Genomic DNA, 287,390 nt, shown 5'->3' with positions numbered 1-287,390 from the left:
TGCTACTGGATATGAACAGGACAGTGGGCTAGGTGTATGTGCAGAAGCCCACCACAAAAGCTGAACTTGTCACAAAGAGCTTTTATTTGTCAGCTCTGTGTCCCCTAACATGATAAAGGTCATTTGACTCAGTTTGATAATAACTCTAGTATTGCAGGATTGAAACAATGAATGCTTTTGGGTTTTGCTAATTAAAGCCAAAAAACTTATATGCTTCAATTTAAATGAGTGAGTCTTGGCAGGTCTGAATTATGCAGCTGGAGAAGCTCCAACACCCTTGGACTCCTAGATATGGGCTAGTAATTGCCTCCGGTCTGAAACTATTTTTTACCAGGCAAAACACATAATTTGGTGATGTTTGTTATAAGCTATATTTTACTTTGAAAACCACAACAATCCTTTGTCCTCTGAGGAATGTGGAGTTGCATTTGTGCCCTTTTGATGGGGTTTTCTGTTTTAGCCTTTGTTCTTGGATTTGCTGTGCAGGTTAATGTCTACTTTGTAAGGATGGATGAATCGTGGGTTGGCCCCAAGCACCAGACAGCCCATATTTGTGTAAGCCCTGCAGCAGATGAGGAATCCAGTTCAGACCTTCAGTCTGTTCTCTGGTTAAAGAAAAAATAGCCATGGTCAGTCCTCTGTAAGTAGCTATTATGACTGGGAAACTGAAATGCAGAACTATGTCTAGTTCTTACACCCTCACTTGCCCTTGTAGGGGTCAGATGTGAAGTAGAACTTCTTCAAAGGCTGTTCTCATCTCTGCACCCTTTCCTATGGTGAGAATCATCAATGCAAAGAAATGCTGCTGCATAAGTCAGGACGTTTTTGCTATATCCAGCAGGCAATACTACATCATAAATGTTGATGGTGCAAGCCTAAAGTGAACTTTTTTCCACCCCCCCCAAGACCTAGTGTTATAAATTACATATTCACAATGTATATTTGAATGGCCTTGTTACCCTGTTCTGATTACTGGCAGATGCTGTACAGCTAATGGTGTCATTTCTGTTACTACATCAGTTGTTAAGTGGGCCAGAAAACAGCCTTTAAGATTAAAGTTTAATCAATCCAAGTATTTTGAGAGCGAGCAAGTATAGACTTTATTCTTCTCGAGAATTACAGTCTACTTTTTGAAATCCCTGGCAGAGATAGAATGTTCTGTCAGAAAATGTCTCCAGTGAGAAATAGCAGGCAAAGAATATTTTCTGTGGGATGGCATGAGCAACCTTGTACTTTAAAGCTTGTATATTAATTGCTTGTTAATGGGCAGATTTTGGCAGACTTTCTTTTTGGTATGGCCTCAAGAATTTTAATGGAGCATCAGTCAGTGAGTGGAGAAAATATACTTTAAAAACAATAAACAGGATATTCGGTGGTTGTGTCAGTTTGTGACATTGGCTGAATCAGTCATGTTCTAGTTATGGTCAATTATAAAATCTGCGTTAACTTCATTAAGAGCAGAAAGATGCATTACATTCTTCTGACTCCAATGCAATATGTTTTTCTGGATTTTTTTTTCCCCTGCCTGACATAAGTGTTTTCAGAAAGGTTATAAGGAGAGGCAAACAGAAATGTTAAAACCCCTGTGGGTATTAAGGAGTTCATTTTCTGTGTCTTGTTTACAGGCCTCTGAAAGTGATTCCCAAAATGTTTTCAAGCTCACTGAACGTTTTGTATACAATGTTTTCACAAGCAGAGGCTGTTACAAGCTTGAGTCTTATAGGCACACTAGTGCATATATGTAAATATGCACAAAATGTCCTTTTCTTTGGAAAAAAACATACCAGTCTGTTTATCCCATACTCATGAAAAAACAGTGCTGCTGAGGTGATTGGGCCTTTTGGTTTTGATTCCTATGTTTTCCCTTGGTTTAGTGGTCATTGGTTGAAATTTCTGGGTATTCTTCCCAGAAAAGAAGGGAAAGATAGCTCTGTTTAACAACAAGCCTTAAAACAACCAAAGGTAATGTGGAAAAAAATCCAATGGGAAAATTTTAAAGTGCAGGAAAAGCCTTCAGCTTAGAGTAAGTGCAGTCTGTCGCTTCAAAAAAAGGAGTCTCCAGTGCAGAATGGCTTTTCTGTACCCAACCCTTTGCTGTGTCCTCTCTCCTGTGTTCTGGCCACCTCATTTGCGAGGAGGAAGGGGGATTCTGAATTGCCATGACCTGAATGAGCTTTCAATTCTATCTGACATATTGATGCATGTTTTGGCAATCTGATAACTGAAAGCTGAGAGCATAGAGCAAGCTGTCCCCCTGATCTGGCACGTTCCTGTTCCAGCTTGCTGAGCATCATTTCCACAAAAATGTCAGGAGTAACTCCCCCTGTAGAACAAAGGAGGACTGGTTCTTCATTTTCCTCACCTCTTCTAGCCTTGCACCTCATTACTTCTGTGTCCAAGAAGCAGATGCAGTAATAGTAATTCTATGGGACCTGTGTTGTAACATAGGGATTGGCAAGCTTTCCTGGGGGAAAGAAAGGGCTCCAGACTGTCTAATTTTTCTGTCCCAAATTAGATGTTAAATATGCTGGGAGAAACTTGGAGACCTCATCTTTCACAGAGGGAAGATGGTAGCAGTCACTTTACTGGTGGTGTCTTGCTTTTTGTGAAAAGCAGAGTGTTCCTGTTGCTGTTACACTTAGAATTTGATGGCGGCCAGAAGACAGGAGCTATTGCCCCTCACAGATGCTTCTCTTGGGATGCTGCAGGTCTCGGGTCCTGCTCCTGCACTGGCTTTACAGTCTGCTGTTTGGGGTCTGTCTTGCAATGCCTTTTGTGTCAATGCAAACAACTGCCAATCCTTTTGTTTCCCGATTAGCACATAGTTTCATAGTTTGTGATCAGTAGCAAAATATTGCAGAGCCTTTAGCATACCTAACAAAGTGATACTAGGAGGAAACTGGAGAGTTAAACTACTTAACAGATCCCGCTTTCCACCTTTAAATACACACCTTGTTGTATAAACATAAGTATTGTACACACAGCGTGTGCTGCAACCTTAATTCTGCTGTGTCTTTGTCCTTCTGTACACACTGTTATTGCTGGATTGTATTTTCTTTAAGGCCAGGAGCTCTGCATGCTTAGCACAGACACTAGCTGTTGGAAGATCACAATTTAACAAAGGTTTTTATGCTGAGTGGAGATGACAGAAGGTTAACATCTTCAGGCAGCAAAGATAATGCTGTAGTCAAGGTCTTCATCTGTTGTAGGGATATCGCTCCCCATGAAGAGGTTTTTAGGTACGGTCATCAATTGTGCACGTATCCCACTCGCTCTGGGGGAGGGGCACCACCAGGTTAGTGAAGGTACCAAATTAGCCATGCTCTTGCACAGGAGGCCTCTGTTAATCAAGTCTGTCTGTGTAGCACACAAGGTTTTATCCAGAATGTAGAAAAATACTTGGAAAAAACCCTTAGCATCTAGCTTTGCAGAATAAATCTACTTGTTACATTGTATCTGTTAAGGATCTTCCTCTCCATCTAGTTTTAATGCTTTGGAGATGTTCTGAAGTGGTGAAGGTTCTGACAGGGAAGGGTAAATTTTAGCTCAAATGTAATCCCAACAGTTCCTTTAGAAAGCTGCACAGAGAGGAGACAAAACCACATGGAGAATATAAAAGTTTGAAACTAATCCTGTGTGACTTGATGCTACCGTTTTTATTTTGAAAAACCATTTTATAGCACAGCTTTAAACTCCAGATTCTCTGTTGGGTATCTCTCTAATTCAAAATTGAAAGCAAACCATCTACCAGCTGTGCCAAGGTTCGCTTCACTTGGGCACGTCCTTTGTTTAAAATCTCTCGTGTTGCTTTGTTCATCAGGTTCAGATTCTTGAGCCATTCCAACTTCAGTGAGGTGCTCTTGACCACTCTCCGCCTATGTATCTTCATAGCTCCTTCAGCTTCCCAAGTCCTTTAAGTCCTGTACAGTTCATGAGCCTTCTCTCCCTCTCTCTTTCTCTCTCCCTTCTCACTGGTTTTGTGCTTTTTCCTTTGTTCTAAGCCTTTCCATGTGCTTGGAGTAGCTTTCCAAGCAGAGTTCACAAAGACCCATTTTTTCTAAAAATGGTTCTTAAGACTGAACCTATTTCTAGCCACTTTCCAACTCGAAATGCCACACATCATCCTCTGTGTGTTTTGTATTGATTTGTGTGCTCCTTTGGTGCCGTTAGACTGTAAATTTTTGGAGCTGATGCTTATTTGTACGGTACATTTTACCTAGTGCACATTGCTCTGCTCATCTAAAGCTCTATATAAATAATGAAAATGTACAGGGCTTGCTGGCACAAGTCGGTAGAGAGCTGCATTTCCTGAGGCTCTGCTTCAGAGCTCTGCTTTGTTTCCGGGAGCTGTGCTTTGTTTTTGAGTCTGTTGTGCAAGTATTTTACATAAAGCTTCATGTGAGCTTCAGTTCTGAGTCTTGCGTGTTACGTAAAGTACACGCAGACCTGTGTTGCACCAGACTCTGCAGAATGCAAAAAAGGCGTAGACAGCTTCCTTCCCACTCCTGTCTCTTCCTCAAATGCAGAAACAAAATAGCTGAGAACCCTGCCTAGAGCATGGGAGGGAATATTATTGTCCTGAAAGCATGCAGAGCTGCGCGAGGAAGGTGTGTCACCAACCCGCAGAGCAGCTGGATTTGGCCAACAGGCAAGCTGTGCGAATGAGCTCTCAAGAAATACCTGCTTAGAGTGACTGGAGTTGTAACTTTAGGATATAAAGCAAATGTGGGTAAAAAAAGCGTGCATTGATTGAGGAACCCATTTGCTATACAAACGGTGTCTTAAGGCATGGTCAGCAGCAGCAACCATCCTGGAAGTTTGCCACGTTGAGTTATTTTTGCATTGTAAAGTGCCTTCAGATAATTTTTCTGAAGGGTGCTATATAAATAAAACAACCGCCTGATTGATTTAAAGTGAATCTCTTGAATTTTGGCTCCCCCTTCTACAAATTACATGTGTCTAAATTTCCCCGCTTCAAAAATTAAACCAGATATATCATGGGTGGAATGAGATTAATTTTATTACACACAATAGTTCATTAGTGAAGTAGGAGCATTTTCATGTATTTATGCATAGCCTGCCCAGAATTTTTTTACTGCAGCTCTTTCAGATGTAAATAAAAATATAATGCTCATTGAATTGCTTATTAGACAGCATACAGTAATAGAAAGCGTTTATGGTATTGTGCTGTAGGTTACATTTCCAAATTCCTGGGGAACATCAGGCTGAAATTGGCACGGGGGACCAAACCCATGATGGAGAGTGACATTTTGGCCAGCAGGGTGGGCTGAGCAGAATAACGGCAGAAGGAGAAGGTTGAACCGTGGCATCCCGGGTCTGGGCTCTGCAGTGTGCTGGCAAATGACTCGCACATGCCCTGTGGAAAGCAGGAGCTTGAGCTCAGTTCTGGAAGCCCCAGGAATTCAAACAGGGGCTGAGCCTCTGCAGCCAGCCTTTTGACTGAGTGCTGTGAGGACTTCCAGAGCCCAAACGAGAAGTCTCTATCTTTGTCTCGTGCTAAGGAGGCGGCGTTTGTCACCCAGAACCGCAGCAGACTGTGCACTGGATGTAGAGGAGCATGTATTAGTGTGGCATAAATTCACGTGGAGTGGGAGCCATACGTTTGTGGTTGCTCACCGAAGATTCTCCCTGTTTAAACTGCGCGATGTTTATGTGCCTGCATCTGTTTTTGTCGAGTAGGTACCATATGTGAATGTGCTTTTTTTTTTTTTTTTTTTATACCACAAGTATCTTTGTAGTCCGGTTTATTCCTACATACACAAGAGCAGCTGGCAGCTGGATGAGACTAGCAGACCTGTTAATGTCAATCCTGAGTCAGTCAGCAGGATCAATGTTTTGAGGCAGTTCTTTCTCCCAAGTGGCTGATCACAGGAGCTGCACAGAGATTTCTGCTGCTGGAACTGAATTCTTTTTCATTATGCAGTAACATCGTGTTGCAACGCAATTAGAGGAGCTATTCCTAATCCTGCCTGCCTTTGCTGTTATTTTCAGATCGCTATCTACTTGGTAATAAATACGTGTCCTCTTGAAAGACACGCAAATGGTGACGATGAAATTGTATATTTTCAGTTTATTACAGCATAAACCTGTGCAACTTTGTCTGGTTTAGCGCAGTTCTCATTCCTTTCTGCTCAGAACTGTTAAGACTATGCAAGGTGACCTTCTGCTCTGAAGCACTGTGCTGAGGCCACCAAACTCACCTCATGTTGGGCCACAGAAGAAATTAATGGGTATGGTCAGCTGTCGTTACTGGTCCTGCTAAGCCCTTTGGACTTACTTGAGCGCTTTCATAGAGCCTTTATAAATTTGATTATATCCCTTAAAAAAGATCTGTGTATTTTTTTCTTAAGGAATAAAGTGGACATTATCTTCCTAAAAGATACAGCTGGGGAATGGTTAAGTCTTTTAATATCCCTAGGTGGGAATTATGGAACAAGAATGGATGCTTTGTAAGGAATTACTGGTTATTATTACAGACTTCTGAAAAACAGACATGAAATTAACAGTTGTGTGTCATTTCATTACTGCTTTGGCAGTCTGCTTTCTTTTCCTTTAAGGGTAAGATGGTTGCTAGGGCTTTGTAGTGAATAACCTTTTTGTGTTCAGCTCAAGGCGGAGTATAATTATTTTATAATTTTGGTTCGTGGGGCCGTTTTAGACATTTTCAGGGGAAAAAAGAACTCAGCTTCTGTTAACCCCCCTCGTACTCAGTTTCCAGTCATCGGCATGTCACAGCAACAGAAAGAGAAGCTCTGTGTCTGTCCTTATCATTGGCACTTGGTACTTGCCTGAGGATCTGGCTACCACCAGTGAGATGAATGTGGACTTGACGTTGTTACAAGCTGGCACTGACTGACTCTGAAAGGTGCAGTTTCCTGTCAAGGTATGTGTCTGGTTTAGCGGTGTAATCACTGCGCAGAAATGAGGTGGTGGACAGCAGCTGCTAGAAGTGAAGGCTTTGCATGTTGAGTTGGAGCTGACATACTGCAAACCCACATAACTCTTTGGCTTCAAGGGGAAAACTTACTTCTAGGTGTCAACAGCCTTACTCTTCCACGTGGTTGTACTAAAACTACTCCCCCCCCCCCGACTGTTTTTTTAGGATATGACAGGTTTTTAGTCAGATAGTCTGATACAGCTGTGTTACAGCTGTGTGCAGTGGGGCAGCGAGGGTAGGAGCTGTCAGATCAAAAGTGGGCATTTTGAACATGGCTATCTCCATCTGAGCTGCTTATCCTGGATCACTCAGTAGTCCTGGAGAGCAAGTTTATGGTCAATCTCCCAAAGGCGTGGTTTGCTCCATCTGACAGCAAGTCACCCCTGCTCGGTCAGCTAAATCACACTTTAATCTCCAGACCACGCGGGCCGTCCTTCTGTGGGCTGAAACAGTGGCAGATGCCTTGCTCGGGTGCAGAGGTCTCACAGGGTAGGCACCTGCAGCCAGGCCCATCCCAGCCTCCAGCGGGCCTGTAGGGGCACGGGTGAGCCTGCAGCATCGCTGCCCGAACCCGGGTTTGCTCCATGCACAGCCCCACTGGTCCGCATTACCTGCTGCAGCTTCGCTGTAGCTCGCGTCCACCAGATAGAGCACCCTCCTCTTTCTGTTCTTTAATGCGCTGTGAGAATGGTAAGAATGCAGTTACACGTCTGCTGTGCGTTGTACCTTAGTGTTCGATGTCTGTAGCACTGGATTGCAAGCAGCTCATTATGTTTTGGTTTTGTTTTTTTCCTTGCTAATTGCTTTACTACATATGCAAAGTCTCAAATGATGTGAATGCTAACAACAAACCCCGTAAGTTAGCCTTGCTGGGAGCTATTTGGAATTGCAGACTCCATGTATTTATGGGTTGGAAAGTGCTTAAAATGAGAGGAAACATATTCTTGCTTAAGGTGTGTCTCTAACTTGGGATCCATCACTTCTGTGCGTTGCCGTAGCAACGCTGCAATGGCATGGGAGTTCCTTTTATGGCTGATTTCCGAGCGGATTGTGGCTGGAGCCAGCAGGCTGTGTTACCAAGCAACCCGGTCCTATGCTCCCGTAACTAGGAAATGCAGCCGGTGCTTTTTAATGTTGCCCATGATTTTGATCTATGTTCATTCTGTCAACTTTTGTCTTCTTGGTGTAAAATAATTCCTATGAAGTACTACAGAAAGATCCCTGTTTTGTGGGGATTTTTTCCCCTCCTCTACTTTCCCTCATTTGAATGTTCAATGTGGGAACATTCATAGGAAGGCGAAGACAACGGTCCATTTATTTAAAAAAAAAAAAAAGTTCTATTCAACACGTGATGCTGAAGAGTAATTAAAGTGATGCCATCTGCACCATGCGAAAAGAGATGCATCCTTAGCTTCCCAGGTTTGCAGCTGATCAGATGTCAAGTTTCAGGACAAGCCTCCCAAAACACAGGTGTTGAAATGCTTTTTGAAAGTTTTTTGTTTTGTTTTGTTTTGCTTTTTCCTAGTTCCTGCTCTGTTACTGGTTCCTTTTGTGGTTTTATCTTCCCTGTAATTCAGACGGCTTTTGATAATAACCTGCCTGATGGAGGAGGATGTGAAAGTAAAGCTTAGGAAATCATTACAAAGATGGATGATGAAATTAAGATGTAAAGTTGTGTCAAATATTTATATTGTAGTCATATCCTCCCCAAGGTTGCCTGTCAGGTCCCCCCTGATAGACAAACAGATACAGCAGCACAGTCCGTATTGCCAAGAGCAGTCAGTCACCTGGATTTGAACAAGAGGAAATAGTTTATGCAAGGATTAGCTTCAAGCACACAACCCCTCCTATTTAAGCTAATAGAACTATGCACATGTTTTAAATTAACGTTTTTGTTGTATCAGAGACCTGCCCAGGGTAGGTACAACAGACTGTAGGGTGTCAAAGTAGGTGTCTCTTACGAGAGCGCTGAGGTGTGTGCTGCAGAGGTGGGATCCCCTTGAGGTGTGCAGTTGCACACCCACGAATCGAGGCGTGCAATGTAGCACCGTGCTCAACGCACTAGAAAAAGGCTGAGATGAAATCACAGCAAAACACATTGATTTGCTGGTCTTGAACTGTATTGTGGATTTCCTTGTGTTTTGTGGATCTTCTCAACACTGGCAGCTGCAGAGGAGGACAGAGCGTGGCATGTAATCCCCAGTGGTTGCAACCTGCCAGCCTCTTATTTTCAGCCAGCTCCTAAACATCCACTAGCAAGTTGATGGCGTGTGTTTTACGACCTCCTTTCATATGGAGTAACCCATTCCTTCTCATTTTACGTGCAATCCATGAGTGCATAGGATCTTGAAAACCACCGGGGCCTATATGTCAGCCTCTCAGGTTATTAAGCATGTGATGTTCCAAGAAGATAGTTAACGACCTATTGTGGTAGCAATTCTTTCTGTCCTCTGAATGAGGAAAATGAGCAGCGAGGACTTATTTGATATGTTTGGTGTTGCAGACAAATTGTAACTTCTTGTCTCTTGTAACCTTCTTGTAACGTATTTCAGAAGACAGCATGGACAAGCATTCAGAGGATGTACTGCAGTTTGGATTGCGAGGTGTTATTTGTCAAGGAGGTCAGAGGTAGTCTGGGAAGTACCAGATTTGATGTTGCATCCATCTTTTCTGGTTTGCTGGCTCTGGTACTGATCACTGCTTTTAACTGGGGTTAAAAAAAAAAAGGAAAAGCAAACCAAACCTAAGGCATCTGTTTAATTTTTCAAGGCCAAACCCCATCCTAACCTTGGCTGTAGATTTCATACATCCCAAAGCCTGAGATTAATTTGTGCACGTACTTCTTGAAAGAGATGCACACATTATTTTTGGTAGCACAGTTTTTATTGGGTTTGGTGTTTTTCTAACAGCATGTCAGAATTCATTTGGACACAGCAAGACGGGTTCCTAGATGATTTAATTTGGCATCACTCCACTGTCCTGAAATGGGCAGTACTAACTTGTTACACCAACTGTAGATGTGGCCCTTCATATCTTGTATCAGTTTTCTTTTAAATAACAATCACACCTGCCCACAGTGATATTTAACATTACTCAATCCTTGTAAAAATGACAAACTTAACATCAACACTAAATTGACTGTGATTAGTCACATATGTCAGCATTAACAAATGATGACACTTAAAAATGCCCTGTGTGATTTTTATTTCAAATTTTCTGTTATGTTGGGCTGTGCAGTTACTATTCCCCCAGGAATGCTCATTGTCAGGGGAAGTAATTTCACATCCCACCTATTTAGCAAATAGATTGTGAAAGTTGATCTTCGTTGTTTTGAGAGAATAGATTTTATCACCTTCAAAATATCTGACCATCCTTATTTTAATCAGGTGCATGTCTCAGCCTTCACTGAAGCAGACCAGATTCTAAATCTTCATACTTTGTACAATTTCAATCCAGCCTGTTGTCAGCTGCAACTGGTTCTTTTCATTTTTTTGTAGTAAATGTCAGGTGAGGAACTGACAGTTCTGAAGGTAACAATTTCCCATTTATCCACAGTCTGTGTAATACATGAGTGGATACTTACTGCCTGTGAATGACCATTGCTGTCAATCCAATTTAAAATCTGTTCTTTTCTGTACTTCTGGAGGGATTCTGTCTGTATAATTTATCTGTAGATTATAAAGGATAGAGTGGCAGTGAGTTAAAGTCTACATTCAATTTATTAGTTGTATTTTAAATATTTGATCACAGTAAGGCTAAAGATTCAATACCACGGTGACACAGTATGAATATGCATTACAAATGACCGAAGTATTTGAAATGGACCAGATGGGGGAAAAAAATCCTTACATTTGTGAGAAAATTATAGCTACACTTGTATTGCATTTCGAGCCGAAATACCATACATTGTTTACAATCTGAGAAAGGAATATAAGCCTCCAGATAAGAAAAAGAAGTGAAAGATCATGATCACCTCCTTGGTAAACACCCGCGCTAGCTGGGGTGAGGTGTGAACAGAAGGCAGAGCTGGGCCAGAAGTGCCGCCCGAGGGACAGACAGCCGGGCTGTGGGCTCGGTGGCAGAGGACCTGCGCTTGCCTGTGTGCCTCCTGGGGTGTCCCTTCCTTCCCTGCGTAGCGCCGTGTGCGGTGTACCAGAGGATGAGATGGCACATAACTAAGCTGTTACCGCACTGAAGAGACAACTTGTCGTGTTTTAAACTCTTTTGCTGCCTTCAGCTCTCATTCCCAGAATGACGCTTTTAATACTCAGTTCCCTTTCTTGTACTCTTTTCTGCACACAGATGAGGAAACAAAGCTGAAATAAGGGTGTGAAAAGGCATCCTGTATAAAGCAGGTCATGCTTTTATTTACTGTAGTACTTTCACTCTGTTGATGCAATAAGCTTATATTTGTATGCAGACATCTGCAATGCTGTGTTCTTTGTCATTCCTCTGCCTGGATTCCCATTGAATAGTAAGAACTAGATTTCAAAATATAGGCCAAACATCTAGTAAAATCAGGACTCTACGAGTTTATTTTAAAATATTTGTTCATGACTCTCATGGATTTGCCAGGTGGTGATCACTGTTGCAAATCTTTCCCTAATTTATTATGTAAATTGTGCCATTAGGTTAAATGGATCCACTTGTAAGTTAGCATGCTCCCCAGTATGAGTTACGCTGGTAGAATCCATCCTGGTAAGACATACGCATTTGACTAAACGATATCTCCGTTCTCTGCTCTCTTTATGTGATGGTCATCCCCCTGTGAGTCATCTGAACGTATTCCAGGTTATGTGGGAATCTCTTCATGGCAAAATGTTGATTTAATGAATTTTGAGCAAGAGAAACGCAACATCAAAAGCCGGGACACACAGGGAATAAGTGACTGAAAATGAGAGCGCTTCATTTAAGGGAAAAAAAAAAAAAAGAACCAGGACAAATATTTATCTACTGTTTTGTTAAAGGATTCATTTTCTTCTCAGACATGAAGAAATCGGTGTAAGACAAACATGCTAGCAGCTGCTATCTGTGTTAGCTCCTTTTTTGCTCAGTATGTCAAGGAAAGAAAAAAAGATTTATGACTCATTGTTTTCCAAGGATGCTGATTCCTCTGCAGATATTTACAGGTTGTTTTTTAGGAAAACTTACAGTTTACAGACTGCCCACTGGATTTCCATTTTTATTGCAGGGTCGTAATATTACTGCATAATTCATCATATAATCACATAGGTTCTGCATTTAACACTCAATTAAGGAAAAAATGCATTAGCTACTCTTATATTGTTATGTCTTTTACCATAGATCTTCAGGATACTGTAGAGATACAACCTGTGTCTCTGTATGTTGGTAGGGCTGATGTTCTTCAACCCCACTGCTCAGTTGCAACTGGAAGGTGTTGATGTCCGCTTGCGTAAGCAGTCTTCTCTTTCCATTCCAGAAACATGGCTGTTGGTCTAGAAGAGCTCTAAGGTCTTCTTTGGAGCAGGAACCTGACATTTTGTACCGAAATAGCCTAAAAACAGCCTCAGGGTCAGACTGTCACTTTAAAAGTTAACGCATCAAAGATTTAACACCTGGTACGTACTGCAAGTGTTACTTTCAAAACTGAAAGTTATTTTCATTTGGAAAGTGTTCCAAAGCTTGACAGTGTTTCCCACACATTCATACTGTCTTCCAACTGGAAAAATTTGGAAAATAGTAGTGAAGTGTGTGTGTCTGTCCGGAGGGAAAGCTCACTCTACAAAAGACCAAAAACATGTTTGGAAGCAACTTTTTTCCAAGTACAGTTGAAATTAAAGGAAATCTTACTTTTCTAATAAAAATATTTTTGTCAAAAATTTCTGACCTCCGAATTCTCCCGCCAATGATGAAGCAGGGAGGAGAGAAAAAGAATTTGCTTTTCCTGTTTCCTCCAAACAACAAACCAAAAGACTATAGGAAATGATATTAAAACAATGAAACTGGTGTTAGAATTGCAAAGCCAAGGATTTAAGCAATAGGAAATGAGGGAATTGAGGCTCCTATTTGGTTTTATTCGTCACTTATGCCTGAGCTGTCTTTGCCATGGGCCCCATTTTCTTTTGCATCGCCTATTTGGGTTGTTATTAACGCCAGGGCAAAGTATGCATTAAACACATAAACATTACTTCTTTAGAAATACGGTAAGTTGACTGCACAAGAATAAGGAACTGCATAAAGCCGAGGGAACAATGCACTGGACTCATGTCTTCCAGCTGTTATCTTTTCATTATGCTTTTAACTTGTTTGCCTGCAGTTGTGTGTTTACACTGTGCTGTCAAAAGCCCCAGCAGTGGAGCTGCGATATTTTCAATGGAGCCGTGGCAGACGTAGCTAAATTACTGGTGTAAAGAACCTTTGGCTTTTTTACAGTACTGAATAGATTTGTCATGAACACTTAGCAAAAACAGCATCTGGAAGGCCAGTTGGAAGCAAGGCAAAAGGGGAGGACCTTTACTGCATGTGAATAAAATTGTTAGCTGAAAGGCAAAAATCTCTTTAGATTGGCAGCTCCTACCCTCGACAACTGTCCCGGCAGCTCAGACACACGCATCAGCTCAGCGCTCCGTTCCAGAAACCATGATTCTTAGTCCTGTTGTTGCTGATGAGGGTAATGTATGGCTCATGGTAATGGCAAGTGAGCTCTTGAATATTCCCCAGAAGGTTTAGCATTTGTTTTCTAAATAGAGAGAAAAAACAAAAGGGAATGCTGCTAAAATTATCCCTTGTATTATAAACAAATGCAAACAGCTGTGGGAGCTCTGGCTGGCTTTGGTGGCCGGTCCTAGCTTCAAAAGCGGGTTAATTTACCCTGCTCTCACCTATAGGTGTCACTGCCGGGAATTAAACAAACTATAGGAAATGTCAACGGCAACTGAATAAACAAGCTGCGTTGAAATAGCATTGGCTGTGTAAATTACTAGTTTAATGGTATCCACTGGAGAATGGTTTTGTCAATACCAGTAATACTCCAGTATTGTAAATAAGGAGAGTTTGGGACTGTATTATCAGCATTTGTCAGATTATGGATCTTTCCTGTATTGAAAGGGAATATAAAAGAGCCAGTATTGATGCAGGACAATTAAAGCATGGTGTACGCGGCTCAGAGGCATGTGATGAGGAGCAGGTTGCACGGTGTTGCCTTTGTCATGTGCCAAAGGCAGAGGCTATGTTGGGAAGATCTAGTGTCTAACCATGGCCCACGTAATCTCCGTCCCTCCCCCAGGAAAATTACCTCTGGATTTTTATGGCTGGCTGTAAATGGGTGCTTGAGAACTTAGGAGAAATGTCCCTAATTTTTGCAGCTTGCTTGTAGGGAAAGAAATTGGCATTTATTTTATTTAGCCATTATTAAGCCTCTTTGTAGGATGGCCACTCAAGTACCCCTACCTGGTATACAGTAGACGCTCTGAAAGCTAATTAACTAAGTAACTAGAGCAAATCCACTATTAGGTATGCAGGGGAGGTAACGCTGACAGAGACCGACAACAGGGGTGAACAATTAAGCAGATGGACAGTTCTGCAAATGACTCTGGAATTTACAGTGGGAAATGCCTTTCGCAGGCGAGGGAGTTTTGCTGTTTCTTTGAACGGAGCCGGGATTTCACCTTGAGCTGTTGAGGCCAACAGGGACCGCGGACGTATCTAGTGGGACCTCTTGAAAAACCTGTGTGCTGCAGGGTAGAATGCTTACCTGGGATGCAAAACCCCTGGAGAAAAGAGTCCATAGAATGCAAAAACCAGGAAGATTGGGCTAAGGTGGTCCCTGATTGGCGTCATCTGACCCTTTTTCTTGTGTGTTTTCTCTTGTTCCTGTCTGAAGGCGAGGAAGAGGTTATGCTGTGCCCTCGGTCTAATATAGCTGAAGCTACATAAGCTGTGAGAAAGGTTAATTTGAACATAATCATTCTTGTCTGTACTGTGATACAAATGGTTTTTAAAGCTTAAGTGCTTATTTTTAGGATTGACAATACACAGCTCTCTTTATTGGCCCACAGAAAAAGTAGAAATAGATGGATGGGGATTGTGCAGATGTATATGAATAATTCTTGGCAAAACCTGTTATATATTCCTCAAATGCTAAATCTTAAGACATTTCACTCTTTCTCTTATTTCTAGTTACACGTTTTGCTGCACTTAATCGTTTTTTATATGAGATCATTCTCAAATATTGCTGTTTGTAAATGGTTTTCCTGCTGCTGGGCTTTTTTTTCTTAAAGCTTCTTGAGTGTCATAAATATTATTTCTATAGTTGAACGTCAAATGGATTACTAGAATTAACAATGTCTGTGTCCTCAGTCATTGCTGCTGTTGTGCTGCGTCCTTACGGGTGGACTGTGCAAAGCACGGCTGAAGAATGTTTTCCTCTTTGACTTATGCAGATGCGTTTCTGTTCATATACGCAGGTTTCATAGCTGAAACTTGCAGTGTGTTTCGAAGCAAGCCAAGAAGGAACTTTAATGGCTCTCCTGGAAGTTGTTCAAAAACCGCTCCCATTGACTGCATCGGACATTGTATAAGGCCCTGAAAGCAATTTCCAGGGAGGTATTAAGGTAAGGGATAACAATTTGAATACTATAGGCTTGTATTAAGAATGCTTTTGGAAGGTGACATTAAAACTTCCAAGTGTATCTTTTTGCCATACAAAAAACGTATCTAAATCTTAAACTTTCTAAGCCAGGCACCCTTCTTTGCTGTGTTAGTTTGGGCCCAGCACATACCGTACCCTGCTCTGTGGGTTTCCAGAAATTCTGGTACCCAGCCATTAATTTAAATAGTCCCTTTTCCCCAGGGTGTAAGAATTATCTGCCTTATGCTCAAAGCAGTAATAATTGAAAAGATATTTCAGACTCCAGCAAAAACTGGCCATGCTCCCCTCTTGGTGAACCTTCTCTCTTCCCATAAATCCAGCTTGCGCTCCATGGACCTCCTGCCAGGGTCTCCCTGTCTTCCTCCAACAAAGAAAAATCACCCTGCTGCCTTGACAAATGACTGTTTCCCATCAGAGTCATGTGGACTCTGAGGTATTTTTTTACATCTGCTTACTTTTCCTATTCTAATAAATTCAGCCTCGATCAAATCATCTCACCAAGCTACAAGGAGTCTCTATTTATTACCCATATGTAAGGAACAAAGCACAAAACAGATAACGCTCCACGAGGGTATACTGAAATCACGGCTTATTCTCTATAGGAATATTCTAGTTCCTGCTCAAATCTGAATTCTTAAGCACTATTTCAGGCTTCTTGCTTTTGGGACTCCCTTAACTTTAAGTTCTTGAATGCTTTGATTTTGGGATTATTTTTTTTTTCCTCTCAAGTTAATTTTTCTCACCTTTGATTTAACTTTTAATCTTCCACACCCAAACATTTTCAGGACACAAATCCTGAAGCTGTTGATCCAAAATCTGGACTACAGGGTTACTTTTGCCTTCTAGGTCACGCTCTTTTGCAGGTTTATTATAATATGGCCTGAGGAACACTTAGAGTCAATCATTAACTCAATATTAGAATGTAAGCCACCTCTCCTGGAAATTATTGTCTGAGGGTAGACAGCCTAAGAGGATAGAGGCAAACTTCAAGTACTGTCCGTAGAGCATTAGTGTTACGGGGGGTTATACTCTCAGATCTCTGGACGTAAAGACTCGTCATGACCATTTCAGGGTGACCTTTATCAGCCACCAGTCCTGCTGCTCTGGAGTAACAGGAGTCCTCAGCGTTTCCCTAACGTGGGTAGTTTATATATTTCCTGTTTGACCTTGTCTCGGTCTTGCCTTTCCCCGTGTTCCAGACTCTACCTTCGAGCTGGCCGTATTCTTGTAGTGTTCTTTGGTTTGGTACAGTCAACACTCCCTGTGCATCCTAATCTACCTGTGCTGGTAGTAACAAATCAGACAGATCGCCTCTCCTTGATACCAGTGGCCTGGCAGCTGTTTTCGTTCAACAGAAGAGTGCGAATGAATGATCTCTGTCTCCCGTAAAAGTCAGCATAATTCGGAGTGTGGGCAAAGTGAATCTTCAGGAAAAACAGGCTGTTTTTTTACCGTCTTTCTCCTGATTCTGACTGGAATAAACTAGTCAGGGGTGTTTCTTGTCTGTCTGAGATCCCGATGAAGAAATTATGTTTATTCTCTCTTCGCACATTGATCGCCTCGTCAAGGGAAGTGTCTTTATTCTGCAAGTCACAAAGAAAAGATGTTATCTTTTTGTTTTGCATAGAATGATGTTCCTTGCTGGAAGAAGACTTGTTCCCTTGGATTATTTTCACCTCTGTGTGCTTAAAACTCACTTTTACCATGTCTCGTGCTTTGCCTAACTTTGTTGCCCCTGTGCTATGCCGTGCTGTTTCCTCACGTCTTTTACTGTGATTCTCAGCATTCATGTCCTATTTGAAAAATACCTCCTAAATTTGAGGCCAGAATGCTGTGGGACGAGCATTTTTGCATCTCTGGGAGAAGTGTCCTAGTGTCATATGGGCTTTAAAATCAAAGCAAACTCTTGATAATACTGTGTGTGTGCAGTCTGTCTTTATAAACCTGAAGAGTGTATGTGTGTTAGCCCTACCTTACAGATCTCTATACCCTCCTGCTCTTCTACCTACATTCTCAAGATTTGTTCTTACCTCTGGGGGGAAAAAAAATCTACGTACTGTGTTGACATTAGCTGAAAAGGTAAATACCAAGCACTTCTGAAAATGTTGGTTTCTCCTCTGTACCTGTGTTCCTGCTATCGTTTGGGCTGTACTGCCTCCACTAGCTAATTCTTTCTTTCTTAAAAGACTTTCTCCTTAAAAGATTTAAGTCTGTCTCCCTAAATCTGCTCCTAAAATCTTTCTTAAATAGGAAGAATTATTCAATGGTACAAATTCATAAAAGAAAGAAATTAATTCAGGCAAGAAGTTGACTGATGTTTCTTGTGAGGGGCTGTTGTTGTTGAGTCTGATATTTGCACCAAAAGAAGAGGTGGAAAAAATATGATGACCTTCTGCTATGGTGAGTGACTATAGAAACATTCTTAATTCCAAATTGGAGTGGATACAAACAGCAACTCTGCTTGCAGAGCCCCTTTGAGGGAAGCAGTTTGCAGTATGTCCTTTTGCAGGGGAGGAGAAAACTGGCTGGCGTTAATTCACTCTTTCTAGACACAGCAGCCAGTCTCTTTCCTTTAGCTTATGATGATCCCTTTGGGCAAAGGCACTTACGCCGCCATGCATTGAAGGCATTGTATAAAGGCTACTGCATTACCATATTGTCATGAGTTTAGAATGTTTTATTGCAGCAGAGGAATTAGGAAGTTCCTAGGAAAAAAAACAGCTTCAGCTGTATCAGGTCCAACTGATATAATAGCAGGTGTCCCCAAGGCTATGGCTGCAGTGAGAGCTATCGAATAGTGTTGTCATTGTTTATGGTGTTTGAGGGTTTTTTTTGCCACTTTTTTTTTCTTTTTCTTTTGCCATCCTTTTCTCTCCCCCCCCCCCCCCCCCCTTTTTTTTTTTCCTTCATACCGCCATCCTGGCTCTGCCAGAGTACTTGCTCTCAAATGCCTTCAGAACATCCAGTGTAGCAACACTTGTCATAGGTACCATGATCATCCTTGATCACAGCACTGTGTTGGAGCTATGTGGTTTGGGGGTTTTATTCTTTTATGTGCTTGAAAATGGCGTGCAGGTTGCTGGTAAATCACTTCAGTTCCTCACAACATGCAAGCATTTGTTAATGCTTAAGTTTCCTGAAAACCTTATTTAATTAGACAGAGTCTCCTCACACTGTATACCCATTCTGATTAGAGCAGTGATTTTTTAATTCTTTATAAAGACTTCAGAAATGTTCCAGTGGTGGTACTGGTCCCTTGAGAAATGCCATGTAAGTAGACTTCTGTGTGGACCCGTCTGTAGAGGCTGGTGGCTGTTATGGGGTTACCAAATCCACTAGCCTGATAGTCGAGGCTGCTGCAGCTCCCTTTTCCCCAGTGCAGCCAGTAGCGCTGGGAGGAGCAGGACTGGGTGCTCTGTTTCTCCGGTTAGCTCAGTGGATGGGTTCTCTGCCTCTGTGCTCTTTTCTTTGTGTGGAGGTGAGCATTTTATCACATAACCTAATGCTGTCCATGTACATATGCAGGGCTTGTCCATGTGAAAGCATTTGCTTAGTTATCTTCTGCAATACCTAGATGTCCATGGTCACGAGGACAACAATAAATGGTCATGGGTTGAAAATCCCGGACTGAGTTGCGTTGCCGGAAAGAGTTACTAACCGTTTCAGTGAGCCTTTCTCAGTGGTACAAGTCATGCTATAACCTCTAACAGTTCTTGCCACCTCTCTGCTTAGATTTATCTGATTACTTATTTAAAAGGCTTTGTGGAAGAAGAGTCAGGAGCTATACGTATCATTGCACATATACCTAAATATTTCAACGTACGAGTGTTGTGGAGGTTAGATTACTGATCACAGCACCAAGTGCCCAAAGCCGACCAAATGTTTTCTGTACTTTTCTTGCTGTGCTTTGCTTGAGTAATCAGGACAATTCTCTGTTAGGCATGAAATGAAAGTAAATGATTAGAATAAAGATGTGCTGAGCTACTTGACAAGACTTGAGTACAGGGTACAGAATCTGTGGGTGTTTGGCACAGCCCCAGCACTGCAGATATTTTAGCTCTTGCTTATTTTTGATTCTGTTCAAATATGACTTACCTTAAAAAAATTAACTGCAAAGTATCTGATGTTACACAACAGATATTCATAATGGAAAAAATGGCCTGACAAAGCTATAGGCGCGAGTTGTAGGGCTCAAGTGGTGTTCTGAATTATCCAGGCTTCAGCTCATTCTGGAGCACTCGGGCAATAATTGGTTGCATACAGAGTGGTTTGTTTCATCAGATCACCCTCTTCCAGAGGAGGAACCCACAGAAAGGCTGCAGAAAGGCACGATCCACACAGCCGCCCTGTCATTGGTTCTGTTCACTAACAATCCTTTGTAGGTTTCAACAGCGACTAGGATGGAATGCTGAGGAAAGCAATAATATTCCCAGAGGGAATGGAAATCCTTCCTAGGGACAATGGAAGTCCTTCCTAGGGACAAAGCAGCAGAGCACCTCTAGTACATCTCCTCTAGTTCCGTACCCAGCCCCCAAACGCCCTTTTCTCAGGATCCCTACAAGGCGACATGGTAGTGTAGAAACTGCATTCCGTATTTTTTTGCATCCTGAGGAATACGTTTACTTTAGGTGAACATTTCACTCACTCGCTCTGCTTCTGGCTAAAATAGTACTGAAAGGGACTGAAAGCTGTGGCAGAGAGCCCTTCCCATCCTGCCCATCCCAGGATGCGTTTTAATGCAGATAATTTGGAGATATTCCTGGGATCCTTTGCCAGGAGCGTGCACACAGCGAGTCTGGTGGTAGCAGAAGCAATCTGTACCTCTCCGGGGTTGCCTAGTTAAGTTGTAAGTCCTTTACCAAACTTTGTTTCTCAGTTGTGGGCCTGGGCTGCGGGCATCGCATCTGGCCCAAGGGGAAGAATTGAGTCTCTCATGTGTGGGCTGCTGTTACGTATCAGTGCAAAAACAAGAGATGAGAAAGAGGCAAGGGTTGGGGTAATCACTGCTAGCAGGCAGCTGGGATCAACTGAAATAAGGAAACCGTTAAAAAGGAATTGCAGCATCAAAGCCTCATTTTTCACTTTGTAAATTCAGCTCAAGTATGTCTATAGTGTCATTTATCCTGGAAGATTTGGATTCCTGTGCCGCATCACAGAGTGCTAACATCTCTAGCAGAGGGATCTGTCACTGAACCGCGGGCATCTCTAGGGTGTAAAACAACAACAGCTTGATGGCACACAACAGCGGTTCAGGAAAGCGTAAGAACGAAGTTTCAGTAAAATAACAGAGCAGTTGGGAATGACTGTAGGAAGGGTGTACAAACAGAACACAGCATAATAGGCCAAGCAAGCTGCATCTTGATCATGTTTTTGCCTTTAAGATACACGATTCTGGAGAAAAAATTGCCGTTAAGTGTTATCAGTACTGCACTGGGTTGAACACACAAGCTTTGTAGATCTCTGTAGCTATCACCTGATGACAGGAAGCTGCCAAGTGCGAAATGCAGTAATGGTTACAGTAGACACTGAAGAGGAACAGTGAAAATGATGAGCATTTTCATGAAAGGAAAGACCCACCCCCCCTTTCATAATAAGAAAATCTCTTGAGGATAGCCCACACATGTTTCGGGGGCAGCTGCTTCGCTGATTATTGCAAGCCAAAATGTTATATCGGTACACACCTACTTAACAACATCAGTTGGGCTAGTGAAGAGAAGGTTACATTTTGGTTCATGTGCCTTTTGAAAAGTGGAATAAACAACTATCTTTATTCCCTTGGGAGAAAAATAAAGTGCAAATTCTGCCAGCTGGTTTGTAATATGAGAGTGCTTTACACTGTGTATTTTCACAGCTGTCTTATCAGTTTCCTAAAATGAATCGGGGTGGAGCAAATAGTTTAGGAATGTCATGAAAAGAGGATTTGGAGCTTTGGTGTGGTTCGTGATAATGATGCCCTCTTGGGATAGTGTATTAGAGTTGGAAGATCCTACTAGAGATAGGAATAACGCTTTTAAAATATTCTTGCACAAAATTCAGTAACTAAACTCTGGATGGAGGCATCCTCTTCACTCTTTATGGTGGTTTGACTTGGAGCAATTTTTGTACAGGAGACACTTCCCCATCTCCTGCTGTGATTCACTTCTGCAAAATGTGGCACTTTCTGTCACTGTAACTTGTTTCAGTGGGAGCTGAGGGATCTCAGAACGTTGTGGACCTGGATGCTGACTAGATCCTAGCTGAGATCATCAGCTCCATCTAAACCAACTGCTAACCATCAGGTTTTTCCCCCGCTGATGACGGTGGGAGAACCGTGATTGATTTCAGTGGGTTTGGTATCATAAACTAAAAACCAGAAGTACAGGGAAGGAACTGTTTCAGTGCTGTTACGTCAGGAACAAGTTACCGTGCTGTTTGCCCTTCATCAGTGTTGCTGTTCAGCTAACAAAATGACTGCTCAGACCAGTGCTATCACACAGCGTTTTGGATTTTGGTGTAAGCAAGCAATAAAAAAACCCCACACTGATTTATTGTACGAGTCGCACAGGAGACATGCTCTGCTGGAAAAGAATCTGACATGTTCTGTTAGCACTGCTAGGGGTTAATGCAATACATGGGACTATTTTAGCAGTTTCACTAAATATCATTTATTCCATCACTGCTAAGAGTTACAGTGTATTTGACAGAAACAAATTGAGTGAACCAAAGCTGTTTCCTTTCATAAAAATGACTATGACTAAAACTGTACTCTTTAAAATACAGGTTATTAAATCAACATATCAAACTTCTGACAGTTTTACTTTAAGTAGCCTTACTTATTTTGTTGTAAAATACTTATCACTGCTTTAGAACTGATATTTTTCTGAAGATTTCCCAAGTCTGGTTGCGAAGGTAAGCAATGTTTTCTTCCTTACAGATACCTCAGGCATCTGCTGCAAATTGTTTCGGTGACCTACCAACACACGCGCAAAAGAACATACATCATTTACATCAACTTTATAGTGTCCCGAGTTAAATGTTTTAATGATAAGATTCAGGATCATCTGGGAGAAATTTTTAGAGTTAATAATTTTCCATGTACCTTAAAAGCTTAAGACATGCTGATCTAGAAAATAGTGATTTGCGGCAGGCCTTGTGTCTTGCTTCATCCTGTGTGCAAAATGCTGCTGCTCCGATTCCTAAGTTGTGTCTGTTCTCATAGGCCTGCTACGGATTTCACACGGAACCTCCAAGCCGTCACCCCAGTGCCCGAATCGGGTCCAAATGTATCTATTTTATTTATGACAAATGCTTCCTGTTCTTACAGGTCTCCATGGATGGCGACATCACAGTCTTTGCACGCAGTCCATTTCAATGCTTAACCATCCTTGCAACTAGAAAATTAGTCCTAATTTCCAATCAGAATCATCCTTGCTGCATTTTAAGCTCTTGTCCTGTTCACTGCAGTCACGGAGAACAAATGATTCCTTCCGTCTCCCATTGACCTATGCATACGCAAAGGTTGGTGTCGTCATCCTTTCTTTAGGCTAAACACGCTAACTTCCTTATTCTCTCAGGCGATAAGAGGACAGGCAGGGTAGGCAAAAACTAACACAAAAAATGGTCATCTTTTTCTAGCACTTTTGTTTGGACAAGATTTATTAGTAGAAGTAATGTCTTTTCTTAAACTGATTGGAGTAATTAGAACTGTGAGGCAAGTTTTTGGGGTGCACAACTCCTTTAACAGCAAACTTTGAACTCTGCAGAAGTAGCAAAGGATTAAAAATCAGAAAAGCTTTTCTATTTTTTTTTTCCAACTATACTCGTTGGTCTGCCAGTGAGTCTTGTCCTGCCGGTGTCTTGAGACCATCACGGCAAAGTACCTATCCATATATAGTATCCTTCCAGAATGCTGGAACATAAATTACAAAGGATAACGTGCTGGAATTTTAATTAATGGACACAGACAAACTGGAAATGCAGTTTCCAGCTGCTCTCAGTGTATCTTTATCTTTATTCAGGACCATAAACATCACATGTAATCCCAAATTGTTACAGTACCCACTGAACGCCGCCTATAAATAGCTGTGTCAAGGCTGTAGAAAATGGTGTGCGGCGTTTCCTACCCCCGGTGAACGTTTATGTGATTGCCGTCTGCAGTCATTAACTATGATCTTGTGTACTCTTAGAAACGCAGCTAAGTTGGTCCTGGCATAATTGAATGGGGAAATACCAAAAGCTGGTATTCTAGTTTGGTCTAGCGCATATACAAATTCTGGTATCTTTTGTCTACAAAGAGCATACTAATTCTGTAACATTAACAAAGAGAAGGTACAATTATGAAGATTTGTCTTTGTTTACAAGTGAGTGCTGTTTGCTCTCTGATAGGTGTACCCCGGCATGCCAGAGGTGCGTTATTTCAGTCAAGATGTTATCTTGATGGCATGCAATCATGAAAGCTCCTGTAGTGCCTCTCAAGAGGAAGACGGTGAAATTGGTATTGTTGCCAAATTATGAGCTGCATAAATACATCCTCTCTTTCAAAATTGCAATTATAGTTTGACATACGACGTTCTTTTAATAATGGGTGTTTTCTGTTAAACTGACGCAGAATTCTGGACTGAGGCGTGTGCATCTGGTTGGTGGATTAAGGACTGTCACTCAGATACCTATTTGGAAAAAGAAAACATGAGGAAGCATCAGGCAGTCTTTGAAAAGTTTTAGGGTAGGAGGAAACACTGGCTAGACAGGGGACATGATCATCCTGCTTAGAAGCACTTTTTGCTCGCTGCTACCCAAACAACGCTCTGACATCTTGTCTGACACCCTTCTTGCACAATGTCATTTGTTGCACTATTGTTCTCACTGAAAATTTCTTGAGGAGAGTGGGCAAGACCTTCTGCAAAAGGGTCTTGGATCACACAGAATTAAGTCATTCTGGAGGTCAGTAATCTCCCGTTCTGACAGACCTTTGGCACAAGGCTCATCATCTCTTGGCCAAACACCTTTTAACTTCATCTAAGATTCTGGCTTTTTTTCTGTACTTCCATCTGCTGCAGAGGGAAACGGGAATGGCTGTGCCTTGCTTCCTGTTACAGGCAGGAGCGTTTGATGTTGGTTTAATATGCTGTGGCCTATGTCACCGGCCCTTTGTTTCTACACAGCCTTTAACATTCTTTTTCTCAGTGTCAAAAGGAGTTTGGGGGTTTGGTTATACACATTTCTGAGGAGAGAGAGCTCTGCAAGAAGAAAAAGTTTTGTCTCTGTTGGCTTCAATTACTGAAAGAGCTAGAACCTGGGTATTAATTCTGAGATTCCCAAAGTGCGGTTCCTTTTCTATTGCCTGGTCCTCTCACTCCAAAACAGGTGTATACAGGAAAATAAAGCTGGTTTTACTTATCCTGTAATTCATTTCTTCTCTGAAGCTTTTTTTGCACGCCTCAATTTCAGCCATTGCTCAGATGAAGGGTAACACTGGCGTTACAATGCAGCCCTGGTCGTAGAAGGATCGTTAAGCACACCTTCAGATTGAGACAAACTAGAGTCAGTTATCCACAGCTCAAGGTGCTCTTGCCAAAAATTGCAAAAATTAAAATGAAACAGCCAGCAAAACAGAAATCTCCCTTTCCTTCTGCAAAAACCCAAATCTATTTCAAAACTCTCCAGGCTACACAAATAGATATGCCTTTCATTGCTTACTGAAGGGATGGCAGACCCTGTGTTCTTTTAGACTGCTGAAGTGTGAAGAAAATTAGTATCTCACATTTACAGGATTATACGAGAATATTTTCTCCACAGGCATATATTTCTTAGATAACAAATCTTGTAAGCAATATTTATTTTTTATATGGTCGCGCTTAATAGAATCCATCTAGGATTTGATGGTATATATGATTTAAAAGACCAAGTGTTTTTATATTTTCCTGTAGGGATTCTGGCTATTTAAGAGACAACATCTTGTTTATTACAGCCAAATTTTTTCTTTGCTGTTGTGCAAACTTTGTGTCAGCTTGCAGTACAAACACACAAAACATGAGAGTTGATTGAGGTTTTCTGTGAATGTTTTGGCTCCCTCGTTCACCAAAGAGATGTTTGAACGTGCGGTTATAGCACTAAGGGGTGAGATGTAACAAGGTGCGGATGGGACCAAAGTGGAACTTGAATTGCATTTCTGGACCAAAGTCAGGAATGGTCATCCTGAGAGCTCCCCTCTCACCCCTTAGCTAATCTTTGAAGATTTTATATGCTGTAAGTGATTTGTATTGATATTGTTGAAATACCTATAGTTGTGCTTCTGCAGAGGCACAGACCAACCCAGTCTTATTGGTCTGGGTAGTTTCGTGCTTTATTTGTACGGAAGCCTGAACAGCCGGGATCCAGGAACTAAGCGTGCCTGTGTGTCCCAGACGGCATTTTCAGAGCACACCCCTTATGTTCCAGCAGGATCTGGCTCCTTGCAGAAGGCAGGAGAGGCTGTCATCAGTGGAGAACAAGGACGCTTTCTTTTCAGTCCTCTCCTCCGCTTCAGGGACTTCAAACCCAAGTCATCCCTTGCCCGTTGGGTTCTCACGCAGCAGGCACCCAGCTTTTATCAGTGCCCCGCGCGCAGAGCCCGCCTGTGCACCATAAAGGCTTAGGGATCGCGTGTGCCTCAGGAGGTCCCAAAGCCACAGACGTTGTCGGCTGCCGCAGGACTCGGGGGAGCCCTTCTGCTGCAGGGAACCTTTTGTACGTGCCCACCCATGACGGAGCAGCCGCTGTTGGCCATGGCCAAACAGCGCAGGGTGGGGAACGGCCCCTGCGCCAGTGCTCTGCTGTGGCACAGGTGACTAACAGGTTCTGGACTGCATGTAAATGACTGAATGTTTAGACGCTGCAGGTCCTCTCTTCTTATTTGGAAGCTGGTCTTCTGCCGTTATCTCATTCCCTTTGACTTCTTAGCTCTGTACTGGAAGCGTCAGATCCTCCCTCTCTTTCAGAAACCTATGTCTTGAAATCTGTTTTCTTAGGAATGATACGGGTACATATATAAAGCAGTTGACATCAGTTCTGAGAATATTTTCTTGTAGGTGGAACTATTATTCCTCCTTGGTACTGTAACTGTGCACAGAGTCAGTGATTTCCTATGCTAATAACTTGCTGAAGGAAAAATGGGAATTATTCTGGCTATGTGTTCCCCTCTAGTATATGTGGTTTAAAAAGACTAAAGGGCAACAGAAGATAAGCAATTACAGAAAGCACTTCTTCTGGAAGTAATGAAATAGACAGGAGGCTACAGATTTAGATGAAAATATTTCTGGAAGATTTCCCTACTGTGGGTTTTTGGTTTTTTTTTTTTTTTTTTTTAAGTGCTCATTGCACTGTTCTATGTGATGCCACTCTCCTATGGAAGCCAAACCCGAGGACTGCAGTGACAGATTATATAGATGACATATATTCACTCACTCTGATCCAAGCCTAATTCCTGAAACTTGGCATCTCGTTTATCAGCTCTGCTAACAAATACACATAAAACCCAAAAAAGAGCTACCTCCAATTTTTATTAATGCTTCCTAGGTAGGATTCTTTCTATTGCAATTTATTTTCAGTACAAGTAATTTTCTTGACTCACAACTGAAGATTACCCTGTTGCTTAATTTATTTGGTCATTAATTTGGCACTGTGGGCAGATGTGATGTAAAGCTCTTCACCAGTCCGGGGTTAGATGGAGGCAAGTCATCTGCACCCAGGAGGTTTCACAAGGCATCCATCCCAAGGGAGGGTAGATACTTTTAATTAAAGTGAACATTTTGTACTGGAGTAAAAAGACTCTTTTGTTGAGTAAGACCTAAATGTTAGTTTTCTTAAAGGGAAATAAACAGAATTTGGGGTTTATCTGGTTATTATGTACTTTTTTGTGCAAAAATAACATTGATTTTTAGGTTGATGAGAAAACCAGATTTCTGTCACTATTATATTTCATCCATGGCGGACAATTAAGCAGTGCTGATATGCTGACTGGATTGCTGGTTGCAATGTGGATCTTAAGCTATGTAGGTAATGTAAATAAATGTTTATATTAGCTTTAACAGGTAACATAGCTTTTCTCTTGTTGTGTCCTCCTTTTTGCACCTGTCTTCAGCCGCCTGCCTGGTCTCTTGCAGGGGAGGACGAGTGAAACGTTTTGGTTTTCAGGTATTATTCCCATAAGTCTCCCTTTTTTTAAAAAAAAAAACAAACCAAAAAAACCCAACAAAACTAGTAGAAGGCAGCGAGGGGTTCTCACCGCAGAGCGATATGCCCACACGGAGGGGACATCGCTGGCGCTGGGGCCGCTCGCCCCGGTGGCCCTATGCCTCGTCACGACCGCACGGTGCCCGCCGGGCCCCGCTCCGCCCCAGCGCTACCTGCGGGGACACGTTCCGCCCTCCGAGCGCCCCGGCCCCGCTGGAGGCGCTGACGGACGCCGCAGCCGCCCGAGGTCCGGTTCCCCGCAGCGCTGCCCGCCCCGCGGAGCCGCCCACCGTCGGGTCCCTCCTCCTGGGCGGCGAGGAGCGGCTCCTTCACGGCGAGGGCCCGCGCCCGCCGCCTCCCCTCACCGGGCAGGTCCGCACCGCCGCCCCTCACACAAGGGGCCGCCGCCGTCACCTTTCCCCTCACAGGCGGCGCTCGCGCCGCCTCAGCGCTCCCCCTCACAGGAGGCGCCCGCCCAGCCCCGCCCCACACGCGGGCCCGCCCGCGCCGCCGCAGCGCTCCCCCCGCCCCACAGCGGCGGCAGTTAAAGTTTCTCCCGCCGGGGACCTGCCGGCGCCCTCCCGCTCGCCCCCGACCGAGGTTTATGGCGGGCGGCCATCGCGGATGCCGTTCAGGCGCCAGGTGGGAGCGGCGGGAGGGAGGGAGAGCAGCGCCCCGCCCTCCCCCAGCGCAGGTTGCGCCCGGGCGGAGGGGCGCGCGTTTTGCATAGCCACGCCCCCCCCTCCCGCCCCTCATGAATAACCAATCGGCCCCGCCTCTCCCGCGCGGCTCACCTCCGCGCGCCGAGGGAGGCAGCTAGCCCGGGGGCGCGCGCGCACCCGCCCGCCCGCCGCTTCCCTTCCCCCCCCCCCCCTCCGCCCGCCCGGGGGGCGCGCGCGCCGCTGCCGCCGCCCCGCCCGCTCCTCTCCCTCCCCCCTCCCCTCGGCGCGGCCGTGAGGCGGCGGCGCGCTCCGGAGCGAGAGAGGGGCTGAGGCGCGGGGGCCGCCGCTCCCCGGGGGAGGCCGCGGCGGGCGGGCGGGCGGCGGGGGCTGAGGGAAGGACGGACGGACGGGCGTAGAGGGGCGCTGTGGCAGTCGGGCGGCGAGGGAGCAGCGGAGCCGGCGCCGCCGAGGAGGGGCGAGACCGGCTGCGCCCCCCCACCCCCCCTTCGCCCGTCTCCTCCCCTCCGGGCGCGCGCGCAGCCCGGCGGCGGCGGCGGCTCCCGGCGGCGATGTGGTGAGAGGGAGGCGCCCCGCGCTCGGCAGCCGCGGCCGTGAGGGGGGCGCGGGCCGCCGGGGAGCCCCGCAACGCCGCCGCGCCAGGTAAGGGCCAGCGGTGGGTGTGTGTGTGGGGTGTGTGTGTGTGTGTGTGTGTCCACAAATATTGGGGGGTTGCGGGGATTAGGGGGGCGGATCGTGACGGGGCGACGCCCGGCGACATGTCGGCGGGTAGCGGTGTCTGAGGGGAAATCGCGGTGAGACCCCCCCCCCGCCACGCCCCTCTCCCTCCACCCCGCGCGGTGCCGTACACGGGTGGGGATGGAGGGGCAGATACAGCCCTCGTGACGCGGGGGGGGTCGCCCGGCGCTGCGCCCCGCGGTCCCGTCCCCCCCCACCTCAGCCCCCCCCCGGGTGAACGGGGCTGGGTCCGGCCGGACCCTTCGTGCATAGAAGTTGGGGGAGCAGCGGGCGGTGAGCGCCGGGCGGGTACGAGCAGCATGCAGGTAGAGTTTCCAAAATTCCATCTTTTTCAATTAGAAATCGCCCCGCCTATGTATATTTTTTTTATATATATATATTTTTTTTTTTTAAGAGAGCGGCGTGCAGTCTTGCAAGGTAAGTGACTATTCGGTGCGCAAATCGCGTGCTGCGGAATTGAGAGCCATCCCTTTAAGGGTGGGTACAAGAAGGCATTTTTCTTGCAGAATGGCCCCTTATTTAGAGGGGCTGTGCGGCAGGTAGCCTGCACGTGAGCCACACGCACCCCGCCCTGCTGCTTTTGGGGGAAAACACGGGTTAAACATCTCTTATTCCTCCCATAGGGTGAGTAAGGAGCGAGGAGTCTAATGACACACAGTTACGGGCGTGGGTTGGTTGTTGGGGGCTAAAATGCAAAAAAGAAATGAGAGATGATGAGGCAGGCAGCTTCTCTTGGGTGTATGTTTTGCAAGGAAAAGGCAGATCCTCATCCCTGTTTGTGTTGGGAAGTTCAGGAGTGTATGTTAGACGGTAAGCTGGTTTAGAGAAGGATGCATCAATGTGGATTTTAGGCTTTTTATACAGGTGAAAATAGCATAACGAAATATCTGGAGAAATTAAATAAATGATGAGGGTTAATTAGTGGTGCTGGGGAATGTAGCATAGCTGCAGTGTACTGAATGAAGGCAAATTAATGTTGAATTGGGAAGAGAACGAGAAGAAATACAGTGAACGTGCCATAGAGAACAACAACATGGCCATGAAACCCTGCTTGCAGCATTTCTCAGGTTGGAGCTTGGAATGATATCTTCAAAATGCTAAAGGTTGGGTGTTGTCTGTTTTTCTTATTTAACCCTCAAAACTTAAATACCAAACCTGCAACTGAAAACATCCATTCGTAACGTGTGGATTAAAGAGGAAAAAAAAGGAGATAGTGATATAAGTCCCTTTTGGCGAGAACATATTGGAGAGAATTTGCTGGCGACAGTCACATGAGGCTTCTTGCTGGAGTGGTGAGAGACGCCTTAGATCATGGATACTTTGTGTAGAGGTATGCTTATCTAGAAAATGTATGATAAATGTGCAGTCTCCAAGTACAATGTATTGTAACTTGCCATAATCAAACTCCCATTTTTTGGCTCTGTGAACAAACTATCGTGGGGGGCGGGGGAAGCAGTAGTGCTTAGGCAAAGACTGTCTTAAACCGTTCGAGGTCTGTGGCCATTCCGACTCTGGGGCTTCTGAAAATAAACAAACTACTTAATGAGTTGTGCTTTTTTTTTTATTTTAGTAACTTTTGCTAAGTGCATCATAAATGCAAAAGACTGTGTGTACTCCAAACTTACCACCAATTTCATTTGAGTGGAGAGGAGGGGCCGGGCTGTATCCTGTTTGCATCTGGACTGCGGTCATAGAATATTGAAGCATACTTGCATGCAGATTTAGACTTGTAATTACAATGTGAATTACTAGTTACATATTCACTGTAACTGGGTGATGAATATGATTTTATAGAATAAAATCCTTATCAATATTGATTACACTGTAGCAATTCCTGTCTTGTTCTCATATTTCTGTCTTTTCCATTGGTTTTCCCATGATCCTATGTGAGCTTGCTTTTTTAAAATTGAAATACATATTTTGAACAAAAATATGTCTTCTAAGGTACCTAACAATTACCTGTTAACATTTCAGGTTACATACACTGAATTTGCTTCCAGTTAAACCTTTAGAATACAAGTGGTGTATATATTGATGTTGAGAAATCCATGAGCATATCTTATGTGCAGTGAATTTTTAAAAGATCAATTTTTAAATGTAGCATTACAGACAAGCTTGCCTAACTTTCTGCGTGTAAATTCTCATTTATTACTATTAATGTCCATAAATGCAAACTGTATAAGGCCCAATTGTGCATCACGTACAGTATTATGCACGCTGTACACTGAGTTCTGCAGGTTTTGGTTTATATACATATATTTCCAGAAGAACACTTTATCTGTGAGGCCTTCTTAGGTTTGCCTGTGACACATTTAAGTTTCATTGGTATATAATCCTACATTTTCTTTAATCTCGGGATGCTTGTTAAAATTGGTAACAGTATATCTTAGTTTTTTATGAGGTAGCAAAAGGAAAATGATAGGAAGGCAACCAGAAAACTCTAAAACAACATTAAAACATTACATTAAAAAAGAAAAATGTAACCTGCATCCCTCCCAACTTTGTGCATGGTTTTTCTTGTTTGTTTGGGTTTTTTTTTATTTTATTTTTAAAAAGATTGTGTTCCTCCTTGTATTTTATCGAAGTTTACCTTTTTTAGCGGTGGTTAAACTTGTGATCAGCTGAGAGGCTAGTAACACCTGTAATTCAACGATGTGAAATATTTAAAAAAAAAAATAAAATCTTTTGCTTTACAAGTTTGTCACCCCCCCCCCCCCCCCCCGATTTCATGTCTTTTTGAGGTATACAGTATAAAGCCGTGAGTATACACATTGATTCTTTTTCTTTAAACTTTTGAGTATGAATTTACTTTAGAGCAGAGTGATATGGCAGGATGATTTCCTTTGACATCCAGACAAGCAAATGGCTCTGAGGGTAGTTTCTTGATGAGATTAAGCTGATTTAAAGAATTGGAGCAAAATCAGTGACCTCTTGTCCCTGTTCTCCCACCCGCAGTGGTGTGGCATTGTACTCTTCTCTCTTCTACCAAGTTAAATGCTTGAGCAGCTGCTGGGTGAATGAAAACTATTTATTTTTGCAGAGTTCCTTTCTAGCTGGATCAATAAACTGAACTTGACCTATTGAACACGAGGGTGGCAGGGGGAGGATGCAGGAGTGTGAAATAGAGTGGCTGGATCTGTCCCTCATGACAGCGGTGAGCTCTCTGAACGGTTGGTGCCAGTTGGGAACTCATGCCTGGAGTACTTGCAGGAAGCCTTAGAAATGTCTCTGTAAATGGTACCTTTCAATGTACAGGGAGCGCTGTTCCCCGAGCGTATGTTTTGTTTATGGTTGGTACTACACAAAGACTACTCGCAGCTTTACATATGTCATTGATTATAAACCTTGTGGTCAGCCTCATCAGTAATTTCAGGTTGTCTTGCGCTTTGCTTCCAATATAATAAATATGTGCCAACCTCTAGGAACATTTTTCAGCATCTGTAGAACATGCAAAAGCTGTGGGTCGTACAGGCCCTTGTGATGTTACCAGTAAGGTCTGTGGGAGGTTACCATGGTCTCCAGTGAGAGCAGAACTGAGCCTGCTGTTTGTTTCTGACTCTTATAATTTGAGGCCTTCACCTTGGAATAACATGTTCATTGTAACTTCAAGGTAGAGAGTCTGCGTTGCATTCATTGGAGATAAATTAGTGTTTAAAGCTCACTGCATCTGCAAATATTTGCAGTGGTGGAGCAAACTAGATCATTCATCTCTGGTTTATTTGCCAACTGGATTTTATGAGCTTTAAAAAACAAATTCTAGTTATGTTACTTAGAATCATTCTGGTCCCATTATTTTATGGGGCTAAAATGCAGTTGTTTGAACTACATTAATTTAAAAAGTAATTATTTTAAATACATGCTCTACATTAATGAGAGAAGATAATGGCTTGTTTTGTATACGTACATTAAGAAGGGAGAAACTGGGCATTTAGAGCCCAGTCTTGAAATTGTCCCATGTGAAGCTGCCCCTTTCAGTTCAGTTTGTTGAGATTCTACTTAAATGATCTGTGACGAAAGGATCTCATTTAATGATGAGGGCGATGGACAAATTGGAGAGGAATTTAGGTTGTTGTCCTCGTGTGGAATTGGCTGTGGGATTCTGATGAGAGAGCAGAAATTACTTTATTGGATTTTGAATAAAAATGCTGTATGTTTTGGGAGCTGTGGTGATGCAACTATGGTGTTTCAGATCTTCAGGAAAAGAAGTCTCTGAATAATCCATAGAGTTCCCTGCCTAGTCTGGTTTTCCTCCTGGGCAGCGTTTATTGCCTGTCCCTGTCTTTCCAAAATTTGTCAAATAATTTATACTGTGGTGTGAGAAACTACATCTTGAAAAGTACTCTTTAATTTAAGAGAATGTTAATTAGTAATGATATAACACAAAATGTATAGTATGCTTTTTTGACTCAGATTTGGGTTTGTGCCACATTGCATGATTGTTTGATTTCAAAGGAATCATTACTTATTCATGGTGTTTATAAAGTACATGTAATAGTCGGGTTTGTATGTATTCTGCTTAAAGCAAACCTTGGTCTAAATTTTGCTTCCTCAGTAATTTTTAGATTTTTTTTTTTTTTTTAGTAAAGCTTTTTCTTGCTCTGAGTGGAGGCCTTATTTGCTAAAACTGTTGCTTTTTTTTTTTTTATTTAAAATTTGAGAGTGGCTTTTTTTGTTGTCTCCTTTCCCTCCCACCAACGTCGTTGCTTCGTAAGGATGAGAATTGTTTAGCTTTACCGAAGAAGTAACCTTGGGTAGTAATCCTTAAGAGCCAATTTGGCAAAGGCAGACGTAGATACTTCAGGAACACGAAGAATCCTGGTGAGTTCATGTTACTATTCCTATGCAGACAAGTCTCCACATGCCGCCGCCTTCTTGAGCTGGGGCCCTCATGCTGATGAGGAATGATGTTGTATGAGCTAATGGGTAGGGAAGTAATCTGTTAGAGTGGTGTTCTCTTTTGAACTGGCATAACTGATGAGGAGGGTGATGAATCATGCATGTTGACATTTCAGCTATTACCAGTATTTGTTATTTATTTGTCCTTTATGAAAAGAACATATTGATGACTGAAGGAATATCTTCCAGAGCAGACTGAGCGCTCTATAGTAGGAAGGCTGGAGTTGCTGTTAATTTTTCTGTTTGGCTGGGGAGTGATTTGTTGTTGGAGATCTTTCATACTCATCATTTCGAAGTCTTGGAGCAACTTGTTGCTCTGTAGTTGTTTGGTTGTACTTAATGAGAAAGAATAAAGTAAGTGGTGTATGGCCAAAGTGAAGATCCTGGCATGTATGAATTATTCTTTCTTGCACCACAAGTGGTTCCATTCATGTTGCCCCGTTTCACATAAGTTATTGAAAAGTCATCTGATTAGCGTTTCTGACCTTATTATGCTGATCAAAGCAGAGAAAGCTCAAAGCTGTGTTTGTTCCTGTGCTGAGCTGTAAGTGTATGCAAATAGCGAATGCAGATCTTCCACTGTTCGAGCCTTTCCAAAGCTTGGAAAGATGGCAACAGGCTTTCTTGCTTCTTTCCTCAAGATTTGTAACCTGAGTAGGTTGCATATAAGACAGCAGAGATTTGGTTGTCATAATGAGTTATTTGTCTTCACATACTGTTTTCCGTATTTTCCAGTCTTTTGCCATTGAAAGAGGTGACTTGGTTTTCAGAGAGCAGTGACACTTTGCAGACTTTCATTGTGCAATACTTAAAACCTGAAGCTTGTATAAATACGTCACTAATGAAACTCAGCTGAATGGTTGACCTGCATGTTTTACCCGAATCTGTAGGGGATATTGTTAAGATGAAAAGATGGAATACCTTGACAGAGCAGTTGAGGTAACATTCCCAAATAACAGTGAATAGGGTAAATGCATGTTTTTTTCTCCAAGTCACTCTAATGGTGAATATGCTATTGTCTAACTTTTACTTACATCAGCTTTAATTGCTAATTATGGTTGAATTGTAGTAATCTCAAATTTTGAGATTTGTAGTGATCTCAGTAATGAAAAAGGTATTTTGGATGGGTGAATTCTTATTTGCAATACAAGTCACACTGGAAATTCTCTATTAGGTAGCAAGTGTGAGAAAATAGGTGGTTAATTTGTATTTTAGGATAGGGGATCTTCCTAGTTGCTTACTTACTTTTAGATATTTTGGGTGTTTATTTCATTTTCCCCTTCATGGCTGTATGATTTCCAGGGCAGGCTGAATAATATTTTGGCAGATTGCAGCTATGTTTCTGTATTCAGATTATTTAAGTAAAATGTTTTTATAAAGCAGTCAATAGGAAACATCAGTCCTGCAATTTATATTTTTTAGATGCCTTAAAAGTGAGGTTTGCATATGTGCGTGAATGGTTCCCCCTTTCTATGTGTTCTTTTCAGCTGAATGTCTTAAAAATTCGAGTTTCCTTCTCAGTTTGGATGAGAAACTTGATAAACGCATTTGAAAAAGAGAAACCATCAGTGCATATGAAAAGTATCAAAATTAAAGACAATGTAAAATATCTTTGCAGAATGGGAGTATGAATATTTATAGTGTTTGCGGTTCCAGAAAACAGTTGTGCATTGATTCCAATTGCTGTAAAGCATTAACTGATGCTCTTGAAAGTGTCTTAATATCCTTAAACTGGAATAATTATGGTCTCTTCTGTTCACTGCCAGTCACCTTGATGGTAATCTGAAGTTCTTGCAGGTGAATTTTCCACCCTTGAATTGCAGAGTATTAAGCTGATTGAGCTAGATCCTGTGGTCAGTGTTTTAATGGTTGGCTTAAATATTGGTAAGCCGTACTTATGGGCTCTTATGCCATGCTTAGCATTTTTAGTGGGCTGCTTCTCTCTGAGTTTGTGAAATATTATTTCCAATGATGTTGAGGAAAAAATACAAGGAAAACTGGGAGAAGACTGTAAGGAGAAACAAACGTGAATTGGGTAGCTTCTTCGTCATGTGTCTAGAGGTATAAATGTTAGGAGATTTAGATTCTTTCTGCAGTTGTTAAATGGAAACTGGTTTATTGGTTTTATTGTTCTAGGGAAAGAAACAAACAAACAAAAAAGGCTTATCTCTTATTGCTCTTTGAAGAAGTTTTACCTGTCTGTGCCATCACCCAGCTGTTCATTCCTGCTATCTTCATCCCCTGCTGAAAGCTGCTGGTCTCTCAGCTGTGCTGAACCAGATGTCTGGGTGTAAAGTAAAAAGAATAATCTCATTTTACTGCCTTCGTCCTGGTGTTCCTGACCTGAAATTATTTACTGGTGGTGCTGATCAGTTGGAGTCAACAATCCTGTTTTGTCCCACCAGTCTGCACAGCAGATTCTGGTGATGCCTTTTTCCATCAATAAAAATGAGCTTCTGCTATGTTTCTTCTGGGGTTGGGATCCTGTAAAGTTAGTATTTCTAATGAAGAAATATTAGAAAGTAAAGGAACAATATGCACCCAGAGTGCAGTGAACAATGAAGTGTGCATCTGTCCCATTGTCGGTCCTTTTATTTACCTCTTTAAGAACAGATGATTTTACCTTTTGCCTTGTCTCCCATTCTGTCCTGTGGGGATTATTCTGTGTCAAGAAACTATTTTTGGTAGTAGGATGCTCTTAATGTTCCAGATAATGATTTGAAGAGGCCTAGTAACTAGAAGATAAAGCTACACAGCACTTCTGTAGAAACAAGGTACATGTTTTTAATGCTGAAAGATGTCATCGGGAAAGCCTACACGTTCTGTAGTTCCCCAGGACTTAGGGAGTCACTAGGGGGATGGCAGCATGGGGCTTGTAGCTTGAAAGAACATGGTCAAAATAGTCATGTCCTTTCAGGCCTAAGCCCCCTGTCCTCTCTTCTTTCGCCAGGCTCCCTTAATAGTATGCAGATTTTTAGTTTTATGTCTTGGTTCTCTTCGCAGTGGTTAGTGCACGTCTGTGAACATAAGAGGTCAGTCGCTGAGTAGATAATTGGGTTAGGCTTAGGCAGGCTGTTCCTTCCGAGTGCTGCAGAAGAAAGTCTTCAGTAAAGGGGAGATTAGTGGACAAACAGATAAACAACTTTCTATTCTCCAGAGATTTTATGGAATAGGCTATGAAAGGGTTCAGAGACAGGGAAAACCAAGTAGAATATCATAAGGATAGATTTTTCGAAGTACGTGATGCTTGGAGGACAGAGCCAAAAGGAAGTGTGTATCTCAGACTTCTATGACGGGTATAAAATGGAGCCTGTGGAGGGTGCAAATGTGTGTGGATATAGTGACTTGAATGATCCAAATAAGTGTTTGTGCTTGTGGGTTTTGCTGGCTTGCCCCAAGCTTGCAGGCCGCATTGTTCTTTGTGTGACTTTATTTTTATGTATGTTTGGGGTTCAGGCAGTTATTCTGTGCGTATAGCTGTATGTTGCTTAATCTGCTGCTTTCTGTAGTTGCTTAAGTTGGGGTCTAATGCTTATTATCTTTTCTAGCAGCTTTTGCATTTCTAAATGATCTTGGCTTAATAGCTAATTTATATTTTATGAAGGGAGAAATCTCCCATTTGCTAATTTAATGGGGATTTTTTCCTCTTACTAATTTTTCCTATTTTCAATGCAAAATTTGATTAGACGACCCCAACTCAATTTTCTGCTGTCTCATACAGTTATTGGTATGAGATACTCAGCTTCACAGTTAGAAGATGAGTGTCTGCTTGAAATATTTGTGAGCAGCTTTCCTTTGGCCCCAACCCTTGGTTAATACTTGGGTGTGTGTCGAAGCATCCCTTGCTTTTTTGTCTTCAGGAGTGGGGCACCATTAGAGAAAGGAATATTATTGTTTGAAGGCTTAAGCTGTAATGGAGCTACATATGCCCACCGCCTTTCTCTTCAGACTGGTAATATTATCTGTGTCTTGATTTTAAAAAAAAAAAAAAAAAAAAAAAAAAAAGAAAATGCAATGCTGACAGCAGGCAGTGCTCCTACACCTCCTCAGCAGAGGTGGAATATACCATCTGGCACTATGTGGGTAGTAGTTATCCCAAAAAGTAATAACAGTGGGAGTTCTTGCCAGTTACAAGTTGTGATCACAAGCCAAATGGTGTAGTTCTAAATTAGTGTACGTTTCTAAAGAGAAAGAGATGCAAGTATTTATTTTTGTGAACTTGAGAAGTATTTTCAGTCATGGGGGTCTTAGCTGAGGTTTAGTTGCTGGCATTTGAAAGAAAGTGTGAGGGGAGTAAGTCAGGGGAATATGGGCTGTGATGCTTGCTAGACCGTCTTCTAGGCACTAAAAAAAGTTGGCTTTTTTGGTATTATGTAAGCCTCAGCTTGGTTAGTACATGCACGGTTGAAACTGAGGAATTATTTTAAAGGAGTGGTCTATTGATTTGATTTTGCCAAATGGGAACTGAAAGATCTCAGTGCTTCATCCTTTGGCAGTACTAACTAGCCTTGAACAAATCACTGCTACCTGCTTTAAGAAGACAAGAAAAACTTTGTAACTAGGGGAAAAAGTCTGTCTTGCTTTTAGTAACACTTTTGGTATGGTGGCCTATGATGTTTTTGTCAAAAAGTTAGACATAGCATAATCAAAACCGCTGTAAAGCGGATGCAAAACTGGTTCACATGTTGCTTGGTAACCTGGAAGATAGAATTGAGAATGTAGTAGTAGAACCTGTGGACGACAGCAGCTTTCAAGGGGTTGCAGGGATCATAGAATCATAGAATTGTCTAGGTTGGAAGAGACCCTTGTGATCATTGAGTCCAACCATCTACCCTACTCTACAAAGTTCTTCCCTACACCATATCCCCCAACACCACATCTAAACGTCTCTTAAACACATCCAGGGATGGTGACTCAACCACCTCCCTGGGCAGTCTATTCCAATGCCCGACCACTCTTTCTGTGAAAAATTCTTTCCTAATGTTCAGTCTAAATCTACCCTGTTGGATAGGAAGAAAGGATTAGACTCAAAAGGATCTTGAAAAATTTGGAACTTAAAATATGAACAAATTAATTTCTCAGAGTTTATTCTGAATAAAAAGACTGGTCAATAGTATAAATACAGGCAAACAGGAACAGAGCAAAGCTCTGTGAAACGTCCAAAATGAAAATTAAAAAATCTCCATGGCATTTGCATGCATGCTTGCATGCACATAGAGCAAGGGCAATTCAAAGGGAATTGTGAATTTGTGACTTTTTTAAAGATCTGGATACTTATTCCAGACTTGCTCAGACCCTGAAAATAGTATTTATCAGTGTGGACAAAATTCATGTGCAGACACAGATAGGTTTTCACAGAGGGCTTTTGTTGTTGTTTCCCAAGTTATTTGGGTAGATGATTTAGCTGCTCTTATGTCAGCATACATTGTCTTCTCTGCTAGGGGACTTTGCCAGCATCTCCCCCTGCATAGCTACAACTGCAGCAGTCCTCATCAAGTAGATAAGCTTTGCATCCAACTCTTAGCTCTTTGTGGATTTTTTTTTTTTCCGCTTCTGCCTCTTGTCGATGTCCATAAGACTACCTAACAAAGCTAGTCAGTAAGGACTTCGGCTAAGTCTGCCGAATGCGTTGATAGTCCTTGCACTGAGGTTGTTTTCCATGTTGTGTTGCTGTAGTTTTGATCTTTGGAAATGGAGACCAGCATTGAAGTTGGTGGATGCACACACAAATTTTTGAAGTGAGTTAATGAATGTTATTTAGTAAGCACCTGAATATACTTGTTTAATCTGTTTACAGAACTATTTCTATTCAGAAATAGAGTTTAAGACAGATAGATATGAAGGCACTGTATTTGAAATAGTTGCCTTAATTTCTCACAAAAAATATCTAATTTCATCATTCATGTCAACCAAATCAATGATATGATTTTTACGTACCTGATGTAACTGTATACAGTGTATTCTCTTAGGTGTCTTGGTTACAATTAAAATTTTGCATCAAAGAAAGCTATTATGATTAACTTCAAACTCTTTTATTGCTTTGTCCTCATGGACAAACAGTTTTGCAGTCAGAAAAGCAGATAAGGCACCACTACAGGCTGCATTTACTGCTTTGTAGGTGCTACACTTTTTTGTTTAGCCAAGGTTTTTCACTCTAGCAAAAACACTGAAAATCATAGATGCAAATTAACGTTCTTCATAAATGGAGGCGAAAGAAGTATCTCTCCAAGTTTGGATAAAACCATCTTTAAGGAAAGATTAGATCATATGGCATAAGATTATTTTGCTATTCATCATTATCACAAAACTGCAAAAATCTTCTAAGTGATGAGTCTGTCTTTACAGTACCGTGTTTTACATGAGTGTGGCTTGGGTTGGTTTTGTTCACTTGAAGAGTAACGCTATATGGAGAGTAAATCTTGTTGTATTAATTATTACCCATTTAGCTATGGATATACTAGAGCTGACTCTGGCGTACGTGGGGGATTTACCCTTCTCAGATGTCACATGCTACCACCTGTGTTCTTGCATCTGATGCATGTGAGGGCTTACTGAAATCTGCAGGTTTGGAATTCAGGCAGCTTAAATCTATACTTGTCAAGCGTCTGTACTATAAATCGCCAGACTTATATCTGGTGGCAGTTTGCTCATAGTCTAGACACTTGTGTTGAACTTCTGCGTGAAGCTAGTCCTGGCTGCTTACATTCAAGAAGTTGTCTTTCTGTATTGTATTAAGAGCTTATCCATATGCTACAAGCTCTGCGTGCAGGAAGTCTCCTGGCAGTGGTCCCGCTATTCCATATTCTGATTTCAGGCTCTTTGTGGATTGTCAGAAAAGGAAGAAAAAAAAAAAAAAAAAAAAAAAAAAAGGCATAAAGCATGACAAGTTGTTGGCTGACTGATTTCTAGATAAGTTTTGCAAGAAAATTTAAATAAATATTAATGTTATGTGTTAAGAGATGATGCCGCGTGGCTGGTTCTGGTGTGAACTGAAGGATGCGATTAAAAATAAGATTGAGCAGTGCATGGGGGTTGGTTTGGAGAACAGTCTCCATGTTGAGCCTCCGTATTGCTGCAGTTTAGGAGCAGAAATAATGGCTGTTGGTTGGAACGGGTCAGAATGCCATGAGAAACTATATATGTGTTTTCTTTCTCATTTATCATTTATTGTCTGATTTTTGCAATTAGTTTGGATCAAGTAATAATTTTGATATGTTATTTTAGAACTTTGTAGGAGCAATACATAAATTAGCGCATTTTAAAGAAAGACTCTCACTTTGCCCCCCCCCAGCGTCTCTCCCAGAGGAAACAACTGTTTTGGTTTCATGTGACAAACTATGGTTGACAAAACTATGACTGCAGCAAAGTATTTGTTTTCTGACTGTCAAGGCTGGTTTTGTTTGTGGGATTTTCCAAACCTGGGCTAAACTTTCAAAGGGTTTTGCTTTTCTGAATATTTTTGTTAGGTTGTGACACTGGCATAAAACGGAAAACTGAGCTGAAATTCATTCCTTTGTGTCTCTTTTCCTTTTCCTAATGTAACTGGATTACAACAATTCTATTTGGGCACTTTGACACATAAAGATGCTTGTAAATGCTAAAGCTATGACTTAGCAATATTAAGCACTGATTAAAGTAATTCAAAATAATATCCCGTATTTCATAAGCAACAACAGAGAGAATAAATTCTGGAGCCTTTTCTAACTGTGCAAGGGCACAGTCTGGCTCCAACATGTCTGTATATGGAGTAATAGATGTGGCTAGACCAAGCGCAGAAGAATTTAAAAAATAAGCCCATAGTAACACATCTTCTTTGTGTTTGGGGAGAAATAGCTTTCAGTTTGATGTAGTAGGTGCTTGTATACGTTAAGGCAAATTGTTTTCAAAGTTTTCTGGAGTGCCTGTGTAGGAAGGAAAATTCAGTCTCAGTCTGGAATTATTTTGGATAATTCAAAGGAACGATGTAATTGTTATGTAGGAGGATTTTTTTTGTATTTTTAAGATGCTCTGTAACACATCATTAAAATATAACTAAAAAGAGCCCAGTAGAAAGGGCTATGTGTCAGCGCTCTCTTGTAAAAGACTGAGTTTACATTCCTTCATGTTTGTGCCTGGTGTCAGAGTTGTTGCATCTGAAATGCTGTGGTAATGGGAGTTGAACTGACTTTTTTTTTGATAAAACACAAGTAGGAAATGATTATTGAAAGTATGTATACTTCATAAAATTTAGGTTTATGATCTTCCAAATAAGAAACAACTTAAAATATTAATAACTTTGTTTACGTTTGATGGGCTTAGTTTGATTGAAAGATTCCATATTTATAGTTGGTTGCTTTTTGCTTTCTTTAGGAAAGGAGTCTCCAGGTTTCATATTGTGTTATTTATATACCTCTGTGAATTCAGTGTCTTCATTTAGGAAATCGCTTTTATCGGTCTGCAGCTTGCTAGGAGGGTTTTACTAAATAACATTTAGAAATACTGTAGGCAAAAATGTGAAATACTCTGGAAATACTGTAAGAAAGCTAGAGAGAGAACCTGGTATTTTTTCAAATGTGTTTTGTTTGTTTTTCTACAAGGGTTGTGTTTATCTCTGGTATAGATATCAGATGGCGAGCTTTTGCATATTACTCATTATAGGAACATCAGGTTGGTTTTCCTTCCTTTATTTATGCTCTTCCTCTTCCTCCTCCCTCCCCCTTCTCATCCTGCTGTTGTTTTATCTTTGCAGCATTGTTGAATTTGAGTAGTGGGGCCAGAAATTGATCTCTCGTCCCTTGAGTGTAGCGTGAGCTGTGTGCTGGTTTTCAGCAGAGGCCGGGGTGGGATCTGCTTTGCAAACACCATTGGTTTCTTTTCTGTTCACGCGTGGTGACTTTATGTGGAATCTTCTGAAATGAAACCTTTAGTATGAAATGAAGTACTCCGCCTTTCCATGCTTAGGTGATTTTTATGATGCTTCCCATTAGTATTGGAAGAATTTAAGTGAATTACTGAACACAGAAACACTCCTTCCCATTTCTCTTTTCCATCAATGTGGAAAGCTTGCTGTAAGCCTTTAAATTGTTACAAACCCAGGCAAACACAGCCATAAAAAATTGTTTCTACCCAGTTTTTAGACAATTAGTAAGTGTATGGGAAGTCATTCTTCTGCCAGAGAGTCACCAGTCTTTGCTGGTGTGCAGGACTGGAAGGCCTTGAGCGGTGAGTTTGCTGTTTGCAGTATTGCATTGCAAAGCAACTTTGGGCTGAACAAATCTGTCCTGACTGTCCTTTATACTGTTAGCTGTAACACCTATGGTCTCCCAAAAAGATGTCTGGTTGGCATCCCTGTTCCAAAGGGATCTGTTTTCTGCTCTGTGTCTTTCAGTAGGCTGAAAGGAAATCTCTCTGTCGGATGGCCGTCTCTGTCTTTCTCCAGTGTCCCTTGGTAGCCTTGCCTCAGGAGACACCGTGCATGTCATGGTGAACCTGGATTTGCGTGTGTGCCGAGTGGTCGCAGGCTGCCGGTATATCAGAGTGACGTTATTTGCTTTTCCCTTGCTGTTACTGATGCAGGTGTAGATCTGCAAATATCGGACTTTATGTTTCTCAAAACTGTCTTGTGAGTTCTGAGGATAAAGGAAGATGTGAAAATAAATTACTGGAGGAGAACTAAATTAGTGAAGATGAAATTGAGAAACAGAACAGCAACAAGATGTGTCTGAATTAGTAAATATGCTTATTGAATAGCTAATTGCATGAAAATAAGGATGCAGATTGGCTGGTGGGAAGAGTAACTGGAAAAGGGTGAACTTAGCAGTAATGTAATTTGAAAAGCTTGTATGAAAAAGGCTACCAATCTTATAATGAAGAGGTTAGAGATAACAAAAGCTATCTGAGAATTAAGACTGACTTGCTTGAGTGGTTTAAAAGTCAAACAGGATTTTGACACATTTATACCTGTGCTACTAATGGCAGTCAACATCCTTTTGAATAGAACAGAAGATTGCGCTTAGGGTGAGTGGCTGTCCAAAGATGGATGAGTGTGCAGCTGCTTTTTCTCCTTGAATGCATATACGTTACCTTTTCATGACAGTTTGGATTAAAAATTTAAAAAAAATATTATTTTACTATTCAAAGAAATGTGAGGGGAAATATCTTAAATACTATTTACTATCATTTTAATAAGCATTTATATCAGCATTATGTATGTATGTGGGGCAGTGGTTAAGGGTAGTAGGTATGTTAATATTAATGCTGCTAGGACTGACTGTTTCAAAGAGTCGTAAGGAATGTATTTGTTTCAGATGAATATCAGCTGATATTACAGATGCATTTCTTTTATCTGCGAGGCTGACAAACTTGAGATTGAACTGGAATGTGAAGCAGCATTATTTCTCTAGACAACCTGGTAGTAAAGATTCTGTAGATCAAGTTTTGCTCTAAGCAGTAACTTTTCAGTGGATTTTTAGGGGATTTTCACTTATGTAATTATTAGCTCAGTATTTAGAAGCTTGTAAATCTTCATTGCTATATTTTTTTCCATGTTGTTCTGAATTTACCATATTGTTGAGGTATATCTCTGTTAAGATCTTTGGAACTCGGTGACTAGGATGATTGCAAACTAATACAGAATTTTACATGCTTTTCTTTTTCTAGCAAATTGATCTACTTACTTTGTTTAAAATTTTGTATGTATGTAATATATTTATAACCATGATTTATATTTCACTTGTAGACTTGGAAAAATGTAGCAAGGGCCGAGGAGAGGACTGAATAGCACTTCTTAGCATGGAATGTAGTAAATTACTCTCCGGTATTAGACATTAATCTGTCTAATTGCTGCTTGAGTTTTCTACAGATGTTTTGGAGCAAACTAATAAAATGTGCCCTGACGTAAATATTTTTATACAAACAAATATAATTAAGAATTAGAAGGAAGGGATATTGCTCATAGTATTAAAATTCATTCCTTATCTTCCTCTGTTTTAATTACTTCAGTGGTGTAGTTATTTTAATTTTGCTTACATAAATTAAGCTAAGTGTTCAACTTTACTGCCAAGTGTAGTACGAGTGCTTAAAGCACGTGGAGTTTGTAGCAGAAACAACCTGTGAAGAAATTTTTTCTTAACCTGCTGACAGGTCTTATTTATTAATTGATGCAAAAGAGTCATGTAATAGTAATTCTGTAGTAGTAATCACTTTCTAGAAGGATTTCACATTATGGATCTAATTTTCTACTGTTAAATAGCCTAAAACTAACACTGAATCTGTATTACTCTTTTCATGTTGATACATCATGCAAAACTATGTAGGGAAAGTATACTTCCAGGTATAGTTTATAGTGGTAGCTTGTGAACCCAGTCTGCACAAACTGACATGAGCAGAAATAGTTCAAAAGTTCTTTTTTTCCATTGGTTTTGGTGCTGTGGTCAGAGCGGTTGTTTAAGAGAATAACTTCTTTGTCTCTTACTGGAGAGATAACATGCACCTCCTCCATAAAAGTTCCGTTGTCTTCATGTTCCAAGTAATCTAATGTACTGTGCTATGCTGCTAATGAAACTTCTGCATCTTCGTGTGCACAAAGCTGGGCCATTTCCAAGCTTATTTTATGCATGTCTGAAACATCAAGCGTCTTGTATTACTCTTTTAAAGATGATTTTCAACATTAAAAATGTGTATTCTAGGATTTGGGTAGGATTCATGTACTAATGTGATGACAAACTTCAGCTGCAGATGGATGGAAATGGTTTCATACAGATAGTTATGCCAGATAACAGTTCACATTATACGTAAAGAGAAAGTGGCAACATTTAATTGCACCTTTAAAAACAGAGAGTGGGAAGCATTTCTTATATTCTCTGGCAGTAACATTTTTGAAACAAGCAAGCCGGTTAAATCTGAAGGAAAGATATTCTTGACAAGAAAGAGAATTTTTTTTGTTTTTTTAAAGCTCACAGTGCATTCCATTAGAGCCTTTTAAAGCCATTTTAAATGATGCTTTTCTTACACAGATCGTGTCTGCGGGGATGGTTTTGAAGAGAGGGTCATCTTAGTGGACAGAATGGTACTGTGCTGTTGTATTTTAACCAGATTAAGTTTCACAGAAACTTAACCAATTTCACTTGCCACAGTTCTCAGGAGGTACCTCATTCACATGTCTCTGTTAATCTTCAGCACGAGAAAGGGAAGATGTGATCAGAATTGGAAGTTACAGAAACCATTATAATTTTACATCTGAAGTGCTATTCTTTATGGTATTTCACGGTCACTTGAAAGGGCTGACTTCTAGGGTGTAGGAAGTTATGATGGTGGGATTTGACATCATCGTGTCCTTGCACCAGTTTTATTTTGGTGTGGCTGTGATTTCATGCTCGTCCTGTTAAATACTGCATTGCCCTTGCTAGGGGCCTCCCAAAGAAAGGCTTAGATACACTGAAAAAATTAAAACCTGTTGAAAACATTTAGCCCATTTGATAGCTTGAATAGTCTTAATATGGGAACTGTTTTACCTGTGGTGGAGGATTAAAGCAGAGACTTGGAGAGGAAGAGCAACTAAAAGGGAGAAGAGAGAGATAGGGACCATAATGAAGCAGATACAGGTGCTGTTGTTGAAGAAGGTTGTTTAGATTGTCCTGCCATATTACTAGTGTTTTCTCTTTAAAAAAGAAAAAAGTTAATCTGAAAGTATGTCACCCATGATAGTTAAAGAATTGATTTGCGCAGAATAAATACTAAAAGCCAGAATATTGTTCTGCAAGTAAATTGAGCTTAAAATTTATTTTTGTGGGGAGCTGGACTAGATGATCTCTAGAGGTCCCTTCCAACTCTGAAACTCTGTGATTCTGTGATTTAAAAATGGAATACTGATTACCAATTCTGAATTTTTAATAACTTTTTTCTCAGATAGCCAGTGGTTACGCATAGAGGTAGATTGAATGCTTAGTTACAACTTCAAATTCTAGTTTTTAGAATAATCCTCCTTCTAAAAATAATTAGTTACCTGATGTGTTTTTTAATATATAAGTGCATTTTTCTTTGCTAAGGATAGTTCTGGTAGAATGGTGGTGGTTTTTATTTTTAGCAAGAAAGTAGCTTCTTACTGAATTCAAACCTAGACCCCTTCAACCCATCAACTGGAATCACTCTGAATTTCCAGGGGAACTAGATATTTGCATAAGAACTGACTGTCCTAAATTGGTATTTAGGAGTATCTTTTGGCCTGTGCTTTAGCAACATTTTAGACTGTGGAAGTGCTGGTGTTTCAGCCGTCTTAGCTTTCACCTTTAAATATGAAGTATGTTTTCAGGAATCCTCTTTATGCAAGTGAAATGGTCCATATTCTTCTTGAAGGCTGAGCACAGGGGCTACGATGAAACCTTACTATTTCTGCCTATGTGTATTAGTGTATTAAAAGTAATTATTATAAGAAAGTCACTGATGAGTGGAGTAACCTTTTAACAGGAGGGACCTCAGCTTGAAACTGAAAGAGTAATTTTAGGTTTGGTGTTGACTTAGTTGAGATTTTAATTTTTTTCTTCTCTTTTTTTCTGTTCTTTGTTGCTGTGTGAATATCTCCTATAAGGGACTGCGAGAACGGGTGAGGAAATGGACTGACTATACCCGGAAAACCAAAGGCAAACACGGTGCTATCAGCTCTGCAGAATAAGCTAACTAGGAGAAGGAAGATTTTTATTTTTCTTTCTGCAAGCTTTATTTATGATAATCTTAACTTCCCGGACTTTATAGAGGAGAGAAATGATTTCTTAGTTGGCAGTTCTCCTGTGTTTTGCCTTATTAATGGTTTCACCTTAAAGGAATTTTTGAGATATGTATCCGTTATTATGGAAGTGTACTGTAGTGGCTCACAGGTTTGGTTAATCTAAAATGACTTGATGTTAGGAAAATTTCTTGCTTTGATTTATTTGTAAGAGTCACTTTTATGCTTTTTCATTTACTTTGCGGGACTTCCAACTTACTTGATTGAGAAAAATTCTGTGTTTGTGTTTTAAGTGCAGCTTGGTGTGACAGTTATGGGTTTGTTTTGTTTTGTTTTTTCTTTGGGGAAAAAAAAAATCTCACACACTCGTCTGTGACATGTGATGACCTTATTTCCATGTAGCACTGGCAGCACTAAGAGCAGCATGTTGTCCCGCAAGGCTTGCTTTGTGTTGTTTCCACCTCAGGTGGCGTATGAGGCATGGCAGGCACCACCAAAGCTACACGCTGTGCAAGCCAGGAGTAGCTTGCTTGGTTTAGGTCTAGGGGAGAGAATATAGTGTGTCTACTGGGCTGGAATAGTGTTGTTGATGAGGATAAGTGAAGGAGCTCAATGTGAATATCTAAATGTCTCCTGATAGAGTTAAGGTTTTAAACTTCTTAATTGATTTTTTTTTTTTTTTTTAAGTGAAGAACTACATTATTGTAATTGTAACAGGTGCTGAAATATCAGTTATAATTAGCTTAAGTTGTAACGCCTCCACTGCTTTAACTTGACTCGTACTGCTTTGAAAATGGGAAGTTGGTTGGATTCTGCAAGCGCAGTAGTTGTGAGCAGCCATTAGGACAGCAGATTGTGTGGACAGGATGTTGGGTGGATAAGAGTTTATTTGGCTCTTCATAGTCAAGTGCTAAAAGCCTTAAAGAAATTCTTTGAATTTATCAGTTTCTTCTGGGGAAATGGCAAGTTATCTCAGCAAACATAAACTGTTCATCTAGGTTTTTGGTTTAGAAAGATGTTGTGCTACCTTCATATTCATGTATTACTTTGTGCCAGGTGAAGTCACACTTCGTGCTACTTAGATGACAGCTGGCTAAATACAGGAATAGTCACTGTGGGTTTTGTAGAAGGAATTCCTGCTTTATGACCTATGTGAAATTCTGCTGAAGGTGCGAGCAAATCATGGAGGAGAGGATCCAGTTGATGTAATCCACTGTGATTTTCAGAAGAACTTCATCTGAAGTTTTTCACCAAAGGCATTTTAGAAAACTGAGCGGGTGCAGCATGAGAGAGAGTGTCCTGTCGTGGAGAATAATGGGCTGAGATAAAAATGAGGATAGAAATAAATGGTCAGCTGTCACAGCAGAGGGATGTCACCTGTAGAATTTGGCACTAGGCCCTGTACTGAGGATCATGCTAATTAATGGACTCAAACATGAAGTGGGCTGGAGGTAATCAGTCTTGCCAGTGATGCAGACTTAGTGCAGTAAAAGCAAGGGATGACTGAAGGGTTGCAGAAGGGCCTTAAGTCTTTAATTACTGTTTAATAACAGCAAATAAAATGCAATGTAGATAAATGTAAGGGTTGCATGTGCAGGAAAAACAAATCCAAGTTATAGAAAACTATGATTCTAAACTGACTATTACCTCTCAGTAGAGAATCTTGGGATTATGACTAGTAGAGCCATGAAAACATCAGCTGAGTGCTTGGCAGCTTTAGAATCAAAACAGAGCAAAAAAATCTCAACGTGAAATGTTAGGAATTAATAGGAAAGAAACAGTGAATAAGGCAAAGCATCACAGAGCCGTGTTAGAGATTTGGGGAATAGCCATGTCTTGGAGACTGAAGTTTGGTCCACTTGTTTTCTAAAAGATATGTTAGAGCTGGAGAGGACTTAGAGCAGGACAACAAGGATGATCAAAGATACGGAAGGGCTTCTAGAGAAGAGGAGTGTTTGAGTAGACAGAAAGTATCTAGCGGGGGAAAGAGATGCATTTTACAAACAATTGTTTGGAAAAGAGTAAATTAAGTGCAAATTTCAAGTGAAATGTAGGCAAATACCATGTGTATCTCAGAACACTTCTGCAGACACCCTTAAATCCTCATTTGCAGTACACCCATTAAATCACTGCTGAAAGTAAGGTCATGCCAATTTTCTTCAATTGTTTAGTGTAGGTGTCCATCTTCTTGACTTGGCCGCGTTCCTGAGAGGTGTTACTGAGCCAGTGAGTTGCTTCACTCATGGGTTAACGAAGGATTTGTTCATGGGTCTTGTGATCGTTAAAGGCTAATGTGTTAAATGAACATACCACATAACTTGGCAATTGGGATTATGAATACTGCTTTAATAGTGAGGTTCCAAAAGCCAACAGCAGAGTTCTTCCTCCTTCACTTTCCTTGTATGTGTTTATACAACATAAAAGAGCTTTCTGTGGTAGTTGAGGAAATATGCCTTTTTTTGGACTTGTGGTAAGAAGTTCTTAAGTGGTTTCTGCAGTATTGTTTGCATTATTTTGCTTTAAAAGCAGTAAACTTTGGAAAATGTGATATCCATACCCAATTTAGATTTAAGATAATCCAATCTAGCTACAACACTGTGAATGTTAAACTATGTTTCCTTTTTCAGACTTATTCTTGTTAAAAGAAAAAGGCTTCCTGATACAGATGGTAACACAACAGTAGAGATTACTGTATTTTCTGTAACACATCTTGATGTCAGAAATGTTTTCCTGCAGAACTTGCCTGAGGAAATTTCAGACCATTGTTTCTTAATAAACATTGTTCCAGAGTGTAATAAAGGTGAATCAGAGACTCTGGCTTTGTTGCACTGCAGCGAGGGTGAGAATATGCTGCTTTTTAAAGCCAAAGACAAAAGAAGTGGGAATGTATACCAAGAGGGAGTGGGTTCCTCAAGCCCTAAATTCTCCCCACTCTGGAATAAGAGTTTGGGTGGAAGTGGAGTCTGCATATGAGAGGTGTATGTGTATATATGGATACAGTATGCAAGTACTGCTGTGGAATATATCCCCATACAGAAACTTGTCTACGAAGAGAAGCTTTGGACCCCTGGTAACACTTCTATTCCATTTCTCCTTCCAGGTACTTACTGTCAGGGTAGTGTTGAGAGTAGTGATGGTGCCATGGCAGAAAGGAGACGTAAGTGAGGGTAAGGCTTAGGTCTCCCTGCTCTCCCCAGCAAATCCACTTAATGGCTTTACAGAGAAAACAAGTTTTAGGTATGTATTATTTCTTGACCAATCTTTTCAGTTCTTTAAGAAGTGTTTGGATGCTGTAGGCTTCAGAAGGAAAGCAAACCAGTCATTTTGGCTGTTTCTTCTTGTTTTCCTTGGTTATGCACACTCTTCTCTTTAATCACAAGGGTTTTCATTTAGAAATGGATAGCATTTGGGATTTACCTTAATGAATGGTGACATAAAATTGTTCTAGATTATACATGGCAATTGCAATCATTTATGTTCTAAATGTAGGGAAAACCGTACATCCTGTCTCTAGAAGGCATTTAGATTTCCTCCATATGGCAGACTATAGATAATAGTTAAAAAATCAACAAACAAACAATCAACAAAATCAAACAAAACCAATTTTGTTTTTATAGTTATGCAACTTTATGAGGAAATCTCACCCTTCAGTGCCAAAGTTTTATTAACGCTGAGGGAGAGGGGTGAATGCCCTGTCTAATACCAAAACCAAGCCAATACTGCTTGTATTCAGCTCTGCTGCGTTATCTGTAAGCTTTGATACACACTTTCTGATACTCACTTGACTCTATCCATGAATCATGGTTGGAGCATTTCCTTTCCCAAATGAAAGAGAACAGTGTCCCCAAGCATTCCAGCATTAGAGAGACTCAGAAAAGCACCCATACTATAGCATCACTACCACTCATCTTTACTTGGCTCTTCGTGAAACAAAATGAACGGACCAAACAGAAGAGAAGGTAGGAGCAATATACAATACTCTTTGAGCAGAGCAAAACAAATTTCAGGTCAGGTTTTTCAAACGCTTCTGTACCAGTCTTTGGAAGTGACTTAAGTACACCTGAGCCAAAGGCAATGGCTCCTGTGAACTGACAAGTTTTGTTTTGCAATTGGGATAAGTTAAGAGAATACTCAATATTTTCATCCTACTTTTTAAGCCATGGTGATGTAAATTTGAATTCAAGAGTCACATTGAAAGTAACTAAGTCTGGGATTTGGGAAGTGCCCATCTCATTTTGTACTCTCACTATGACCATTTTCTGCCTGCTACTGTTTAGTTCCTCGTGGCTTGTTCTTTATGGATCTGTAACAGTTTGCTTTTAGGTGAGCTGGTTTCTCCAGTTAAAAAAAAAAATAATAAATCTCACTGGGTGTTCAGCTGTCACTTGCATAAAGCTAAGGAACCGCAGTTCATACCGGAACTGTAAGTCCTCATATCTATATTTTCGCTGCCCATTGCAGGATGAAGTCAAACTCCTGAGTTATGAGCTCTGCTTCATACTGTTCTTGTTAGCTAGTGTATACAACATTGAATTCTTTGAAGTATGCTGTCTGCTGTAATTTCAAGCATGCTTATACAATGGCTTCATTTATGACTGCTTGTAGTTTAAATACATAGTCTTAAGTAGTCAGGCCTATTTTAAATATCACTTCTATACTTCATAAAAGGTGTATAAATATGCCCTTTCCTTCAAGTACTTACTGATATATGTGTTCCCTTCTTGGCGGGTTTGAAGAAGTAACTTAAAATTGAATATCCACTACTGCTAAGGCATGGTTTTCCTGCATGGAGTATAGTTAGCCAGCTACCAAAAAATGAAAGTCGAATGAAGCAAACTGTCACTTAAATCCCCTTTTCATTGCTGTGTTTCACATGAAATCTAAGGTATGGTCTGTAGTGTTAGCAGATTAAGTTAAGAATACAAAAAATGTTCTTTTTAATGTAGTTATGGTTTCACACTTAAAATCCTTTGTGATTTGTAAGATATGTTTTTTCTTTCTTTCTATGTTTCCTCTTTTATTTAAACCCAAAGCCCAAGTTGTTTGTGTATGTTAAACCTTAGTATTATTGATTGTACCAAATACAAGAAATGTTTGAAAAAGAAATGTGACTATGCAATATGTTTGAGTAATTGACTTTTTATGGAGACACATACTTTTCACTAAGAAAACTGTCAGTAGGATATTACTTTTGTTTCATACAACTGTAGATAATTCAGTCTACTGGCAATATAAAACCAAATGAATTCAAATAAAATATTCATGCTACTTACTTGTAATACTTTTGTTAAAAAACACAAAACCCAAAATGCCTCATTCAATGCTTTTATTGCTCTGATTCTTCCCCCACCCCCATTTATCTGTGTTTCCTGACTGTCGTGTTTCATGTCACTTGCTTATGGCACGTGAGGTTACAGACATTTTGTTGGTGCAATCATGTACATGCATTACAGTGAAAGCATCGTTGTGATCCTTCTCTCAGTAGCTTTGTGTACTGAATTACAGAGCTCTTAATTAGGTCAGCTGGTGCCGGTACCCACCGTGTCTGCTAGGTGTGATGCAGAAGTAGGTCTTAGTGTCACAGCAGTCACTGGCACATGCAAACGCACGTTGGTGTAGTGACTTCCCTTGTATTTCTTGCAAGTTTTTCCCTAGATTCTCTTTCCGGAAACTTTTCTTTGGTCATCATTAGTTGCATTTTTTGTCATCTTTCCTTCATTTACACTTTTACCACTTAGCTTTTTTTTTTTTTTTTTTTTTTTTAGTCTTTCTTATAATCTGTGACACTTTCACCTTGTCTCTCCTTTAGGGACTCCATTCACTCCCCTCCCTGGTTTCACTTTCCAGTTTCTTCCCCCATCTGCCCTTGCTTCTCTCTCCTGGTAACTGTTTTCACATTTTTCCATACCATTTCCACATGGGTGTAGTTACAACAGAGAAAACAGGCTGGAAAGAGTTGTGTTTTGAAGTACTTTAACTCTGGCTGCACGCTTCTGGAGGAGCAAAGAAGGGGGCTTGACTTCTTTAAAATACATTTGTTCTGTAGGATCTGGTTAAGGAGGTTTGGAGTGGTTAGTTTATATCCTCAATATCCAGGAGTCTTCTGAGGTAAAGCAGCACGCTAGCAGCTGTTAGGTGCCTTTTCAGGTTAGGAGCAACAGAAGACGTTCCTCTGCATCTGTCCTTTTCACACTCCAGAGAAAAGTCAAACGAGACAAACTTGTGAAAATTGAGCACAGTTCTACCAGGAATTAAAATAAAAAAAAAAGAGAGCAGGGAGAGGGGGGAGTCTGTCGAAGTGCATTCTGGCAGCTGTCTCCAGAGGCACTGGCTGATCCTTGCTGCTTCTCAGGCGGCTTTCTGACCAAGAATGTCTGAAGCAGCATCAGCTACGATGGTGTAGTGTGGATGCAGGAATGTAAACGTGATCCTTGGGATAAAGCTATGCTGTAAATAACACTCCTGGCATTTTAGTCATTTGATCCTTAAATTTGTTAGGTTGCATAGGTTTGAGCGGTGTTGTCAGAATTTTTTGTTTGGTTCTTAATGAAATCCCTGGCAAAACTTTCAGCAGCATTGGAAAGATTGGAATAGGTGATGTTCAAAATGACTGCTGTGATAGATGTCTTTTCAGTGTCATGATATCTGTGGGCCATTAAGTCTCATAGTTATTTGCTGACATCTATTAAAATCTCAGATAATTACAATACGTCTCCTAACCTGGAATTACTGTGGTAGGAAAATATTTTTCTCAGTGCATACTTAACATAACCCATCATTTTATGGTCATGTTGGCATGTGTATTATGAGTGCAGTACCCAAAACAACTAGTTAATAAATAATGACCAATCTGTAGATAGAGCAGAGAGGGTGAGCAAACAGGTTTTATTTAATGTTATTAAACATGTTATGGTAATTGGCATCTGAAGGCATTAGAAAGGTGAGGTCTTTGTATCAGTAGTTATTGTAACAAGACAACGATGACAGCTCCTGCCCCCAAAATCACTGTGCTAGTAGATAAGTTTGTAAAATTTGATAAAAATTATTAACATGCTGAAAAATGGGATACTCCATTAGTAGCTTGGAACTATTTGTTTCTTAAGCAGAAAATAAAACAGGAGCTCATTATAATTTTTGTATAAAACCAGGAGTCTGAGTTGTTAAGATAGCAGAATGTAAATATGTAAATGTCATCTGTATTTAACATACAGAGTGGGGTGGGTTTTTCTTGGGTTTTTTTTTTTTTTTGAAGGCACATGGGGTGAGCAGAAAAAATTTAAAGCATGGACAGCTTTCTGATTTCTTTTTTTTTTTTTTTTTTTTTCCCTCCATAATTCCATTGATGTCTGGATGCTTTCCCATAGTTATTTAGAGTGATGATCATGAAGAAACTGTTGCCAACTTAGAATATGGTAGATTGGATGCTTGCTTAATACTGTTGAAAATCAGCCAAGACGTATCTAATTATGGAGTGAAGTGTTATGTTGTATGGTTTTATTTGTGGAATTCTTGATTTATCAATGGTATACCTTCCTATGTAATGAACTCTGTAAGTACAGTAATTATGTATGGTAACATATGATTTAAATCTTACTTTTAATTAGAGAATCAGAAGTTGATAAGACTCTGAGTCTTATTTTCCAGATTAGTCCCTAATAAAGTTAGGTCACCCATATTTACATTACTGTAATTTAAAGAATACTGCCATTTTCCTGATCTCTGATTTGTTAGATGACAGCCATCATTAAAACACACATTTTGCTTAAAAATGAATTTATGTGAGTTAGAACAAGAATCAAGACTTTTTTGTCAGTATGTATTTTGTTTCCAACATTTATGTATGTGCAAAGAATTTAAACTGTGATTTTATTTGATTTTAGAATACCATCCAAGCTTACTCAATTTATCAGACGAATACCAGCTGGTGCAACCGACAGCCAAAACTAGAAAAATAACCTCATTTAAAGATGGAAATCCCTATTCATGAGACCATTGCAGAGCTGTTCTTTCCAGCAGGACTGGTTGAGCAACATGTTCTGATCATTGGTGTAGTGTATGATTTTCAAAGACAGATGGTCATTGTGTTTAATGTCTGTGTATTAATGTTCTGTTGATAAAAGTATGAGTAAGTTGTTAATTTCTCCGGGAAAATATAATTAAACTGTTGAGATCAGGGTACATGTGACCTACACTACATTTGGTTTCGAGGCTTCAAATTCAATTAGCTTTGCAAAATTGCTGTGAATTTTTACCTGCTCAAATGCAACATCTGCTTGCTGAGATTATGGGAAAAAAGATTGCTTTGTTTGCTCTAGGACGAATAGAAAACTAGTCTTATATTTCATCCTGTTAATTGGGAGTTTGCTCAATACTGATGTTAAATATTTTCAAATATAGACTGGGTGATAGTCATCTCAAGATATCTCAGCAGACTTCTCGAACCTGTTACTGTGAAATCAACCTTCCTCGTATCATTTTGTACTATCCCTCTTTACAGCTGTAGTCCAGTCGCTGGGGAAGGCAGGTTTTCTCATTTGTTTCTTAAAGCTTTAAGTCTTCTTTCTGTCATGGATGTTAGCTTGACAGGAAAACATTGAGGCTGGACTGGGTGTTGCTGTACCTGAACGTATTCGCTCCTTTTGTAGGTACTTGTCTTCTGGGTTAGAACAATGGGAGGGTGCTTAATTCTGCCAGCTGTTGAAAGTTGAGTGTTGACAACACTGTGATTTCTTTTTTTTTTTTTCTTCCATAAACTGTGCTTACCTGTTTCAGTAATTCTTGAGTTAACTAGGAGCGCTTCTTTAGAGTAGTCAATTTAGCTGACTTTTCTTTTATGCGTTCTTTGGTGCACTATGCACTATACACTTAGAAATTGAGTTTAACTTGTGACCGTATACTTACATGTTTAACAGAAGATAAGCAAAGCTCTTTTAAAGAAATCATTTGAAGCTAGATGTGATGGATGTCAGAGGTATGGTGAATGTGTCTTTCTGCCGTTTTACACTTTGGTTGTTTTTTAAGGCATTCTTCTGTAGAAGAATTCAGTAGAGTTACTGCCTACACAGGTATAACCAAGAGAGATGACTGCAAGCCTGCAGACTTGCTGCTGTGTGTCTGTATTACTTAACTGCCTCATCGACTGAGCATGCTAAACCTTAATTCTTGTATTTCTTAACTTTGTGTTTACTTGGCTTTGTGACATTATTACTAACTTGTACTTTTTAATAGCATTTCTTTGTTTTTTTATTTTGGAATGTCCTTTCATTCACTGCCGTCTGAACAGCTTTGTCCATGATGTGTTCATTCAGAAATTGTCTGAATCAGTGAAAAAGTCCCAAATGCAGAAAATTATCAAAAACTATTTAAAGGGGATGTTTTCTGTTATACTGGATGAAGTGACAGATATACTGGAACAATAAACATAGTATAGGAAATGTATAGTTGAATTGATACTCCTCTGGGCTGATGATTGCTCAAAAGAAAAGAAATCAACAGTTGGATGCAACATCAGTGAATGCGATTGGTGGGTGAAACATTTTTTTTTTTATGCTGTTTTGTATCACAGAACAGCCTTGTGAGTATGAATGAGCATGAAGACTGAACCACTTTTTGCAGTTGGTAGGACAGTTCTGGGTGGTTGTTCTGTGACTGTTTGTGCCCATTTTACAGATACCCCACGTCGTGCTTGTGGGAAGCAAGCAAGTACAGCAAACAATAGTCAGTTATTTGTATTGGTTTTGGAGAAGAGTAAGAGTTAAGAAGTAGGACTGTTACCTTCTCTCTGCAAAGTCCATGAGAACTGACTTGGAAAATTATACTGATATAATAATAACAATAAAAAAAAGTAATTTTAAAAATATATATTATGACTTGCAGCTATACCACAGGACTCTTAAGAATATATGGAGAAATCCTGACTGTGTGTTGAAACACACCATAGTTGTGATTTGTGTGTTTAATCAAGAGGGAATAAGTCTAAAATTGACCCCCCCAACTGTTTGTATATTAGTCTCTAAATGTATTTGTTGTGATACAACATGTCAGAATTTATAACTTTCATACAGTTAAATAGTGGAATTTACAAATATAATTAGAGGGTTAAAGGCATTTAAAGAATAAAAGCACTTTAATGGCATTCAGTTTTTATTGACAACCCACTAATATCTGCTGCATTCACATAAAGATTTCTAATGTAATAATATGAGCAGATGAAAGCTCTGCTATTTAAAAGCTCAATGCAGAGCATATTCATCAAATATGCTTTCTGAATGCAGATGGAAAGTTATTGAGCAAATTATGGGTAGTCAGCACTCATCTACAGCCTACACCGCGTAAGCCATATTCCACTCTGTTTTACAGGGTATCATATTAAAAGAGATGTATTAAGAAGATAGATGGCAGCAAACCAAAACATTTATAAGGAGTTATTTTTAGTTATTTCAGCACTCCATGCATGTTATCAGTTTTGCAAAAATTGTAATATTGCTGCTTTTGAAACAAAAAAATTCTCTGCGCTCCTTTACTGGAGGTGTTCTTGGCCAGTTAAAGAATTGTGGAGAAAGCCAAATAAATGTTTTAAGATCCTTCTGTCTTCTGTTTCTGTAGGATCTAAGAAATATAGGATTTTTTTCTGAAGTAATGCCTAATAAAAATCTTCCTTGGTCTGAATGTGTTTGGCTTTGGCCTCCATATGGACTCAGTTAAAATCAGTTCTGTAACTGTGGTCTTTTGCCTATATGTGGTTGGACACTCATTCAGAAAGTTTTAGCTGGATCTTTCTAACAATATAGTTTCTACAGAGTGCAAGCGCTCAGGCGCTTGGATGACTTAGAGTGGAAGCAGGAGTTTGCAGAACCCAGCAAGGGAGTTTGAAGAAGGGGTGTCCTCCTGCAGCGTGGTGTGAGGCAGCCCGTGGTGTGGGTCCAGGCGGCGGCTGTGCGTGAGCTGAGTGCAGGAGGCTGCGGCGGAGGTCGAGCAGTGAGGGAGACTTTGGCCCTGCTAGATCAGGAACCACTCTTACTGCTGTGGGGCTAGAGCTGCGTTTGCATGTTTTCCTTGCTTGACTGATTGAAACAGCCTCGATCCTGGTGAGTGTCGTATGCTGGTTACTAGCGCTTTAGTCATTTTTCCACAGAAGTGCAAAATTGAAAGCAGGGAGGTAATTGGCAACCCTGAGAAATAAGATAGGATTGCTTCATGAATTTATGGAGCGTCTTACAGTTTTATATACAAAATTATTCATACAAGACCGTGTGAGAAGTTTCTGTTAGGGTTCTGGAGAGCAGTGTGAATTACAAGTGAAGCTGTCAATTACTTTTCAGTATCCTCTTGCAGTAGAATAAAAAAACCCTACTGAAGTGGTTGACTATTATTCTACGTCGCTTTAAACTTGCAAACTTAAGGTGGCCTCAATTTACTGTGATTTTTTTTTGTTTGTTTGATGACAAATGAGATATGTCTGTATTTCCTTCTACTTGCTGTTTCTCAGATGAGATTTCTAAAAGAATAGGTTGGTAAAGCAATAGAATAAATTGGTAACACAGTATCATCAGCACAAATAAACACACATCCTGTTAGAAGAATAGGTGCTCTGGTCTTTTTCAATAAGTAGCAAGATACATTTTTCGTGGTTCTTTGTTGATGAACTTGTTATAAGTACGTGATGACAGAGCAAAGGACCAACCAAGTACTGAGCTCTTGGTTTAGTGTTGAATCCCTTACGGGAGTAGTGTTTATGTAAGGATCAGGTTTAAAAAATAGACTAAGGGGAGGTTGCAGGATTTTAGTAGGGAAGTTTGCTAGGTTGAAGGAAAATATTTGGAAGTAACATATTACCTTTTAAATAGCATACCTATATGGTGTGTGTCAAAGGAAAGTGTTACCTGCTTTTCTTCTCCCATTTGAAAAGTGGTGAGAGGGGAGAGTCAAGTGATCAAAATTAATATTGAGTAACAGAGATTTAAAAGCATGAGCAGTAACTTTTTAATTGTGATGATAAAGAGTGGGGATTGTCTGATAGCTTATCCAGTAATACTCTGGAAAAGTTGTGGGTTTGTTCCTGGGATGAGATTATTATAGTTCTGTGCGTGCAGCTAGGCAGCATGGGATGCAGTGGTGTGTTGAGAAGACAGTACTAAATTCTGTTGTGTGTTTTTTTTTTGTCTTTCAGGACTTTCAGTGAATGGAGGAAGACACTTTTAACTAGAGATTTAACTTGTCTAAAGATATCAAGGTAGGAAGACTTTTTTTTTTTCCCACAGTCCTACGTTTTCTTTGCAGTAGTTATTTAATTGTTTAAATTGAAGTTGTCCTCTGTTGTTCCTTTGTTAATCTGTGATGACGTAGAATTGCAGCATGGAGCATGGGCACTGTATTCCTATATCAGTTTTACCAATTTTTAACCCGATTGTTCCTGTATTTAGAGAAAAAGGTGTAACAGCTTTCATGTATTAGTGTTTGATCATTCTCTGTCTTTTCCTACTGGAGGTGATCAACAGGAAAACTGATGTAATAAAAATATTTCTTTATGTAGGGTTCTAAGATATTTATTGAGTTTATTCTACCTGCTAATTAAAGTATTCATACTTTTTTGTCAACAAAATATACGAGTGACAGCATTCTGTATAAATATACTTTGGTGTTTTAATTTTTCAAGTTGTTTTTTGTAAAATCCAGTCTTCTGTGTTCTGAGAAAATCTCCAGTTATTCCAATTAATTGAACTTCATAAAATGGTTTAGGTTGGAAAGGACCTTGAAGATCATCAAGTTCCAACCCTCCTGCCATAGGCAGGGAAACGTCCCACTAGACCAGGTAGCCCAAGGCCACATCCAGCCTGGCCTTGAACACCTCCAGGGATGGGGCCTCAAAGCCTCTCTGGGCAACCTGTGCCTTACCACCCTCAAAGTGAAAAATTTCTTCCTAATGTTCAATCTGAACCTGCCCTCTTCCAGTTTAAAGCCAGGTACAGCTCTCCTGTAGGCCCCCTTTAGGGACTGGAAGGCCGCAATAAGATCTCCCCAGAGCCTTCTCTTCTCCAGGCTGAACAGCCCCAACTCTTTCAGCCTCTCCTCATAGGAGAGGTGCTCCAGCCCTTGGATCACCCTCATGGCTCTCCTCTGGACACGCTCCAGCAGGTCCATGTCCTTCTTATGGTGGGGACTCCAGAGCTGGAGGCAGTACTCCAGGTGGGGTCTCAACGAGAGCAGAGTAGAGGGGCAGAATCCCTTCCTTTGACCTGCTGACCACACTTCTTCTGATGCAGCCCAGGATACAGTTGGCCTTCTGGGCTGCCATCGCACATTGCCAGCTCATGTTGAGCTTCTTGTCAGTCAGCACCCCGAGGTCCTTCTCCTCAGGGCTGCTCTCCAGCCATTCCCCGCCCAGCCTGGATTTGTGCTTGGGATTGCCCCTACCCAGGTGTAGGACCTTTCACTTGGCCTTGTTGAACTGCATGAGGTTGGCTTGGGCCCACCTCTGCAGCCTGTCCAGGTCCCTCTGGATGGCATCCCTCCCCTCCAGCATGTCTACCTCGCCAAACAGCTTGGGATCATCAGCTTGTTATCATTGGCAAACGTGCTGAGGGTGCACTTGACCCCACTGTCCATGTCACGGACAAAGAAGTTGAACAGTACAGGTCCCAGTACTGACCCCTGAGGAAAGCCACTTGTCACTGGTCTCCACTTGGACATCGAGCCATTGACTGCAACTCTTTGAGTGTGACCGTCCAGCCAGTTCTTTATCCACCAAGTGATCCGTTTGTTGAATCCATGTCTCTTCAATTTAGAGACCAGGATATTGTATGGGATGGTGTTGAACGATTTGCACAAGTCCAGGTGGATGACATTGGTTGCTCTTCCCTTGTCCACTGCCACTGTAACCCCTTCGTAGAAGGCCACCAAATTTGTCAGGCATGACTTGTCCTAGGTGAAGCCATGCTGGCTGTCACCAATCACCTCCTTAGTTTCGATGTGCCTTAGCAGAGTTTGCAGGAGGATCTGTTCCATGATCTTGCCAGGCACAGAGGTGAGACTGACTGGCCTGTAGTTCCCCGGGTCTTCCTTATTTCCCTTTTTGAAAATAGGGGTTATGTTTCCCCTTTTCCAGTCAGCAGGAACCTCACCAGACTGCCATGACTTCTCAAATATAATGGCTAGTGGCTTAGCAACTTCATCTGCCAGTTCCCTCAGGACCCGCAGATGTATCTTATCAGGTCCCATGGACTTGTGCACCTTCAGGTTCCTCAGGTGGTCTCATACTTGATCTTTACCTATGGTGGGCGGTTCTTCATTTTTCCAGTCCTCATCTTTGCATTCTGCATCAAGGGCAGTGTGGCTGCAGTCCTTGCCAGTGAAGACTGAGGCAAAAAAGTCATTGAGTCCCTCAGCTCTGTCTCTGTCCCGGGTAACCAGCTCTTGCATTTCCTTCTGGAGAGGGCTCACACCTTCCCTAATCTTTCTTTTCTCGCTGACATACTTAAAGAAGGATTTTTTGTTTGTCTTAATGTCCCTGGCCAGATTTAGTTCTATCTGGGCTTTAGCTTGCCTAACCTGATCCCTGGCTGCTCGAACGATTCCGCAGTTCCATATTGAATATTCTTGAGACTTGAGCAGGTTTGCAGAACAGGCTTACAGCAGCTCCCTAATTAGGTCTGGATTTTAAGATGTATTTTTGATCATTTAAAAATTTAAGAAAAGAATTCAAGTTTCCTTTATTCTCTTGAAGTAGTCAAGTGCTGTAACATCTCCTGCCACTTTATACATTGCCTAGTTTTTTGTTTTCGTTTTCTGTCATACCACTGTATCTTCAAAATTAACTTAAGATTGATAGGAACCTCAAATAGAACATGCAATGTGTAGCTGGTGCATTTTTGAGTGACGGATTTTTGGCTGCTCCATGTCATAGCTAAAAGTTGAAGTGCGAGCGGTTCCTTATGGAGAAACGCGCTGTGCTTCAGTCTTCTGGTGGTTTGGGGCAGAATCAGGATTGTTGGTCCTGGCAGAAGGAGGCTTGTTGATTCCAGCTGTAGGAAGTGCCCTAAAACTTCTTCCAAGGCAGACAGTTTAACTAGACCCAGCTTCTGCAGATGGTGCCACGTTTTATTTCAAGCTTAAATACCTAGTTCAAATGGTTGTTGATGGTGGCAGCTACTAATAATATTTACAACCAGAGCAGTAATTTTAACTGTTATGGGCAACACAGAAGACACTAAAACCACTGAAGATGAGTTGATGAAAGTGAGGTGGCCGTATGCCTTTCTCCTCGGTTATCATTTTTCTCAGAGGCACTATAATTGACATTGTATATGGAGAATGTAAGTGTCCCTTATGAATTCAGTCTGTATCATTAATCTAGAATTAGAAACGAGGTTATGCAAAATGATAAAGCCCTGTTCAAAATTAAATTTCCTTAATTTCAAGGTCACCAAATTTTCATGTTCAAGAGAGAACTGGTTCTGACTTTTGACTTTCTTCTAGTGAGTGACTGCATTCTTTCAGTAGTTTCTGATCTAATTTTAAATACCTATTTAGTTTTTTTCTGGTGTTAAATCCTAACACTTAAATAAAAAGTATTGTTGGAAATGTTTTTTCCCAGAAGAATAAATTCAAACCTTGACCAACAAGTTAAGGTTGCAAAGTACATTAGTATTCTGTGATCAGCAAGCTTATCTTGCCAGCATTGTTGTTTGAGAATGGTGAAGTTATCTAGATGCAGAGTGAATCATAAGCTGTCAGTGGCATCTCTCTTTTAGCAGTCATGCTTTTACTCTTCATCCTTTTTACTAGAAGTATGACTATGTTCTAGACAAAGTGAAGAGCAAATATGTCCTGTTGACGGAGGAAAGGGAACTCGAGCCTACACAGAGCACATCTGTGCTGAATGCCGGAGAGTTGCACCTTTCTGCTGGTGTCCTCCTCCTGCTCTCTTACAGCTCCAGAAGCAAATAGCTGCTGCAGTCTGGCACTGTCCTCAGGCTAATTAGCCCTCTCGAAGTGCTGTTTTCCAAGCACAGTACCAAAATGAGCTGTTCCTCAGAGTAAGTTGTATGGGTTTCCAGAATAATACCGTACTTGACTCATTCCTCTCAGGCTCTAACTGTATAAAAGTTACCTCTGAACATAAATACCACAGACTATAAGTGAACATAATCACCACAGACTCATCAAGAAATGTTTGGCCACATTCACCTTAAGGCTGCTGTTGGGAACTCCACGTACATGGCAATATTACCGTGCTATGCTCTCAGAATTACTTTTCAACTGTAGCATTAAAGGCTGGTTTATTTTGCTAAAATAAAACCAAATATATTATAAAAATAAATAAAGCCCCTCCATCATAATGAGTAGTGTTCAGGCTTTCATGAGGGAACATGAAATGATTAGTTTTTGTTCATATTCAGTTGTTCTAAAGCCTATTAGTTTAGAGAACTTTGTCTAATAAACTCTTAATTGCTTAAAAACCTGTAATTGGTAGGGTTTAGTCCTTTTAATTCCTTTTTCCAAATAATCCTAGAAGTTCTTGGCACTTTTATTAGAATGCAACAATGCTTTTTTCATTCCTAAAGTTCCTGGAAATACTTAATCTCTAAATTCTGCTGCTGTTTTTTTAAATGTGCATGGACAGAGCTTATAAATATATGCTTCCTTTGACTTCAGAGTTGTTATAATCAGTTTTTCACACTTCTGTTGTGAGGCAGAGCTGTTATGTGAGGCAGAGAGTTTAATGCATTTGATCATCATGAAGTTTGTGGAGCTTCTGACATATACTGACAATTACCAGTTACAACGTGGCAGTCTAGTCTTCCCGTGAACATTGGAGTGCTGCTTGAATGCGCTCTTCTGGGCTGCTAGTCCTCGTCATTAGGCTGTCTCAAAACATCCTCTTGAATTTCAGGGCAATTTAGAATAAGAGTGTAGGTTAAACTTCGAATAATTTATTTAAGGAGCACGGGAAGTTTCAGTCTAGCAGCTGTTACAATCGAATGTGGAACAGATTTCTGCGTACAATGTAGGTTATACATGGAGTAAATGCTTGAAAGCCTGACTCAGTTTATGTTGTGTGTCTTCCTTTCATTTTTCAATTTCTTTCGTCTTGTGATAATTAGCTTTGTAAACCTGTCACTTGTTTTAAAAAAAGTCCTTGTTACTCCTTTCTGAAGTTGGAGTGCTCTTTGAAAACAGTTCACTAATTTGTGAAAGGTTAGATTTTTTTGTTCACTAGATGTTAATTTAGTTTTCACATGTTGCTAAATCCTGAAAACTAATATTCAGAAAGGTACCTGTTTTTGGTGTCTTAATGTACACTTCTTATTATATACACTTCTTAATTTCTGATGTACGGAGTTCAGCTTCCCTCACGAAAAGAGATAATCTGGTGCTACCAGAGCTTTTAAAATATTTTATGAGTAACAAGCTTTTCTGTTATTTTGCACAAGGGAAGAAATGTGATGCCTCAGGATCTTCTGAGGTACAGAAGCAGATGAAAAAAAGAGTAAGCCATGAGATACGGACTAACCATTTTCCTGCTTGTTGGTACAGAATATTGTCATGGTATTTGTCAGCAGTAAAGGTACAGGACTTAAGGTGTATCTAATGAGTTTGTTTTTAAAACTTTGTCATGGCCTTCTGTGTATATTCATTGACTTGGTGCTGCCATGTCCTGATTCCAGTTTCCAAAGCTTATCTTTAATGATAAACTCTGATGGAAATGAAGGATGAATGCCTGCCTGCCTTCTACACTGAATGATCAAAAGTGGTTTGTCACAGCAGGCTTTCACTGTTCACATTTGGGGGGGACTGTACCCCTAAGCAGTATTGTTATGCTCCCATCTACAGCTTGGCAAAGCACTGAGCAGAGGTAGGATGTCGTAAGATTTACTGCTCTTCTGAATTTCGAAGTGGTTTGTCACTGATACACGTAGTGATTTCTCATTGACACGTGTGTTTTGATAGAAGTTTGCAAATACTTCTTACTTATATCTATCTACAGATGCAATATTTTGAGAATTTTTGACTAGATAGTGTTCATAAACTTGTGCTGAGTGTTATGATGGTTCTGGAAATAAATTCTGTCTTAATTGGCTACAGTATGAGCTGCTGCCTGAACTGAACAATGAACTAAAGGGGTCGCGTGGTGAGGTGTTCTTGTTTACAGGCTTTTACTTCACTGACTTTTCAACTGCAAATTAATATATGAAGAGGCAGCTGACAGAATTGTTGAACCACCTCAAATTTGGAAGTATGGGCTTTTTTTTGTTTTTAAGTTGTCCTTTTCACACATTCCGTTAAAGCTCTGTAGCAGCTGTGCTCTGACTGTGCTCACTACTCTGCCACTTTGAACTACTGAACTGTGAACATTGTCATGATGCGCAGGCAACCTAATTTGGCTTTCTCCTAACTGAGATTTCAAGGAGGAAAATTAGGAATGTGTATAAAGAAATCTGTTTGTTTTAAAATGTTTGGAAGACCAAAATGTTTGCAGTTATTTTACTTTCTAGAAACAACATTTGAAGTGCTTGTCCTTTTAGGTAGGTATTTTCCCTGTGGAGGCAAGGAAGGAACTGAAAATGTAAGGGGGAAATAAAATTCTTAAGAAATGTGCCTTGCACACATGACTTAGATTGCATGCCTTCAATACTTTTGTAGTCAGAAACTTTTCATTATTGGAAAAAACAGATTAGAGTTCTACTCTGAAAAGTATATATTTAATAACTTCTAATGCTGACTTGCACAAAACTTGACAGCAGTGGCCAAGCAATGTTTGTACGTCTCACTGGATATCAAACACTTTTTTGAAAAAGAGCTTAGTTTTTACTAATCAGCTTTATAGAAAAAATAATTTTATTTTCAGTGAGGTGATCACAGAAGAAGAAAATACTGGGATCTAGCTGTTTTACTGGTGGTATATGGGGCAAAAATAATTTGGTTTCATTTTGAAAATCCACGTCTAACAGACAGTATCTTTCCCTATGAGATCTCTAAAAAGAAGCAAAAATGACTTCTGTGGCTGTAATTATTTGTAGCTGCCCAAACCATGAAGTAGTTTTCACAGCCTGTCTGCAAACTCTGTCTTAAATTTAAGAAAACAAAGAAATAGGCCTTAGTCATCCAGGAGGATTTAATGAGATACTGCAGACTTGTTCAAGCTCAGCATTTGGTGTAAAGTTGCAGTTTGCAGCATTCAGTCTCTCTCTGCTCCCTTGCCTTTGTGGTTTTTTTTTTTTTTTTCTCATTGTATTTCTACTACTGCTTTCTCATGCTCCATAAACTGTTTATGTATTTCATTAAAATCTAGCTTTGTTAGGAGATAAAACAACATGTGGCAGAGTCTGTCTATACACAAAATGGAAGATCCTTGAGCTTTTTTTTAAAAAAGGCTACTTTTGACAAGTGCCCTTGATGCTATAAAACAGGCTTCATAGAGATAGTACCTTTTTATTTACCCGCTGAAACTGTTTGGAGACTCTTGCTCGCATAATATCTTCATTAGATTTGGTAAGGTTACACATGACAAGCTAAATGACAAATAAAGTGTAGTAGCTCTTGGTTGCCTGATTTGATGATAGAAGTATCCCATGGCAATGGGAGTGCGAAGGATCCCCATCAGCATGCTGTGTCTGAGCTTCTGCTGACACAGCTGTGTGTGGGACTGGAGAGGAGAATTAACCTGGACTGTAAGATGTATTGAGGAGTTTGGGGGTATGAAGAAATGCCTGATCCAGCTCCTCCTAATACTGTAATACCATTTGCTATTTAATCCTTCTAATTCCATGAACTAATATGACCAACAGAATTTTTAATTTAGAGTGCTTATTCTTAAATATTATCTCTGGCTTAGTGTTAGCTAAACAGAGGAAGAGCTGTGACTGCATTTGCTCAAAACCACACAATAGTGTGGTTGTTCATACAAAAGAAAAAAAGGAGTTGATTTTGGTGACCTGCTCGTTCTGCTACTCCATATTGTGAAAACCTCAACTAATCAGAATACAAATTTAGTGACTACTTACACTTAGAGTACTACAACATTGTCTGTAAGGTGCAATGAGAGACCACGTCATGAGTTGGTGCTAAACTAGGTCTGTTACTAAAAGGCCTTTGTTTCCATGTCCCACTTGTGCAGGTTGCTAAAGATGTAGCAGTCCTCTGAGGCTTCGAGGTGAGCTCTGAAAATATGGGGTTAGTCCTTGAGAGGATCATCCCGTAGCTGGTAACTCAGGGTCTTAATGCAAGGCATGAATTCTTTCTCTGCTCCATGGTGCTTTGGAGAAAATTCACGGAGGGCCCCATGTATGCCCTGTGCAGAGACTTAATTCAGTCCCAGTAGCAGCACAGCAGTTCCTGTCACGGTTTGCTGTGTGAAGGCAAGAGGTAGACATCGTTAGCAAACTGTTGTCCTCACCTTTGGCACTGTTCAGGCTCAGTCCAGTTGGCTCCTTCAGCATAATTAGGTTTAATTAGGTTATACATCAGCATTAATGGCACAGCTCCATGCAGTTCTATTTTCAGTACAAGCTGACATGGAGATAGTCCCTAAACCTCCTTCTTAATTTGTAGGGACTTAACTTGTAGGGACAGTTTTGGGCTGTCCGATGCTACGATTGAGAGTTTGATTCTAAGGATGAAGCCGTTATAAAGATTGATTGTCCTTCCAGACTTAGATGGGACTCAGAATGGATACCTGGAGAGCCGCTTTTTTAAAATTAACAAATAAACAAGAAAAGAAAAGGAAAATACCTTACCCTTTTCTTTAGTGGGATTTTAGCAGGATCTTTCTCCTCTATCCTAATTTCACCAAATGCAGTAAGATTGTTATTAATTTACCCTCTTTCTACCGAAGTCTGAAATAGCAAGCTGAGCGAGCACCTTACAATCCCCTTTTGCCCTTCTACTTGCATTGGCTATGTTGTACACTTAATGCCACAGGTAAAAGATGGAAAAAAAGGATGTTATTTGTGGCTGGTGATAGTCAGTCTGATGTTACTCCATCATCAGCAGTGGAGGGGATTCTGATTTACTTTAGCGTGAATAGAAAAATAGAAAAAATACTGCAGGTTGCAAGTTGTCCCACTACTTAATTCACTGGGGTGTGACTTGCGTGGGACTGCTTTCAAGGTCTTACTGAGATGTGTGGCACTATGGTCACTGCACTCGGACAGTTAGGGCAAGTGAGTTAGGTTTGGGTTGGGGAGCTCCGTGCAGGCTGCGTTACCTGCCTACAGAAGGGATAAATCCTTAATGGGTTAGCCTCCGCTCTGCTCCTTGCTTCGCTCTGGCAGCCACGTTCCCAAAGTACCTGAGTTTGCCTGTTGAAACACACGTGTGTATTCTTGCAAGCATGATACGTTAGCGTCAGTCATTACTAACCCTGATAGCTGGTGAAACATCTCCTTATTTTTACATATTACTACCACAGAGCACAAAGAAACTACCTCTCCTTGTTTTGCCTGTCTTGGAAAAGTGTTGCCAGGTGGTAGTTACATCTTTCTGTTCATAAACTTTTCAGAAAAAAATTAACTTCATTGTGTCTATGACACTTGGCTTAATACCACTTGAAGAACCACGTGAGCCTGCTTTTTCTAAAACAAAAAAATTATAATAAATTGATCAATCAAATGTACACATTATATTATCAGCACAGTGCTCAATATTGTAGAGGAGGAAACGATAAGTCGGAAACGATAAGTCATATTCAGACTCAAACAGTTGTCCAAGTAGTAGCAGGAGGTGTTTACTGCCGCCTTCTTGTCTTGCTCAAAGCCTAGATAAATATATTTGGATTAGTGGGGTGTTGGAGGGATTATAATATTATCATGTTCCAAAATAAATAACACTTTGAGTTTGGTTGCCTCCTCTTTACACTTAACGTCTACTTCCTATTTTCTCCTTCCGGTGTTGCGAAGGGTGTCGTATATGAAGGAGTTTTATTAATAAGTAATCATAAGAGAGGAAGGATATGTAAACCCAAAAGCTTTCTTTCTGTGGTGCGAGCTGGAACATAACAACCATCTAAAGAAACTAAATAAACAGTATTCAAATGGAAGACAACTGTGTTTGTGTCCAGATGGAAATTTTTTCTGTAGTCACGTAGCAGTAGGATGCTTTGAAGAGGGGCCTGAGCTTTGGTCAGGAGCCCTGGGAATAAGCCTGTGTCCTGGCTCGTTATGCTCTGAGGTCGTTATGCAGGGCCTCTGAAAGGTGCCAGACAATACTCGAAGTGATTCATAGATGCAAAGGAAATGCCGGTACTGTATTTTCTGTTTAATATGCATGCATGCATGCAGACCAACATAACCCAAAATCCGTTTGTGGGATGTAATAAGTGAATGGGAACTTCAGCAAGTCAGGAAGGGCTAAAGCTAATGTCATCCCTGCATGCATACGGGTGTTTGTTACGTGGGTGCTCCAAGTTGCTGCCTTGGCATGTTAGTATCTCTCAGTGAGTAAGCCATATTAAAAGGATTTCAGTGGCTTTAAATATACATATAAAGCTCTTTGAACTGGGTATTGTTGTATTAATATACTTGAAAGTATTAGATAAACGTGAAGAAACTCAAGATCACATCTATTGAGCATCCTCCAAGGAGAACCTAATATTGTTGCAGGAAAAAATTCCGTGATGTATTTCCGTAAGATGAATGTGTTACCTTGTAACTACGGAATATTATGTGTATAATAGAAGGAAGGTTGTGGTTTATTTTATGTCCTGATCAAAGACTTCTTACTATTCTTTTGGTCTAGTTAGGAGCTGCTTTTGTTGTTGCTGTTTTGATGGTTTACCTACTTTAATAAGAAGATGTTCCACCAGAACAAGCTGTCAGTGTGTCTGGTGAACCCAGAAGCTCATTCTTTTATCTTCAACAACACAGAGACAACTTTTTTTTTTCTTTTTTTTTGAGACGTATAGAGCAAAGAAAATAAATAGATAATGTTTCTGTTTGGTTTTTTGCATCAGTTAACTGTGGGTTTGAGTGGCTTTCCTCATGACAGTTTATTCAACTGAGAGAAGAATTTGACAGTCAGCTAGCCCAGGAGCTAAAGACAACAGCTTTTGTAGTTTGTGGGTTGTTGTCAGCAGGATTGACTTTTTCTGAGCAACGTGAAGGGGAGCAACTCCTTCTGATGGGTTTGGCTTTAATAGTAACGGGAAATGGAGCCAGAGTTTGCTGAATGCTGTGTCTTCCCTATGTAGTGTGATAGTAATTTGGTTAAGTGGGTTGACAAAATAGGCAGGTCATGATAGCAGCCTGAAATTGTCTTGTCTGGGAAATAACCTGGATGAACAAAAGCAAAGAGAATGGTAGGTTTTATGTGGATGTTGATTTCTGTTGTTAGGAACTGCATTGGCAAAATGGTTTTTCATCATTCTAAGTTATCTTTTTTTTTTTTTTTTAGCACTTTCTTACTGCTTCTACATAATGCTTTCCTGTTGACCAAATCGGAGTGTTGATTAGTTACATCTGTTGTTCTTCTGCTTTACACAGTTTTCGGGATACACAAAGTGGAACAGGATCGCCATGTTTCGAAACAGTCTCAAGATGCTTCTTACCGGAGGGAAGTCAAACCGCAAAAACAGGTCCAGTGGTAAGTAAATGTCAACTCCTCATGCATGTGTTTTATTTACAGTTTTTGAAAGTATTCCTTTTATGTGTGTTTTGGTCTTAATGGGTTTTTCTTCTTTTTAATAAGTAGATGTACTCAGTTGATGATCTTGTAGACTCAAAACATCATCATAGGGCATTTTACTATTGTTCTCTGATTTAATATTTAAAAACATACGTATATTTATTTAAAAACTATGTAAACCACAATCTGTTTTTATTGGGGAGATAAGATGTAGGGAAAAACAAATAATAGTTATACATTATCCTGTAGTAAACTAACATCAGGGTTCATGTTTCACTTATGGAAATAAAGAAAATAAAATTTTTCCTTGAAAATGACTGTGATAACTTGTGGCAGTGAAATCTTATTCATTACTGACAATAATTGTGATAGAAGTAGCAGTTGTTTTTATTTTTATTTTTTAAACGGAAAGGAAAGAGATGGAATTAAGGAGAAATTGCCCAAATTTAGTCACCGTTACCGTTAGTCTCCTTTTTCCACCATGCCAGGAACGGAGTTTGCAGTTAGCAGCGGTTCATATGGCTTGGCCTGTTTGATCCATGAAGGAGGCTAGGAGAGATTGCAATTGTGAAGCAAAACATTGCAAAAATATTGATACGCTTTAAAAACATTTTTATTTAACTTTTCATACTTACTTCCAAAAATGGAGTGCTGGCAGTGTAAGAGCTTTTAATTAGATCTTTCATTTTTCTTTTTAAAGCCATCTGGCAGCACATTTTGAGTATTTTGGGATACAGTGTTTATTTGTGCTTGTGCGCCTGTGTAAAATAGTGCATATGTATATTCCATGGGAAACATCAAGTGAAGATGCAGAGATACAATGGTGATAAATGCAGTGGGAAAAATGGTCTGTTTTCTCTTGGTTGAAACAAGTTAATATGTGTTTCTCAAAGTGCCAGAATTCCCCCCTCTCTCCCCCCCCCGCCTTTTAATATCTTACTATGCTAAGTTTTATTTGGGGAGGGGGTGTTTTTCAGCAGTACAGCTTTGCTGTGTCCTGAAGTTGCCTTCTGGCGGTGCTGACTGCGTCTTGGTCCTTAGACATCAGTAATCTGTTAGAGTCTGGTTTCTGGTGCGAGTCGCAGTTTGTGGTGGTTGATCCTGGAGATATTTGCCATGAAAAGTTTAAGCAGTGCCTCGTGGTGTTGACTTCCTTGCATTAGTTGTTGTAATTTGCGTGTGTACCATATACTGGGGAAAAGTGTCTATTTTGTAAGACGCATTTAGTAATTTGAGCCTGAGGTTGTGGTTGTCATTCACAGCTTTTATGAAGGAGATTTTCTTCCATAGTCTTTTGTTGCAGGAGTGGTTAATCTGAGGAAGGTATCTGTAGAGACAGACACATAGGTTTTGGGAAGACACATGAGCAGATGGCTCTGTCCTCTTGTGATTATGTGTCTCTCTGAAGTCTCACATTTACTGTTTAAAGCCCAGGAAAGTAAAAGTCTTCTTATGATACTCACAACCTTTGGAAAACTGAACATAGACAAATAATCTTAAACTGTGGTTTCTGTACGAAGCCATATCTTCGTCAGATGTTCTGTTATCTGTCCCTGGTATTCCTTTTGGCTTATCTCCCAAAGCAATATTAAGGTTTTTTTTTAATTTTGTGAATGAAAAATGTCACTTCTGAAATAACAGGATTTGATATGGCTGTATTTCTGTCTATGAACAAAACAGAAAAAGAAATGGCTCTTCTTGAAAAACAATACAAAGGTATTTAATAAATGAGGTTTCCTCTAATGCCTAACGACTATACTGTATGTCTAGTAGAATTTATTGCAATTGTGCCTTTGAAATAAGTTGCTTTATTGAGAAGTTCTGGTTGTTATTCTTCAGGGAGGAGAGGGAATAAAAAAAAGGAGATGATAAGGTTTGTTATATTAACATTGTCTAAATGGAAAACAATGCTGCACCGGAAAATAAATTTTCAGATAAGTGTTAGGCCATCAAATCATAACATGAGATTAGATGAATTCATTGCTGCCTAGATTTTTTAATAAATATATTTAATTCTGTATTTCTTTGCAACACAGTAAGGAAAAAAACCCAACCCAATAAATCTTCCATGTACATTTCTGTGTAGCATCCAGAATTATAAGCCTGAAACTTGATTTATTTATTTGCTTTGCAATTCTGATGAAGTTGATAAAAAGGTGAGTACTTATCTAATAATATGCAAAAACTTGTCACCCTGTCACTGACAGTGACAGAGCAGTCCTCCTGCGCTGGTCTGAACAACCTGACCTGATACTCATCACCTTGCTTTGCTCACCTGAAGCTCCATGCCCTGTTTCTCTGCATCCTCCCTTCCTTCTCCCTCTCTCGGTATGCGAAGGAAGGGATCCTGAGGAGTCCCCCACCCGTCCCCTTGAGTAAACGTGCAGGTTTAACACCTGGGTCCAGGGGTTTCATCCTCTGGAACATATCCGCATGGAGAGTGCGTACCTTCAAGGCACCTACATGACTATTCACTGTTGGGACTTTCTGGAGGCAGAGGTGGGACTCGGTGGGTTCTGGGTTTTCCTTTTCCAGTCAGGTGCTTAAAAAAGATGAGGTATTAATTTATTTATTTTTTAAAATTGTATTCCTCACGAACATAATGATTTACATTGTGAAATAGGTGTTGGAAATGAAGCTTCCCGGGTGGTTTTGGTGCTCTGATTAGCCCTGTGGCCTCAGAAGCTGTGTCCTCGCAGGGCAGCAAAATGGGGAGGGCAGAGCCAGGGGAGGGAGCGTGAGCTGCCCCGACAGCAGAGCAGATGGCTCCAGAACAGTCTGTGTTCCCAGGGAAACTCCGACACCGAGCTACACCCGTCTCTGGGAACTGGGAGCAAACTCAAAATCGTAAGTTCTGTGTTGTGTGAGTAATCTATTAGAGGTTTCAGGTCTGCTGTTGATTCACCTTCCGTGTAATGATTTTAAATTGCGTAGGTAGGTGACAGCCCACCAGGGTGCCTCCTGTGTGTGGGGGTTTGCGTGAAATTGCAGTGTCTGTATCTTAACTTCCTACGCTCCGGTCACTGCGTGTTCCAGTGCGGGAGTAGACCTTTGAAGCGGGGTTCAAGGTATTGTGGTTTTTTCTTGGGGAATCCAAGTGAGGACCCTGGCCTTTGAAATTACTGTTCTCCACAGTTTCTTTCATTTGCTGTAACAGAGTTAGCAAACAGGGTCAGTGAAGTCAAGCTAACAATCCCTAGATGTTGTGATGTGGTTTTGATAATTCTTCATGATTAAAAGAACACTGGTAGTGGTAACAGTAAAATGCCTTCTTATTATTCCTCCTTCAGAAACTGCCGAGCAACTTCTCTGAAGAACTGTGGTTAAAATTTATTTTGACTCAGCTGGGGTGGGTTTTTTCCTTTGGTACTCTTTATGGTATTGTGGTTCAGTAACACAAAATATTTATAAAAGAAGAATACCGATTACGTGCATATGAATGTACAGTTACATGCAGTAATGCCAATTAAAATAAATGAATTTCTACTGCGGCATTGGATTGTGTAATCTCCTGTGGTTAATTTTGTGTGTGTGTGTGTACTTTCATAACTACTGATAGGATTTCATAGTAGCGTACTGTATGCAGTACAACTCTGTGCATGTGTATTTGTGCACATATTTAATCCCTTGCCTTAGCAAAAATTCTCTTGCGACTCAAGGGCATTCAAGATATTTTACAGTAATGCCTTGAGGACGCATTATGACTGCAATAGTATTTTGATTAGGCTGTATTTTCTTCTGTCATAAATGGATATTCCGCAAAGCTACCAGACAGCAGTGTCTGTGAAGCTGAAATGTGATCTGAATACAGTTAGATATTACCTTTGTTTTTCTATTCTAAATTAATTTACAGACAGATGCAGACATTTTCTGACCCATAACTTTGTATCCAGGGCTAAATTTACTTAGGATATGTTTGTTTTAAAGCGTAAAAGGACTGTGCTTTGCTCCATCCTTTTATTCCTTCTGGGTGAAGATCCAGCCCAGTGGTTGTGGCCAGAAGCCCTATGGCTGGGGCAAGCGGTTGCAGTAAAACGTGTAGGTAAGCTCTCCTGCCCGCTGCTGCCTCTCAGAAATGTTTTTTTCAGACTTCTTCCCCCTAGTTAAGCCCTTCTAGGGCAATTCTGTTCTGTTACCTGAAACCAGAGACTATAGGGTACTCAATTGTTTTTTTCTGTTTTATCAGGGACCTGTCTCATATATATCTGCAGTTTGTTTGCTTATACTAAACATTCATTGATTTGTGTATGTATTTAATTAGTTTACATCAGATCAGTCCACTAATATATTCATTCCAGTATTGTATTAGTGAAATAAGCCTGTGTAATGGATCCAGTCTTTCCACCTATTATTATCCTTGTTTCTTTTCCAAGCAGGTGGACTATTTCCGTCTTATATTATCGCATTAAATTAATACTACTGTAAGAGTTCAAATTCCTGTTAGAACCTAGTAAAATTCAGCTGCAGAACTGCACACTTTATTTGGTTTTATATTTCTCTTCACTTTGTGAGTTTTGAATCCAGGAATTTGTGCCTTTTATTTCTGGCGGAGGCTGAGGTAGATTCTTAAAGTGCTCTTGTCTTTTTTTTTTTTCCCATGTTAAATTTATCTGAGGCATGTGATCCTCTATAAACTAGTCCAAAGGGTCTGCTTTTTTTCTTCTGAGTTAGTTAGGAGTTGTATCTTGCTTGTTCTTAACTGATACAAGGCACACAATTTTTATCTGAGCTTACCAGCTAGGAGCCTGCCTGTCACTTATAATATTTCTGGTGTCGGATTTTTAGAACCTGTTCTCCTTTCCTGGTTCACAGGAGAGCCAATTACTTCTAACTTCCAGTGTATTTATAGGGCCTTTTGGAACCTGCCACTTTATATTTTAATTCCAGGGCTAAAAGAACCCCTTCAAATGCTTGTATCCTTTGGTTCTTGCTTTCCTAAGATCAAAGGCATTTCTGTGAAGGTCTCAGTACTGCTTTGCCAGAACTCCATGCAGTTTCTTCTCTATCTGATCTCTTTTGGAAGTCTAAGCATAATTTTTACCCCAAAAGAGTTTTAGAGGGTCACAATTGCTTTTTGGATTTCATTTCTGAAAGAAACTGCTGAGTGATGAGATCCAGCTGGTGGGTCCTATAGATGTTGGGATAACTTAATTTAAGAAGGTATTAGAAGTGAGATGTTAAAAGACCCATCAGACTTACAGAATGTATTGTGGTACTGAACACCGAATGTATCCACATATTCAAGGTGTCCCATCCAAATAGTAGTTCAGACCATTTTCTTCCAAAAAAGTTTGCTAGTTTTTCATAAATCCATTTTTAAACAAGTCTCGAGTGTGTTGACAAATCCACAGCTCCTCTGGCCATAGTGAAGTCTCGTCCTTGAGTTTGTTAAGAATGAACTGACCCTTCCTGGGAGTTTGTTTTTCATTTATATAATTTAGTGTATTTCTTCTTAAAAAGGAAATATATTGGGACACATGCACACATTTCTCTTCTTAGTAAGGCATATTTATTTGGTCAGAATATGTCTTGTTCTTAAACCAAGCTCTCTTCCCAGACAAATAAAAGATGCTTGGACAATAAAGCTCCTGTTTCTCTCCTGCGCAGCTATCTTGGAGAGAATTGTAGCAGCTAGTACTCATATTATTCTAATATGTATTTCTTTGCATCAGATCCACAAATACTTTTTTTTTTTTTTAACACCACAGATGTTAACTTAACTTGCTTTATAGCTCATAAATAATTCTTACTTGACAGGTCTGTTCAGTCCTCTACTGTGCTTATGATTTTTTTATTAAGTGACTCAGCCATTCCACTGGAGTTTATCAACCTGTATTGTTTTATGCTTCTGTGTGTGAGTGTGTGGGGGGAGCGGGGGATAATCCAGCTCCGTCAGCCTAAGCCTTGCCAATATTTTCACAAGTTTGAACATCACCAGCTGTAACAACAAGTGTGTTGACTAAGGCTGCCTCCATCCTGTTATGAGTAACAAGCAATGGATATCCTCACCCCACCTCTTGTCGTTTTGGTGCCCCAAAAGTGACTTTACTACCTGCAGCACAGTTCAGGGAGTTTTGTTTCCACATCCTCCTTTGTGGCTTTTTCCACCCTCCTGAGATTTAATTTACTGTTTTATTCTTTATCTTTTTTGGTTTCATCAAATACAGACGTATATGCTAATCTTTTTCTGGAGAGGAGTTTTTAGTCCTTTCTCAGCATTTTCTGATTGCCATCTCATGGTGCTATATGGCATTCTGAAATGATTTGCATATGCAGTGTTTTTTCAGAGCCATATTTTAAGCTGCCTTCCTTGCCTCAACCCTCCCATATTACTTAGAAACTTCCCATATTGTGGTACACCAATGAAACTCATTTTTTTCTTTGCTCCTGCTTTCAAACCTTACAATATGCCTTCCCTCCATTTTTCTCAACATTTCAGGCCACATTTTTCAGAAAGGCAGGCCCTGGGTATCATGTATATTTACTGTTTTGATGCAGGTGCAGTTCTTGGTTCTTTCCTTTTCATTAGACTGTGTCGGAGCTTGAAACTGTCTTTTTTTTCCTCCCCCAAAATAAAATGAATAAATCAATCTTCAGACTCTGTCCCATTTGTTCAAAAGGTTAAATTGTAAAATTAGGTACATGCGTTTGGGGAAGTGGGAGAAAAATGTTTGATATAATTCTTCTATGCTGATTACTTCATTTCAAATAGCTAAAAAAGAGGAAGGCATGCCCTGAGTATTTGCTAGGACTGTCTCCTTTATGGCTGCTGGGAGCTAGTTCTTTTTCTGCTGCTGCTTCCCCATTTTGTATTTCTGTCAGTGCATCTACAAGCACTCCTTTTTCCTCAGTCATCCACATTTTATTTTTCAGATGTATTCCTGCTTGCTGGTTTTTATCCAAGATTTATCTCTAGGTCAGTGAGCCCATTCTCAAGTTCTTCTATATCAGCTTTAATCCTTCTCAAACCTTTCCCTTCATTAGCGATTCTACAGATCTGATTGCTGAGATTAATTCACTGAAGTTCCTTCTCATCGCGGGGGCCGATTTGTCCTTCTGCTTCCATTACGGCAGCCATCTCCCCTTCTGCTGTCCTCATACGTTGGTCTGAGCTCTTTAACCTCTGGAGAGTTTCTCCCAGGGAAAAGAAAAAGGCTTTTTACAGTGGTCCTTTATATGGGCATCCATTCTGCAAACAAGGAAATCAATTTCTGAAATTAAAGGGGTCAGGGAGTGGTAACGTTTGTGGGTTGTGCTGTTTCCCCACCAGAGCTCTGCCCTTGAGCAGTGGTTGGCTCTGCTGACACTGCGCCATCAACCACCTTTTCTCACTACGACTTAACCGAAAGCCTTCACTGTGCGTGCTTGGGTTCGAGCTGTTAGAAACTACAGTAACAATGATTGGCCTTTGCGGATTATATGTAATACTTTCCATTGAGTGTTGTACTGGCAGAAAGCAGTGTTTGACCAGAGCTCGTGGAGTTCACTGGTCTTCTGTCTGAGCTTTGGTTTCATGCAGGAATGAGCAAGACAAGAAAGCGAGGGGTGCTGGTGATGGATGTCTGGGGTGGAGAGTATTGCTGTGGAAGCTGCTCTTGTTTCTTACTGGAGAAGGAGGGTAGGAGGCTTGGAAGAAAAGAGGGAAACACGATGTCGGGAGTGTCTTTCTTCCTCATATTACACGGTGTTTGTTTCTACTGCGTTTGCCAACAGTTTTAATGGAGCTGCATAGTGAACATAGTAAGAAGTTTTAGAAATAATTTTTAAATTTCCTTGTAGATACTTCTTTTTGTCAAATAGGTATTTTCGTGAAGAGAACTGTTTAGTTGTGCAACCTAGCAGCTTTAATGCCTGTTGACTAACTGCTGAATGCTGCTTAAAGAACACAACTGGCTTTTTACTGTACTGGTAACTGCTAATAAACCTTTAAAGAGCTTTGAGCAGCCTCTTCATGCAAAGAATATCAGTGTAGATAGTGTAGTATAAAAGCTGTAATAAGGGTGTTTTGAATTGGAGCTCTCCAGTCATTCTCCAGATGTTTTCCACCAGAGCTCGCTTCTGGCATCTCTGTATCTTCATGGGAGAAGGTAGGGAGCTGGAAGGTACGTGCGAAGAAGCATGAGGAGGTCCCCGGGGACTGGGAAGAGGTATGCGTTATACCCATCTAAGGGAAATGAGGGGGTCTGGGGAAGTAGAGGCTTGACAGCCTATGCTTAGTCATGGCAAAAATTATGAAGACTTCTGCAAAGCCATTTCCAGGCATGAAAGATAAGGAGGTCATTGGGAAAAGCCGACACAGAAAGATGTATCAAGTTACAAATTGTGTTTGAGGAGCCCGATTGCCTTCAACAATGAAGTGACTGGCTCTGCAGATGGGAATGGGGTAGTGGACACAGCTTACCTTGACTTTAGCAAGGCTTTCAACACAGTCCAAGACCCTTGTGGCCAGCTGGAGGGAATGTGGGCTGGGTAGATGGACTGCAGCCTGAGAGGAAAGCTGGATGGAGAGCTTGAAGGAGAGTGATGGAAAACTCAAAGTCATAACTGGTGGCCAGTTATGAGGAGCATTCCTCAGGGGTTGATAGTGGTGTCGGTAGTACATAGCATCTTTAACAGCAGCCTGGACAAGGGATGGAGAGCATCCTCCCCAAGTCTGCGGACAGCGCTGTCTTGGATGCAGCAGCCGATATGTTGGTGGGTGGGGGCTGCCAGTCTGAAGGACCTCAGTGAACCGGAGGAAGCTTACAGAGTTCAACAAGGACAAAAGCAAAGTCGTGCTTGTGGGACAGGCTAATCCTGTGCGCGGGGGATGGATAGCGGATAATACTGCGGTCTCTTGGCTGGGTGCTTACAAAGAGGTGTGGTATTGGGGTGTCAGACCTTCCCCTGACAGCTATTTAGGTATTTAGTTGTTATGTGTGCAGAAGTAGAAGCATATTGGTAGGTAAAGAATGAGAAGCAAGAGAGAAAGGAGTTGTTGAATGTATGAAGGAGCAAAGAATGGTCAATGCTCTCAAGTACTGCCTCTTTAATGATTAAAGTTGAGTGCCAAAACTTGGTAGAAATATTGTCTGTAATCCCTGTGCCTTGGGTTTACGTTTATAAAACGGGGATAGTACCTCATCCCTTACCCTTGCAAATGAGCGGTCTGGTTTTGTACACTTGAATATTTTGATGACGAGTACTGGAGAAGAGCTCACAGGGGTTACCGATTTTTTCAAAATCGCTTTACTGTGTCCTGTGTGTGTCAACATGTTGAGCTTCAAAATGCAATACTGCAGAGGTGCGAAGCAAATCGGAAGCATCAATTCTGTTATTAAATCCAGCAGAATTTTTTGAGCTAAGGAACGAAACGGATCAGTATGCAATTACAGTTGCACTGTAGCGACACAGATGTGTAAGGGGAACAGAATAAAATATGGGTATTCTGTTTAATTTTGGATACATCTGGGATTTCGTGGTGGCATTCACAGGTGCTAGTGGGTATGCAGTAGCCACCTGTAGCCGCCTTTCTCTCGCTGAACCAGAAGAGGGAGTAGAAGTTTTCTGACAAACCATCTATCAAAAGCTGTGCTGAAACGCACCATGCTGATATGGAGAGGAGAGAAGTTACATTTTTCCGTGTCCAATGGTCTTGCCTTCTCTTATTCCTCAAAGGAAAAAGTTTTCTCATACACAATTCAAAAGGAGTATGCACACTAGCTTCAAAGAAAAATAACATAATCAATTTGAGAGATTTGCTAAGCCACACTGTTGGGAAAGTAGAATGTCCTTTCCACAAAGTCTGAGGGAACCTTAATAATTACCGTATCTGTAATGGTTTTTAAAATGTAAACAAGTCAATCAAGAAAAAAGTTTATATCTCTGAATTCAGCTATTTCATCCGTAAAATCAGTAATGTCTAATGACTGATCTTTTGCTTTATCTACTAGAACAAGCCTAGCCCCAGTTCTTAGGTAGGGAGCAAGCTGTGATTTCTTAATTTAAAGGATGATTTAAACAAAACGAATAATCTAATCTGTAAAAATGGTTTTCTGTTTTTTATACAAGAAGACCAAGAGTAATGTTTTTCACAATTCTGGAAACTTACTAAGTGTTGAATGTTTATAAATGAATAAATTGTTTGAGAAATATGCAACACTTGCATGTTGATTTTGCCATTTTACCTTAGTGTGCTGAATATGTAATGTCTGTTTTCTTGTAATCAGAACTTGATGTGGCACAAAAATAAGCAGACGTCTTCATGTGCGGCAAAAATAATTAAAATGGAGAAAAGTTCAAGCTAAATATCAGTCTTTGTATTTTTGCTCTTATTGAATGTTGAAACTGTAATTTCTGTTTGCAGTGAAATCCTGCCTGCAAGGATTTCAAATTAATCGATGTCAATCATGGAAAGCCGTAGGTAATTTCCTTTACTAATTAGCTTGTGAATTTTCACATCACGTGGCTTGGCACAACTTCAGTAAGATTTTTTCCAAGCAATAAATGACACAGATAGATGAGCTGGGCAGATCCTTCTCGCTGTGTGACGGGCGAGGGTGCAGTGCTGCAGCAGGAGCCTGCCAGTCACGGGCGGGCGGGTGGGTTGAATTCATCTCTTAGGAATGAATTCAGCTCTTTGGAAAACATTCTTTCAAGGTGGCTTTTCACAACTTTCAGCACTAAATTTAGCTTTTTCGGAGTCTACGTATCAAGAGATTTGTGAAAGGCCTATAGTTTGGTGTCATTTCTCTGATTCACTTGTAGGAATAGGTTCAATGAGACCACAAGAGAATAATCTTTTTAGCAACAATATATAATATTTTACGCAGTATAGGTTGTACAAAGAATATAAAGTAGAAACTTTGAGTGGCAGAGCATGTTGCTCAGATGCTACAATGCCAAAGTTGTGGTTTTTTATATTTTGCGTGGGGAAAGGAAGGTTCTTCTACGTGTCCTTGGAATATTATAAAATGGTGTGGCAGGAAGAAATATCAATTGCTGTGTGGGACAGAGGGAGTCTATATTCCCAGTACTGTTGTAAAATCTCAGAATGCAAAATAAGCCTCTCTCTTCATAATTTCATTTTGTGTTTAAGCTTCTAAATGTGATGATAAAAGTCAAGATGAGGCTGTAACTGGATGGCGGAAGGTTTTATTAGGTTGTTACTTTATTAAATTTCATTTTCAATATGTTTGATTTTTTTCAACTATCCAGTTATAAAATAAGCAGCAGAGAATATAGAAAAGATGGATGAGGTGTGATGACAGTCAGGAGAGTTGTAGTTACTGCTCTGAAAGAAGGATTAGAGTATCTCTTTATGTCAGAGACAGCTTTGAGGGGAGAGGTGGATTAACTCTTTGGCTCTGGGGCAAGCTGAAGTTACGTCCCGGGGTGGCTTTGGCCCGCCAGGCTCTGAAATGCGGACCTGCAAGAGCTGCCGTGGTGGCAGGAGTTGAAGCAGCTTTAGCAAAGGTACGTCAGATGATTGTGTGGAAATTTCTGGGACTTCACAGTACTGCCAACATTTTTTTTTTTTTTCCTAATTTAAATTTAATTTTGGTATTTAATCACAGTTAAGAAGCAATCTGTAGTTTCGTAACCTTTCGCAAGAAGGAAGGAGTCTCGTGAAACACCATCAGAGACTGCACACTGATTCTGTGCTCCACGTGCAAAGCACTTTTTGGATATCAAACGCTTCTGCACCGGCTGGAAGTGTTCTCTCTTACAGCACGGTAGGAGTATTCCCGAACAAAATGAAACAAAGACTACTTCATGAATTGTTTTTTATTTCTTTGATAAATGAAAGGTTGCTAGATGCCGCAAGAGGTGTGGGGGGTGCAGTGAGTTACCACTCGGTGCCAGGCAGCCCTGCTTGTGTTTGCTCAGACCGTACGTTTGTGACGGTGACTGCGCCACTCCACTCCCGCCGCTGCTGGTTCGCCAGGTGGATCTCTGGTATCCCGTCGGTCCTCGGAGCGTGACTAGAGGGCGAACTGCCTGTTCTTGTGGGCTGTGGTGGGTGCATTTTGAAGAGGTGGGTTTGTTGTCAGTGCCGGACCCTGTGCCCTTACACGTCTGTTAACCAGATCCATTTCCAACGCACCCTCCTCAATTCTATTAATCCTTCTTAGTCTAAGCATGCCTTTACTTAAATTTCCACCAAAGATGTGGGATTTTTCCATATCACATTTTTTTTCTCCAGTTCCTAAAGATAAATATTATTTATATTCAGTGTGACTTATCCATGGGAAGTGTTGATAGAAATTTTTGCATTTGTTTATTACATTGACAGATGTTGAAACCATATTGCTGCATCCTAGAATTATATTCCAGCTATGATTCATATTTTTATTTTTGAGGGATTTTTGTGCACTAAATATTGGCCAGCTTATGTAAAACCTACTGATCTATAGGGAGTCGTTCTAAAACGTGATGTATACAAATAAGATCAAACACAGTTTGGTAAAGGTTAAAAATCGTCGCCTTTCTCCTGCATCCTCTTCCCAGCCTCCAGGGTTTTTTTATGGCTTTGCAAGGGTGGCTTTTTAAATGTGGCTCCCAGTTAAGCACTATGTATGTAAAGTTACTGCTTTTACGAAGACATATGTTTAACTTCATTCATATAAGCATCTCTTTGATGCATGAAGTACCCTGTACTAAGTGTTGGTGAATCAATGTCTCTAACGTCATTATTACATTCTCTTTATTGCAGTTGTGCTTGCTCTTCCTTTTTTCTTCTTTCCTTAAGGAAGAGAAAGCGTCTAGTACTTACTAATACTTTTAATGGAAAAATTATCTTTTCCTTATAGGAGGATTGATTTTTAAGGTGCCATATCTTTAGAACTTTCTCCTCTTCTGTTTCTGTTGCACGCACAGAAACTTTTACTCTCTCAATGCGTATGAGGACTTTCTTTTTTAATACTGCCTATATTTTTAGGTAACTCTCAGATAATTTTTGCTAAAGCTTCCATTTTTAAATGACCTATTTGAGGGAATTGTGGAAATTTTTGCTGCAAGAGCTTTCTGATGTGGAAGGATTTATTTTTCCTTTTATGTCAGTTTTCTTTTTGAGGATGTGATTGGTATAGAAATCGACCCATACTCTCCTAGCGTACAAAAACTGCCCCAAAATTTATGCGAGTTAAGGACATGATTTTACAAGAAGCTTTGACAAGGTGTGCAGATCTTAGCAGAAAGTGGTTTGTGTCATTTAAACAGGTTTGAAATTCAGCATCTTGTGTTAGGTGAATTATGATAAAGTGGTGCATGAAACGATTTGTTGTACTTCAGAATGATTATCACCCCCAGTCTATTGCTGATAGACAAAAAATAATGTGAGGCTCTGGACCTTTGGCCTGTTCTCAGAGTAGGAAGTGAAGACCACGGATTGTCTCATGATTCCAATATACTGACTTAAAAAGAGGCATTGATTTTATATTTGAGTTTTCTTTTATTGCAATTCCGAGTGAAGTATTAATACATTAATTTATTTTTATACTGAATACAAATGAGCCTGCTTTTAACTTACATGAAAACGCTTTCTTTCACTGATACTGCAAGAATTAATAGTGCCTTTAAATGATTTATTTGTCGCGTTGTTCTTGTCCGATTTAAACAATTGAGTTTAAGTCCACTTACACTTCTTTTTAAAGTATTCCTTGAAGTTGTTCACAGTGAAATATCTCATTCGGATCACTGGGTTGCCAACTCTGCTTTATTAAACAGAATAAAAAGCTATGGAAAGCATTCCTGGTGGTGATTCTGCATTTTTTTGTTTAGAAAGTCAAGTTCAAAAAGTGTCTGTATTCTTAATTAGTAAGTTACATGAACAAAACTTGTTTGAAAATTTACAACAATGCTGTATTATTAAATACAGACATCTAGAAAGACTCCAGTAGATCAAAGCTTTAAAATGTAAAAAAAATTTGAATTCTAGGTGTCTAAACATTACAGCTGCCTTCTAGTGCTGTCTGCTGATCCAAATGGCTGATAAATGATCCTTCGCCTTGGCAGTGCTGCCTGAAAGCTGACCTGCAGCATAGGAGCCCACTGACGGCTTATAAGCTGAATATCCGGCTATTCTTTATCTTCTCCTTATTGACAATTAAACAAAGCAAGAACCCTACTCACTGCACGTGCCCGAGACACATGCTTGTTTTTAAACGGAGACATTTGTCTCTGCTGCTTATTCTTTGTATGACTGACAAAGTTTACCTCTTTCTTGACACACTCCAGAGAGAGAATATCATCACTTCAGAATAGATGTGAAGTCATGAAAAATAAAACTTCTTTGTTTGTTTTCTGAAGCCGCTCAGGAGGGAGGGTGCTGTTGGTTCCTACCCTGGGAAAGGCTGAGACAGGGTAGGGGCAGGAGCCGCACCTGGAAGCACTTCCATAAAATTAGGGCACAGTGAGACACAAAGATCACGTGGAATGGGCTACTTTGAGAGTACGTAATGAGAGCGAAGCATGCCTTGTCGTAATAATTTGCTTATTAATTCAAGTCAGTTGTCTTAATTTTCTTCCTCTTTTCCTAAGAGAAGTATTTCCCACGCTGCGTGTCACAGCACTTCAGTGTTACAGCTGCAGAAAAGTGTCGTGCACTGACTTTGAGCTTTTTGACTCTGTATTTCATAAACCCATATTTTAACAAAACTGGGATGGCTATTTTAGTCACAGTGTGACAAGCTTAAACTGAAAGAGAAATTTTCATTTTACTAAACAAATTGATCCATTTTTTAATTGGGATAAATTAATTCTTTGGGTGTGGTCCATTTTAAAAGAAGTATTTATAACCTTACTTGTCAGCTTTTCCAGGAGTTTTTATATATTGAATAAGGAATACAACATATGCTGCTTGGGCACTTCTGAAATTCTTGTGTGATTACCTGCACTGTTAAGTGACTAAATTAGATTAGGTAGAAGACCAGATTTTAAATTAATTCCTTTAAGATTCAATAGAATAACAAAGAGGAAAAGTGTATTCTGGAAAATTAAAGAAGCGATCTTTTTTTTTTTTCTGCCAATTAATGTAAATTCGATGCATGCATGTTGTGATATACTGGTTATGGGGCTGTTTCTTGGTTTTTTGGTCAGTGGGTAAGTGTTTTGCATACAGGTTCTCAGGCATCATGGTGTGTAAGAGGTTAATGTCAACTTCGGGTTTTTTCTTTCTTTTCAAGACAAAAAGTCTGTTAGTATTTTGTAACCATACTTGGCAACAGTAATTATTTATCACAGGGTGCTTCTTCCAAACCTGTCTCTTTAGGACACTGTGCATGAAAGAAATCCAGGCGGCTGGCCTTCCTCCAGCTGCTCCAGCAGAGAGAATGAATAACGGCACAGCTCAGGGCCAGGCAGCCCAATTAATCTCCTGTGAAAAGAAGAGGTCTTTCGGGCTTTGGAGGGGAGAAGCCAGGGAGAAAGGAGCCTGGTAGAGTCGCCTTGGCTGTGTGCAGGGTATCCCTCTGGCTTGTGCTGCCGCTGGCATCGTTGCCTCCACCATGTGCTGCGGATAAAACAGCGTTGACAACAGAGAGGACGACTTGGCCATTAGTCTTGGCCGGTATAGTGAGCAGAGGACATTGTGAAAGAGCTCCTGCCTTTGACTTCCCTCATTGTAAAAGCCCCTTTCAGTGAGTGCGGATAAGCTGCCTTGAGTAAACACTGTGTACTGTCAGAGATGCCCGCAGGTCTCGGCTGCGCGTTTGATCGAGTAAAGAACTTCTTCACTAAGCGTAGTTGCTTTATGCTGATGCTTTACTTCCTGCGCATTTGCAGGTAAGTTGGGGAGAATCTTCTGAAGTCTGTTGGTGGAATCCGAGATGAGTGTCTTTATAACAGGAGAGTGGCTCCCTCTCGTTTCTGAACTGGAGCATCTGAAGAAATCTGAATTTTTAACTTCACAGGCAGCTGGTTTGCAAGCAGTTCTGTGTAAGAATTGTAATTAAGATGATTGTGGACCTACATTAACTTGTTCTATTGATGTGCATATGAATTTCTCATTAGGCATGAACAAAAATACTCATAATTTTCAAGCAACCAGTACATTCTTGACATAAAAGTTACTTTTTACCTTGCTGCCTTCTTTTCTTCTCCTTATGATCTAACTAGTGTGGATTCCTTGTTCATATAGTATTTAGCATATTTGTGAAGTTACGACCAACTTAAAGTAGCATTGCACGTTTCTCCAAAGTCTTAACGTTTTAAATGAATTTTAATGAATTATCAGTGTTCTGAGTTGAAGTTAAAACTAATTTTAAATTTCTAATGCCTTTTCCAGCATTAGAAGTCAGTAATATTTCATTTTGTTACACATTTGTTTGTGCTCATCATACGCTCTATTTGTAGAGTAAATGTTCAGTCACATGAGCACTTTTTTGGGCTCAAAGTGTTTTTCTAATTAGTGAGTGCTTTGTGGTGTGGTACTTGGATTTTGTTGGGCAATCATGTAAAAATTTATTTAAAATAATGGCAACAAAGAGTTAAACCCATAAAAATGATCACTTTTCATGACAGATGATATAAATCACCAAACATCCTCTCTGGAAAAAAAAAATCAAAACCCCATCTCCTAATTTAACCTGTACATTCCAGAAAACATTGTGATTTTTGGATACCGATGGGAGCTGTAAGACAGGAGTGAAGCCAAGAAACCTTTGCCAGGAGGGGTTTGCTGCCAGCTTGGTCGTACTCAAAAACCCCTTTTATTTCATGTCGTGTAATACTGATGTTAAAATTGCGGCAGTTGCTTATGTGCATCAGTGATACTGGGAAATGTTTGTAAAATGTAGAATGACTTTTACAGTAATTTAGTGGAGTGTAAATAAAGTGCGCTCACTGAGGTGACACTGCTGCTTTCTTCATACAGTGTCCCAGACCTCTGCAACCGTTGGGCGAATCTGTAGCCTGTGGTTTGGGGTGTTCTGCTCAGCAAAACTGATGGAAAGAGAAGGTAGATAATTACCGTAAAAGTGAGATTTCAAAAAGTTCCTGAGCTGCCAATATGTGAAGTGCTTAATAATTGAATATACGAGAAGCCAGAACACTATGATTATATTTGAGTAGGAATTAAATCTCTGTAATTCTATATTATATGTAAAAATCTTAACTCAGTTACCTGCTTTCCTGTTGAATTTTGAAAACAAATGTTTCAAGTTAAAAATTACCTATACAAACTTAAATTGCAGAATTTTAAAGGGGAGGTTAAGAGCTTGCTTTCTGGATTGGATGTGTAGCCTTGAGCGATAGGCGTGGGTTTGCGTGGTCCTGTGGTGGCAGTGCCACACACCAAACCAGCGGTTTGCTGATGTGGCCACCAAGAAGTCCCTGAGTGTCCTCGTAGCACAGCGAGCGGTGATCCATGGCTGTCTTGCAGATGGGAGGAGGGGGCAGAGATCTACAAAACGTGCATACAAAACTGGATTCATAGATGTGAAAAGGACACATAAGAGTCTTGAGGCCATTTTAAATGCTGTGTTGTCATCTTTCTGTTGTTTACAGTAAGTTATAAACAGGAAAAATACAGATAATGAAAAGGTGCCTAAGATTAGACACTAAGAATTTGCTTAAAATGTTTTCCTGTATAGAGAAACCTCCTCAGAAGTTTTCAGTGCCAGTTTTCTAGACTTGGGGCAGTTTTAAACAGCATTTACAGGAAAACTTTCTCGTAAAATTTGTAATATTGAGTTGTAGCTGAGGTGTCATGTCGGACTGCAGAGTGACAAACCCACGAAGTAGATAATTGAGTGATGGTCTAAACTTAAATGTATATTTCTAAGCTTCAGTACCATACCTAGGTACAATTTGTTTTAAATGGGGGTACTCGCAGTCGGTGGGAAGGCTGCTACCCACTTTAGTGACGGCTCTGGAACAGCTTTGTGATAACTTGCCCATAAAGTGAGTGTCTGCCCGCCTGTTAGCTCTTACCTTGGACTAATTATCACATTGAATTGGTACAAAAGGTAACAGAACTCTACAAATGATTTTTCAGTCTTAAAAAGGTCAGGGTAACTTGGTATTTGATTCTCTTTAGTGCTATCTGAGACTTACTTTTAGCTTGAAACCAAAGGGGCAATACATAATGAATGCAGAGTTAAAATTGGACCTTCCAAAAAGAAAGATCCTCATTTGGGTGGTAATAAATGATTGGTGAGAACCTGAGCAGTGGGAGAGGAAACACCTTAGTGGGAAAGCCTGGAGTGAAGTCAATATTGCTCGGAAGGAAGAAGAAAGTGGCTTTTCTCTTTTGGGTGGTGATGACTGTTACACATACAGCCCCAGAACAGCAGCCTGGGCTCCGGAGGGACCGGGCACCTTCGCCCAGCGGAGCCGGGGTGCAGCGGGTGGCTGCTCTCCAACACCCGCACCCGGCTGCTGGCGGCTGGGCCAGGAGAGGCGAGAAGGCTCCCCGCACCGCGGGAGTCCCGTACGGCTGCCGGCAGTGCCGCCGAGTCCTTCACCAGTACGGAGGCCAGGGATTTCTATAAATTGGAAACGTTCTTAGTAGGAAATCAGTAACTAAAGGCTAAACTGCGTTCTGTGTTATGAATTCTTCAGCTGAGGAGAACAGGCAGATGTGCGCACTGCTTCAGAGGGGATCTCTGCGTGGGAAGCACCCAGGGATAACGTTGATGTCCATGTTTGCAGAAACCTGTGTGCTTGTTGATGGCACTTATTTTTCCCTAATGTGACACGGGAAGTTCCTGTATGCCTCAGTTTCTGCGTCCAGCTTTATAATCACTTACCTGTATTTTAACTACATAGATAGGGTGTTTTTAAAATTCATGAATAAAATATGGTGTATAATTTCCAAATGTTATTAGTGACACAGTTTTTTACTCCAAGTATTCATCTTGGCATACAGTCATCTTCCCACATTAAAAAAAAAAAAAAAAAAAGCAAAGGGTATAGTTTCTGATTAACATACGCTTTATGCAGTATAGGTTTCTCTAGACAAAACAGTGATTTGTTAGTAATAGAGAGAAATAAGGGTGGTGAAACCCTGGCCCAGGTTGCCCAGAGAGGTGGGAGATGCCCCATCCCTGGGAACATTGCCGGTCAGGTTGGACGGGGCTCTGCATGACCTGATCCAGTTGAAGGTGTCCCCGCTTAGGGCAGCGGATCAGCCTAGGTGGCCTTTAACGGTCCCTTCCCACCCAGACTGCTCTACGATTCTGTGGAATACGGGTGCCACTTTTTCCCCATGAAACAAAGAAGATGAATTGTATCCCAGATTAGATGTACCCGTTTCTTTCCAGTGACACTAAAAGGATTGAGATGATTAAGGTACAGATAGCTCTGTCACTGGTGCCTAAGCTTATACAGGATTCATTATGTTCCAAAATAACCCAAATGTTGGTTTTTATGATCTCTTAAGCAGTGTGCATATCTGTACGTGCCAGGGACAACCCCCCCCCCCCCCCCCAACTTGTCCTTGTGTCTAAAATTCCCGGGCTGTGGTGCTGACAGAGTATCTTGTAGGAGCAGGACTGAGGCTAATAAATTTATCATGACAAAGGTTTTTTCTTACTGTGTTTTTGTACAAGCTGCCAGCACAGTAGGACCCTAATTTCAATCCAGGCTTCCAAGCACTGCAGTAATAAAAATAAACACCAACATGCTTGCAGAGGAAGAGAGTTCTTTTTTAATTCTGCAGTCGCTCTCCATAGCCCTGTGGCCGCTGGCCGTGTGGGTGGGGGTTGAGTGGTCGTTCCAAAACAATAATAATGTGGGCAGTTAATCGGGGATATCAAACAGGCAGGCAGTGTACCTTTATGTTTTTAAGTGTGTGTATGATCATCCACAGTTCCAGCCAGTGTCCATCCTGTGTTCCTAAAGAGAGGAAGTTGCCGTCATAAAAATGTAGCGGGAGAAGGAAATAAAAACCCCAACTCCCGGGAAAGTGTGGAGGTGCTCGCCGGGGGATGCTCTGCTGGGTCCCTGTTCCGGGTCCCTGTTCCGGGTCCCTCCATAAACAGAGCAAAGCCATAGTCCGTACTCTGCTCAGATGACCGTCCTTGGCGAGAAAGGAACTTGCATGATAAATGGACAGACTTAAGTTTGTTTGTACATTGCCAAAGCCTCTTAAGCAAAATTGCTATTTTTACTTCATTAATTAGAATTCCTCCGTATTGCAAACAGTGATGGTTTTACCCCAAACCAGATGGCTTGCTCCATAGGAAATCGAACAACGTCAAAATACCAAATGCGCTGTTCACTGATTAAAGTTTTACTTACGTTTTTACATTGAATGAGTTTGCATCTCTTTTCCATTGTAAAATACGAACAATTACCGCTTCGATTGTAAGTAATCTAACAGCTAAGCAAAGCACAAAAAGGAAGGTATGTCATAATCTGCCTGACGTGATTTGGTATGGCAAGGTTTGCTAGCTTTATTTTTTGGGGGGAGGGAGGTCATTTTCAACTTTGTCAATTGAAGAAATTGGGGGTTGCTGTGGGCGCGGGGACGGGACGGCAGCACGGGCGGCTGCCCTCGGCTCTGCCGGAGGAGTGAGGGCAGAGCCGGAGCTGCCCCGGGAGGGACCAGTGTCCCGTGGCTGCGGGTTTGCGGCAGTGCTGCCGCTCACCGGCTCCCGCATCTCCTGCCCCGCTGCCGGGAAGAGCAGGAAAACAGCGCAGGAGGTCTTAAGTTCCAAAAGGAATAACCTTCAGCATAATTCAGAGGTGGGTTTGCATCACTGAGCGAGGGAGGAGATGGTGAGGAAAGCTGAAGAGGTTCATATCGCTCGTTTCTGTGCCTCGGGATGCAGCTGGAGGTGTTAGAGCACAGATGCTTAAAATTTTTAATGGCTGTGCGGTCTTTTTCTGAGCTTAAAAGTATATGAAAATGCGAGCGCCTCTTGTGTTTAATCATTTGCAAAATGTCTTGTGGAAATGTTGATTTGCATGTAGAAGAGAGTTCTCTTTTAAATTATTAGTTATGGCAATCAAACAATCAAATACAAGATTATTTTTTTTTCCTTTTTAACATGAAACCCTGCAGGGCTCTTCATCCTTTCTTTCTCCTCCTCTTCTCCACCTTTTCTGTTTGTTAATCTGGTTTTGTGTGTATGGTAATGCCAGAGAGTGTTAACAGAGGAGTCTCACCTGAGACGTAGAAAATCAGGGGAATGAACACTTCATATTTTATTGGTAAGTGTAGTACACTGTTTAATTTGCATTGTGAATAACAAGTTTTACATTATTACTGGCTTTCTTTTCAAATCAAATACTTACAAGAAATATGCCATTGCGCGCTGAGGAAGGAAGTAGGGATTGGGATGGGGGTCATGAGGGTCCTGAGGACACAGAGATACGAAGGCTTAGATAAAGCTGACTTTTTACATTATGGTGCAATTCTGTATGTATATATTTTTAACTTTGTATAATCTACTGGAGCCCCCCCAGTGCCACCCCCCGCCAGAGCAGGGGCACCTCCAGCAGTGGCACAGGACACGTCCAGGCGGGTTTGGAATGGCTCCAGAGGGGGAGACTCCCCCCCTCTCTGGGAGCTGTGCCAGTGCTCTGCCGCCCGCACAGGAGAGAAGTCCCTCCTCAGGTGCAGATGGAACTTCCTCTGCTCCAGTTTGTGCCCGTTCCCTCTTGTCCCGTCACTGGGCACCACTGAACACAGACCGTTCCCACCCCCCGGCACCCGCCCTTTGGGGACTGATAAGCGTTGATAAGATCCCCCCTCGGTCTTCTCTTCTCCAGACTGCAAAGCCCCACGTGCCTCAGCCTTTGCATCTTTGTTATTTTGTCAAGCGAAATACAGCCGGAATGACCTGATCAAGCGAGTGACCTCTTTCCTTTAATTGAACATGTGAAAAATACTGCCTGTACAGTGCAACTGCTTTATTCTCTTTGAAATCGCAGTATTTCAGCCCTCTTTTTAATAGTTAACTACTCAGGAAGCGTGAAAATAGTATAGAATCACAGAACGGTTTGGGTCGGAAGGGACCTTGAAGATCATCCAGTTCCACCCCCCCTGCCCTAGGCAGGGACACCCCCCCCAGCCCAGGTTGCTCCAAGCCCCATCCAGCCTGGCCTTGAGCACCTCCAGGGATGGGGCAGCCACAGCTCCTCGGGGCAGAGGTACATGATTTAATAAGGAAAGAGGAATCTTCTTGCTGACTCGGAGGCAGCAGTAGTGCATCAGAAGAATCAGCGATGGTCCTGTCTGTGCAAGCGTGTTTCCCGTGATCAAAGTTGACTTTCCCTGCTACGGTCTGCTTCTGAGCGGGTTTTCCAAAATGGTCTGATACGCTAATGGGGAAGTGGGCTGGAGACAGCTGTTTCTTGGTGTTACGTGCTGAAACCAAAATGGCTGTGTACATTAGCGCTGCAGAATTGCAGCTGAAGAGCTGGCTGCAATTAAGTTACTGCTATTGAATAGAAATGAAGCAAAATACAATGATTTTGACTGGTTGTTGGGCAGCTGTTATTGGGATGGAAGAAAGGGAAATAGACTTAAATTAAGTAAATTTACAAACAAATCTGCCGTTACTACTGAAAAATAAAAGTGTTTCTATTCAGAAATCGATCCTAGATATATTTTCAGCTACGTAATTACGGAATGTTATTTGTGTTCCTAAACTTATGTTGACCGGGGCTTAGAGCTGGCTGCTCTTGCAAAAAACATAGCGTATACAGTGCTTCGAAGACGTTTTGATTGTTTGGGTTTGTTTTGTTTGTTTGTTTGTTTTAAGTAATTTTCCCTCCCAAAATAATTGTCTTTCCTTTTGGGAAGCCTCTACCTAGAGATTTACATGGCCTTCTTCTGGAGAACTGATTTTTCATCCACTGAAACAGAATGGTCGTTACTGAGCTGCCATACTGCGAGTGGGATGATTTGGGATCAATAACTTTGAAGTACCTTTAATTTTAGGTGTTTGGGTTCATCTTAGATGAATTTCATTTAAAATAAGGTTAAAAAAACCAAATCTCGGTTTGGTAGCCATATATTGAGTGCTGAGCTCTCAATATTTTCTTGACATCTCAGTATTTTTTGCAAATACTACATTTGTTGAGGCTATAAATGCTGTGGCACCTGCACATGCTTTTAGCCACAGCCTGGTGACCAGTGCCGCACGCTGGTCTAGGGAGACACGGGTGGTCTCCTCGAGGGCAAATACAGGGGGTGAGAGAATCACAGGTATCGCCGCCGTGAAACTCTTAACAGGCGGATGCTGTAGCTTTAAGGCTGAAGTGTTTCAAAGTTTAAGTGTTCCAAAACATGAATGGTGGTAAAATACTTCTCTTTGGTTTTGTGCAAAACTATGGGCGCAAAATTTCCGGGACTGTGAAGTCAACAAGAGTGATTGAGGCTTTTGTAGTAACGTTCCCCATGATGGGCCCTGCAGTGTAAACGGGGGAGGTTCTCACGCTGCCTTTGGTATTTTTCCCTTTTGATCTAAAAAGTACAGGCTATATAAAGATTTCAAATTTTACATGTTTTAATATGGTATGTCCATAATGTTATGGTAAGCTTTAATTTATTTCAAAGTGCTTCTGAGGGCTGTGCGTGTTTACAGGAGAAGCAGAGCTTGTGAGTAACAGGGTGTGCTGCAGTTTCAGGTGAAATGATTTCATAGGTGTGATTCGCAGTGATTTGTGAGAACTGAGGACTCGGCGATATTTAGGGAAATGAGCTACAGTTCCTGGTATTTACCGTGAAATCTTTCTGTAGACTATTAGAACAGGGAGTATGTCTTGACCATCGCTCTGAGAAGTTGATTTGCTGCTTTCTGCTCATCAAATACTCGCATTATTTATGGGCAATGTTTTTTAATTGTGAGTGGTAAAATAAAAACTAGAGATGTTTGAAAGACTGGTAACGTGCAGTGAGAAATTCCGACAGGTAGACTGCTCAGGAGGGTGTTGATATTTAGTGTAAAAGCACAAGTCTGTGCATGTGTCAGTGTAAACACCCAATCCGGTAAAGAATTTTTAAGGTCTAGTAATAAAAGCTGTTATATAGCATTATTTTCTCGGGATGATGCTGATTTACTGGCATGTAAGGCAAGAAACCCAACTTTTATGTTATAATAGGGCTATTGCAAGGGTAAATCGTATGTCATTGACAAATAGTGGCTGGATATACCCCAATAAACATATTGTAAATATACTGATGCCTTGGTAGTAATTTTGGTGGTTGTGAAATAATTAACTAGAAAATATGAAGACACTGATGTTAGACATTGTATGTTTAAATGAATTCTGTCGGAATAGTGTAGAGTACATTCAGTTTAGAAATTATTGTTTTCAAGACTTCAGATTTACTTGAGAATGACAAAATGTCATTTACTTTCTTAGAAGACTTTCATAACAGAAGAACTTTGAAATAAATTCAGGTAGCTTATCTGGAAGTTCTTTAACAGCTCTCTCGTCAGCAGTCTCGCTAGTTCTTATTTTTTGATGTAAAGTTGGCAACATGTGGAAATAATCTCTGAAATGAAGAATGTAGCATGTAAAGTCACTATAATACACTCAACAGTCGCTTGATAGCACCCGCTCTGTGGGAGTGAGGTTTTAACGGTTTTTAAGTGTACAAGTTGCAGATTAACCTTTAGCTGATCATTTCTTCATCGTGCATTTTTGGTACTTAAATGACCTCAGCTATTTTTCCCCTTTGGAGAAGGTTCTCCATCTCTTGGCGGTGCCCACGTAGCCCTGACCTTTGGTGACACGTAGGTGTCTCCGCCGTGTGCTCCTCCCTCTGCTGGGAGAACACATGCTGGAGGATGGCTCGCCTGCGCCGCTGGAGTGCACGTAGACCAGGGATGAGCTGGATTTATTATGGAAATTTTCATTATTTTGCATTTCTGTGATTATTATGACTTTATGAAAATGGCATCAAAGGACACGGTCATTAAACTGGATGCTTCTTTCTTAGCAATTGAGATGCGTTTTTAAAAAAGCTTCTTTTGCTTGCTTCCGTTGTCTTCATAACAGCGTTGTTTGGAGAGCTCTGTGGATGGGCAGCGTACCACACGGAGGTGGGAGGTGGGGGTGTTTTGGTAAAAATAAAACTTAATTTGCCCAGTAGCTAGTGAAGGATTGTAATTAGGATCAGCTGAGATTAAGAATAGTTTGGCGCATAACCCCTCGTCACCCCGCCAGCTGATTCGGCGGGAGCTTAAACTGACTCATCATCCCGGAGATGCGGTGTGAGGGCGGAGGGCAGAGACCAGCAGGGACCACCGGGGAACCCCACCGGGAGCTCGCCTTGGGGGTCTCTCGCGGAGTTCGGATCATCCAGTACCAGTCAGCTACAGAGAAATCCAGAAGCCTTTCTTACAAGGGCTCTCGAGGGGCAAAGCGCTATCGGTGATCAAAATGGGATCAATGGCTGTTTGAGCACTACTGGAGAAGTGTATTTCTTGTGGTTTGTGGAAATAATCTCTGAAATGAAGAATGTAGCACGTAAAGTCACTATAATACGCTCAACAGTCGCTCGATAGCACCCGCTCTGTGGGAGTGAGGTTTTAATGGTTTTTAAGTGTACAAGTTGCAAATTAACCTTTAGCTGATCATTTCTTCATCGTGCATTTTTGGTACTTAAATGACCTCAGCTATTTTTCCCCTTTGGAGAAGGTTCTCCATCTCTTGGCGGTGCCCACGTAGCCCTGACTACTGGGTGTGAATTGATCATCCAGATGAGAATCAAAGCTTTAACGTGGCACTACTGCTGTTAGCAGTTCTCTATCCTCACTTGCAGAGCCGTGGCTCAGTGTTATGCCGCAAACAGCTCCAGATTTTAGTGTGACTCCCCAAAAGAGTCCTTCAGACCATCTGCCTGACCAGCGCTTGCTACAGCCTTTGCTTTGAGATCTTACTTCGTAAGGAGCCTACCCAGAGCGATGGGCTGTCACCGGTTCCAGGGTGGGTGGGGTGACCTACGATTGCATTTCTCTGCTCCGATAAAGCTGTAGCTGAAGGGTTTCTGTCACTGTCTTCTGTTTCCTCTCTCCATCTGGTCAGTTTAGGTATTTCAGCTCTTTGGGCTGCACAGCCAACCATTACCAAACCACCGGTTTGCAGTGCCCTACAGACTCCCGTGTAGGGGGTTTCTCCCTCAAGAAGGTTTTGGGACATGAAATTGTTGTTTTGCTTCTCTGGTAGGATGATTCAGTCTTTGCTAAGACTTCCTTTTTATAGCAAATCTGAATGTATGATTGTCTTCGATAACCCTGTGGTCTTATAAAAAATGAACCAACCAACCAAAACTCCAGTCTAGATAAGGACTTTGATTAAAAAAAGTTGTTGGAATGAAGGAACACCCCTTTTGTTCCCTGGCGGCTGCTGTAAGCAAGAGGGCAGCTCTGCTGCAGTAACGAACAAGGCTTCGGTTTAATCTTGTGCAGTAAAAGTTCATGTTTTCAGGGTATCGCAGTCTTAAACTGCTCTTAGGGTTGCGTGTGTGATGCTAGCTGTGCATCGCTGAGATAACGTGGTACCCAGGAGGGTGCCGCATCCCCCCTCCTCGTGCCCGCCGTGCTGACGTTCGTGCTGTGTCCTGTCCTGGGTGGTGCCTGTAGGTGGCTTTGAGGATTGTGTTCTGCTCCAGTTCACGGTCTTGGGCTTCCGAAGGTGCCACAAGGGTTGTGTTCAGAATGACCTGGGCCAGAAGGCAATGCCGCCGCGGGCCAGGAGAGCGGGCTCCTGCCTGAGCATCGCCCGGTGGGCACGGAGCCGAGCGGTGCCGCGGGCATGTGGGGCGGTTCTGTTTGTGAAGAGCTCCGAGGGAACTCTGGTAAGAATAGACAAGAAATGCCCGAATAATCCGTCTCTGTTTTCCTTCATTGGGCGAGATAGACCACGCTGGTTCCTGGGGGATGTCGTGGACGAGGAGGAGGGACTCCGTGGGGGTTTGCAGCAGAGCTGCACACATACACCACTCTCCCCACCAGAAAATAATACCCGGCACAACCCTTCGCCACTGCGGCTTCGGTGTGTCGGGCGCTGTTGTTGCGAGGTTTTGCCTATTGATATCTGTTGATAAAAGTTGATTTTCTCGGTTGAGCGGTAAAAACTACCGGGAGCCCAAAGAACAGCTTCGCTGGCGTCCCGGCAAGCTCATGGTCTTACTCACAGGTCCCTGTTTGGACAGAAGATCCTCAAGCATGAGTGTGCGGGCTTTATTTTTTAATATTAGAAGAGGGAGGGGGAAAAAAAAAAAAAAAAGAAAAAAAGAGGTGTTTAGAACCATTGACATCTTCTGCGTTAGGTGGGCGCGCGGAGCGGCGCTGCGGCTGGGAGGCAGCCTGGGCGTGCAGGAGGATGTCAAGCGGGCGTTTGGAGCCGCAGCAGCGCTTCCTTGGGAAAAGGGGTGAGGGAACGCGGGCAGAGTATGGGCAGCCGTACCGGGGGCCTAAAGAACGGTTTCTTTTTCAAAGAAACAGACCAAACAAAAATGTGGTGAGTTCACGATGAGGAAAAAAAAAAAAGAATGAATGAACGCAGTAGAACGTACATGTATTTTATGTGCCCTCCAACGTAAAAGTTCTTGTGTCAGTTGACGTTTTTTTTTCCCCCCAATAGCTTCAAGTTTGGCAACATTTTCCCTTCAGACCAGCAGCGATCCTGAAGAATAAAAATGATTGAAGGAAGCAAATCCCTGATCCGTACCATGGCATTGGAATACTTAAGTTCTTAACATTCTCGTACCCACGCTAGCAGGCAGGGCCGGGTCTTCCCTGCCGCGGAGCGTTCCTCGCAGCACGGGTGTCTGGGATATATGCTGGTCAATTCTTCTTCTTTAAAAGAAATTCCCCGAAAGTAATTTATTTCAGAAGAGCTGTCTGAGCACATAGTTTTGCTGGTGTTTATGTAGATTCTTTTGCCTGCCCGTACTCTGGGTGGTACAAAGGGTGTTTGGGAGGGTGCGGGCAGGGGCACAGCCGCGGAGAAGCAGTACGTTGAAGTTTTGCTGTATGGCCTCTCTGCTTTTGCTTGCGTTTGCAATTCTCACCTTCTCGAGAGGGCTCCAATATCAAAATCCATTTTGGGGAGGGGGAGAACGCCCCCTTCATCTGTTGCGAACAATGCTATGTTAATAAATGCCATGAGGTAATTAAAATAATAAAACATCACTGGTTTAAGTAGAACATTGTGGTTTTGCATGGCACCGTATAATCACAAACGGGGCGGGTATACACACCAGTTTGGGGGGAAGCCAACATAACTTTTATATAGCAGTTACAGCCCATCTCTTCAGTACACACAGTGCTTCATGTGTAGCACTGACTTACTGAACACGTAATTTAAATAAACCCTAATATTTGCGAACCCCAGTATGTGCAGTATTTTGCAGTGATTGCGCAGACGAATACAGCCGTGTGTATTCAACTATATATATATTGGGTTTTTTCTTGTACGAGGTTCAGCTGAAGTATCTGTCAGCCACTCCAGGCATTGATGTCTTCGTTCCGGGATCATCCGGCGTTTCTCCCGTGGAGTGCTGGTGGTAACGCCACAGTTGTCTTTGGCACTATGTGCGGTTAAAATCTTTCTGTTGGGGGGGGAAAAAAGGTGATTCCTTGCCGAAAAGGAAAGTATTTGAGGGGATTCATGGGGATCTTACAAGTAAATCCTTTATTTATTCCTTTCTTTTAACCTGGAGTTAATGTAAAAGGCCGTGCTCTAGTGGGGACGGTGTTTATGTAGGGCTTCCCTTTGACCTGGAAAGGCTTAAGAATAAACTATTCGAAGTATACGCTTCTGGGTTTAATGGTTTAAATGAGCTGCTAATTTGAATATCGATAGTAGAAAAGATTACTTGTAGTTAGGCTGTTTCGCTGTAGTCGCTTACCCAAGCTGGGCAGGGTTGAGGGGCGCAGCCTCGTCGGCACGCGTCGCAGCGTCGCAGCAGCTCCCGCGCAAAGGGCTCTCTGCGGTGGGTTCTTCTGCCTCGGGAGACTGTTTAAGGACTGTTTAAACCCAAAAGGACGAGGTAGGCAGCTCGTTACTAAAGAACATGCTTTACTAGGTTTTGTTCAGGATATTCTGCCAGTTTAAGGCTGGTTCTCTGCTGATCGGCCCTTTGAAGTGCTAAAAAAGATTTTTGTCTTTTCGAAAGGTAATCAAAATGTAGCTTCAGCTTTGAAACGTTTTTAAAGCAAAACTGGTTCTGTCTTTTTTTACAGGTGCGCCTTGTGTCGGAGCGGGGCTGACGCCTAGGTTATCCCTCTGACAGGTTGGGAGCTGTATTCTCGCCCCTTAACCGTGGGGCCGGCTAATGATGTGCGCTGCGTTTACAATTAACGAGGTCGCTTCTCCGTCTTCCTGCCGTTAGTCATGATGGGTGACACGGGAGTTACATCATGGCAACCGAAACGCTGCCTTTGAAACAAGCCGTTTTCTTGGGATATGGATGAGTCCTTTTTGGAGGAATGCAGCTCGGTGGCCTGGGGCGCGCACGCGTGGGGACTGGGGCGCAGCGCAGGCTCTTCGCTTGCTGCTGCCTCTGTGCGTCTCTGAAAGCCTTTACGGTTCTTTCTGCTGTATAGATGTACCTCTGGTACGCGGTGCCTTAGTGCCTCCATCCGCCGGAGGATGAGGGGGGTGGCTCTGGCTGCCTTAGTGCCTTTGAAGTTCGTTTTGTTGCAGCTTCAGCCCTGGTTGGAGGCTTTCCGTTCAGCTTCGGGGGGAAACTGGGTAACTGGGCTTTGCTCCGGGCGCTTTCTCACAAATGTGCCACAGAAGGGACAAACTCAGGAAGAGTAAAGCTCCCAGTGCCCTGGCTGAGCTGGGGCTGTGTTGAGCAGAAGGGGTTGGAGCTGCGGAAGACGGAGGTCCCGGCGCAGATGGCTCGCTGGGCATCGGTTCCTGCGGTCCAGGGGACACGGTCCCAAAGTACTTTGCTTAAAAGACAAACGAAAAAACTTGTAGGGTTTAAAAAAAAAAAAAAAAAAGGCAAACTCAACATGCGTTTCTAAATTCTCCTGTGTGTGACTCAAGAAGAGCAGAAATGGAGATCTGTTCAAATACAACTTCTATTTTTCTTTTTTTTTTTTTTTTTTGCACCCGAAGTATTTTTTACCATTTAAAGACTTAAATGGAGCTCTAGAAATGGATTTGTTGATTGATTTGTTCTTGGTGTACTACCAGGAGTAATAAGGAATCTGTAGACCGAGCTGTGCAGCCAGTCAGTGTCCCTCTGTCCTTTAATGGAGATGAGTAAATATAATTACTGGCCTGGTAATGCCTGATGTCAATTAAGAAGAAAGGATTGAGTTTGGTTGTGTAACGTATTTGACTGTTAGAGCTAACCTAAATACAAGATGTAGCGATTGGGAAGACTTAATTTTCATTAATTGCTCAAGCAGCTGTGTGACTTAACAGATGCGAGAAGAGTTAGGCATGAAGATGATGCTATTTTTGTGTAAAACCAGATCACTCTAAAACTGAATGTACACAAATTATTATTTTTCCTGTTACCTCCTCCTCTCCCACCCCCCAGGGAGCTGAGCACAGAGCAGTATTGTACTATGAGTAGAATTTAGGAATAGGATGGATCTTCTTAAACCACAGGGAAGGGATTCTTTTGTCCTTAGGAAACAAACCAAGTATATTTTGAGGTGTGCCTTCACCTCGGTAATGCCATATGCGTATAGCGTAGATTGCTAAAAATGCTCGGTTCCCGGGGTGTTGTGGCTGGAGTGTGTAGGACATTTCTGGAGCCCTTGGAGTGGAAGTCCATCAAAGTCCACTGCAAGAAGAGACTTCTGCACCTGAAGGAGTATTTCTAGATGCAGACTGTGGCCTCCAGGAGCAGGAGCGTGGTGGAGGAGAAGCAGTTTCTCGCCTGAACGCGGAGCCTGGTGCGGCGCTGCCGAGCGCGGTTACGGACGCGGCCGGTGGCGGTGGTCCTTCGGTCCTCTGCCTTTCAACTTGATTGGCAGACTCTTGACCCAGGGACTGGTGTTTCAGAAGGCTGCCCAAATCACTTCGATTCTTTGTCTACAGCTTTAAAAGTAGTAGGTAATCGGCTTTAAAGGGCTCCGGCCGAGGCCGTGTGTGCGTTCCCTGCGCGGCAGCGGCGGCGCGGAGCGGGCAGGGACGTGTCCTGCGAAGGGACGCACAAATGGCCAGCGAGCCCCCGGCTGCTGGTTCGTCCATCAGTGCCGGTGTCGGGATTAGGTGGTGGTGGAGGTCCTATCGCTGCAGGATTGAGTTCTCTCCGACGAGCAGCTGGATGGTATCCGCACGGGGATGCGGTTGGATTAGGGGGTATGTTTCCTCCATAAGCAGTTTAGTTCCATTAAAAGGATCGGGTTTTTTTCTGGTGATCCTGGGAGAACGGCAACTTCACCGTTGTTTGAGGCTATATTGTTTGCTTGAGCTTTTGCTCAGCTTTTTGCCACTAACGTCCACAAAGATCACGAAGTGAGTGAGTTTACCTTTGAAGGAGCAGGAGCGGCAGCGTGCTCACGTATTCCGGTGTGGACTACTTGGGCTTTGATCGTTCCGCGCTGTTTAAATTCGGAAATACCATGAAATGGCTGCACAAAAGGAAGAGTTTTAATTTGTCAGCATCGGTGTTTAAAACCCATGTAAACAGATTAAAGACGCGTACACTGCAGCAGACGGAGGCAGCAGAGAGATGCGTGGACGGCTCTGCCCTCCCCACCTCACACACCGACTGCTGTTAGTTGGGCGCTCGCAGGCTTTTCCCTCGTCTCCCCCCTTTGCCTTCCTGAAGCACAGTTTCCCATTCAGCCCGGGTCCTGATTCAATAAATGTAAGTGTTTACCTGCAAAGCAGCGTCCTCGATGAGGAAACGGGGGGGGGGGGATGCTCTGCCCGCTTTTATTCGCGTACACGGTTGTGTTCAGGTGATGGATGCGGTGCCAGTGGGTAACGCTTTACAGCTTAATTCTTCCCCTTCCCTCCCTCCGCTTGCAACTTTTGCACGTTCCTTGTAAGCGCCGGACTCTGTCCTTGACGTGCTGCGATACGGGGTGCTGGGAGCCGGAGGAGAACTCGGTTCAGGCGCGTAGAGCACCTGGACGTCAAAACGCCGCGGAAATCTTTTTAAAGGGGTTGGTTTGTAGTTCTCCGTAAACGCACGGGATTTTTCTCAGTGGAGGAGGTTTGAGCTTTTAAGTTTTATTTTAAAAAGATATTTCAAATGGTCTTAAATCTCTGGAAGTCAGAATTAACGCAAAGCCTGACTGGTGGTCACGCGGAGCGGTTTTGCTGGGGGCGTGTATGGGCTGGGTTTTGCTGAAGTGCCCGGTTTTCAAAGAGGGGGAGTGCTGAGTGCAAGGGAAGGTAAGTTGGCCGCAGGGGGTGCCGAATGATCGTACCGCCAGTGGGGTAATTAATCCTTGCTAATAATAATTAGCTAATAATTAATGCTAGCTAATCAGATTTGAGGTCAGGTACACAGGCATGCACGCATATACTTGCGAATGAGAAAATAATGTCTTGGACAGCAGTGGCGTTTCCAGTTAAATACTGTGGCAGGGAGGGCTGATGGGGTATGTGAGCGTGAGTGCAATAAATTCGTAGAATCACAGAATGGTTTGGGTTGGAAGGGACCTTGAAAATCATCCAGTCCCACCCCCTGCCCCGGGCAGGGACACCTCCCCCCAGCCCAGGTTGCTCCCAGCCCCGTCCAACCTGGCCTTGAACCCCTCCAGGGATGGGGCAGCCACAGCTCCTCGGGGCAACCTGCGCCAGGGGCTCACCGCCCGCACAGCCAAGAATTTCTCCCTAATATCTAATCTAAATCTCCCCTCTTCCAGTTTGAAGCCATTCCCCCTCGTCCTGTCTATCCTGAAGCAGGATGAGCGAGAAGGAGCGCTTTCCTCGAGCCGTGGGTGAGGCCGGCGGCGCCGCGCTGCCGGCAGCGCCGTGTCAGCTTTTCGGAAAAGGGGTTGCAAAATGAGAGAGAAGAGGGCAAGCCACCGCGGGGTGTCGGGGTGAAACGCGGCAGCCTGGAAGGTGAGGAGTTGTGGGGGTGACAGCTCTCGGAAGGGGGGAGCTGGCTCAGCTGCGCTCAACGCGGCGATGAAGACACGGGTACCGTATGGCCGCTCAGTCTCTACAGTCTGATATATAACGTGCGGCGCAGAACACACACTGCAGCGAGAAGTGGGAATGGTGAGGAAAGGCAGAGCGCTTTCGCAGGATGAATAATCACCGGAGCTAATGGCAGGGAAGTGATTTTTTTTTTTTTTTGGCAGCAGAGGAGCAGATCGCTTCAGTCAAACCAAATGAATGAAAATACGCGGCGTCTGCGCTGCGGGAAGTCAGGCTGGGGCGTCTAACGGGCCTTCTTACAGCAGAAATAATTCTCAAATAGAAGACCAGCATTAATTGTCTATGTATATACGTGTGTTTGTGTGTGTGTGTATATATATATATATATATATAAAAAATCATCACTCGGTTGTCTGGGAGGAGAAAGTCCCGCGGAGCGTGCCTTGCGGGCTCGTGGCGCGGCAGGCGCACGGGCTCTTGGGGAAGGCTGCTGTGCCCGCGGGTCCCAAAAGGCTTGAAAATTGCTGCTCAGAAAACAAATAGATTTGCAGTCCTCTGTAGATCTGGGGAAATAAGGAACGGTGTTTCCTAATGTTTCTATTACAGTGCGCGAAGCACTTGAGTTGTTATGTGGTCTTTCTTTTAAAGAAGCTGAATCTCTGAAAAGCTGAAAGGAATTAGATAATCAGCTGAATTTGTACCTGCTCATAAAACCAAAATACTTTGACGTAGGATTTGGTCATTATGTATTCAGGTTACGTTTCCCTCCTTTTGACTTCTGCTCCGTCTTTGCAGGAAACCTTTCAAGTTTATTACTGCTGTATCAAATCTTGTTTCATCTTTACGTCTAAGCTGAGCCGCAGTGTGCCCCGACCTCTCTCGAGGCATTTACATTTTCTCTCCTGACCTTACAGCTCTCTGTGCTAATGGGCGATGATGTCCCCGGCCCAGGGAGAGCCTGGTGCTCTCCTGCCTTCGCCGCCGCCACTGTCTGCGGAGCCTTTTTTGGAGCATGAAAAATAAATTGGGAGAGTCAGGTGGTTTTTCTCTTTCTTTTTTTTTCCTTTTTCTTCTCCGCTTGTGACCTACTGTGAAGTTGGAAATGGGGTACAAAGCTGAAAAAACAGCTCTCCTTCCATTTCATCAAGGGCAGCTTTAAATGCATTTATAATTTGCTTGCTCATTTAAATCTTCTGATAAGTCAAAATCAAATATCATGAAATAGTCTCTTACCTGAAATCTGTATCACCGCATCCCAGACTGGTCGGGGTGGGAAGGGCCCTCTGGACCTCCCCCAGTGCCACCCCCCGCCAGAGCAGGGGCACCTCCAGCAGTGGCACAGGACACCTCCAGGCGGGTTTGGAATGGCTCCAGAGGGGGAGACTCCCCCCCCCCTCTCTGGGCAGCTGTGCCAGTGCTCTGCCGCCCGCACAGGAGAGAAGTCCCTCCTCAGGTTCAGATGGAACTTCCTCTGCTCCAGTTTGTGCCCGTTCCCTCTTGTCCCGTCACTGGGCACCACTGAACAAAGACTGTTCCCACCCCCCGGCACCCGCCCTTTGGGGATTGATAAGCGTTGATGAGATCCCCCCTCAGTCTTCCCTTCTCCAGACTGCAAAGCCCCACGTCCCTCAGCCTGTCCTCAGCAGAGAGATGCTCCACTCCCCTCATCATCTTCGTAGCCCTTTGCTGGACCCTCTCCAGCAGTTCCCTGTCCCTCTTGACCCGGGGAGCCCCGAACTGGACACAGTGCTCCAGATGTGGCCTCCCCAGGGCAGAGCAGAGGGGGAGGATGACCCCCTCGCCCCGCTGGCCACGCTCTGCTTGATGCCCCCCAGGATGCCATTGGCCTTCTTGGCCACCAGGGCACACTGCTGGCTCATGGGCATCCTGTTGTCCACATAACCTGTCGGTTACTGTAAGACAGGTCCCAGTGTTAGGAATTCTTCAGAATTTTTCATCTGCATCTCCAAACAAATAATATTATTTTTTTTTTTAAGTCTGAAAGCCACTTAAAATAACAGCTGGTTTGGATTCTGCTTATAATTTCACGTGTTTGTGTAATGCGCTGCGCATCTTTCTGCGTTTCGTGAGTTTTACACGGTTGGTCTCTCTCGCTCTTTAATAGCTGCCGGCTTGGGGAAGCGAACGCAAAAACTTAGTCATAATTTATTTAATCAGCAGAACAGCTGTTTCAGCGCAAACTTTCATTAATAAACTTCAGAGTCTGTCTACATAAATGGAATAATTTTAGCACTAACAGGTTTCTCCATAATCTTCTGTATAGCAGTAATTTTTAAAGTGTAATTATTTTACATAATGTAACGCTATGCAAAACTTGGCCTCGTTAAATTAACTGCTTGACGGTCTCAGTTTCAAATTGCCGAGCAAAACAAAGATAAGTATAAACAAATTTTTTAGCAGATAATTTACACCTCATCCAGGTAGTGGGGCAGCAGGAGGGAAACATAACAGCTAATTCGGTTGTGATAGCAACGGCGGATGAACTGGAAGTAAAGTCACGGCTGAGCCCGGTCGCAAGCGACACTGCAAACTTTTTCACAATATAAGTCAACGCGCAAGGAAAATGTATCTCTGCGTGTAGCCCTGATTTAGTTTAAATCCTAAACTGTTGATTTGGGGTATGGTGATGCATTTTCGATGCTGGGAGGGCTGGAACCCCTCTGCTGGGAGGACGGGCTGGGAGAGTTGGGGGGGGTCAGCCTGGAGAAGAGAAGGCTCCGGGGAGACCTCAGAGCCCCTTCCAGTGCCTAAAGGGGCTCCAGGAGAGCTGGGGGGGGACTCTGGGTCAGGGAGGGGAGGAACAGTTTCAAACTGGAAGAGAGAAAATTTAGGTGAGATATCAGGAGGAAATTCTTCCCCATGAAGGGTGGTGAGCCCCCGGCGCAGGGTGCCCCGAGAAGCTGTGGCTGCCCCATCCCTGGAGGTGTTCAAGGCCGGGTTGGACGGGGCTGGGAGCAACCTGGGCTGGGGGGAGGTGTCCCTGCCCAGGGCAGGGGGTGGCACTGGATGGTCTTCAAGGTCTTTTCCAACCCAAACCATTCTCTGATTCTTATGTGGAAGTTCAGCCCGTGTTTTGGAAATTTGACCGTTCTTTGCCGTGTTGCACATACTCTGATTAAATAAATTTTCCTCGTAAGCTTTCCGCAGAAGAAGTTTGTTTATGGTTCCTGTTCCCTGCTGGAGTGCTTCCCCATCCATGGGATTTCTTGCTCCTCCTGTCTTCTCCTCGCAGAGTTTCCTGACGCTGTAAGGTTTTCGCTAACCCCTGACACGCGCTCGGGGTTTGAATTTTGTACCATCTGCTGTCCTCAGCTGCTTCCTTCCGTGGTGGGAAGAGAGAGGCAGAGCATGTGAAAACAAAGCATCAGACTGTTTCTACCAGGTTTTTTAATGATTTTGTTTGTTTGTTTGTTTAACAAGAAAAATGGCCGGGGTTTTGCCATAAGACAGTTATTTTTTTGCTTTCATTTTAAAACAATTTGCTCTTAGGCTATTGATTATTTCCCCTGTAAATAACTTCTTAATTGTTTCTGATTACATTTGCTATCTGTAAGAATCTTTATTTGTAGTTTTTTATCTTCTCCGTAATTGAGAAGGGATTTTTTTTGTTGTTGTTGTTGCTGTAGTCATTAATAGCATTATCTGATCGGGGCAAAGCTGTGTTTCCTTTGGGTGCCGGGCTGGTTATTGATCTCTGCTCTCTGACCCGCGGCTCTTTGAGAAGTGGGTTTCATACTTCACAAAACGCTCTTTTGAACGGACAGCTTGCGTGGCGGAACTGGCTGGAATATCAATGCAAGAGAAGGTCTTTGTTTCTAAAATTGTTGGTGTTTTTTTTTTTTTTTTTTTCTCACTCTGGCAGCTTTTTGCCCTCGTCTGTGAATATTTCTCCTTCAAAAATGATGGAGGAGAAGGAAATGTCTTCGTACCTTCTAGGATGGCAGTAATCCACTGCATCTTTTTAATTGGCAAAAACGTTTCGAAGCTGTCATGTGTAATGCGCGAGTCCTAGACGGATTGTACCTCCTGGCTGATAAATAAATAAATAACTAAATAAATTACTATAAAGTGCTTCTGTAATTGTATTAATTAGGGAGATTTGTGTCTGGTCTCTGCAGAGCACTTTGTGATAGCGCAGCGGGAGGCTGACACGGCGGCCCTGGCACGGGCAGGCTCCTCCTGCGCGACCGGGGATGGCGTCCAAAGGCTTTGCAGTTCCCCCCTTTCCTTTTTTTTTTTTTTTTTTTTTTTTTTTTTAAGAGCCTTTTGTGTTGTTCCTAACTAAATTCAGCATTGTGCGGTACTTAAGATGAGCCTTTAGTGGTGCAGGGATTGCGATGTAACTTTAGGTGGCGCGGCGTTGTGAAGTGCCACCTGGAACTCATCGAGGAACGGGTAGAAATGGTTCAGTGGATATGAAATCTGGTCCTGATGCGGAGTGATACGACGTGTCTGTGTGTTGCGTTTCCCTTCGCCTTTTCTCTTTCAGGCGGAATTTCTCCAGTACTGGATTTCTTTAAAGCCCTGTCTGTTTATTTGTGAATGTCTGTGTGTATATGTATTACCACTACTGCTTGAGTAGTAGCTGGAAAATAATTTTATAAATAATTAATTACTCATTTTTCTACCTAAATAGAACTGCTAACCTCTTTTTACGTTTCACCGTGTAATTGCCTTAAGTAGGAGACTGAGTGGTATTTATGATCTAAGGCCGTAAATGGTGACTGTGTACGGCTGCGAAGTGTTTTGTGTTGCAGGTAGAGCCCCGAGGAAGGTGATTCCTGAGGGGGTTTGGGTTGTGTTATTCCTACTTTGGTGTTCAGCATAACTTCTAAAATCTAATTATTTGGATTCCGGGAGGTAACAGACTCTAAGAAGGATTTTGATTGCTTTTGGTGGAAATACCTTTGATAGAAAGTTGTAATGTGTTTCTAAAAACATTGGTGGTGCGTTCGTTGGAAACGGAATGGGAGAACTAATTCAGCTGCAGTGTGAGAGCGCAGAACGCAACGAGGGCTGGTGATGGAAAAATGATACTTGCGGTTCCATCTGTTTGAGAAAACAACAAAATGCTGTGAAATACGAGGTTTTCAGATGGGATTTTCTGTTTCCTTTTCCCCTTTGCTTTTCCTTAGTTATCTTGCTGTGATTTCGCCAGCACATTTGACTCAGACAATAGTTAAATGACTTTCTTCGGCGCTAAACCCGCATCGTTGTTTGGAGAGTGATAACGGGTTTCATAGCAGCCTGCGCAAGCGCGTTTGACTGTGTCAATACCACCGCGATCATCACATCCGCACCGAAAGCCGGAAGACCTCTGTTTCAAACTGCTTGTTAATTGTGACAAAACCTACTGCGAAAGTGCTGATGCGCTCTGCCAAAAATCGCTTTCCTGTCTTAAGTCATAGACGAATCGCTACGGTTGACCGAGGGAATTGAATTAAGCACGTCTGGGTAGGCGAAGCGTTGCGGCGCGCAGGTGAAAGCCGGGACTGGCGGTCCGAGCAGCACCGCTGACTCTCCGGGGTGTACGCTGTCGTCTTGGGAGGTCACCGAGAAGAGCGGCAGCAGCAGTGCCTCCTTACGCCCCTGTGGCAAAATTCACCTTTTGGTAGCTGCGAACCTAATTGAAGGAGCAGGAAGGGCGAGTTGGCCATAGCAGCTCTGACTCTAAAACCCGGCGTACCGGCGTTAGGCGGGAAGGGAACGTTTTGAGCTCTGAACCGAGGTTAACTTGAACCTTTGCAAGTACTGGAAACGTTGAGCTCGGGGTTTCGGTAGGCTGTGCTTGTGCTTTCCTCGGGAGGTGGGACAGCCGCTGGGCGGAGGCAGTAGCGGGAGCCGGCTTGGTTGTGCGAACCGTTCCCGTTTCCATCCCCATTCCATGCCGCTGCCCGCGCGGGGGCGGGAGCGCTTGGCCCGCGCGGTTGCTGCCTTCTGGCTGAGGCGCTGGGCGGCCCCGCTGCTCCCAGGGCTCCGCTGCTCCGGGTTGGGATTCCCATGGGTTCAGCCAAGGCCAAAATGATATTTTCAACTTGTTTGGGGGACTTCAGAGCCTTTTTCCTATCCAATAGGGCTTTGAATCCCTAATAAATCTCTTTCACTGTACTCCTCCTGTGGTGGGTCAGGGATTGCCGAGCGCCAGCAGCAGGCTGCCTGGCAGCAGAGTAACCTGTTTTGAGCTTCAGTCACTTGTACCAGTTTCTCAACTAATTTTAGGACAGATGACCACTGAGCCATTCTAAAAATGCTGTTTGAACTTGCAATTAGAGGAACGCGCACAAATGCCACGAGAAAATTCGCCCTACGCAAATCGGTAACTCTCGGTGTAGCTAGCAAGGAAAGCGGATGTCGTATGTAGTGTTGATTGTTGTTAGTTAATTACATTTTAACATATTCAGTCAATTGGAATAATTAGTATATCTGTCATGCTTTTTATTCGCAGCTGAAAAGGCTTGTGGTTGCCGAAGGTCCCAGAGAGCCTTATTAGAGGGTACCAGTATTTTACAGTTTGCAGGTGGCGAGCAGGGGCACGCTGAGCCAGTGGTGCCAAGGAGGGCGTCCGGAACTGGGTCGTGGCGGTCCCCCTTCGCCTTCGCCCCCGGCCCCTTCCCTCCTCGCACCGCGCGGGCGCTGCCCGCTGCCCACCCAGAGCTCTCACCGCCCCAGCGAAGCGCTTTCCCACCTTGTCACGAGTTTTAACAACCGAACGGCTGTACTGTTCTGTAGAGCTGTTCTTTGATCGCCTCTTGAAACGTTCCGGTTACCTTCGCGTTTTCCCGACTCCCCCCCGTTACACGTGTCGGTACTATATCTCTCTGGGTCGGAAGGTGCAGCAGTTGATAACTCGTTCTGCTCCTGTGTGCCAACACCAGATTCAATTCTATGCTAATTCAGTGCGAAAGTAAGACCTCCTTATCCCAAAATATAGGAGACCATATCTTTCAGTGGTTACAACGATATTGTGTTCTGCTGGAAGAAAGGAAACAATTTGTGCTTTAATGTAAGTGAAAACGTGTTTGTTTTCGTATCTTTCTGTTTAACTTTTAGCTCCAGATTCTGCCTCCTAGGAGCTGCTGGGTTACGGAATAAGGATAATTGGAGCTGCTTCCCTGCCGGGGAAGAGCCTCTGGGCGTTGCACGTTTAGGATGAGCTGGAGAAAGCCTGAGGCGCGTTTGGGCGGAGGGGGAGAGCGCCCGTCCGCGCGTGGGAGCGGCTGGGGAGGCCCATGGGAGGTGGCGAGAGCGGGGCGCCCGGGAGGGGGCTGCTCTCTGCTCACCCCCCCGCCAAGTTATGAAGGTGGGTTTCCATTTCCAGATGGTCCCATCTCTCTCCTCTCCGTGCTCCAGTAGGCTTGATGCACTGTCCGGCTGTTAATGGTGACTTCTCCAACTGGCCGGTTCTTCCCGAAGCCCTCATTGTGGGCATCTTCAACGAAGTTCCTTGTAAGACGAGACATGGTCGCTCCAAGCTACAAATTCTCGCGTGCGGGATCAGAAATGCCCCGCTGTGGATCAGGCCGCCCGCGCGGTCGGTAGGAGCGGCATCGAGGAACGAGGCAGCGGTGCCGAGAGCTTGGTTGGAAGGGTTTCTTCCCATACTGGTCTTCCAGATGGAGTTGTCTGGGCTGCAGATGTTGGAAGTTTGGATGCCAAGGTGTGTTCCTCAGGTCGGAGCTACATTTTTGTGGCATGATATAATGGTGAGCTGCTAACGAAGAGCCTGTCGTTAGTGAAAGACATGCTCGGGAAGGCCGCCCGGGGCTTTGGGAAACGGCCGGGGCGGTGGCGGTGGTGCAGTTTGCTTTTAGGAAAGAAAAACTCAGGGGAGGGGAGGTCCGGGTTAACGGTCCGTGGAGGCAACACGCCTCATTTACCTGTTAACCTCATTTGTCTTCTGGGTGGCGCGGTTTGCTAACAAAAGGTCTCCGTCAACTTGTCAGAACACAAATAAAAATCACAAGTGAAATGCAAAATGGTGCAGTACTAATATTTTGCTCGATGGCGCTGTGAGTGCGGTATCAGGTCCTCTGGTTGTGATGTTTTGTCGGAAAGAAATGTCTTATTGACTGTGTTTTCCATCTTGCGCATAAGGATACATTTTAAGTTTCTTCCAAAACAATTAACAAAATGCTATTTTGAGTATTTGCGTACAAATTCTGAGAAAAACATATTTTCTATCATGAAATCAACATTACATCCAATGATTAAACCTCTTGATTTTCTTCTCTGGCGAAATGGATAACGCTCCCGTTTAATCCCATGTCAGGGAAGTTATTTCTGACTCGGGTGGTTTGATCAGCTTTCTCCAGCCCATCCGTGGCGGTTCCTCAGCCTTTATTGAGTGGGCGGATAAAATTCCCTCTCTTGTATCGCGTTTGTCTTTCCTCACAATGACTTGTGAAGAATCGAGCGCTTCTTATTTGTTGTGGAAGTTGTAACCGTGGCTCTGTTATCTGCTCATCCGGGGGGATTCTCTGTTGCCCCCGTGGGAGCTTGAAACATAATTTCAGAAAAATAATTACAAGTTGATGCACGTAGATTGCTGCAAATTAGTACCTTTCTGATTCGGTGACAGTAAACATGACATTCAGCTGATTGCTTCCTACGCTGCCCCATTAACTTTTATGTAGTTTCCAAAAAGACCGGCTCTATATTTATTGAGATGATTGAGATACTGAACAAGTGAGGCTACTTCTGTCCCTTTCGGTAACTAGATTGGAAGATCGGCCATCAAAACAGTTTGGGGAAGTACTGAAAATTTGAACAGTAAATCTAAACAAAATTACTCAGCTAAAATGCGGTTAAATGGCGCATTGGGCTGAATTTTTAGAAGCGCTGATGTGATTTAACCCAAATGTCACCGACAGCGAATGGAACGCGGGGAGTCTGAAAAAGTCCAATTCTTTTGTAAAATTACCTCACTGATCTAATTTGGTATTTAGTTTGCCTTCTGTCATTTTTCTTTGTCCTGTTTTTAAATGATTTTTTTGTTTGTTTGTTTGTTTTTAAGGAGAATTATTACAGTGTATATTTGGTCCGTTTAGGGATGTCTGCATTGGAGAAACTACGAGTTATAGTGAATATAAGGTTTTATTCTATCTAAAAAATGATGGATGTTCCAGATTTTAAATGAAAAAGTTATGGATGAAAATAAAAAGAAGTCACTGAAGTCCTCCATGTGAAAAATCATGAAATTTTGAACAGCCAATCTGGAGATTATGAATTGAGTAGGGGTGGATTGACTCCTGGGCCATCTTTTGTGTTCGCCGTGCTGTTCGGAGTCCCCGTGCGTCTGCTTTTGCCCTTTCTCACAGCCATTTGGACAAATTAAGGAATGATGTTTTCTCTACAGACGGCTTTCTGCTCTTGAGATTGTTCCTTAATGAGCTTGGATACAACGCAGGTACTGCGGGTAGCTGGCCTTTGTTTATAAATTTAGATAATGTACTTAGTAATGCCATTTGAAAGTGCACCAAGTAGAAAGCGCGCACATCTTTTTATGGTTACGGGTAAAATCTGTAATGTGATTTCATAAGCTTTAATGGAATAACGAAGGCAGCATGCGTTCCCGTCCTCTGGTCTGTAGGTGTATTAACGAAGTGGCAGTGATACCGGCGTTCTGTTGTAGCCGTGACTCCGGAAAGAATTTGTTCGTGACGTTGAACGTTTACGATATTCAAGGTTATTTTCGAAACACGGACTCAGTCGGAGTCAGCGCGCGCTTTAGGGCAGTCCCAACTCCTCGTCTGCTTACGGCTCACACGGCCCCAGGACTGTACGGAACGTGTAACGAGGTAAAACCCCCTCAGCCGTGTTCAATGTATATTCATTTCCCGCTTTAGCTAAAGTATTTCAAAGCACACAGCCTGGCATTTCCCTTTTCTTAACTACCGGCGTTTTGTTTGCAAAAAAGGAAGAAAGTCTCTTGATGACCCCATGGATTAACAATTGCCAAATGGAATAGTGTGTTCATGAAAATATTTTCCATCTCTCAGTGCTTTGCATTATGAACCGTACACAGCTGAAAAGATCACTTGTTCTGGTTTGCGGTGCTTGGGGTGGTGGTGGGTTTTGGTTTTTTTTTTTGTATCGGGGCGGTGATGTAATTGAGGTGGGCTTTTTCCTTTTCGCCGTTTTGAAATTTCTCTGCTCAGTTTACCTCTGCAAAATCCCTGCTTTTGGTGGGCTCCCTGGGCCGCGGGTCTGTTCGTCACAAAGTAGTTTGTGTAACGCTATCTTTAACGTGAATTGCAGAGAAATAATTCTGCACCGAAAGAGTATGTTTTGGGTGTCATTTATGACTTGTGTGAGTTATTCAAAGTTGTTCATGAGGGATTCGACGCGCTGGAAAGCGGTTGGGGAGTTCTTGGTTAATGGTACGGCAATTAATAACCCCGGTCTGTCCTAGAGTTCCATCGGTGCAAATCTTCCCCCCTCCACCCCCCCGGGAGAGTTATTTTGGTGGGGTAGATGCTTTATTCTCTTATTATTCCTAATAATTTTTATCATCATAATATCTTTTATTAATTTAAACACAATAATAATTGCAGACGACACTAAACTAGGGGGGCGTGTTGATCTGCTTGAGGGTAGATTGGCTCTGCAGAGGGATCTGGACAGGCCGGACAGATGGGCCGAGGCCAATGGTATGAGGTTCAACGAGGCCAAGTGTCGGGTCCTGCACTTGGGTCACACCAACCCCATGGACGCTACAGACTGGGGGCGGAGTGGCTGGAAAGCTGCCTGGCAGAGAAGGCCCTGGGGGTGTTGGTGGACATCCGGCTGAGCATGAGCCAGCAGTGTGCCCAGGTGGCCAAGAAGGCCAACACCATCCTGGCCTGCCTCAGGAATAGTGTGGTGAGCCGGACTAGGGAAGTCATCATCCCCCTGTACTCGGCACTGGTGAGGCCTCACCTCGAGTACTGCGTTCAGTTTTGGGCCCCTCACTACAAGAAGGACATTGAGGTGTTGGAGCGTGTCCAGAGAAGGGCTACAAAGCTGGTGAAGGGTCTGGAGGACAAACCTTATGAGGAACGACTGAGGGATCTGGGGTTGTTTAGCCTGGAGAAGAGGAGGCTGAGGGGAGACCTTATCACCCTCTACAACTACCTGAAAGGAGGTTTTAGAGAGATGGGAGCTGACCTCTTCTCCCTGGTGACAAGTGATAGGACAAGAGGAAACGGGTTCAAGTTATGTCAGGGCAGGTTTAGGTTGGATATTAGGAAGCATTTTTTCACTGAAAGGGTTATTAAACATTGGAATAAGCTGCCCAGAGAGGTGGTGGATTCACCATCCCTGGAGGTGTTTAAGAAAAGGGTAGATGAGGTGCTTAGGGACATGGTTTAGGAGTGGTGGTGTTTTTATCAGGGTAGGTTAATGGTTGGACTTGATGATCTTAAAGGTCCCTTCCAACCTCACTGATTCTATGGTTCTATGATTCTATAATGTTCATATTTGTTTTCTGGAGCACAAACTAAATAATCGTGAGGAATATTGGGTTGAAAGGACTCGCTGCAGTCCCGGCCGCGGCGCGCTCTCCCCCCTTGCTCGGCGCCGGGAGGGCAGTGGGCGGTGGGCTTTGGCGCGTGCCCTTCCGTCGCGGTGCTGGGGGCCCCTGGGGGTGGCCGAGAGCGGAATTTGCCACCGGCTCAGGGACGGCATCCCTGAGCTCCCTGGCCGCACACGTGGACCCGGCGTGCTTTCCCCCCCCGCGGCACTGTGGGGTTTATTTATTTATTTATTTATTTATTTTTTTAATTTTTCCCATGCGTCTGTGTTTCGGGAGCACGATGGCAGTCGGGAGCCGCATGGCCACGCGTTCCGCCGCGCATTCCGCCGTGCGCGGGGATGCCAGGCTGGGCTGGAGCGGGGTCGGGTCCTAACCGCTGCACTGCCTTTGCGCGTGAGTCTTCTGTCTCTTTTCCAAGATGCGATTTTGGTACGGTGCAGGTTTACAGGATGGATTTATGAGCTGTTGTAGCAGCGCGCGCTCTGTCAGCTGCGGTGGGAGCAGCGGCACATCCACTGCGGTCCGTCCCTGCAGCAGATTTCCCGGCATGCGTACGGCGCCCTGACCCACCCTCTGATTTTTTTCCCCGTTTAAAAACTGCTTTGTCGGATAAAAGAACTGGGAAGACGTTCAGCCGCGCTGTGTGACGCTGTGTTAATGCAATAGGGGAACGGGAATGTCGGGCTCCTGGCTCTTGATTTTATGTGCAACTTGCTGTCTCTGCCTTTACTGTGCATCCTGCCGGCGAGGGGCTCCGAGGGGCTGCGGGGGGCTCCGAGGGGTGACCGAGGGGAGTGAGGGGCCGCAGGGGGCCGCAGCGTTTGCCGTCGGCGCGTCGCGGGGCCGCAGATGTGTCTCGCTCCTGTTCGCAGCGCCGTCTCCCTCGTTGCCCCGCCGAGCTTTGTGCGGGGGCATTGTTCGGCAGCACCGCCGAAACCCGCCGTCCCTTCAAAGAGGACAGTCGTTCTGTGCACTGGGGAGGCTTTGTCGTGCCACTGGTTTTAAATGGAGAATGGATGGGGGCAAGGGGGGAGAGGAGCAGGCGGGGGAGCGGGGCAGCGGGCGTTTCGCACGCCCACCTATAGCCGGGACGCTGCTGTTCTGACGCTGGTGCTAAACGTGATCGCGTTGGAGATTCCTTAATCCCCTAATAACTGAGAGAAGGAGTTAACAGCTATTACTCTTTGCTGCGCGCTTCCCCCGTCAGCGCCCGCGCCGCCGGCCCTCGGTGGGTTCCTGACCCCCGCTTCTGTCTGGGGTCGCAGCGGGAGGGCTGTGAGCTGCTGATGGGACAGCGTCGTCCTGAGCCCAAAATAGCGTGTACATCTTCATGGGCTTTCTTAACACCGAGGAACTGAAAAAGGAAAAAACCACAAAAGTTTTCCTCCCTCCGCTGCTGGATACAGGAGAATATACATCACTGAGCCAATATTTCACTGTGTCATTCACGTCCCTTTTGGCATTTGCAAAAAAATAACTGTTTTCTGTTTTTCGTGGCAACTTCTGTAGAAGCTCCTTAACCGGGTTTATCTCAGTCCGTTCTGATCTTTATTTTCAATTAACACAGATATCTGTTTTCTAGCAATGATTTCACAACCCATTTACTTTCGGTGACCTCTTTTAGGTGCTGCGTGGGAGGCTTTGTCGATAGCTCTGGTCTTTCACCATGTTGACAATCGTTACGGCGACTGAGTTGATTGCACTTCCACCGGCGATACTGTGTGCAAACTGTTGTCCAAATAGGAGGTCGTGCCTAGAAATAGTAGGTATTGCTAAAGCAAATGCTAACAGCTACCTAAAATCGTGCGTAAATAAAATAACTAGCGGCATTGTTGGAACGACGGAGTCCTGATAGGCGCACAGGGGTGAACGCAGTCGAGACTGTAAACTCGAACACTCGGAAGTTCAAAAACACGGGAATTAATGTTCCCTTAGCAACAGTAATTTGCCCCTTTTTTTGCGTGCATATTAAGATAACTCTTTAATTATGTATGGTATTGTTCCCTGGTAGCCTTGCTCCTCCGCTGCGGGGAACGGAGTGTGCTCAAAATTTTGATTTGTAGTGAAGAGAGGAAAAAATTAAACAGTTCAATCGTTCGACTCCTGACTGTGGGCTATTCCTTCCCTTCCTGCAGTCCTCTGCCTTCTCACCGTCCGTCTTAAATTCCGCAGGTACCAGCCTCCTCTGCCAGCTGGCGTCGATTCGATTGAATTTTGGTTTTAATCTTTTTATTGCAAGTGTTCATCGCGTCACCGTTCCTGCCTGCGAGGGAGAAGGTGCCCTCTCTGCCCTGGAGCTGCCCGCGGGAGCCTCCGGGTTTTCCCCTGGGCGTACGTGATGGTGCGGGGCAGGGTTGGTGAGCCGTGGGCCAGAGGGCTTCCCGGACCAGCCGCGAGGTTGCCCGCCTGCCCGGCGCGCGCACAGTGCGCCGGCGGGTTTATTCGTGCACGTGCAGGTCTGTGAGAGGGACGGCGTCACGGCGGCTGTGCCGCTGCTGGAACTGCGTGGGGTGGGGAGTGCGCGTGGGGTGGCGCTGGGTCTCACCGGGCCACAGCCTTTGCTGCAGCTGCACCACGTGCAGCAACAAGGGGGAGCGCAGCTGCCCGCCGACCGAAGGCGTAAGAGATGCTGAGTCAGCAGATTCCTTTTTTTTTTCCTTTCCCACCCTGCTAAATCGATTCGGGAAGATAACTGTGATCTTTCTCTTACCATATTGTGTAACTTGCAAATTACCGGAGATGTCTATACCACACTCCGACTCCTGCGCAGCAGTTCCCGTTCCCGAACCTGATGGCTTCGGCACCGCGTTGTCGCCGGTTCGTCCCACTGTTGAGTGCTGCTGCGGGGCGTTAGAGCGCAGCACCCCGCGTCTGCCCGCACCGGCTGCCCTGCCTTGCCCGATGCCTGTCCCGAAGCGCTGGTTTGGTACGGCCAAGTGACAGTGCCGGAGAGACCCCGTCCCTCCAACTCCTCCGAACCAGGTTGATTCCGACCTAGGCATGAAGTCTTCCACTGGTGGGTTGGTGTTGTATCCCTTTAAGTTCCCATCGTGTATTTTATAAATTTACTGCGCTTGAAAAATAACCGCTTCGTAGATAGGGAACCTGACTTCTGAGAGACCCAAACCTACTCATTTTTGGCTAAAAGTTAAGAGGTTTATTTTTCTCTTAAAATAAATAGCTTTCTGGTCTCTTAGATGTAGAAAATCCAAGTAGGATTTCTATTCCCGGTAAAGCTATTGGGTGAAAGCCTTCTGTCTTCCAAACAGCAGCTCGTGTTTCCTCCCTGCTGACAGTGGTACCCCGGAAAAAAAACCTTGTGGCTCCTGTAAATGGGATACCCAAATTTTGGAAGAGCTGCAAAGCGGCTGTGATGAGCTGCAGGGGGACGCTTTGGCGTTCTGCGCTCCCCGGGGGCACCTCGCGGCGTAAAAGCGAGAGACGCTTCCCTGGTGTGGGTCTGCGCTCCAGCAGCGGGTGGTGGTGGCTCTTTGCTGCTGAGGGCAGTTACGGGGCCCCGGAGAGCGATGTTTGATTCTTCGCTCATCTTGGGAAGGCGGCGACGGGGGAATGGTGCCGGCTCAGGTCGGTCTGACGCAGGTGGGAGGGTGAAACCCGGCTGGGAGAGGAGGGAGAACCTCCGGAGATCCGCAGGAGTGGGGATGGAGCTGAACGCAAGCGAAACCACGCCGAGGGGGTGAGGGCGACACGTGGGTTATTTAAAAGCGCCCAGTCGTGTGAAAGGAGAAGAAACTGGAGTGAGCGCGAGTTCATTCTTGGGCTGTTCCTTCGTCTCCAGCGTTCATCCCGGCCAGCAGCTCTGGAGGGCTCGGCCATCCCATACTATGCTTTTAAGCCCTTTTTTAAAGTCCTTTATTATTTTTTTTTTTTTTCTCCTAACTTTGAGAACGCTTCCATCTCTGGCAGGCATATATTGGGCTCTTCGGGTATTATGTAGCTCTTAGAGATGAGTAAGAACAAGGGCATTTTAAAGTTAATTTGGAACATCTGTTTATGACAGGGGAACCCTATTATTAATGTACTGAAACATCGGCTGCTTTTTGGCGTTCACAAGTATTTAACTGAGATGAGAGTTAAGCTGTTGGCGAAATCCTGTTGCAAAGCACTATGGAAAAAGTTACTCTGTGAATTCCAGAAAAACTTACAAACCAGTTTCGTGTCACCAAACATTCCTTTGTTTTACCGTAGTTTTAAAACCCCAAATTACATTAGATTTTTCAAGTCTTATTTCAGAGGGGTTTTTTAAACGTAATTTAACCCAACTCTGCCGCCTCTCCCTCTCCCTGGCCGCCTCCTGGGGGCTGCTCATGGCGGGACGGGGCCGTTGGTGCGTCCGTGCCAGGTGACGGGGCCGTTGGTGCGTCTGTGCGCCATCTCCTGCGCTGTCCCGTCCCGCGGCACCGCCTCCGTCGAACGGCCGCTCGGCCGCTCCGTGCCGGGGAGGCTTCGCCAGGAGGCGCCTGGGGACTCGCCGGGTCCTCCCGGCGTCACTCACCGGAGCTGTGCGAAATACGTAGATTGAGTTTGTCTTTTGGTGACGATTGTGTGGCTTTTGGTAAATACAGGGTTTTACTCCTGATCTGAATGCTGTTTCTTTTGGTAAAACTTTCAGTCCTTACAGTTATCGCTTATTGTGCATTTACGTTTGGAACTCAAAGGTTTTTTTGCTTTCTTGGTAACATTGAGGTCGTCCCTGTGGGCTCGTACCTGAGTGGCCTTTAGCGATGGTGGTTTTATCGGATGCAAAGCAGCGCTCAGCACCGACACTGGGTATTACAAGGCAAAATCCAGAGAGCGCCGTCTGTTAATCCTCCGTTAGATGAATACTCTTTGATGCCACCGGGCTGTAGAAGACTCAGTGTGACCGTCCCCGGGGGGGGATCTCCGGGCTGAGAAAGGCTCCTCGAATAAGGCGAAACTGCGGTAATAATTGCAATGTCACATCCTTCTTGCGACCAGGAGAGAAGAGTGAGCAGGGAAAGTGTGGCGCTGCGCGCCCTCCTTGGCGCCTGGCTGTCGTGCCGGCTTGTCGGGGAAGTGCGGGATTTCGGGGATGCTTTAGCTGGCTGTGGGATGCCGACCTTTCCCTGCGGCTCTCCTGTGAGCAGGGAAAAATGCCAAAGTGCCCGAAAATCGTATTGCCGACCCCATTCGAGGTGCCTGAGCACTGCTTCGGGGAAACGGGGGGCTGGAGGCGTTTTCCCAAGGGAAGAGGGAACAACCCCCCTCGCCGCAGCCCGGGCTGTGGTCCTGCTTGTTGGGGAGGGGGAGGGGGCGGGTGACCTAAATTTTTGGTCACCTTACCGGTTCTGCTGTTGGGCTCCAATACACAACCCGCCTTTCAAGCCGGAGTAAGAGATGCAGCTCACCTGTCGTATGCTTCCGTAAAATTGAATTAGGTTATGGCATAATAGACCCACCCAACAAATAACTTCAAGAATATATAAACATAGAGGGATATAAACATAGCAGAGCGCAGCTGCTTTGAGCGTAAGCAAAAAGTTTGAAGGCTAATAGCAGCTATTAGGTTTTTAAACAGCTGTTTAAGAATTCGGTCGTTTCGAAACTATTTTGAAAGATTTAGAAAGGCTGCCCCTCTCCCCTTGCCGGAAGGTGGAGCAGCCCCCGGAGTACGTCCTGCGTTCCACGGGCTGGGTTTGCCTTTCCAGCCCGCACCACCCCTGTCTGCTCGAGCATCTGTATTGATGTGCGCATCTATTGTTTCTAATCTGGTCGGTTGATCAATGAAGACCAGCACGTAATTAATTGTGTAATATTGTACACAGTGTCCCACTCTACACGTATCCAGATGCGGTTGTTATTTGTTAACTGTAGCTGCTTTCCTGGTTTAGGAAACAAGGAAGTTGTTTATTTCAAGAGGATATGAGGAGAGTGGTGGTGTTCTTCGCAGCCTTCCCGTTTTTCAGCTGACAAATAATTTTAAAAGGAAACAATTTCAAAGAATGTTCCTTTATTTTTTTAAACCTGGATCTCTTTCATCATATGCTTAATATTTTTCATATTTTGATAATACCGGTCCAAAGTGAAGGAACTAATTGAAGATGCACAATTTGGTTCCTCTTTAATTCAAATATCTGTGGGGTCAGGAGGAGAAGTTAAAAGCCTGCCTGATATCCTGGGGAGCTCACAGATTCCGCTTGCGGTGGAAGGGTCAGCAGGGGAGTCCGCCGGCAGCTTGCCCTGGTGTCGGTCTGCAGGAGGGACCTCTTGTTCCGCTGTTCTACAAGATAGGCGATGGTGCGCAAGGAAAAGTTGCATCTGCCTGACCTGTCCACTATGATGTTCTACTTCTGCTGTTTTGGTTCTCATGCAGATGGAGGGAACGAGGAGCCACCAGACCGAAGACAGGCAAGTGTAGACTCCCGTCAGAGCCGATCTGGGCAAGGTAAACCTGAGTGTTGTTCTGCCTCAGTGACTCGTTTCTCGTTTGTTCGCCTTTTATATATACGTTTTGTGTTTTTTTCATAAGACTATGTCATCTTACGGGGTTTTGCAACCATCGTTATTATCCGCACAGCTGCAGCTTTGCTAATACTCTCAAAGCGGACCGTGTTTGTATAGTTTGGAGGAGTTTGGGCCGCCTGGGGAGGGTACGGCGTCGCCGTTGCGCGGGCGCAGGGACGGTGGTTGGGGCTGGTGGCGCGAGAACTCTTCAGCACGTACCAGCGCAAACCAGCGGGCCACCGGCACAGGGCGACTGCCTGCCTTCCCCGCTGACCGCAGAGGGGACCTGGCTGGTCCTCAGTGACCAGGTCATCCTTCCCCCAAACCCCGCGGTGTGCCAGAGCTGCGACCTGCGCCTTCCCGCCTCGGGGCTCGGCAGCCGCGTGCGACGGCTTTTGCTTTGCTTCATCCTACAGGAACAGGGCAAAAGGTCCGAGGAAGTGTAGTAAAAATCATTTTTATATTCTTTACATAACGATTCTACAAACTCTTTCGTTGAGGACCCATCGTTCACCATAGGCTGGGGGGTTAGAGCCACCACGAGAGCCGCGTGACGGGGATTTCTGCCACTGACAGCAGCAGCTCTTGCATCTGCGCTGGCTTACGTGTCCTTTGGAGTAGCTTGCTTAAAGCTTTAAGCTTTTCCTCATTTGTGAGGGTTGTGAAAACGCTGCTTTTTTTTTTTTTTTTTTTCATATAAGCTCTTGAGACGACGAAGCATTTTTTCGGAGGTGTGGCTCTGGTGGGTGCTGTGTGCGTTGACTGATTTTTCGGATTGCAGCAATAATTTTCCTTTCATTTAGGTTCAAGTCAGTTGTTGTCGTGGTGTCCTAATGACTTCTGATGGAGACGTTTTCTTCGGAGCATTGTTCTTTTTTGGCAGCGTTCCAGCGTTGCCCGGGCGAAATGACTGCAAGTGGTTGAAGCCTGCCATCAGGGTTAGGGGGGTCGGAATCCGGAGTGAAAACCCTGGAGCCCCATGAAACGTCAGCAGCTGAAACTGCTCTGTTAACACAGGATCCTTTTATTATTATTATTTTAAAATTTCTTATTTCAAATTTTCTTACCTTAAAATAAAAGCGTTAAATAAAATTAGGAAGGGACAAGGGAATTCCCAACTGCACACACCCCACGAGAGCTTCGCCAATACAGAATGGGTGGTTGCTCATTTCCAGCCCCTGGTAGCTCAGGTGATGTGCTCCTTCTGGGGCCGTTAGTCCCTGTGACGTCCGTCCGTTGGTCCGCGTGTTGGCCCTTGGGCTGTCGGCACGAGACGCAGCAGCGCCGACATAGCTGCTGGTGGGTGTCTGTACGCTCACGTCAGACGCTCCGTTCTCTCGGGTGACGCTTCAGCCCGATCCTTCAGCATCTCGGCTGCTGTGGAAGAGTACCGGTTTGGGGCAGAGGACCTGGGGCTTTTTTGCAAATACTTATTTGCCAAAGAATGACCCACCTCTGTCTGTTGGCCTCACTGGGTCTGGCTGCAGGAATTGCAGTAGTAAGAAGCTTCAGCGTGAGGGGGAGCAGAGGGGGAAACAGGTAAAGAAATACTTCCAACTTCTTGGAGGACCAAGCTTCTGGGCTAAATATTTCCGCTTGGATCAATGGATGTGACTGCAGACACGGGCTTTCTACAGTGTAGAAGTAATCTCTCTGCCCCATAAAAGTACTGTCTTTATCTTTGCCCTGTCCTGTGTCCCTAAGCTGCTGTCTGTCCGCACGTGTTAACGCGCTTTTTTCATAACGATGGGTTATGGGTTTTTATTATGCGTAGATAAACCAACCAACCGAAATGGCGTGGTTGTCTTACTTGTGTTTAAATTTCCACGTTGCTGTGTGTGACGCCCAAGTATTACAGCTGTTTATAAAGCTTAATTATCGTGGAATACTTAAGGAAAGAGTTTATTAGTTCGAATACGCACTTTGCAGTAACATTTTATTTAAATATATTTTATAGACAAACTTTCAAAGTTCCAGTTCAGCCGTGAATGAGCCCTAATTTGACGGGATCATATCTGTAGATTGATAAACCCAATATTCCTTCTGACTGAAACAAATTTCAGACTATTTCAGTTACCTTGGTGTTGTGCGTGTGTTTGCTCTGGCAAGGATGAGCGAGGCATTGCGACATCTGTGGAACGACAGTCGTACGTTGTGGATGTTTTGGGAGTTCACTGTTTTCGTTGTAAAGCATTTGAATTTTAAGAGGGGAAAATACTCCTGAAAACTTTGCAAAGATGTCGTTACTTTTATTTCTAGACAAGGTAGTGCCCCCGGTTGCCCTCGGTTTTAGGTAAAGATTGGTCAAAGATACTGGGAATTTATACCGTAGTAATGTGTGAAATGCACACAGACTTTTAGGTCTTTGCCAGACCTTAACCTGCAGAAGATGCCCAGTGTTTCTAGTTCCCTCCGATCCCCAAATGTAACTCAAGGAACTTTTGAACTTTGGTTCGAAGAATCAAAATTAATGATGGCAAATTTTTTTTTTTTTTTTTTTTTTTTTTTTTTTTTTGCGTCTGGCTCCAAATGTGTTTTGAAAAAGCATCGTAACACGTTTCTGTCGCTGCCGATTTTGCCTTTCCCGGCGCTCGCAGGGGGTGATGAATAGGCTTGCAGAGTCAGCGGAGGTGTTCAGCGCGCAGTAACCCTGCAAAAAGCAAGGTCCTCCATCAATTTATGTCCAGTAAGCGATATATGGAGCCAGTAATGACACTTGGCAATGCACAGCTGGAAGAAGGCAAATTTTTTTTGCTGCCTTAACGGCGCGCTATCAAATTATGCCCTCCTGGAAAAACGACGCCCAACCGCACTAGCAGAGCCACTGCATCTTTGGGATGATTAGCAGGAAAAACTTAGAAACAAGATCATCCAAGTTGAGGTTCCGAGCTGTGCTGAGCAGCAGCGCTGTCCCCTGCGCTGTGTGGGTGCAAGGCTCGGGCTGGCTCTTGAGAGCAGGTGTGTCTCCAACGTGCCTCCTCTGTCCTGTCTGCCTGATGTGCCGCGTGACAGCCGATGGAAAGAGGTCTGAGAAACGGCAGCGTTGCCACCTCGGAAGCTGTGGCCGCGATGTGTAGCTCAGACGTGTGTCCAACGGGAGACCCCGGGGTGGTGCTGAGCGTGGGTGGGTGCGCTGGAGCTGCCCGTCGCCCTCAACGCCCATTGTAGCCCACGGAGAGGTCATGGATGGATCCAGTGGAGTGTCCGGGCTGGGATTCTTCTCTTCCTGAAGCAGAACCCTAAAATGCATCGTTAGGTCAACCTTGTCCCCTACTCCCTGCCTTCTAGACGCGCTTCTAGACAGCTTGCTTGGCTGCACACACCTCTCCTGTGGGCACCAAAGTTACCTGAGATGGGCGCACTTGTGGCACACCAAAGTACCGCCGGTGTGTGTGACCGACGAGGACCCACAAAGCGCTGTGGAGGTGGCCATAAGCACCGACTCCGTGTCGGTAAGGAAGCGGCGCTGGTGGCAGGTGGGTCACAGCGGCACAGGGCCACCTCGCTGGGACGATCTCGGGTTGAGAAGAGCTGCTGCTCCCGGGGAGGCGGCGGTAGCTGCAGGGGAAAGGTGGCAAGGCGCTCATTCCAGTTTGCCATTACTATAGCCAAATATATATATATTTTTTATATATATATATACACGCACATATTTATACACATATATATTTGTCTATATATATAAAAGGCACGATACTGTCAGCAACATCATCTTTTAATTAAAAAAAAGAAAAAAAAAAAAAAAGAATAACACTGATCTGTTCCCCCTTAAAGGGATGCACTCCGTTAGAGCATTGGTGTGCACACTTAATTAAAGCAGCATGAAATGAATAGAAAAACATCAGTGTCTGGCTCGTGGTTTGTGGCAATAATGACAGTCTCTGATGAATAAAACATATCGAACTGGAGCATACGGGAGTTAAAGGAAATCACCTCTGTAAGGATTAGACTTTGAATATATGTTCAGAAAACTGCTGTGAATGTGGCAAGCGTTCAGTAAGCAAGAGAGTAAAAGTCACATTTGGAACTGTCAAAAATAGTGTACGTGTCAAGTGTGTTTGTTTTGGTTTCTTGTACAAAAATGCTGAGCGATGTTCCTGGAAGTTGGCATCGGTAATGGATGGATTTTGGCCACAAATGATACTACCTCTTAGTACGCTTCAGGAGCTCGTCCAAGATTTTTGACAGTTATTTCAATACGGGTTTTTCCTCCGATCATAAATAATATGTTGGGTTGTTCGTGTTGCGCGTTGGCTTTCTGGAATAGTTAGTCCATCACCTCCTCTGGGCTACCACGTGTATGAGGCATTTACCCTTTTTTCTTCCCCACTTTTGTCTGTCCGTCCTTCTGCCCAGGGGTTACATTTTCTCCTTTAAACATACCCTGGCAAGCCGTTGAGAACCACACGGCTGCCCAACGGGATGGAGGAGTAAATGTCTTGATGGAGGAAAAGCATGAGTAGGAACCAAAAGCTGAAATCCATTTCTTGAAGGTGTGGCACGAGTGTAATCTTACATTATCTGTAATGAAATATTAACGTTAGCAGTTTTAAGTCGGTTTTGCAGATGAAGGAGTAGTTGTCTGTGTTGGGTTGTTCATCTTACTGCCTAGAGGGGGAGAACCAAGTGTCCTCGACCAGAGGTTTCCATGTTCTGCAACCAGGAGGAACGTTCTGCTCCCAACTCTTGCTGATCTGGAGCACCCACCTTTCATTTGTCATTGATATTTATTGCAACAATTAGCGATATGTGCCCGTGTTGTTCTATCCCCACTTGTTGTCATGTTTGGTGTCTTCCATGTGGCTCTGTGGCGATGTGACCCCCATCCAGGCTTTGGGCGGCTCCGGGCGCTTCTGTGCGTTTCTTTTGGGGGGTGTTGGTGGTGCTTTTGCAGCCTTTTGTGCTTCTGGGTTGGGGGTTTTTCTAGGCTAGAGGTCCTCACGTTGCAATGCAATTCAGCTAGAAGGTTTTTTTAGAAATACACAAACTAAACACATGAAAAAACCGTAAAGGAGTATTATTGCTTTTATATGTAAAACTGGTGACTCTAGCACTCTGAAAGACAAATTGAAAAAACCAAAATAAATTCTTCACGGTTATGCCGTTGATAATCCAAAGAGGTGTGCCGAGATGCCCTTCCAGAAATACGGTTTCGTTGAGGGAAGAGTCAAGCCTGAGCAACCCGAAGAGGAGAGAGCGGCCGTCCCCGCGCCGGCTCTGCGCTCCTCCCTCTAACAGTGATGAATGCCGGAGACTCCCTCGTGTTCTGACCGGTTCCTTCTTATTTTTTTTATTCCCGCCAGGCACCTCCACAGAGAACGACTGTGCTTTTGAACCAGACTACGCTATTCCGCCACTCCCAGTGACCGAAGGTATGCAGCACATTCGGATTATGGAGGGCATGTCCCGCTCCCTTCCATCCTCCCCCTTACTCACACATCAGTCTATCAGTGTTCGGCTCCAACCTGTGAAGAAGTTAACTGGTAAGGACTTTAAATAAAGTTCAGTGGGGCTTTTAAGGTCCGTCGGTGCAAAAATCTGTAAGAAAAAGCTTTGAGCGAGCTTCTGTATACAGGTCACCCTTTGTTTATTATAGCAGCTACTTTAGTCCAGCCCAGGAACGGATTGGATTTCACGCCGACAGACGAATCTTTCTGTTCTGCAAACGATCTCTCTGCTTTACAAATATTCTCTAGTTTGCTGAGAAATTTCTAGCGGAGTGTGTTTCGGTTCCACTTTGTGATTGTGCTTTACGCGCAGTGGAAGCGTTACGGTAATTTTAAAGAACTTTATGCTAAAATTTTGAATGCCGAGAGAATACATCAGAAAAATTATAAACTTACACAAAAGTGATTTTTTTTTTTTTTTTCATAGTTCACGCATATTTTTAAACTGTTTTGTTTATCCAATCTGCTGGGGTTGTGGTTTGAAGGCCTAGCGCTTTGAAAGTTGTTGAATTTCCAAAAGCGCGTGGAGCCTCACATCCGGTTAAAAGCCTGACGTCATATTTCTGCTGGTAACAGTTTTGAGAAACTCGCCTCTTGCCTAAAACCTGACGTTCCTCCGTGCCCGTCTTTAAAAACCCATCAGCCGGCGCACTGCCTTTGTGCTGAGAGAAACCTCCGGACAGGGTTTTTCCCCCACATGAGCTGATCTACGCTTGCAAAAGGGAGCTCTGGTACAGCTGGTACCCTTTGCTTTCCCTCTGGTGAACGGAGGAGGGGAAGAGGGCAGGAGGAGGGGTTCCCGAATGGCGACCGCCGGGCTTTGCAGGGCCTCCTGAGAGGCCTCCTGAGGGCCTCCACAGAGCCCGTGCGGGCGCAGTGGGGCTCAAGAGGTGCAAGAGAATCGGGCAGATAAGGAAATAAAAAGGACGTGAAAACAGTTTAAAAGGAAAGTTTCGGTGCCTCACTCGGCTGTCTTCAACGCGAGTTTCCCGTCGTTGGGGACCCCCGAAGCGTGGCTGAACGGGAAGGCCTCGGCCAACTTTTTAGTGGCAGTGAGCACAGCTCTGGCGTTCCGAGGCCGGATCTTCGGGAGGGCTGATGATGGGACACTCGGAGGATTTGTGGGGTTTTGTGGATTTTGAGGGTTTCTTTGGAAACGCTTTCCTTCTGGAGAATATCCCTCCGATTGCAGCGCGGAGGCAGGGCAGCGCGGCTGCGTGTTCAGAGCTCCGCTCTGTCCGTCAGCATCTCCTCCTCTTGCGCGGAACAGCGACGAACACAATGTGTTGTACTCCCCAGGGTGGCTGCTGGAACAGGCTTGACTTCTAAAAGTTTGGGGTTGACTTTTATTGACTTTTAGAGTCATAAAATTCAGTAGCGGATTACGAAAGCTATTTCAAAATGCGATCCGTTTCAGCTTAGTGTCTCTAAAACCTCGTCGGTTCTTACCCGGGTTACCGGTGCCTTCCTCTGGCAGGAATACGCTGCGTGCGGGTGGGAATTCGCTGTTTGCTTCCCATGAACTCTTTTTTTTTTTTTTTTTTTTTTTTTTTTTTTCCCCCCCCCCCTTCCCTTTTTCTTTCGCTGTGACAGAGTAATGGGTAGGTGTGGAACCCACAACCTTCCTGCCACAAAAAGCATAGGTTGTGAAAAATGACAAAAATAAATCAAGGCTATTTTTTCTTCTCACAGCACGTCTGTACTTGTTTAATTTGTTGTGCAATGTGTAGCTAGTTTGCTCCTGCTTTTCCTGAGTGTCCTCCTGTGATCCACACGCTACTCCAGGTTCCTCTTCCTTCTAGTTTTTGAGTTCCTTGTGGGGGTTTTCTTCTTTGTTTTGTGTGGCTTCCTCAGTCGAGGCAGGTAATGTTAGCCAGTTCCACAGAGCTTTTTTTTCAGTTAGGAAAGGATGAAAAGCATTCTCTTTTACAAATAGTTTAGGCCTTTGTAGTATCTTTATCTCGTTTGTTACCCCTCTGTCCCCTTCTTTTGACTGTGATCCTTTGTGTTTATGTGCTCTTCAGTTGTAGCTCTGAGTAATGTCATATTCATGTATCTACTCGAAGAGTTCATTACTCTTCTCTGAAGTCTGTGCGGAGGGTTTGAGCTGTACCCCACGGAAAGAGCAATTTTTCTTCCACCCCCGCAGCTCCGTTTCCCTGACAGCGTGCGGCGCTCAGCGAGCCGCCGTGCTGCAGCTCGGCCGGACCTCTGCCTTTTCCGCAGACGCCAACCTCCTCCCGCTTCTCAAGCTCACAGCGATTCAGCCTGGCAGGTTCAGCTCCGTGTGCCCATGATTACCCTTTTCCAGGTGGAAACAGGTCAGGCTCCATCCGGGTCCAAACCCAAACAGCTTTAGTCGGGTTTGGCAGAGCTGCTGTTGGGAGCGTCCACCAGTTCCTCCAAATCCTGGAGTTCCAGCAGTGGCTTTCGCGGGTGGTGACCGAAAGAAAGGGATGGGGGTTCACGCGAGCTTCAGGGGTGATCAGCTTCAGCTCGGTGACACGCGCGCTGCCGCACCGGTGAGGTGGCCCTGTAGAGCCATGCTGTAGCCGTGCCGGCGGTGAGAGGGCGTACTCCGCTGTCGCTCTGGTTCGGAAACGGTATGGGATGCGATGCAGACTTGAACGGGATGTGTACAAACCAGGGTAACGTTACTAAAAAGCTGATAAATGTTATTACACAAAAGCAAGAGGAGAAAAGCGTAAGCTCCTGGTTTTGTTCGGGGGTACGTTTTGGGGCCGGGGACAGGAGTCCATTGGAAGTTGACTGGGAGATGACTCTGCCTGTCTTCTACTTGCATACTTTTCCTTTCCCATCTGGTCTAAATATCCTGTTCCGGCTAGACCCAGTCCGGTATGGCATGAACACACATGCTAATGTTTTGCACGTACGTGTCTCGATGACTCCAGCGGAGCTCCTGATATACTTAGAATTCAAAGTGTGTTTCAGTGCGTTGGTGGATTAGCGTGATTTTTAAAATTATTAGTTTAATTTACTGTTGATATTGTAAAAGGAAGGTGTTTATTTTACATCCTCATGCAGTCATTATAGGAATTTGTTTGCTTTCATTAAGGTAACGTGTAAAGGAACTGGGAAAGCAGTGCTTTCCGCTCTTTGTTATTCATAGTATTTATCACGTTTCTTCAACTATTCCCTATCATCTGTCTCTCTTATTTACTACTAATCTGAGAGATTTAAAAAGCAAAAAAAGAAAATCCCTCAGCTGCAGAAGGAGATGGCTGTTGAACGACCATTTACTATATCAGCAAATAAAAGGGTTTTCTTTTTTTTTTTTTTTTTTTTTTTTCCCTGGGGGACATCAATTGGCAGTTTGTAAAGACCCTCCTCATTTTTATTCTGTGGTAAAACAGCATGGCCTGTACAATAAAGAAAATTTGGAGTTAATATTAGATTTGCGAAGACAAATTCCCAGCCTTGCACTGTTGGTTGATGTCTTTCTCCCCAGTTTCACCCAAAACCCCTCTCTGATTTTCCAGAAGCCTTGTAAGTGCCATCGTAGCGTACCCAAAATCTGGTAGAACGGATAAGCAACGTGGTTCAGAAATCTTTGTGTGACTGTGGGAGTTTTTGGATCAAAATAAGCCGCAGTCTGACGGCAAATGCCCGCAGACGTTTCGTAAGGTCTCGCTGGCCGCGGTGGTTTCCTCTTCTGCTCTGTCTGGTCGTCCTGTCCAGTTGTTCCTCCTGCACAATAACGGCAGTGATCCCTCTGGAACGGGGCTGAGGGTGGTTCTGGGAAACCGAAGTATTACAAAGAGAGGCTTTTGTCCGTCTGACAGTTGCCACATGGATTTTTCAAAGCGACCTTCAGAGCATAGAAAATTGTTGAGAAATTATCCAATTGTAGGGGCTTTTTCATGCTGTTTGCTTCTTACATACATTTGTGTGTGACTAACCCATTCATGTCATCATTCCCATATCTGTGGAGTGGTCGGATAGCGGAATGGTACCGTTTCTTACATAAAACCCTTTGTTGTCTCTTTTTTTTTTTTTTATTTTTTTTTTATTACTAAAGATTTAATTTCTAAGACCGTTTGCAACAAAACGTGACTGTACCAACTTCTGGATTTACGCTTTCTGGAATTCTTTGGGGATGAAAATTTAAATACAGAACAACTTTTTAGGCTCTTCGCAAGGTGATCTGCTCGCATCGGAGGGACGAAGTATGTTGGGTCGTTCTGGCTCCGGATCCGTACGCTCCGGTGTAGTAGAGCGGATTTGTCAGCTCCCACGGGCAGCGGCAAGCAGGTCCCGAGATGGGCCCTTCTCATGGGCATCGGGGGGTGGCACCATAACGGGGGTTCGCTTGGCCCTTTGAAAAGGAGAAGAAACCTGGGTGATGCAGAGACACCCGCCCCACAGAAACTGCACTGCTGTTTGCTCATTTATTCATCTGTCTAGTTGTTCATAATATAATCTCTTAAAGTTCTTAACCTGTCGGGTTTGTAAACAAGTCGCCTTTTCATCCACGGCCGAGGCCAAGCGTCCGCTTTCGGCAAAAGGCCGTAGGGAGCGCGTTACGCGGCGCGGGAGGTTTCTGTGCGGAGGAACTGAGGTCACTCGCCAAGGTGCCGGTGTGCGGAGGCTTGGCTGGACTCGCAGGCTGATAAACGCTCCCAAACGGGTGCAGTTTGCACTCTGCTGCGTAGTCCGGTGATGAAGAAAACCTGAGGCCATTGTGGCTCTAAAAGGTGAAGTAGTATTAAGCACACGCGATGCGCTCTCCCTCTCCTGCCTCTGTAACCCGTTGTTTGGCGGTGGCTACGGACGTATTTTAGATCAGCGCGTTCAACCTCCGTTTATGCCGTCTCATAATTATTTTTTTTATAACAACAGTGGCTCTATTACCAAGTGTAATGTGAAAAATACATAATAAAAAGAAAAAAAAAAAAAAAAAGAGAAAAGACCCCCTACCAGCCCAGGATAAATATGTAGAAGACACCATTTTGATTTCTATCTGGAATAAAATCAGCACTTTAGAAGTTCCCGTGCTTACTGCACAGGGAGAGCAACCGTTTTCAAAAGCGGTGGGTTAAATATTCCACTGTACATCAAAAGTGTATCACCGATGCCTCAAAGCCACGGCTGCGATGGAAATAAGGCAGTTGCATTGTACACCTTCGTTCGGGAGAGCGCTTATGGAGATGGCTGTGTCTAAGAGCTGTCCTGAATCGATGCCAACAGCAGTACCCGGCGTTGGATTAGGTTAAAAGATGAGATATTGGGCCGAAAGATTCGGCTACTGATGCTCCATCCTCTTACTGTGGAGCCCACCACGCGCAAAGGGTTTGCACAAAGCCCTGTGCCGCACCTAACTGTTAATTTGCATGCTGTAAATTTACATGCGCAGGGATAATTTTATTCATCGCTCTGGTGGGCTATTTCTATTTTTTTCTATGGAATGACAGATTGGAAGCTTTGGGATTCGCTCACAAAGAGCATGTGTGTGTGAGGGCCCATGCACAGGGGGAGGAGGGGAGAAGATGATCAAGAAATTTAGGAAATAAATCATGTTTTTCTAAAAGTGGCGTAGATGTTTGGGTTTGGATTCTCAAAGGCCTCGTTCCTCCTATATCCAGTGCGAATTAGATGCTTCGGCATCTTTGAAGATGTGGGCCCGAGGACTCGGTTGCATTGCAAATCCTCCGCTTTGAGGACGTTCCTGCCTTGTGCTTTGGGAATGTGGGAACTTTCCCTAAGAATAAACTTCATAGGAACGAGCAGGACTGTTCCCAGGTGTATTCGGGCCGTTAATAGCATCCTCTTTCCTAAAGGAAACACGTACTCTTTCACTGGATCCTTCGGAGATGGGGAGAGCAGAGCTAAGCCGGGTGGAGACTCGCTCCTCTGTGTGACACCAGGGAGAACCCACCACCGCGGTTCTCCACCCCCCCCTGGAGCCAGCCGGGCTGGGGACACCCGCGGGCGATGTCCCCTCTGCCACCGTCACCCGTGTCATTCGTAGTGTTGGGTCTTGTCATCGCCCCGTCCCTCTGCGTCCTCCTTTGTGTCCCTCGGGAACAGCCATGAGCGTTGCGGTTTCTTCCTTCTCTGGGCCTTTAGCAAATGGTTAAATATTCTTGATGGTAATCGCAATTGTGCGACTAAACCAGCCGAGATCTCTCTGGTTGAAAACTCTTAATTCCTGATGACAAACCCGGATTAATAATTGCAGCCCTCTGGGACTTCTTATTCTCTCAGAGTAGTGCACCGTCTCAGCCGGGGGGAGCGGGAGAGGTGCCGGGGCAGCTGCGGTAGGAGCGGAGTGTTGGGAGACGCTGGTCCTGCGCCGGTACGGGTTTGTTCAAATAAAACGGGGTAAGAAATGGAAAGGACTTCTAAAAGTTTGAATTGCGATGGCTGAGCAAAGTCTTCGGAACTACAGCGTTGTGTCGGCTTTTGGTGAAATAGCTGCAGCCCTCTTGATGGCGGTCCGTTAACGAGCTGAGCTCACGCGTTAAGTGAAGAGCATCTGTTGATGGTGCGAAATAAGGTGGTTCGGTCCCTCCTGTGTTACACGGACAGAAACCTTGGTCTCGTCGTCGCCGCCTTGCTGCGGCAGCTGTCGGTAGGGGCTGGCTTTCACCGCGCTGCTTTACCTGGAGATGCTTTCGGGGCACCGCCAGCCTTGGCGGCACAGCAGCGCCCGGTGGAGAGGTTAATTTGGGGATATTTTCCTCTCTGGGGGAGGAGTGGCTGGATCTCTGGTCGGTGGCAGTGCCGCTCAGGCAGTCAGCCACCTGATGGTGCTGCAGTTTGGTTCATCTCGGGCTCGCTGCCGTGAAGACGGAGCTTCTCACCTGCATGGAGCCGCCTGGTGTCTGTGGGTCTCGTCGGTACCGCGTTTTTCGCGGACGTTAGTTTGGGTCCTCGTTAGCATCCTTACTTAATAATTTCAATTATTTCAATTTAAATTATTGGAAAGCGCTGCAAAATCGTGTTGTTTTGTTGTGTTGCGGTACGGTGTTCCCAATGCAAACGTGTCGCGGACTGACGTGATTGTGGGTGTGATGGTTTGTGCCGACTGCTTCGGTCTGAACAATGAAACCTGTATCCAGCCGAGGAGAAGGGGATGCTGCAGCTTTAAAGCATCCAAGGGCTTACAGCCTTTTAGTATAAATTGTTCCCAGAATCCATGTCACAACTCCTTATATGGTGCTGCTTTTTTTCTCTTAGTTGCCATGACAACAGCAGCACTGCACCATTCATCAGCTCTGGTCCTGGGCTGCATCGCCAGCCCTTCGCCTTACTCCGAAATGTTCAGGAGAGCATCCGTGAATCATTCACTCCGGTATACTGCACCATTATTCACCTATTCTTTCGGCAGTTGGCTCTAACAAAAGGGCAAATTAAACTGCGCCATAGAAAGAAACTGTAAAAATACTTCATTCTGCCCCCGAGGGAGGCGTTTAGTCTACATTTGCTGCGGCATTCGGGAAGGAAAGGCTCTCTAACGCCGAGAGACTTAACGAAGAGAGAAGGCTCTGTGTCTGTAAGCTTTTCCGAAATCGCCTTGGAGCCTGCTCCCGGGAGACGGAGAAGATGCAGAAGTGATGCTCGTTAGGGGCAGTAGGCGCCGCAGGGAGACGGTGGTTGTGCTTTTGGGAACGGAGCTTGACATCAGCAGCGGGAGGTGGCACCTGTAACATCATCCTGACGTTGTGAGCAGCAATATGGAGCTGGCGCTGGGGAGAGGTGGGCGCCGGAGGAGGATCTTTGCTGAAGTGCTGCTCTGAAGGCATCGTACCCGTCAGTTAAGGGGTTCGCCGGCTCCTGCCGCCAGCCCGCACGCTGGCGGGTGGCGGGGGGGGAAGACAAAGCCGTGTGAGTATTTGGGCAATTTGTCTTGCATGGACTTGGATTTAAATCGCGTTAGGCGTTCCTTGGCCTCCTCTAACTCTGCGGGAAATCGCCGTGGAATGGGGATTGTGGTGCTCCCCGTTTCCAAGGAAGCCATTAGAAGGTTCTCAGTGTGGGTGAGGGCTGTGCTGCTTGGGTTGGTTTCCTTTTAGTTGTTGCAATACTTTTACATAATCCGAGTTTGTCTCCTGCCTGCTCGGGTGTGCACAATTTCACATGCGAAAATGAACGCGCCGTGAAAAAATTCCACTCTTCAGCCTCGCTACGACAGACCTGCCGAGGAGTGGGTTAAAAATTAGTACAGGTAGCACGAGTGTTTTCTTTCGAAAATGTTAGAACAATGGGATGGAGATGAGGTTTTCCTTTTGTATTGCCAAATGACCGCAGATGAGGTCGGAGCGGATTGTAGAACCCCCCGTGTGCTGGGGGAGAGGTGTTTGCTTCTCTCTAAAAGAGTGAGATTTTTAATTCAATGCTACTGGAAGAAATACAAACATATAACCGCTCATTTTCAAGGCGGAATTTGAGGAAGAGCCTACTGCTCGCGTTGCAGCTGATTTTTGAGGGTCGTTGTGCTTAAAATTGTTGGTGTCGGAACAGACTTTCGTCCTTTTTAGCTATTTTTATATCAAGCTGTGTGCAGTGTGCTTGCGTTTCTTTTTATTGCTTTCGTTAACTGTCATACTGTCAGCGTGACATTGATCTGAAATTCCTGTTTTTCGTGTAGGAGTGGAGGCTGGGTTGGAGGCCCACTCCTGCATTTCTGAACTGCACAGGAATGACAAGGACTGAGTTATCTCCAAAGTGCCGCTCGATGCCGGGGGGGGGGGGGGAGGGGGGTTCAAGATGCGTAATTTTTTTTTTTTTTTTTTTCTAGGCAGAATTCATTTTCCATTTGATTTTCCCTGGTGCGTTGCGATCCGTGGCTATCCAGAGGTTTAACACAAGTAGAAAACTTGGATTTTTGTCAGAGTTCTTGAGTTGTCCCTATTAAAAAATGGTGTAAAACACACTCGCGCATACACCCACCCACACACCATTTCAGTGTGGTTTTGGCACCTGCGTTTTCAGTCCTGTCTTGTGCCCTGGTGTGGCAGCCCTGATGTCTCCAGCCATGAAACCTGCTGGAGGAGGAGCATCCTCTTTCCTTTACAAAGACGTATGCTGAATCTTTCCCCCCCCCCCCCCCCACCCCCCCCCCCCCCCCCGTTGTGTCAATCCTTACTGTTCATTTTTGGGATGCTTCATCCCTCCTTTTTGGACTTGTGATTTGTTTTGACAGGAGTATACTTAAATGGGAACCGACTGGGCTTGCAGAAATAGAGCGGGTGGATGAATGGGTCTCTCCGCGTACCCACATGTGTACATTTATCTTTATTAAACGAACATACTTCTCTGTGTGAAATTGGTACGTTTCCCACTTAATTTTTTGTGGGCTCCAAAACTCTTCCTGAAATTTATACGGATAAATAGTATGTCTATTTAGAACTTTTGGGATTAAACCGAGTCCTGCGTAGAGGGCTTTCGTTGGAGGCCTGTCAGACTTGCGCCATGTCTGCGTTAATGGCAGGGTAGTTTGGATGTGACTTTTATTTTTAAATGGAGGGAAGGAAAAAAATGGCATATCATATTTACTGGCTTTTGAAAGTCACTAGCCAGTTTTAGCATGGATTTTCCCAAATGCCGCTTACAAGACGAACCCTATTCTGTCATGTTTTGACACACAACTGCCTTCCATATTGACAGAATAGAAATTGTAATAGAGATACGCAGAAAATGCCACGTGCTTTCCCTTCGTGTTTGGGTGGGAGATGGCCCGCGGAACCCTCACAATTTGTTCTTCCCCAGCATTTTGGGTTGGTTTTTTTTTTTTTTTTTTGTTTTTTTTTTTTTTTTTTTGCACTGAGGCTGTTTAACTGCTCAGACCTGCAGAGGATGGAGTAAACATGTCGCTGGGAAAAGGTGGCAATAGCTTTTCATTTCAGAGGTTTGGGTACACGCTTAAACAAAGGGAGAACCCCGGAGGTTTATGTTTAGCGCAGATAATGTTAAAAAGACAAATGAAATAGCCCGGAACCTCCATGGCTTTTCAGAAGCTCAGAGCTACAAGTCTGTCCTTATTTCACACTGGTGCTGCACAAAATGGAGCATCTGTCACGATTACACTTCTGGTGTGTGAGAATTTTAATTTTTAGACATAGCGAAGAGGTTTCTATAGCAAGAGAAGGTGGTGTAGGAAGCCTTCTGTGGAGTTAAATCAGGCCATTGCTCTTCCCTTCGCTACATCTTTCCTCCTCCCGCTCCCGGAGTGTGCCCTCAAAGATGTTCTGTGCGCTTGATGGTGCCACTCCTTGCGAGCAGCGGGGCTTCACGGGACGCTCTCTTTTGGAGTGAGCCCTCATCTCCAGCTGGGCTCCTTCTCTTCCAATCCTTTCCTACTTTTATAACAACGAGATGACGTGTTTTGGGAACTCTTCTTCCTGTGTCCTGCGTGATCCCGCTGGGTTATTGGGTTGGATTACTTGTCCGAAGACTGACCGTTACTATTGCAAAAGTTAATTTTGGCTGCAGTCTCTAGCTGGTTGCCTCGAGTGGCGTAGGAAGCTCTGGTCAGGCTCATCAAGACTCTCAGCGTTATCGCCAAGTTTGGAGTGATGCCATGTATTAGAAGTTCTGGCAGCACGCGTATGGCATTATGACGGGGTCACATACTGCTGAGCTGCACCTGAGTTTTCATCACAGACCCCCGAGCAGTGCCTCAAACAGACAGAAGGTTGAGAACGGAGGTTGATCCATGGCTCTGGACCACTGCTTTGGTGCTTGCTGTCTCTTTCCTTGCTCTGTGGCGACTTCCCTTGAGGAGGTGTTGGCACTGTGTAATTCCATTCCTGGATATGTTGCTGATTTAACCGCATGCATAGGATTTGGAGTTGTAGCAGAGATGTCTTTGGCCCAACGTTCAAGCTGTATTCCTATATACCTTCATGCCTTCTGCAAACAGAAGCCTTTCCCAAAAGTTCTTGTACCTCAAAATATTGCATGAGTATCATCCATCGCTCTTCCATTAAGAAATAACACAGTTTGTTATAAAGGTACGGTTCTTGATGATTTTTTTTTCTGAGTAGATAATGTGTGTATACATTTCTAAATGAGCTGCTTTCTTATTCCAGCATCAGCTTTTTTTAGCGGTTAAAGAATAGCCCTCCAGGTACCCAGGCTGCTGCAGTACAGCTACAGCTGATGGGTCTGAGATTTTTATGCTCCACGTGGAGATGGGCCATTTTGTTTCCGTCAACAAAGAATAAATATCCTACAGCTAAATGAAATGAGAAATTAACCCAAACTGTTTTGAAATTGAAGGGGAAAAAAGAGCAAAACAAGTCTTTGTTTCCAGTGTTTATTTGGTTGAAGTACCTTTGTATTTATTAACCCAGATATATGAGCAACCTGGGCTGGGGGGAGGTGTCCCTGCCCAGGGCAGGGGGTTGGAACGAGATGATCTTCAAGGTCCCTTCCAACCTCAACCATTCTACGATTCTGTGATTTAGGGTCCTGACATGTGTCATGCTGTAACTGAAGGCCATGCAGCCTGGGAACATTAGTCTTGGAGATCTCCTTCATCACATCTCATGGGACCCACAGGTCAGGTCTGTGTCGGTCACGGTCAGGACTTGGCTGGGGCTTGGGATGGGCTGCCCGAGTGCCTGTTCCCGTGGGACTTTGTACCATGCAGGCGCTGAGACTCAGATGAGCTGGTGGGTACCAACTTGGCTGAAGATTGCAAAGCAAGGCCAAGTGCAAGGTCCCGCATGTGGGTTGGGGCGATCCCAAGCACAACTCCAGGCTGGGTGGAGAATGGCTGGAGAGCAGCCCTGAGGAGAAGGCCCTGGGGGTGTTGGTGGGTGAGAAGCTCAACATGAGCCGGCAATGTGTGATCGCAGCTCAGAAAGCCACTGGCACGCTGGGCTTCATCCCCCGCAGCGTGGCCAGCAGGGCGAGGGGGGGATTGTGCCCCTCTGCTGCGCTCTGCTCTGGGGAGACCCCCCCGCAGTGCTGCCTCCAGCTCGTGGGGTCCCAACAGCAGAAGGCCCCGGAGCTGTCGGAGCGGGGCCAGAGGAGGCCCCGGAGCTGCTGGGAGGGCTGGAGCCCCTCTGCTGGGAGGACGGGCTGGGAGAGGTGGGGGGGGGTCAGCCTGGAGAAGAGAAGGCTCCGGGGAGACCTTAGAGCCCCTTCCAGTGCCTAAAGGGGCTCCAGGAGAGCTGGGGAGGGACTCTGGATCAGGGAGGGGAGCCATGAGGCGAGGGGGAACAGTTTTATACTGAAGAAGAGGAGATTGAGATGAGATATGAGGAAGAAATTCCTGACTGTGCGGGCAGTGAGCCCCCGGTGCAGGTTGCCCTGAGCAGCTGTGGCTGCCCCATCCCTGGAGGTGTTCAAGGCCAGGTTGGACGGGGCTGGGAGCAACCTGGGCTGGGGGGAGGTGGCCCTGCCCAGGGCAGGGGGTGGCACTGGGTGGCCTTTAAGGTCCCTTCCGACCCAAAGCGTTCTGTGATTCTAAACAAGGGCCTGGTTTCACCAGGTGGGTTGCTGTGGGCTTGTTTGAAGGAGCTCCGTCTCTGGGAGCAGTGGCAGACAGCGTTGGGCCTGGTGCCTCACCAGCTGCTACTTTAGGTCTTGACAGTCAGTTGTTCTTCAGTCTTTTTTAAAACCCACAGTTAGGATTTCTTTGTCTTCTCCCTCCCTCCTCCATATCCCCAGTTAGAAAAGATACTTTAGGAACCGTGTTCCTAAATCAGCCTGGTTATATAGGCAAGAGGCATGGAAATGGGAGACGAAAATTTTCTGAAATATTAGAACATTTCTAAAAGCTTTTCTGTTTTACACAAGAGAAATGAGCGACGTGGATCCGTACCTGTTGCTGGTACTGCTCTGGAAAAGAGACAGATTCTTGCTGCCCACTTAATCCGAGGGCAGGTTGCGTAAGGGATGAGAATGAATAACTCCACATTGTCTTCTAGTAGAGGAATCGCTGCTACAGAACATATGGGCTGAGTTTTATCTTGTACCGTGTTTGCAAAAAGTTTATATTTGGACAGAAGGCATTTATGCGTGTATAAATACATTGTTGTGCTGAAACATTCTTTCTGATTGCCAAATACCCAGCGCCGCTATGAAATAACCACCTAAACATCGCACATTTGATTTGTTTATACACACAGGATTAAATTTCTGCTTTCACATTTGCATCAAACGAGTACTTAGTATGTAGCATTGTATTATAGGGGGATTTCAGAAATAAGTGGGTTTGCACTATAAATATTCCATTGCATGACAATCGTGCGGTTGTAACTCAGCTTCGTGTCAGGTTTCCTCTGAAGCTGTAGTGCCCTTTGTTTTACAATGTCAGATACTTTAAAATTTAAGCAGAGGAAACGTATGGGTCAGCTTTTTGTAAATCTGAATGGGCAGATGCTAATTTAAACCTAACATTGTTCTCTCCCGGTGTTTTAAAATTTCACCTCTTAAGAAAAACAAAGACTTGTTTATGTACCTTTGTGTTCAGCAGGATGCGTTGGAGTATCGCGTTAGTTCATGCAGAGGTGAACGATCTGGAGCATTGCTTGCTCTCCTGCATTCTTCTGGCTTTGCCTGGTTTCTTCTTGTACAGCGTTTCTGTTATTTTTCTCCATAAATGTAACCTAGGCAATTTTTTTGTATACGGATTCCCATCTACCCCGTTTCTTTAGGAAGCAAGAATTGTAGAAAGAGTTTCTTTCTGTTCAGTGGTAGAGTCTTTCAGATCGAGATCTATTTAGACAAGTTGGTGGTTTAAGTTCTTTGTGGTTTTTTTTTTGCTATAAGAATGTCCAATTTTCTGTTTAATGAGTATGTGACTACAGAGAATGGTTTCTGAGTGAATTTAAACAGCCCCTTAAACTTCAGCTTTTGTCAAAGGTTTGTGTCTTTATTTCAATGAAGGAAAAAAAAACCCAAAAAACAAACCTAAACACATTGCTTTCTGCAATTCTTCCTAGGGCGTGCTTTGAAATTTCTAGAAGCAGTTTGAGCAGGTGAATAAGCTTGTCCAGCACTAAGTTCATGTTACTGTTGCTTTTATGAGCAATGTAAATCTAAAGGAGCTATACCAAAAAGAGAGTCAACCCAACCTCTTGCCAGGCTGAGCTTCTACTGTAAATGCATATTTATGAACCAACCAGTTGCTTTTGTAAACAGAACTAAATGCAAAAAAACTATCCAGCTTTAACGAACCAATAAACGGTCCCCCTCCAGAAAAAAACCCCACCCCTATGTTTAAATAAAGTATGATGAGTACTGTAATTCTGTATGTCCTGAACTATTAAATTATGATTAGCAATGCTGTTCGCGTTGATGCTAATAATCGATAGCTGGGGAAGCTTTCACACTGTCACACCTAACTGGAAGATTTTCCAGCCATGAATACAAAAAACACGGAGGAATTTTTGTAGATGTGCCCCAGGGCGTTGCACCAACCAACATTGCTGTAGAGAAGGTTGGTACCGCAAGAGTGGGGGTTTTCCTGTTGTCTCAGCAGTGGTTTTTTGGAGCTTTTGTATTGAATTTCCGTCTCTTTTTGTCTTTTCTGATTCTGCAAAGTATCAAACCTGCTTAGAGGGTCCGAAAGAGGACTGTAAAGGCAGCTCGCCTGGCTGGCTTCTCCTCATCTGCTGTGGCCTCCTCAAGATGGGCAAGAGGGGGGTGAGCAGCAGAGGTGTGGTGTCAGGGGGTGGCTGGAAGACGTGAGGAGGTGGGACAGCGATCAGATACCGTGACAGCAGGACAGGGAGAACGTGTAGATGGGAAAAATGAAGCTTCAATTCAGCGGGGGGGGGGGGGGGGGGGGGGGGGGGGGGGAAGAGTGCTCAATTTGACAAAGGATAAAGGGAAAAAGGGGAGATAAGGGCGCTGAAGATGCCGAGAGGAGCCGAGGCAGGTGCGAGCGGGGATAAGGCAGCGCTCCTGAGGCAGGTTACGAAACACGTGTTTGTTCTGGGAGCTGCCTTTGTGGAAAATAGCACACTTGGAGCTTGCAGAGGAGCGAGAATGTCTTTGATCCTTTCATTGGAACGCCCTACTTTAACACTTCTGCGAAGGGCAGGAACATCGCTCGGCTGAAGAAGGAGGAGCAGCCGCCGTGCCCGGTGTCACCAGCAGCTCTTCAGCCGCTGGAGCTGCTTTAAAAATCTCTACCAAACGGAGCTTGAGTCTTGTCTCGGGCACACAAATGGCACCTGTGGCTGTATTCTGTGAAATCAGCCACCGCGCGGGTGTAGACCCAGGGACGGATGGATGGTGCCTCGCGGGGGCAGCTGTGGTCCTGCCTGTCTGTGGTGAAGAGGCCTTGGTTTGGTAGCGTTTGCAGGTTGTAGAAAGTTGAAACTTGGAATTTCTACAAGGTTTTCCTCTGCAAAGATGAAGCCAGGCTTAGGAGAATACAGTTTTTTTACCCTGTTATACTTTTCTTTTTATCTTCTCAGTCATGGAAGTGAGTAGGTGTAAGTGAGAAAATGTTTTTTGAAGGCACCTCACCACGTTGGTGTGTTTCTTTCAAGAAATGGTCACAGAATCACAGCATCCCTGACTGGTCATGGTGGGAAGGGCCCTCTGGAGCCCCCCCAGTGCCACCCCCCGCCAGAGCAGGGGCACCTCCAGCAGTGGCACAGGACACATCCAGGCGGGCTTGGAATGGCTCCAGAGGGGGAGACTCCCCCCCTCTCTGGGCAGCTGTGCCAGTGCTCTGCCGCCCGCACAGGAGAGAAGTCCCTCCTCAGGTTGAGATGGAACTTCCTCTGCTCCAGTTTGTGCCCGTTCCCTCTTGTCCCGTCACTGGGCACCACTGAACACAGACCGTTCCCACCCCCCGGCACCCTCCCTTTGGGGATTGATAAGCGTTGATAAGATCCTCCCTTAGTCTTCTCTAGGTGAAAAAGCCCCACGTGCCTCAGCCTTTCCTCATCTTTGTAGCCCTTTGCTGGACCCTTCTTGGCCACCAGGGCACGTGGCTGGCTCACTGCCCTTGTTGCATGCCATGACTGTTGCTTCTCCAGCTCTGAGATGAGCACTGGGAGCACTGCCCTCCCAGCAGAGTTAACTCGATTTTCACTTAAAGGACTAGACAGCACCTGGTCCTTCGTGGGCCGTCCCGCTGCTGTGGCAGGAGGCACGTGCCACCGAAGCCTCCTGGAGATTGTTTGGTTTAAAAATCCCATCACAGAGAGGCGTTGCTCTCCTGGGTCCGCCTGCGCCCTTACAGAGGCAGGTCCGGTTGGTCGGCTTCAGCTCTCCGTGCGCGCACGAATAATCGCATGTTCATTAGATACTGTAAGGAAATCATCTAGGCATGCCGTGTTTCCTTGTCCCTGTTCCTCTGCGGAAGGGAAGGCTGATGAGCAGTCATCTCTTCTCAGAACAGAAAGTTCTAACAGCTCGTTTACTTCTACAAGTAAATAAAGAATTTTAAAAGCAAAGAATAAATTACTGAAAACTAGAAGTGGTTGAATGGTAGTGATTTCCTTAGGTAAAAAGCCACCTCGTAAACACAGCATAATGCAGTTTTTCAAGTGTTAACAAACAAGTTCAGCTAATTCAGGCTTGTGTCTTGCCAGATAAGCAGCTTCATTTGAAGGATGTAATATTCCGTGAAGCTCCTACCAGCAAAAAATATGGATCCTAAATACAGTTCTGTATCAATTGAACAATTATGCTTCCACGTCAGTGTAATTACAGGTCTGCCTTTATCAGCTAAACCAACTAAATTAGTTTTAGCATAGCGGAATTTGAATGACTGATGCATAAATAAAATCACCTTATCTATTCGCATCTTTTGCCTTCATTTTAAGTGCTGTTATCAAGTAATGAGTTTATATGAGCTTGTATGCTCTGTAGTCCCGGTCCTAAACAATGGTGTACTGTACAGCGAACAGGATCCAGACCCGTATGTGCCTTACCGTGGAGTTACTCGGGCGCTGAATGGCAGGTGTTCCACAATTTAGCCTTATTGCAGATACAATATCTTGGTGTGATCTTAAGGATACGGTGGGAGAACGAATTAGATTTTGTTTGTGGGCAACTTAGCCGTACTCCCGGCCTTGGCCCCTGCCGCTTCTGTTCACCTTCAGTTGGGCTGTATGATGTGACGCCCACCTTTGAGCCTTCTTGGCTGCTTGTGAAACACCTGAAACAGCTGTCGTGCAGCAGTGGCTAGAGGGAGTAATTCCTTGTCGTTGTTCCTTTTCAGACCCCTTGCAAGCTTAGGGCAGTGTTTAGTTTTTTACCGCTATGTTAACAGAGGAGCGCTCAAATTCGGAACAGCCCGACCTCCCGGGCAGCCCCAGCAGAGACAGCGGGTACCGACCTCATCGGTGCGGAGCCTGCAAAGGAGGAGCGGAGGAGGGAAGACTGAGGGGGGATCTCATCAACGCTTATCAGTCCCCAAAGGGAGGGTGCCGGGGGGTGGGAACAGTCTTTGTTCAGTGGTGCCCAGTGACGGGACAAGAGGGAACGGGCACAAACTGGAGCAGAGGAAGTTCCATGTGAACCTGAGGAGGGACTTCTCTCCTGTGTGGGCGGCAGAGCACTGGCAGAGGCTGCCCAGAGAGGGGGGGAGTCTCCCCCTCTGGAGCCATTCCAAACCCGCCTGGAGGTGTCCTGTGCCACTGCTGGAGGTGCCCCTGCTCTGGCGGGGGGTGGCACTGGGGGGGCTCCAGAGGGCCCTTCCCACCCCGACCAGTCTGGGATGCTGTAATGCCGCAGCGGTGGGGCTGGCGCGGGAGGCAGCAGTGGTCGAGCAGGTCCTGAAAGCAAACTCAGACACAGCAGGAGGACCAGGAGGTGCTCGAGGGTGGGATTACTGTCTTTGCTGCGTAACCTCTTGTTCATAACTTGCTTAACACCAGGTGGCTGAGAGGTGGTTATTACGGTGTCAGGTCCTCAAAAGGGCTCCAGGGGAGCTCTGGGAGACAACAGACCTGTTGGCCTGATGTCCATATGGAACAAGTCAGTTGGAAGTGGTCTGAAGGGCAGGGCTAATGCTCACCTGGGTAAAGAGAATATATTAGGGAAAAGTTACCGTGACGTTAGGCTCCGCCAGTCTGTGGGGATGTCCTTGGAAGAATCATCGCTGATGCAGAGGGGAATCCAAGTTGATGGTTTCCCGGAGCTTTCAGAAATGAGATCAGCAGTGCAAAAGCGGAAAGCGTTTTTTCAAGCTGTGTAGTGAGTTTGCGGGAAGCTGTGCCGCGAGGCCTCGGGAATGCCGAAAACCCATCTCCAAAAGTGACTGGTTATATTAATGGAAGATGAACGAGTTGCGGGCTTTGGGGGATGCCACCTCTGGCTCAACATCCCGGCATCGCAACGTGCGAGAGACTGCGCAGCGCTCTCATCCTCCTCCTTCCCGTGCTCCTTCCCGGCCGTCGTGTGTTCCCTGCTAGAGACGGGCTCAGGAACCCCCCGCTCCCTTCTCCCGGGCGGGATGGCGGTCCCGGAACACACCGTTTCCTGAGCAAGCACTAGAAAAAATAACGTTGGTGTAATATAGGGGAGGAGAACAGCAATTCTGAACGCTTCCTAGTTTAATGTGGCTTCACAGCTACGCGTTGTGATTCCGATTTTATTGTAGTCAGATCTCAGTGTAAATAAAAATAAAAGTAAAAAAAAATAATTAAGAGCTGTGCAGAAGAGGAAAACATACACTTCTGGGAAGATCAGCCTTATTTTGGAAGGGGTTCTGTTGCACTTGCTCTTTTTTTCTGTGGGAAGAATCTTCAATTAAATATATTTTCTTTTTGCCTAATGACTTGAGATAAATCGAGCGATGTTAAATGTTCAGACGGGTTTCTACAGCCTGACAGGTTCAACATGAACAATTTAAAAAAGCCCCATAAAAAAAGCGCCTCTTGTTGGGGACACTGCAGCAACCGGGTGCTTTTTCCTGAGATCTGTCTTACAATCAGCTTCATACGGAAAAGAGGAAAATGTATTTGCTTCAGTAGTTGTTTAATTAGTTTGTGATTTCTCTCATGAAAGTTTATCTTGAAATCTGAGCATTGTCTTTTGATGAGTTGGGCTTTATGTTTAGAAAATGGTGAAATGGTTTCTTTCTAACCAGCAAATTAACGGGGTCACCTATAATTTGACTAAAGTGACCAAGCTCTTTGCCGCTTTCTTTGGATTAATTGGCCTTCACAGTATATCCAGATATTCTTGACAGCTTTTCTCGTTTTTACTGCCAGCGTAATATTGGAGTCACTGAATTGCTGAAAGAAGAGCTCCAGGATAGCAGGAGATTGAATGGGAATAACGCGATTCAGCACTCATGTTTGGTTGCGCTCTCCTCTCATCTGTTTTAAATTTAACATTTAATGAAATAAAACTGTTGGGAAAAAGGATGTGAGGGGGGTGAGGAACGCTTTCCCCTCCAGCTCTACCCTGTCCCGTTTGTGCCATTTGGGAGGATTCGTTGGGTATTTGAGCAGATCTTCCGTAAGCTCAGAATTTTGATGACGTGATTTCACCCTGTCGTCCCAGGTCTTCATTCACTCTGGGTTTTTTTTCAGTGTAGCCAAAGTCTGAAACTTGAAAAGGAAAACTGACTGCAATAGAAATTTATGAAAAATGTCAGTGGGGGAATTGGTTATTTTCGTAACAGGCTGACTTAGAAAGCTGGAGCAAGCGGTGCTGACTTGCTCTCTCTTCTTTCATCCTCCTCCTCTTATACACAAGTTTCTACCTTGAGTCACACATGAGGAATTTCTTCTGAAAGAGGCAATTTTGAAAGACTTCAGAAGATGCTGAAAAGAAGAATTTTAGATGGGAAATGACGTGGAGAAGTCTACGACTGTGACACAGCTCCGAGGAGTCAAAAACAATTTGACAAGTTTGAGCGGAAAGATGAAAGTACCGTATCCTCCTCCTGCCACGTCTATATGTTAATTAAATAACTGGCTTCTCCTCAAAGCCGTCTCCCCTACGGGGATAAAGACGTTTTGGCAGTCCACGTTGGAAATAAACTTATCTACGGGGAAAGAGAGATTTTTTTTTTTTTTTTTTTTTTTCCCTTTCTGGGATCATTAATAGGAGCAACTTTTTTCCTTGCCAGAGTATTCCAGGCAGCAGCTGCTCAACAGCTCCGTGCTGGGATGCTCCCACTGGTCTGACCCAAAACTAAACCGCTTGGGCTGACCCAGGAGAGGGCTGCTTTGCTGTCTGTTGTCCCCAGCAGTGATAAGTTTGATAACAAATTGCTATTCCGTTTACTCAAAACGGCAGAAAATAGTTGCATGCTAATAAGCAAACTGGGAATTGAGCTAAAATTCTTTCTGGCAGCGCGGACTGCATACAGGTTAGTATTTTAGGCGGCATTATTTTCTTTTGGAATATGCCAATTTATTGCAAACATCATTATACGAGCCATTATTGAACACTTCACACAGCAATCTGTGTTATTTTATTCTGTATATATGTAAAATACATATAAGCCTTTCAAAACCAAGTTATTTTCTCCCTTGAAAATTGATTAGGAGTGCCTATTCGTGCAGAAGGCGATTGCGATCAATTACTTGTTTTTATTTGGGAGAGGCGGTAATAATTTAAGAAAGATGAGTTAGAATTTGATTTAATTTAAATACTTTTTCAGAAGGCTCATTCCTTTCTGGTGTCACCGAACACCTTTGTGTGCCACGACCGCCGTGGCTTGCTGGTGTCGCCTGTGCCGTGTCCGGAGCTCTTCAGCTGGAGAGAGGCACAGAGGCGAAGTAATTTTCCCGTAGGTCTCTGTGGTCCCACAAGATTGAGACTCCACTCCCCCAGAGAAGGTTATTCCTCATTTTCACAAAAATCATTTCAGAAGCAATAGGCAAAATAGGCAAAACCTTCATGTTTACTGACCTCTTTCAGTTTAAAGAATATTTTGATTAAGAGAGTTTTTGATTTTTTTTTTTTTTTTTTTACTCTTCCTTTGATAGATTTTACCTCTCCTTTCCCATTGCTTTACTTCCATGACCAGCTCGCTGGACTCTCTTCCTGTTTTTTTTTGGTTTGGTTTTTTTTTTTTTTTTTTTTTTTTTCTCTATTCCTCTTTCCACCTTCATTTCCTTCAATTTTCTTGTTTTAGGAGCTTATCTCCTAAACTAAACATGTTTTCTGAAAGTTTTGGAACAAGCACGGTGTTTCCAGACACCACATTGTTCTCGCTACTTGTATGTTCTGCCCTACCCACGATGCTGCGATAACCCGGTGATGAAAGGAGAGGGGCTTTAAAACGTAATTAAAAAAGCTTTTATACTCTCACATAACAGAAGGGAAAAAAAACGCGAGTGGTACACAATGGTTTCTGTAAAATAATGCTGGATTATCTAAAGAAGGATGTTAACCTGCAGTGTCACTATTTTAATTGTAATGATTTTTTTTTTTTTTTTTTTAATTTATACCTAAAAATCCTAATTGCGCATAGCTGGCATATTAGTGCCACAGCAAAAATAATCATGTGGTCTGTAATTTTCTCTTACCTCAGCAAAATAAAGACTCATTTGGGATCAGAGGCAGCGCCGAAAGCTGCATCTCTCGTGTTTTGGGTGTAGTCCAGCTGTGTTGAATCTGACAGTTATTCGTTCCAGGAGCTCCGTGGATCAATAGCACTGCAGCACTTAAAACATTTTAAGACGAGGGAGACTTCAATAAAGTCTACTCTGCGCAGCGTTACGTAGCCGTTGGGCAGGTTCCAGCACGTGAGTCAGCCTTTGGCACGGCGCCGTCCGTCGTTATTAGCTATAGGTGGGGAAGGGATGATGCGCAAAGCGCCCACTTCTGCTCTCTTTAAATACCAATTTCCAAAGTTTGCTTTTCAAACCGGTGCTCCGGCTCTTCCCAGCGCAGCCTGACTTGGGCGGGATTTTGTAAAAGCTTGTGCTTTTGGGGGGTTTCTCCGTGCAGAATTTGTTATAATATTGCGCTTACAATATTCACAAATACAATGTTTTAAGTGCAAAATTCAGCTCCTCTATGGCTGAACCAGTGGCCAGAGATGGGTGTGCGGGACACAGAGAGTGGCTCGCGCGGTGCTGTCATAGGTGACACTTTTTCAGCCTGTGATAAAACCAGTATTTTTATGCAAAGTTAGCAAATTTCATGAGTTCATCCTCTTCTGGCAGAGGAAGGCTCAAAGCAGAGCTGAAATGCAGCTGTACTTGTGTGTAAGGCAGAGAGACGACAAAAACTGGGGCGAAAAGCTGATTTTGAGCCGAGCTCCTTGGCCGGACCCTGCCCCGTGGAGAGGGTGGCGAGAGCTGAGGCATGTGGCCACGCTGGGTTGTGTTGATAGCGATGACGCGTGGGAGCGTGCGTAACAGGAAGCTGTAGTGGTGGGTGTTCACGTGGTTCAGGGCTCCGTAACGTACATTCCTCTAACGCTCGTGAGGAGCCGATACAGGGAGAGGCTCTCAGCTGCCCTGGGATGGTCAGTCCAGTGTTTGTGCACCAGTACAGGCTGGGGGCTGACCTCCCGGAGAGCAGCTCTGTGCAAAGGGACCTGGGAGTCCTGGTGGACAATGGGATGTCCATGAGGCAGCAATGTGCCCTGGTGGCCAAGAAGGCCAATGGCATCCTGGGGGGCATCAAGCAGAGCGTGGCCAGCGGGGCGAGGGAGGTCATCCTCCCCCTCTGCTCTGCCCTGGGGAGGCCACATCTGGAGTGCTGTGTCCAGTTCGGGGCTCCCCGGGTCAAGAGGGACAGGGAACTGCTGGAGAGGGTCCAGCAAAGGGCTGCGGAGATGATGAGGGGAGTGGAGCATCTCTCTGATGAGGACAGGATGAGGCACGTGGGGCTTTGCAGTCTGGAGAAGAGAAGACTGAGGGGGGATCTTATCAACGCTTATCAATCCCCAAAGGGCGGGTGCTGGGGGGTGGGAACAGTCTTTGTTCAGTGGTGCCCAGTGACGGGACAAGAGGGACCGGGCACAAACTGGAGCAGAGGAAGTTCCATCTGAACCTGAGGAGGGACTTCTCTCCTGTGCGGGCGGCAGAGCACTGGCACAGCTGCCCAGAGAGGGGGGGAGTCTCCCCCTCTGGAGCCTTTCCAAACCCGCCTGGACGTGTCCTGTGCCACTGCTGGAGGTGCCCCTGCTCTGGCGGGGGGTGGCACTGGGGGGGCTCCAGAGGGACCTTCCAGCCCTGACTGCTGTGAAAGAGAGTCCGTGTTTCCTCCAGCATCTTCCTTGTCCGTAGGTAGATTGGGGGTTTGTCTGTCTATATGGGCGTATGCACACACACACAGACGTACAGGTGTATGTATCTTGTAGTCAAACCGTGGAATGAGTTCAGATCTACTGAAATTGCTGCCTGGAAGAACGCTTTGTCAGTCAGATCATTAGATGTTAATAACCCTTTTTTAGTGAAACACTCCTTTCAGAGCTGAAACTGAATTTAGTAGATGAAGCCTCTTGCTAATCCATGATAATTTCCTTTTGTCAATGCCTTTTAATCTAAAGAAAACCTTTTTTTTTAATTAAAGCACTAACTTGTCTATAAATTATGTGACATTATGAAATGGCAACATAGAAGATGCAGTAGCGTTAGGAAGCTCAATAGGCTGAACTAGAACACGGTGCTAATGGAGATAAAGTGATGACTCTGAAAGAATAAACACATCCTGGTTATTCTTTGGTTTGTTTTTGTTTGGTGGTAGATTAGATGCTTGGCGCTGGTCGCAAACAGCACCACAGTTGACCTCAGTGCTCCACAGGGATGTACAGAAGGATAACCCGTCGACAGCTCCTGATGTTTGAAGTGTTTTCGGTGTCGGAGGGGCCGCGCAGCTCTGCCGTGGTTCCGGCCTCGGGAACGAGAGCTTCAGGGGTAACTGGTGCGGGCGTACAAGTTTGAGGAATATTATGAATTGGGCTGATGGTTTCTGTTTCTCAGGTGGGCATGCTTTCCAAATACATTTTTTAAAGAGACTTTTAAAAAACCTCTGCAGGCTGCTTGACTGTGTGGCTTCTCATACAGTATTTTCCCCAATTTTAGTTTGATGGGGCTTTACTGCGGTCCTGTGCATCTGTGCTAGGTACATGTTTGCTTATAAATGCTTTTTAATTCGTTCCTGGCTGTAGTGTTAGGTGACGAGATTATTTCTCTTCTGTCATTGGAGAAGAGCAAACGGAGCATCTCCCATCTCCGCTGACGAAGCAGCGTTGGGGGTGGTCGGCCACTCTCTGCGCTGCAGCCGCTGCATCTCCCGTGGCACAGCTCTTCTGGTAGGGGAGGCCGCCTCCGGGTTAATAATCAGTAGGCAATCCCAAATCCCAGATAACAGAATCCGTCCCTTTTTAGAAGGGCGGTTTCTCTCAAACACACGTTTGTTTTTTTTTTTTCCGAAATTTTACAACTAGTTTAGACTCCTGTCTCTTTTGGAGACCGGGATTCAGTCATTAGTGACAGCATTGTACTTCCAGCATCCGTGTGGATAGTAAGGAGAATTAGCACAGAAACCAAGAAGCAAATAATTTATATCTTCGTCCCCGCTGGAAGATAGACCACCTGCTGCAGAAAGTGTCAGAAACGAGGCAGCTAATTAAACTTTCCGAATGCCTGCCCTGGTAATTGTTTTGCATTACGTGTTTAATTCCTACCCTAGAATTACCGTCGCTTTCCTCGCGCAGGAAAAGTCGCTGTCAAAGTCAAATGAGAATTTTATTTGAACTGAAGGAAGGATTTTCAGTTTAGCTCTACTGGCTTGGATACCGACGGGGGTTCGTCTCGCTAAGAACTGCCCCCAAAAGGGCAGTATTTGTTTTAAATAACTTCCCTAGCTGTTTAAATTTCATTTCCTACATTAGTAGCAGTGAGTCTCATATGTCGCCAGTGTCATGTTTGTCATCGGGCTCTTGGCAGGACAGCAGCCCCTTGGGCGTGCGTCCAGCCCGGGCCACTGCCATCGGCCCCCGGGCCATGGGCCCCCACCGGCTGGTGGCACCCGGGTGCCGGGGTTGTGACTGCGGGCTGGCTGTGACCGGGGTGGCTTTCCGAATTAAGTGTGCGTTTGGCAGTTCTGGAACGATGGCGTTAGTAACTACTAACCTCTTCATTGAAATTCCTTATATTTTTATAACTGGTTATTTGCAAATATGCCTTTTTTCCGGTAGGTTTGGAAGAAGTACTGTTCTCTGCTCAAAAAGTAGCATTTGTGTCACCAGGAAGGGCTGTTTCAATGCTTTTTAACGCCAAGAGCTGCCCTGTTTCGTACGGAAAAATCTTATAAGAAATAAGAGGCCTAATGGACAGAAGCGGGTATAGAATACTTCAAATAATTATTTTCCTGCTTTTGTTAGTTTTTATAGTACGCGCCATACTCATCCCATGAGTTGGATGGCAGGATTTGCCCGTGCTCACGGGAGCTGTGAGGACATAGGCAAGCTGTTGTGCGTGGAAAGTCACTTACATAAAGAGATCAGTGTTATCCTTTAACGGTTGGCTAAAAAATGGCAAAACAGATTTCTGAATTTATGGCGTTTCCATTTGTTATTTATTCCAGTAGAAAACTAATGCCCAAATATGTATCTGTCAGGATAATCTTCATTTGGACGGGAGTCAGGAGCGCTTAATTCTTTTACGTGAAAATCCTCCTTTCGTGTAATCGGGTTACAGATGAGTTAGGAGGGCTTTTTGTCTTTTTCAGGTTCAGAATATCGGGAATAAAAGAAACTTTGCTGTGTAGCTTTTTCCCGATCTGCTGTTACACTGAGATGATTATATTGACTTGAGCCTTTTAAAGTAAACTGTTTTCTCTAAGTCATGTTGACATCGCGTGTCTTGCCCGGTGGTAACACGCATTTTTAAGACTGAAGTCATGCATTTTAGGGAATAAAACCAGAAATACTGTAAAATGACATGTATGACTAAACTGGCAGGACAGTGAGAACTCACCATGTTTCTGATAGGAAGTTCTTCATTGTCCTCGAAAGGAAAATAGGTGGTCAACTTGGTGAATCCACGCGCTGATGGCTTCTGCTCTCTGGAGAAGGCAGGAGGTAATCGGGCGAGCACCAGGAGTTTTGCAGAAATAAAAGCCACTCCGAAGCGGAGATTGCCGCCTTCGCCCCTTGCGGGTGGGAGCTGACCAGTTGGGTGCCGGTCTGTGGGAACAGGCAGATTCTGCGTCTCCGGCGGCCCTGAGTCCGCACCACAAGCGGCGGAGTCGGGACCATCGGCCCACGCGTGGTCAGATGTCTCCTTCCCCCATGGGATGGTCACTGAGGTCATCTCAGGTGCAAAGCCTTCTACTGACGAGCCCCTTCCAGCCGTTCCCATCCCTTGAGCTGGGAGAACCGTGTTCGCTCTGTGTTGCCCAACAAAACGAGCGTTGCCCAGTGTCGCATCGCGTGATTTATGGTTCTAGCGTTAGCCAGAGATGTTGAAGAAAGAACAGACGAGCTATTTCTAATATACATCATGAAAATGGCTGTTACTGGGGCTGTGGTAAAACATTTGAATTAAACATATTTGTTAAAACTTCAGTCACAAATGAAATATTAGTAGATTGGCCTATGCAGAATTATTATTCTAAACAATTTTCATGCCGTAGTAATAATCGAATCAATATTGGCCTGTTTTCGTTACATCAGTATCTGGCACAAGATCGTTATTTCTGCAAATAATTTTTTCACTGCAGTTGGCGGCTTTGCGAGCCGACGGGGTGCATGTGTGGGGGGGCGTGGGGGGGTTGTTTTGGGGTGGGTTTTTATAATACAATTAACGAGCGGCTCGTGGCGTTAAGCATGAGGCTGTGTGTCTGAGCCGGGCTGGCGTCCGTCTGCTGCTCGTGCCGGTGGGACGTGGCGGGTCCGGGGGGAGAGGGGGCCCTGGGGCTGCCCCGTGTCTCCGGCGGCTCCCGCGTTCCTCCTGCCCGGCCCGGCTCGCGTTACCCCGGGCCCTGTGGGCTCTGGAAGGGAATGTGCCGTCAATACGGCTAATATTCATCCAGCAGTTTCTTCTGCGGAATGGTGGTGCCTTTTTTTCCCCCATCGGGTCGGATCGGATCTCCTGGGACGGATCGTTCGGGGAAAGGCTGGGTGCAGCGGGGGGCTGATTCCTTGGCTGTATTCCCCTTCTCAGGGACTTTCTATTGAAAAAAAACCCCCCAACTTTACCTCAGGTCCCTCCCCCCGCCCCTGTTAAAACTCCCCGTGGTGGTTTATGTGCCGGCCCAGGTCGCGGGAGCAGCGCGGAGCCTGTCTGGTTGCCCACCAGCGGCCCGGCTGGGCCTTTCCAGCCGCGGGGCCGGCGGGGCCTGCCTGCGGCCTCCTCGGGAGCCCCGCATTTATTGCAGCCGCGGAGGTCATCGTCCGACCTGCGGAGCTTTTACTGCGGGAGGTGCAGGAGAACAAACGTCCCGTCCCCATATCTTGAGTTTCAGATCCCAAATTTAATTTGCAGGAGAGAGAGCTATAAATCTAAATGAGGCACAAGGAATGGCGGCTGTTGCGGGTGAAGCGTGCCGACCCCCGCTGCCCTCTGCGGAGTGGCTTTTCGCATTAGCCCTCCGCTTTAATGGGCGTGTGAGTTTAACTTTGAAATGTAATATAATAACCCCTACGTATAACTTATTCACTGGTTCTATTTCTCTCGCCTGGCAGGAATATCTCTTTAAAAACGTATTAGCAAAAGTGTTTTGGTAATTATTTCGTTACAAACAAACATTGCGCAGAACTTTGTGTCTTTTCAAATTCAGACTGTTAAAATGTGGAAAACTCCAACTTCTCCGGCACTGCTGTTCGGTACTGCTTTGTTACAGACAGTTTTACCTTTTCCCTGTTCTTTATTTAAGTCTCTCGAATCTTTTCTGGATTTGTAAGGATAAAAGTGGAGTGCTCGTTTTTTGTCTTGGACGGCATTAGCTTTACTGTGATCTGTTGTGTTGAACAGCAAATCCGTTTGGTCAGACATTCGGAATGTTTTGAAACTGAAATTTTATGTTCAAAGGAAACAATTACTGAACACAGAATTTGTGAACTGACTTTAGATATTTATAGCTAAATATCTTAACCCTGATGGGCTCTGTGTACCTCCCCGTGATCTTGGCTTTTCTACAGTTGCTGAATCCAGGCCTGTTTGCTTCCTATAAAAAAAAACTGATTTAATAAAGTAGGAAAAAGGGAAGTGTTTAAGAGCATCAAGAATGTGCCTCAATGCTCGCTCACTTTCAAGTAAGGCTGTACAGTTTGAAAGTTTTAACAAGAGCCATCTCCTTTGTAAAGAATGCAGATAATTTTTTTTTTTTTTTTCTGGAAAAAAAAAAAAAAGGGGTAACCTGATATGAGTCTGACAGTGTCGTTTAGTTAAGTGCTTCCATCTGTTGCTTGCTATTTCCCTTACTCATGACCTCTCTTTCTCTCTCCCCCTCCTTCTCTTTAGCCCCTTTGAGGAAAGCAAAGTTTGTTGAGAGCCCTCGAATCCCCGAGTCTGAGCTGGGCTCGCCAACGCTTGCTTCGGCACAGAAACTGGACGTCGATGCCTACTGCCCCGGTAAGCTGCATGCAACGGCGCTGCGGTAAACGAGGGAGGACGGGCAATGTGGTAACGGCTCTGTCTTAGAGATGGTTGATTTGGACCTTCCCCAGCCACGTTGTATCGACTCGGAAACTCGAAGCAGTATTGCTTTCTGACCGATACCCGTTTACATTTGTCACGTGCAGTTTGGCGTGTGTTCCGGGCCGCCCTCGTGGCTGCTCTCCCCTCATAATAATTTAGAAGATCTAGAGCGTTGCTTTTCAGAAGATAAAAACGGTCCAATAAACATACCTCCTCCAATTTAATTTTTAATGCTGGTCTTCAGAGAGGCTGGAATAAAACCGCATTTTGGAAATATCATTAAATCAACTCATGCGAAACCATGGGATCTTGTTTACCTGCATCCAAGAATATCGCTTTTATGATTTATGTTTTTTTTTTTTTTTTTTTAAAGAAATAGGTTGGAATTTATGTATCCTGTAGTAATTCCTCTTAAAGGCTACCTCTTGCCTGGAGGTCTCTGGTTGAAACATAAATAGAAGTGGGTCGTGTCCCTCCCTGGCTTAACCCCGTGTGCGGCTGGCGCTTCGGGCAGGCGGTTGCGTACGTCCCCTCGAGCCCGGACAGAGCTCACGCAGATGTGCGAATGCTGTTAAAGCTTTATATAGCGGCGTCTCGCCGCCGGCTCGGTATCGGTCCCCAGATTCTTCCTAAATTGGAAGTGGTGACCTGGCGGGAGGGGGGGGGGGGCGCTGGCTGCTGCGGTGGAGGTGCTGCCCTCGGAGGAGGCTGGGACCAGCGCCGTCTGAAAGCGGCAGCACCAGCGAGTGTTTCAGTGGGTTTTTTTCCTAAATTCTGCAGTTTTCTCCCCTGGTTTTCCCTGGTTCATGAACCGCAGGGACCCATGTTCAGCATAGGCCTTGGATGGGGTAAAAGGATGTCGAGTGTTTTGAAATGGCATGTAAATACGTGACATCTTCCTCTTAAATCTGTAGCTACAGTAGAAAAGGTTATAGTAATAAATGAATCTCTGAAATCAGGGTATCGTTTATTTGGGTAGATGGTGAGCTTATAGAGTATTCACAGTTGGAGGAATTAATTGAATGTTGTCCAGATTCTGCGTGTGGGCTTTCTTTAATGTATTGTGTTTGAAAGAGGAGTTGTCTTAGGGAAAAAAAAAAAAAAAGAAAAAAAGAAAAAAAAGGACAGTCCCTGTGCTTGGAAGTGCCTCCTTTGAGGCCATAGTTGCTGTCAGAAGTGCTCCTTCTTTTTCAGTCATCATGAATTACAATTAAAATTTTGCTGTTGCAGCCCTTTCTTCTGACTAAATAGCTTCTACTGTCGTGTTTATAATTGTTAATAATTACAAACTTGTTATGATTGCATCCACAGAGAATTATAATTGAATTGTAAATTTGGCTTAAAAAGCATCGATTCCGCATTTCCATGTCGTGCGTCGCAGTGTGCCGGCGTGCGTGCACGTGTGTCTGCCCCCTGCCCCAGTGCCACTCACCGCATCCCAGACTGGTCGGGGATCTGGTCGGGACTGGAAGGGCCCTCTGGAGCCCCCCCAGTGCCACCCCCCGCCAGAGCAGGGGCACCTCCAGCAGTGGCACAGGACACCTCCAGGCGGGTTTGGAATGGCTCCAGAGGGGGAGACTCCCCCCTCTCTGGGCAGCTGTGCCAGTGCTCTGCCGCCCGCACAGGAGAGAAGTCCCTCCTCAGGTGCAGATGGAACTTCCTCTGCTCCAGTTTGTGCCCGTTCCCTCTTGCTCACCAGCGTGGTTTGCAGGACAGGACTGCTGCCAGGACCAGGAGTGGGTGCAGAAAAGGTGATCTGCCCTTTGGGGTTTGGGTTTTTTTTGGCTTTTTGATCTCCTTCTCTTGCTGGTAGCGTAGGGATCGGAAAGGAAAAGTGGAGTTTCCTACTGCCTTGAAAAGTATTATTGAAGAAACACGAAGCGTTGTTAAGGAAGGAAAAAAAGGTGAGAGAGTTGTCATAGTACCTGCTGGTGAACAGCACTAACTCGGAGTGAAGGTGGAAACTTCAAGTGAGGGGTTTTGGATTGCTCGAACGCGCTGCTCTGCTGGGCCCCCCCGTCCCTGGGGTCCGTGTGTGCTCGGTGCCTGGCGGGCAGCCTGCCTTTGCCCCAGGCAGGGGGCTGCGCCCTCGGAAGAGCTCGGCCGGGTTTGTACAGGGGGAGACGTGCAGGTGGAGCGGGGATGGGGGAATCACCTGGGGAAGGGTCTCTGAAGCTGCTCAGAGAAGGACATTCGTGAAGTTTTCTTCTTGCAGTGCTGCAGCTCCTCCCTTCTGCCCCCCACCCCGAGGCGCTGGCCGGCAGTCGCGCCATGGCTGTGTACCCATCTTCTACAAGAGAAATGGATTACACGTTACCTGCCTGGATTTATGGTTCCTGCTGTGAAAACAGCGGTAACGTGAGGGCTGGAGGTTTTGCTGGGCTAGGAGGTGGGATTATGATTGTATGATTAAAGGAGCTCAGGAGACGAGACCTAGGAAAGAATCATAGAATCCCAGAATGGTTTGGGTTGGAAGGGACCTTAAAGACCATCCAGTCCCATCCCCAGCCCTGGGCAGGGACACCTCCCCCCAGCTCAGGTTGCTCCCAGCCCCGTCCAACCCGGCCTTGACCACCTCCAGGGATGGGGTAGCCACAGCTTCTCGGGGCACCCTGCGCCAGGGGCTCACCGCCCGCACAGGAGAGAATTTCCTCCTCATATCTCATCTCAATCTCCCCTCTTTCAGTTTAAAACCGTTCCCCCTCATCCCATGGCTCCACTCCCTGATCCAGAGTCCCTCCCCAGCTCTCCTGGAGCCCCTTTAGGCACTGGAAGGGGCTCTGAGGTCTCCCCGGAGCCTTCTCTTCTCCAGGCTGAACCCCCCCACCTCTCCCAGCCCGTCCTCCCAGCAGAGCGGCTCCAGCCCTCGGATCTTCTGAAAGGAGGAGGTGGCTGGGGAAGGATCCTTGTGTAAAGAAGAAAAGAAAGAACAAAGATCTGGACAACTCGAGGGACCAAAGGACTTCGAGTCTGCACGTAGCGTCCAGCTCCTGCTGGGAAGGTGGAGGAAGAGGAGCTGAGTCCTTCCACTGCCTGCAATCAGTTTTTCAAGGAAACACAGCTCCTTTCTTCTGTGTTAGGCTTATTTTAACCCTCCTCTGAAACGTGTACGTCCTGCGCAGGGTGTTCACACACAGCGTTAAATCCCGAGTGTCTCCAGGGATGATGATATGAGTTAAAAGAAGGAAAAAACCCAAGGCTGAAGGTATGCTAGAGCCTGGCAATGGAGTGGAGGTGGAGGAGTTTGTAAAGTGATCCCTGACAAGTAATGTAATTAATTATACACTTAAAGGCGGTTTAAAACACTAAAGAGCAATGAGGAGAGAACATTATCTACTCTGCATATAGAAATGATGATTTCAATTTGAGATGCCTGGAGATGAAATTTTGCTCAATGCCGAAATGTTTATTTTAAGGCTTCAGATGAATCTCCGCACGTTCCGGGGAGGTGGTTTCCTGAGCCACCACCGTGCCACCGCTTGGCCTCTCGTGCTGCTGCGGGGAGGCGCTGCTCTTCACATCTTCCAGTGTGGATCGGGGTACGAGGTGATGCGCTCCGGACATCTTAAATTTGAGGGAGAAAAAAGAAGAATTAGGTGGCTAGTGAGTTTTGAGGGAAGGTCTAACAGGAAGGGCATAGTAAAGCTTTAAGCTTGGTATAAAATGTTTTTTGGAACGAAGTTGGACCACATTTTATAGTTGTTGCATTTATGATAATGACAAAAAAAACCTGTTTCATGGCTTTGAGAAACACGTTTCTATCAGAATTATATTTCTGTAAAAGTTTTTGTGATTGCAGTGGTCATTTAGAGTTCAGTCAAGCTCTTCTTGACTTGGAGTACCTGTGGCGGAGCAGGAGCTGTTCCTTGTTTCCTGACTCAGTAGTGACTTTATAAGGAGGGTCTGAAAGGAGTTTGGTCCATCCTCCCGCCCCGTCCCTGCTCCCATCCTGCAGAGGCGTTCGCGTTTTCCTTCTTCTCAAACTTTCGAAGTCAGCGGCAGAGCTCAGGGATGACCCGGCCATCATTGCCCTTTAAGGGGGATAACATGGAAGAGCAGGAGTTGACCTTCAAACCTCTGTTGATCAACTGTTAAACTTTTTCTGTAATGGTGTTATGATTCGCCATTTCATGTGTAATTTTTTTTTTTTTTTTTTACCCCAAATTTGTCACACCCCACTCCTCCTGCCGAGTGCCACTGCTGCTGTGGTGAATGGTGTCCCGGCTTCTTGGTTCTGCTTAGTTGTGTGTCACGAGGGCATCTTTCTTTGAAGGGCTTTTCGTTTTTCTCCTGGTAGCTAAAACACGGTTTGACTTATAAGCGCTCAGGAAACCTATTGGAAACAGCCGGAGATGGATGGTGCTCTCAGGTAATTGCCTTTTGTCTTAGATCAATGTTTGCAGTTGCATTTTGCGTGATTTATTACCTTGTCGTTATGTTTCAAGGGCTAAGTGTGTTACGACGTTATCTTTTAATTTGATTAAATTCTTCTTCTGAAATTTTGGGACACAAATCTTCAATGTCTGGTCAGGGGATGTTTGCTTGTTGCCCATCAGGCCGGCGGGCATCTGTTTCCATCCCTAATTGAGTTAGGCACCGCGGCGGAGCCGCCGCCACGGCCAGCGAAGGGTGATTTACCATCCCAGCGGCGTTTATGTTCATCTCGCCGCTCCTTTTTCTCGTTCTTTGGTTAAAGAATCGTTGAGGTTGACATCTGCTTGCTGCTGCTGCCGCTTCTTTCTTTTCATCGTGTAAAATGTGTATTTTTCGTTTTACACACTTCTCTTAAACACAACAAAGCGTTTCTCAGGTGTTAGAAAAAAAGGCCTTTAACAGGGAATGCATGAAACAGCGTTGTACTCGGATTTTTCATGGGGAAAATACAGGCAATGAGCCAAAAAACCCCACAAAACCCCAAACAAATTCAGCCAGCAGGATCCTTGTCCAACCTCTGTCATAGTGGACAGTGATGAATTGGGAGGAAGGCGAGGGAATAATCAACCCATCCACGGCCTGACAAAGGGTTTTACTGTTGAATCCTGTGGTTGTCCCAGCATTATGAAGCCCACTGACCTGAAGGGAATGGGAAATCGTTGTGATCAGCCCTAATTGCAGAAGAGAGTCGTGGCAATTTGGTACGTCGGTTGCTATGGAAGCGATTGACTTTTCTCGCGCTCCTCTTGGGAGGACAGTGCTGGTTCCTTCTGCCGTATTGAGAGGGGGAAGCAGCTTCAGAATAAATGCCTGGATTAACCATCGAAAACTTAACACCACCCCCCACCCCAAGTAAAACAAAACGAAACAAAGCATCCCCCCCCCGGCCTGAAATTCTGCTGCTGAGAGGGGAATAATGAAGGTGTTTTTAGACTTTCAGGTGCGTCTCTCTGTTTGGGATGAGCTGTAGACCATTTGCCGTTAGGTCTAGTTGGGTTTGCTGCGCGCTGAAAGTTGTAGCTGGGATTACAATTTAGGGTTTATTGAACCTTCTTGTCAAAAGAGAGATGCTCAAGAACTGAAAATAATACGAATTCCATGTGTTTTAACTGTTAAATAATTTCAGATAATGGTATTCTTGAAGCTTCCTGATGTGCTCTACCAACAACCAACCTCTGTTTACAACCTGGGGTTTTGTTTCATCTGTCTGGGGGAAAAATAAAAAGGGAAAAAGGCTTTAAGTGATCCAAATTCTGTTTATGTGAAGAACCGTCCAATTTGAAGTGTTGCAGCTACTGCCAAAACGTAAAACCTAGATAGTCCCTGAAGTGTGTTTCACATCAGACACTTCAGCAGCAGAATCTCCTGCAGCCTGGCACCTTCGGCTGCACGTCCGGATGGGTACTGGGGAGTCTTAACGAGTTGTTTTCCCTCGTCAAACAGGAGTGCTTGCTTTCAGTTGGCCTGTTGGGAAACAGGAACTTTTTTGTGCTAATACTTCAGCTTATTGAATATTTATAGCCTTCTGTCTTGCTGGTGAGTAACTATGGACACAAGGAAACCAACCCTGCTGGTTTTGAAACTGTGGGTGATGGGCCTACACGGATCAGTGTAAAGCTTCCTTTTCTTCCACATCTGGGCAGATGTGTCTTAAGTGCTTGATGTGAGACTTTCTTGTATCTCTGTATCATCAGAGACCTTCCCCGTACTGTGTACCTGCCCTTCTCATTGCTGATGGACAGCATCAGACAAGGTCAGACTTTCCCTTGAGCGAGTTGACTCCTGGCAGAGGAGTTTCCTCTTCTAGTGTAATATTTTGTAAAGCGAGGGCAGGCTGCCACTGACGCTGCCAAATATTGCAGCTTGGGTGGTATGGCTGCAAAAGCGGGATGGTCTTTGAAGTGAGGTAGTCTGAGTTGTGCGGATTAGTCCGGAATCAGTTGTGTTGGGAAGCTGGTGGGTCAGGTTTGGCTTTGGTACCAACGTGGAGTCACCGTTTTGCTCCAGGATTGTATGACGGTGACGATCCACGCCACTTCGCTCTCTTTGGGTGTAAAACGTTGTGCTTTGGCTGCAAGCAAAACTGAGGATTAGGTGAGTTCAGGGACTGTTCCAGTAGGCGATGTACGTGGAACGGTTGCAGGTCTTGGGCCCTCAGCCCAACGCAGACCTCAGACGCTCTCCCAATAGTCCTTGCACACTCAAATGCCCTCTTATCACCTCCTCTGCAAATGGCTTCATCTTCAACTCCTTGGATGGCCTAATGGATCCATCTGTAAACAAAATTACCCAGTAGGGATGGGACAAAGACCTGGCTGATAATGAAACATGTCGCCGTATCTTTCGCCAGAGTCACTGGACCTTCTAGTGCCAGGTAACTTACCTCGAATTTCAGTCTGAAGCAACTTCAGTTCTGGCTTAGATAACAGGACATTGATTTATCTTTAACCTAACGTACTTTGCAAAGCTACAAAATATCCTGTCTCAGACCAAGGCATCCTTCATATTGAAAAGTTGGAATGGATTCCCTCCCCCCCCGTAGGTAACAGGTAACAAATCTGTCTCTGCGCTTGCCTGCTGCTTAATTTCTTTTGGACTATTTATTATGCTTGGGCATCAAAGGCATCTGCTGCCAGTATCATCCTACGGAAATCTTCAGCCATTTCTCCACCTTCAGGATCTCAATTTATTGCTGACAGAATTGGTAAAATGTGCCTTTTGAACTCCCAGCAGTGCTGCTCGCTTCTTGCTAAAGTCTCTGGTGTTTCTCAATGTCTTCATGAAGTGTCATGGGAGCATTGGTCTGCACTCGCATTTTCTATTTATAAATTCTAACCAAATCTAGGGGAATGGCTTTAAACTAGAAGAGGGCAGGTTCAGATGGAACATTAGGAAGAAGTTTTTCCCTGTGAGGGGGGTGAGGCCCTGGCACAGGGTGCCCCGAGAGGTTGTTGAGGCCCCATCCCTGGAGGTGTTCAAGGCCAGGCTGGAGGTGGCCGTGGGCAACCTGGGCTGGGGGGAGGTGTCTGTGCCCAGGGCAGGGGGGCTGGAACTCCATGATCTTCAAGGTCCTTTCCAACCTAAACTGTTTGATGATTCTATGATTGTCCCCAAGTTTTCCTTTCTTCGGGAGAAAAGACCCTTCAATACTTTGCATTTGGGGAAGACGCTACCCGTCAAATTAGATTTGGGAAATCATTTCGACTTTTGTTCGTCCTGTGGTAGCTCTGGTCCCGCTCTGTCTGCCAGGCTGGGTGAGCTGTGCGCCGGCAGCACCGGCCTCCCCTCTTCGGGCTCCTGCTTCAGTGCCGTTGATGTCTTTACACAAACGTAATCTTCCATCTTAGCTTCTGGAGCTATCGATTTCTTTAGGACTTCTTCAGGCTGCGTTTAATGTGAAGTTAGCCTTCGCCTGACACTTACGCTGTCAAAAAGTGGGAATCCTGGGGTGCTGAGTGGGGCGAAAGGAAGGAAAGGATGGTTGGTGGAGTTCTTTGTCACGGTTGTGCCGATTAGTCTTCCTTTTTCCTTCTGGCTCAGGTACTTATTCCCAAATACTTTACAGTCTAGAGGAAGTGATCAGTAATTCTACTTCTTTTTTTCTTACAGTGTTTTGAGGTACTATTATTTCCTCTCAACTCTTCATGGAGACAAAAGCCTCGATGCTCATTTTACCCGCTCTGACAACAGAAGGACGGGTGGTTGCGTTTGTAGAAAATGGCTCACTCCTTTTATGAGCCTGGTTCCCGTGTCTTAATGCGTACGGGAGGCCAATGGATGCTTTTTTTTTTTTTTTTTTTTTTTTTTTATGTCCTGTGCAAAAAGTACTTGAACTTCAGTGATGCTATGGAGAGCTTCTCACCAGGGAAAATATGTGGTGCTCTGAAAGCCACACCATTACTTCTGCCCTCTTACCAGTTGCCTTGACTTCCTAACCCCCCTCTGGACTGCAGAACAAGTACTTCTTTATTCTTATCCAGCGTGAGTGTTGTTGCCCTTGCTGCAGTTTGTTTTGATCATCGTATTCCCCCCATCCTGTCTGTGCCTCTCTCATGGGCAGTGCAGCGGCACTCGGACACTGAGGAAAGGAGATCAGTTTGCTCATAACCTCCCGCACCGCAGTCGACTTTGTTAAGAAGAATTTTTGACATTTTATGTCACTAATTATTTGACTCCTAATCACTTGAAAAAATAATTACTGTGAATGCAAACATGCAAGTTTTGGCCAGCTGCCAGTTTGAAAGTACAACCTTGCTGGGAAGCATTGATTATACCACCGTATCTTCACATTCCTCCAGTGGTGCGTAGCGTATTGCAGGGTCCAAAATCGTTGTATTTGGTCAGAGATTGTAGCAGCCTTCCTCTGACTCCTCTACTTTGTGTCTTCTGTTTTCTCTGAGTCAAGTCTTTCTTCACCCAAAGGGTTGTCAAGCACTGGCCCAGGCTGCCCAGCGCAGTGGTGGAGTCGCCACCCCCGGAGGTGTTTAACAGAGGGGCAGAGGTGGTGCTGAGGGACATGGGTTAGCGGTGGTTTGGGCAGTGTTGGGTTGATGGTTGGACTCAATGATCTTCAAGGTTCCTTCCAACCTGGACGATTCTATGAGTCCCCACTGGCTCTTCTGTATGTTCCAGTGGGGATTCCCCGTCCCTCTGGGGAGGCATTGTCCCACCGCGCGTGTTGGCCTCTGGAGCAGGTCTCTGGTGCTGCTCCTCTCCTGGCTGCCAGCAGCGCCTGCCTGGAGAGGTGTGTTGGGCATCGTGGCGTTCCTGGGCTCCTGGCTCTATTCCCATCTCCTCTTGGCATGTGTTTTGCTTGCTGGGCGAGAGGAGGTGTGATGGTGTGTGCGTGGCCGGTGCCTCTGCCTTCCCCCCTTCGGTACCTTCAGGGTTGGGTTTCCACCCAAGTCCTACGGGTGAAATCCCAGATCATACGCTGTGTAACTTAAACGCGCTGTGAGGACAGTGTGGTTGATTTTCTTTTTGAGTGGTGTAAGATTTTCATTAAAACGGTTTATGCTTCAGAGAAACAACAAGTTCTAAATGGATCTCATCCAAATGGACTTCCCTCTCTAACCGTGCAGGGATGCCAGTTAGCAGCAGCCCTAGACATTGGTTGTGTTTGAAAATAGCACCAAAAAGCTTAGAAAAATTCATTGTTACATTTGTGGTTGCTATTAGAATCGCCTAGAAGAGTTTTACAGTCTGTGTGAGTTCTGGCAGTGCTGGAATTGCTGCGTCTTAGCCCGCTGCTGGGCTACCCGCGAGTATTGCGGTTCCCAGTTGCACCGTGTGAAAAGCGTGCCCAGCCCCTTCCCTGCTGATGGCGAGAACATACTGTGTCTCAGCTTTGCAGGATTTTCTTTTTATATACAATATATATATTTTATATACGTTAATTTTGACGTTGAAAGTAAGAATCAACCAATAATGTTTTTATGCTTCATAGTCTAATAAGTGGTAAAAGTGGATTATTAATCTATGTAGTGGTTTTTATATCCAAACAGTACTTGTGAAATCTTATCAGAAGGGATCTTGAAGATCATCCAGCCCCACCCCCCTGCCCTGGGCAGGGCCACCTCCCCCCAGCCCAGGTTGCTCCCAGCCCCGTCCAACCCGGCCTTGAACACCTCCAGGGATGGGGCAGCCACAGCTTCTCGGGGCACCCTGCGCCAGGGGCTCACCACCCTCACAGCCAAGAATTTCTCCCTAATATCTCATCTCAATCTCTCCTCTTCCAGTTTAAAGCCATTCCCCCTCATCCTATCACTCTATGCCCTTGGAAAAAGTCCCTCCCCAGCTCTCCTGGAGCCCCTTTAGGCACTGGAAAGGGCTCTGAGGTCTCCCCAGAGCCTTCTCTTCTCCGGGCTGAACAGCCCCAACTCTTTCAGCCTCTCCTCATAGGAGAGGTGCTCCAGCCCTCGGATCACCCTCATGGCTCTCCTCTGGCCCCGCTCCAGCAGGTCCATGTCTTTCCTATGTTAGGGGCTCCAGAGCTGGAGGCAGTACTCCAAGTGGGGTCTCACCAGAGTAGAGTAGAGGCACAGAATCTCCTCCCTCGCCCTGCTGGCCACACTTCTTCTGATGCAGCCCAGGATACGGGTGGCTTTCTGGCGATCTTGCATTGCCGGCTCATGTTGAGCTTCTCGTCAATCAGCACCCCCAGGTCCTTCTCCTCAGGGCTGCTCTCCAGCCATTCCCCGCCCAGCCTGGATTTGTGCTTGGGATTGCCCCGACCCAGATGTAGGACCTCACACTTGGCTTGGACATCGAGCCGTTGACTGCAACTCTTTGAGTGCGACCGTCCAGCCAGTTCTTTATCCACCGAGTGGTCCATTTGTCAAATCCCCGTCTCTCCAATTTAGAGACCAGGATATGGTGTGAGACAGTGTCAAACGCTTTGTACAAATCCAGGTGGATGACATCGGTTGCTCTTCCCTTGTCCACTGCCGCTTTAACCCCTTCATAGGAGGCCACCAAATTTGTCAGGCATGACTTGCCCTTGGTGAAGCCATTTGGTTGCTACCAATCACCTCCTTATTTTCCATTTAATAAATATTTAAAAAATTGTTTGAGTGGATGGTGTGTGACATGCTGAATACAGCAAAATAAATGTGCAAAATGCTCTTTATGTATTTTGCACAGATTTTGGCAAACAAATAATATTTGAAGGGAGTATTTGTTCCTTTTTGACTGAGAATCATACTCAGAAAACCCTCTGCCTGAATACGAGTGTAAGATAGCATCCTCAAACCTGTCTGGAATAAAAGGTCAGTTCAAAGAGCTAAAGAATAAATACCAAACGCCTTTATTTAAGAGTGAAGCCCTTTGATCGGTGGGTGGTTGATGGGAGGTGGTGTGTGGGGAGCCGGGAGCACAGCCCCGTGTTTATGATCAGGTGATGGTTTAGAGATAAAATGCCAAAAGTGTAAAGGAAGAAATAATTGCATCTCTGCTTCCCATCGATGGGGACTTACTGCCTCGGTCGTGCTGTCCTTGGTGTCTTACAGAGCTCCGGAACCTGTTCAGGGCTCTACGTGTAATCCCGCTTTTAGGAAACGTTCCGCATACCCAGGCTCGTATTTGTGACAATTGCAGACTTTTTCTTTTTTTTTTATATATACATATATATATATATATATATATATAATGTTCAGTGATCAGTGCACTGAATGCCCTCTCATTTCCCCCATCCCCTTTTCTGTAGTACGTAAATGGGAGCTGAAATCCAGGAAAATTCATCCCCAAATGTGCATGCAGAGGGTTTTTCAGAAAGTCTAGAACACAAAATGCATTGAATTAGATTTTATGATAGCGTTGAAATGGCATGTACTGCCTGTCTCTGGCTCCGTATGGCTTCCGATTAAAAATAGCTGTCTTTCTGACAGTCTATTTGAAGGAATATTAAAGGACATCCTCAGCAAAGGCGGCGGGAAGGACTGGGTAGAAGCAGCATTTATATGCCGCGCAGAGGAGCATTTCTTTTGTTTGAATTCCGTCTTAGAGGAAATGTCTGTGGGACTCCTGCAAGAGACTGACTTAGCGGAGTTCACGATGGGGTTTGTGGAGTTTCTTGTGGGGCAGGGCAGCACCGGGCAGTAGAGCACAGGGAGGGGGGCAGCGCGCGGGGCACGCGCACTCAGTCCCATGTCCGTTTTTGGGGGAGCTGGAGGCCTTTGGTGTCCATATTCCAGGAGGATATATTTGCTTTGCCACTTGTCTGTGGTGTCCTTCAAGTTGGTGGGTCCGTTCTCCATTGCTCTTACAGAATTACTCAGTATCTGAAGAGCAGCAGTACAAAAATAGATGTTAAAGTAACGCATCTGGGGTAGCCTTAGTCCCTTCTTGGTTAAATTTAAAAAAAAAAATTCTCTTTTTGATGTAAACGGGACTAATGAAAAAACCTTCCATTAATTTGGAGATTAGGGGGATATGCAGAAATGGTCAAGGGCGTTTTCCAAATATAGCTCAAGTGTATCCAGAATAATTTAAAGCAGATGTACATAATGATGGGACAGATTCAGGTCACATGGAGAGGGGGAAGTCATTAGATAAAACTCTACAGTTACGTAATTGAAGATCAAAATCATAAATGCTATCATTTATTTCTGATGTTCCATAGGTGCTCACTCTTTGCCTATAAATATTCTAATTTATATTTTTTTTTGCTAATACAAGAATTTTTGATTTATAAGACAAATCAGTTTCATATTCAGGCAAATTCTGTTCACTAAGTGAACTGTTGCCCAGTTCTTCTAGTTAGACACTCGCTGGAATAGATTTCAGATGTAATTTAAATTGCGTTCATAGTCTGGTTTTGGAAGTAAAAGTATAACCAGTAAACCAAAACCATCCTCTGGAGTAAAGACGCATCGTTAGTGTCTCTCTCCCAGGGGCGCTACCCTGCATCGTTTGTCTGAGAGATTAGAGGATGGTAGCTATCAAACAAGTAATGGAATTACAAACTAAGTCATAAAGAAATTTCATTTGCGTGTAAGCAATTGCAGCTGAAATACGTGGCAGATTGCATTACAGGAATCGAAAGGACAGAACAGAAACAGTATTTTCAAATGATGATGTTCAAAACCACTGTACGTTTCGAATGCTTTCTTGAAAAGTGCAAACCTAATAACGGTGCTTATAAAATGATATATTTGATTCTCAAGGAAATGCTGTGACCATTTATGAGCACTTACGAATTCCCCCAGGGAGAAAAACCCACACGCAACCCGGAGCACCCCCAGCCTGCCGCCTTCCCGGGGGGGCTTCCCCCGGTCGGGTCGGGTCTGGTTTGCAGCAGGACCGTTCCTAAAAGAGAATTTTGGTGTGGGAGCAGTTGGTGTAAGGTTTGGGCCGTGCTCGCTTCCCGGGGGAGGCTGGGAACGGCTCGGAGCTCGGGGAGCTGTCTCGGCGCCCTTCTCTGGAATACAGTTAAAACTTGCGATTTTGGTAGATAGGATTTTTCATATGCAGGCAAGAGACCGTCCTCCTGGATGTGCCATTAACGGTGGTGCTAGAGCTGATCCTTCAAAAATACTACAGGTGTATGTAGGTAAGACATCTGAGAGCGCTGCCACTATCCATAAAATTGCTCCTAAAGGGCCTAAATCAAATAAATTCCAGGGTGAATTCCAGAGGTCTTCTGACGTACTTAAAGCGGGTTGAAGTTTTTGAAGGGAAAGAGGATTAGAGGTATTAAATTGCTTGACAAGCTCAGGTTATAATGTTTCTAAGTGTTTATAATTTGCATTCTTGCAGTTCAGAGAAAAAAAAATTGTCATTATCTTAAAAGGATGGCAGAAGTAGCTGGAAAGTGCGGAGGTGTTCACGGCACTGCTGAGGTCTGGTGCAACTCGGGAAGCTAAATTATTTAAAAAAAAAAAAAAAAGAAAAAGCCAGCTGTATGTGTGCGCCTTAGGTATCTACACTCTTTTTGAAGCTTCTAAATCATTGAGTGCTGGATTTAATTATTTATTATTGCTAATTACTTAGTTGTAATATTTGAAAATTGTTCTTACTATCAAATGGGTGAAGATCTTAAAGGTCCCTTCCAACCTAGACAGTTCTACGATTCTAAGAGCTCTTCGGCAGGTTTGTGGCGGAGAGATGAGAGATGAGAGATGCTCTGTCTTCTCCTGCATCCTCCACTTGTCGTCCCCACGGAGCCCCGGTGACCTTGTGGCTCGGCTGCCGATTGATCCACACTGCCCACGCTCCTCCCGGGCGATGGATGGATGGATGGATCCATCGATCCGTCTCTGAACCCGGCACTTCGCTCTCTGCCTCAACAGGCTTTTCTGCCCCACGGACCGCCCTGCCGGCGGCAACACGAGCTCTCCTTGCCGAATCGACCTCCCGGCTTTCCAGACCCTGCAGCTAATTAACCTCCTGCTCATCTGCCTCTCCATCCAGTCCTCTTGAGGCATCTATTCCAGTATAATTCAATCCAGAAGCAAAATAAATAAGGAAAAAAATCATAGCGTGCTCCTCAAGGGCTAGAGATGGAGGAATCACGTATTCGTGATTTCTTCTTTCTTCTACCTCTGGTTTCAGAGTACTTTAAGTCACGTTTTTGTTGGATTTTTGATTTTTTTTCCGTTACCGTGAAGACTGGACTTCTACCGGAGCATTGGGATCAGGAGTCTGAGGGCTGGCGCTGGTGGGGTTCCCTCTCCCCTCGGCTCCCCGCTGGGGCAGGGGAAGCTCTTGCCCGGCTGATTTTTTGCTTCTGGTCCTTCCACGCCTGGATCGCTGTGCGCACGCGGCAGCGTTAAGGTGCGGGTTCTGATTTACTGTTTGCAGCATTCTTCTGCTCTGAGAGATCAAAACGCGTGTAGTATTTCAGTCGAAAAGGACAGCCTGTTTCACATCTCTGTAGGGGCTTTTATTTATTTCTGTCATATAATGCTGCAGTTACCGCTCTCTTCTGAAAATTGGGGATTAAAAGGAAGAAGTATCCTTCAGTATAGCTTTTTGGTGCCTCTGCCTAAAATTCCATTGCATGTTTCCTGTAGTCTTTTGAATAGTATTCTTTTTCTTCCACTTTTTGGAAGAGAGCTTTAAGTTATGTATAGCTCACTGCAAAAGAATCTGAATGTCTTATTTTCAAGTTCGTTTGGTTTTGCAGTGCAAAGTAAGGCTGGTTGCTTACATTTTTCTTGCCAAAAAAGAAAAAAATAAAATAATCCCTGTGCTACTTGGACAAATTACCGCTCCTTCCAGCCAGGCTACAACTTCTGAGACCAATCTGTCTCGGAGCTGTTCGTGGATTTTTATTTATGTTATTAGAAATAAGCAATTCACTGCAGTGTGTTTGTACTCTGTGGGCTCTATCAGTGATGAAGGTCCTTGGACCAGTGGCGGACATCTACTAAATCTCTTGTGGTTTTGACTCTGACTTCAGTGCCTGAAATGCTGACTCCGGGTTTGGAGCACTTACCTTGAAATTAAACACAATAAATTCCAAGTGGGGAAAAGTTTCTTTATGAAATTCTTTGGAAATAATTTTTTTTTAGTGAGATTCAGAAAGGGCATTTATCCTGTGAGGATCAGAAAATGCAGCGGTGCATGCAAAGACGACGTAATCAGAAGCAGTCCCCTCTCTCTGGCTAAAGCTGGCGCTGGGCGCCATGTGTCTGCCCGGAGCCGGGGTGTCCCGGCAGCACCGGGACTGGACAGAATGGTCACGGCGCTGTGGGTCGGCTCTTCCCCCCGCGGCCGCTTCACTGCAACAGCACTTATCATTAAAAACCTCTCGTTTAAAACCAAACAAGACGTAAGCGACTGACCCAGCTAACTAAAGGTGTCAGCGGGCAGGGAGGGCCAGGCTACGTGGTGTGATGGCCACCGGGGGCCCCCAGGAGGCCTGGCTGGGTGGGAGGTAGGTATGGTTTGCCTGCCGAGCCCAGCGCCATGCCAGCTCGCAGCCTTCCTTTCCCTCCTACTGCTTTGTGTGTGTTTATATAAAAATACGTGCTTTCTGCTGAACATTGTTGGTGGCCAAGAAGGCCAACGGCATCCTAGCCTGTGTCAGGAACAGTGTGGCCAGCAGGGCTGGGGCAGTGACGGTCCTCGGCACTGGTGAGGCCCCACCTCGAGTGCTGTGGTCGGTTTTGGGCCCCTCACCACAAGAACGACACTGAGGTGCTGGAGTGTGTCCAGAGAAGGACAGCGGAGCTGTGAGGGGTCTGGAGCACATGTCTGGTGAGGAGCGGCTGAGGGAACTGGGGGTGTTGAGGCTGGAGAAGAGGAGGCCGAGGGGAGACCTCATCGCTCTCTACAGCTCCCTGACAGAGGGGGTAGCGAGGGGGGGTTGGTCTCTTCTCCCAAGGAACAGGCGATAGGACAAGAGGAAACTACCTCCACTTGTGCCAGATTGGATATCGGGAAAAAGTTCTTCACGGAAAGGGTTGTCAAACATTGGCCCAGGCTGCCCAGGGCAGTGGTGGAGTCGCCATCCCTGGGGGTATTGAACAGAGGGGCAGAGATGGTGCTGAGGGACGTGGGTTAGCGGTGGTTTGGGCAGTGTTGGGCTGATGGTTGGACTCGATGATCTTCAAGGTCCCTTCCAACCTGGACGATTCTATGATTCTATGAAGGGACATGAAGTTACCCGGGCTCTAGAACTCCTTGAAACGCTCATGCACATGCAACGAGTTGGGGAGTTAAGTTTGGGTTTTTTTTTTTTTTATTCTTGATTAAAATTCCTGGCACTGAGCATTTTGATAGGGCTTTTAGTATTACTTAATGTTTATGCAGAAGTGTGTGCGCTGACGTAGCACAAGTGCAGCAGCTTCAGACCGCGAACCGCGTTGGGATCTCTGGGATCCGCTGATGGGCGTTAGGTTTGCGCATGTGTAGCTGGGCGGTTTGGGACTGGTTGTTGATACACAGAGGATGCTTGTTCAAGTAGACTGTAGAAGGTGTGTTTGAGCTGCTGTAGTTCGTTTGAGCAGCGGTGTCAGAATACCTAAAAATATCTCAGGCCCATTGGGTTATCAGCTGTGCGCTCGGATTTCCCCGGTGAGGCTGGGGGCAACCGGCTGCGCTGAAGTGTGCGTAAATTTGGCTGCAGCATCAACTGGATAGCATGAGGGAGAGAAAAAACCCAGTTGTGTCCTTTCATTGAACTTAAGAGAGTATGAGGTCTTACTGTCAACTTAGAAAGGCGAGTTACAGCTTCTTTCCGTAATACCCATTCACAGGCGTCTCGGAGCTGTTACGTCTCTTCTTTGACACTCAATTAAATGACCGCACTTATTTTTAAAGACTTAAAACCAAAAGAGGGAATAATCCAGTACGGCGATGCTTCGCTGGAGTTCAAAGTTATCCGTACTCTGAAAGCCATGTTATAATAAAATAATTGATAGTTCTACAGTAAATGTGATGCTCTCGGAGCTCAGCTGCTTCAGTTGGAGCTGTTGGTACCCTGTGCCGTAAGCAGCATCTCACAGGTGAATTAGGGCTGTTATCAAAGCAGACAATTATTATCCTCTATATCTTCTATGTGCTCATGGAGTGACCTGGGATAAGCTCGTAATTTTCTTTATTTTACGGCTGAAAGGCAGCTTTGTGCCCCCTGGAGGTATTTTAGGTCATATAAAAGAGGGGGGGTGTAAGGGCAAGGTCAAGCCCAGCCTCCGAGGAAGGAGCAAGTTGTTGCGTTTGGTTTGGGAGCGGGTCCGAACGCTGAGCCGAAGGAAACGGGCTCTGCCCAGCGCCCCGCAGCCTGCTCCGTCCTAGTCTGGGCGCTCTCCCGAAATTCCTGCCCCCCCTTTCCCCCCCCCCAGGCAGGCAATGCAGAGAGAGATCCAGCTTTCCCCTTCTGCCGAGGTGCATAAGGCAGCGTGGTTTGAGGATTATTAATATCACGTGTTCTGGAAGACAGAATGGGGAAATGCATAATAAACTTCTGATCATTGTGAACGGAGCCATATCCTCGATATGGATATCTGGGGTAAATTCTAAAAGTCTACTTTTTTTTTTTAAAAAAATAAATAACCTTGGAAATAAAAGTCTCTATAATTTTCATTTTACGTAAATGTATCTGTTCTGCATTTGACTCCCAGAGACAGTAAATGCCCACAGATTGAATGTGGGTGGTCAGCAGTTCAGAAAATTGGGCCATCCGTCTAAATTTGTCTCTCTCTTAAATCTCTCCTGTTCACGTCAGCGTTGTTCAAAGCAGTACAATAGGGATTCAATAACTTAAAGACAGCTTCTATTATCATACTATATAATCCGTTTTCATAGCAGTGAAGTCACCGTGTAAGGACGGCTCCAGACGTTCTTCTCCCAGAGCTGACGGTGCTTACAGATGCAGACTCGGTCGCCTGTGAGATGCTCCAGGGTTTGTAACTTGCAGTAGTGCGGGTGAGACACTGAAAAATTGCTCTCCATGAGATCTACGTTAGGAGTTGTAAACGGGAATTTCTGGAAGCAACTGGCTTAAATTTTCTGAGGTCTCGTACATATCCCAGATTCTGTGATTTGTGGTTTCCAGTTACAGTTATCAAAAAGCAATATTTAAAGTAACATCTTTTTCCTGTAGCTTCAGGCTGAGTGCTGGAGCACCCCCGAGCCAGGGCGGAGCTGGGAAACGGAGCTGGGCTCTTTTCCAGATTGTACATTATCAGATGAATAATTAACTGTAGACTAATTGCAAATCGTAATTAGTCTCCTACAACTGCACTAAACACAGTATTGCTTCAGTGTCACGTGGAAAGAACTTGACCTTCAGGCTTTAATACCGCTGCTGGTGTGAGCAGGGAAGAGCTTGACTTTCAGAACCCGACTTACCTTTGTGATACTATGAGTCAAAAACCTCCGAAATTTTTTTTTTAATGAAATTAAAAAGATACAGAAGGGCCATGCCTGACCTTTTTCCTGGTCTGCATTGCTGGCTGGCAGCTTCTCTGTGCTGCTCTTCCTATAGATGGTGGAAAAAAATTAGGAATGATTATCTAGAATGTTGGTTTTGACCTATTTTGTAGACTTGATGGGGAGTTTGCAGGTGACTGCTTTGTATCGTGGCTCATACTGTGTCTGCACAGGGAGGTTGGGTGTCCGAGAGCAGCGCTTTCTGAGTGAAACCGCAGGTGGCAGTGAAGATGCTGCGGGGTTTCTGTCCTGTTCGTTGCCGTTAACCGCTTGGCAGCGCAGGTTGGCCGCTCTGCACCTCGTGGAGTGCTTTCCAAACGGCACGGGTAGCCGTGGTTTCTCTGCCAGTAACTCAGCCGTAGTTTGGATGTGAGAGAGGAGAGGGAGGGCTCTCCCTTCTCCGCCGTTGGTCCAGGAAAGCCGTTCCCCGGTGCTTCTGGTATGGGGAAAGCAAGACAGCTGTGTTTGCCTCCATGGGAGGTGCTGAGAATATAATGAGCAAGGAGAGGAGAAATAACAGCTAACGTTAGAAGAGACACGTACTGGCAGCTGGAGCAACGCATAACCTAAAATTAATAACCAGCATATAATGTTATCACAGACTTGAATAACGCGAATAACCTGAAACCCCAGATACCGACGGTGCAGCGTGAAAAGATTGCGGTGTTTTGTTGGTGAAAACACTGCGCGGTAGCCAAGGTGAACGATCCCTGTCTGAATCTGTTTTTCTTCCTGTTTAGGTGACACCGAGCAGGAGCTGGGACCCCCTCCGTCCGTAGATGAGGCAGCAAATACACTCATGACTCGCCTGGGCTTCCTCCTCGGAGAGAAAGTGACGGAGGTACAGCCAGGGCCCCAGTACAGCATGGAGGTGCAGGAGGAGAACCAGGTACGAACCCCCCGACCCTCCCGCTCGGGTCGCGATCCCCGTGCAGCGTGTCCGAGAGCGGTTCGTTTCCAACTGTATGGCAGCCGAGCGTCTCATCCTGGTGAAATAATTATTAGGAGGTAAAAGGTTTATCTCCTCGTTAAACAGTGAATCATCGTTACAGCGCAGCAGTACGTGTTTCGGGCTCAGCTGCTGCCGGGTGAAACAGCTTCTGGTGTTTTTCTGTTTCTGCAAACGTTGTAGGAGTGGGTAGCATTTCTAATCAGATTGTAGTGACCAAAATAATCGGTACTTCCATGGCATCTTACGTGCCATATTTCAAAAGCACTTTAGCGCTGTTACATAAAGGCTCATCGTTTCTCCAGGAAGGAGAGGAGAGCAGCGACAGCCTGACTTTACAGATAGTCACAGGTTGTGCTCATGTTTGCCGGACAAGGTGATTTCATGCTTGAAGACAGTTACGGAAAGCAAATCGTAAAATCTTTATTGTGATGGAGTTTGTTAATCCCCTCTGGCTGGCTGAAAAGCCAAATAGCTGCAATATAGATTTGGTGGAAATTGCCTGAGTTTTTCCTCCTCTTCCTCCTCAGGCCTGGACAATACATCCACTGCCGGCAGTGTTGGGGAGATGAGAATGGCACTAACACTCAGAAGCTCATTCTAATTGTCTCCGCTTTTAACAGTCATCGCGTGACTCTGCAGAAGTCACTTAGATAGTTAACACAGGCATTAGTCAGAGGACCTGACTTAAGGTCCTGAATTCCTTAAAAACAGTCAATGAAAAGTGGCAAAGAAGAGTCCTCAGTACAGGAGAGACACGGACCAGCTGGAGCGGGGCCAGAGGAGGCCCCGGAGATGCTGGGAGGGCTGGAGCCCCTCTGCTGGGAGGACGGGCTGGGAGAGTTGGGGGGGGTCAGCCTGGAGAAGAGAAGGCTCCGGGGAGACCTCAGAGCCCCTTCCAGTGCCTAAAGGGGCTCCAGGAGAGCTGGGGAGGGAGTCTGGATCAGGGAGAGGAGCAATGGGATGAGTGGGAATGGTGTTACACTGAAAGAGGAGAGATTGAGATGAGATATTAGGAAGAAATTCTTGGCTGTGAGGGCGGTGAGCCCCTGGCGCAGGGTGCCCCGAGAAGCTGTGGCTGCCCCATCCCTGGAGGTGTTCAAGGCCAGGTTGGATGGGGCCTGGAGCAACCTGGGCTGGGGGGAGGTGGGGGATGGGACTGGATGGCCTTTAAGGGTCCCTTCCGACCCAAACCATTCTATGATGCTATGAAGGTGGCTTCTGCACATTGAAGCCCGTCATGGCCCTGGTGGCACGTGTGAAGCTCTCTCCCAGCCTGTGCCACGTGGAAGGAAGCTCAGAGAGAAGCTGCTCCTCGGAGCCCAGGGCTGCCCCTGGCGCGGGCGGGGGGTGCTCTGGGCGAGCAGGGGGTGCTCTGGGCGAGCAGGGGGTGCTCTGGGCAAGCAGGGGGTGCTCTGGGCGAGCAGGGGCAGGGCAGCATCCTGGGCTCTGTCGCTCCTGTGCTGTAGACCGAACCGAAAGGGGTTTGATCTTCTGCATGGGCTGAAGTACGCTTGAGAGCCAAGAAATGGGGTTTTGTAAAGTTTTTGCCTGTAACACATTCATTAAGCTGTTAATGCTTTCATTCAATTTCTTATGCAAGTTGTGGTGGATTTGAAATGTACTTTACTATACATTGTGCTAGAAAATGTACTTTTAACAGGCACCTATTTGAACTGAATACTTCAAAGCCCAGCAGAGCTTTCTACTATAAATGGTTCCTTTTGTTGTCGCCTTTTGACAAAAAATTAAAATCCCATCTTTTCTCTAAAGCAAAAGATGTCTTTGGAGAATAAATAAAAGAAAAAATCTAAAGGGAAACAGCAGAGAGTTGTCCTCTAAAATAGATTGATATCTTGGGCTGTGTGCTAATTTTTGCATGAAAAAGTTGTGCAGGGCCTTTGAATGCCGTTCATGTGCTGGTGAAGATAAAGAGAGGCTGGGTCCTCAATTACCAAGTTAATTTTTTTCTTTCTTTGTGAGCATCTCCTGCCGCCAGCGCTTGCCTAGAATCGCAGAATGCTCGAGGTTGGACATGACCTCCGGAGGTCGTCTCATCCAGCCGCTTGCTGAAAGCAGGGCGAGCTTCAAAGGTGGACCGTGTTGCTCAGGGCTTGGCCGGGCGAGTTTTGAAGATCTCCATGGATGGAGAATGAATCGGCTCTCTGGGCCGCCTGTTCCGGGACTTGATGACTCCAATTGTGAAGGACTTTTTTTTCTTCTACTTAATAGAAAATTTCTTTGCTCCAACCTGTAGAGTCTCGTCCTTTCCCTTTGCACTTCCGAGGAGACGGTGGTTGTGTCCTCCCTGCGGCCACCTGCGGCCGGCGGGAGGCTGCGGCTGTCCCTGGGTGCAGTGTAGCTGTCTCTCCTCCAGGACCCTCTCCATCGGCCTCTCCTCCTACATCATCATCTCCAGCCGTCTCCGAGCCTCGGTGGCCCTCCTCTGACTTTTGCCACCTCCCTCTGGCTGGCTCAGGACAGGAGCCAAGCCCAAATCCTGTCCGAGCTAAAGCTGCTTCTGAATTGCAGCAAATCTTCTGAAAACCTCTCCAGCTCCTTCCCAAATTGAATTTCTTCAGCTACTCTGCTTAAAGTAGTGTTGAAAAGCGTGCAGCGAGACGTTTATGGGATTTGCAAAGATTAATTCTTCCATTAATCATCAATTAATTAAAATCTGATTGAGACTTTGACTACTGGTTTGCACTTGAATTTAAAAAGGAGAACAATTTTCTAGGTTTTAATGCGTTAATTTACATGGCCTGGGCAAAGAAAACGTTCTTTGTATCAGAAGCTGGGACTCGGCTGCTGCTTGTTATTCTAACCATGCTTTGCCTTCTCAAGCGAGAAAATAATTATTTGCAATCTCCCCAACGCTTGGGCTAAAGCGCAGATAAGGACTAGAGGTGTTTTCACTAAAACTGCCCCAATCTGTAAATCGGCACATTGCATTTTCAGTCAACTGCCTTATTTTGGATATGGCAAAGGATATAGTCTCTAATCCAGATTGCTATGAAATGGCGTGTTTTATGCGCTGTCTCTCTCTTAATCATGCTTTCCTTAATGAGAGATCAGAAATGCTGAAGAATAAATCCTTTTTCTCCTGATTTTTGGGAAACTTCTCTTTTAACTGCACCGGCTGCCAGAGGAGCACAAAGGACAATGAGACTGTGACAGAACAGTTTAATTTTTCAAAGCTTAGTGAAAATGTGACAGATGAAACAGCAGCAATAATAATACAGAATGTTCTGTCAATGGAAATTTATATTTAAAACTTGCACGGAGGAACATTTTTCTCTATCAATACAAAAATAAAACATGTCAGTCAATGCCAAGTGATACGCCGTGGTATTTAGTAATTTCCAGTTGCGAGTAGCTTGTTCTTAAGGAGCTGCATTGGTAATGCTACAAATAAAAGAATTTATAAGAATATCACTTCTGGCATTTCATGAAACAATGCTGTTATCAGCTGGAGGGAAGAGGAGTGTACCGTTCCTGCCCTGAATTTTAGTTTGCTTTAAACTGTCGTTTTTCTGTGTTTTGAGGTTAGCGGATGTTGTTTTGTTAGTACCGAGACAAGTTTCGGCAGGGGGTTGTTTAAAATAACAGTTGAAACAAGGACGTAGGAAAACCTCCTCATGGAGAATTTATAATCGTAATAATGCTTCACATTCCGAAATATCCCAAATGTGAGCCGATTACGTTTTTAGACGCTGTGCTATGAGGTTGGACGGCACCTCTGGAGATGGTCTAACCCACCCCTCCGGCTCGAAGCAGGGTCAGCTCAGGCCACCTCCGGTTGGGTTTTGAATATCCCTCTGTCTCCTGTGGCAGATGCTCCAGTCCCTCAGTCACCTCTGCGGTCCTCTGCTGGCCTCACTCCAGTATCCCCATCTGCCTCTTGTACTGGGGAGCCCAGAGCTGGGCGCAGCGCTCCAGGTGTGGTCCCGCCAGCGCTGAGCAGAGGAGGAGCATCGCCTCCGTCACGCGCCGGCATCGCTCTTCCCGGTGCCGCCCAGGATGCCCTCGGCCTTCCTTGTCCAAACCTCGGAAATTGTATTGCCTCGAGCTTGGTGCAGTTGGTTGTACTGTCAGTGAGTTAAAGAAAATGAGTATTGGAGAAAGCTAATTTAATAGCTCAGGTGTACTGATGGAGCCTGATCAGCTGTGGTAAATCAGAAGAGACAGTGAAAACATCTGCTTAATACTTAGCAGCCATCCCAAACCAGCCCCGTGTTAGGTTATGTTGAGAATAATCACGAACCCCAGCGATTTTAAGGGGAAAAATAATGGAATATCTTCACTGAGTACTGACAGGCAAGTAGATTTTAATTTGGCCGCTTGAATTAAGGAGTTAGAAATAATTTTGCAGAATTAAAAACGGATTTACAGAAATCAGCGTGGTATTTCGACATCTGAAAAGATTGCAGCGTGAGAAGATGAAAAAGGTTCGTTCAGAGAGAAGGCGCGTGGCAGGTGATGTAACAAACGTGTGACACCGGAGTATCCGGGGAGCCGGAATTCACAGAGCAGTCAGCGTGCCTGCGGCTCCTAGAAGGCTATGGGGGGAAAAAGAGATGCATTTGTTAAGTACCTAGAACATAAAGGAACGGAAAATAACAACAACCGCGATCCACTGGTGGCACCACAAATTGGATGGGGAGAGGAGAGCGTTGGTTTGCTTCTCCTGAGGGCTTCAAAAGTCGACGGTGTGGTGGCAGCCCTCTCGCTCGGTCACTGGTGGATATTTTGTGTGGATACCGGAGGGAGATCATAAATTATTACGGAGATACTCACACGGTTCATTTTCTACTGTGTCGCAATCTCGGTGTTTAATACACAGACCCACCCGTGGAGCTGTCACAGCGGCGCTCCGTCCACCAATGGTTTGTTGATGCGCTAATCCGCGTTCAGGGTGCTCGCTAATTAAGTGAAGACGGATGCGGGGGACGCCTGCCTCGGCGCTGCCCCGTCCCCCCCTGCCGGCAGGGACGCTCCGTTCCGCCTCGAACCCCTCCCAGTGAGGATTTTGACAAGCCCCGTTGGGATGCCTTGGACAAATTAGATCGCTTCCCTGTAGCTACACGTGGGATCTGCCTTCTAATTTAAAAACCGGTAAATCTTTCACGTGTTCCAATTACAAAAGTCCATCCCAGGCATTTTTTCAATTTCAAGTATGAAACGGCAAGGAAGAAGAAAAATGAGATGTCGAACCTGTTGTGCGGTTTGGAAGCATCGCGCGCTCTGTGGTCACGTTGGGTTCAAATGACGTGGAAGAGGGAATACAGATCCATGCAATTATTAGCGAAGTATTCACACAGAATAAGAGAAATCTCATTTGAGCAAATTCCAAACGGGGAATTAACCTCTGCTGTTCCTTCCTTGCGACCAGGATCGTTTTACAACACTGAAAAACCCGCTGCGCGCAGAGGCAAGCTGCCGGAATCGGCGGCTGTGCGAGAGGCGATGGTGTCCTGCAGCGTCCCCCGAGCGAGGGGGAGAGGAGACGGGGTGACCTCCTTGCTGCAGAGGCCGAAAGATAGATTTAAGGGAGGATCACATGCTCAAAAGCCCATTTATTTCTTTTTTTTAATGCTTACCTTACACGTCCTCATCTGCTCGCGGGGAGGCGGACCGCTGGCCTGACCCACGGCCGGGGGTCTCCACTCCTCTGACGCCCGCACTGGGAACAGGACCCTGAGCTGGGGCGCGGGGATTCGTTTCATAGAAGTTGCCCATTTTAAAGTTATTTCGGGATGATGGCAGCAAAGTACAGCCTAAGGGTGATTAAGTTGCTGTGTTGGGTCAACAAGAGTGCCTTCCCAGGGCTGGGGCCGGCGCGCCGTCTCCCGCGCGCTCCCCATCCGCTGGTGACTGCGCAGCGGGTTTTGTTGCCTGCAGATGCTCTGGGACGTAATTCCAGAGAGCAGGACATTTTGCCGGGGAAGTTTGTGCACCCAGTAGCCGGCGGTTAGAACAAGGGCTCTGTCTTGTATTGCAGCTTGTCTCAACTTGAATTCAAGAATGATTGCGTTTTTTCTTAATAAATTAATCTCCGTGTGCAGCATCAGATGTATAAACTCTTCCAGGTTTCTCGCACACAGTACCTTACAGGGTCTTCCCAAAATAACTTTGAAAACACCGCCTTTATTGTGCTGCTGCGTTTTTTTGGTTTGTTTTGTTCTGCCTTTGGAAAGCGGCATTTTCCCTGTTAGGGTTTGTTGGGGTTTTGTTAACTTTATCTGGTGGGGAAATCGCGCCTGGGCAGGGAAAGGGCTGTCTCATATCTAGATAAGGGATTTCGAGCTTCCTCTTTGCCAGGGTGTAAAACCACGCTTGTTTTTCTTGAATGGAGGAAACCTTTGCCGAGCAAAAGAAAAATTGCTGCCCCACGGAAGTTTCTGAGCAGACGGAAATGGCCCAGAGGTCTTTGTAGGATTTCCTGTATGTGATGTTTCTTGCCCTAAGCAGAGGTGAGATCGTGCCATATACTTACCGTGACCAGATGCCACTAAAACAGAGTCTCATGATTTTTCTTAGGGTTCTTTAAACGTTCAGTTCAATGTTTAAAAACCTATCGGAATTCATAACGAAGTATGGAATCAGGCTTTCAGTAAATACCACTTGATTTATGTTTTCTCTGTTTCCCGTGGAACGTGGACGCTGGAATCTGCTCTCTTTAAGGAGGGACGTGGCAAACCAGCCCCGGTGGCTCTGCGTTTCCCACAGGCGTGGGGTGCCACGTTTGCACTTCCAACCGTACAGCACTTTTTGAACTTCACCGTACATCCCCCCGCTTGAGCTATAGACTCTTCCCCCCCCCACCCTCACCCTCCCAGTGAGTGGCCGCGGTGAGTGATGTGTTCCCGGTTCCCCTTTTGCAGAGCTCGGCGGTGACGCAGCGCATCAGCCCCTGCTCCACGCTGACCAGCAGCACCGCCTCGCCGCCCGCCAGCAGCCCCTGCTCCACGCTCCCGCCCGTCACCGCCACCGGCACCCCCAAGGACTGCACCTACGGCCCCGTCACCAGCCCCACCTCCACGCTGGAGAGCAGAGACAGCGGCATCATAGGTGAGTGCGTCGCCCTTCGTCCCGCTCTGCTGCGAAGCCAGGCAGTCACCGGCCCCCTTGGTTTGACAAGTTGGGGTTTTATCACCTACGTGCGATTCGCTCATTAATGGGACGGGTTTGCATTGTTCAAGTTAGTCCTGCGGTGACCGAGGTGAATCGTACCCCCTCCACCTGCCGTTCGTCACAGGTAAAACTACATAGAGTGAAAATTGGGGTGGATGAGGCTGAGGAGTAAATTATTTGACGCTATGGGTTTAAATGGTGAAAGAGGAAGAGTTTTACCATCTTCTCCTTTTGCGTCCCATCTTCACCTTTCGGTTTCTTGCAGTCTTTCTTCCCAACACATTTTGGCCTCCTTTATGTCTAGGGAGCTCGTTGGGGTTTTTTCTACTAAGTTTTTCTTTTGTTGGATATTCTCTCCTTCAGCTGCTGTCCATGCCCATTTCTGACCACGCAGATGCTAATGTAGAGATGTGCAAGCTTTTTGTTTCCAGTAAGGAAGATGGGATGGTCCCAGTGCAGGCAATGGCTGTTATTTGGGGCTGCCATCCCCTCCTTACTACCTCAAGTAACTTTAGAGGCACCTATTTTTTCAGCATTTTCCTTCCGTTAACGCCACTTATTCCATAGCTGCTGTTCTTTGATGTCAGAGGAAAGGGAATGGATGATGGCGTCACGTTCGTAGTTCAAATACTGTTGGTTTGTGTTATTATAAATATAAAAGACTGATTACCTTCTGTGCCCCACGGCTGTCGCTGCCGCCTTATCCGTGACTGTGCCTCAAAAATCACTGCTGCTCCTAAGCTCAGCCTTGGGCAGGAGCCGGATTAAATAAACCCAAATTTTGGTGAATTTCTGTAGCTGCTGTAGGCAGGTTTTTGGTTGGAGTGATGTGCAGGTTTTTGGTTGGAGTGATGTGTAGGTCGCAAGTGTAAAGGGTCTGGAGAAAATAACAAACGCAGATGAATTTCTGTTCAATAACTGTAAAGGCACAATGGGAGAAAAGTACCGTCAGTGTAACATCAGGCAAGGGCGCTCCTCGCTTGGTCGTCCGGCCCACGTGTTTTATGTTGAGTATTTCTCCAGCAAAGAAGATTTTACTTTGCTGACAGTTCATGTACTGCTTAAGAAAAAAAAAACCAAACCAAAACAAAACAAACAAAACAAACAAACCAAAAAGGAAGGTTGATAATTTGGGGAGGTGAGTTTGTACTAGTGATAACTATCTTGCTTGGCTGATCGGGAGATCTGGGCTCGGCTCAGCTCCTGTGTGCCACAGCAACCTTTGTCGCACTTCCGCCTGCGTGATCTTAAAATGCAAATGCGTTCGCTATTCTGAGCGGCATAACGAAGTAGGTTAATGAATTCTGGGAGAAGTCATTGCAGTGTCAGGCGCCCTTCCTTCCCTGCTCACAGCGTCCCGCGACCAGAGCTTCCCCCTGTCCAAGAGCGGCCCCTTGAAGCCTACTTGGGCTGGAGGGTCGCGGTGGGTACAGGCGGACGCTCGATTCCAGCCGGGACTTACCTCTGGCGGAGCCGTGAACGGGGTGGAAGACTTGAACGAAGGCTGAAGTGGAGCAGCAGAATCGGCAAAAAAAACGTGTGCTCTGCTTTTAGAGCTGCTCCGACTGATGAGACCCGTCGGTGCGTGCTGTGCTGGCCTGCGGGGCTCCTCCGGCCCTCCCGGGTGGTTGGCAGGACCTGAAGGCGAGGAGACCCTAGGTTGCCGCACTTCGGGTTCATCTGGAGCTTCTTGTCCTGGCTTGGCAAAGCCAGAGGAGGACGAGGTGGCCTTCGTGGCGCAGCTGTGTGTCAGAGAAGCGTCAGCCCGATCCCGATTCCTGACGTGATAAGGCATTGAAGCTCTTTGCTCAAACTTTCTACCTTCTCCTTTTTTCAGTAGGTCTCTACTAATTCATTTTTAAGTCTGAAACATTTTTTTTCACACCCCTCACAAAGCAGATTGTCTCTTAGAGGTTCTTCTATTAGGAACTTAGACTTTCCCATGGAAACTTTGGAAAATAATAGAAAGTGGCTTATCCCAAGGCTGTGTTAATGTATCCCAGATGAAAGAATCATGCAAAAATACGGTCACGTGGAGTAGGGGAAGCACTTTTCAAGGCTTTCCTCTGCTGGTGTTTGCACTCAAAGAAAAACGAGAGCCTCCTTCTCCCCTTCTTTCCTCCCCCCCTTTATTTTGACAATAACCTTTTCAGCACCTCCTTATTCTGGCATTTGATAGAAGCTGAACAGCTGTAACAAATTGCAGGGAAAACAGTCTTCTCCAGTCATACTTTCCAGCAGCGAAAAAAATTGGGGAGTTTTCTGCTAAATCTGTTTCTCTGTACCTCCGCTGTCTTCGGCAAGCGGGAGGTCAGCTCGAGCGAAGGGAGGCTGTTTGCCCGCGGGAGGCGGATGCGCCGTTTGGCCATTACACTCCTGTTGGGGTGGGAATCGGGTGCGCAACGGTTTTGAAAGGTGTTCTCCACGTGACAGCAATTCCCTAGAATTATTTTCACTGCAGAACAGAGCAGACAAATTGTCCCCGTGTCGGAAGCAAAGCCCACCTCGCACTTCGCGCTCCCCTTTAGGGACACGTCGGCTCCTTTGTTCCAGGAGGGGCAGGATCAGGTTTCCCTTTCGGTTGCATTCCTGGATTATTGGATACAGATCGTACCCCTTGCTCGCGTTTGTTCTCCGCAAGGATGACTGTAATGACGTGGCTTTTGGTCTGAGCAGCTTCGCGTGGAACCTCAAAAGTGTAAATCTGGTGGAGATTTCCTTGTCAAAACTACTTACGTTTTTGTGCCGCGGGTATAAAAACAGTACGCGTTTCCTTAGGTCTTTTATGTTTCCTGAGTCCCTCCTGCTCCTCCCAAATAAGTGATTTAAACTCTTAGCTCATTAGCTCCAAGAAGGTGTAGTTTTAGAGTAGGCAGCCACGATATATTTCTTATTCATCTTGATGAAAGTTATGGTTTTGGGAAGATGCCTTGACCTTTGCCACCATCAGTCCTGAGCTGCAAAAAGCGTCACCTCCAAGTCTCGCAATCCTGAATCGCCACCGAATTTCGCGTTTTAAAAACACAGAGGCTTTAACGTGTGTCCCAGAAGGTTAGCGTGCTATTTGTAAAATATTTGAGAATTAGCAAAGGACAAAAAGCAGTTAATCAAGGTGGGAAGTCGATCCTTACACCATTATTCGTAATTGCTTCTCTCCATGTGTTTTTGCTTAGCGTAAAATGCTTTTGTACATTAAGCTCATTTTACATATCTATATTGCTAGACACGGCATTAATTTGTCAAAGTTAAATCAGAGTGTGGCTTTTTAGACTTGGAATTAACTCTATTAAGAGCATAACTCTCCACTGAGGCCTATTGAGTGGGTGTTTTGGTCTTCTCATCTGGATGTAAAGACCCAATTTTAACCAGTCAGGTTTTCTCTGATGACTCGTACTTTTGGAGTTATTCCTGTCCATTTGTATGTCACCTCTTATATATTTTCCATTATTGGAGAACAAAGGTGCGGTATCTCTAGTCTGCACAGCACAGGCGCTATTTCATGCTTCCCCGTGGCTTTAACAAATGCGTCACTTGGGTTAGAACAGACTTATTTTGAAATTGTAGATCCTCTACAGTAAAGGGAAGTTCAGTCTACTTACGTTGAAAGGGTAACAAAAAGTGTTCCGAAGTTCAGATCTTCAAATTCAGACGCTCTTATTTGTAAAAGAAAAGAAATGGGGGAGAGGGGAGGAGGAGAGAGGAGGTGAGCCGGGAGGAGCGACAGGAGCGACTCGGACCTTTCTCCTGGAAGCCACTAAATCCTTTCCGTGTAAAACAGAATGGCTGGTGAAAATGCTGACCTGACTTTAACCTCTGAATAGCTTCCAAGATTTTTTTTTTTGGCTCTCACTGTGTAAAAGCAGCCAACTGTTAATGTTCAAAATCTGCTACTGAAAAGAAAACTGGTCGAAGAATCACGTGCTGCTACGGGAGAACTTTGCACTTCACGTCCCCGCAGCAGTGGACTGTCAACTTTTGCTGCTTGAATGCAGCAGAATACACGAAAATCTCCAGCAGCCTCGTGCGAGCCTGTAAAATAAAAGAGAAAACATTTCTCGCCGGTTTGTAAAGCTTTACCCGAGTGCTCGTGATGTTCGAGCAGCACTTTGTCATTCAGCAGCAGTGTCCCAAGGGAATTGGAAGAACGGCTGTTTTCCGTGTTGAATCTTCCTGCAGAAGTGCTGTAATTTACTCTGATACGAAACGGGACCGCGCTTTTCCTTAATGCGGAGTCCTGTGATGACCTACGCTGTGTTCCCCGCTTAGTTGTTAGCGGGATCACATTGAGCAGGAAAGAGGTGTGACGTTAAAGCGGCTTAAAGGGAAACCAGTGAGCTGCGTACATCCTCCCGCTCTGCTGCCACGGTGATGTGGATAGGTCCGATACCACATGGACCGGTTGCCTTCACTTGGATTTTGTGGATTTTTACAATGAAGAAGGACATGTAAAGGACCCCCCGTCCCGCCCTGGAGGTCCCCGGCGCGTAGCTTTTTTCACATTCTTTTTTTGCTGTTTTTTTTTGTGGGTTTTTTTTTTTTTTTTTTTTACTCTGACTCCTGAGCTTTTATTAAGTTGCTGCTTTCTACAGATTTATGAGTTTGTGGGTTAAAAATAGGTTTGTTAATAAATTCATCTGGAGTGCGTGCTAAGCAGAGTAGGGGCTGCTGACAAGAAAACAAGATAGATTTGTTTGCAAGTTTAACTGCTTTGAGAAGGGAACAAAGAGCAGCTCAAAAGGCACATCAAGATAAATTTAACTCAGGTTAAACATTTTTGTGATCTTACAGCTAAAGCATTTGAATTCTGACGTTCTCATCAGTATTATGAAATGCTCGGTTAATAATGAATAAGATTTCTAAGAATTACAGATCTTATTTTAAATGTAGCCAGCTCCCATTTGGGCTCATTCCCCCGAGGAGGAGCTCCCTGAAAAATGTCTAAGGTTGATGAATAATGAGTTTTTGTTCACTAATGCACCTGCACATTGCAGGTGACGGGGCTGACACTTGAGGAGGTGAGAAGAGAGGTTATTTATCGGGCGACTCATCAGCTCTTGAGCAAAATGAGCGGGGTCACAGAATCCCAACCACACGAAGTACAAAAGGACACCATCTCTGAATCCCGATTCAGTTCTTTCTCTGTTTCATTAAAAGGACAAATGAGGCAGAAGACAAACGCGTGTGACACGATCCATGGTCCATGTCAGGGGTGAGAAACCGTGAAGTCATGAACCAGCAGTTCTGCCTTCTCCTGGTTCGGCCACTGGGGCATCAAGGGTTGGGCTTCACACCAAAATGTGGCCCTTCAATACTGGATGGATACTGGGTCAGCTACAGGAGTTTGTTACGTTACTGGGGGAAAAAAAGGCGAAAGAAGAGTGTCTAAAGCTGAAGGAAGCGGCACAGAACAGATGTTATATTCGAACCGTGAAATTTGCTTTGGTTTATGGTCCAACCCGGTAGATGGAAAGAAATTTGAGTGAAAAATTAGAAAGAATAAACCGAAAAGACAGATCAGAAGACAGCGAGGGGAAAATTCAGTGCTGTCAACTCCCACGGTGTTATTTTGGATACTGCGATAAGAGACTTTTCTCTCATGTTTTAGCTGTTGATGGCGTGAGATTAGATGGGACTCTCAGCTTTTATTTTAAAAGCAGCAAGATTTTAACCTTCAGGGTTATGAAAAAACTTCACAATGATCCAAGCTTGCCCCAAAAGTTAATGCCAAGTGTACAAATAACTTCCCTCCCCTTGTGCACACCCCCCCCCACATGCCGCCTTTCTGCTTTCTTGTTTAAACCTTATGATTTTAAAACCAGTTTCAAGACTGGTGGACTTAAAAAAAAAAAAGAAGAAAAATTGTCCTTGCTGATGCCAAAGAAGGAAAAAATGGTGAACTGATGTTGACGAGTCGGGCAAAAATAAAGAAGGATCCAAAATGGGAAAAGGAGGACAATGCAGAGAGGGCACTGGAAGAAGAAGGTGATGGGAATTGATGTGGGGTTAAAGGGACCTGTGTGTGCAGAACCTGCATTTCTTCCTCTGAAACTTCAGCAGCCCCATGGTTACCTGTGGCCGAGGCGTGCCGCGAGGTGGGGGTTCGGAGAGGGGGAAGCGCAGCACACGGGGTCAGGTCGGGCAAGGAGAGGAGCCTGCAGCTCACGGCCCCGGCGGCGGTTCGGTAAGCCCTTCTGCGGAATTAGCGCGTCACTGCCGCAGAGGTGGTACTCCACATGTGCACCTGTGGGTGTGTAAGAGGGATATGTTTAAATAATGGTACTTAGGAGCATGTGGTTTGTTGGGGTTTTTTTTATGATTTATTAGACTTGGAACCTTTTTAACAGATTTCTCTAACATTCACAAGAGTGAACTCTGCTTAAAAACATTCATTACTTCATTTCTGCAAGTGATAAACTGAAGTTTATAAACTAAAGCTTGGCTGACCTGTTGCGTCTCAGGAGCAGGGTGTTTGCAGGGCGTTGTGCTCTGGTGGGAGTGTCTTGCGCTGGTGAAATGCTGTTTTACCCCGTTGAAATGCTGTTTTACCCAGGCCGTACATTTCTAGCCCGAGCAGCACGCGGGTAGGAGCCCTTGGAGGCATTCATACCATTCTTCATCCCGCTTGTCAGCCGGTGCAGCAGGGAACTCAGATTGAGACCAGAACGAACGTAGGGTCAGCATGATGCTACCGTCAAGGTATTTTTCATTATGTTTCAAGACCTTTTGTGTGCTTACCGTGATTTATAATACCTCGAGGCTTGAAACTGAAATGGGTTTACCTCTTTAATCTCTGTCTTTTTACAGGATTGTTTATATGAATTAAGACAGTGATTTATTTATTTTTTCCCCTCCCCTATTTGAAACCAGTGTTTTAAGAGAAGTTAGACATGCAGAGAGAGCGGTGTGGATTTTGACCTCAAGCCTTGAGCTGGGCAGACTTTAAGACTTTGAGGTTGTTTTTTTTTGCATGGAGAATCCTTAAACTCACTGGCTGATGGTGTCCAGCAGAGAATAATGTTCTCCAAAAAGCACGGAGCTCCCCAGGGGCTGTTGGGGCACAGGTTGCACACGAGTGCCCGAGGCTGCTGCCTGCCCTCAGCACAGGTTTGGGCTTGTGCTTTCTGCCTGCCAAATTTCTCTGTTTGGCAGCCGAGCTCCCCGGAGCGGTCTGGAGCGACATGGCTATATTTAGGTGTATCCTTCTGTGCCCGAGTTTATGAAGGCTTATGTAGATTAGGGTAAAAAATTTATTTTACTGCTTGCCAACTCGTACGCGTCAGCGAGGGCATCTCTCGTGCGATAAGGCAAGTCGTGGTTTACTAAGTTACTGGAGACGAGGGAAACGAGGTTAACTTGCAGAGTTTGCACGAGCGTTTTTAAGTACCTAATTTCAGTGCAACATCTGCTACTTTGCTGCAGTGATTTCTTTAAAGCAACAAAATCCCTCTTTCCTACTGGAGACGTTATAAATCTTTACATATAATTAATGTTACAGCTGTTGGTCATCGTAGAGCGGTAACTCTAGAGCACGGCTTTCTCCGGCAGCTCCATCGGAAAGGGGAACAGAAAGGTTGACGTTTTCCAGGCGTGATCTCTACCTCGGGGAGAATGGGATGGGACGGTAAAAACCCGCTCGCGTGTTTGAGCGGAGACAGGGAGAGCTGCAAGCCTCCCGCCCCAGGGCACGGGCCAGCCTGCAACGAAATGAGAAATAATATTTGCTCTCCTGTAAACTCCTGGAACTCTCCCGAGCAGCATCGTACCGGCTGCAGGGACATCTGCGGCGCTGTCTGGGATGAACCGCTGCGTTTTTTTTTTTCCCCCCGAAGAAATAAAAATAGTTTAAAACATGTTATTTGCAAAAACTTCCAATCAAAATGTTTCACCGAGGGAAACGAGCCCAGTTTGAAAATGAAAGCTTGACGTAGGCAAGTCCTCGGCCAAAGCAAACGCGGGCGTAAAGCGTGAGCGCTAAAAGCAAAGTGGGGTTGTGGAATGACTCCGGCACCTGGAGCGGGTCCCCTCCCGGCATCACAGGCCGCGGGTCTTCCAGGACGCCCAGGCTGCGCTGCTCCACGCTGCTGCAGCTGCTGCTGGTACAAATCCCAGGGATACCTGATTAACCAATTAATCGGCGGTGTTGAAACCTGGTAGGAAGAGATTCGGCAAATCTCTGAGGCACTTGGGGTGTTTCAGTCTGGAGAAGAGTGAGGGGGGATCTTATCAACGCTTATCAATCCCCAAAGGGCGGGTGCCGGGGGGTGGGAACAGTCATCTGAAATGGAGGTCATCCTCCCCCTCTGCTCTGCCCCGGGGAGGCCACATCTGGAGCGCTGTGTCCAGTTCAGAGCTCCCCGGGTCAAGAGGGACATGGAACTGCTGGAGAGGGTCCAGCAAAGGGCTACGGAGATGATGAGTGGAGTGGAGCATCTCTCTGATGAGGACAGGCTGAGGCACGTGGGGCTTTGCAGTCTGGAGAAGGGAAGAGTGAGGGGGGATCTTATCAACGCTTATCAATCCCCAAAGGGCGGGTGCCGGGGGGTGGGAACAGTCTTTGTTCAGTGGTGCCCAGTGACGGGACAAGAGGGAACGGGCACAAACTGGAGCAGAGGAAGTTCCATCTCAACCTGAGGAGGGACTTCTCTCCTGTGGGGGCGGCAGAGCACTGGCACAGCTGCCCAGAGAGGGGGGGAGTCTCCCCCTCTGGAGCCATTCCAAACCCGCCTGGACATGTCCTGTGCCACTGCTGGAGGTGCCCCTGCTCTGGCGGGGGGTGGCACTGGGGGGGCTCCAGAGGGCCCTTCCAGCCCTGACCAGTCTGGGACTATGTGATTCTGTGAATCCTCGGAGAAGGGCGCAGAGGGGATTGCAAAGGGGCACACGCTGTCCGCATCCCCTCGTTCGAGGGGCTCTCCGTGTAATTATTCATTAACTTGTTTGACAGCGCTCGGATGTTTTACATGCTTCAAATTCTGTCTGTGTTCATATTAAATAGTGTGAGACTGGGCCGGCTGAGACTGGAGATACATACATATATATATATATATATATGAAATATATACACATCTATATTAATAATGGAATTACTGTAGTGCTATAGAGAACCTCAGATCTTTCTGCAGGGCTGTCGGGTTCCGCACGCTCACTGTGACTCCGTGGCTGCTCCCATCTTACTCCGTCCCCTGCAACACCCCTCTCCGCGCCTCCTCGAGGCAGCGACATCTCTTCTGCTCCCGACGGCCGCCGGCACACGCAGTGGTCCGCGCGATCGCAGCCCTCCAGCTCCGGGGCAGCGGGACCCCGGCACTGCCATGTTCTGCTTTTTCTCACCAGGGTTGTTCTTTCTGGCCGGGTTCAGCAGGGAAAAGAGCCTCACGTAAAAAAGCACGTTGTCTCTCACGGCGTCTCTGCGGCCCTTCTCGCGTCCCGGCGCGCTCCTGTCGTGGCAGCCCCAGCTTAACGTGTCCCATCACGTCCCGATGCGCTGGGTATCGTCTGGTAGAGGCTCTGGGTTGAAAGATCTGCCTCCCAGCAGGTGGCTCAAGGCAAAAATTCCTGCTCTTTGATGGATTGGGAGGTCATCAGTTTATCTTCCCCAAATTTAGAGCGTGCTGTCGGTTGAGAGGTTGCATTTTTTGTGAGCTTTTGGTTAATTAGGTATCCTTGGGTTTAAAAATCATAGAATTATAGAATGGTTTGGGTTGGAAGGGACCTTTAAAGATCATCTGCTTTCAACTTCCGTGCTGTGAGCCCGGACACCTTCCACTACTACATGAGGTTGCTCAAAGCCTCATCCAACCTGACCCTGAACCCTTCCACAACTTCTCGGGGCAACCTGAGTCTCACCACCCTTGCTGCAAAGAATTCATGGGACCCGTAAGATATCAAAGGATGAGCACAGAACACTTGTGTTGTGGTTTAGAGGTTCGATCTCACCGAAGTAGTAATATCAGAAGGAATCTTCACTTGAGAGTCCATTTTTAGTGTCATGTGACATTCTGGTGCTCTCCTGCGTTCCATGGACACCGGAGTCCGCTTGCCGATGGAAGTGTGGACAGCCATGTCATCACGTTAGTTTGGAGCTGCTGTTGCCCGTTCCAGTCGGCTTCTCTGCATCTGGATTAAGGCCCAGAATATTTTTAACATGTAGATATAATTTAGATATATCAATGACGTAAGAGGAGTCATAGAATCATAGAATTGTCTAGGTTGGAAGAGACCCTTGGGATCATCAAGTCCAACCATGACTGTTGTGACTGTGAGTAGGATTCATCCCGAGGGTGGGTCTTCATTCCCCACCAACCCTCTAAAGAGATTAGTGCTGTGTAAAGCACAGTTCATCCTGTGCGGGGGCCGGCGCGGGAGGCGGTGGGGAGATGGGCTCACGCACCCCAACCGTACAAGCACAGACCCTGTCCTAAAATACCCTCTGCAGCTCTGCTATGAATATGGCAAACTTGTAGAAATAATGTTATTTTGCAGATTTCCTTCTGGTTGTGGGTATTGATGGGCTTGATCCTATCGGGGACGGAGAGAAGTTCTTTCTGCCCAAGGAATGGGAATGGGAATAGGAGCAGAGTGGAACAGAATGGAACGGAACGGAATGGAATAGAATAGAATGGAACAGAATGGAAGGGAACAGAATTTTTTCAGTTGGGATGGACCTACCATGATCATCTGCTCCGACTGCTTGACCACTTCAGGGCTGACCAAATCTTTGCGCTTTCTTTGCGTACAAGCATTACCAGCTTTTTAGCCCCGAGCCTCACACTGCATCAACCGCAGTCAGTGCAGATAATGTGCATTTTCTGAAATTGGATGTCGCTTTCTCAAATTTGGACTGTGAAGTTGTGATTTCTGAACGGGTCCCTGGGTCGTGCCATCAGGAGGCTCCAGTTCCACCCCCCCCCCCCCCCCCGAGATGCGCTCTGCCCGCCGGATCGCGTTGCTGGCTCGTAGCTAGCCTTACGCTATTGCCTTTTAAATAAAGTCAAAATTGGTTTGGTTTAAAATAGCTCATAGAAGCGATTAAGTCCACAGAGCAATCGCTTCCAGCCTGTGTAGCAGCACTTATATCATCCAGGGCTGTTCAAAAGGTAAATTAATCCACAGGGAACAATCCTAAATACCTGATTCAATGAAGAGTTTGCACATAAAAAAGCTTTAGTGTAAAACAGTGGAAATTATGTTTAAAATGAACACAAATTGACGATTAGAAAAGGGACCAGCAGGATTTATTAGCTCTTTTTTTCTTTTTTTGTTGCTTCATTTAGAGAAAACTTATTTTGACACATAGTTATTTTGTTTTTCCTCAGTTTGATGTATTGGAAGAAGACCGATTGCAGCTGCTGATGTGTTTCTACAAAGGTTAATTAGATGTACCGAGATAGGTTTTTAAAATTAATGGATTTTAATGGATCGATGGATTATTTTTTTCTGTAAACAGACAAGGTAGTACGCCTAGCGCTGCAGCCCCAGACTTTGAATTGGAGATTTTCTAGAAAACCATTTCAAACATATTTCTTAATATTAAACAATTTGAGGGAGCGAGAGAAATCCGTGAACATCTGTTTCTTGTTTTCACGTTATTTTCCTACGCTAAAGCGTAAATATGTTTACCTGACAGCCAGCCTATGTTTAAATGCCAAGAGACAAATACTGGTTCTTAGCAGTTGCACATGTTGGCTTTAAATTTCAAAATATGTTACAAAGAATTAAAATTTGGAACACTCCATGAGATATGAAGATATCGGTCCCGCTGCATAGACAAGAAACCAAATACTGAGGAATAAAATGATAGCAAAAGGGGTAGAGGTCGAGGCGGCGTGGAGTTTGTTGGGATGGGAAAAGAATAGGCGCGGTGAGAATGACAAGTCTTGATTTATTGGGGTTTTTTTAATGATGATTTTGTGACTTGAGATGTAAGCAGTTAGTTCTAGTGCCTATTACAACGTCATTTAACATGTGTAATTAAGCCAGATTAGTCCTTGGACGCTGAAGTTGAAGAGGCCAGGGGTCCGCTCGGCACCTCGGTCCTCAGCGCCGGCCGGAGCCCCCGCTTTTGTCAGGTGTGTCTGGGTATTTCTGAGAATTTACATGGGATGCCTAATGTCAGGCACTGAAATTACTCCTGTACTCAACATGTAAACAACTGGCTAAAACGTGTAGTTCCGTGCTTCTGGATGCGTTTAGGAAACCAAAGGAAATAGCCCTTACCCATTTGCAGTCAGACTGCATCTTCCTTTAGGTGCTCTTTGGCTGGAACTTCTTTTCTAGGCTCTTTACCCTTAAAACTTGGCAGAGAAAAAGCTTTAACCTGAAAGCGTGTGAGTTTGTGGAGTAATTTGCTCTTTATGTTTACCAATATAAAAATAAACGTTGCGCTGTTTGTTAACGAGGAGGCGTCTCCCTCGGTTGAGGAATGGGCTTTGGTGAAGGCAGGGGGGCCGCCCTGCTGAGACGTTCCGGGGGGATTGGTGCCGCGAACAAGTAGCGGTAGATCCACACTGTTCTGTCCAGGGACAGATGGCCCAGAAATTAGCTGAGAATTTGGACTGGGAAAGGTATTTACCACAGCTAAGTGAAAACGATGGATTTCAGTGGATTTAGCGAGTAGATCCTCAAGCACAGGGCACGTCTGTGGCTTCAGGATATTCGGGGTCGAGTTGAATTTGGGGGTTTTGAATAGCGGTGGAAATGAGTGTGATTGGGGCCATGAGAGGATAGTGAGCTCTGGTTTGTGATCTGTCTTTTTCTTTTCTTTTCTCTTCTTTCTTTTTACTCCCCCTCCCCCCAGGTTAGGGAGCGGGCAAGTTTGGCGCGCTCAGATAAGCTGGTGCGGGCGGTGGGACCTGCTCTCAGGACCTGAGAGGTCTGATTATGACCTTGAACGAATTGGTGGGAGATTAAAGATGAAAGGAAGGTCAACGGCCCGAAGGGAGTTACAGCCAGGGGATAATTGCATCAGAATCCAGAAGAGAAAATACCAACAGGGAGAAGATGTTCGTGGTGGGGCTCAGTGTAGTATTGTCACATCCCAATGGGAAAGTCAGTACAGCAACGATCCCGATCTGTATAATGAAATAGTATAAGGGAAAATGTGTGGATTACGGTTAAAGCTTCATAAAAACCTGCTGTCGGTCAAAGGAGAGATTGGGTTCCGTTCCTGAACCAAATAATCCACGAGAGCCGGTTGTCCCTGCGCGTCGAGTGGGGCTGTCTGTGCCTGCGGCTTTTCGGCGTCAGCGTTGCAAGGTTATAAACTGCTGCAACTACATAACTACGATGCAAATTAAAAGATATGGGGAGCGCCGCAAATGTTTTTCCCTTAATAATTTCTGCTCTTTCTGGAATTGTGTATTTGAATACAATGCTGCACACGATTTTTAATACTCTCTGTGATTACAAATGGCTTTTAACAGTATGAGCCAAAACGTTACAGCCTAAATGTTCTTTTAGAAGTAGTAAGCAGAAACAGTATCATTAAACTAAATTCCATAATCTCTGATTTATGTGAATGTGGAAAACATGATGAACATCATGTTTGGCTCTTGCATTGCACAAGTCGGGGTAGAGCAGCGTGTGTGCAAGCAATTCTTTCTTTGTTACTCATTTTGTTTATAATTTCTTCCTTCCAGCTACTTTGACAAGCTACTCAGAAAATGTGGAACGCACTAAATATGGAGGGGAAAGCAGTAAAGAACTTGGATCTGGAGGAAACCTGAAACCTTGGCAGTCCCAGAAATCCAGCATGGACTCCTGCTTGTACCGCGTGGACGAGAACATGACGGCTTCCACCTACAGCCTCAACAAAATCCCGGAGAGGAACCTGGAGACGGTCTTGTCCCAGTCCGTGCAGTCTATTCCTCTCTACCTTATGCCACGGCCAAATTCAGTAGCAGGTAAGGAATGAGCATCTTTGCCTTTAGGTGAGAGGGAGACACAGTAGATGCATGTCACAGCCTTTGTCGTCTTCTCGTTAACCGAAGAGAAATCTCCTTTCTGTAGTCATCATCATTAAGTGTGACAAAGATTGTCTTTTCATTTGACTTACTGCTTCTAAATGGAAAATTCCTGCGGGGAAAACTGGTTCTGGTGATGTTTAACAGTTATTTCAGCAGTCTGTGGTTGCTTTTTTACAAAATTGTACAACTGTAAGATTATTGGAGAATACATTTTAAAAAATATATTATTTGCTATCATTACAATGCAAATAATCTTGGGTTTAAAGTACCACATAATTCCAAGACATCGTAGCCGTTGCTACTGTTTCAAAGGATTCATTATAACTAAAATCGAGTGTCTGATCTTCCCCAAAGATCTTAAGAACTTTGGAGTCAAGAGAATTACGATACTTTCTCTCAACAGAGAAGTTGTTACTGATCCCATCACTCTTGGTGGACTTTGCCCTGGATGTCTCAGTGCCCACGCTTACACGCACTGGTTTGGCTTTTGCAGTGACTGGGGTTTGCTAATGACTGAAATGTTTTGTTTCAGCATAACATCACCATTTTCTTCATTTAATTTCATGTCAGCTGTTTGAAAGATTCCTAAATGATGCTGGGACATACCTTACCCGTGTCTTCTAACAGCACCCTGCTAAGGTGCCCCCTGAAGATGGTAACAGCAGGGCTGTAGAATGGTTTGGGTTGGAAGGGACCTTGAAGATCATCAAGTTCCAACCCCCCTGCCCTGGGCAGGGACACCTCCCCCCAGCCCAGGTTGCTCCAAGCCCTGTCCAACCCGGCCTTGAACACCTCCAGGGATGGGGCAGCCACAGCTTCTCGGGGCACCCTGCGCCAGGGGCTCACCGCCGGCACAGTCAATAATTTCTTCCTAATATCTCATCTCAATCTCTCCTCTTCCAGTTTGAAGCCATTCCCCCTCATCCTATCACTCCATGCCCTTGTGAAAAGTCCCTCCCCAGCTCTCCTGGAGCCCCTTTAGGCACTGGAAGGGGCTCTGAGGTCTCCCCGGAGCCTTCTCTTCTCCAGGCTGACCCCCCCCACCTCTCCCAGCCCGTCCTCCCAGCAGAGGGGCTTCAGCCCTCCCAGCATCTCCGGGGCCTCCTCTGGCCCCGCTCCAACAGCTCCGTGTCTTTCCTATGTTGGGGGCTCCAGAGCTAAGACGGAAACAAGAGATGGGATTAAAAATACTAAAGCTTTGCTGAAAAGCTGCTTGCCTGGAATTACTCTCCTTTGCTTTGCTGCCCCGTATTTTTTTCTGGCTGGGTAACTTCTCTGGGGTTAAGCGTTCTGCTGCGGTGGTCTGTATGTCTGTCTGTACAGACACACAGAGATATGCGGTCTTTGTCTTTTTGTAGAGCCCCGCGGGACTCTCCTGCTGGCTGGCAGCAGGGATGCTGCTCCGGAAAGCGCGGACGGCACAGAGCCCGGGATATTGTCCGTTCAAGCAGCGGCTCTGGGCAGCCCGGGCTGCATTGCATAACCAGATTAGATTTCCTTTTTAATCCCACTTTGGACAGTCACAAGCCTAAAAGCGATGTGGAAATGAGATTTTGTAGATGCTAAAATGTGGGCACCCTGAGCGTGGAGGTACACCACCGCGTGCTACTTAACGGCTGAAAGACGAAAAGCCTGGGATTTGGGAATGGAAAGGGGGTAGGAAGAACGGGAAACTCCACTTGCATGGCCTCGTTGCTTTAGATTCATTTCTCCTAAACGCATCAACACCTTCCAAAAAAAACAGGGCGGGCCAGGTACCATAAATTTCAATGTGTGTGTATTGGTTTAATTGACTCTGGAAGTCGTCAGCTCGCCTGATGCGTTTAGAGGCAGATAAGGGTTTCAAGAGAAAACTATCTAACAAGGTTCGGGAACACCTGATCCTTCTGGCTGGTTTTGTTTTGTGGGGTTTTTGCTCCTTTTAAGTAGTATGTCAGCTAACACAGTTCGTATATCCCAGGATAAATCGCTGTGGTAGTAACTATGGACAAGAGCACAAGATTTGGCTCGACCTTTTATCATTGAATGATGACATGTTCTCTCTTATGAGTTTGTGGCACCAGAAAATGCTGTTTTCTAGGTAATAGATTTGTACGTTTTTTTTTCCCCAGGTGGGTTAACCTCGTTATCCGTGTACTTGAATGATGGGGGAGGGAACCCAGATGTAGTTTCACGGGTGACTTAAGCCGTTGCCCAAAGAGTTGATCCTGTGCTGTCTGTCACCTCCATGTCCTTGCAGCAGCGCTACACGTTGAGTAGCCCTTTGACGAACCAGATCAGTAGACTAATCTGACTGAAAATTAACCCTCTGGAAAATATGTATATTAATTTTGAGCCACAAATTAACTAGTGTGGAGGGAGTGGGGCAGAAAGCTGCCTTTCTTTTGGTGGTATTCCGCATTTTAAGGTAACCGTGAAACCACAGCTTTGCTAAAACAGATTGGTCTTGTCTTTTTTTTTCAAATGCAGTTGAGTTTGTCTACAAACGGTCTATTCTTGGGAACCAAAGCATGGCAGCACTTACACCTTGTGGGGTTTTTTTTTTTCTTTTTTTTTTAAGCTTTTCCCTTGAATATCTTCCAAAATGGCACAAAAATGTTCCTTCTTACAGCAGGCTTACAAACAGCAGTCGCTGCCGTGTAGTGCATCCCTTTGCTCACCCAAGGGCTTACTACTGGGAGCAGTTCTCCCGACACCTACTGATCTCGTCTTGCGCTTCGTTGCGTAATATTTCTTCAGAAACAGTTAAAAGCACTTTTTTGGGGAAATACTTTGTCTTGTAAAAAAAAAAAAAAAAAAACAAACAAACCCCCAACCAGCACCGTAGGTTCTTGTGTATGGTAAAATGCCAAAGTGGGTGTTAGATTTGGTAGAGCACATCTGGGTCTTGGTAAATCGCTGAGATTGATGGGTTACCGTGTATGTGAGAGGAGGGGGTTTTTAAAAGCCCAGTTGTGGGAGCAGCGGGAGCCCGTCTTTCACATCGACTCGCTGGGAGCACGCCTGGTGAGTGACACCGAGGGAGTTACAGCACGGAGTGTAGACACCGATAGGCAATTTTATGGTGTTAAGTCCGAAGGAGCTGCTGTTTGCCCGGGCAGCGAGCATCGCAAAAACCTGACTCGCGAGAGAACGGGGAGCTGTGCTGCAGAAGGGTCGGCGCAAATTATCCTTCTTGCAGTAGCAGGAGAACGTAAAGGTCACCGGGTCACACATAACTTACGGAGAACAAATTGCTCACAGCTTGGCTGCGAGGTAAAGTGCTAATCATAAATTCGAAGAAAATTAAGCAGAAGGTGAGCGTAGTCTCTATGCACCAATACTGTGCTTGAGGGGGAAAAAAAGAAATTCAGGGAGCAGAGCTGCTGGTTCTTTTCTCCTAATATCCCACATGAAGAGCTCTCAGGTGTATTTAAATCAGTGCCACCGCACTTCAGAGCCCCCCTTGAGAGTCGGTGGGGGCAGCTCAGGCGCTCAGCCCGTCCACCTTCGCATTCCTCAAGCCTGTTCAAAGCTGGAAACGCAGTTCAGCTCCTGAAATTGGTTTCGTGCACCGTTCGCAGACTGTCTTCACAGAGGCAGAGAGGAGCCCAGCCTGGCTCCGTGTTGTCTTTTTTGTCTTTTGATATAGAAAAGGTATTTTTGATCTCCCTAGGGAATCTTTTCAAGATCTTCTTATTGAGTTACCATTTCTCCGGCACTTTTTTTTCTCGCAGGTTGGGGGAGCTGAATATGCTTTCAGCATTTTTTAGTTATGTTTCTCTGGAATTCCAAGGGTTTTTATCAATCTGAAGATTTGTTGATATTTTTTAGATTATACTATTTCTGCCATTTTACTTATAAAGTCCCTGTCAATTCAAAAAGAGAAGTGATTCCCTCGATGCGTTCCCCTTATCTTTCCCGAGAACGCCTGTTGCCGCAGCGCAGCCTGAGAAATTTAGATTTTCAGCAGCTAAATTGCGTAAAACCAGCTGGAAGGAAACGGTTGTGTAGCTTTCATCTTGGAAACCGAAACATATCCCACTCCAGGTAGACGCAAGGAACGGCAGCCCTTCGTGGCTATCGGCCCTCGGCTTCCCATAGTCTCTTGGAGTTGGAGAAGATTTACCGAAGATTTAATGTCGTCCATTGAGTAGCTTAGAATTGTGCCAACGTTACGCTGCTTGAACTCAGAATTTTAAGGTCAGATGGCTGAATTTTCTGAAAAGCTTTAGCATAACTGTTCAGCCACGTTGGACACGAAAATAAGGGGAAAAATGCAGCGTTTTGCTGGAGGTAGATTCCCGTACTCGCTCCGTTTGAGAGGTGCCAGCACCTCCGGCTTCGCCACTTGGGCACAGCTGGGTCTCCTTGGTGTTACACTGCTTTTGTTAAACCCCTCTTGAGGCTCTAAATTGGAGTGAATTCTTGTAATCTTACTGACTTCAGTGATCTGAGACAACTTCATTTACATGATGACTGTATTATTGGGGAAAGAGTTGTAAAAATCCGGTTTAGTCGTGGTAGCCGTATGCTCACACTTATTTTAAAATTTGCTCTACTTTGGTGAACTCCATCCCGAACCATGTAAAATGTAGAGTATTATTAGATTAGAACCACAGTCAGTCACATTAACATTTCAGGATTTTAAAGTAGTATTTTTAAATCATTTGCACCCAGGGAAGTGATTAGATTTTCTGTTAACCTCAACATTATAGCTCAATTCCATTAATACACGTTTTTCTTTTGTTTAACCAATGCTGTGTTATACTGTGTTAATTTAACAGGGGGGAGACACCCACAAAAAAGCAAATTGAAAATTCTCTTAGTTCTAATTAAAGAAATTCCCTTCCTACGTAGTCAAGACAAGGGAGTGTTGGGAGGTACGTGTTACCTCTCCTGAACACGGCTTTTTCAGTACAAAGAAATGTTGCATCATTCTTCCGGTATTAACAGCAATTTTTCTTGCCGTGTGGCACTCAGACAGCGTAACCCAGTAATCACCAGTTCTAACTGAAACCCCAAATCTTGCAGGTTTGTTTTTTGATTTTTTTTAAAAAAGGGAGGAAATGGAAAGGAAGAAAGACGTGGAGCCAAGGTAACGAGTGTCCATGTGAGGGGTGATGACACGGGAACATCTCTGTGTCTCTCCACTGCGCCCACAGCCCTGTGCACACCGGCTGTACCGCTGCCTGACGCGCTTACGGCACTGATAGCCGCAGCAAAGTACCAAAAAAATTAATTAAAATTCCCTTTTTTGTTGCATTTCCCTGGTCTCCAGTGATTTGGGTGACGGTTTCAGGAAGACAGTCCTGAGTTGGTAATAAAAACCTTTCCAAAAATCCCCAAAAGTTTAAAAAAAAAAAAAAAAAAAAAAAAAAAAAAAAGGTGATCTTTACCTGTGTGTGCAGAACTTTTTACCTGTTGGGAGAGATGGTGTGTGCTCCGAAACGAGAGGGCAGCACTTTTCAAGAGGTTATGATCCAAGAAAAAAAAACCACTATAAAAATAATTCTTTAAAACTCCCTTTTTCGGTTCAGCCGCATATGCATCCATTTGCTCTGCTGTTTTCTTTTTCCCAGAAACTCAAAGCTTCAACTGTATTTTCTTCCTACCCCATCCCGGGCAAAGACGCACAATAATTCATTTTTTATACTTTGACATTTTTCATGCTAATCGTCAGAAGACGCTTGGCACGGGAGTTGGGCATTCAGATTTTTGAATGGACACAAATTTCTTAGGAAAGTTCGCGTTTCGCGTACACAATGAACGCCTCATTCGATTTCCATTACCCGTGAAATGAAACATGAAATCTCGTGGTATTTAGACCACACGGAAGGGTTCTAAGGTCTGTTTAAATGTTAATAGAGAATTAAAATGCCCTTATGTAATACCAGCTCCCGTCTTTTTTCCTCTTGGAGAATATAAAATAGCAGCAAATACACTACTAGTTATTAACTTTAAATTCTTTATCCATTAGAAAAGTATATCTTCGAAGGTGAGGGCAGGGTTGGCGCAAACGCCGGGAAATTACGTCTTTTTGCGACCGGCGTGAGCAGCGGTTGTCTCGGGGAGCATCTTCTGTCCCGGCATCTGGCGGCTGGTCCTCTCAGGGTGGTCCTGGCGGAGGTGTGAGCGTCTGGCAGACTTGTCTGCCTCCGCCTGCGCCGCAGGAGGGAAAAAAACCCAAGCTAATAGTACAAGAAAGGTTATAAAATGTGACTTGAAAAGTGTGACTTGCAGAAAAGCGAATACCTCTCGCTCTTCCGGTCAGAAAAATACGCGGTCGGGCGGCAGTATTTGAGCGGGCGATGGAAGTGATTGGAAGAAACTGGTCATAAAAATGGGTTTCTTACTACTGAAACATGTGCGTATTTCCCTCTGTCCCATGGTTTTCCTGGAGGAGTCCGGGAAAGGTCACGTAAACGGGGTGAGGGCGGTGATCCGGTGTGGAGAGACCAAACTGAGAGAGGGGACACCGCAGCGAGAGCCCTCGAGCAGCACAGGGGAGGAGCAGAGCAGAAGCTTGTTAAGAATGCCGTTACCTCTGCCCGAGGGGAGAGGATGGATACGCAAATAGCAGCGAGAGGAATGTGGCATTGAACGAAATGCGCTGTCGCGGGGGGAAGGCAGCTCTAGTGAGGTCTGCCGGAGAGCAGGTGCTGTTGCGCAGGCCCCGCAGCGGCACAAACGCCTGCGCCTTTCTTCTGCTTTTACTTTCACGATGGGGTATGGTTAAACTCTGACTGAGGTGCAGCTCTTCATACGAATTATTCCAAGGAGAGAGAAGAAATGAAGGTGGATGGAGAGCAGCCCTGAGGAGAAGGGCCTGATTGACGAGAAGCTCAACATGAGCCGGCAACGTGCGATGGCAGCCCAGAAGGCCAACCGTATCCTGGGCTGCACCAGAAGAAGTGTGGCCAGCAGGGCGAGGGGGGGATGCTGCCCCTCTCTTCTGCTCTGGGGAGACCCCCCCCGCAGTGCTGCCTCCAGCTCGGGGGTCCCCACAGCAGAAGGACACGGAGCTGTTGGAGTGGGGCCAGAGGAGGCCCCGGAGATGCTGGGAGGGCTGGAGCCCCTCTGCTGGGAGGACGGGCTGGGAGAGGTGCGGGGGGTCAGCCTGGGGAAGAGAAGGCTCCGGGGAGACCTCAGAGCCCCTTCCAGTGCCTAAAGGGGCTCCAGGAGAGCTGGGGAGGGACTTTTTCCAAGGGCATGGAGTGACAGGACAAAGGGGAATGGCTTCAAACTGGAAGAGGGGAGGTTGAGATGAGATATGAGGAAGAAATTCCTGACTGTGAGGTGGTGAGCCCCTGGCGCAGGGTGCCCTGAGAAGCTGTGGCTGCCCCATCCCTGGAGGTGTTCAAGGCCGGGTTGGACGGGGCTGGGAGCAACCTGGGCTGGGGGGAGGTGTCCCTGCCCAGGGCAGGGGGGGTGGGACTGGATGGTCTTCAAGGCCCTTTCCAACCCAAACTCTTCTGTGATTCTAAGATGCTTCGGATAACCCCCAAAACTTAATATGGTCCCATTTGCGTTTGACACTTTCTTGATAACTTAGACCAGATATCCAGCTGAAAATCAAGTCATTAAATCCGAAGCCTATTTATTAATACAGCTGTAAGGAACCTGAGTTTGGGGTACATGTAATAATGGGATCTGATCTGCGCATCAGTCATGGCGAGCAGAATCCGGTGACTCAGATGGGAGCAGCGACCCCCCCCTTATTGCCGTGTCCCCCAGGAGACCCAGCTGCAGAGCCCACCCCCTCCCCGGGCTGCCAAATACCCATTTCAAGTCAGGTCGTTTGGTGTTTGTTGTTCAAACAGTGCATTGAAACTAAATTATCTTCCACTATTTGTTTGCCATTTCCTTGGGAGATTTGCCTCTGCAGTATGCAAATACTATTTTTGAGGAGGGTGGTTTTTTTTTTTTTCTCCCTCGTGTTTTATCTGCAGTCACTCTGTCTTATTAGGCAGGATAAGGTTCAGAATTGCGGGGACGCTTTCAACGGTTTCATTTTATATTTTCTAAGATAAATTGATCTTGCATAATTTTTGAAGTACTGAAGCGTATTCTCAGGAAAAATTACTTCTAGTTCCTCTGGCCTTAGATCTCTTTAATTATTCCTCAGTTCTAAATCAGGAAGATAAATCTCAGCTCATCAGCCTGAGAAATGGCAGGAGAGTTGTACCGACAATTGCCGAAATAACCTGTGGCAAAATGTGCAATGGATCTGGCAGCTCGCGCTGACTGCAGTGCGTCGGGCACCAGTCTCCTCGGTTGCAGCTGTAGAAGATGATGATGATGATGATGATGGTGATGATGATGATGAAGGTGGGAAGAGAGCCAGGCCTTGTGTTGATGAGAAATAACTCCTCGCTTCTTGTAGGACCGACAGTAAATGAGGCCACTGGCCATCGTCGTACTCCTCCCTGGCAGCGCACACAGTCTGCCCCTGCAAAACATCTGGGATTGCAGCTGGCTGCTCGGTCCACAGCCACGGCAGGGGCTGAATCCGAGAATCGTTATGGCTGGAAAAGACCTTTAAGATCATCAAGCCCAACCGTTATCTAACTCTACCGGGCCCACTTCTAAACCATGGCCCTGAGCACCATATCTAGACGGCTTTTAAATACACCCAAGGATGGTGATCCACCACTGCCCTGGGCAGCCTCTTCCAGTCTTTGATAACCCTCTCAGTGGAGAGGTTTTTCCTAATGTCTGACCTAAACCTCCCCTGGCGCAACTTGATGCCATTTCCTCTTGTCCTGTCGGTTGTAACTCGTGAGAAGAGACCAACCCCACCTCTCTGCACCCGCCTTTCAGGTGGTTGTGGAGCGCAATTGAAATGCAGAGTCTTTAAATAAATAAAAGAAAAATAAAAAACCAGCGGCAGGATTGCGGTTCTTCCCAGGAAATGAAACAATTCTTCTTCTGTGTGTGTGTTGTAGGGACTTGAAAAATATTCGGTTGCTGTTTGCTTCAGAAACTCCTTTCTGCCTGTTGTGCAGCAATTAGCGCCGTTGGGTCGTCATGCCTTTGCCGTTTGCTGTTCTGGGGCAAGCAGAGTTGACCGTCTTTTCTTGATTTGTAGTAAAAGTCTGAGTGCTGCCGTTCCGTAGACCTCAGTTCCTGGGGGAGTGTGAAGAACGGCTCTGAGGCTTCCTTCCTCTCTTGCTCACCAAAATCCACATCCTAGAAGATCAAAGCAATTTTGAAAGATCGTTCAGCCCTTCGCATTAGAAAAGCTTTTTAATTACACAGCTCAGTAAGTGTTGGCAAAATTGCGTTCCTCGGAACCCATCACGAGTCCCATCGTGGCTAACCCACCTTCGAGCTGCCAGCTGGAACCACTTCCCAAGGGGGGGTCTCCAAAGTCCAGCTTGGCATTAAGAGCTGGGGTGACCAGTTGCCCGTCATTTAGGCTCCAGCAATCTTGGCTTCATGTTGCAAACCTTTCCCTGCATCGTAAGTGGGAAAATCCTGCAGCCCGTAAGGAGGCGGTGAGGAGGAGATGGGGCTGACGTGAATGAGCGCTCGGCTCTTGGTCTGTTAACTGCGGCTTTTATGTAAGAGATGAAATATCACAGAACTCCATTCATCTGAAGCCGTTCTAAAAGCTGCGTTTGAGGACTTAAAAAGGGGAGAAAGGAAAAAAAAAAAAAAAAAAGAGACGAACAACAAAACCCTCTTAACAGCAGCTTTCTCGGAGGAAAGCAGTAGAAGTGCCAATATTGCACGGTAAAGAATATTCCCGTGCCGGTTCCCGTGCTGGTTTGCTGCCTCTGGTCAAAGCAAGCCGTGTGTTGAGCGGGGAGGTGCCGTGCTCGATGGCGCCGCCTGAGAGAGTTTGAAAAACTGAGCTTCAAAACCTGGGCGTGCTCTCCCCGCGAGTCTCTTCAAGGAGGTTTTTTTCCACAAAGTTTCAAATGAGCGCAATTAGTACTGATTGAGGAAAGCTCCGCGCTGCCCGGGGAGCCGCCACCAGCTGCTGCGTCTGAAACAATCACCTAAAAACACGTCACGTACGTTTTGAGAGTCAAAGACGGTTTGGGCAGTACGGGTTGCGTGTGGCGTGTGGGCTGTGCCTCTTAAGAAGAACAATTTGGCACTGAAAATCCCGTGGAATTAACGGGAGGCTCTGCACTGCCCTGGAGGACTGCGGGTCGCGCTCCGTGGGCGCCCAGCGCGTTTGTAGTGCAGTATTTCCTCGGTGTGCACAGGATTGGCTTCTATGAGGGTGTTTTCCTGAAGACTGAAGTAAAAAAAAAAAAAAAAAAATCTGCTAATAATCATACTGTAAAACTGATCCTCTATTCAAAGACTAATGGGAATTTTCAAAAAAACCCCGAGTTATTTTATTTTTTTGTTGATGGGTCATTAGGGAGGAAATAACTTTTAGTTTTAACTGGTTTTATATCAATTGGAAAAATGAGCTTTTATCAGTTTGTTGCTACATTGAATGATCTCGTATAAAGAAATTAAATTACCAGCAGGATTAATGTTTCCGGTCATCCCTGATGGCTCTGTTTGGGCTTGATAGAATTAAAATGGGACTGGAGCAGGACGGAGTATGGAATTTAGAGGGAGGAAATGTTGTCCTTCAGCAGCTGATAGATATATATATAGAGAGAGATATATACACACACGCGCACTCTCTCACATATATATATTTAGCAGCAAGTCCCGTATGGGGGTTTTGTTTTCTTTCCTTTATTTTTTCAGAGAAGCAGGAGCAGCTGCAACGGGGTGACTTGAACAGAAGTCAGGAGGATATTTAACAGAACTCAGTAAAGAAAAAGTGTGGTGGCTTCACGGAGAAACAGTAGTCCTTTCAGCCAGGAGGTTTGTTTATTGTGTGCGAGGCAGCCTTGGCGCAGCCCAACTGCTGAGCGGTGTGTGCAGCGCATTAATAACTCCCATTCAAGGGGAGAAGATACGCCTGGAAAGGACGATAATCCTTATCCTAATTTAATGGGCTGCATAAGCTTACCGCAGTGTCATTTACGAGTATAAAGGAAAAGCATTCGGACTTTGATTATTCTTTGAGTATTTTCTTTTAAAGGGGGTCTCCTTTGCCTGAATATTCCCTTTCTAAACTCTCCCCGGATCGGTTAGGGTTGTTTATCCTGTGGATTTTCAGCGTGTCCCACATGCACTGGCCAGTGCGGGGCAGTCCTGGCTGCCCGCTTTTTATCTGCTTGTCTGACAATCAGCTGCAGTGAAAAGGGATTTTTATTTAACAAGAACTGATTATCTATTAAAGGAGGAGGGCCACAAGGATGCTGGGAGGGCTGGAGCCCCCCTGCTGGGAGGACGGGCTGGGAGAGGTGGGGGGGTTCAGCCTGGGGAAGAGAAGGCTCCGGGGAGACCTCAGAGCCCCTTCCAGTGCCTAAAGGGGCTCCAGGAGAGCTGGGGAGGGACTCTGGATCGGTGAATGGAGTCATAGGATAAGGGGTAATGGTTTTACACTGGAAGAGGGGAGATTGAGATGAGATATGAGGAAGAATCATTGAATCATAGAATCAGTGAGGTTGGAAGGGACCTTTAAGATCATCAAGTCCAACCGTTAACCTACCCTGATAAAAACACCACCACTTCTAAACCATGTCCCTAAGCACCTCATCTACCCTTTTCTTAAACACCTCCAGGGATGGTGAATCCACCACCTCTCTGGGCAGCTTATTCCAATGTTTAATAACCCTTTCAGTGAAAAAATGCTTCCTAATATCCAACCTAAACCTGCCCTGACATAACTTGAACCCGTGAACATAACTTCTCTCCTGCAAGGGCGGTGAGCCCCTGGCACAGGGTGCCCCGAGAAGCTGTGGCTGCCCCATCCCTGGAGGTGTTCAAGGCCAGGTTGGACGGGGCTGGGAGCAACCTGGGCTGGGGGGAGGTGTCCCTGCCCGGGGCAGGGGGTGGCACTGGATGATCTTCAATGTCCCTTCCAAGCCAAACCATTCTGCGATTCTATTAAGGTCGTACTTTTGATGAGAAAGTCGGCAGCCGTGCGTGTGTTTGCATCATTTGTAGAGGGACACTCCAGCTGACGCTGGCGTGGGTGCACGGATGGTGCGCCGAAGGCTGAAGTGGGAAGGACGGACCTGCCTGGTACCAGGCTTCTGGGCACGCCTGGGGTTTGTGGCCCGGGACTGGATACCCCCAGGATACTCTGGATCTGCCTCCGGTTACTGCAGCAGCGTCTGCTCTTCCACCGCACATCCTTTGGCTCAGTTACAGTGCAAACAGTGGACATAAATTGCACACTTCTTTATGCCAAAGGCACATTCATTGGCCTGTGCCGCCCTAACGTGGGTGAAACCCGCAGCTGAACGCTGGAGATGCCCTGAGCGCGCTGCGGTGGCTTTAGCGCTTACAGAAAATAACTTGCATCCACGTTAAAGCCACTGCTTTCGAATTGCGGCATTTCAGCGCTAATCTGCTCCTTCCCAGCGAACATCTAATCAACTTTACAAGAGTAAAAGAGCATGAAGGACTTCTAAAAACAGACTTTGACGGTTTTGTCTCCTTTTTTTCCCCTGGCTCCTGTCGTTTACCTTTTGTCCGCTCTCTCTCTCTGTCCCGCTTTTATTTTTTTTTCTTACAACGTGCATAGAGAGTTCAGGCAATTTGAAGAGCAGCATGTAAAATTGCTGCCAAATTTAAGCCCCTTCTCCCCACCCCTTGTTACAGTCTCTGGATCTTGCTTGGTTTTTGACTGCAGCACAGTTTTGTAAAGATTTTCCCATGGTCATTAGGCACTGTATGGAAAAAAATGTTCTTCTTAGTTTTGAAATTTTCTGCCTTTCAGATTTGTTGAATTGTTACATCTCGTGTTGGGTGGAAGGGAGGAAGGGCGCAAAGTCCAGTGCCGTGAGCTACTCTAGAGAGCTGCATCCAAATATTTACCCATTTCACAGCAAAGCATTAATGTCAGCTTCGCAGGCAGTCTTTGAAGAAGTCATTTAATTAATTAGTTCAATTTGAAATAATAATCTTCTTGTGGTAATTGACCAAAAACTAAAGAGAAAAAAAAAAAAAAGCAGTATTGTATACAGAGTACTGAGCAGCCGAATATCGCACAGCATGATTTGCATTGGTGAATATTTAATGTGAATTTTTAGAACAAGAACGGAGCTGGTGATCTGCAAAGACTATTTTTAAGTTTTCTGTTTATAATTTGGAAGATTATTTCAAGCATTGGGGTTTTCATTCCTTTGTTTTATAATATTCTTTAAATTACGTGGCTGAAAAGAGTTGTTGTGACATGGCAGAATAGAGGGTAAATTCAGATGCAAGTGATCCAAATTTGTTTTAACTACTTTCTCTCCTGTCTTCCACTCATTGCTTATCACCATATTAAAAAAAAAATAAAAATTACTATTTCTTGTACTGATTGATGGAGCTTTGTGGCCAATGTTCACAGTAGTCACTCCCCTCTGGTACGGTCCGGAGGTGTTTCGCACCGAACTGTGCAGCGCCCGTCGTGAAATCCAATTTTAAAAATATTTGTAATCATTGGGCAGCCGTGGAAAAAGCATTGCTTAAAAAGCGATCGCTGAACTGGTCGCTGTAAATGTCACATCTTGGTAGGCAGTGCCGCGTGTGAGGTGATGCCTGAGGCCGTGGCGTTTGGAGAGAAATACCTCCCCAGTCAGGCTGGTGGAATGAACCCTTCGTGCTTCTTCGTCATTTGCTGTGTTTTCCCGTAACGCTTTGGGGATGGCCGCTCGTGGCTCTGCCCCGCGGGAGCAGCCCGCTCATCGGGAGGCGGGCGCTCGGCTGGCGGTGGGACGATCCGTCTGCTTCCGCTGGAAAATGGAATAAAAAATGACTTGCGCTGTATTATCTGCCGGCTTCCGAGAGAGAGAGAGAAAGTTTCTAGCTGCGGTTTCCGCTCCAGCCACGCTTATTCATGCAATGGTGGCACCTTCGGCAGAGAGCAATACATTATTCCTATTTAATCTAGCATTGTAAAGAAAACTAAATTTGCCCCTGAACAAGTAAGACCGGAATAGGAAAGTTATCTTCTTTGGTTCAGACAACATTTTTCTCATTTCTTCGTGCATTTTTGCTGGTCTGTTGAAAGTTCAGTTTTTCTGCCACTAATTCTGGCTTTATGAACAGACAAATATTAACATCCAAACTAAGCAGCTTTAAAATAATCGAAGAGGGGATTGTGGGCTTCAGCATCAAATGCACTGTTGAGTTGTTTTTTACGTAGTAGAAAATGTCGACTGTCTGTGCCAAGCGTTGCGCGTACGCCATTGAGTAAGTTTTATGATTGGGAGAACTTAGATCAGATATAAGAGACTCCATTTCTCCGCATTCCATGTGTCTTTTTTATTTGTGAGCATCAACAGGAGACCAAAGCAGAGCAAATAATGACGGAACGTGAGAAAAAGTTACCACAACGCTACTTTACTCTTTGTTAGGGGACATGAGACTCGGTTCATCTCAGCTGCATGGGCTCAATGTACTTACAACTCTGTGTTTTGCTTAAAAAAGGAAAAAATACATTAACCAGAAATGAGATCTGAAGACTGGGTGTGATGTAGTTGTTTCCTTTCTCGTGGCAGCCACCAGCTCAGCCCACTTAGAAGACCTGGCTTACCTGGACGAGCAGAGACACACTCCCCTGCGGACCTCCCTCCGAATGCCGCGGCAGAGCATGGCCGGTGCCCGCACGCAGCAGGACCTGCGAGGTAGGAGCACGCCGGAGGCTTTGGGGCTCTCACCACCGGGATCTCGGGGGTAGGAGCTTGTGCTGCAGCTGCTTCACCCACATCCTTGTGAATACGCTGCAGCAGGATTGTTTTACCTACAGGTATTACACAGAATGCCAGACTGGTGGGAAGGGCCCTCTGGAGCCCCCCCAGTGCCACCCCCCGCCAGAGCAGGGGCACCTCCAGCAGTGGCACAGGACACCTCCAGGCGGGTTTGGAATGGCTCCAGAGGGGGAGACTCCCCCCCTCTCTGGGCAGCCTCTGCCAGTGCTCTGCCGCCCGCACAGGAAAGTTTTTCCCCATGTTGAGAAGGAATTTCCCATGTTCCAGTTTGTGCCCATTCCCTCTTGTCCTGTCACTGGGCACCACTGGAAAGAGCCTGGCCCCATCCTCTTGCCACCCACCCTGTAGGCATTGATCAGCATTGCTGAGATCCCCTCTCAGCCTTCTCCTCCCCAGTGTGAACAGCCCCAGTGTGTTCCAGTCCCTGAGCATCTCCGCAGCCTCTGCTGGACCCTCTCCAGCAGTTCCCTGTCCTTCTTGACCCGGGGAGCCCCGAACTGGACACAGTGCTCCAGATGTGGCCTCCCCAGGGCAGAGCAGAGGGGGAGGATGACCTCCCTCGCCCTGCTGGCCACGCTCTGCTTGATGCCCCCCAGGATGCCATTGGCCTTCTTGGCCACCAGGGCACATTGCTGCCTCGTGGGCAACTTGTGGTCCACCAGGACTCGCAAGTCCCTCTCTGCAGAGCTGCCTTCCAGCAGGACAACCCCCAACCCGTACTGGTGCGTGGGGTTATTCCTCCCCAGGTGCAGGTACCTGTTCCTCCCGAGGTACATCCACCCTTGTATCACGTAGGGATATTCCTGCAAAAGTTCCCCAAATTCCTCTCCCCAATTGCTCCCCTACCAGCCCTCTGTCAGCCTCTGAGCACTGCGGCGCTAAGACTTTGATAGTTTCTGAAAAAAGAAAAAGAGAAATTGTGATGGGCTGCGATTTTTTTCTTCTTTTTTTTTTTTTTCAAACAAAAAGCAAAGGCGCACAGCCCCCGCTTCGCAGCGCGCCGGCAGGGAAGGAGCCGAGCGCAGTGCGTGGGGCCACCGTCCCGACGCGTCCCTCGTACGGACGCTCACAATGCCGGTATTCAGGCAGCCCTTGGACTTCTGAAAGGCCTTTTTGAGAGGGGAAATTTTTGTGGTTCTTCCTGGCAAATTCCACAAAAAAGACGTTAGCAATGGGAAGAGGAGCCAGGGCTGACGGTTTCGTGTCGTGCGTATTCCCAGGCAGCTCCAGCTGGGTTCACCCCATGGCCTTGGGGTTTCAGCCCACCCTACAACTTCCGTCCCCCTTTTAATCTGAGCGCGGTCTTTGGCTGAATCCTCAAGCGATCACCGCGACAGCGCTGCGTCTGCAGCAGGTCGCCGGGTTAACGCTTCATCCCCATCATTTGTCATTGCACGGAGGTGTAAATGGCTGAGAAAGTTCGTTTGGGATTTTTTCTGGTCATTGTGCCATGAGACGAGTCACGAGTGGTGTCCCCCAGGGATCGGTGCTGGGGCCCGTTCTCTTTAATATCTTTATCAACGATCTGGATGAGGGGATCGAATGCACCCTCAGTAAGTTCGCAGACGACACTAAACTAGGGGGGCGTGTTGATCTGCTTGAGGGTAGGTTGGCTCTGCAGAGGGATCTGGACAGGCCGGACATATGGGCTGAGGCCAATGGTATGAGGTTCAACAAGGCCAAGTGTCGGGTCCTGCACTTGGGTCACACCAACCCCATGCAGCGCTACAGACTGGGGGCGGAGTGGCTCGAAAGCTGCCTGGCAGAAAAGGCCCTGGGGGTGTTGGTGGACAACCGGCTGAGCATGAGCCAGCAGTGTGGCCAGGCAGCCAAGAAGGCCAACACCATCCTGGCCTGCCTCAGGAATAGTGTGGTGAGCCGGACTAGGGAAGTCATCATCCCCCTGTACTCGGCACTGGTGAGGCCTCACCTCGAGTACTGCGTTCAGTTTTGGGCCCCTCACTACAAGAAGGACATTGAGGTGTTGGAGCGTGTCCAGAGAAGGGCTACAAAGCTGGTGAAGGGTCTGGAGGACAAACCTTATGAGGAACGACTGAGGGATCTGGGGTTGTTTAGCCTGGAGAAGAGGAGGCTGAGGGGAGACCTTATCACCCTCTACAACTACCTGAAAGGAGGTTTTAGAGAGATGGGAGCTGACCTCTTCTCCCTGGTGACAAGTGATAGGACAAGAGGAAACGGGTTCAAGTTATGTCAGGGCAGGTTTAGATTGGATATTAGGAAGCATTTTTTCGCTGAAAGGGTTATTAAACATTGGAATAAGCTGCCCAGAGAGGTGGTGGATTCACCATCCCTGGAGGTGTTTAAGAAAAGGGTAGATGAGGTGCTTAGGGACATGGTTTAGGAGTGGTGGTGTTTTTATCAGGGTAGGTTAATGGTTGGACTTGATGATCTTAAAGGTCCCTTCCAACCTCACTGATTCTATGATTCTATGATTCTATGACTGGTTTGTTCTCACCTGCACATAGGGAGAGGGGGTACGTTGGCAGTACATTATACTTTTCTCTGGGTTTTTTTTTTTTGAGCAAGTGCCCACCGCCCGAGGTGAAGAGATGAGGAGCTGGAGGTGACAGGTTGGGTTTTCGCTCAGCACCGCAACCATGACCCATTCAGGGATCGCTACCAAATCCGCGAGCCCCCGACTGGAAGAAAAAAGAGTGGTTTTGCGTCGCTTTGGATGGCAGTCTGTAACGAAATCATATTGGCTGGTGAGGCAGTTATAAAAATGTATTAGCAGGCAGTAAGTGAAGGAAGCAAAGTTTGACAGACAAAATTTCCATATGTTCAAACGGAGTAGCTTGCCAAGGCTTCGTAATTTGCAGTGATTGCATCCAAAACATTAAACTTTATTGTAGGAACAGAATCAAATTGTTTTCCAGACACACTTTTAAAAACCTTGTAGCGCTACATATTTTCATTCTTCTTTTTGTTCTTTTTTTTTTTTTTTCTTTTTTTCTATTTTCGTGAAGGTTGCATGAGAACAGCGGCAGTGTTCCAATTTTGGGGGATTTGTTCCTGATCCTAGTTGAGGTACTGTGCTATTTTTAAAAAGAGAGGGAGAAGAAGAGGATGTAAAAAAAATCAAACCACCACTATTTGGAAATATTTTCGTTTCATCGAATATGTGAGGTGGTTTTTTTTTTCCCCAAAAAATACTACATGTTCCAGATATTACTGTGAAATTGCGTCGGTCTGGGCTGTTACAATCACCAGCTCTTTGTTCCAACTGGAAATCCTAAACTTGGGTTTAACATATATCTCCAGTTTTGGCACTGGGCTGAAATAGCGAAGCACCTCCTGGCCCTGCGTCGGGGGACACGTTACAGCCCACTGGTTTGTTCCCAGTGTTGAAGAATCCCAGTGCAGAGAGACTAAACGGGAGACTATCCTTGATATTTTTTGCTGAATGTGTTATTTTAACCAGGGGAGTAATTGAGCAATCCCAGTGGCTGAGAGCACGACAGGTATTCGTACCAGTGGCAGGTTTTTAAAAGGATGGTGAACGCGATTTTTGCTTTTCCTATTTTCAGCCAGCGGCATTAGAAGCTGTAACCCGAAGTACAGGATGATGACCGTGACATACCGTGGGGCAGGAGCCAGATGGCAGCCAAATTCTGTGGCCTTAGAACTGTTGATGACTGTTGCCATCATGATTTTTTTTTTTCTCCAAAAATCGCATGTTGGCGCTGCTGCAGGGTGTGAAGGCCTGTGGTGGTTGGGTGAGGTTTGGAGCGGAGGAGAGGACTCCCCTGAGCCAGCAGTGTGCGATGGCAGCCCCAAAGGCCAACCAGATCCTGGGCTGCATCAGAAGAAGTGTGGCCAGCAGGTCAAAGGAGGGGATTCTGCACCTCTACTCCACTCTTGTGAGACTCCACCTGGAGTACTGCCTCCAGCTCTGGAGTCCCCACCATAAGAAGGCCATGGACCTGTTGGAGCATGTCCAGAGGAGGGCCACGAGGATGATCCGAGGGCTGGAGCACCTCTCCTATGAGGAGAGGCTGAGAGAGTTGGGGCTGTTCAGCCCGGAGAAGAGAAGGTTCCGGGGAGATCTTATTACGGCCTTCCAGTCCCTAAAGGGGGCCTACAGGAGAGCTGGGGAGGGACTTTTTACTGGGGCATGTAGCGATAGGACGAGGGGGAATGGCTTTAAACTGGAAGAGGGCAGGTTCAGATGGAACATTAGGAAGAAGTTTTTCCCTGTGAGGGTGGTGAGGCCCTGGCACAGGGTGCCCCGAGAGGTTGTTGAGGCCCCATCCCTGGAGGTGTTCAAGGCCAGGCTGGAGGTGGCCGTGGGCAACCTGGGCTGGTGGGAGGTGTTCCTGCCTATGGCAGGGGGGTTGGAACTCCATGATCTTCAAGGTCCTTTCCAACCTAAACCATTCTATGAAAAGCGTGTTCTCAGCACTCATGTTCAAACCAATGTGGCAGTGAGTGTTTTCTTACTGGCGAGATGCTCACCAGCACGCCCTGCCTCCGGGACCCCTGAGATTCCAAGGCCTGAGGTGGTGAAATGTCCCACCGGGCTGGCAGGAGAAGAGATTTGCTTTGCTGGGGTCAGTGCCCAGTGGTGGTGGAATGTCTGGACGGGCAGGAAGGTTGGACATAGGTGGATAAGTGGGTATGTCTCTTCTCAGGGTTTTGTTCAGCCTTTTTTAGGACAGGATATGCTATTCCCGGGTGACAATCAAGATGCGTATACTCTTGTCCACTCAGATAAAGACAAATCTTTGGATATCCTTTGTTTGGGGTGTTGTGGTAAAAGGTGTAGGCGTCACAAAGCCCCAAAGCCATCTGCTCCTCTGAAGAGAAACCAAGATTTGAGTTCGGGTCTCCACCACGTGAAGCGGGAGTTTATTGGATCCCAGAGTTTTTATATTAAGTCAGTCTTGTCTCTGCGTTAGCCCCCAGGACCGTTTGGTACCCGTTAGGCTTCTGGCTTTCAGAAGAGCGTTATTGTACATTTTCACTCACTACTATGACATATCACCTATATACACACATACACGAGTAAAGCAAAGCTGTAGCATATCAAGCACAAATCTCAGCTTGATGTTTTCCAAATGGAGTCTTTTTTTTATTTAATTTTATATACCTAGTATTGCTGTCATGATGCAAACAAAAAATTTCCCTTGTCAAATGCACTGCTGGAACACTTAATTTACATCAGTCGGACCACTGCAGCTGCTTATCTCTGCCAGGTCCGTGTGCTGTCGCTCGTGCAATGTGCCATCCTCCGGTGGGAAGCCCGTCAGTCGCGCCCAGAGCTGTGATGGGGACATGGGGACACGCAGCCCCAGGGCTGCCTCTTCCCCTCCCACCGCCAGCGGTTTCGCTTCTCCGGCGCCTTCCCGTGCCAGCACATCCCGCTGCGCTCGCGTGACGGGCCCCGGCGAGGGGAATCAAACGAGCTGCTTGTGAGCTCATGCAATTCAAAAGCCGTCTCCACCCTAGGATAAATTTAAAGCATACTCATCGTTTTCAAGTAGGAATAAAAATACACCTCCTGTCTGCAGCATTTTTCTGTATCAGTTAAAAAAAAAAAAAAAAAACAAAAAAACAAAACAGGAAAAGGAAATACAAATCACCTAACATTTTTAAATAGAAGTTATTTTCCATAGGCATATCTGATGTAACGTTAAATCCCAGCCCTTTTATCAGCTCTGGCTTAAAGGATCAGGTCCCTGGTCAGGTCTCCAGGAGATCTGAGCAATGGGCATCAGTTCAGTGGTTTCCCGGGGTGGTCCCGGTGCAGTGCTGGAGTGGGGTGTGGGGACGGGTGGCAGTGCCCGGGGTCGGGGGGAGCAGCTCCACTGCTGCTGGAGTGGGAGGGAGTGGGTGCCAGTGCCTCACCACCCTCAGAGGGAAAATTTTTTTCCCAATATTTCATCTAACCCCTTTTTCAGTGTAAAACCGTTCTCCCTCGTCCCATCACTCCTCTCCCTGATCCAGAGTCCCTCCCCAGCTCTCCTGGAGCCCCTTTAGGCACTGGAAGGGGCTCTGAGGTCTCCCCGGAGCCTTCTCTTCTCCAGGCTGAACCCCCCCACCTCTCCCAGCCCGTCCTCCCAGCAGAGGGGCTCCAGTCCTCCCAGCATCTCCGGGGCCTCCTCTGGCCCCGCTCCAACAGCTCCGTGTCCTTCTGCTGTTGGGACCCCCTGAGCCGGAGGCAGCACTGTGGGGGGGTCTCCCCAGAGCAGAGCGCAGCAGAGGGGCACAATCCCCCCCTCGCCTTGCTGGCCACGCTGTGGGGGACGCAGCCCGGGGTGCCGGGGGCTTTCTGGGCTCATGGTGAGCTTCTCACCCACCAACACCCCCAGGGCCTTCTCCTCAGGGCTGCTCTCCATCCCTTCATCCCCCAGCCTGGATTTGTGCTTAAGATTGCCAAAATCTTACTGTAGCACAGCTATAACCTCTTCCCGTGTAGATAAAGCATCCCGCTGTTGTAATTTGATAAACGATTTTCAATGAGTTTAGCCCAAAGCCTGGTGCAGTAGCGTTATCTGTACCCCTGAGGGCTTCAGGCCGGAGCAGGAGGGGAGGTCTGCCTGGGGATTAAACCACCCCCCCACGTCCTCATGGAGCGTGAGCGGGTGAAGAAATGACCCACGTCAGCAGTTGCTGAATGACGGTTGTGCTTTTTCAGTGTCTGAGGGCTTTTAAAACTTCAAAGAAACCAAATAGTCTCCACTGGAAGCAGCTAATGTAAATGATGGGAGCAGGATCATGCCAAGAGATAAGCAAAGCGATAGGGTTTTTTTTAACTTAAATCCTCTGCAGCCCTGCTCGGGGAACTCCACCTCTGCAGCTTCATGGGCTTTCTTGTAAAATATGCTGTGAAGACATCCAGATTTTGTATTGTTGTTTTCGTTTGCGGCGTGCCCTATGATCTCAAAACAAATTGAATTCAACTTCTGTGATCCACAGCTCAAATTTTCCAGAGTTCACCGCATCGGTTTCCACGTGTGTTGTATGTCAAGCACAGTACGTGTGTGGCAGTCAGAAGGTGTGTTCAGAGCTGCCATTCCAGGTCTGGAATCCTGTCCCGTGGATGTAGCTCCATCCACGTCACTTAGCCCTGACTTGAAGGAATTATGTTGTAAAATTCGAGGTTTGCAGCTGAAACGCGCAGTGTGACGAACCTCCCCCTGAGCGGGACTCACCCGCTGTCTTTGTGGCCACCTTCCGAAAGCCTTTAATTAAGAAACCATTTCAGCAATGAAGTGGGAAGATCCAGCCACTGTCTCTGCCAACACAAAGTGCTTCCATCACATTTTTTTTTCCCCCCAGATTTATACGTATCATCTCCCAATTACAGAACTCGGAGGCAGAACGCACCATATGAGTTGATCTTTCTAATAGCATCTTCGCACCGGATCTGTGCATCGTTGTTACTCTTTTTAGGTGTGCGTTCCCTGTGCCAAATGGAAAGAACGGCAAATACCCTCTCCCTCCACCCCCAAATGTTCCTGAAAAAAGTTTCAAGGCTGTTTTGGGTTCGGTTGTGCATTTTTTTATAATCTAATGCATACAAAAATGGGAAAAGTCACGTGATCAATAGCCATGTTTTCGGGTGTCAGCATTGCCCCGGCATACCTGAACTGTTGGAGGGTGTTTCTTCCGCTCCTTGTTAAATTTACGTTGCCTGCAGCACTGCTTTTGCTCCAGAAAAGAGAAAATGCTTGGACTGGTTTAATGCTCCAGAGCGCTGAGATTTTTTTCGTCCTCATTGTATGGAACAGGTGAACAGACCTATATCTATATATCGAGCAGACATGCAATACTGTGTCACGGGGGAGGGGACAGCTGCCTTGGAAAGTGTCCCTGTGGCGTAGCCTTTAATTCCGGTGAATCGAAGCAAGAAATTTCATTTCTCCAGCTTCTCTTTTCCCAGCTGTAAACGATGTCCTCCTGTAAAATTCTCTGAACTCCTTTGGTGGAAAATGCTGTGAATGAGCCAGGTGCTTTTAACAACAAACCTGTGGGTAATAAACAAGCCTGTATTTTTTTTTCACCTTTTGCAATGAAAAAATTTCTAAGGAAGATTAAACAGCAGTTTCCGCCCTATAGTTTTACTGTTTGCATTGATGTTTATGTTCTTTCCCTGTGTTTCTTCTTTACAGTACGCTTCGCACCTTATAGACCTCCCGACATCTCTCTGAAACCGCTGCTCTTCGAGGTGCCCAGCATCACCACCGAGTCCGTCTTCGTTGGCCGGGACTGGGTTTTCCACGAGATCGATGCGCAGCTGCAGAGTTCGAACACCAGCGTCAACCGAGGGGTCGTGATCGTCGGGAACATTGGGTTTGGAAAAACCGCCATCATCTCCAGACTGGTTGCGCTGAGCTGCCACGGCACGCGGATGAGACAGATCGCTTCCGATAGCCCACACGCCTCTCCGAAACGTAAGTACAGCAGTACACAGATCTTCAAAAAGCAGAGAGCTTTTCTATCAACTTTTATAATGGTATTGGCTGGAAAGATCCCCTCCCTCTTCTTTTGCTTTGTTGCCAAGCAAAGGAGGCGCCTGACAGCGATATTTATACTGCTTCTGCTCCAAATGGACTTTTCGAAGAGTCGAAATACCGTCTCTCTTGTTTCCCTGACTCAGAAACATCACAGATTGTTTCTGATTAGGAAGACTCCAATTTTAATTGCCAATATTGTATTACTACAAATCCACGCCAGTGCAGCCCCCTTCCCGTAGGGTTTGTTTATGTGGGTTTATCCTGGTAGAAGTGTTCGGGGTGAGTCCCCGGCCCGTGTGGGCTCTGGCGCCCGGGACTGCTCTACCTCCAATTCCCATCACTCGGTGCTGACATGTTTGTAGGTGGGGACGACAGCATTTAAAAATCATTCAGCTCTCAGTAAGTGAATAAGACAGGACTAAAAATACCGGGTTAGGTACCTGAAGGTATCTTCAAGGATGTAGGTCACTGTATCTCAGTGAAACTGCAGTTAAATCTGTTTACTGGAATGCAGTGCTCTTTGCCGTGCCGAAATCTCTGAAATGTCACTGAACGTTGGCATGTTGAATCGTGTCACTTGTCAGAGCTAAATGAGCAACGCGTAGTGAAAGGCAGGGCTTGTTTCTAGATTTTAACGGCAGCGCTGCAGTGCACCAACTGTACGTCTCCCCGGTCTGCTTAGAGGGATTGTGGAGATTAAAGAGACTACTGTAATTAACTGCTTCTGGACCGAAAGCGTGGATATTTCAAATGAGAAAGTGCCCTGCGTCTTTCATGCACAAAGATCTTTGGTCACACCGAACACGCTGTTGTTTAGTTCGCCCTCTGGTTTCTCCGTAAAGTTGGAAGCTGAATGATTCCTCCCTGTTAGTCAGTGGGATGGAGACCTTCAGAATCAATCGCCTAATTTGACTTTATTTCCTAAAATCATCACAAGCCCTAGTCCAGCTATAGAAGCTAATTATTCTACAAGTTTCTTTGATTTTTTTTTTCCACATGCTGAAAAAAAAAATCTAGTATGCTTAGTAAAATCTGTGTTTAATAATAAATGCTAATTAGGTGACTTGACTATACTACAGCAGTTGTGCTATCAGCATTAGCAAACTGGCATAAAAACAGCCTCATACTCTTAATTCCTCCCTCAGAAAAATAATACAGGTGAAGGTGGTGTTGCCTGCTCAAAATCAAGAGTATGCATCACTGCCAACACATTCAGGGTTTAATTATGTAGGCAGTAGTCGTCCTCCTTTGCTGTTTGCCATTAAATGGGTCATTGTTTGCATTATGATTTCAAGTCGAGCTCAAGGATGCATCGCAGCATCCCGCTCAGGAAAATCCTCTGCTGGTACCGTCGGCACTGAAGAGGACTGTTGCTTTTAAAACGTTCCCAAAATAAAGAAATCATTAATTAGACACAGCGTCAAGTACTGCGTGTCTTGGTGTCGTTCAGAAATACTCTTTATGAGTACCTACGCGGGGAAATAAGAGCGGTTGGAAAATGTTCTCCGCAAAGGCCAGGTGAATGGACTGTTGTAGCGAGCTACTGGCAAAGGCAATTTCTGCTCTGCCAGGCAAAAGAAACAGCTGAAACGCAACAGAAAGCAGTTAAACTTGGCAGAGGTGATTCCAGTATAATTCGTTATTTGCTTGCAAGCCTTTTCCAGATCCTGGTGCTACTCCTGCTTCTCTCCCTCTGATTACATTAATGGGCTTCAGATGGATATGTTAGCTGTGCCTCTCCATTTATTTATATTATAAAATAGGCACATAATTCAGAAAAATTGGCTGTCTTCACTGAAGAAGGACTCGGAACCAAATTAACCAGCGATGGTTCATGATGAGGGAAGACCTATTGGCAGAACTGCAGAGTAGGAGAGTGTTGTACTGAAATATCCCAAACTTGAAGGCAGAGCGTACCTTCGAGGGTGCACAATTCACTCAATCGTTGGGATTATTGTAAAGTCAATGAGATTAGTCAATGAGATTACAGCGGGGAAGATGAATAAGACAAGCTCAACACTTTATCTTAGCAGTCCTTCCCAAAAATGCTGCTTCCAAAGGAAGTTTCTTGGGGCGCCTCTGGCCTGGCTGGGCGGTGTCGCAGTCTCTTGCTGCCTGAAATCCGAACCAGAGTCTTTGCGGAAAGTATTTTAACTGCCGTGATCTGCTAGAAAACAGTCTGTTATAATAACGTCGGTCGTGCCTGTCCTGTAGCAATTCATACCCTCTCTCCTTGGGACAGATGTGGATGCAAACCGGGAGCTGCCCTTAACCCAGCCGCCTTCTGCTCACTCGTCCATCACCAGCGGGAGCTGCCCGGGGACACCCGAAATGCGCCGGCGCCAGGAAGAGGCCATGCGGAGACTTGCTTCACAGGTACGGAACCATTCCTCTCGGGATTACCCGGAATCCCAGACAGGGAATCCCAGGGTGGGAGGGGCCCTCTGGAGCTCCCCCAGTGCCACCCCCCACCAGAGCAGGGGCACCTCCAGCAGTGGCACAGGACACCTCCAGGCGGGTTTGGAATGGCTCCAGAGGGGGAGACTCCCCCCCTCTCTGGGCAGCTGTGCCAGTGCTCTGCCGCCCGCACAGGAGAGAAGTCCCTCCTCAGGTTCACATGGAACTTCCTCTGCTCCAGTTTGTGCCCGTTCCCTCTTGTCCCGTCACTGGGCACCACTGAAATAAGACCGTTCCCACCCCCCGGCACCCTCCCTTTCGGGATTGATAAGTGTTGGTAAGACCTTTTTTTTGGTCCTTGAGAAAACGTCAGTTTTAGTGGACCCTGGTGGAAGGTCTCCTGCCTTACATCACTTGGTGCACTGGAAAATGTGTGTGTTCAAATGCTTATGGGGAGAGTCTAGAGGAAAACTTCTGGAACAAGTTTTATTACCCTAGGAAAGTCATTTCTGTAAAACGAAATTCCCATTACATCAAATACTACTCCCCTTCTGCTCGGAGGGTTTCTCTTTCCCAGCCATCAAACTTCATCCTTACAAACGTTATAATACGACTTAGTTACCAGAATCATTGTAATTTCTCTTTAGCAGTGAAAAACAAAATTGCCAAGTGTTTGACCGGTGTTTCATTTTGAAAGGAGCAGGGATCACACGGCGGGTGAAGGCGTTGCTGCTGTGCGTGCGCCTGGGCGTTTTTTTGGAACGGTCTTCAAAGCAGATCGTAGCCTTTGGAGCGATACACAAATCATTTGCTGTTATGGCACGAGTAGATTGTATATAACACTATCACTTACTGTGGGTGAGATTTACGGCTTGAATTGTATTGTATTGCTGAGATTTAGCCCTACTTTTGTGGTGGTGGGAAGGTGCCGTTATGCTGCTCTGTAATCCGAGGAGCTTTCTCCTCCTACACCTTTTGAGAGGATGTGAGCAGTTAATGCTTTCCTGTTGCCTGCTCCCACTTTGGAGAGGATAACGTCAGGCAAAGTCTTTGTTCTAAATTATTGCCAGGATGTGTTTTGCTTGGCCTTTTGTGCCAGATGCTGTCTTGTCCTATCTGCTCTTCTGCTGCACCCAGATGGCGAGGCAGAGAGCGTGCGGTATCTGCGTAAATAAATACCGAGACTCGATAATCCCCTCTTCCACGTGGAGTTCTTGAAAGGAATGCAGCGGCCAGCTCTGGTTTTGTTCAGGACGCATTAGTCATCATATGCCTTGCAAATCTTTGCATTACAGACTACCAGAAAGGCCAGTAAAGTGTGCTGTCTCTGCTTAAAATACCTCATCTATCTCGACTTTCTTCCCCTGAGTGCTTAAGTAATCCCGCCGGATACGTAATTGATAAATGGATTCAGTTTTAGCTTCAGTTTCCTCCTGAAGAAGGTACGGGATACGCCTCTCTCGACCACTGCATAGATCATGCACCAGAGCTTTTTTTACATCTCTGATCACTGGAGAAAAGAGCAAGAAACGATCTTTATAGCCAAAAATAAAGTAAAAATAGGTTGCTATACCTTGGCTGCAGACTGCTTTGGGAAGACGTTTTAAAACCCTGCTCGTTCCCTAGCCAAATTTTTTTTTGCAAAACTAATCCTGTGCTTTGCTGTCGGAACGTAACAAATGAGTCGGGAAGATGTACTACCTCTTGTGCTAGCAGCGGGAATACCGACTCTTAGTATGATTGTTAATCTCCCAGTAAATCTCAGCTACTGTAAACGGAGGCAGATCCCAGAAATAACTGTCACCAGCTCCCAAACGTCAGGCCCTCATGAAAGGATCAATGCCAAGGCTGATGAGTTGACCTTAGAGTACTTGGAATCGCTTCTCCTACCCGAATAGCTGACACAGCATGCGGAACTTCTGAAAAGCTTTGGAGTGTTTAGCAAACAGTTCCTGGGATGAGTCAGAGCAGCAGCGGCGCGGCTTGACTCAGCGCTCGGAGACCTGCCGTCTGTTCCCAGCCTTGCCATTAGCCTTCTTGGCGTCCTTGGGCACCCGCATCTCGTCGGCCTGCCTCCCGTTTCCCTGCCTGGTAAAAGAAAAACGATCCGTGCAGATAACGGTCCTTTGATGGCCGATGCTGGAAGGAATACGGAACTAAGCGTTACTCGGTTTTCTCAGTTCGCAAAAGCAGTTGTCTTCCGGGTCGTGCCGGGATGAAGCCGTGCATTGAAATAAAGGACGTGCTTAAATCCTGATTCAGAACTTCATTTCCGACCACAAAGGGAGATTTTTCTGAAAGTGTAGGAGTTTTTTTCGCTTGTTTGATATATTTGTTTTTTGAACTCCCGTGTTCCTGCTGATGATTCTTTATCATAACCAGCAATTCTGGTTTTATTGCATCAGAGCCTTTTCCAGACCTGCTGGGCAGCACGCTGCAAACGGTAAGGTTGATGGATTATCAAGCCTCAGGAAGGGAAATCAAGGCAAATAAAATGGTTTAGGATGTTTGTCAAATTGATAGCGGGAAGTCGCGTGCGTAGTGCACTCTTAGTAACCTCCTGAGTGGTACAGCTCAGCATCACCGGTGGTGAGTACTTGCTGTCAACAGCAGATGAACTGATTTGCTTAGAAAGAGCCATGCCGTGTGATGTCCTCCTAGATAAAACAAACACTGACTATTCCACCCCAGCCGCGGGTTTTGAAGTCTCGGAGTGACACCGGGAGAAAAAGGATTACTGACCTGACAACAGACTTGGAAATGCATTAAAATAACAGCGTTGAGCTCTTTGTTGTGTGTGCGATCGCCTCGTTCAGAAACTCGATCACACGCGTCTAACTGGCCTTTGAGAGATCATGAGAATTTGTTGTTCGTAAGAGGCTTTGAAGATGCTGAACTCTTACACAGAGCAAATGCACTGAGTGGCTTGGTAGAAAATAGTAAAAATAGTTGGTTGAAATAATTCCTCTGCCTAATCTGAATGCCTGATGCCACGTTCTCCAACAGGCGTTCTTGGGGACAGTTTAGGAAAACACTTCACGCAGATAAGCTAAAGGCTCTCCAAAGGCTAATCTGAAAAAGAAAAGAAGAAAAAAAGAAAGTGGAACGTCCTTTTGCAGGAGGAAAGGAGAGAAGAGCAGCATATTCCTGTATCAGTAGCTGTGGAATAAAAAAATAATTGCTGGTGGCCTACTTAAAACAGTTCTTGTTCAACTGGCTGAAGAAAAAAGAGCCCAAGGAAGCGAAGGAAAGACTGACCCATAGGTTGGTCTGGTTGGAAAAGTATTTCTTGGACATGTGTGTTTTATAGTTGCATTAAGACAGAGTCGGAATTGAAGCAGGGAAGAAAGTGTTGACAGTGATGGACAAGCACAATTGTCAGGAATATTTTAGGAGATGTAGGAAACACATGTGAGGAGGTAGATGAAGCTCTGTGCAGATGTTCCACCGCCGCTGGCACTGAGCGGAGCAGGATGTTCTCGGGTTGGGCTGTGGTCACTGTGCTAGGGAAATGCAGATCGTTACGAAAGCGGATTAATAATATACTGACAGGCTTGAGTAACGGTTGGCGCAGGCTCCAGAACGGTAGTGGGAAGCTCGCCGTGCCTCTCACCCACTCCGTTCCTTCTGAAAATGTCACTTATCCCAAAACTCAGAAGTTGTGTGTTTATGATGACAGAAATGAAAGGTGAACAGTTGCTTTTCCTCCTCTGGATTATTCAGGGTTGTACTTTTCTGCCTGTTTTTCACGCAGTAAGTTCTTGGGGGCAAGGGTTGCTTTTAGCTCTTGTTGTCAGAGATGAACAAATCATTAATTTTAGAAATAAGTAACGGAGGAGTGCCTGGCAGAAGCTCCACTCGCTCTTGCCACGCTGGAAAAGAGCATTATTTTCCTGTATTCTTAGGGAGCAGTTTGAAGTCGTCCGTGGTTTCTAGTTCAGTGTTCATCAGCAAACTAATGGAGAAGAAAAACGCTTAGAAATGAGGCAATTTAGAAAACCAGTATCAGGTGTGATTTTTGTCCTCAAAAACTGTGCCGGGAAAACTGTATCCAACTGGTTTAAGAGTTAATATGAATTTATTCTCACCATGGGTCCTAGGAGGAGAAAAACATCAAAAACAGAGGGCAAAATTCCCTTCCTCCCGGTGGGCGGCTGTTGAGGTTTCTCATGTCTCGGTCCCACTCTTTGCTCAGAAACGGAGTCTTTTGCCGTACGAGTTCCCATCACGGGAGGGAGGGTTGGAAACTTTTCAGGGTTTGCAGTAGTTTTTCCTGAAAGAAGGAGAGAAAATGAGGAGCTTCGAATTGAGATTGCTCTTGTTCGTTTTGTCATTTCTCTTCCCAGAATCTTACGCGCGTTTTGGAAGCGGAAACAGGGGTGATTCAGCCTTGAGAGGTTAGTGGGGAAAGTACTGGAAGTGCAATAATGCCTTTGGGTGACTTACCTGGAGCATCCCCCAGTCTGCTCTGGCGGTCCGGTTCCACCTCACAGGGATCGTTTTGGATATGTCGAAGGAGAACATTTTTAAAGGAGAAAGTTCGAAGCCCTGCTGTCACAGCGGGGTCACGTTCCAGGTTGTGGTTGGCATTGTGTGGAGGGCTGTTATTGAGGCGGGGATAACGAAGCGTGCCGGGAAACTCGAGGCATCAGGAGGTAAATGCCTCCCATTTCCTTGCAAGGAAAATATGAAGCATACGGCAATGTTAAGAGCTTCTTAGCAGAGATTTCGCTGAATCAATTTCCTAATTTTAAAGGTAACGTTAATCCTCTTGCCGGGAACTGAGCTGGCACAATCCCCCTTTTCCCTTGCGCTCCTGGGCTTCTCCTGCCTCTGAGGAGGAGCCGAGGCAGTGGCTGCTGATGGACTCCCCACCGGTGGTGGTGAGGAGCGTGGGGACGCGTGTGGGACCCTGGGTCTCAGCGCTGGGTTCGGAGCGGTCCTTGCTGGGGAGGTTTCTCTGCAGCTTTTCCTCCATCCCCTGTCTCGGTCGGGGTTTGTGCCGTAGCACGGAGCAGGGAGACCTGCAGGGAAGGAGGAGAGGAGGAGCAGTGGTTGTGCCGGCTCTGCCAAACTCCAAAGTCGTGAATAAAACTCTTCACATTGCAACGCCCGTCTTGACACTTGCAAATAAAACATGAGCATTTCTGGCACAACTGCTCGGTTAGTCTTTTGTTTTAATATATACGCATGCATTATGGAAATAAGTTTGCAGGATTCCTGAATTGCTTTCAAGTCTGCCCTCCGACAGCGAGCGGGCTGCCGGTTCTCCTGCAGCGCCAACCAGCCGAGCCAGACTTGGCTGCGTCGCGGCGATAGATGCGTACCAGCCGTGCCGGTGAGCCAGCCGCGTACCGCCGCACACGCAGCTTCGTGTGAGCGTTAAACCCAGCTCCTCTTGGTTAGTGCGTGTAAACATATTGCCTGATGCCACCCGGCGACTAAGGTGAAACTGAAAAAAGAAAAGAAGTTGTGAATATGAACAGTAAGGTTTTTAAACCTAAGATCCCCTAAAAGACAGCGGTCCCCACCTCTCCCGTGCTGCGCTTCGCTTTTTCTGCCTTTTTTACTGTTTAAGCTTTCATCCGTTAAAATACTTCTCGACTTTCCCTCCTCTGGCCGGGGGAGGTGAGTGACCGTCGCCAAGTCACCACGTGGCTGTCCTTGCGGTGCCGCCTTTCTGTCTCCAAATGATGCTGGGCGGTGTATAACGTAGGCTGGTGCCTCTCAGCTGGAGCATCCTGGAATCATTTAGGTTGGAAAAGACCCTTAAGATCATGAAGTCCAACCGTTAACCTACCACTGCCAAGTCCACCGTGTCCCTAAGCACCACATCTACGTGTCTTTTAAATACCTCCGGGGATGGTGACTCAAACTTGCTTGTCCAGAACTGGTTCTTCACCTCAGAGAAACGAAATGAGAGGCTTTCGCGCCAACCGTAGCCTGTGTGGAAAAATACTGACCCACAAATGTGTGTTCTAGGTGACCTTTGCCTTTCAGCAAGGGGCACCAGCGCCGCTCAGAGATACGAGAGCCCAAGGTGAGATCGGTTCAGCTCAAAGGAAGAAGCCTGAACCGCGTCCCCTTTGGTGAGGGTCACCTTCCCCATTTTCCCTGAAGGTTTTATCCTTTTACTCGCAGAGGATTTTTAATGGATTGGCTGCACGGTTTTAAATAACCCATTGAACGGCTATGTTCTTTGGGTTTCTGGATGCTGTGTGGTTGCTTTTGGTAGCAGCACTTAAACAAATGGCCCTGGAAGCCAGCTCTGCTGCGCTAATGGGTCATACCCTATGTAGAGCAGCTGGTGGAGGAGCTGTACGTCCATTGCATTAGCGCAATCAGCCGATGCCGAGCACGGCTGGTGGCTTCCGAGGCTCTTCTCCCCATCCTCCGAGCCAGAAGCCACAGTGTCATTATCGTCGCTGCAGGCGTATAAAAAGAAAGGGAGTACTCCTACCTTAGGCGGAGGTGGAGGGATTCATTACTTCTGGGCTTTGATGCCCTGCGACACTAATGAGTTTCAGAGGGCATTTACCGGCGTACTCGGCTATGTAAAAGTAATGAACGTTCCCAATAAAGTGGGTCACCACATACATGCACAGTCATGTGCAATGGATAAAATCCAGCAGTGCTAATTTCCATGTACATTATTACGAGCGACGTTGTGCCTGGCAAATGGCATTTGGGCAGGGAAAAGCATTGCACTGATATTATTTGAAGTTATTTTGTATGGGTCAAAGAAAGATAAATGTTATTAGGCGCAGAAATATGGTTAAAATACAAGGTTGAAGCCCTCTGAGAGCGCTGGAGGAACCGGGGTGTTGCTGTGAGCTCAGGGGTCGGTGAGGTTGGTCCTTTCGGGGGGGTGTTGGCAGGACGGCCTCCTTCCACGACACGCTTAGGGAGGGAAGGTGAGACAAATCACACCGGAGGCACGATGTCAAAGGAACGCTTCTTAAATGGAGGATATTCTTTTTCACAAATAGTGCCGGTGAACTGCTTAAAATTGGCCTGTCCTATTAAGTAAAAATAACTTATTTCCCTCGAGCCATCTTCAGCCCCTCTTTCTCCTTTGATGTTCACGCTGTCCTTCCAGCCCTCCTCATATGACTGTTATCTCCTGCCTCTCCTGACGTATCATTTTCTCCCCCTTCCCTCTCTCTGTTTTTTTTCCCATTTCACAGTTCAGTCTCTTCTCTCCCTCTGTACACAGTCTCTTTTGTGCCTCAGTTTTTTCCGCTCTCTCTGCCCTCTCTAGCTCCTTCCTCCTGCTGCGTTCATGCAGCTCTTCCCCTCCTCTTCCACTGGGGTTTTCCGTTATCCTTGGAATAGCAGTTTTGCTTTTAACACGTGTCTGCCTTCCTTCTTCTTCCAGCAGCTGTTTTCCTAGGTCCTGACCTATACGAGAAAATCTCCCTTTTTTTTTTTTTTTTTTTTTTTTTTCTGATTTCATGGAATTCTTCCACATCTGCCCAGCTGAGCCCAAGCCAGGTGGAATCGGTGGCATGGCCTTGGGGACCTGGAGCGCGGTTCGCATGGCCGTGAGTTAGAAAAGCATTTTGGCGTGAGGAAGGAGAGCTGCAGGAAAGATGTAGGGTGTCTGCGTGTCGGGATGGGGCACTGTTGCTGAGTCCTGCATCCAAGAAAGGGGGGAAGTGAGTGCCCAGCGGAAGGTCAGCAGGAAGGGTGGTAGGAAGGTGAAGGTTGCATGAGGCTGGAGGAAGGGAGAGATGGGAAGCGGTTGTGGCAGAAAGGAGAGAGTGGGATGGCCGGTGTTGGAAGCGCTGGGAGAAGAGACTCCTGAAGACCTACTAGATTTAACACCTAAAGAGAATATGACTCTTTCGTAATTCTGCTTTAGCAGTTGGAAAGATGAAGGTTGTGTCATTTCCGAGTAAATGAGAGTTTTGGGGCTCCTTGACCCTACTTCAGGGGAGGATGGGGTCGTGTTGAAGGTTGGCCATGGTCTGTTAGAGGCGGTGCTCTGCCTTCACCCCATCTGGTGTTTCTCAAGCCTTATAACACATAATTAATGTTTAAAAAATTGGCTACCAAAAAGCTCGTGATAAATGTGCTGCTTTGGTATGTAGCCAGCGAGACTCTCCAGATCATTTTAGGAGAGGAGGTAATCATTGGAAGTAAAATATGCATCATACAAGTGTGAATTATTTTGAAGCTTCCTTTCAAGTAAGAAAGGAAGTTATACAAGTTTGTAACTTTTGGCATTTGATATTTAATGTAAACAACATAATGCCTTGCTTTCTCAGCACGGAGTCACTCGACTTGTCGAAACGGCATTTTCAGCCCTTACAAAAATGACATAAGCAGATATTTTGAACAGTTCTCTTGATCTGCTCTCTTTTTCTATCCCTCGTTGCGATCCACTTCTCTTGCATTAGGGTTGCTTATAGGCGTCGTATACTTAATGTTTGCAATCCAGTGATTTAAGTTTAATCAAACTTTAGAGCAAGGAATTTTCCAGCTTCCAACTTTGTAGACATCATTTAACAAACCCGATAGCTGAAATAAATGTCTAAAAGTTTTGGAAGTCCAATTTAGTGTTTATAGTGTTTAGTGCTGTGTGATGACAAAGTTTAAATTGAAACTGTGATTAGAAAAATGATGCCTTAAATTGTATCAGACAAAAATAAGTGTTTACTGGTGACAACATCCAGGAGTGCCCATACCTTTGGAAGAGCGTGCTGTTCCCTGGTGATTTCATTTATAGTAACATGGGTTCTAGATAAAATTAAATGTTTAATTCAAGGGTTTTGTTTATGATGAGAGCTGGTTGTAACTTTTTCAAGCAGTTTTTTAAAGAAAAGTAGTTCGATTTATGGAAAATGAAGCTTTTATTGAGAGCATACCTTTTTCAGTGAACAGTTCATTTCCAGACTATACAAGTTTGGGGGTTTTGTTGTGGTTTTTTTTTTGTTGTTGCTTTTTCCTCTTGGATGTGCTTCTTGGCTTGTCCAGTCAAGCAAAAGGAAGAAAGACTAATAAACAAGAGCAAGGTCTGGACATGGTCCCCCGTATCTTAGAAGAGAATCCTAAGCAGTGGAGATGCTAATCCATCCCTCTTGTTGGATTCTTGAGCAATTAATAAAGTATATAAAGTGAAATAATTGGAAAGAGACCTTCCCCAGAGCATTAGTGGCCGGGCATGAAATGCGTTCACCTAATCCGGGGTAGAAAGGACTGGGTTTCAACCTGTTTGGGGACGAGCCCCGTCAACACCAACCTCTTGGTTGTCCAGAAGTCCTTTCCATTCACTTACCACGTTAACCCCGGTCTCATTCCCAAGGGTAAGAAAGAGGGAAATTCTTTGAAACCTTGAAAAGTTTTACAGGGTGAGAAAACTGTTTCCCACCCAACTCTGGTTGTGTAAGTGAGGAGCCCGATTTCTGGCAGCGGGCTCAGCTCGCAGCACTGGCTTTTGGCAGTCTCTCTTTCATGTGAAGGTAGAGAAAATGTCACGGAGAATACATAACGTCAAGATAAAATTTTGGCACAGTTGCATTTCTGAGAACACCGTAATGCCTTTCCTTTGGTTGCCTTTCCAAAATCTTCATTGGTTTAGCTTCAGATCCACCTGGTAAGCATCGCATTTACCCTGCTGTTTAGGGCTTAGTCAACACACCAGTAAACCCAGCACAAGGATCAAGAATGTACGTGAAGGGGCTTAAATTATTTGAGTTGTAAGTGTATGTATGTCCCAATATCTTAAATTAATTCAGTTGTAACTGTATGTATGTCCCGGTATCCAACAGTGACCATTCCCTTCACGGTACTAGGTGTGTCCCATTTTCCATGACGTGGCTCTTTAGATTCCTGGAAGAAATTAATTGGCCTCTTGTAAAAAGGAGACTTTATTTTTGTGTCTGCACACCCATTGTGTAGGAAATCCGAGCTCTGCGTAGAGTGATTTGGTTTCTGTTACTGGGAACCTGATATCAAGGGACGGCCGCTTAAGAACTTTAAACTGTGGAATCCACAAGTTATAATCCCCAAATAACTAGGATTGTTGAAAAGAAATCACTGCCTTTATTATTACTTTACCCGGTGCTGTTCTCTAAGGGAATACATTATATTTTAACTAGCTGGTAGGAAAAATTCTGCTAGGAATTTGGAGGTATCCATTAAAGGTTAAGCACATGTATTAGGGCTCGATGCTTGAAATGACAGCCTAGCTTTATCATCACTGGGTGCATCACACCTCATTTTCACCGTGAAAGGCAATTATTGCATTATACCCCATTGGTAATTTCATATATTTCTATTTAAAATGAAAAGGCGGTGCTGAGCCAGCAGCGTGTGAGGACCCCACAGCTTGACGTTTTCGTTTCTGGGTACCGTCCTGCGCGGTGGCGCAGCTCGGAGGTGGATACGCCACCGGTCTGCCTGGGAGCCTGCTGCGAGCCGAGGGCCGGCTACTGCGGGTGCACAGCCAGAAAGCCTCAATCGCAACCAACAGCCACGGGCCACCTTTCATCTGAGCTCACCTGCGATCTCGCCTGCGCAGCGTCCTCAGTTGTGGTGTCCTTTCCAAGCTCAGAAATGGGCTTTATTTTGCAATATTTGTATTCATAGAATCCCAGAATGCTTTGGGTTGGAAGGGATGTTAAGATCATCCAGTGCCACCCCCCTGCCCTGGGCAGGGACACCCCCCCCCAGCCCAGGTTGCTCCCGGCCCCGTCCAACCCGGCCTTGAACACCTCCAGGGATGGGGCAGCCACAGCTCCTCGGGGCAACCTGCGCTGGGGGCTCACCACCTCACAGGGAAGAATTTCTTCCCAATATCTCATCTCAATCTCCCCTCTTCCAGTTTGAAGCCATTCCCCCTCGTCCTATCACTCCATGCCCTTGGAAAAAGTCCCTCCCCAGCTCTCCTGGAGCCCCTTTGGGGACTGGAAGGCCGGTGTGACCACGCTCTGGGGCGATGGTGGGTTTGGTACGAAACTCATCCCACCTGCCTTGCCGGGATATTTTTGGATACAGTCGGTGGCATTTGCAAAGAAAACCCAGTGAGTGGGAGCTGGAGAAAAGCTTTGTGACCTGGCAGAGAGTGGCACCAAATGGCCACGTGGCGCGGCGAGGAGGCTGGTGCCAGCGAGGGAGCAGGAGGAGCCTGCGAGGGCTTTGCAAGCAGAGAGAGCTTTTTGTGCGCCTTTTTTTTTATATTGCAAAGGAAAACGGGAAAATTGACAGATTGGCCTGAGAAAGGTATCACTGATTTTTCTGCTTATTTTAATAAGTGGGTAGAATTTAGTGGGTTCTAGCAGAGTCAAGAGCTGGGAAAATTGGGTGACCTGCGGAAAGAGGAAGGTTTCCTATTTATTTTTTTTTTTAATAGAATTGATTTTCTGAATGAAGAGCGGGATCGCGGTGGATGAGTTATGTATCGTAATATCGTAAGCCTGACGTTCCCCCCCGTTCCCGGGAGTCTGCCGTTTGCAGAAGGTACCTTTGGTGCTCAGCCCGTGCTCTCTGCCGGCTTCTCCAGAGCTTGGCATTTGAAAACAGCAAATAAAAAATAAGTTGAAGAAAACAATCACAAGTTATTACTGACGCCAAGTCCTCAAAGGGAGCTCGGAGCACAATCCTATTGCTCCCCGCTCAGCGCGGTGCTTCGGATATGTCAGTTCCTGTCAGTGCCCGTCTCCGCGGGCGGCTACAGCTTAATTTCATTTATTCCTCAAGTGGCAGGTCCAGTCATTTTTCAGGATCAGTGCCTGTTTTTACCAACTGATTCGTCTGGATTCTTGTCACGGGTAGTTAACGCTCGGTACTCTCAAAGACTTCTCCTGCCGGAATACATCAGCCTCACCAAACAAAACCCGCTGCTTTTAACAACCTGCCCGACTCCCGTCTGATGGAGATGCGTTTTATTTATATTTTTGCCTTCTTTTTTTCCCTTTGCTAGGTTGTGGCTTATCACTACTGCCAGGCCGACAACGCCTACACCTGCCTGGTGCCGGAGTTTGTGCACAACGTGGCCGCCCTGCTCTGCCGCTCGCCGCAGTTCGTCGCCTACCGGGAGCAGCTCCTGCGAGAGCCCCACCTGCAGAGCATGCTCAGCCTGCGCTCCTGCGTGCAGGACCCCATGGCCTCCTTCCGCAGGGGAGTCCTGGAGCCCTTGGAAAATCTGCACAAAGGTATCTTAACGACCCTCCCCTGCGCTTTCCATCAGCTCCCGTGCAACTTTTTTTGTTATTATTTTTAAGACGCTGCTTAGTTGCGTCTGGGTATTTAAACAAAGCCATAGTTTAATCCTTCTGCGTCGCATCTCAAGAGCTGCAGGGAAGAGCTGGGATCTGGGGAAGCTGAGAATGTGCCATCATGCTTGTTTGGGTAACCACCCCTCTCTTCCAGACATGCGTTTCACAGAATCACCGCATCCCAGACTGGTCAGGGTGGGAAAGGCCCTCTGGAGCCCCCCCAGTGCCACCCCCCGCCAGAGCAGGGGCACCTCCAGCAGTGGCACAGGACACCTCCAGGCGGGTTTGGAATGGCTCCAGAGGGGGAGACTCCCCCCCTCTCTGGGCAGCTGTGCCAGTGCTCTGCCGCCCGCACAGGAGAGAAGTCCCTCCTCAGGTTGAGATGGAACTTCCTCTGCTCCAGTTTGTGCCCGTTCCCTCTTGTCCCGTCACTGGGCACCACTGAACAAAGACTGTTCCCACCCCCCAGCACCCGCCCTTTGGGGATTGATAAGTGTTGATAAGATCCCCCCTCGGTCTTCTCTTCTCCAGACTGCAAAGCCCCACGTGCCTCAGCCTTTCGTTTCAGGGCTGTAGAGGAACCCCCAATGCCAGCGTGCGTTTGGCTTTCTCATTTCTTGCTTTCTCCCGCATCCCAAACCTGCCTTACAGCTCTGAAGGTGAAAATGTGCACATTTCCGTGCACAGCTCTGCTTATGGCAGCGTGTTCCGATTTATTTGTGTAGGGGGTGAATGTTTTTCCCTTTCCCTGCCATTATTTAGTGGGCTTTTGAGAATTTGAAGGTTTGACCAAAAGAGCTGATGATCCCATAGAAGTCTGTAGACGCCCTGTGCGAAGCTCCGAGGGGAACTCCGACAAGCCTTATCCCGATTATGGATTTCAGAGCTTTTTCTCATGCAGCATTGGTTTTGTCTCCTTTTCTTTCTTTCCTCTGCAAGATACAACCATTTCTTTTTGACAATCGCTAAATTGAACATCTTTGCTCGTTGCCGTGCTAACCGTCGGGGCGTTGCAGAGTTCAGGACTGTTGTCCTGCAAAACACAATTTATTAAAATGCCGTGCTGCGAGCTGGCTGCAAAAATAGCGCCGGTGATTTTCTGTTACTCCCCTACATGTGACAGCGCAGGAGCCGATGTGAAGTAGACGCAGCTTCTACCAGATGCGAAGCCCCTTTGATCAAATCAGTTCTCCAAAACACGGTGGCCGCACTCCGGGCTGCGGCGGCGTCTGGGTCCGACTCGCGCGGTTCCAGGCGGGCGCAAAGCCCGCGGGGCGCCAGCGCAGCTCCGCAGCACCTGATTTTCCTGCCATGGAGAAATGTCACTGTAGGAGTAGCGTGGCTACTCTTTCCTACCAACACGCCTGGCAAAAAAAAAAAAAAAAAAAAAAAAAAAAAATATATATATATTTAGGAACTGCTGCTCTAAAGGAAAATAATTTGTGGTTATTATAGTAACTCCTTGGAAGGTATCCCAGCTATTGAATTCAGAGCATTTTGGAGGATGCTTATTTTTCTCGCCAAGCAGGTTGACCCCCATCTGGTCCTAGGTTCTAAGGGGTGGAAAAATTTTATGTAAAAGCTTTTTTTTTTTTTTTTTAACCCTCCTGGGCTCTGGACTCGACACAGCTCCAGTGGAGCCAATGATCGGGACTCCCATCTTTTCAGCCTCGCTGGTCGGGAGCGCTGGCAAGCTAGTTTGCACCAAGGGGTTTGTAACAAAATGAACAGTGTCTGGAAATTGGTTTTAAAATGTATAACATTTAAGACTCTGTAAATATATCAGCAGGTCTTTTACAAGGTGATGTTGAAGCTTTAATACTACTGGGAGAAAATTATTGCGCAGCCGTTAATGGTGAATGTCACTGAGAAAGTTAGATTCATGTTTCTCAAATATTTTGGGGTGGTTTTTTTTTTTTAGTTTCAAGGAATCTAAATAATATACGGTAGAACAAAATTCTGATTCTTCCCCTTCTCCCGGCTTTCTGCTCTCTCCCTCAGGCTTTATGAGAAACATGAGATGTGGGTATAAACCTCAGACACTGTGTTCGCTCCAAGATTTCAGAGAGTCATAAAGTGTATTTTTTAGTGTACCAAATAATCGTACTGAAAAGTTAACTGAAAAAGGATCTACGGTAATTTTAGTGCTCTTCCCTTGTCCACTGCCGCTGTAACCCCTTCATAGAAGGCCACCAAATTTGTCAGGCATCGCAGGTGTCACAGTTGTGTGTGTCGTAACTAAAATACATATTTTATAAGAATTGAAATAGTGTATGTGTGGCCTGCCTTTGTGAGTATGTGCCATTAATGGAGCGCAAGAAAGGTGCTGCTGCTGTGTCTTTTTTATTCTTTAGCAATATCTGATGATGCTTTCAAACACGGTGGTGACTGCGCAGTACATTATAGTTGTGTCTCTAACCCTTCAAATAAACGCTTTTTCTTTTTCAGAGAGGAAGATCCCTGATGAAGATTTCATTATATTAATCGATGGTTTAAATGAGGCTGAATTTCACAAACCCGATTATGGAGACACTATAGTATCATTCCTGAGCAAAATGATTGGAAAATTCCCTTCCTGGCTGAAACTGGTAGTGACGGTCAGGACAAGTCTACAGGTACGCTGAGACCAAGAACTGCGATGAACTGTGTCACTGTCGCGATGGGCTTTGATAAAGACGATATTAGTGGATATCTGCATTTGATTAAGACCCTTTATTTCAGATTACGCTTTAGGCTTTTTTGTACTTGGAGTTACATTCATGTCCCCAAACTCACCCTACAGCGTTGCAAGGATCTAATCCGGCATCACTTACTCATGTCGATAAATGTTCGTCAGCAAATAGGTTAGTTCTGAGTGAGACAGCTCACGTGCCAGCGGGCTGCTTCCTCGCCGAGCGAGTTAGGAGGGTACGGCGCGACGTCTGTGCGCCTGTGCTGCTGGAGAACATCCTCCTCCGCCGTGGGAGGGCGAGGGAATGCGCATCCTCATACCCCTTCTGCGTGACCCGGAGCGTGAGGGTGCGATTGTTTCAGCCTGGAGCAGTCAACGTCAGGCGCAGGCATTATTCAGCTCAATGAAGAAAGTCTTGAGCGGGTGCTGAAGCTCTAAGATGAACGTTGTTTGGGTTATTCTTAAGTATTTTAATTTTAGTTTGCAGCTGGGCGGGTTTTTACCTTTCGGCTTGCCCTTAGCTACTCGTCACCACGCTCCTGGCGTAAGGGTTAAGCTGACCTTAGTTTGTTGGCTCGACCGCTCGTCTGAAGGGAGCGGGCTGGGAAGCCAACGCAGCGACCCACTTAGGGCAGATGTGCTCCTCCCCCCGTTCCGCGGTAGAGCTGCCTGATCCGCAGCGGCACTTGTGGGAACGTTCACACTGAGCGTCGGAGGAGACAGACATCAGAGGGACGAGATGCGTTTGGGAGCCGGCTCAGAGCTGCGCTTCAGCTGGACCAGCCGCTCCGGGCACGGCAGCACGTCTGCACCTCTGCGTTGCTCAGTTTTTTCATTATTAGCCCTTTTTTTTTTTTTTTCATTACCACAGGGCTGCGCAGTTCATTTTTACTGAGCTCCATTAAGCAGTTTTATTGAGATTTGCTCATATTTACTGAGATCTACAGGTTGATTTACTGTGGTCCTCCTGGCAGGGAGCCGAGGGCTGGTTCCAGCTCCACCAAAGCTGCCTCCTGCTGCCCACTGCCTTCGGAGCTGGGAGCCGCAGCGGCTCCCCGAGGCACCGGGAGAGCACAGGCTATCTGCTGGTCTTTTTTGGCTCAGTAATCATTTCGAAGAAATCTTCTTGTAACTGTAGGTAAATTGCATCCCTGTGACTTGAATTCCTCATTTCATTAGGGCTTTCGCAGCCCTGCGGTCGTCACGGCAAGCTTTAGTTTTGCGCTCTGCTCACCCTCTCCGTTTTATTGGAGAATTGATGGCTTCTCCTGCAACTGCCTTGTCCGGCTCCGCTGCGCCATTTCTCCCCGCTTCGCAGTGCCCGAGAGCCCGTGACGCAAGAATTCCTTTGAAAAGGTCTTTGATGATCTTCGGTTTATGTTGCGTAAGCGTCACCGGTGAGCTCGGCAGACGAGGGAATCCCTGGCCACGCTATCCTGCAGCAGATAGGTGTATTTATTTTGCACTGCAAAATGCCCACTGTTATGTGTCCTCATATTTCCGTGCGTTTCCCTGTGCGATACGGGAGCACGCTCCTGGGGAGGCGCTTAGCTCGGCTTCAGCAAAACTTCTTCTGGCCTCAGGTCTTGTCCTCTGGTTGTCCGTCCCCTCTGACAGGACGGCAGAAGAGACAGCATGTCGGCTCGTGGTTGGGATGGGGTTGGAATAACAAGGGCACTGCGCTGCGGGAATTTTCCAGCCCTTTCTATGGATGCGGTGTTAGGAACCGTGTCCTTCATTTTGCTTTCCGTCGTGTTTCACACACAATCTACTCGATTATAGATGAGACTGTGAGGTCCTGAGGGCACAAACTGCCATCGTGTGTGCTTGCCCTGATGGAAGAGGTCTTAAAGGAGTCTCAAAGGTGCTATCGTAATATGAACTAAGTTTACTTAATGAATAATAAACACTGCCAGCATGAGTATCCTTTTTTTTTTCTTTCTTTGTAGGAAATAATTAAGCTGTTGCCCTTCCACAGAATATTTTTGGATAGACTGGAGGAGAATGAAGCCATAGACCAGGACCTGCAGGCGTATATCCTTCATCGGATACACAGCAGCTCAGAGATCCAGAACAACATCTCGCTTAACGGCAAAATGGACAACACTACGTTCGGCAAACTCAGTTCTCACCTCAAGACCTTGAGCCAAGGGTCCTATCTGTACCTAAAACTCACTTTTGATCTCATAGAGAAAGGATACCTAGTACTAAAAAGCTCCAGCTACAAAGTCGTCCCAGTGTCTCTGTCAGAAGTTTACCTGTTGCAGTGCAATATGAAGTTCCCAACTCAGTCTTCCTTTGATCGGGTTATGCCCCTCTTGAATGTGGCAGTGGCATCTCTGCATCCATTAACAGATGAACATATTTTTCAGGCCATTAATGCAGGTAACATTGAGGGCACTTTGGAGTGGGATGACTTTCAGCAGAGGATGGAGAACCTTTCTATGTTTCTTATCAAACGTAGAGATATGACGCGAATGTTTGTTCATCCCTCTTTCCGAGAATGGCTCATTTGGAGAGAAGAAGGTGAAAAGACCAAGTTTCTTTGTGATCCTAGGTAAGCAAGCGCTCTGAGAAACCAGAGCTTACAGATGTGTTCATCTCACACTGTTGTCTGAATCATTTCATTTTAGGAGGTTGCACGTGGATGCGGTTACCTGACTTTGGTCTGTCTACTCTGTAGATCTCTACATCTGTAGTAGTCATCTTTATGTTGTTCATGGAAAGAAATAAGCACCCCCTTGGGCACACAACTGACCCGGCAAACCTGATAGTCATCTTCGGAGTGAGATGAGCTGTTCTCAGAAGGCCCCGAGCGGACTGGCTCCCCTACAGGCAGCGCCAGGGCTGGCTGCGTTTGGGCAGATTACTGCTGCCAGCTCGGTCTGGAGAAGGGGGATCGTCCTCCCTTTCTCCAAAGGTATCGAAAGCACATGAAGTAGAGGATAAGGAGATGAGAGATGAGTACTGTGGATGCGTCTTTTGCGGTTGGCTTCTTTTTGAAGGTGTGTTCCTTGTAGTCCTACTACATGTCTTTTCGAAAACAAAATCAGGAACAGAATCAGGCTGTAGCGATTTTGGACTGTAAATGCATCCATAATCTCCGTCCTGATAGCGGCCGAGTTCCTGGCTTCGCTCACAGGCAACAGAATTTAATCATGGTTAGATTTATATTCTCTAAACCAAATGATCACTATTAACAACGATATATTTGTTTCTTCTGAAAAACAGAAACAGATGCTTTGACTGTAATTCTAGTAGTTTATTCCCATAAGGTTTGCTCCTTTTTCTCTCTCCATCTCTTAAAATACGATTATAGAAATCAGGGAAACACTCGGACTCGAGGCCGTGTCGGTGCATGTCCCAGACCCTGCGGTCAGTCTGAGGAAAGTATGATGGTATCTGCTGGCACCGAACAGCCACCTGGCTGATGAAAGCAGCTATAGCTGTTAGTGTTGTCAGAGTAATTTACCACTTTAAATTTTGTGGTAAACAGGCTGCAGCAGAAAAATACTATATAGCTCCTCCCAACGGGCATCTTCTCTGTTTTAGCAGGTTCTGCACAATGGTCCTATCGAGCGAACCCTTTGTAAAGCGTCTCGCAGCAGCAGGTGTCTGGGTATCAATCAATATTAGTTATTTAATATCCTTCCTCAGAGTCATTAAGTGCTTGTCACTGCGTAATGCTTTTCCACCCCGTGCAATGCCTGTGCGGTGCTTACGCCTGTAGAGCTGAGAGCTTTCTCCCTCCCAGTCGCTCCCACCTGGAGCTACTGGTTTTGGCTGGCGGGGCTGTAAGAGAGCTTGTTGTCGGCCGGGCGAGGGGACGGCAGCCAGCGTGCCCAGCAATTATCTCTGGTCACACCGCACTTGCCGTAACGAACTGTAACAGAATGACAGACTGGTCAGGGCTGGAAGGGCCCTCTGGAGCCCCCCCAGTGCCACCCCCCGCCAGAGCAGGGGCACCTCCAGCAGTGGCACAGGACACCTCCAGGCGGGTTTGGAATGGCTCCAGAGGGGGAGACTCCCCCCCTCTCTGGGCAGCTGTGCCAGTGCTCTGCCGCCCGCACAGGAGAGAAGTCCCTCCTCAGGTTCAGATGGAACTTCCTCTGCTCCAGTTTGTGCCCGTTCCCTCTTGTCCCGTCACTGGGCACCACTGAACAAAGACTGTTCCCACCCCCCGGCACCCGCCCTTTGGGGATTGATAAGCGTTGATAAGATCCCCCCTCAGTCTTCCCTTCTCCAGACTGCAAAGCCCCACGTGCCTCAGCCTGTCCTCAGCAGAGAGATGCTCCACTCCACTCATCATCTCCGTAGCCCTTTGCTGGGCCCTCTCCAGCAGTTCCCTGTCCCTCTTGACCTGGGGAGCCCCGAACTGGACACAGCACTCCAGACATGGCCTCCCCGGGGCAGAGCAGAGGGGGAGGATGACCTCCCTCGCCCTGCTGGCCACGCTCTGCTTGATGCCCCCCAGGATGCCATTGGCCTTCTTGGACACCAGGGCACATTGCTGCCTCATGGGCATCCTGTTGTCCACCAGGACTCCCAGGTCCCTTTGCACAGAGCTGCTCTCCAAGAGGTCAGCCCCCAGCCTGTACTGGTGCAGGGGGTTTTCCTCCCCAGACGCAGTACCCTACACTCGCCCTTGTTGAACTTCATTAGCTTTAACAAGAACGACTTGGAAAAATCACTGCTTTCCTTCATTACCAGGACAATAAGATGAAGGTGCAGGATGTTCACCCGGCGGGTGCGGCACCCCGCGTATGTTGGGTGCTGCATGGGGTAGCCATGCATACGGCTGGGGGACGGGGGGGGCTTTGCTCCTCTGGGTCCAGAAATACTCCTCAGCGTTCTCACAGCAACGGGCAAGGGCGTTCTCAGAATACCAAATTCAGAGTGAAACTCAAACGTGCTGCATCTTAGGTGCTTCCACACTCCAACCAGGCGTGCGACCGCGTGGGATTTCAGCGCGAAGGCACAAATCAGCCCGTGTTCACTCGGACTGAGTCACAGCAACGTGGTAGACCTCCGCTCAGCGTTCAGGCTTGGCGCTGCCTTTCACGAACGTCACGAACACCTCGCGCAGCCCTCAAAGGCCATTCAGGAGACTTTCAGACATCACTTTTCATCCCGTATGTGCCATTTCAGGTGATAAATTAATGGTGACTTTATGGGGAACGCTCATGTTCTTTGCGCTGAGGGAATCCCCGCAGAGCTGACCCAACTCAGCTCTGTGCCACTGCCGAAAAAGAAGTTACAACACATATAAGGGGCTCCCACTGCCTCGAGTGTGAGTCCATACGTACTGGAGGAGTAATAAATACCTCTGCTGTATAATGTGCACTAATTGCATTATACTCTGATGGTAGATAATGAAACAGGATACATTTCAGTGATTAATAGAGAGGACCCCCTGAGATTCAGCTATTGCGCTCCTCAAAATCCTCCTGTCCGGCTCTCGGGGAAGAGCTAATATTGAGATGTTGAGCTTCGAGCATGGTAAACCCTTAGCGGCAATTAAGATAAGTAATGATTTTTCATTTTATTTCTTCTAAAAGAAGCACAGCTTGCGGCTGCCGGAGCTCACAGGAGTAGCCTATGAACATTTGCCCGTGCCTGGTCTGTTCGCAGCACGTTGGAATTCTTTCTGCTCCCTTGGGATTGGAGAAGATGTGGCCACTGTATGGGCCACTCCTCAAGTTCATCGTCCAACGTTGCAGAAACGCATCGTTAATGAGAAGCTTGTTGACCTTGCCGTGTCCATCCATAAAGAGTCGGGTGGCTGAGGCTGATTTTTTCCCCAGGAGAAGAGCTTTGAAGTGAAATGTGGTTTTGTGAAGCTGCTTTTAATTGACTTACCCTGACAGAGCGTCCAGGTGTGAGGACGTTACGAAGGAAATTGGGATAATGGGCCTCGTGTCAGTGGCACCGCAGCTGGGGTAATCTTCCTCGTTTCATTAATGACAGTGAGTTCCCGTGTTCTCAGAATTAAGGAGGAGAGGAAGAACATAGTGTCCAGAAATTATCACACTTTTCTACGCTTTTAGGATATACAGCAGCTCTCCATCCTCCAGATTTTCGTGTTAGCCTGCTGAGACTCTAACCCTCTTCTTTGAACGCTCACCGTGCATTTGCTGTCCAAAGCAAAGGCTCATCGGCACTGGGGCGCTATCGCTGCAGGCTCTCCCGCGGGGCACCAAAAAGGCGTTTGTCAGAGCATTTAACCGGCATTGCGGTAATGACTCCCCAGGCCTGTCGGTGTAGCGCTGTTCGCCAAGTGTCTTAGTTGACAAATAACATAAAACATTTTAGGGAAAGACCCGATCCTTTGTGACTGGTGCACGGAGAAAGTGGTTATTATTGTGTGTTCACTCTTACGCTTGTATTTCTTAACCTAAATTCTGCTCTAATGCTGTGCTGTTTTCTGCCTAGGCTTAATCAGAAACTTCCATGCAATTATTTTCCATGCTTTTACGACGCTAATAAAATGCTTTATCCCCGTGCTGCTGCTGAAGGGACTGTGAGAGGGAGAGAAGTGAAGTGATTTGCCCTGGCAAGGCAGTAAAAGAGCTGTAGGCAGATACAGACCCCAGAAGTTAAATTACGCTGTCCGGATTTAAGTATCAACATCTGAGTTACTTGTCTAGACTGGCTTTATAGTCAGAGGAGAGAAATAAGAATGATTCATTTCATCATGAGCTAAAAGGCTAAAATAGGTCAGATGCAGAGTGCCTGGGAAGCGTCTCCTCCTGTTGATTTATGAAGGGAGCTCGGGGTGACGGCCTCACCGGGAGATGTCTCCAGTATTGACAAAGAAAACTGGATGAGATGAATCTGTCCAGGCTGCTCTTCGAACCCGTACGCGGGGGTTTGAGGTAGAGTCACAGATTTTATTTTCTTGTACAGGAAAGCTAAGGAAGGAAAAAAATACTCTCTATGCGGTCACACGCATATGAGTGTCTTCATTTGGACTTTTGCTTCTCAGGGTGGCACTGGACCACCCGGCGTTGTGCGTGCCGGTGGTATGTCCCCTGTCATCACCGCTCAGTCTGGAGCAGGGCAGAAACCGGCTTTTTGTCTGCACTGCTCAGGGAACTTCCCAGCATCTGCGGGATCTTCGCAAAATGTAGCGTTTAGATCTTCACCTCAAGTGCTTCACCTCTGGCTTGGGTTCATCTCACCTAATTTTGGATCTTGCAGTCTACCTGTCTGTTCCTCAGGCAGTCACTCTGGTCTCCTTCGATACTTGAAGCAGTTCATCTGGCCTGTTTCAGCTGTTGGCTTGGATGAGCTGAATCCCAAACCCCATCCCTTCCGCTGCCTGGAGGGCAGTCCAGGCGTGGACATGCCACTTCTGTGGAGGTGACCTGCGCCGGGATGGACCTCGGAGAAGATGGGAAGCTGCAGAGGTGGTGCCTTTGGCCGAGGCTTGCTCCTGGTTGCTGAAGTCTGGAAGTGCAGCCCAAGGTGTTTCTCCCTGCCGGAGCTGCGGTGTTGGATAGGCAGAGCAGAAGCTCTGCTGAGCTGGGCTTTATTAAGGCCAGTCTGCAAGTCAGCATAACGAAGAATGCTTCTTGTCTGCAGAAATTAAACTGGTCTTCGACATGATGAAGGCTCTGTTCTGCATCTGGCCCCATGCTGTTGCACAGATGTTTGGTTATATGCGCTTACTTTGTGGTTTACCATGTGATGGGACAGAAGCTTTTCTCCTTCAGTAAGAAGAGCGAGAGCGACAAGGACAGCAGTCATTGGTGTGATGATGGAGAGTCTCCTGGTGGAAAACTTAGGGGGAATATCCTCCTGCGCGCAGGACGTTTTCACTGTGCGGAGATGCAGAGCTGTTCTTGTGGATACTACACGTAGAATCATATGATAGAATGGTTTGGGTTGGAAGGGCTGTTAAGACCATCCAGTCCCACCCCCTGCCCCGGGCAGGGCCACCTCCCCCCAGCCCAGGTTGCTCCCAGCCCCGTCCAACCCGGCCTTGAACACCTCCAGGGATGGGGCAGCCACAGCTTCTCGGGGCAACCTGCGCCAGGGGCTCACCACCCTCGCAGTCAGGAATTTCTTCCTAATATCTCACCAAATCTCCCTTCTTCCAGTTTAAAGCCATTCCCCCTCATCCTATCGAGGGAGGAATTTGGTGTTAGTACGAAATCCCAAACATCTGTGGCCGGGTTTCCAGAAAAGCTGAATGCTCAGGTGTGAAGAGAGACCCAGTGGGCATTTGGCATTTCTCAAGATCGCGGTGTTGGTGCCTTGTTCAACCACGGCACCGCTGGATGCATGTGGCTCTGAAAGCCAAGCCTGGAAACACTGCGTGAGGAATCGATACTCCGCGATAGATGTTCTCTTCAGTGCGCCAAGACCTTGTCGGGCAGCTCCTGCTCATTGACTTTATTAGGAGATATCTAATAATTAGGGATATCACCAACAAAATAATCGGGCAGAAGTACTGGTGGCTGCATTGTTGAGGTTGAAGGCATCTCCTCATCTCTTCCCTCCTCTTCTACATCCACAAACCAAGTCTGTCCCGGTCCCTGAAACCCCAAATAAAGGCACTCTGCGTGGCTTAGCGTGCGCGGCGATCCAGGCAGAAGTGTGCATCTCTAATCCACCACGAGGAGTTGCCATGGTTTCTGGCAGACCTGTCTTTTAATGCAATACACTGTAGGTATTTTACATTTTCCTTTTTCTCTCGGGAGGCATGCTGCAAGTGGAGACTTTTTCTACACAGAAATTAATGGTTTTATATATTACCCAGCAAAATGATAGAGTGTATACATTAGAAAAAAATAAGGGTTGTTTTTTTTTTTTTCATTTTGATGGAATGCTCGATCTGATTGACAAATAACAATCCCCAGTCAAAAGGGAATTAATTTAGAAAGTTTGGAGGAAAAGAAATCGGTGAAAACAGTATTTATAAAAATTCAGGGATACAAGAAACAACTTTAAGTGGGGGGTGGGTCCTTACATTACGCATCAGCTTCTTAAAAATTAACCACAGTTACCTCCTCCATCGTAGCTCACTGTGTCATTACGGTGCATGGATTGGTTGACTTTCTTCCTCTTTTATATCACAAGATTCTGAAAAGCCCTTAAAATACACTCTGCTTTATTGTTAGCTGAAATGCTCAAGTGTTCACCAAAACTCAGGCTATGCCTTAAGCGTTTTCTCGGCACTCACGTGGGATGGGTTTTACTCGGCGAAGCAAAGGTGCTGTTTGAATTCAAGGTGAGGCAAAAGAATGGGTTCGTGATTATTTTTTTTTTTAATCCCTTATATACTTACGCAGAAAATTAAAAATAATGCAGTGTCCACTGACACCTTGTGAGGATGGAGATGAAATAATGAGATTTTCACAGGCGGTCGGCAGCCGGTGGCAGCCCCGGCGCTCGAGGTGCAGCAGGGAGCAGAGCATCCCTTTATTTCGCATCGCTTTACCGTTGGAATTACCTCTCTTACTGTGTTTTTCGTGGCTCCAGAGTGCCAGTCTTTTAGCTCTGCCTGTATTGTAGCTCACGCTGGGCAGTTGTGAGTGCCCCCGGGTAGCGGTGCGTGCCAGCGCTTGGTGCAGCAGCGGAACCAGCGGATGTGCTGGGATTTGTTGTTCCACCCTCTCCAGCTGTGGGCTGGATGCCACATGTCACCGAAATACATGAGGTCAGGTGTTTTTTCCTTGCCCAGCCTGCTGTCCGGTCGTCTGCACTTGTGCAAGGCCTGTGCTGAGTTAGTGTAATTAATTAACAGATCACCGCGGGATCTGGTGTGTTGAGATTATTTCCATAGCTCGAATTTTGGCAGCAGCGTGGAGCGCGGTAGAATCATAGAATCATCGAACAGTTTAGGTTGGAAAGGACCTTGAAGATCATCCAGTTCCAACCCCCCTGCCCTGGGCAGGGACACCTCCCACCAGCCCAGGTTGCCCACGGCCACCTCCAGCCTGGCCTTGAACACCTCCAGGGATGGGGCCTCAACAACCTCTCGGGGCACCCTGTGCCAGGGCCTCACCACCCTCACAGGGAAAAACTTCTTCCTAATGTTCCATCTGAACCTGCCCTCTTCCAGTTTAAAGCCATTCCCCCTCGTCCTATCGCTACATGCCCCAGTAAAAAGCCCTTCCCCAGCTCTCCTGTAGGCCCCCTTTAGGGACTGGAAGGCCGCAATAAGATCTCCCCGGAGCCTTCTCTTCTCCGGGCTGAACAGCCCCAACTCTTTCAGCCTCTCCTCATAGGAGAGGTGCTCCAGCCCTCGCATCATCCTCGTGCCTCTCCTCTGGACACGCTCCAGCAGGTCCATGTCCTTCTTATGTTGGGGACTCCAGAGCTGCAGGCAGTACTCCAGAAGCGGTGGCTTACCTGTGATTTGGGGCAGGCCTTTGTCTCTACCCCACAGCACAAGGGCAACAGTAAAATGCTTCTCGCTCTTATAATTTACTCCTCAAGCGGACCGTAGTGAGTGCCATATTTTTGGATCCCAAAGACGAATCCATCATAATGTCCTCCAGTTTACTGGAGGGGCAAACACAGTCTGTTCACCATGCGGTAGAGACCTGATGGAGTGCTGACTCTCAGAATACAACTTTTAGGCTTCCCACATGACTTCCAGCATAAAGTTTTCTGATTCCACGACTTGTAACCGAGCACATTTTGAAATGTAAAAAAGAATGGGCAATAGCTCAACAAAATGAATGTAGGAAACTGATTTTATGCAAGTATCCACGTCACCGTCATCTCTGGATGTTAAATCTAATCTCACGCAGAAATACAGAGCTAAAAAATAAATTATGAAAGCCGTCGGTAGCAAGTTGGGCAGCTGTGATGGGGCACTTCTCTGAGCATCGGCAGCCAACGCCTGTGTAATACGGGGCTCGGGACAGGGTGCACGCAGAAGAGAGGAGGAAACTTGAACTCAGTGATGTGGTGGCTCTGTCTAGCGAAGCGCTGGAGCGGCTTAGCTGCAGGTTTTTCCTCCGAAATTTGGGCAGGGTTGCTGCTGCAGCATCAGTTGGAAAAGAAGAGGAGAAACGGGAGACAGATTATAAATCATGACAGATGAGATGGGGAGCAGATGTGATCGCTGCCACCATAAAGGACAGCAGTAGAGCAGCTCGCTTCAGCTGGCTCATTAGACATGCAACCTAAGCATTCGGATGCAGAGGGGGTTTTGAATATATTTAGCATCTTGAGTTACTGTCCTCATAAAATCTTTTCTTCTTCTTTTCTTCTGGGCTGTAAACTTCTGTATGCTGTACCATTTTCACATCTATATGGAAGAAAATATTCACGGAATAATCCATTCTGTGGCACTGAGCCACCAAGAAGAGAGAAGTGGAGTTAAGCGGAGGCAACACCAATGCTGACCGAAGAAAGAAATGTTGCTTCGTTTCAACCCGTACGGAGCAAAACCATCTTCCAACAGTTCAGTAGAGAGTAGCCCTGACTTTATTCCATCTTGCTTCTTACATGGTCACTTACTCCTGGTCAAAGCGGCAGTAAAGCGCTTCCAAATCACATTCCCCATTCTTCTGTAATCCTGTATGTTTTAAATTACGTCAGGTTGAATGAGAACAGAAAGCGTATCACTGTTTGCCTTCTGAGATCTTCTCTGTACGTTAACTGTGTAGTCACTGGAGAGCTTACTGAGAGACGTTATTCCTTTTACCCATCCAACATATTTATTAAATATGCCAGCAATCTTTTCACACTGCTCTTGGACAACGCTGCTTTTCTCTGAATATAAAGTAATCCGTTCCTGGCAACCAGCAGATTTTCTGAAAAGCCTTGTGAACTGAACGGAGACAAGGGAATTGCGTCTTTACTCTCTGGATCTGTTTTTTGAAATCTCATTAAGTCAGGGCCTGTAAGCACTTGGAAACGCTTTTTTTTCTCTCCTTTATCCTTCCTTTTTTGTTCTATATTTTTTAAATGATTGTAAGTATCTTTTGTTACCTTAAATCTGAAGGGTGCCATCAGGGTTGTCTGGTTTTCCTCTTTGCTGCTTCTCTTGGCAGTTCCCGGCGCCCGACTGCCGGTGGTTCGTGTAGCGTAGAGGTTCTCCAGGATCAGCTCCCGACACGGATGCAGCTCTGTTATCCCAGATAAACTACAGATGAACTCTTTTCTCTGTGATAGCCACGTATGTAACGTAATCTGAGGCAGGCACTCCCCATCCTTGATAAAATACGAGTGCGGCATGGCTAGTACCTATGGAATTTTTAACAGATGTCCTTGAGAAATAAACCTGAGACCAGGATGGCGAGCAGATCTGCAGCGTAGTTCCAGTTTCGGAATCAGTGAGGTCATTGCTATTACACCTGCCAAAGTTACTTGAATAAACTTTCTACCTGAATGACATGGTTGTGGACGCCGCTAATACCGCGTCAGAGGGGTAAGGAGCTTTCCAGCTCAGCCGAAATTAGGAGTCACGAAGCACAAGGTGCTCTGAAGCATCTCTTAATGCTGCAGCTCTCGTTAACTGCTGTTTGTTCCCCTCCTGGCTGCGTCCCGCGCGCGCTGGACCAGCGCTGCCCGCCCGGGGCCGAGGATGCGGGACAAGGCACCGCTGCCTGCGCTCGGGGCTCGCGTCCCCCTGGATGCGGACAGGATTGTAGCTGTGCAGATGGTACTGGTTTTGCTGGTGTTCAGTCACACCCTGGCAGCGAAAAAACATCCAGTGAGCCTATTGATTTTATGAGATGTCAGAAACTTTTAAGTCCTCCATCACCAAGATGCTGTTACTTAAATTAAAATTGCTCTTAAGTATAGGCCAGATGCTGTTAAGTGATTCCATTTCTGCTTTTCAAACGCTCGCAGAGTGGTTCGTGCCATTCTGTAGCTCTCCTTTACACAAATCATGGGTTTGCTACTTTTACTGCTTTAGACTACACGAGGCCACGGGGAATGGTAACGAAGCTCTGAGAGTTAGGGTGAGCACTGGGTATGGATTTTTTGTGCGGTGCTTTGTCTCCAGTAAAGCAGAAGCAGTCACTCTGGCACTTCTGCTTGGCAGCAGTAACATCATGGTTGAAATATTAAATTACGATCGGATGTCTTTCTAACAGACCTGCTTCGGCTGCACGAGTCTTTGGCTCCCGCATCTGTCGATGGTGTGGGTTGAGCCGCATCATGAAAAAGTGAGCTTAGATCATCATGTGTAGCCCATTTCAGCATGGAAATCTCATGTTTTCTACCCAAAATGATGAATTTCTAGTTTATGGTTGAGCCCCATTAGGTGTTCCTCTGTGTAATGAACAGTCGTCATTATGGTAGGAGTGGGTCAGTGCAAATAAGACGACTGTTGGGTGAAGATAGCAACCGTGCTGGCATAGGTCTCCTGTCGCTGATGGGGAGGTGTGTCTGCAGTTTCCAAAAGCCACTAGAATCGGTAGCGCACCACTGCTGTGTCCTCGGGTGCTTCTAGGTGGGGTGATTGGTTTTTTGATCAGATACTCCATAGTTGTCTCTCTGCCATGAGATCTGACCCGAGGGATGGAAAGATTTTTCTTGGCTGTGAACTTGGCTGTCCCAGTTAGCTTAGCAAATTAAACCAGTGTTTAGTAGTAGGACAGAGTAACCGGTGTTAAACCAGTAGGAAAGAATATCGCGTGCTTAAGAGCATTCCCTGTTTTGTTTGAATTTTCTTGTATAAAATGTTCGTTCCTTCCAAGTTAACTCGCAATTTTAACATCAGAGGGAAACTATGTTACAAAAATCAATAAATCAATTTCGGTGATTAAATGATCCGTCAAGAGGCGCTCGCTGAGCGGTGCCTGGCCTCTCCGCAGCCTGGACAGACATCCTCTGAAAGCGAAGGAGGCTCTGGGCTCTGTCAGAGCAGACATTATTCTCTCTGCCCAAGTGATAAAATTGCACTCTTCAGAGCTGAATAAAATATGAATACACGTCTCTTGGAAGACCAGATTCGCCGGGCACGGTGTCAAATCTCTGGATTTTGGAGTGCTTTCATGGGGTTAGCTGGAAGAAGGGAGATGTGGGTGTAAATCGGGGAATTTGGACTTGGGTACATTCAGAAGTAAACGGTACTGATTCTCACTTTTTTTTTTTTTGCCTGTCTTTTACTCCAGTAGTGCAATGCCTTAACACTATTAAATCTCTTTTACTTTGCCTGGGGGATGGAGGAATATAAGTGAAGCACAGATCCGGGAGCTTTCAATATTTTCTTTCGTGTTGCCCCACGCTCCATCACAGCTCTTCGGTCCCGCCGGTACTTTATTAGGGACACCTTGTCCCCTTCCGTCTGTGGCACGAGGGACGGGGGCACGACGAGGGATGTGCCTGAGGTACCAACTCCCTGCGTCGCTTTGCTTCGCGCCCGGACCTATACGTGCCTCAGCTTCGGGTGAATAAGGGAGCAGACGCGTAAGGACCGCTCTGCTGAAGGCAGCATCTCCCCTTGTGCCCATATATAGCCCTCACTTGGCATTTGCCTTCCTTATAGCTGCTGTATGTGCGCACCGGTTCGTGCTATGCAGGGGCTTGCGAGGATGAAGACTCATCATTATGTCTTTATACATACGTGTATGTGCACGTTCACGCAGGCACCCCTGGCCGTTACGGGAGCCTGCGAGAGCAGACAAAGGCTGCCGGAGCTGAGCTGGCAGCGCTATTAATTTTTCACAAAAAGAAATCTTACATTAAAAATAGAAAAATCTCTGATGATAAACTCTGCGGCGGTGAAATTCAAAGCAAATCATTTCACTGAGCTCCTTGATGTAGAAATCATTACTGCCATCCTCTGCTGTATTAAAAGAAAAAAAAAAAAAAGAAAAAAAAAAAAAAAAAAGCCTGTGCTGTTGGAGCCTGGTTTAGCATGCAATTAACGTTGACAGAACAAGTGACTGCAAGTATTTATCAACAAGCCCAAAGCCAAGGTCTGGGAAACATTGCAGAGGTAATGTATTACTCATGAATACTGTACTTTATTCTGGAATAGTTCGTACATGCCTTATTCATAGCAGCCAAAGTCATGCGTATAATTAAATTTAGGTAAATACCCTACCAGCTGGAGCTGAAAAGCAATTTAGGAGCTAACTGCGGAACCCGGGCTCACGCGTCAGTCGAGAGCTGCACTTCGTCTCTTGCCACAAAGAAAAGGCACATGAGAAGTTTCTGGATCTTCAGCTCATGCTCAGGATTAATATAGTTACAGCTCCATTCAGAGCCTTCCCAAATGTTTTCAAAGAGTTTTCCACCAACGAGCAAACAACGGGTATTATTTCCTCTTCTGTGATGTGAAAAAGCAGGGTAGAGAGGGGTGGCTGCGGAGCACCTTTCCGCAGCCGCGCTGGGCTCTGGAGCAGAAAGCCACGGTTCGTGGTCGCCAGCCTGACGGCTCTTCCCAGGAGGGAACTGAGCTGGTGGCTCTGGATGAACTTGCACCACCAACCTTTCAGTGGGGGTGAATGCGTTGGCTCCGCTCCAGCCCATGAGCCCGGCGCTGTGAAGCTGATGAGCTGTTGAGATGCGTTGAGTGTATTAGAGTGATTATAGGTTTTCATAATGGGGCTGAACGGGGCCGGATCCAATCCAGCAATTGCTGTGCTCCTTGACTTGCAGCTGTATCTAGCCACGCTCAAGCTGTGTTTCATAGTCACTTGTTTCCTTCTGATGTGTTTCTCCTTTCCACGGGCATTCCTGGAGGTTAATCAGCGTAATGAGCAAATGCGTTTGTCTGTCTCCTTTAGAAGGATGTGACCTGATGTTCTCCTCCCACTCAAAGATGGGGACAAAGAGGGGAAGAGCAAAAGGAAGGAAAGGCAACAAGCTGTAGATACCTTAAGGTGCTACAACCACTTCCAAGGCCCTTCTGTTTTCCCAGCTTTTTACATTTTGTCCCTTCTGTTGGTGCTATATGGAGAAATTCTCACAGCACGGACGCATGGAAGCCGGTGGCACTGCCCTGTGCACAAGGCATCCTGCCTAATTTTAAGCACTCGGCTGAGGCATCTAAGCTACGTCTTGATGAGCTGGGTCGCCATCTGGAGGAGCTTCTCCTTCTCCAGTGACGGGGAGCGGGGAGCTATGGGATCCCGACACGGGCACCTCGCCATGGGCCAGGCCAGGGTGTGGAGAGGAGCTTGACAGGCAAAGCATGCCAAAAAAGGAGCTTTTCTTCAGTTTCTTTTTAAGCTCAAGTCACCCTGAGAGTGAAAGGTACCATCAGTCAATAAAAACATTTCAGACAACAGTTTATTATTTGAGTTGATGGTGCCTCTATACATCTAACTGGGTTTTGGAGAGAGGCACAATAGAATTACTCATCGGTGAAAGAGTTTATTTTATGACAGGTAAATGGGATGCGGTGCTCTTTCACCTGTCAAGACCTGGGGATCAAGTCCTGCCTTGTAAGAAAAAGGTGTTTTGTTTTTCGTCCCGCTCCTCCAGCGGGCACGTGTCCACATCCTACCAGTGCCACGCGGTCTGGCAGAGCATCATCGGCCTCCGCTCAGATGAATCCGTGTATTATCGGTCGGTCCAAAAGGAGGTTCATTGGCAGGGCTTGGGGGAGACCTTGCCAAACACCTGGCCGTGGCATTACAAGTCTTTCACTTTTATTCTGAGTTTATTTTGAGACAGGGATAATCATTCTCCCTGGATGTGGATGCGCTGGTGAATCCCCGCTGTTGTGAAAACTTCTGTCTTCTGTAACATTTACTTGATGTTTGGCCATCCTAAGTACTTCTTTGCTTTCCCAAACAGTGCTGAGTTCCGTGTCCTGAAAAGCCCTTTTAAAGCCACGGTTGATATCATATTTTGTTTTCTTTGGCTGGAAGGGGTTTGATTGCTTTTCTGTGTAGTCACATTTTTATTTAGTTCCTGAAATGAAGTGGGTTGAGAAGGACTCCCTTGGGAGTACCCAGGGACTTAAAGAAGAATAGGAATTTGTTGGCAAAGCCAAGAAAGCTGCAAGTCCCCAGAGCACTGAGGTCCAAGCGTGGAGCCCCGGTGCCCTCCTCCCCTGCTCGCTCCGTCTCCTGCTGTTGCGTCCGCGCGTGCCCGCGGGGGCAGGTAGTTGCCAATCTCACCCGGAAATGGTTCGCAATACTTCACGTTTTTGCACCGCCTGTGTTTCGTACGTGTACGGAGAATCAGCTTCTCGCGTCTTTGAGAAGACTCAGCCACGTTGGAACGTTCGGTGTTACAAACTGGAAGTCCGTCTGTTTAAAAATGTCAGTAAAAATCACCGTTAGCAAAGGAAGTTATTGTCTCTTTTATTATGCTTTGCCTTAAACGAGGCTCTGTGTGTAGCTCACTTAATTTGCTTTCGTTGTCGACCTGGTAGGTCATTGCCAGAAGCATCTTTATTACTGAAAAAGCTGGAGAATGGGTTTAGGAGGAGTTTTACATGGAAATAAAGTTGCTTCCCTCTGCAGGACATGTCACAGGGTGGAGAAGGTAGTTGTCATTTTAAGGACATCCTTTTCCAAGTGTGGATATTTTAAATATGGTATTTTCTAATGACTTTGGGGGTGGTGGCATGTTTTCAAAGTACAGTTCCCTCTGCAAAATGACCGTAAAAGTAGCACTTCAGCTTTCATGAAGTTGTACCTCTGGGGTTTCCAAATTTACGTCTGCTCAGAGAAAATAGATTGGTTTCTTTTTGCTGTCCTCCAATATTTGGGGTTTTTTGAGCTATCGGTGATCGTCAATAATAAAGGACGCGATTAGTTGGTGGTTTACAAGTGCGAATGAGTCCAGCACTGTTTGCCAAAGCTGGAGGAGGTTGAAGGCTTAAGCGGGAGCAAAAATTGTTGTCATAAGTTCTTGTGTTGGTGTAACAAGCAAATACTGATGTACTCTTTCTTCTGATTTTAGGAGTGGCCACACATTACTTGCCTTCTGGTTTTCCCGTCAAGAAGGAAAACTAAATCGACAGCAAACTATTGAACTGGGGCATCACATTCTCAAAGCACACATTTTTAAGGTAACAAAAATTAAAATGAAGACTTCTGCCAACTTCATCCCCGCTGCGTATAATCTGCCGGCGCTGGCAGCGTTCGGTCTCTTCGTGTTTTAGGGTTGCTGTAAGAAGTGTGATTGCTTCAGGCTGCTGAAACGCGTAGAAGTGAGCTTTAGAAAATTGGCAATGGTATATAAGGAATCCTTGAAATTAAACCATCCTTCAGACTGTAAATTCAGCAGATAGCCTCCTTACCTGGAATTGCTCTTCTCCCGTAAGAGGTTTTTTCCCCGTGTAAGATGAGATCCTTGTAACAATGTCTAGAAAAAAACAAATCATTTAAAAGGAGTGGTTTTGAAGACTCCAACCCAAAATTCAGGTTGTGAAGTGAAGATCCGATGGTCCTTAAAATCTGACGGTGGGTCCGTTTTACTCTTCACGCAGACAGTTAAGACCTGGGTAACTGAAAAGCAAACTTGGATGTGACCCATATGACCCAATATGACCCATAAATTAAATATCATTCTTTTGCCCGTTGGCCCATAAACCAGAAGATGGAAGCGAGAGGGTGGATTTGTAAGGTCACAAGAAAGACAGAATTTATTAAAAGTATTACGATCTGTGGGCGCTTAACACTGGTAAAAACAAGGCTATATTTTTATGTGATCTGTATTTAATTTTATAGACTTCAGAACTTTAGCAGCCCTGTGTTTCTGTGTTTCTAGAGCGAACAGATAGTTTGTCTTGTGTCAGTCCTGTTGGATTTATTCCTGGAGTTCCCTGTGCTGAATTCACCATCAGGTGTAGTAGCAAAGTCTCCTCGTTTGGGAAAGCGACGGCTGGAGCCAAAGGGAAGAACCCCAGATCGGCGCATTACCCGATCAGCGTATAATTTTCAAATTTTGAGTTACATTCCCAAGGCCAAATTCAGCAGTGAGTTTACTCTTCAGCTGCCATTTACATCTAAATCTGGTTCCAAATCTTCTTCGTTTCACACTTTCACGGCAGAAACAAATAACAGGGTTTCAGGCTCGAAACAAATGACAATTTTCATTAAGTGGACAAGTTGCCTGTAGATTCCAGATTTAATTGAGCAATATTTACAATAGTAGAAAATGCCAATTAGCATATGAAAAATGTCAGTACAGCCTTCTGTTTCTAATCGCTGGGCAAAATCCTTGGGTTTGCAACACTGCGGTGAGAATAGTGTGTCTCGGTGACGGATAAGCATAACAGGATGTTATTTTGAAGTACTACGAAGTTTTGAAAGGGTTTGGATTAGCTGGATTAGAAACACTGTAAAACTTAGTCTTTCGCTATTCCTTGAATAGCTTTATTTTTATTCCTTTTTTTAACAAGTGTTTACTGAGGATTTGTGAGTGTTTACCGAGGGAAACAATAGCCGCATTAGTTTTTGAAGGAGGCATTGAGCTGGGCTATTGCAGACCATATTTAAGAACTTGAGCATTCTTTAAAGAAAATATTTCCGAGAGTACATACACAGACTCCTTTTCCTGTTGTCACTGACTGCGTTTGTTTCTAAACAAGCATTTTTTTTTCCATTCAAGCTTTTCATTCTGTCTCATTTTTTCACTGGAGCCATTACCAGTATGGTACGGGGTTTCTGCCAAGCAGGGAGCGCGTCGGGTCATCGATTCAGTGTGTTTTTCCCGAAGTATCATGTTATAGGAGCAGCTTTCTGCAGACACAAAGATCCTAATTTTGAAGATACTTGTGGAAGCCTGATGCCATTGTAATTCCAGTTTATCTCCCCATCATGAAGCCAGGAGAGGATTAGAACAGGGCGAAAGCATTTTGTCCAGCCGGGGAGTACTGAGAGCCGGGTAGAGAGACAAACTTTGATTAAGCAGTGTGGAAAACACCTTTGTCCTTCCCCAATCCCTGTCGGTTGGAATCCACTGGTACCTTGTGCGAGGTAGTGATGGGGCACTTGGAATTTCCAGGTGTAGAGAAAATCAGTGCTGCACAGACACAAGGCGATGACCTGACCCGCAGGTGGTAAGAAGCTTTCGCGCTCCCCTCTTCGCTCGATGGCTGAGATCTGCTGGGTTTCTTTTTTTGAACACAAACATCCTCAAACAGTTGGGGGAGAAAAAAAAAAAAAAAAAAAAAAAAAGTACAAATGTTTTAGTCTTTTAAAGCAATTAGCAGTCTTAACAGGAGCATATGGAAACCCAGCTTGGAAAGCCTGGCATGGAAAGAAGGGGCAAGAAGAGAAATGTGCAATAATGATAGAAGAAGACCCAAACTTCAGGCTGGCGTATGTTTTGCAAGTCAACCAAGGAGAAGTCTTCGATTTCATCTTAAATTAGTTAGCTAAAATATCAGTAATGCAGAACCGGGTGTCCCTCGTCCCCAGATTGAGAATGTAATGACAATTACAGGCAGAAACACTCACTTCGGCAGCTACGGGTATGTAAAGGTGCCTGATACTCCTTGAAAAACAGCCGCGTAAAGGTCTCGTGTTGAAGGTGCCAATGGCCAAATAGCAGAGGAAGCGGTAAATTAGAAATTAAGGATGCTGACAGCTGCATACAAGAGTGCAAAAATGCACACCTGTGTGAAAACCGGGGCGGTGTGGGGTATTCACATGCAGCGTGCATGGTGAGGCCATGCCCTGGTCCTGTGCCGGATGGTTCCCAGTGAAGTGGGAACCACTGACGGGATTTCGGTTTGATGTCGTGTCAAGTTGGGATTTGCTTTTGCTGAAGGTTTCAACCTGCTTTACAGTTCTGGGCAGAAAAGGGAAATAGAAAAGGGAGATGCGATCTGTAAAATGAGAAGTAGTGCAGTTTTGTTGCAGCAACTGAATGATAATAGTGTGGAATGTATTTATTCTTTAAAGGATAAATGTCATCTTTTAAGTCTTGCACTAATATCTAAGTATATATATTCTAATACAGCGGTTAAGATTTTTATAGCATATGTGGTTATATTCAGATGGCTATTCTGCAAATACATACTCTTTCCCTCAGTCCTGATGGTAACTCAAACAGCTTAATTATGGGTTTGACGGTATGATAACTATTTTGAAATTATTTTAACCCTTTATTATAAAATTGTTTTCCATTTGGCCAATTATACTGTACCGAGTTCAGTGAAATTTCATGTTGACCTCTGATGTCCTGTGTTGTGTCATTTCAAAAGCAGCATTTAATGGTGGCTAAAATTCCCGAGTTCTTTCTGCCTCTTAACACAAACAGACGGTTTTCTCTGTTTAACTCCCTGAATTTTAAAAGAAACAAGCGCATGGAGTTGTTATTTATAAGAGCTTGTCTGATCTGTTCCTTCTTTTTATGGTAAAACCATTTCAAGTGACAAATCTGTTGATGGTTGGCGCGATGCTTCAGACTATCTTTCACACGTAGGTATTAGGGGTCTGCAGCTGAGTCCGGCAGCGGGCTCGGATGATGATTCCTGCACATCTTCCTTTAGAGGAAACAAATCCCACCTTTTCCTGCTGGTTTTCATCCTGCCGCCCTACACCGTCCGTGTCAGTCTGTCATACAAAAGACTTTAAAAACTGAAGTGTGATCCTGCTGCTTTGCACCGGTAGAAATGACCACCCGGCGTGCAAGGAAGCAGAAATCGGGGTTTGCATATCGAAACAGAATTAAAGACGTCTGTACGGTTTCCATGGAAACAGCAGACTTTAATGGTAAATCGATAGCAGAACGGCAACATATAGGGCGTACCTGCATCACACAACGCAGCGCAGCGCACCGCGAAGCTCGGTGCTGGAGTTGCAGACCCCCTCCTCTCCTCTTCGATCCCACCGTTTGCTCCCGTCTGTTGGCTACAGAGCAATTACTGCTCCTGCGACGGGCGGGGGGGGAGCTCGCTTAACAGTTCTGTGCTCCACCAGTCAGCGTTGCTGGAAAAAGATGTCAGACCTTCTAAATAATACCTATAGCCCGGTCACGATGCCAGCCCGAAGGGCTGGAGACAGTCTGATATGAGATACGGGAATACTGTCCTCAGCTGTGGTTGGGACTTCCTTAATTTGTCTTATTGTGAGCAGATGTTGTCATCTAGTTTAACCGTGCGAATGGTAAGGAAACCTTGTGAATCAGTTCTGCCAAAATAAGGTGTACTTTATTAAAAAAGAAAAAAAAAAAAAAAAAAAGCAGCGCGCGGCGCTCCTTAGCATGACATTTTCTGAGGGTGTTGAATGGATTCAGGTCCCTCACAGCTTAATCCTGCCTGTCCTAGACCTCGGAGATGGCTACAGTGCCTTTGCAAGTTGTTGCCTACAAGCTTTTATTAATTCACTGCAAAGGTCAGATGTGGCAAATTGTCACGTTGTCTTGTGTGTAGCTGTTAGCGTCTCCAAACTCTCTGAAGTCCAAAGACCCAGGAGGATCTGCCCAGTGTACCTGAGCAGGTTTGTAAGCTTGCATCTAAGTCATCTTCTCTTTTTTAGGGGCTGAGTAAAAAAGTTGGGGTGTCTTCTTCCATCCTGCAAGGGCTTTGGATCTCCTACAGTACCGAAGGTCTTTCAATGGCTTTGGCATCTCTGAGAAATCTCTACACCCCGAACATAAAGGTAATGGAGGAGGAGGAGGAGGAGGAGGAGGAGAAGGAGGAGGAGGAGGAGGAGGAGGAGGAGGAGGAGGAGGAGGAGCACTGGGGTGGTTCGGAACTCGCACAAGAAGGTCCCGGCGATGCGCGGTAACCACGCAGAGAGTGTTCGCTCCCGCTGCCTGCCCGTGGCAGTGCTCCTACCTGGGCAGCTTGAGCTGGGGAGAGGCCATCGGTTCAATTGGGATTTTGTTACCCTCTGGAATGATCCCTCAACTCTTCTACGTTGACCAGGGATCGCCTTTTAATTGCAGCGAGCGAACAGTGAATTTGCCCCTGTGCAAAATGGTTCACGTGGGTTTTTCCTCCCCAAAGGTGTGGGATGCGACAGCTGGTGTTGGGATTTGACAGCCCCGTTGAAGGGCTCTGTCTTAGGCGGGCGCTGACTCGGAGGCGACGCCGAACGCAACGGCACGTGCTCACGGGCGAGTGCGGGCACCTCGTGCCCCTTTGCGTTGGTAAGGATGAATGTGCCGGTTTAGGTGACTTCATCTCTACAGCAAAAAGGATCTCAGACAGTGATACAGATTTCAAATTGTCCTTCATCTGGAAGGATGTTTTCTCCAGCTCCATATAAGCAAAAACGCCTAAAATGGGACCATGTATTTGGCAAGTGTTTTTACCGGGCACTTCGTGTCCTTCTCTATGTGCTTGGAAGCACGCGGAGAGCCCTGGTTTAAATTCTTTTGTTGCCCTGAAAATAAACTAACGTCTCTCCGTAAGACTCGGCTAACAGGAGCTCTTCTTTCTCCGTGCAGGTCAGTCGGTTGCTGATTTTAGGAGGTGCAAATGTGAATTATCGGACTGAAGTTCTGAACAACGCCCCCATTTTGTGTGTCCAATCCCACCTGGGTTACACGGAGATGGTGGCTTTGCTCTTGGAGTTTGGAGCCAACGTAGATGCCGCTTCGGAAAGCGGCCTGACCCCCCTCGGCTACGCAGCGGCTGCTGGATTTCTCAGTATCGTTGTGCTGCTGTGCAAGAAACGGGCCAAGGTAAAGCGGCCGCGTTCCTCTAAAAGCTGATTTAAACTGTTGCACGTTTATGCGCGGCAGGGCGCGAGCTGCGGGCCGGACACGTAACGCTCGCTGGAGAATGTCCTCCAGCAGACGAAGCCAGGGAGGTGCTGCGGAGGGTTGGCTCTTCTGCTGAAACTGCGGTGGCTTTGAAAACCTCACGTAGACGCCAGAGCTAAGTAACACCTGAGAGTCAGTAATCAGTATTGTGGAGTTGAGGTCTGAGGTAGGAACTGCCTAATGGCGCTGCACTGGCGGCTCCTGAAGGATGTCCTGGAGAGGTCCTCGAACCTCGCCAGGTTAAAACGGCAGCGTTGCTTTTGCAGCACAGAACGTTCTTTAGATGTCTCCTTGAGACGCATTTTCCAAAAACATCTGTCAGGCTTGTCCTAGAAAAATCCCCGTTGTTTAGCTTTGTGGTGAGCGTTCGGAGTTTTAATTGTATATAATGAGTCAAGTTGGAGTATTTTGTTGAAGAAGAAAATTGTGCTGATTTTTGAAGTGGAGCCTCCTGGAAACAATTTGTGGTTTCTCTATATGTTTAGCTTCAGTTCAAAAAGCAAAATATGGGTTTGTATAGTTTTGGTAGGAAAGTCGGGATGACTGAGGGACCCATTTAGATCTTGCTGTGTTGTCTGTAATAACGCGGGGACAGTACGAAGGAAAACAAGAATTCTGCTTTTGTTGGGATATTTTGAGAGAGTTGGGTGACTCCCTGATGCTTGTTGGTAAGAAACAGCATTCCCTCTCTGAAAACGGGAATATTTGGGCTACGAAATGCAGTGCGAGAGTCCTGCCACTTCCCCTTGAGTGTCCCTAACTGTATTGAGGGAACACCCCAAGACCAGCTGGGTTTAGTTTGATGGCCGAGAAGTTTGGTTCTGGCATAGAAAACTGCAACATCGATTGCTGCCTAAGTTGAGGAAGAAGAAATACGAATGTATTAGTAATGTTAAGGTATTATAATATGACAACTATTTCTCATGCACATGGTATAATTAATATTAGTAGAATATATTAATGTAATAATTACTTCTCATATTTATAATATGAGAAATGAGAAATAATACGTTGCGGAGCACCGAAGGGGTTAACCGGCAGGAGGACGGTAACTGATCCGCCTGTCCTGTTTTCTCCAAGTTACTGGTGTTGGGACAGGACCTAGAAATCCCAGCTGGCGTATTCAGGCATCCAGTGAAAACCATGCCCGGTCCTGAAATGCGACCAAATAAGTTCCTACAGAGCTGCCAAGTGCGATCTCTGTTTCCACTTGACTTCTGCCGGCACTGGGTTCGTGTTGTGCGTTCAGCTGCGGGCTGAGGCGCTTCGGTGTCTCTCCAAAGAAATGGTGGCTGGAAAACAAGCTGGTTGTCCCGTTGTGCGTTTGGATGAAGGAGATTATATCAGTGTGTGTGATTTCAACCCGCCAGAAGATACGGTTGCTGCACTTCAGGACACAAGGGGGAAAATGCTTTTGTAGGCTTTGAGTCTGAAGAAAACTGAAGAAAGCTAAAAATAATGGTAACTTCCCCAAAGCAAACGCTTGTGGCCAAGAGGATGCCGAAGCCCGGGGCAGGGTTGCTTTGTTTCTGGTCGTGGAAGGATAGTTTACCAGAAGAATGCACATTCTGTGCACGTGGCATTATTTTGAAACTGGGGATGGAAATTCTGAAGAAACGAAGACGTTTTGCCCATGATTTGACTTAATTCTATTTTGTCATCTCTTTTCAAGGTGGATCATTTGGACAAAAACGGGCAGTGCGCTCTGGTCCACGCTGCTCTCAGAGGACACCTGGAGGTGGTGAAGTTCTTGATCCAATGCGACTGGACCATGGCTGGGCAGCAGCAGGGAGTGTTCAAGAAGAGCCACGCCATCCAGCAAGCACTGATCGCTGCCGCCAGCATGGGTTACACCGAGGTAAGACCTACCAGCACGTCGGTGCCTCCGCGGGGTGGGAAACCTAGGGTTGACTATGTTTTCTAGCCAAAACATTGACCAAAGAGGATCTTGGAGAGGGAGTTAGTACCTCCGTCCTACTCCTCCTCGCCTTCCCGTCTCGGGCAGCGGGGTTCACGGATCCCTTGGCAAACCCTGTGCTCTGGGCAGGCATCCAAGAGAGGAAGCGTAACGAGCCTTTAAGTTGTTGGAATAAACCTTTAAGCAAGGGCGGATAAACAGCGCCTTGCTTACGCCGCTCCTCCAGCGCTGTTAGGGGAAGCGTGGGACCGCGTAGCTTTGGACTTGTATGTTGGGGGAGAGAAGAGCCGAAGAGGTTCCTCCTGTCGTACCAATAAAGATTTGTGATGTGGAAAATGATGTATGTTTTCCTACCGAGAAGAAGTCTCTGAGGATTTTTGTATTGGTTGATTTCTTTGCTAAATTGAGCTCCTCTCATTTACTGGAGTTTAGATTTTGCTTTTGTTAAGCCTAATCCATGAAAACATAGGTAAAGCTCAGACCAGAGGAGCTAATTAAAGAAAGCTGGGAAATTCTTATTAGCTTAAGTGACTGTGAGTTGAACCGATTAGAAGCAGATGTGACTTCAGAACCCTAAAGATCTGCACACCGAGGACATAATTTGTAACAGGACACAGAACTTTTTAAATGGGCATTTCCCCCCGGATAATACTGATCACCTTTATGACTTAGAGAAGGGAGTTTGGGAATTGTTTAATATTTCTGTTGTACCGTAAGAGGTGTGTGGCCCCTTACAGAAAATACTGCAGTTCCCTGTCTTGAGGTGCTCGCTGTCGTAGCAGATGCAAGCGGATTTGCTCTTTTTCTCCAACTTTGGTGATAAAACAAGTATTTAGCGTGTTTATAAAGTGATCTCAATCAGTGATGGAGCCGCTCTGGAGTCCTTGCTGTGGTTATGTCCTCGTGTAACCGAACGAGACTTAGCTTTACGGTTTGGCCAGGCCACTAAGGTCCACTAAGCAGCGCAGCGCCTGGCTGGGAGGTCAGCCAAGCTCACGCGCTCCCGTCGGGGCAGCAGCGCACGCACAGGGCATCTGCTGTGGAAGGACCACGAGCATCACTTCAACAACGGCATCTTTCACGGAGGCACTCTCCTGGGTTTCCTGCTCCCCCCGTGCTGCTGTCGTTCCCCCTGTGCCGTTTAGCACGAGAGCATCACTGGCAGGACACGGGAAAACAGCGCTTGTCCCCGCGATGCCTGCTCCCCTGCGCTGGTGCCTCACTGGGTCTGTGCCCACGGGCAGCTGCAGGCAGCGCGGCAGGCACGGCTTCCTCCCAGGGACTCAGCAAAGGCTCGTCGTAGCCTGGACCCCAGCGGATAATTGTTTCTCCTGGAACGAGAAAAAATGTTTTTGTCCTTCAGTCGCTAAAGTAAAATCTCCATTTTCTACTTAGCTTCTTGCTTTCTCGCATCATATGATCCAAACACTGAAATTTTCTGCCAGTTTTCAGTCAATTAAATCCTTTAATTTACCCTCTAAAGAAGTTAATTTGCTTCTCTGGGGTTTCAAGCATCCACAGCTGGAAGAAAACATAGTGGAAGTCTTTTTAACAGTCTGCTTAAAAATGGTATTTGCTAGAAGGGAGCTAATAGTTTCTGGAAGTAACTTCGTCTTGGCTGGAGCTTAAGCTAATGGGGAGGCTAACGATTATAACTGCACCGTGACATCACTTGTCCATGACTCAGTTTCTCCAGCAGTGAAAGGTGATGGTCACACTCATTGCAGCTCTCCAGGGGAGGGTCGATACATCCGGACACACCGGTGTTTCCGCACTGGTCACGGCAGCCGTAGCTGCAGATGAAGACCCACTGCACACGGGGGTCATCTGCCGCAGGACAGACACAGTTATAAGGAACCGACACTACGAAGGCTCATCATGTGCGGTCGTACCGAGACACTTGGGTGGGTTTTACGTTGCTTGTAGAGGGCAGCAGGTTCAGCGATTGATCTCTGGGCGAATATTTCCTTGAGCCCAGGGTGCCAGGCTGAGACTGTTTCTTTTCTTCTGTGTATTCAGAGCAGCTCGTGTTAAGATGTCAGCAGTTTATATATAACGCATCCAAGTTCGTGAGCTGACATGTCATTTTGTTTTAGATTGTCTCCTACTTGCTCGATCTTCCAGAAAAAGACGAAGAGGAGGTGGAGCGAGCACAAATCAACAGCTTTGACAGCCTTTGGGGAGAGACAGGTGATTGCTGTAGATGCTGTAGCTGCTTCTTGCACGTTTGTGTTTGTACGTATGGGCTCTCTGTCACCTGATGCATCCCTGATCCCTCGCATTGTTTTGATGAAGGGAGAAGGATGGGTCCCTCTGATCGAATTTCAGGTGATTTACGGGAGCCGGGGTGGAGCTCGCACTCAGCTCAAGTAAAACAGAAAAGTTTGGGGTTTGAAAATCCTGAGCTTCTGCAGCTCCTGGCACTTTTCAGGAGCGTGCAGGCACGCAGCGTCTCTGACAACCAGGCTGCTAATTTCACCGAAACATCTCACATCAAGTGAGATGGACACAAAATTCTGCTCTTTCTCTCTTCGTATTTATTTGAAGCATCTCCCTGTTTCTCTCTCCCCTTCCCCGTTACATGCAGCACCATCGCTGATAAATTATCCATTGCTTATTTAAAAATGTCTCATTATTTAACACATGGTAATCAAACACATGTCCTTTTGCGCAATACTATATTTTTGTATGATACAGAAGCCCTGCTTTCCTAACTTCTGCCAAAGCAAAAGCAGCCATTCACCCCTTCCACTCCACAGATATGAAAAGCACTATCATCTCCATTTTTTTGAGATTTTCAAACTTGGGGTTGTTAGCTTTTAACTCCAATGACCTCATAAATATTACCCACTGTCTTTTGTACTCAACTCGCCAACCTGCTTGCATCACTGGTAATGTTCCTGTCAAGTTAATACACCGAGGTGATGTTCCTGTCTGGGTAACGGAGCACTGATTTTGATTCTGTCAGCTCTGCTTAAAAATGACACGATCCAAGGGTACGGAGAGCGGCTGGCGTGTGGCTTGGTCTTTGGTCGGGTCGGTTTTGGTTAGAAAGGGGGTGGCGGGGAAGCAGGGGGATATTTTGAGCTGTTTTGTACACTGTACCTTTGAAAACGTAGCCTTACTAGAGCCTTGCAGTGAGCAGAGTCTATCAGAAAGTATCGCCCCCGAGCTTTAAAGGACAAAGACGGAGGGATGAGTTGTCCCAGCAAGGAGCCTGGCGGGTGGCCGGGCTGCTCTGGGCCACTCGCAGGGCATCGGGGAAGCAGTCGGCTCCTGCGCCCGCAGGGACGTAACTGAGCAGCGAGTGCCATTATTAGCAGAAATAAGGGGAACGTACAAATAAGCAATTTACAAGTGCCCCTAGGGTGTCATGGGAGAAGAAGGGAATTGAGTATGGAATTAGCCAAATGAAATGACTGAGCGGTGGTAATGGGACAATGGCTTTGCTACTGGGGAGCTCACGGTCTGAAGTGGTGACCAGGCCGGAGGCAGCTCATCCAAAATGTTCTCTGGTGTTCGGGCCCTGAGGACTATCTTGCCAATAGGATGGTGATCCAGATGCCTTCAGAGTTTGATCCAAAGCCACTAAGATGTCTCCCTGCAAAGTAACCTCGTGGGCAGCACCAGACTCTAAGCTCTTTGAGTTAAGATGGTCCTGAGTTGCCTGGATGAATCTGGCAAAGCCTGGGGTGAAGCCACAGGCGTTGCCAAACTGGTGTCTAACCCTGCCCATCCCTGGAGCTCTCTGCCTTTGCAGGTGCTGCCGTCCTGCTCTCTCCTGCTCAGCCACGCTCTCCGGTCTGAAAGCTGAGCACTGCGCTCTTCTCCCTCACAACCTCCAGCGCTTCCCTTTCCTTGTGTCCCGGGCAGCTCTGCCCTTCCCAGCCTGCCCGTCACCTCGAGGACTCTTCAGCAGAAGCCTTTTCCATCTCTGTTGTCGCCCGTCCCACGCCTCTCCTCCCAACACTGCCCAAAGCTGGACTCACACAGACATCTGGGAGTTCCTCTGTCCGAGAGGGGTTTCTGAGTAACTGGGATAGTTGGGAATGTGGATTTGTGATTCAAAAATCGCACACAAATTAAAGAGCTCTCTCAAAGGAATACCCATTTATCCCGTTAAAATCGGTGGTAGGTGAGGTGGGAAAATGTGCAAAAAGGAGCCGACCACCAAACTGAGCAGTCTTTTGTCCTGTCGCAGGCAGGGCAACTTTATATGGATCTCAAGACTTCCTTTCACATTGTTTTATTACTATTTTCCCAAAAGTAAACAGCGAGTTTAGATAAATTCGAAGGGAAATGCTGGTTTCCACCTAAAAATAGCGATCTGCTCTGAAAATCTGGATCGCGTCTTGTGTGTTTTTTGGTACTCGTTGCTCGTGTGTCTAATCTTCCGCCGAGCCGAGCTGACTGCCTGGCTGAGTGATGTCAGCCTGACATCATCTACACGGCCGTGCCAAGTTACATCATAAGTTTAGGAATTGCTGACAGCGCACTATAGCCGGCTCCTATATAGATGGAATATTTCCCCCTGGGACAAGACTGACGTCGAAACCCAGCACAGAAGTATCTGAGTCACCTGTAATACCTCCATCAGAGTTGGAGGTGCAAAGAACGACTCCGCCGGACTGCGTTTGGCTTGCTGCCAGGCTGAGAAACACATACACGTGCTGCATAGGAGCAATTTAATGATTCCGTCTCCAGATAAAGTTGTTTTTTTCTCCAGGAAAACAGACGTGCTCCGCACCACAGCAGAGGCGGAATGAGCGGTTGCAGATCCCTGGTGTTGGAGGCTGTGGTTTGTCTGACGTTGCTCACTGACAGAGAGGGGCACGTCCACACCCGAAACTTGTCTCAGGCTTTGGTTGAGCCGTGTTTTGAGAAATGCAGCAACTGGTTCGTGGCATTTATGCCAAGACTTTGTTATTGCCCAGCGAGTTGTTCTCCTGGCACTAAATCTTCATGGAAGAGCTGCGGAACGAACGTTCCTGTTTTCCAGCCCAGGATCCCGGTCGCTGCTCCTTGGCTGGGCTTGGTGGACTCGCCCTGTTCGTGCTGGGCCACGGGAGCTCTCTGGCAGACAGTAAAACTTCAAACAAAACCATTTCCATTTCTCTCATTTCCTCTCATCCCCTTTCCTTGGCTTTTCCAGTCTCCTCTCAACACACGGGCACAGCCTTGCCTTGTGCTGTGGGGTTTTGGGAGACATCAGTGATGTGAGAAACGCGTTGATAAGTCCATCTAAGGAGCGCTAAAAGGCTTAAATAAGGGGGTACTTCTAGAATTTTTCCTGAAGTAGTTTAATTGAGCTTTTGGGCTTGGACAGTTGGACGCCAGCCCCAGGACGGTGCTCTGGGCTTGAGGTGAGCAGCAGCGGCAGACCGTCCAGCCCATTGCCGTCGGAGGGACCACAGCGGGTTATCTAGTCCAACTTTCTGTTCAAAGCGCAGGCGCTGATGAAGCCTGGGTGTACCTTAGCGAGCTGGTCTCCTACGGTCCAGCTGGAATGAGCTCCTTTCAGCCCTCGGAGAGTTTCTCCATTTCTGAGGAGAGATGCTTAGATACCTGTGGAGCACACAAGACAAGCTTGGATAGGTTTCCCTCAGCAGCAGGCGGCAAATCCGGGTCACCGGTACGAGATGTTCCCGAAGAGAGAGGTCTGACCGCTGAGCAGCACAGAAGCTTTTGGGAGGTGGAGCTGCAAAGGACAGGCTGGAGCTACCAGTTGCTTTGACCCTGAGGAACAGAGCAGCAAAAAGCCACGTCAGTCCAGGCAGAGCGGATTGCAAGGCAGAGCGGAGAAGGATACAGCCATGGATCAGATCCTCCGGTTCACCATGAAGTCTTTTCCAAAGAACATTTCGGGGTGAACACCAAACACTTAGGTGATTTACAGTATTTGTGATTGTTGCACACATAAGTCATTTTGACGTGAAATACCTCAAATTAACCTGCAACATTTCAAGTGCAGGCGGGTTTAGAAATAGAACCCCAAAGCCCTGCGTACCGATCCCTCTGCTGTGCACATTACACACAGTCCTCCTTCTATATTTGTAGCTTACGTTTAAAACCCACATGGATCTGGTTATAGATTTTGCAGTATGTTCCGCTTGTGGCAGCGAGATGATTTTTCTTTTAACTCTTGGTGTCTCTCAGCCCCAAGAGAAGAAAACTCAGCGGTAATGTGGAACAGAACAGAGAATTAATTAAATCCCCCCACATTAACGGTGTTACAGTTGGAAACCCATCAACACCTCGTAATCAGCCATCCCACAGAAATGTGCTTCAAAGAAAAAACAAGCTACGTCAGTTAGAAATAGACTCCCACCTTCTGCTCAAACTCCTACGAGAAGCAGCGGAGCATCGAGCCAGAGGAGCTGCGCTGAAGTGCACAGAAAGTTAGGGAGAGGAGGGAGGAACCGAAAAGTCTAAAATTAATACCAAAGACGAGTCAAAGGCAGGTCCTGCACTTGGAACTATTTTCAGATTCAATGTGTCTTTTCTAACCCGACCGTACTTTCCGAGTTAACAGAGCACATTCTGTCGGGGAAGGAGCTGTCAGGAGTTACTTCTACCCACCTGTAATATTGTGAGTATCTGTAATACTGGAAATGAGAGTTAATTTTAGTTTTGCACAAAGACCCTCGCTGGTAGGATCTGTCCTGGGCAGAAACAAAGTCCAGAATTAGTGTTTTTCTTGGAGAACGGCTGAACGTATCCGTGCCATTTTTGCTTTCCAGTTGTTTGCCTGGTTTCAAAGATCTACAGGCTAAAGTGGGATATTAAAAATAAAAGTCTTCCATCTGAATCTTGGACAGCGAAAAGCCACAAACTGACTGACACTCAGCGGCTGGCAGTGATCTGTCAGGGCCTCCAGCTTGATCCCTCACTTGCTGTCTTGTAGTCGTGGTGGAAATAGTCAAGGAGAGGTTGCAGAAGGTCTTGTGACGGCAGCACGTACCTAAAGACCTGGGTTTTCTCTGGACGTTGTGCCCCTACTGAGACACACTCAACCTCTCAGGCTGTGCCTTTTGCAGTAGGGAAAGCGGCAGGAGGCACAGGGGGACATGGTGACAGTTTCATGTGACAAAGCTCTACACTTCTTTGCGGCAGCACCTTGAACCTCCGTCACACGTGCCTGTAGATTATTTTATGCTTACTGCAGTTCTCATCCGGTTTCACTGTGACTTGCAGAAAATAATAGAAGCTGATTGTCCCAATCAGCCCCTTTCCATAACTTTACGAGATCTTTCATGGAGGAGCTGACCTTTGAAGTAAACTGAAATCACAGAATCATCGATTGGTTTAGGTTGGAAAGGACCTTGAAGATCATGGAGTTCCAACCCCCCTGCCATAGGCAGGGACACCTCCCACCAGCCCAGGTTGCCCACGGCCACGTCCAGCCTGGCCTTGAACACCTCCAGGGATGAACACCTCAACAACCTCTCGGGGCACCCTGTGCCAGGGCCTCACCACCCTCACAGGGAAAAACTTCTTCCTAATGTTCCATCTGAACCTGCCCTCTTCCAGTTTAAAGCCATTCCCCCTCGTCCTATCGCTACATGCCCCAGTAAAAAGTCCCTCCCCAGCTCTCCTGTAGGTCCCCTTTAGGCACTGGAAGGCCTAAAATGACAAGTAAGAGATACAACTGTACTGACCCAACCCATTTGCTTTGTTTGTTTTGCCTGTCGTGAGATCTGTTTGGCGTTTCGGGCACCATCACTTTGATATCCAGCAGAAAGATCTATCTCTGGATGCGAAAAACCTCTGCAGAGAGTGTTGCTCTTTCCCTTCACTGCTTTTCTCTCTCCTCCAGCTCTGACGGCGGCGGCCGGGCGCGGGAAGCTGGAGGTCTGCCGGCTCCTCCTGGAGCAGGGCGCCGCGGTGGCGCAGCCCAACCGCCGCGGGGTGGTTCCTCTCTTCAGCGCCGTCAGACAGGGACACTGGCAGGTGAGTGGGGTCCTCGCGCCACCGGGATGGCCTGAAACGTAGGGTCAGGCCATCCCTTCCATCTTGTTGAAATATGGGTGGAGAAGACAAACCCCCAACTCTTTCAGGGAATGATCAGAGTGAGAAGAGATATTGATGTTTCCAACACCCCGAGCTCTTGCTGGCTACGGACAGCTTTTGCTTAAGTCCTGTGTTATCTCACCATTTGGGAAGCAACTGCGATGTTCTTGACTTAAAGGGTCATTTTTTCTGTCCTTACATGCTTCTCCTATGCCCTAATCTTGCAGCAGTAGTCTCAGGACACCATACCTTGAGAGGTGAAGTTTCAAGACATGGGGACCACTCTGCTCTTCCTTGGCTCTGGTTTCTCTACGTACGAGGTGTGTTCCCAACTGGATCTCTACGTGCAACGTGTGTTCCCGCTTTGTGTGTTGCAGATTGTCGATCTCTTACTCACGCACGGGGCTGATGTGAACATGGCAGACAAGCAGGGGCGGACGCCGCTGATGATGGCTGCATCTGAGGGACATCTGGGCACAGTGGAGTTTCTCCTTGCACAAGGTTAGAGCACGTGCTTGGAAGCGTGTTGGAGACGGCGAGTCCCACCGCACTGTCTCCTGCACAGCTGGAGTTTGTAATGTCGGGATGGGGATTGTAATCCCACTGCTGGATCGGGCGGTGGAGAGGTTCTCAGCACCGTATCCATCTTATTGGAGAGCAAGACTAGTGTAGTCATAGCGTTAATCTTGTCTGTCCGTTTTGGTGTCTGTGTTTGGTGCTCACAGCCTCTAACATTTGAGTTAGAAAATATAATAACGTATCACAGGTGCTTTGAGCATTGAGTCAAGAATACGACCTTGAACCATGCTTAGGCAAAAAAATCAAGAAGCGATGTGATTGAACCATCAGCATCGCCATAGAACAGGCAGGCAAGACTCAACCGCAGGACCAGAGTCCGGGACACATTTTAACGCTTCCATTTTTAGCGTTGGTATTGCTGCTCACGTCTTTGACGCCAACATCAGGAGGAGGGTGAAGCCCCGACACAGGCAAGGATTTGGTGTACTTGTTGAAAGCAAAACAGACATGTTTTGAAGATGGTCTGCTCCTCAGCTTTGCACTCACAGATTCCCTTCGCTCAGTCCTTTCAGTGTCTCATTAAACTCCCCTTCACTGGGAGTTACTCAGTCAACAGGAACATGTTTCGGTTTTACTCGTTTCTGCTGTACATGTGTGAGGTGAGTCAGAAGAAGAGGCTGCCTGCAACCTGCCTGAACACGATTGTTTCTTCTTTCTGTAGTTCCTTAGAGACTACTTTTTTTTTTTTTTTTTTTTTGACAAATAGCCAATGTTTGGATTTGATTGGGTAATTTTCCGTTAATTTTTGGCTAGAAATAGCGTTTAATTCTTGTGTTGTTATCTGATATTTTTATTTCAGGTAAGATCCCTCTTTGGGAAGGGGTATTTTCTTCGTATCGTAAGTGACTGTGGCTGACCTCTTAGGCAAAATGTGAGACGCTTGAATATTTTACATAGCGGTTGTAAGAATGTGTTTTCACTGTAAAATTGCCGGGCTTCCAAGAGCGAGTTTCTCATTGCCGTTCTGTCTGTCCTGAGCCGTGGGCCAGTGGGGATCCTTGCTGTTCAGTGCTGGAACCTGCCCAGGGATGTGACAAAGCTCAGTTTGAGGCCCGAGTTTCTTACGAATGAGTTCAATTACCTCTTTTCCAATGCTCTAGGTTTTTTAGAAATTTCAAATTAACACTCTCCGTGGTTGAGTTGTAATGGGGCCCATTTTGCAGCTTGACGGAATCTGTGTAAAAAGCTTAAAATAAGTGATTTCTTTTGCCAGACTTGAGAAATGTGTATGTTGCTTAAGACTGACTGGTTGAGCGGAGGATGAAAGTACCAGGTAATCTGATCTTGGCTATGGGATCGCCAACAAATGCACGTCATGTTTCCCTGGCTCTTTGGACACTGAGAGCCCAAGAAGTCAAAAAAAAAAAAAAAACAACCCACCTTTTTTTCTTTTTTTTACTTTAAGAGGTCCATTCTTCTAAATAGCTTAATAATCTCCACTAAATATGCTATAACACATGGTCCTGAAAAGTTAGCTCAAGCCTGGGCAGAGTACAGTGATATATGGTGTATTTTAATTAAAATGGCTTTGACAATCCTGTTCAATGTTTCATTAAAATCCAAGTGTGTGAATCATAAGCCATAAGCATTAATTAGTGTGTTGCAAAGCAAATCTCATTTGACTGTACTTGATTAACACAGTCAGCGTTTGTAAACACTTTTTATTAACAGAGTTGCAGTCATCAATCAATTTGAAACCCAAATTTTTAGAGTTACCTACTGCTTTCGCTTAACACCCAGGAGCAATGGACGTGTGAACGGCAAATTAAACTTTCCTGGTAACAGCTCTGCTAAAGCTGATGTTTATCCGGATCTGTGTTACACAAAGCAAAATAATTCCTGACGCTCGTTCCATTTGGAGAGAGCTTGATTCTGAATCTCATTTTCCTGCAAAAACCAATCTCTCAATGTTTTTGCTACCTTGGGGTACGTGGTACGTCTGGATGCTGCTGCTCACTGTCCATCTTGTGCCTCTGACACGCAAGGCTGAGCCTCGTCCCCACGGGGGTGACCCTGCACAGACACGACATAGAATCATAGAAACGTCCAGGTTGGAAGGGACTTCTAAGATCATCGAGTCCAACCATCAGCCCAACACTGCCCAAACCACCTCTAACCCACGTCCCTCAGCACCACCTCTGCCCATCTTCTAAATCCCTCCAGGGGTGGCAACTCCACCACTGCCCTGGGCAGCCTGGGCCAATGCTTGACAACCCTTTCAGTGAAGAAATTTTCCTTAATATCCAATCTAAACCTCCCCTGGCGCAACTTGAGGACATTTTCTCTTCAGATGCATGCTCTGCACAGAAAGGATCCCACCATCCTGGCCGTTCCCTCTTCGTTTTTGATGCTCCAAGCGTCAATCCTTTCTTTTTTTCTCCAGCCGGCTCATTGCTGTGTGCCTGCTGGATAACATAGTAAATCATAAGCTCTTGCATTTAGCCGGGTAATTTTTTAGGGGGGAAGGAGCAGCCCAGCCCTTCTCAGAAGCAAGCTGGGTTCGCCAGCCAAAATCTTTCCCGCTGCAGCCGGGATCGATCCCATGAGGTCACCTTAAACCACTTGCCCTCGAAACCATCGGTTTGTTTCACGTCTGACTGCCTTAATGCTAAGTAGGTCAGAGATGCCCGAAGGAGCGAAAGATGCCTTCGGAGTCAAGCAGCGGTTCTGCTGGGAGCCACGGCTGCGGCGGGAGCTCAGCGCCTCTGCGGAGGTCGTGCCCAGCCTGCCTCGGAGCAGCGGTCCGGTGTTTCTGAAGCGATGCGCGTTGTCCGCTCGCTTAGACCTTCCGCTCGCGTTGCTGCGGTGATACCCTGAAGTCCGGGCATGTCACCCGGTGGTATGGGGTGTCTCTTCCGCTGGATCGGGAAAAGAGTGGGAAGGTTGGGTGATGATGCGGCTTTCCAGCCTTCGCTCTCGCCGTGGGAGCTTTCTCACCTGCTCCAGAAGAGTCAGAGGGAAAACACAAGAGAAGGCTTTGATGGTTTGATTGCAAGAAAGTAGCTGGTGTCATAGAATCATAGAATGGTTTAGGTTGGAAGGGACCTGAACGATCATCTGGTTCCAACCCCCTGCCCTTGGCAGGGACACCTCCCACAAATAAGAAGGAATTAAATGAGGCTTTATCCTGCCGTGCTGAGCAAAAGTTGGCCTTGGGAGGGTGGAGGATCATCTGGAGGGTTTTCACAGAGCTTCGGAAGGGTTCCTGGGTGCGGTGTGGGCAAGGTGAGAGAAGGCTGGCGAGGTGTTGGGGGGTTGGGTTGTCATCCCTAAGCCTGTACGCCTGAGCTGCCGTGCAGGCAGGGGCCCTCCTGGGCACGCCACCGTGTCCCCGCCGCCGTTTGCCACCTCCCTCGCTGGCAGCTCGGAGGCACGCAGCGAGCAGGGCGCCGTGGCTGTGCCGAGAGCTCGGGGCGGGGGGTTCTGAACGTATCTCGAGCAAATGTTCGTGTGTTGTGCTCCTCTGCAAACAAACAGCTGTGCGAGCTGGAACGACCTCTCAGTTTGCCGTCAGCGGGGCGGTGTGTGCGGACCGGGGGATGCGTCAGCTGGGATGAAGGGGAAGGCTCAGGAAATTCACGTTACTCCCCCACTCGCTGAGCTCTCTGGCACCGGCGAAGGTCTCATGCTGGGCGGTTTGGAGTTTACCTACAGGAGAAAAATCCTGCGGCAGCAGCAGTTCATCCCAGCCTGCTGGCGGGAGCATCCCGCAGGTAGCCGCAATTCCTCGGAGGAGCGGAGCTGATCCAGATCTCTTCTGCACGCTGGAGAGCCGGAGCCCTGCCTGTGCCATGGCAACCGGAGTTGTCTTCGTGCCACCAAGAGGAGTGTTCACTTAATGCTGCTGTTCGGATCTCATATGCGTATCCATATGCCGTAGGAAGCAATACTGACCCGTTGGTATGGCAGCGCCATTTCGTCATCCAAAAAAACGTCAAGTCCCTCTCTCCTTGGCTTGCAGTTGGCAGTAGTTTATCCCACAACGTTGTATTTATATTGGGTAAAGTTCAGGGAGAAATACTGCTGGAAATTATGTCGATTTGGGTAAAGGGGAGAGGAGCGAAGAGGGGAAAATATGTGCTTTTTTAGAAGAACTGAGCTGAATTGACTTAGCTCCCCTTGGCACGTCATGACCTGCTGAAACAGCAAAATGGTCTTCATCTCTGACTCACACAGGCTGGAATGGGTTTTGATTAAAAAAAAAAAAAAAAACCCAAAAACCAAACCAAACGGTTAAAAAGAAAGATTGATGTCTCAGATGAGGGATGTCAAATCCACCCTGCTGCTCAGAAGATGGTTGCCAGAAAAGCCTACAGAGCTAGGTGTGAAAAAGTTTGCAGCTTGGTGTGAATAAACTCATTTGCCACAGTTCCTGTCGGTGCATTTGAAGTTGCCACGGAGGGTGGGAGAAATGTTAATAAAGTAATTAATAACTCTGTACATAGTTCTCTAAAAATAAGCCGTCATCGCTAAGCGGATGGTTTGTTGTATCAGAGGGCTCAACGAGAGAGAGCTCTTCGGTGAACTGGTGCTTGTTCTTTCAGGTGCCTCCATTTCCCTAATGGACAAGGAGGGCTTGACAGCCCTCAGCTGGGCTTGTCTGAAGGGACATCTCTCCGTGGTGCGTGCCCTGGTGGAGAACGGAGCTGCTACCGACCACGCAGATAAAAATGGACGCACTCCGCTGGACCTGGCAGCTTTCTACGGAGATGCAGAGGTGGTAAGTGGCCTGTAACACATGCAGGAGAAAACGGGCAGTTGGTGTAAAATTGTAGAATCGTAGAATCGTTCTGGTTGGAAGAGACCTTTAAGATCATCAAGTCCAACCATTAACCCAGCACTGCCAAGTTACCGCTAAACCGTGTCCCTCAGCACTACTTCTGCCCATCTTTTAAAGACCTCCAGGGATGGGGACTCAACCGCTGCCCTGGGCAGCCTCTTCCAATGCTTGACAACCCTTTCAGTGAAGAAATTTTTCCTAATGTCCAATCTAAACCTCCCCTGGCACAACTTGAGCCTTAAAATAGTACAGTTCAGCTTGATGCAGCAATACGCATCTGGAGTCCTGGCCCTCCGTTCATGCAGGTTCTTCCATAGAGGACAACGCATGGGACTGCCGAACCCTCAGCCCCCGTAGAGGTGGTGTTAGCCCAGGCAGCGGAGCAGAGCAAGCTTCCGCTGGTTGTGCCATCACCAGCAGCAGGAAGAGGTCCTGCCCAGGAGCAGAACTGACTGTTGGGCTTCTCGTTGCAGGTTCAGTTTCTGGTGGACCACGGAGCCATGATTGAGCACGTTGACTACAGCGGGATGCGTCCCCTGGACAGGGCGGTGGGCTGCCGCAACACCTCGGTCGTCGTCACTCTCCTGAAGAAAGGAGCAAAGATAGGTAGGGACGAGGGGACAATGCGCTGTCGTTTCTGTGCCCAGGCAGGAGTGGGAGCAGTGGGGCTGGCTTCCTAGAAAATACGAGCGTAACGCAGCCCCAGCTGCGGCTTCGTACTCCCAAAGCAGCCGGCGAGTCATGACTGCCTTGTTCTCTTTGTTAAAACGGGGAATACTTTTTTTTTTTTTATTTTATTTCCTGTCGTATTACTTAGCAAAGTTAATCAATAAACAACTGTTTCTTTGGCAAGGTCTTTCCTCCGGTAATGCTTTTTCTATCTTTACTAGTCTGAGTCGACAAACGTACTATGTCCATGCATTGCTGTGAGCTGCTGCGTTCACTTGCTCTGTGTATGCTTTCAGATCTTAGTGTTACCTGCACTGCGCCACACAGCTGCTCACGTTACGTTTTCCTGTGAAAGGGGATTTTGCTGGTGCATTGGCTTCTTTGCTGCCTGCCTCTCACAGCTGCTTTTTTCCTTTTCTTTTTTTTTTTTTTTTTTTTTTCACCTTCATCCATTTTTTTTCCCCCTCTCTCCTACAACTTTTTGTTTTCTCCTTTCTTTGAAGGTTGTCAGACGTTACCGAGTCGCCCACGAGGTATATCTCATTGCTGTCAGCATCAGCTTCGATCTGATAGCTTTGTCAGCCTTGCTTTCTCCTGTTTGATTTAGCCTGCATGCGTCCCCAACACCTCTAATCTTTTAATTTACCTCACCTTCAAATAATTTTTTTAATGACTGTTGCAGAGAATAACTTGAACTCAAAAACTAACCTCCTTCCCCCAAAATGTACTGAATCTACTTATAAAGTATTGTTGACTTATTCTTCACCCACACTAATGAGTCGTCCCCAGATTTTTGCCACCCCTTCCCTCCCAGTATTAGACCTTGAGATAACGACCGGCTCTGCGCGGGCTGTCCCCCGCGCGGAGCCGGCGTGTCCCCAGCCCAACAGACGGCTTCGGCACCAGCACCGCTTAGACCCGACCTTTCCCTTTGTCGCATTTTCCACCCTAACGGATTTTCTACTCCAGTATTTCACATCTTGTGAAGTTGGAAATCACAATCCACTTAAACGCAAAACGCCTGTCGACAGTCGAACTGCAGGTTTCCTAGCACGCTTCCAGAGATTTTAATTTAGAAATGCTTTTATGTAACCACGCCGATTTTTCCTTTTAAATACATTTTATTTTCCCGACCACGCCGTTTCCCCCACCCCAGCTGGTTCCACAATCAGCACTGCCCTCTTGTGGAAACGGCTCCCGTCGTTTCCCAGACCATCGCGGTGGCGGTGGTGGTGGGGGCGATTAGGCTTAGCCTCAATGACTGCAAAGGAAAACCACTGCAGTGTGGATGACGTTAATAAATTAAGTGTGAGAGGAATTGTCAGCTCAATCATTCGGAGAGCTCTGCCCTTTGACCATGCCAAGTTGTTCTCTCCAGCAGAAATTCCCACCCCAGGATATTTTTTCCACCCAGCTTCCTACCACCCTTGCATTGTATGAGTTTTTTACCCATCATGCATCCTGTACACTACAGGTCCAGCAACATGGGCGATGGCAACCTCCAAACCAGACATCATGATCATCCTGTTGAGCAAGCTGATGGAGGAGGGAGACATGTTTTATAAGGTGAGGAGAGTGTTTTTCGGAGAAAAAAAAAAAATTGAACAGTTGCAGCTTGCAGCGTAACTTCCTCTGAGGTTTTGACTGAGCGATGCCGCTGCCTTAATCCGTGGCCAGCAAAAGCTGCTGCTCGCAGCGTTCCTTGCCTTGCAAACTGGGTTTGGTTAGCGGGGTTGGGGAGGGGGGGAATTGATTGCCCGAATCTGTAACGAAGCTGAAGCAAAGCCAAGTCTCTCTGCAGCGTGGATTTGAGCCAGCACTTCATTTCCTCTTTGAAAACACCAGAACCCAAGTGTTTTACAGAGATTCGGAGTGCTGATGTCATTGCATCAGATCTGGCGAGGTTGTCAGTGCCTAGCGGGCTCGCTGCTGGGGAACAAGGCAACAAGATCCCAGAAAAACTCGCGGAGGAAACTTTTTGCAATGAAAACACATTGTCAGGACACAGATGGCTTTATCGTGTCCTTTAGCCCATGGGAGACCTTCCGCCATTAGAGTTAGAGAGTCTTTTTTGCTCTGTGTTTATTTTAAGCCGATCTTTAAAACCTGGAGATTGGCACACAGGCGCAAAATGTGCGAGTACAACAATGATTCGCTGTTAGGCTCTAAGGGTGAAGCAGAAAATATGCAAAGCTGGCACTGTAACTGGAGTTATCCGCCAGAGATACGTGAGACAGCTGAGAAACCTGAGTCTAAAAGGTTTTAAAGATTACTATTCGTAGCTGCAAAATTTATGTCTGGGTCATCATGACTTGCAGGCGTCCTAGATCCCATTCTGCCCTCTTTCTTTCACCCTAGCTGCCGTGGCTGCCCCCCTCCAGGGCGCAGATCAGCCCATCCCAAAAATAGGTGTGCAGAATAGCAAAGATGAGTCACCCTTTGAAGGTGACTGCTGCGTCCCAATAACTATAAAAGGAACCCAGTTGACAGGCTTAGATGTAGACACCTAATTTTTAGACATCTAAAGTCCACGGAGATGGATCCCAACCCATTTGTCCAACTTGAGAGCCACATCAGTGCCATAACGTTTATCTCTGCTGTTGCGGCGGCTTCTCTCAGCCCCAGGAGCTCCACCCAAAGTCCCACGCTTCGTGTTCTTTACCCTCCCGGGTGCTTATCAAGCTTTGGGTGTAGGGTGTTCTCCAGAAGCAGGTTACTGATCACCCAGCTCAAAAGACCATCCATCCAGAAACCAGATGGAGTTGTATGGAGTTAACATAACACAATTTCTGCTGCGTTTCCCACTGTAAGCGTGACAGCTCCGTACCAGGTGGGAGAACGCTACTTGCACGAGGCATCTATCTGCATTTCCAGATCACCTGATCCCTTGATCAAACGTACTGGCTTTACTTTCTAGAAAAGAGCTAAATAGTGAAGTCGTGTTACCTTAACCACCAAAACATTCGTGGGGCCGGGGAGGGAGTTCTCTGCTGTGAAGTAAACTCAACCCAAGGATGTGTTTTGATATGTTCTCCTTCTATTAGAAAGGTAAAGTGAAAGAGGCTGCCCAGCGCTACCAGTACGCTCTGAAAAAATTCCCCAGGGAAGGGTTTGGAGAAGACCTGAAGACCTTCCGCGAGCTGAAGGTGTCGCTCCTTCTCAACCTCTCCCGATGTCGAAGGAAAATGAACGTAAGTCTCCCCACTCTCCGTGGCCTTAAGCGCAAGCTGTCGGCTTTCTGCCCCTGCACAGACACGGCCATCCTGTAACCCTGCTTTGACCTCTGAGATCTCGCCTCTGTGTAACCTGGTCGTCCTTCGCAGAGCACTGGCACTTTATAATTCAAAAGAAGTAACGATTTAATATGCATTTCCGATGATTAAAAATTCATCGCTATGTTTATAGCTTTTTGAATTTTTTATTACTCTCTTTTGATGATGATGTGAATTGGGGGTGGAGGCATTTTCCAGATTTCTAGGGCAGCGGTGAGGGAGGAGCCAGGAGATGTGCTCCTTTGAATACTAATTAATTTAAAATGAAGGAGCATATGCTTAGGGGGGCTAGCCCTTCCCCAGGGCAGTGACTCATCCAGAAACACCCCCACACACTCCCTCTCCTCCCCGAACTGCCAGATCACCGTCACTCTCCCCGCTCCCATCTAGCAGCATCTAGCGACCAACTCCTGCAGCGCTGCCAGCAACAAGCGCCACCTCAACCCTTGCTCCGCATTCAGGGACTTTCACCTCTACGACTTAAAAATCTCCGTAGACTCAAAAAGTGAAATCTCTGCCAGGGCCGTGAGCCGGCAAAGATTACACCGGAGGGGAAGGGGGAGTTTGCGACACCTTCATTTCTTTAAGCTGTGAGGGAGACAGCTGAAAGGCAGTGGAAGTAAAATCTTAACGCTGGTGAACAAACAGCGCGGTTCATAGAAAAAATGGTGAAGCTGCTCTTTAAAGCCAGCTCGCGGCCCAGCCTGCACTTTAAGGACAAGATTTTCGGTTTGCTGTTAACTGGGGAATCCCGGGGTTTGTGATACAGGATTTCAGGGCGTTGTGATTGCTCCTGCAGTTCTTGCGTCTATAGATGAGACCACAGAAGGTACCCACCTCCTGACTGCATTCCCACTTCGTTAGGTGGTGTCTCTTCAGTAACTGCTACTGAAGGTACAAACGAAAGTATGAGTTTCCCCAGGCGGGGTGTCCAATAGCGAGCTCCGGTGTGGACCCCTTAGGGGAGATTAAACCTCCCCCTGGGTTTTGCTGAGGTCCACCTGACCCTGCTCACTCGCACGTGGCTGCTCGGTGCGGTCCAAGTGGCCACCGTGTGCTCAGAAACTTTGTTTCTAGAAGGCGGAGTTTTCTTACTGAGTGTCTGACCAAATCGGGAGTACTTTGGTGCTTTCTCCCAGAACTTCTCAGGGTCGTAGTCCGAGTCAGCCACCCAGAGCTGTGTCTGGTTATGAAACAAAAGCCCCTCCGCTGGGAAGAGGTCTCCTTTGCAAGTGCTCAGCTGAGCCTGGCGGTACGGGAAGCCTTCGGGATGAGGCAAGGGAGGAGAGCCGGCAGGGTTTGAGCTGAAGCTGATAGTCTGATGGCACTGCCGCTCAAAAGCACCCAGAGCAGTCTCCAGCCCATGTCGTCACCCTCCCCCTCCCCACTCCCGATCGGGTCTCCCAGGTGAGGTGTAGGCGAGAGACAAGGAGCCGTGGAATGGGTTGCACTGGTGAGAGATCTTTGCCAGGCAAGTCCTGTTTGTAGCTGCCGAGGTATCGTGGTCCTGTCCTTCATGTGCAGTTTTCTTCAGCCCCTTCGCAGTATGTCAGTGTGTAGCGGAGTGGGAAGCAGAGGGCGTGGGAAAGGTTTCCTATTGCTTTCAACTGTGGAAAAAAATCCTTCATGAGATTACATTCCGACCTCTGCAAGACCAGATGTTTCCTCAAGACCGCAGGTTGTTGGAGAGGGATCGCATGCGCTTGTTGGGGACACAATCAATGAGAACAGAGCCAGTGGCGTGCTGGCCTCTCCGGGTGCTGACAGCATCCGGCGTTACGAGAGGGCTTTGAGGCTTTGGACGTGCCATCGTAGCTTTCTGGCCATAAATGATGTCGAATCTGTGTGAAACATTCCGGTACCATCAAGTTTTCCAAGTTTACATGCAAAATAAATGTCCGTATTAAGTTTGTTTTCTTCCCAAACTGTCTATATTTTTGCATTTCTATACCTGTTCAGTTACTTATCTGCACACCTATTGTAATGACAGGATTTTGGAATGGCGGAGGAATTTGCTACTAAAGCACTGGAGCTGAAACCGAAATCTTACGAAGCTTACTATGCAAGAGCAAGGGCCAAACGCAGCAGCAGGTGAGGAGAGAGAGAGAGAGAGAAGTGCGAGGGAACGGTCCCTTCGCGCCCGGCCACACCGCTGTGGGCACCCGCCCTGCGAAACCCTACCGGTGTCCCCGTGGGAAGAAATGGCAGAGGGCCACGCGTTAATGAGATTACAAACCCCGCAAACTCCAAAGTAACGCCCTCCCTCATTCGGTAGTTTCTGGAGGCAGCTGAATGCAAACGTTTTGAGAGGTTCATCTTAGCTGAACTTTGTCTGAACATCTTAACTACACCGAGATTGGGTGTTCTTTTTGAAAATACGCTTCAGTTCAACCGCGGCTTGGGCTTGAAGCAAAATACGACTGAGGGAAGCCCTGGGGCCTGTGTTAGGCAAGAGGGCAGCCTCACTCATCACGGCGATCTCTTCTGGCCTTAGAACCTGCGAATCTCTCTGTCCTACAGCACTTTTTGCAAGGCAGAACCTGCCGCCTGGCTGCGGGCTGGCTGCGCGGGCGGGCGCCAGCCGTAGCTTGCGCTCGGAGCACTGCGACCAGCTTCTCCAGAGCTGCCGCGCCGCGGTCTCCGCCTCCCGGATGGAGCCCGGAGGATTCCCTTGTTCACCTCCCCAAAGGCTAAAAGACGGGAGGTTAGATTTCATTTCGAAACCTATCAATGCCATTCCTTAATGAGCAGGAGGGCTTGCTTTGGAGTCATACCCTCAAGGGCCGGGCGCGCTGTCGTCTCGGTTTTAAACGGCGGCCAGAGTGCCGTGCGGGGCAGGGCAGAGCATCGCCAGTAGCCGGAGGCAGTGTTGAGTCCACCTGTGCAAACACGGCAGCTCAGCAGACACCACCACCACCACCGTTTGACCTTCCAGGCTGGAGGCCATGTGTGGACCCGGGCTCCCGGACCAGCTGATGCTGCGCTGCCTGGTCCACCGGCTCTTCACGCGGGAGGTGAAGCCGTGACCTTCTGGTCGCTGAGCCTCGCTGACCTAATGCCTTTCCCGTAACGGTTTTCCTCTCCATTGTTTCCAAAACACTTGTAAGGAAGTGTAAGAACCGGTTCCTTTCCAGATGATGTCGGCCTCCCTGAATACGAGGGTCTTTTTCTCCCCAGGCCTCTCCAGCAGAAACCATTACCACTCTGGCTTTTCTCCTTCATTTCCCAGTTTGTGCCCAGCAGCGCCCCTGAGCTCAGCACAGTCCGGGGAACAGGAGGCTTTTCCCTTCTCCGCCTGGTTTTCGGTGGCTTATGGAAAAGCTTAGCCTGGTGTTGGGAGGTGCTGGGGAGTTTTTCCCGGTGGTGATCCCCCTCCAGATGACAGTCACGTTCAAACAGATGGTTTTGCTCAAAAGCCAAAGGTGTCCCTGTAAATGACAACCCCCTTCCCCGGACCCCCACCTCCCTCTGGCTCCTCACCAGTTGGCCTTTCCCTCCCAGAGGCTTCCCCGGGGGGCGCTGGGGCTCCCCAGCGGGGCTCCCTGCCGGCCCTTCTGGAGAAGTTAGCCAAACCCGTTGCAAAATGGGAGAGACAAGCCGTGCCTAAAGCGCTGACCCATGGGAGCCCCTGAGCTCCGGAGCCAGCCCTGACGCTGGGTGGTCTTGGCCACAGGCAGAAGTTAAATTTTCACTGGCGTAAGCGCTTGCAACTCCGTCAGAGCTGCGCTTGTTTACAGCAGCGGGGAGCTTGGCTCTCCGTTGTCCGTGCTTTGGTTTCCCCTTGGCGAACGCAGGGGCAAAGCTCGTGGTGGTGCTGTGAGGAGTAATTAATTAGCCTGTAACGCACGCCGCAGAGGAGAGGCATCTTTGCTAGTCGGGGTTGTGCCATCTCAGGACTGCGTTCCGCTCTTCCCCAGAACGGCTGGCAGTGTTTTCCTTCAGTTTGGATAAAATAAATCCGAGGGAGGCGCACAAGGCAGAGTCTGAGGGACGCAGCCAGCGGTAGCAATCACAGGCGGTCCCTCGGTAACACGGACGAGCCGCTTAACCCTCGGGAGCCTCCGAGAGCGGCTCCATTCAAATCCAGAGTAATTTCAGTTCTCATTTCTGTCCCTTTGTCAAGCAGGCAGTTTTCAGCAGCCCTGGAGGACCTGAACGAGGCCATCAAGCTGTGTCCCAACAACCGTGAGATCCAGCGGCTGCTGATGCGGGTGGAGGAGGAGTGCAGGCAGGTGCAGCAGCAGCAGCAGCAGCAGCAGCAGCAGCAGCAGCAGCAGCAGCAGCCGCTGCCGCTCCCGGTGGAGCCTGAACCTGAAGCCCAGCATGAAGAGCTGTATTCTGTGCAAGATATCTTTGAGGAGGAATACCTTGAACAGGATGTAGAGAACGTTTCCATTGGCTTGCAGACAGAGTCCAGGCCAAACCAAGGGCTGCCCATCATCCAGAGCCCGCCCCCGTCCCCAGCTCACAGGGACTCGGCCTATATTTCAGGCTCACCGCTTGGCTCTCATCAGGTCTTTGATTTCAGGTCCAGTAGCTCCGTGGGTTCGCCAACCAGGCAAGGGTACCAGTCCACGTCTCCTGCTCTGTCTCCGACACACCAAAACTCGCATTACAGACCCAGTCCTCCGCACACGTCCCCCGCTCACCAGGGCTCCTCTTACCGCTTTAGCCCACCTCCTGTTGGAAGCCAAGGGAAGGAATATCAAAGCCCACCACCTTCTCCTCTTCGTAGAGGTCCTCAGTATCGCGCCAGCCCCCCAGCAGAAAGCATGAGCGTTTATAGGTCACAGTCCGGTTCCCCGGTTCGTTATCAGCAAGAACCTAGCGGAGTCAGCCAGCTCCCCGGTAGACCGAAGTCTCCGTTATCCAAGATGACGCAGAGGTCTTTCCAGATGCCCCAGCTCCCCGTGGCCGTGCCGCAGCAGGGGCTGAGGCTGCAGCCAGCCAAGGCGCAGATCGTGAGGAGCAACCAGCCCAGCTCCGCCGTCCATTCGAGTACTGTAATCCCAACCGGTGCTTACAGCCAGGTTGCCCACTCCATGGCCAGCAAGTACCAGTCGGCGTCAGGGGAAATGGGGGTTAGCCAGAGCAGGTTGGTCTACCAGGGCTCCATCGGTGGCATCGTGGGTGACAGCAGACCGGTGCAGCACGTTCAGGCGAGCCTCAGCGCGGGAGCAATCTGTCAGCACGGAGGGTTGGCTAAAGAAGACCTTCCGCAGAGACCCTCCTCGGCGTACAGGGGGGGTATGAGATACAGCCAGACACCTCAGATCGGGCGAAGCCAGTCCGCTTCCTACTATCCAGTGTGTCACTCCAAGCTTGACCTGGAACGTTCTTCCCTCCCCGCCAACCAGCTGGGCTCTCCAGATGTGTCGCATCTCATAAGAAGGCCCATCACAGTTAATCCCAGCGAAATAAAGCCTCACCCACCAACTCCAAGGCCCCTGCTCCACTCTCAGAGCGTTGGTCTCCGCTTCTCTCCTTCCAGCAATAGCATCTCCTCCACCTCCAACCTGACTCCCAACTTCCGCCCTTCTGCTTCGATTCAGCAAATGGAGATTCCCCTCAAGCCAGCTTACGACAGATCGTGCGATGAACTTTCTCCGGTCTCTCCCACGCAGGGGGGTTACCCCAGCGAGCCAGCCCGTTCCCGGACCACGCCGTTCATGGGAATCATAGATAAAACCGCTCGGACTCAGCAGTACCCCCATCTCCATCAGCAGAACCGGACCTGGGCTGTGTCGTCAGTGGACACCGTCATTAGTCCTACGTCTCCTGGCAACCTCCCCCAGCCGGAATCATTTAGCCCGCCTTCTTCAATCAGCAACATTGCCTTTTATAACAAAACCAACAATGCACAGAATGGCCATTTGCTAGAGGAAGACTATTACAGCCCCCATGGGATGATGGCCAATGGGTCCCGGGGAGACCTCCTGGAGAGAGTCACCCAAGCCTCCTCGTATCCCGACGTCAAGGTGGCAAGGACACTGCCTGTGGCGCAGGCCTACCAGGACAACCTGTACAGGCAGCTCTCCAGGGACTCCAGGCAGGGGCAGACATCCCCAATCAAACCAAAGAGACCATTTGTGGAGTCTAATGTGTAAAAGACGCTTGTTGGAGTAAGACCCTCATGTTTTCAGCACACACTTCCAAGCTTGAGTTCCATGCATATTATTATTTTTATTTCTCTTTGGTAGCTACATGACCAAGTTTCTCCGGTACTTTGTGTGGTGGTCAGACAGCCATGCACGTGCTCCAGCCCTTTCGTTCCCCAGCTGACCGTGAAGCCAACTTCAGCTGAGCCAGTATCGTTTGCCCAATTCCAGCTAAGTTCCCAACCAGGATATCTTAGTACACGGTGCGGGGTGGTCCAGAAATATCCCCTACGCAGCGGGAGGTAACCAGCTCTTTTTCAAGAGACAATCGCGTTCGATTTAGATGGGTTTCTTTTGTCCCGATGAGCTCTTACTCTGTTCTGATGGGAATTCCAGGCGGGAGCAGAGCAGGGATCACGGGAGCCTTTCCCAAGGCTGCATCCGCGGGTCCCCGTGCCAGCCGGGTCGTTTGGCTCTTTACCCTCAAAGAGCAAATCACCCGCAGCGAGCAAGGGCACGGTGTGTTTCAATACCAAGTAGCTATGCACAAAACCCCATCCCGCTTCGTCTGGTTTAGAGCGGTTTCATCCCAATTGGATTCCTTCCTTATTTAATCGCGCCGTCGGCCGGGAGGGGTGGGGATCGCACGCTGCTTTGCCGCTCGGCCGGCTGCCCGCCGGCTGCCCCGGTGCCGGTTTGCTCTGGGGCGTTTTACAAGCGTGGAGCGATTAAAGC

The 287,390-nt window shown here is 45.9% G+C and overlaps 1 protein-coding gene across 3 annotated transcripts; it reads left to right on the top strand.

The window, feature by feature from the left end:
• Positions 1-71,281: 71,281 nt before the first annotated feature.
• On the top strand, positions 71,282-286,664 carry TANC2 (tetratricopeptide repeat, ankyrin repeat and coiled-coil containing 2; the record flags this gene model as incomplete). 3 transcript variants are annotated; one of them, XM_082494743.1, is made up of 27 exons in its annotated part: positions 71,282-71,348; positions 122,252-122,323; positions 127,686-127,865; positions 156,158-156,268; positions 175,885-176,033; positions 182,978-183,164; positions 196,865-197,128; positions 211,750-211,875; positions 220,095-220,376; positions 222,682-222,815; positions 234,763-234,994; positions 237,506-237,672; positions 239,678-240,285; positions 255,567-255,675; positions 260,096-260,218; positions 261,012-261,248; positions 263,002-263,187; positions 265,344-265,437; positions 271,064-271,197; positions 271,635-271,758; positions 276,381-276,556; positions 277,090-277,222; positions 277,789-277,818; positions 278,760-278,851; positions 280,330-280,476; positions 282,548-282,648; positions 284,684-286,664. In XM_082494743.1, 27 exons carry the CDS (start codon positions 71,282-71,284, stop codon positions 286,662-286,664), a joined length of 6,246 nt encoding a protein of 2,081 aa, XP_082350869.1. The 3 variants fall into 3 exon arrangements, with proteins under 3 accessions (XP_082350869.1, XP_082350870.1, XP_082350871.1); XM_082494744.1 differs by lacking the exon at positions 156,158-156,268 and having other exon boundaries at positions 127,686-127,754; XM_082494745.1 differs by lacking the exons at positions 156,158-156,268; positions 277,789-277,818 and having other exon boundaries at positions 127,686-127,754.
• Between the last annotated feature and the right edge of the window lie 726 nt (positions 286,665-287,390).

Source organism: Vanellus vanellus, assembly GCF_965231255.1.
Source record: "Vanellus vanellus genome assembly, chromosome: 24".
Classification (NCBI taxonomy): domain Eukaryota; kingdom Metazoa; phylum Chordata; class Aves; order Charadriiformes; family Charadriidae; genus Vanellus; species Vanellus vanellus.
Note: the sequence above shows the minus strand (reverse complement) of the source record. Positions and strands in the feature narration are given on the sequence as shown.